The 288,358-nt window shown below is 35.7% G+C and overlaps 2 protein-coding genes and 1 long non-coding RNA gene across 3 annotated transcripts; 2 read left to right on the forward strand and 1 right to left on the reverse strand.

The window, feature by feature from the left end:
• Positions 1–15,443: 15,443 nt before the first annotated feature.
• Positions 15,444–201,912, forward strand: AGMO (alkylglycerol monooxygenase). Its single transcript, XM_090142729.1, has 13 exons — positions 15,444–15,652; positions 21,965–22,095; positions 33,955–34,106; positions 88,067–88,170; positions 93,492–93,587; positions 106,436–106,502; positions 108,859–108,924; positions 109,049–109,128; positions 110,251–110,385; positions 110,850–110,966; positions 117,465–117,547; positions 118,622–118,727; positions 198,492–201,912. The coding sequence occupies exons 1-13, from the start codon at positions 15,548–15,550 to the stop codon at positions 198,570–198,572; spliced, it is 1,323 nt and encodes a 440-aa protein (XP_089998855.1). The 5' UTR covers positions 15,444–15,547; the 3' UTR covers positions 198,573–201,912.
• LOC149917503 (uncharacterized) lies at positions 145,222–152,087 on the reverse strand. Its single transcript, XM_090142728.1, has 2 exons — positions 149,721–152,087; positions 145,222–146,832 (listed from the first exon to the last, which is right to left on the reverse strand). Exons 1-2 carry the CDS (start codon positions 151,651–151,653, stop codon positions 145,457–145,459), a joined length of 3,309 nt encoding a protein of 1,102 aa, XP_089998854.1. The 5' UTR covers positions 151,654–152,087; the 3' UTR covers positions 145,222–145,456.
• A 55,909-nt stretch (positions 201,913–257,821) lies between the features above and the next one.
• On the forward strand, positions 257,822–278,558 carry LOC116226942 (uncharacterized). The gene is made up of 4 exons (XR_004166434.2): positions 257,822–257,946; positions 258,077–258,201; positions 273,477–273,567; positions 277,993–278,558. It is a non-coding gene; the product is annotated as an uncharacterized LOC116226942 (long non-coding RNA).
• The last annotated feature ends 9,800 nt before the right edge of the window (positions 278,559–288,358 follow it).

Below are 288,358 nucleotides of genomic sequence, written 5' to 3' on the forward strand. Positions count from 1 at the left end.
TTACTAAGTGTGTGAGGAGGATAGAGAAGTAATCCAACAGCTTGCAAATACTTGATATTTTTCATTTGATGACTGGATGGGAAAGTTTTTGAGTGGTGATGGTGATTATCAAAATAGGAAATAAAAAGTGACCCAGACTAAAACTTCTTATTCTAGGCTAGTTTTGCTCCCTGCTAAAGGAAATATACCTGAATTTTAAAATGAAAAAAAAACCTTAGATTAAAAAGTTAAAAGAAACCACCTTGAATATTCAAATATTACCTTATAAAAACAAAGACTTTTAGTAAAATTTTATGTGACCCATTTTACTGCCTAAGACGTAAGAGAATATTATCTTTCAAATAATATCATTGCCAAAACTTTGGCCAAGTTTGAGATGACAGTTCCCAGTACAAATGGAAATAGCTTATTTACATTACTTGAAATGTACCAGCGATGTCTGCCTAGCCCGAGGCACATATGGAGGGATGTATTATTGTGTGATTTGATTGCGATACTTGCCAATATGTGCGATGGTGGCAAACAAAGTTGTAATAATCTCACTACAACATAGAATATTTTCCATTTGAGGATTGTCTTTTTCCATTTTCCTTGTTTAGCTGAATCTCTACAGATATGAGGGGCAAGGAGAGAAACATGCAGATGAATGTAAATTGCTTGGAGAATTTTTATATAATTTTATTTAAGTAAATCTTTAAACAAAGCACCAAATTATGTAACTTTACACTGGAGTGAGTGTGGGAAGATTAGCAAAATTAATTGTCTTCCATATTTTAAAAGGAGATAAGACTTTGAGTGTGGCCAAAAGACACTGACTGGATGTAGCAATGTCTCTTGGCTTTAAACAACTGTTTTGTGGGTACACCACTGCAAAGTGAAATATGGTGCAGAGATCCCACATTGGCAGAAGTTGCAGCTACAAATTCTAAGCACAGTGAACTTCCTACCATGATCTTGAATGAATTTACTTACAAGCACAACCCCATGGAAATCCAGATGCATCTTCCAGATTTCAGCTAGCTCATGTTCAAGCTGTGTACAGCAACAGTGAACTCTCTGCTCTTTAACACTGCTTTTTGGGTGAGCAGGTCTACTCAAGACTCATCAGTGCAGATGGTGTATGGCTTCTTCTGGACAAACAAATTACTCAAAAACTAGCTTATGGAATCAACAAAATGATGCAGCATATTATGAATTGTATCAAAATTTTAGCATAAATTGTTCCTGAAAACAACTTTGATGGCTTCTGAACCATAACTTAAAGTTTTGTTTTATACTCTGTGTTTTTTATCTGCTTGCTGATTAACAAAGGATTCTTTCACTGATCCAGCCATACAGTATGGCTAAGAGTATACCACTTGACAGATGGGCACAGACAACCCCTGATATTGTGATTTGCAATGGCTGTGCAGGCACTTGGTAGAATGAAGTTTGATGAAATTTAATTTGGTTTACTTATTTTCATTTGTTCCTGTCATTAAATAGTGGCTGATCAATTTTATGTCTAATCATTGATGAATCCTACTTCTAAGGACTTGTAACATATTTTATCTGCCCCGAGATCGTATTTCTTTGATGCTCAATGTATCATTGAACCAGAGATAGAATTTGAATACACAGATAATCTAACTGACTGTAGGAAGGGAGTTAGAATTTTTAAAGAAAGGTATGTTTTAAAGTACTTTTATTGAGTAAATGATGGAGAACTCAAGAAATTTGTACTGTGTCACGGACCCAGCAAACCTTTTGGTTTATTACCACTTTGGTTTGCACTGTGGACACTTTTCTGCCCTTTTTTTGGTCTTATTTGGTCCTTGAGCAATTACTATCATAATCTCTTCCAACCCTCAAGACCCTGAGTCCTTTTGTCAACAAATGATTCACAATAAAGAATAAACACACGGTTTTTCAAACCACAAATAAAAAGTGTGGTTGCGATAGGGTATAAGAATATGAATGACAACATTAAACAATAGAAAAAATAGTATTCTGTTCAGATCATTAATTAGTTGTTTCCATAAATGGTTTTGGGGTTTTTTTTGTACAGAAATATCATTATTTTATACATTTTTATTTATTATGTTTATTTTTATTAAGGTTATATTTTTGAATTTAAATATTTAATTGTTATATCAAACAAAATAACATTATTTGTTTTCTGTCAAGAGAAAGACAAAATACTTTATTGCTGATTGGATTTTATCTGTAAATTTTGAAAATTTATCATCCAATATAAGAAAATTTGAAAAAGATTATTTTATATTCATGAACAACAAGTTTCAGATTCATTCATCCTTCACAATAATTGATTTCCTTAAGAATTTTCTTGTCATATATGAAAATATTATGGCCTTCATATTGTAAATGTCTCCTTGTTTGAATTATCTCATCTGTAAAACTATCTGAAGGAATGAAAATGGTAAATATGTATATAAGTGATATAGTATTTAGGGACATATTCTCATCTTTAGCATTACAATGACTATATAGCCATATATATTGTTTATGTTTCTTATGTCTGCAGGGTTTTTAGAAATATGCCTATTCTGAATGCTTACTAAATTATTTGCCAAGAAAGTCACATGCACAGCTGAGAAAATACTGAAATGGGCATTTTCCCAAATTAAAAATTTATCTTGAAAAGTACCCTTAGAATATTTTATGCAACCACCACAGAAATGCATTTAGGAAAGTAAAAGCTACTGGGGGCAAAAAAATTTAGAAGTAAGACACATTATAAATAATTTTATATATGCATTTCTATAATTCTCATGTACATAATTATTCATTGGAATTGTATAAAAATGCACAATTTTTAGTTCATAAATTTTACTAAATATAACATATATCTGGTCCTTTTCTAAAACTAGCATTTATGCATAAGCTATTTGATTCTAATGACTGATTGTTATGAAAAGATCTCAGGATTCCATTTATATAGAATATTTTTGCTAAAAAGAAGTATAACTATTCCAAGGAAGCAAAGGACTTCATCTAAGCCCTATAGATGGCAATGGAAAGATTACGATGGATTTCACAGATATTTGGATTTAGCCCAAGGTATACACAAAAGTTCATACAAATCAGTGAGCAGTCCAGGATTAAGACATTAGCCAATAATTTCCAAAGTGACTGTTGACTTTGTGCCTCCATTATGACACACAGTATCCTGATTTCAACAAAGTTTTGAGTGAAAATTAAGTCCACTTTATAGAAATGTGAGTTGAGAACTTCATATTATAGTCAGTTAAGAAAATTTTGTTCCTGGTTCTGACAGGAGTTGTATAATATTGGATTTCTGTAGCTGGCAAGTCATCACATTACATTATTAAATCATAGGTTTCATAGCCAATATAAAAGAAACTCGCAATGCTGCTTTCCTTCGACTATAATTTGTAGCATTAGTAGATAAGAAAAATAAAGCACATTATACAGAGGTAGGTTTGAACAGATGTTTCTGAATGGTTGCAGGGGGTGGGGAGTAGGGGTATTGTGGAAGGTAAAACTTTCCTTCCACTCAGATGTCTGTCTTGAATTTCTCACAGTTTTTGCAGACAGTTTGGCTCATTTCCAACATACATCGTTGCCTGTCTGGTATGAAAAATGCCATCTGTGGTGTATGGAAGTTCTTTCTTTAAAAGTGGCCTGCTAATTATTGTTCAGGCAGGTGTTACTAAAGTGAAGTCAGGTGTCAAGCATGATATAACCTTCGAATTGCCTAGAATTGTCTTGTTCTCATATGCTGTTCCTTCCCAAAAGGGTACAGCAGAACATTTACAGAGAATTGAAAAGTTGGTTGATACGGGACTGAGATGACTTATGCAGTGGTATACATTGTGGTGATGCTCAAAAAATGAAAGTTAATAAAAATAGGTTGGATGAAGTGTATAAATAAATAAAACTTGCTGTTCCTTTACATTTACAATGCAGTCTTGAAAAATGTTAAAAATTCTGATACTCTCAGAAATTTCAGACAGGGTAAAAGGTGGTGGGAAGAATTTCCTTCTGTGCTTTATAATAGACTGGAAGGACTCTTTGTTGAAAGGAGAGGAGAAAGATGGCTGCATTTTGTGAATGACACCTGCAAATTCTCACCGATATTCATTCTCCCGTACACTCGTACTTTTAAGCTTTTTGAAGATTAACAGGATGATTAATGGGCCAGAATCAACACATGGGGGCTGCAGGCAGGCATGCAATTGATCCAGGAGTCCCAGTTCCCAGGATAAGCACTGCTTCTGCCTCTCATTTACAATAGTTAGTATGCTCCCCTGACTTTCTTACATGACATCAGCCCTCCCAACAGAAGATGAAAACTCACCGCACTGAGCCAGATGTCTCTAGCAGATGAGTGTTTTTAGGAGGTAAGGGATTGCCACTACAAATGCAAGGCTTCCTCTTTCCTCTGGAGTTTTCAGAAAGTCTTTTGAATAAACAGCCTTTTTACTCTTTGTAATCTGGGTGTTCAGAATGAATAACAGTGTTAGCAGTTTAAAAAATGAGGATGAGGAAATACAGGCACATTTACTCCTTTTGACAGTAAGGCTTTGCACTGTTTGCTCTATCAGTGATGAAAGTAATCAATTTTTTTTTCTGCAGCCTTATGCAAAAGCCTTGACAAAATATTTACAGTAAATTGATATGACATTGAGATAAAGTGCAGTCTTTTAAGTAACTGCATATCTAGCGCTGTTGTATTTTTTATCAATCCTGAGACATCTGGATGATTCTGAACTACTAGTTTTCTATCACGAAGAGCAGTTCTACTTTGATAAAGACTTCCTTTTGTGTTTTCAATATCATGCTTAGCCTCTGACTGACTTAGATACTGCGATTATGAGATGTACACAAAGAACTGGCATGCAGCGCTATTGAGATGATTTCCTTTCTGGCTCAGCCAGATTCCTGTTAAAAGTTATACTGACTCTTATGAGACTAACAAAAGAAGAATTAAAGATTCAGCCACAGCACAAAGATAAGGCTGATGAAGCTGGAGTTAGGATCTACTGAAATTAAAAGCAGACCTTGTACAAATACATTTATTGAAACATACCAAAGACATTTCATTAAACAATACAAAAACAAAAATAAAAAAATTACTTAGCTCGAATTGAATACCTATCAAAATCTCACTCGTTAAATTGAGTTCTTCATCGAATCTGTGGAACAGAAGCTTTCAGGTTTTCATTAGAAAGAAAGGAAAACAAAGCCAAAAACTGCACAGAAATTTTTCCTGTGCTGTAACATGTCAAAGGCCAAAATCCATTAAATACCTCATCATATAATGGATTAAATGTGGATGAAGACAGTAGTTTGTGGCTGAGTCCATACTACAATGGCCTTTCTGAAAGACATGAATGTGAATAGTGTTTGATTATCCAATACAGAGATTTTTTTTCCATTCTCACAGGAGACTATATTCTCCTGACGAACACATACAAGAATATTCCATTGCCTCAGACCATCAGAAAATTAGTCCAGTATAGCGAAAGGGTTTCTCACTTTTACAGTTGTTTTGTAGTTTTTTTGAAGATCTGATAGAGCTCTGAAGGCCAAGGTAGATGTAGGCTGTTCACAGATTTTGATGGATAAAGGTCATATTATCATTCAGATATTTAAATCTGCTTCTAAAGAATCATGCTGAAAGTTACAGGCAGCTTTATGCAAAATATAAAACCCCATTGTCTCTACTTTTGCCTATCACTGCTGTGCAGCTCCCTCTGAGGTGAAGATTTGCAGCTGCTTAACAATTCAGAGAATAACAGAATGAGTAAATGTGAATAATGATGTATCTAACCACAGCCCACAGCTGCAATGTGTGCAATATAACCATGAATGTTATATGAGATACATGAAATATGATGTTGCACGTATTAGTAAAGCAATAGTAAATATCTCAGAGTAGCTATTATAAAAGAATGTGTAGGCATTATATCTATCTTGCCTGAAAAGAAAGGATGACAATGCAGAAAAAAAATTTCTCGGTTCCCACTCTCACATTCTCCAGGATGAACAAGCATATCTGAAACTGGCATAAAGCATGAGATTCCCTTTTACAAGTGATACTGTGATGCTTAGGACATTACAGGTTTTTTATTTATAAGGACATTTAAGATCCTTTTGTGCATGTGTGCGTTATAAAATCAGGTGAAGGCTTAATGATGTATCTGAGATGAAATCAAATAATTTCTCTGAATTTAATTAACCTTACTCCCCAGAACTCTTCATTGCTCATATCTACTACATCTCCATCAAACTTATGATCATAAAGTACTCAATCTGTGAGCTTTTAAAAAATATATAGTTCTTTTACTGTGGAGAATACTGATATTTGAAATGATTTCTCATTGTAAATCAGGTTGCAAAGTCATCATCAAAAAACAAACAAACAAACAAAAAAAACAAACCCAAAGCCATTTACAAAGGAAAATCGAGACTTGTGGACATATATTAAGAATGTGGAGATGTCTCCACCTTATAGCAGTAGCTTTTGTATCTCTCATAAGTGTGAAACAGAAAAATAACATTAGACTAAGTATTAATGTGAGCAGTAGAACAATTTGGAGAATTGTTCCTTAGAATAGTCAAGAAAAACAATGTAACAAGTGTTCTTCTCTTCATCTGTCCAAACAAGAGGAAATCTGTCAGCTTCTGAAATGCCAGTTTCTGAAATTGACATAAGGCCCAAAATGTTTTTATTATGATAATGTCACTTAATTCAAGATGTCTGTGGAGGCAATTCAGGTAGGAATGTGCTTTACTGGAGCTGAACTATTTGATGTAGCAGATATCAACATTTTACACTCTAATTGCATACTTGCTGGTTCAGAAAACATACCAAATGTTTCAGCCCAGATTCTAAGTCTAGTTACAGTAACACTGAAACAAACACAGATCTGCATGTGATCACTATGTCTAGTTTCTGGAAGAGGGAAACAAAACAAAACAAGCAACAATAACAACAACAACTAAATAATAAAAAAAGAATCTTCTTAGAAGCATTTTATTGAAAATTTTTCTTGCTCACGACATAATAGTGTAGTATGTGCTCAAGTTTAAACATAAAAAAAACTTAAAAAAATATAAAGGTGAAAAGCCATTGAGAGCTCAGCTGGAGACACAGAGTAACAAATTCAAAGTCCTTTAGCTCTGTGACAGTGCTTGCATACCGAAAGTACTCCTGTATTCTGTAGCACATCAGAAAGCCTAACTTTTATATTAATATTTTTCTCTGAATTCTGCAGAGTTGGTAGAGAAAAGCCTGTGTTTATTCTTGGTTTCCCTACTTTCCATCTATTCTCTCACTGTGTTCCATATCCAAAGTTTTTCCTCTCTTTGGTCTGAAACAAAGGATTAACATCACAGAAATGGCTAAAACATGTCAACAGCAGCTTTGCTGATTGAGAACTATGGTTTAAAACATGACCAATCTGCACCAAACTAGAGAGAGTTGTGAGGTCAACATATTTTTTTTTAATAGATAAATACAAAACAACTTACTTTATAAGTGTAATTCAGATGGACTATGCAGATTGTACTGAATTTCATAATCTTTTAAGAATGAGAATGAGTATGCATTCCCCAGGTAGCTCATCAGTCCCTTAAAAATTAGATCATGATCCATGTAAAGTTATGGAGTTGATTCTTTGCAAACCTATTTTAGTAGACAAAACTGACCCAGACAGTTGCACGTGGACTCAAGCAAATGCTTTTTTTTTTTTTTTTTTTTTTTTTAAATCGATTTTCCACTATTTTGTCTCCCAGCATCTTGAAAAAATGCCACAAAACACCCATAAGCACTCACCACCCCCAAAACACTACACATACAAATTTTACTATTTTGATTAGGCTTTGGCTCAGATATTAAATCAGTAAGAGTTTCATGACAGGTAAACAACTCAGAAAAGAAAACCTTATAGACATCTTGACCACAGCTGCTGTATGAATTACTCTGTACACTGGAAGGATTCCCCAAAACTAAATATCAGGGAATACATTCCATACTTATGACATACAAATTTGAAGACTATTTCATTCCCTGAACATAAAAAGAGATTAGAAACATTTATTAATATATGGAGACCTAAATTTTGGAACTAGAATGAAAGAGAAAAAATTGGCATTTCATAAGTGGATTTTGTAGCAGATAGACTTTTTTCCCCCCTAAAGTAATGTGCATGAATAAATGAAATTTCTATTTCTATATTGATTTGTATTGATGATACAAAAAACTGATAGAAAGAAAAGAAAAAAGTTTTTGCTATGGTGAATTGTGATATATGTATTATTTGTAATTTGACTGACAGTATTCCAATACTTCATTTTAATCAAATAACTTTGAGTTTTTCTTGCATTTTGTAATACATTAAAAAGTCTCAGGCATGAAATGAGCTTTAAATTTGCAAACTGAAAAGCACTCAAGGATTAAAACACTTTGTCTTTAAGCTTAATGTATAGTTCCAGAGCTTATGCATTATGGTAGCATTTAATTACCTCACCATATGCTACCCTATCCTGAGATCTTTAGCTAGGTATCTGCTCTAGATTTTCAATAGCTTAAAAACATGGTAATTCTATAGAGTTTGGCCTTCCTTTACTTTCCTTGTGTTTTTTTTTGTTTGTTTGTTTGTTTGTTTGTTTTTTGTTTTTTTTTGTGTGTGTGTCTGTCTTTTTTTGACAGTACTATTTTTGTTGTAGTAGTTATTTGCAGGCATTGTTTTATTATGTCTTGACCTGGTTTTAACACTTCTTCAGTTTGAATTTGATATTTACTTGCTTCTACAAAATTCTAGGACCTTTTGTAGCTAACATCTTCAGCTCTCATCTGAGAGGGAGATTTAATTAAAAATGACTTGCAACACCAGTCTTGATTGCTGATTAGGAAAGAACCTAATCTATTTTAGTAGAGGGGCAGCAATTAGTTCTGTTGGTATCTGAAAGGCAGTTGGGGTATAAAAAGTATAATGCAAATGTTTCAGGTACTATGAGATTGAGTGGTACTGTATGGCATCCCCAATGAGTGGTAAGTGATTTACCTGCAGTGCACTGGAAGAATTGGAGCAGGTGGATGCTCTCTGCTTGTAGGTTTTGGCTGTGGGGAGCATTTGGTATTTCTTGGAGGTGAGAGGTGTGTTTTGATAGAGGCACTCAGGTACTGGGTAAAGGAGCAGTGGGAGGTAGCGTTGAGGAAGAAGCATTGAGGGTGACATGAAGCAATGGACAGGTCTTCCAGTGTTTTTACTAGTCTTGCTTGAAAGGTGGTATTTTCCATACTTCAACTCAGGAATCATCCAAATGGTTCCTGCCTGCACACATGAAGTGCTAGTGTGTGCCATAATTCCTGTGTTGAGATGTTTCATAATTTGAGATTCATCTGGTGTTGATACACATGCATGTAATTTAAAAACTTGAAAGAATAACTCTAGTTATACCAAATAATCAGTTATAATCAATTGTCAGATAATACAAAGACCTACTAAAAAGTTACTATGTGTCTGATCAAATAGCTTTGATGTGGATGGTATCTACTCTGGATCTAAGGTTGTGTGCTACATAATGCTGATATACCATGCAGGTTACAGTATGCAGTAACTTGACTCTTGGTGTTCCTAATAAACTGAACTAAAAAGATTTTTCAGGAATAAAAGTGTGAGAAATTTCATAGCAGAGCATGCCAAATAAAATCTGGAAACACCCACAACAGGTGGGTAGGCTGTTCTTCTAAAGTTATTTGATAAGCTTGCCTTGAAGATGGAATTTATTTTTCCAGCAACTCCCATCCCATCCTCTCTCCCACCAAAAAAAACAAAACATATTTCTTCACAGACGGAACAAAAGGTTAAAGTATTTCAAGAGAAGAAAATGCTGGAAAAATATAATAAGAAAAAAAACCTTAAAAATTAGCTCCTGCCTTGTTCCTCAGACTTTGGACACTGATGACTGCTTCCTGACTCATGAGGCAGCTGTGCCTGTATCAGAACTGGCCACAAATTAATCAGATGGTGTGAAGCTGTGAACGGTTTAAAAGTAACTTGTTAGAGGTTGCACGGAAATAAGCAGCACAAGAAGCCAGCTTTGGGCAATGCCAATGCTGACCTAATTGAGAATTCACCAGTTATGTACATTTGTAGCTGAACACCTGATGGACAGGACAGACTAGAGGCAACGCATGGACAGCTGTGCTGCTCAGCAGCCAGGAAATGAGCCATGTGGATGAACAATCATTTTAGTTAGACCACATGCCTGTTTATTGAAACATCTTTTTACAGAGTTTGGGCGTGAGATACTGAGATAAATTCGACGTTCTCAAGTTCCCAAGCTTTCCTCAGCAGGGCAGAGTCTAGGCTACCGTGTCTTCCTGATCATCCTTTCCATGTGAATGTCTCCTGACTTCAATTCATAACAACTGAAGCCAGTTTGGGCTTTTTTGTTTTATTGGGCTATTTTTTCTGCTGATTAAGCATTTTGAAATAGCTCAGTTCAGTGTCTAGTGACCACCCCAGCTTACACAAGGGAAGCAGTGAGAGTGTACAGCATGCAGCTGGAAGTGGGGGAGAGCTGAAACCACTGCTTAGGCTCCCTTGGGAAACTTTTGCTGCTACAGCACTGTTCAAGAAGGTTAACATGCAAACAGATTAGAGTATGTTCTGCTTCTAAAACTCTAGAGTTTCAGGATGAACTTCCCTGCTCTTCTTCCTTGAAGTCAGCACAGCATCTTCACTAAAGAGTTTTCTATCTCTGTTTCCCTGTTGTTTTTGTTGTTGCTTTTTTTTTTTTTTTGATGGTGGTGAGTTTTTTTGATGTTGTTATTTGTTTTTAGTTTTTGTTGTTGGTGTTTTTTTTTAACTAAAAGTAACTTTTGAATTAGAGAAAACTGAGTTTTTGCTGATTGAAGTGTAATGCAAATATAAGCCTAAAATGTCAATTTTTCTGCTACTCACTTATCTTAATAGGGTGGGCCGTGATCTTCAAACTCTGTATTTCTCATTATTCAGCCTTGTCTGGCCTTCTGTGTTAAAACAAGTTCTATGTAGTCTCCTGGAGAGCCATCCTTCTGCAGCTCTCAGGCACAGTTATATTCTCTCCTTAATCAGACCACTGATCCTTCTCATCCCATGCTAGATTTTCTATCTACTATGTTTCATGGACTACACCCTTCCAGCTTTCTTGTACCCTGGCTATCCCCTGTGAATCCAAGACAGTACCATCTTTCTCTCCTTGCAGAAGATGCCCCATGATCTAATCTATGTGTCAGCTAGAATAAAGGGTACCGCAGAATGTTTCTTTTCTGTGTGAACAGGCAAATAACAGGAAAAGCTTCCATCCTACTAGAGGATGGTTTTCCAGGAAAATAAATAAATAAATGCATGCTGATGCATGATAACCTGTATTTGGCAAATGCACAGGAGACGGTGACTCCACAAGCTGTTCAGCTGATCTAATAATAAGCTGCTGCAGAAATGAAGTCTTCTTTCCATACCACCTCCATCACTGTGTGGTCCTATCTTCTGTGTCCTGGGCTTCTATGAGCCAATTAGCACACTAGAGCAGTAATAAAGTATGTATGTGTGTGTATATACACATCTTCTGGATTAGTTTATTGCAAAGCAATTTTGTGAGTTAAATCAACTCATGTGGAATCTTGTAAGAGTTGACGCCAGGGCAAAGTGAGAGGAGGAAGAGACCTGTTATAATTGAGAAGGGGGATGGCAGTGCTGTCTGCTCTCAATAGAAAATCAGCAGCTGACCCACCAAAAGGGGAACACCAGAGTCTAAGGTGCAATTGAATCCAATGGTCCTTATACTTGGGAACAGAGGAAAATTTTAAGAATGATAGCAAAAAGTCTGTTATCTGAAAGAGAGAAAGGTGAAAGATACCAGGCACATCACTGTTTAAAATCTTGCAATAGGATCAAGAACAGATACTAATAAAGAAACAGGGAGGATTAAGTTTTAAGTTTATTATCACTGAGAGCTTCACTGACAGATCACCAGAAGGGTCTATTACTTTCTCTGGACACCTTAGCAATCTTTGAATGAACTGAACAATTAATCAAGAATGTTCATATCTGATCAGTACTCTATAGTTAGCAGTCCTGCATAGAAGAGATAGAAAAGACTGAGTTTGCAGCAAGCGGCTAATTTCATCATGTTAGGATGATCACTACACAGCATATCCTTACTTCAGGTTTCTGGAGTCAGTTATACTGTTATTAAGAACTGGACATTAATATAGATAGCTTATTTAATGCTAACAAAAATGTTGAATATTTTTGAAAAGGTATCATACAATGTAGGGTTTATCACTTGGAAATATGTTTGAAATATTTTGTAATAACAGATTTGTAACAACACAGATGCACTCTCCTAATAACATTCATTGCCAAGCTTAAATATAGGTACAAAATACTTGGAACAGAGACATGAGAAAATTCTATTATATCTACACAATATACTTACATAAGCTGTTTCTACACAGATATCAGTACATAAGTACAGTACATAAGTAGAGTATGCTAAACCCAGCCCCACTCTGGATGTGATTCAGGTTGCTGTGAATGACTGCCAAGGCAGACTATATTGCTCATCCCAGTTTCAACCTGCCCTAATTCCCTTTATGAGTTTATTATTTAGTGCTGGTTTAGTGCTCAGAGAGACCCAAACAGGAAGCGTCTGGGCGTTCTCAGTTCATGAAGTGGGTGGGTTGGAGTTCTTTGGAGAAAACAAAATATGATCCACCTACAGACAGTGTTAGGCCAGCTCCCCAATTTCCTCTAAGTAGAACAGAGGCTTTTGTTGCCTTGGTTACTGGAATGCTCAGATGGTCAACAGCAAAATCACAGTCTCCAGACAGAACATCCTTTTGCATTTCTGATGGCAGCATGGGATGCGATTGTTGAGGAGAAACAAAACAAAACAAAACAAAAAATACAAAATGCTATTAATCTTTTTTTTTTTTTTTTTTTTTTTTTTAAATTAAAAAAAGTCAGCTCCTTTCTGAGGAGGTTGTACAAGGTCAGTGAATGTAGGGGGCATTGTTTAGTGGACAGTCAGGCTTTTCACTAAAGCAACATTCCTGGATGTTTAATTTTCCATTCTTTTCTTAACAAAGATAAGAGTGAGCGCTTGAAATTGTATGCCAAATTTCAGTGCTTAGAGAACAACAGTGACATTTGTACAGCCAGATTACAGATGACCGTCTAAAAATTGTTCTCCTTCTCACTCACAGGTATAGCTGTCTTATTGCTATCATCTATCTATTCTTCCTTGAGCACAGAAGCTGGAAAACGTAACCACCTGCTTCTCCTGTGAGGTATAATCAAATCCAAATGGTTTCTTCTAGTTTCAAATGCAAGAATTTCAGTGTCGTGATACTTGAGTGACAGTTTACACTGAAAGGGGATTCAAAATAATTTAAAAAGTTTTGAGTTCCAAAAAAATTGTTGGTGTATCCCTTCTTTCCCAGAAGGGTGTAATATGAAGTAGTTGTTCTTCACTGGTACTTCAAATACCCCCAGTAGACCTGGCTCCCTTGCCCTGGCAACTGTTCTTTTCGCAGCAGATCAATCCCCAGATACCAGTAACCTTTATGATTATTATTTTTATTCTTTTTTAATGGGATTCAGTTTTAGTAATTTTATCTCTGTGAGATGCTAGTGGAGCAAAATGGACACCAGTGACAGCTCAGAGTGGCCTACTAGGATGCTGTGAATGAGAATCTCGGTTATGGTGAGGTCAAGCAGCTGGAAGTGAGAATAATGCCATACGAATACCTAGGCTAATCTAAGTGAAAAGGCATTTATTATCATATGACTTTGTCTGTGAAAACTTTTGACGCTCTGGAGGTCTACCTAGAAAGAAAAGTGTGATTTTTGGGTGAATTTGGGAGTTTCATTTGGATGAATTGAGGTTTTAGAATTTAATAATTAGAAATAATTTTTAAGAACCTCAAACAGCCATTAATCAACACTGGAGTTAAGAACTCAAGGATGCACTTTCAAATAGTTTTACTAAGTTTTTCAGTATTACCAACATCATTTTACTAGCATAAACTAGGCACATGAAGAGAATATCCAAATATTTCTTGTTTTAACTGCTTGTGCTCTGTTTAGCTTAATATAAAATATTTCCAGTAAAGTTGTACTCTTGCATGATGTACTATTGTACTGTTACATTGTTCAAATTGCAAGACACTGTTCAAATCTAAACCTCAACTGTTCAAATTGAGGGATATGGTGGCGATGGGTCAGTAGTTGGAATAATGCTCATAAAGTCTTTTCCAACCTTAATGACTCCATGTTTCTGTAACTCTATGACTTCAAACACCATAGGTGCATTATTATAATTATTTTAATATAAACCTCTACATGTTTCTTTTCCTAAACAAAAAAATTCAGTTCACAGTATCTGTCACAGTTCCTTTCAAAAAATTGGTTACATCAAGGCAGACGTTTTTTCCTAATAACTTAGCAGTGTGTGTAGTGAGATCATTGATGGCAGAACGTACAGTCCATTTCTTCTGCAAAGACTGTAAGTGGAACTGAAGGGAATGTTGGAACATTATGTTATTTTCTTTCTGGACAATCTGTTTTATCACAAAGGTTCTGACTGTTACTACAGCCAATCATATGAAGATTGACTGACAAACATTTGATGGGGAAATGCATGTTCCTGAGCTTCAGATCAACAGCCTAATGTACAAAACCTGTTCTTATTCCAGTCACTGTAAAACTTCTACAGTGAACAAGCAAGAAACAGATTTCACTCTTTCTTCATATCACTCCTTTACAAAGGAAACCGTGATAGGTGGCTTCTAGAGACTGCCTTCAGTGTAATCATATTAATCTGAGCTACAGAAAATTGAGCTGTGATAAGCACTCCTTATAACTAAAAGAATAAAAACTTTGCACAGGAGGAGTGTTGACTGGCCAGAGCAGCTGATCAGAAGAACTGCCAGGGACACCTCACCCTGTTTCTGGAAAACAAAGAATCACAGAATGGCTTGGGTTGGAACTGACCTCAAAGGTAAGAACAGTTCCTCCCCCCTGGGTAGAGCTGCTACCCACCAGCTCAGGCTGCCCAGGGCTCCATCCAGCCTGGCCTTGAATTCCTCCAGGGATGGGGCATCCACAGCTTCTCCAGGCAGCCTGTGGTTCTGCCTCACCATTCTCTGAGTAAAGAATTTCCTCCTAACATCTAACCTAAATATCCCCTCTTTTAGTTTAAAGCCCTTGCCCTATCACTATTAGACCGTGTAAAAAGCTGCTTCCCTTCCTGCTTATAATCTCTCTTCAAATACTGGAAGGTCATCTACACAATGACACACTGAAAACTAATAAGAGAAAAGTCTGCATAGCAGCATGATTCCAAAAGTAGGCAGTTTCTCAGCGCCAAGGAGAAACGAACCGAGGCCGCGGGGATGGGCTAAAGGCCAGAGCGGGCGCGGCCGCGATGCCCCCGCGCAGCGGGCGCAGGGAGGGCCCCGCTGTCAGCGCACCTGCGGCTGCCGCAGAGCCGGGTCGGCACGGCGCGGAGCGGCGGCAGGGCCATGGGCACCACGGCGGGGCAGCAGCTTCGAGCTCTCTTCTACGTGCTGTCGCCCGGCGAGAGCTCCTTCCGCACGCTGGAGGAGGTGCCCGACTACGTAGAGAAGGTGAGAGCCCCCTCCCCTCCTCTTTCCCGGCGGCATCCTTTGCCGGCTTCTCCACCCACCCTGTGCCCAGGCACCACCTGCCTTTTTCCATAGGACTGGGGAAGATGTGACCGCAAAAGGGCACCCAAACTAGGATGAAATACCTTATCTTTCACTGTCTGCAAGCTGTGTACTCTTCTAATGCATTATAAATGAAGGCTTGGATGCTTACTGCTGATAGCAGGAGGTAGAGTTTTCAGAGGAGCAGCCCACATCTGAGTGTTGATGTTAATGCCGTTCAAATTGGCAGTGCTGAGTAAAGCAGAAAACATGACACTGTCAGGCTGTTCAGGCCAAGATCCTACCTCTGCAGATCAAAAAGTCAGCTCTCAGCCCTTAAAGTTAGTACCACCAGCTCAAAGAAAAAAAAAAAAAAAAAGAAAGAAAAAAACTAAACAAACAATTCATATTCAAAAGAAAAAAAAAAAACCTACAAAGATTCTTTAAGAGAATGAAAATAAATATTTGTGTTGGGACAGTGCTGTCTCCTATAGCTCTGAGGCAAGAGTACAGAGGTCAAGTGTGAGAGCTCCCTTGGCAGCAGTGTGTCACTTTCTCCCCTCCTACTCTGCTGGCGTATCTGCTTTCATGGAGGTACCTTTGCTCCCTTCTGTCCTACCAATTGCACATATTTATCATGGCACGTATCTTGAACTGCCGTGCAGTAGCTGCTATTGGGCTGTAGTGGGGGTGTTATGGGGTTGTGCAGTGCTGTCAGCAGCTTACCAGGAATCTCAACATTCAGCAACCCACTGCTGATGGTGGCTATCAGCAAACATTGTCCCTTTGGACAGGATAAGCAGACAGCTGCTGCAAATCCAACCTGTGCATACAGTGTCTGGTTGAGGGACTGCCTTCCTCAGAGGTGTTGTGCAACTAAGCTATAACGTGATGGTCAGGAGGTCTGTCAAGAGCCTGACAGTTTTGCCTAGTCAGCTGATTGTTCCCTCCAGTTCTACCTGTTGCCTTTCTCTACCTCTTTTACTGTTCCCACATTTTCAGCTGAGTGTCAAACATTTTCTGGCCAGCAACATTCCTTAGCATTCCTGGTTTTCATTCTGCCGTAGAAGCTTGTTGCATATTCTGCTCAGAACTTGTCCTAACCCATTATTCCCGGTACTGAGCACACAGTTAAGAATATTTGCAGAAGTATTCTTAATTAGCATTATAGAAATGCCTGTAGGTTTCTGCTGTTGTATGGTTCTCTTATGATAAGTTTATAAGGGAATGTGTATTCAGCAAAAAACACAAAAAAAAGGTTTCTCAGAATAGTTAAACTTCCTGTAATTGCTTGTCTTGGAATAGTTTTAGCAGGAATCCCTATTGATGTATTTGTTGTTGGCTGTATGGTCTGTCATGTACCAGATAATGTTCCTAGCTCATTAGATCACATAATGCTAGCTGTGTGGATATGCACCTTCTGTCTTTAGAAGGGTAAGGAACCTTCAAGTTCATTCGAATAGTCATTTTGTAGGAGCAGCTCCTTTGAGCTGGACTTAGTCATGTAGTTACATCTGTGAGGCAAATGACAGAAATGGTGAAGCAGCTCTGATTTTGAAAACCGAGTAACTTAGCCTAACTTGTTCAATGCACTTTCTTGCTGTGGTTATATTGCTTCAATTTTCAGAGGCAGAGAGGTTCCTGATTTCTGCACTATGCTCTGTTTGTTGGCATAGCTGTATGTGAAGGCCCTGGGTACCATTCAAAATATAGGCTGATCAGTTACCAAGACCTGTAAGCAAAGCTCTGCAGTAGGGATGTGGAGAAATAACCCTGATAGCTGGTCTACAAAACTCTGTGACAATGGGTCCAAATTATGGACCACAGTCATGGAATTTTTATTTGGGCTTTTGTCATGTAGGCTTTGACAGCCATGATTCCCCCTTAGTTCAAGAAAGTGAAGAGAAAGTACAAGTTAGTTGTATTTCCCCAGGTTAGAAGACCCGCACTCCAACAAGGGATACCAGTATTTATCTTGTCCTTTTGCAAGCATCCTCTGCTGTGGATCTAAAAATATACTTCCATGCTCCGTTTCTTGGATTCTCTCACACTTAGTAGATGGGTGGAGGCAAGACTTTTTGATCATTGTTTTCATGAACAGAAACAATTTAACTTCTTGTTATGTTCTAGAATTATCACTTATGCTTAGTAAAGACTTTCCTGTAGTCAGACCTGAGAGGAGAGTGCACTGGTTCCTTCTGCTGAAAGCTCCAAAATGGAAACATTAAACTTAGTAATTACTGTTTTTCTTTGCTATTTATTCTCTACTTTGTAGAGCCTAAAGATTAAGTTCACATTTACACTCAATTCACATTTTTAGGCTTTGCTTCTAAATAATGAGGCACAGAACCTGCTTATTTAGTTCTACGTGAAAGTTGAGATTCTTACATTATGAGGACCCGGGACTTTAAGAAAACAAAGTTTCAAGGCTTGCAATAAAATGGTGAATTTATGCTGAGTTTCAACTGAGAGTGCTATTTTCTTGCAACTGTATGAAGTAAAAATTGGTTTAAAATGGTCCTTCGCATTCTCTAAGTATGGGTTACTTGTAAGGGAAACTCTCTTACTCGATGTAAGACTTTCAATTTATGGCTCAGTTACTCACGAAACCCACAAAAACTAATGTAAATCCCCTTTAGCATTTCTGGTGATGGATGAAGAGAAAGAAAGTGGAAACAGAGTAAAACATTTATAGATCAGAAGATATCAAAACGGGCCAGCTGCTGTCTCTGACCCAGGAGTCAAACAGTGGCTATTGCTTAATTTTGTGCCAGTCTGCTTGCAGAGGCAATACTTTAAAATTTTGCCAGAACTATCTATCCTATAAATGTCTTTATTGTCATTATAAATGAGAAAAAAAGAAAAAGAAAAACAAACAAAAAACAAAACAAAACACCAAATCAACAATCAATCAAAAAGACTACTAGCCAAACAAAACAAAACAAAACAAAACAAAAAAACAGAATAAATGTTTAGGCTACTGGAAATTATTGTCTGCTTTATTGACTGCCTCCTTTTTTCCAGTTTTAATTGTTACCCTTCTGATGTCTTATACCTCTTCCATTTGCTTTTGTTTGTATGGTATCTAACTCGCTGAAATCCTGACCTGTGAAAATAACTATTAGGTATATGTTCATAGAAATAGTACGTGCTAGTCTTGATGCAGTTGATCACTTTGATCTGCTTTGAACACAGCATAATGTGGATGTATGGGAGAGAGGTAATAATTTCTTAGATACTAAAAGGTATGTCATAAATTTTACAAGCTCCTTGATGGGCAGGGGGTTAAGACTGCCTGAATGTTTCTTTATCCTCTTTACTCTGACACTCCCTATTTGTAAGTCAAAAAGTGCTGTCAAATCTTGGCTGCTTCACAGCTTCACAGTGGGAAGAAAATATTTAATGAAGTCAATGGGAAAGAAGTTGTATTAGTATAAAGTCAAGTATTTTAACCATTTCAGAAGTTAGTAGGTAAAGTGCTACACAGAATACAAGCATCATATAATACCTGTGTACTACTTTCATTTCATGAAAAAAGAATTCCAGTTAATTTGCTCTGAGTCTGTTCAATTTGAAGTGCAGCTTCTGCTGCTCGATATCTATAACTTCAAACCTGCCTATAGTCTATGCTAGAGATGACTCTTAATATTGTGGTCAAATATTCCTTAGCTGTTCTTACTAAGACCATTTTTATCTCTGCTAGTTGTGCAAGCACAATTATCTGGCCTGTTTGATAAGCTAGGGATCTGTTGTTTGTTCTTTTTCTTTTAGTTGCTATAGCTAAACACAACATTAATAATCGTATTTACCTAGAAATGAAGGAATTAAAACAAAACAAGAAGCATTTATATTTTTCTAGAATCCTTCAATGATATCAAATGGAGGGTGGCTTTTTATTGTTTCAAGTATCAGAAGATTTACCACACTGTTTTTGCTGGGAATTGTTTAGGCTTTATCCTTAGGTTTTCCTTTGCTTTCAAAGGTTTTATATCATCAGCTAGCATGTATCCCAAGGAGGCCTTTAGATATCTAAAATGCAAGCTAGGCATCGAAATTAAAAAGTGCCATGTTGATATTAATCTCCGTTCATCTGTTATTGTAACCTAACCCTGAGCTGCTGCAGTTTATGAACTTTCACATTTCCTAGACACTATAAATCTCTTCCTGCTTGCATGGTTTGAATCATCCCATTCTTTTTCGACTGAGCAGTCTGGTCTATATCCATCTTAGTCTCTTTGGTGTCCCAGCCTGGTAGGAATTCCCAGATCATGTCTCACTTGGCAACAAAAATGAGCACCCTCCAAAATGCAGTGGCATTTGCAGAAGCATCATGCTTCTGCCATGAAAATATGGTATAGTGGCACTATGAAGGGTTTCAGTGTGTGGATCCACATGTCTGCAGGTCACTTGAAGGGGGCAGTGATAGAAGGCTAAGAGGGACATGACTGACGATATGCTACTTCCAATTAATGGTGGGATAAAAACTCATTGGTGTTGCATTTCTCTATCCCTTAAAAACATGGTGGGAATTTTATGCCTATAATACCACAGAAAAGGTGACCTAAATTTTCCTACAGAGTGAGATGGTTTAAGGAATGTTTATGTGCACAGAGATCTGAGAGAACGAAAATTGCTGCTTCCTATTTTTGTTGCTGCATAACCTTTTATGGTGGAGATGGTGGTTGGTGGGGGCTGATCACTGCCTCATCATCACTTTTTCCTTCCATGAACTGCAAGGACTGTTAGGACTTCTGTGTTAATAAAAACAAAACAAACAAACAAAAAATCAGCAACAAACAAATAAACAAAAACTCCTGAATGCATGTGCTCTGCCAATTACTTCTGGTCAATCTTTTTTCATTCTTCAGGATGCTGATGAAAATTTGAAAACAGCTGTAGCAAAAATTTGAAGCATTACATTGTCATAGTAGCATTGCAGTCCTATTACTAGTTATGCCCATACCTTTCACTGGGGGGCGCTGTTCTTGTGTGTTTTCAATTTGTCCATAGATCTGAGACTCAGGATATACATTCTGAGTTAAATCCTAGACTGAAGTGTTGTTACTGAAAAATGCTTGTCTCGCACAATATTGCAGTTCACTTCTGGAAGGCTGAAAATGATTTGAGAGCTAGTGCCAACACAAAAGAAAAAAGAGTGCATTGCATCATTGCTACTTGGCCAAGATCAGAATGGGCTTCATAGTTAATTCACATAGTTCCTAGGTTCTCTGGTGAAAACTCATACAGAAGAGCGGTTACTATCAGCAGCGAAAAACATGGCAACAGATAGGCCAGCTAGAAAGAAACTCACATTAATATCTCTTTTAGATGGTGTTGTTGGATGCTGGATTCAGTAGCTGAACACTATCAAAAAAATACATAACAAATTGAAAGCAGATTCTGTTTTACCTTGGGGTTAGAGGTGTCCACTAATGTTGCTTCTACCACTGATTTACTTAAATATGAGAAGTGAGTTTGGAAAGACTTTTGTATTTTGTTTTGTTGCTGTTTAAGAATTTATGTGCAGATAATATAAATTTATATGGCGTGGGGTTATTGCACTGGATTTATGCTGGCTGTATATATGAAATGACAGCCTAGTAGGTTGTACTTGTTTATAAAATCCATGAGGAGCGTTACTGTATTTATCAGGGTGAAATAATAGCTAGAAAGATGACAGTCAACCTGTAGTGGAAATGCTGTCACAGATGGATTGAGTGCCTTGTAGGAAGGTAAGGCCACCCAAGGATGATCCTGGCTTTACCCCTCCTGGACTTCATTTAAGGGTTGGCAGTGGAGGTGAGGGTATCTCATCTGGAGATCTCTGCCTACCTGAGGGCCTTACAGGACTTTTGAAGGTAAGCAGTTTCTTATTTCTGCGCCCACTGCTGTTGTATTTGAGTGGATCCTCACTCACTGTGGCCTGGTACCTTTCTGCTCTGTTGCGCTTTCCATCGCATTACACAAGCTTAGAAGTATATGGTGGCATGAGATGCTCTTTGAATCATAGAATGGCTTGGATTGAAAGGAACCTTAAAAACCCAATACAAACAACCAGCTGTGGGCCACCTACCAGATCAGCCTATTCTATGTTGGCCCCTTCCAACCTAGGGGTCTCGAATGCCTCCAAGAATAGGGCGTCCACACCTTCTTTGGGCAGTTGTTCCAGAGCCTCACCACCTTCTGAGTAAAAAGTTTCTTTCTAAGGACTCTGAAAAGGTGGATCTAATCCTGCTTGTACCGTGATTTCTTTTTTTTTCCATTCTTTTGCAGAGCATTCCATTCTTCATTGCTTTTATTGTGTTAGAGTTTGCTGTCAGCTGGGTTCAGCAGCATAAACTGCCAGGTCGGATCAACGATGGCATAAGTTCTCTTTCATTGGGTATCCTGTCTCGACTTCCAGAGTAAGTATGCATGTTATATTAGCTTAAAATCATTTTCAAAGTTCTTTGAATTCAGTCATTATCTTGTCTGATTTCAGTGGAGTGCTAAAAGATTTTAATGCTTGAGAGAAATGTAAACACAATCACTATTTTTTCTCTTCTGCGTAGAAGTCATAAGATTAACTTGAATTACTTCATGGTGAGTGTATTTTAAATAAATAGCTATTATTAAATACTAAATATATATTAATAGGGAATCTGACTAATTCTTAAGTGCTTTTCAGATACTCTAAATAATTCTGAAGAATATTGTGGTTTAGATCTTACTTTTCATTATGTGAACTTCCAGATGGTAGACTTTATTATGTTTTTTTCTGTTAAAGAGGGGTTAGGTTTCTGTTTCCTAGGTGTGAATTTACAGATTACCATCATTGCATATAATTTGTTCATTACAGGAAGAAAAGTTTCAATTATTTGGATCTGACTGTATAGTATATTTTCAGTTCTTTCCAATATTCCCACAGTTCTTTTTTGAATCCTCAACAGTTTTTCAGCCTTCATAGTGTTGATGTCTCAAATACACTCCATATTTCAGAAACTGATACATCAGTGCCAAGTAATGAAGTCATTTGTTCTCTATTTCTACTTTTTCTTCCTCTCTTTATATATCCCAGGTCCATGTTAGTCCTTGGAGCCATCTTTCATCCTCAAATACTTTTTTTAGGTTGTGGTTTACATTCCTCGTTCATAGGCAGTGTTCTTAAATTTGGCCACACATATATGGATGATATATTTGATCATCCTTAAATGTTTTGAATCTATGAAATGCAGTCTTCACTACTTACAGGTCCCTCATTCTTGTCATTGTGAATTTTACAATCTAAGTTAGTGATAAAATACATTTAAAAAGCACTGAAACAACAACAACAACAAAAAACATATTGACAAGTTATATCCATTTTCTTCTTACTTAAATTCTGAAATCTGCTAGTCATCCACTTTATTTATTGAATGTTTGAATTTGTACAGTATTTTTAGTCTTTGTAATAAATGAAAAGTGAGAAGTCTGTATTCAAACAATTTTATGCAAGACTTTAACAAGACTTGTGAACATGATTGTGAAGAAGGAACATTGAATTTGTTATATATTAAACTATGATAAATTACATATTTAAGTACTGAACTTGTGTGCCCTGAAACACAACACTAATGAAAACTTACTCTCATTTTCATGCAGCTAAAACGAGATAGTCCAAATACCATTTTCTTCAATGTATTCATATTTTTCTAGACAGTAGTTTACTTCAGATTTACCATATTTATTTTTCTTATCTGAAATATTCAGGGCTGATGAAGTTAAACATGGGGACTGAGATATGTATGATGAAGTTTAAATGGTTTTGTGAGGTCTTTTGGCTGCATTTAAGGAATACTAAAATGCTTCAGAGGCACTAATTCCTGGAACAAATGCTTGTTAAGAAAACTAATGTTGCATGTGTGGAACGCAGCTTAGCAAGGTGCTGAGTACTTTTATTATTTTGGCACTCAGTACTTTGCTGCAGAATTTGGCTTGTGGGCTAGGCAGTTTTCTTTTGGATAAGAAATATTTTGTAAGTTATTTCGAGTGAACGAAAGGATCCTTAAGGAACGCAAACTTTGTAGGACCAGGCAGATCTACAGGATCAGGACACTTATTCATTGATTTACCAGCACAAGAAGCCTCATGTGGGTCACTTGCACTATTCTCTCATGGCTGGACAAACAAGACTCTTCTCAGTGGCTCTTTTAAAAAAAAAAAAAAAAAAAAAAAAAGCTTTGAAATTTCTGACTGAATATCAAAGAAGCAGGCAAAAAAACCAGACCTTCTAAACTATTTAGTTGTATGTTAATATCAGAGTTCCAGTAGTGACTGCTTAGAGTAGATTCCCTTTTATAAACAAGAAGAGTTTGAAATGTTAGACTAGCTAAAAAGGCTTGAACTGAAAAAACAGAACAGTTTACCCTTCTGTCCTCTGCTTCCATAGTGTGAAAGAACTGGGTTGGAAAAAAAGTAGCACACACAAAACCCGTTGCTAAGATTTTCACTTCAGTCTTTCCTTTTCAGGAAGAAAAAAAGGTAGGGAAAGCTGACAGAAACTGCTAAAACAATATTTCAGCAGAACCCACAGCATCAGGGGAAATAGTAGTGCAAATCATTAACAGCTGAAGGTTAGATTAACACACCATTGATTGTATCCTCTCCCAGGGACTAATTTTCATTTTCTCAACTAGCAGCAATGGTTTGCCACTTCCTTAAAAAAAATCTGTGGTTGAGTCTAAAATGGTGGGCTTGAGTCTATTAGTTAGAATGAAGCTTCAGATGCGTCACTGCATGGAGGTCTTTAGATTTTATGGAAAAATTAGGAGTCACAGACCATATTCATCCTGTGAGCATGTTTTTCCATTTCACAGTCTGTATAACAAGTACTGCGTCTCTTCAGGGAAAACAATATTTATTCAGTGTTTCTTACTTCATTGTTGGAGAAAATGCAAATCATAAATTATTGATATTTGTTTGCCAAATAAAAAAAAATATATATATAGGTGCAAGAGGAAAGGTCTAATCAGACAAGGTAATGTGTTTTGTTTTAGACTTATTAAACTCTACAGCATGCAGTAAGAAAAATTGCTTTGCATATGCATATCATTTCTTCTAAAATACTCCATGCGTTTCTTAAATATAATTTTCTCTGCTTAAATACATACTGTGCTTCCCTCTGCATGTGTAATTGCTAGATTTTATATACAAAGAAAAGTAATTTGGAAGAAATGGTAAAACTTGAATTATTAACCTTATTCCCTGCAACTTAAATGTTGGTGGTTAAAAAATTTCTGAGAACTTTATTCTAAATAAGTAACTAACTTCTCTAACAAACCATTGCCAGGAGGCTTGAAATGCTGCTTTAAAAATATTGTCCCAAGAGAAAGTTTATTTTTGGTATAAATATCCTCTATACAAGTATGTGCATTATTTAATATTGGCCCATTTCTTCTTTTAAAGCAGCAGAACATAAATCAAATCAGAAAGTGTTTGGGGGATAACTGAGGCAGGTATATTTTCTAACTAGTTGGGAAAGTGTCTGTTCTTTATGGTCATGCTCAATTTCCAGCTTTTAGAGCACAGATCTGCAACACAGTCATAGTGTGTGTGCAAATTTATATGTCTAATGGTTTTGTCAGTCAAATCTGCAATGAATTCCCTATTTCTGAAGAGAACACTACACATTTTTGTATTAAATACTTCACTTTTTGAAACAAGGAAGTTTAAAGTTCTCTGAAGTGGTGCTGAGCAACAGAAAGCAGAAAATGCTTTTGGGTTAGTTCACATTCTGCATCTCAGATACTCAGATGCACATCAGCAGTAGTTGATTCAGAGGAGCACAAATCCTGTTTCTCCTGTAAACCAATACAGTTCAGTTCTGTACAGATCTGGATTTTACATAATTCTTTTCCAGAAGCAAGATTGAAGGGGTGGTTTTACATACATTTTAGGCCAAAACTGCTGCCAAATGAAACACCCTTTCCTGACTTGTATTCTGTTTGCTTATTTCTGTCTCTGATCTTTCTTTCCCCTTTAGCCAGCATCAGGATTTGTGTTGCTCTGTGGTGAAGCGGCCCAGGAAGCACACTGAGCACCTTCCCCCATCATACGAACCTGAATCAGTTCACAAAATCTTGTATCAGAACAAGAAATGTGCATGGAAAAAAGCAGTTGGGGTAGCAAGACTAATAATATTTGATTCTTTCGTTGTAGTACTGAGTTACCCACTTCTAAATGTATGTAAAATTGTGGTCTGAAAACAGAACCTCTCAATGCTTAATTAATAACAGTGTGCAGAAATGATTAGAATGCACTTGGTTGAGACTGGTGCAAGCAATTCACAGCCCCGTGCATTCCTAACAGAATGCAAAATACTCGCCTGCATTAACACATCCATTTAACCTAAGTCGTGGCTTCCTAAAATACCTCCTAGATACTTCACTGTGCTTAAGACTGCAGAAAATTATCATCTCCTAAACTAGTGATTGTATCTCTTAGAAAAAAAATTGATATGTGCAGTCTCTTGTAAATTATAATTTTACTTCAAGACTTATTAGCTACATTTTTCTCCACATCTGTTTGAATAAAGCTTTGGACAGCTGTTTACTTAGACCATGGTCAAATGTGTTGCTTCTGGTCCAGCTGCCCCTTCAGATCTGCCAACATAACTGTGCATTTAATTGCTCCCTAACCTGGTCCTGACAAAGTGATCCAGCTAAAAGCAGAAACAAAAGCCCCCCAAGAACTATAAAAGAGGTGTTTAAGCTCAGCTGCATTCATTTTGACAGAGCTGGGTCAGGGAGCAGCTATGCATGCAATTATGGTGGCAGGTCTGAGGGCTGGTAACCACCAGACTTAGGGCAGTGATGAGCAGATGGGGCCAAAATGGGAAGGTAATCGTTTAACCTGATTAAATAGCAAGGCTGCTGAGCCCCTACACCAACCGTACTTCTGGCTACTGAGCTTCTTCCTATGTTCACTTACATAGTCACCCCTTTCTCTTGTGTTGGTTAAGATGTCTATCTGATCCCTTGCTAAGGCATTTCAGATCAGTATAGGAGCAAATGGTATTTGCTTAACTGCAGAGAGATAGGCAGGCGAGCAGAACTAGCAGCCAGCAGCTGGACTGGCTTAGTCTCCACTGCAGCTGCATACAACTCCATGACTTTAGCAGTTGTCTATGGCAATTTGGACACTGCCTGTCAATAGATGTTTCCATAAAAAAGATTTTAATAGGTAACTAGATTGAAGAGACAGAATCTACTCACCATCCCATTCGTCCGTCTCTTCAAACAAGTTGCATAGTTATGTATTTCATAATAATATCCTCCTGGCTGCACTGTCTCATATGCTCTGCTAATTGTTCCCACATTTTGCCAAAGGTCATAGCCCTCACAGCTCTGTAAGAATAAGTTTTGAAATAAGTCACTAATTCTCTGTAGGTAAAACAATTAGAGTAAGATAAACAGCATCACAAAGTGGGTATGGCTGTGCATAGGAATTGGCAGCGTTTTCAGCAGGCAGACCTGACTCTGGAAGGGAATTTTCTAACTCAGTTCAATTAAACTCATAGCAGGAACTATACATGGACATTCTTGGTTTGCTCTAATTCCTTTTTGTTGTTGGCCTACTTCTCATCAATGAATGGAGTGGGGCTAACTCAGTAAATACTTGATTATTTAATCCTCTTGAATATTGCAACTTTCTTGCTATCCTGGTTTAACACAGCTTAATAAATCTGGTGTAAACTATACTGGCTTTGCAAAAGTTTGAATCTAGCTGTTCCCGTAAAAGATGCCAGAGCTTTCTGCCTGCAACCATATGTTCATCACCACCTCCCTGCACCCCGGTTATCATCTCCACCTCTGACAGTGGTGGGTACTCCCCTGGGCAGATCGGTGACATTCAGGAGTTTGAATGGAGAATTTTGCAAACCTGGTTTGTTTTGTTTGAGACATTCTGGAGAGCGTCTGTGTGAGCACAGCTCCTGGCAGAGCCAGGAGTACCAGTGAGTAGCTGTGGACAGCCTGGTGTGCATAGCATGTGTGCTACTTTCTGGTGATGACTAAGGAAAGCTCTGAGCCAGAGCTTAAGGCTCCAAAGTTTCTAATGAAATGATGTATAAGGTACTAAGCATTAAAGGGCAGAATGTAGGAGAGAGTTTTGGGAGAATCAGGATGTTCTCAAACTGATTGACTGAAACAACTGGTAGTCTCTACGATGATGTTCAAGAGCTTGCCATGTTTCACGCAAACCTGTCAGGAAGCCAATTGCTCTTTTGAGTTGTAACTTCTTACTAATGAGACAGCAGTTTTCAGAATTTGTATTTGTTTACATTTTTAGTGCTGCGTCACTTCTTATTTTGTTGACAATGGGCCAAATAAAGGTCTCTGAATTCATGAATATTAGAGCCCAGTTTTGCACCCAGCATGACTTTGAAATGTAAAAACCATCTGTTAACATTTATTCTCAGATGTATTTGTGCTCTTCTATGAAAAATACAGGCTATGAACTGAGTTGACTCTTATCAAAAACATGTTATTAAATTCAGTAATCTCTAAAGTTCACAAAATATACTAATTTCTCAAAACCTTTAGTTATTGCATATATTTTTATTCTTTTAATTATTCAGTATTGTTCATTAAGGTAAATTTCTGAAGTATGCATGCAGTTCTTTTTTAAAAAACCACCTACTCTAAATTGTGTAGAGTACTTTTCTGGGTAAAGTACTGGTCTTTGCTAAAAGATTTATTAGGCTTAAATCAGAATTCCACTAGATGGAGCACCGGGGTAGCATTTTTAGAATTGACTAACAGTTTTCTGGGTCAACACCTAGTAGTTACGGAAATTAGGGAAAAATCTCTCCGTGATTTTCTAAATTAATTAATTTAGTCTTCTGTGAACAACAGCAAACTATGACTTGAAAAATTCAGAATCATGGCAAAAGCTGTTCACTAAAAATCTTATGTAAATGTTTTTTACTTCAACATTTGATGCACTATATCTCACTGAAGCTATTTAACTATGAGAACAGTTGCGTTACCTCTTTCTTTGTTCTAGATAACTCATAACTTCTGCTTGTATGTGACTATAGAAAATATAATAGTCCTAATCTAACTTAAATGCTAATGCAGATTTGCTGACTTCAGTGGAATAGCCACTCTTCTGCAAGTAGGAGAGATCAAAATAAATTCTTTATTGAAAGAACATACTAAGCTCTTGTATTACCCTTGCATGGTGTTATTTGTATAAACATTAAAACATCAGGTCTGTTGCTTCATGTAAAATGATGTTTTAGTATCTCCTAACACTGCATATCCTGAATTTACTGGAACACATTTTACTGCTAAGTCTTCTGGCTAGGTATAAGTAGATCTAAGAAATGCAATTTCCATTATTCTATAGGAAGAAAAACAAGCTTCTATGTCAGAAGTACAGGTGTACAGAAGTAATTACAGAATTCAAAATTTTTAAAAGATAACCTGTACATATGTTTACCAAAGGACTGCATAAAAAGTTAGTATGGGAGGTGTTATTGCCATGGGTTGTATCACGAAAGGCAGTGGAATTTCTGAAGAAAATATTTTAAGTATTTAATATTGATTTTTTTCAATTGATTGCTTCTTTATGTATGAAAGAGCAAAGAAAAGAATAAATGATTCAAATTATACAGGCAGGAGATATTAAGAACAATGACGCTGCCTTTTGCTTCCAAAGCCTGTTTTTTTTTCATGTTTGATACCACCCACTATTAGAAGTTAATACTAGTGTCTTGAATTGGAGGACAAGAAAAGAAGTATAGCAGGATCAGGTCTGGTGAAAAACAGGTCAGCTCTGTCAGTTGACATCTTGACTAATAGGCTATGTAACACAGCTAGTAGGAATACCAAATTTACCTCTATTTCACTTTGCTTTGGGATTGATTTTTTTTTTTTTTTTTTTTCACTTGAGGAAAACCGGGGATTTGCATTATTTAGACTAAAATGCCAGAGAAGAAAGCCATACTGAGGAAGAGGAGAGACTTTGATTCAGCTTTTGTGTCTGGTGGGAACATTTTTTCAAAATGTAGGTGCTATTTCCTGTAATCAAGGGCTTTCCAGAGCCTGATAATCATTTCCCAGATGTATCATTTTGGTGAATTATTTTTTAGCCTTAGGTTATTTCATGACTGATTTTGCATATTAAGAATGGGAGAGGATCATATTCATCTTGATGATAGAAAACAGGGAATAGAACTCCCACAGCTCCCTCTCCCCTTCCCTCCATCTTGTGGAAAGTTTGGCTTTATGCTAAAGTGTCAAAAAAGCCTTGACTGCAGTATGTCAGGCATATTTCAGTTCGATTTGTGTCAACCCTAATAAGTCAGCTGACAAGGTAATAAATTGGGTGTCTGTTCAAAACCTGGCACCTGTACAGGAAATAAAAGGGGATTTCAGTTGCAGAAGGTTTGCTTTGCTTTGCAAATGGACAAGAGACATAGACTCTTCTACCTCCTTCCCCTTTCTCTTCTTTACTGAATTCATGTTATCAAAATGTTTATTTCAATTGTGACTGGAGCCAATTTTTCATCTGAAAAAGAAAGCTCTATGAAGGTCTTTGGAAATGGAAATCCTTATACTTTCCACTCTGAAACAAAAGCTTACAGAGCTTTTAATTATTCATATATCCTGCTGTTACGTATATAGCCTGAATAATTTCCAGTTACAGAGGAGAAACTGCCTTTGTTCAACATTTTGAAACTTTACATTGATGTAGTTTAATCAGGCTGGGAAAACTTAATTTGTTTAACCCAGGGAAACAATGTATTAGTAATACCTCACTATTTTTAATGATAATATAACCTCCTGACCGAGGTGTCTTAACATGTTTCCCTCTGTGTCTGACCTCCAAGGATGCAAGTCTGTTAAAGCTCTTGAGAGCTGAGGCTTTGTAGGTCCAGCTGTAGAGCTGTGTTTTTTAACTCAGGGGCCCCAGGTCGTGTCCCAGTGTGATGCGAGGTGGTGACTGCAGCAGTGGCAAGAGTCTAGGTTGTCTCCTTGCAGACTTCACTTTCAATATACAGTTTTTTCCCTGTGCTCAGAGAGACAACAGCTATTGCCTGATCTTTTTCACTTTTGTTGACTGTCCTGGGGACCATGGAAGACTTTATCTGAAAGCTGATTCCAGGCTCAAAGGTTGATCTGTAAGCTGGAGGAAGCAAAACAGGACCTGGTTATTTTTGCCAGGAGTCAGCCGCCTGTTCTTCCAGTTGAATTTTCTCCACCTTTTTCCCTCCTTCATTATCCCATTGGGATCTACTGTAAGTAGATCTTCATGTCCACATGGAGAGTTCATCTCCCAGAATTTCCTTCTTGGACTTTTTTAATCAGAGGAAGTGATAATCTGACCCAGTGGAAGGAGAAAGGGGAAATGGTTTATTAAAACAAATATTGTCACCTTTAAATAAAGTATATATGAACTTTAGAAACAAAGAGACAAAAAACATCTCTCTGAGTCAAAACAGTTGCCTAAGTGCATACTTTGCACATCATAAGAAAATTTTCAGTAGAAATCAAAATCCAAGAAGACTAATCAATATAATGTATATCATAAGGTTTTCTGTGTAGTCTCTCTGTTCTAGGATTTATTGCTCCTCATGCAGAGGATTGGACTAGATGACAAAAGTCTTAGCTATCTACTTCTGTCATATTTATGGTTAAAAACTAACATTTAAATGAGGAAAATGTTTTCTTAAGTTCTCCTCAGTATTTTCAAGAAGTGAAAATGGAACTTGAGGGAGAAAAAATAGGCAATATAAACCTTTAAAACTCCAAGTGAACTTTCAGAGTTGTAATTGAATGCAAGCTCTGGACTTTTCTATCTATCACACTGTAAATTCAAAAAAAAAAAAAAAAAAAAAAAAGCAAACCAAAAAACCTTAGCTAAGCAACTCGTTCTTCAGCATTGCATAGTGATATGATGGATTACTCCAAATTAATTATAGTAATCAACTAGTGGTATGTGTTGCAGAGTTGTGATTCAAGCATGAAGGAAAGAATAAGCAAATTCTGACTTGTACAGCAAATTACACATAAAAAATGTGTTGTGAGGGTAGCTCAAGTTTTACACCTTGGCCCCAACTTGTGGAAAAAAATGAAAAAAAAAAAAAAAGAAAAAAAAGACTCAAGGGTGAAATATTGAAAGCTGATCAAAAATGGAGGAAATGTACCGGTCCACATACCTTTGGATGTACTGCAAAGGCATTATATGTTAATAAAAACAAAAGAATAAAGTAAGAAAACAGTACCTAATAATAACTGATACTGTATGTTGCAAAAGGTGTTTTAAATTTCCTGGCCATTGAAAAGATGTTAAGAAATGCCCATTTCTTTGTGTTTGAATAATATCGGCTCCCTTCTGACCTGTTGTGAAAGTGATTGAGAATTTATACTAACCTTTACAGATGCCTCATGAGGTGAATAGCAAAAATCTGGTTGGACACATATAATCTTCTTTAAAAATATTTATAGAACACAGCTCTTATGAAAATTAAACATGTTCCAGGTGTGTAAGGTCCAACTTCTGGGCAAAGATCAGTTGATTTTTTGAAGTTGCAGATACACCTGCCATTGCAACTTAAGAGAAATCCTTCATCTGCCTGTTGCCAAAATGAAAATGTTTGAGTTTTGTTGTCATTTTGTTTTTGCCTAAAAGATGAATTGATTTATTTGTAGTAGGTGTAGGAATGAGTTAGTTGCGGGTAAGGTATGGCAGCTGCCTGTGGAAAATATATTATTTCTCATCTTCCCAAGGAGTACCACCTCCATCTTCTCTGCATGATGTGGTGAATATAATGCTATTCTACTTGATGCCCGATATTGGAAACTTTGGATTTTTAGCTTAATTTGTTTATTGTTAATAATTTTATTTAAAATACCATTATAGAAAGAAGTATTAATGTTGGGAGCAGAGAATTACTGAATGTACGTCTCTGTGAAAATGTAAAGATGACCACAAAGTTCAGTGAGAGCATGGTTCTTGACATGAAACAGAAACATTTTCTGAAATTCCCTCCTATTTCAGTCCATCTATTGAAAAGGACAGTGCATGATCAGACTATTTTCAAGAATGTTTAGTACAATTCTACATGGCCAGTAAGACATATCAGTGTTTTCCCAGGTTGTAAAACAAGGTTTTGGAAGAGAAAGAATATAATATGTCCTCTTTAGTTCTGATGATTCAAGTTTTTTGGGGGGCTGTGGAGTAAACTAAATCACTAAAACACCTATATAAAAAATAGTGACACAAAAATGAGCAGGTATGGACAGAAACACATGGCATCCTCAGAATGAATTCTCACACATTCCTTGTGCCAATCCTAGCATTAAATCCACTTTATACTGAACTCAGCTGAACCAATCAGGAACTGCAGAAAAGGAATTATCATAGAATCATATAATGGCTTAAGTTGGAGGGGACATTAAAGATCATCTAGTTCAAGCCCTCCTGCCATGGGCAAGGTTGCCAGCCGCTAGATCAGGCTGCCCTGGATTCCATTCAAACTGGCCTTGAATACCTTGAGGGATGGGGCATCCACAACCTCTCTGAGCAGCTTGTACCAGTGGCTTGCTACCTGCTGAGTAAAAAAGATCTTTCTAACATCTAACCTAAATCTCCTGTCTTTTAGTTTAAAGCCATTCCTCTTTTGGGCTGCAAGCACACACTGCTGGCTCAAGTCCAGCTTTTTGTCATCAGGAACCTCAAGTCCTTCTCTGCAGGGCTGCCCTCAGTGAGTTCTCCCAGTCTGTACTCCTATCTCACATTGCCTCAACCCAACTGTAACACCTTGCACATATCCTTGGTTAAAACTCATTAGGTTCTCGTGGGCACAGTTTTTGAGCCTGTAAGATTCTCTAGTAATTTCTCTTACTCAGTCTCATATCTAACTGCATTGTATTTACAATATTAAGGTAAAGATTTTAGTTCTTTTACAATAATCATACATTTGAGTTTGAATTGAAAATGATTGCCACTACTTCGAACTTGAGAATTAATGAGTTTCTTCCATGCAGGTGAGAATAGGAGCACTGTGCCAGCTGCAAGGAACTGCTTAATGGTTGCTTACTGAGCATGCTTCATGCCAAAATGCAGGTGATGAGCTTGTTTTAAAAAACTCAGTAGTACTTTTGCTTCAGATCTATGAAGTCAGTGTTGGCTTTATTACTTGACAAAGATTGTGAGGCTTAGGCACAGTTTATGTGCGTTATAAAAAGACTCCTGTGGTAAACAGACTGATAAAACTATTTGGTTTTCTGTTTCAGTGTTTTATTCAGAAGTGTTGACCTAGTTAGTTATATCTATGTATGGAATAACTACAAACTCTTTGAACTGCCCTGGGACTCACCATGGACATGGTATTTGACATTTCTGGGAGTGGACTTTGCATACTATTGGTTTCATCGCATCAGTCATGGTAAGTGTGAGCTTTCTGTGTATTAAAATATCAACTGTGTTAAATTTTTCTGAATTGAGGTATTTATTTTTGTTTCTATGCTTAATCTACTTTGGGCATGCCTACCTGCTTTATTCTCAAGGATTAATGAAGATTCACTGATACTTTAAGTTTGATGTACAGTTTGTACATCATACTATTTGTCTAATAGATATGACTTCATGAAAAGCGGGAGTGTATTTTTGAAAGTAGCACAAAGCAAAAGTAGCATCTTATAGGAAAAGAATGAGAAGTGAATACAATTTGTGTATTATAGTGTCCCGTATGCCTGTGTGAAAAATACATCTTCGTACAAAACTAAGTGTAATAGAAAACAAGGCGACCAAAACAATGATAGGCTATCTGAATAGCTTCATCTGCTTCTATTTGTTTTGAATGGAAAAAAAAAAAATCAATAATTACATAATTGATAAATGAATGAAAGTATTTTTGTACTTTGTGTTTAGAAAGGCACACATTTTATACATATGTATATACACACTCACATATGTTTATATTTATGTTTATATATCCTGTCTATAATTAATGCTTGACTTACATGTTATTACTATTCTCTTTTTGAGAAGTGCATTAGTTGGCCTTATTACATGAATTTGAAAAGGATTCAACCTGTATTTATTGTAACAGTGGAGGCTGTGTAAATCATTCCAGTTACTTCCTTTCTTGTATACTGTGAGGGCATAATAATGTCAATTCCTTTTTGTATACGTTATGTATTTTCCTTCTATGGTGACAGTGTACGTTTGCTCTAGTCTTTTGTGTTCTGTCTGCAAGTCCAGTAACACTTAGATCAGGCCTAAAATTAGTACTGATACAAAAGCCTGTAGTGAAGAAGTAAAAGTCTTCTTATTGTTTCATATTTTGGACTGGGCCTCCCAAGGCAGAGTGCCCACAACCCATAAAAGCTGTGAAATGTAGTAATGAAAGTTTATGTAATGTGCTTTCAAAAAGTGAAAATGTTTTGATGCCAATAGGTGTGTGGAGAATGTGGAAGTGGGTGAGAAAGCATGAACTGTGGGGAGTGGGAGGTAGGAAAGGTCCCTCCCGGGTGGGGAGAACAATGCAGGGTGGGTGCAGGGGGACAAACAATGGTGTGGGGGGCCAGGGCTCACAGGGGGATGGGGCAGGAGGTGAGGAAGCGTGGGGAGCTGGAACAATGTGCCGGGGGGACATCGTGGCTGGGAGCTGGAGCCCTGCGTGGGTGTGCGCGAGACTGGGAATACACTTCGCAAACAATGACATTAACAGTGCTGGCAGGGCTGCAGCTCCGGCTGAGAACTGGACGAGGGTGGGAGGATATTCCTGTGTTTTTAACTGAAAAATAGTTGCCTGAAAGTGTTAGAAAATTGCTAGCCTGGCTCCATTTTCACCAGAGTCAGTGGTAAAATACCCAGTGCCAGAGAAAGAAGCAGGATCTTTCTAAAGCAGTTGCACGTTTTTCTGTTCCTACTGCAACTGTGAATTCACTTTCATCTGCTTCTCTATATTTTGAGAGGAACATTGGGACTGAGTATTTAGAAATGAATCACGCTAGCAGTTTTAGAATTAAAATCCAAGACAATTCTCTCAGTACGTAATGATGCTATGGAAAACATGTAATAAAATGCTGTTCATGTCTCAAGAAGGTCAGCACTGAGCTATCTGTAAAAGTTAAGTTAGTTTTCTGGAGGCTGCAGGAATGTTGCTTGCTGTCAAGTCTGTGCTCTCAGCAGGGAACTGATGCAGCGTTATAGAAAATCAGTCTAAATGAGGATTTTAGCATAAACAACACTCTTCCTCTGGTTGAGCAGTGATAATATCTGGAACAGGGCAACACAGCTGCAAAAGTAGATTCAGAAGTTGGAAAGAAGAATTTGAATATAGGATATGCTTTTAAAATGTAGATTCTTGAAAAATATCTCTGCTGAGATGCTGGATCAGTCTCTGGTATAAGTGGACAAACACACCCTTGTGCTAGAAAGTGGCAGAGCCTGATGATTCAGGCTTGGATTCTAGAGTAAAGATATAAATTAATTGCACATGTATATATCACAGGAAATTCAAGCTGTGTGGACTTTGTCTAGGGATGTAAATAATGACACAAATTGTTTCAAAATGAAGAACTAAAGTTCAGATAGATTTTGTCATTATCATATAACTTTTTTTGTCTCCAAGCAATTATTTGATAAGACAATCTCATGGCTACTTACTACCTTATTTTCACATTGGATTATTCATTCTGCTATTTAAATAAAAGGGCTGAATCCTTTCAGACTTCAAAGTTTCCTCTAGAGTAGAAACTCTAATGTGGAATATCAAGTTTTTACCCAGTACTTGGGAAGCTATTTTTTCCTCTTAGCTATATGTGTGTAATAGCTATTATCATAAACTGAAATTATACAGCAACAAGAGGAAGTATTTTTAGGTGTGACCTCATTTTTTTAAAGGATAAAGTTATTCTAAGTATGTGCTTGTATTTTCCATTGTTTGCAGTAGCTACTGAAAAGTTAGAAAATAAAATGTTTCACCACTTATTCCAGCGTTCTTCTGGGCCTGATCCAAAAGCCATGGCAGTCAATGGGAGAATTTAGTTAGTCACTGTTTTTTTCTCTTGGTTTTAATGAATTTATAAGTAGCTGTGACTTTTCCCTTTGTTTCAGTAGAAACAATCAGCATGGCCATACTACTAAAGAAAATAAGCTGTAAAATAACAGATTTTTTTTAATATTTATTTATTTATTTATTTATTTATTTTGGAGGGGGGGAAGGATATGCGTGGGTTAGGGGATTTTTAGCAGACATTTTAATCTAGCATATATGGATTACTCCTCAAGCTTCCTCTCCAGGTGCAGAGTCCTTTGCAGAGTTATTCCTGCTGGAAAATGGGATTCGCTGGTCCCAAGGCAGTGCAGAGCTCTGGCTGTGGTGGAGCACACTCCTCCCTGAGCTCTGGTCTCGCTGATATGCCTGTGGCAGACATATGACAGCGGCAGTAAGGAATTTAGAAACTCTGTAAACTAATTTCTTCAGCAGCCACACCTTTTAATCAGGGAAGGAAATCAAGAGACTTCCAGGTCTATGCAAAAACAAGGAGCTGTCACTCAGAGACAGGTTGGTGATGAGCAGTGGGTTTTGAGGATGGTTTGGGGTCTCTCTGCTCTGCTTTCAGGCCCTGGGAGACTGGTTTGGCAGTCAGTAGGTTCAGAGAGCCTGTCTCTTTCTAACAGCAGCTTCCAACACCTTTTCTTTTGTTCTCCTTACTGCTGGGGAATTTCCATTGCTTCAGTGTCCCTCCCCTCAGACAACCTGGGAGAAGCAAGTTTCCTTTGGCTGGGCCAACCTTGGCGTGCATTGTTCTGCCAGGCCTGAGGCAGCCGTGTCAGCTGCAGAAGGGATACGTGACAGGGTCCCTGTCAGCAGCAGCCTGAGCCAATATCAGCCCATGCTTTGAGTTACGTGTGATGCACATAAAACAGGCATCAACTGATAAGTATATTCTAGCTGGTTTCTCCAGCTGCTATGTAAAGTTTTGAGTTAATGGAGTGTCTCTTAATAATTCTCAGTTTATTTATGGTGGATAAGAAATAAATCAGGCATATTCTGAAGCAACAGTCTCTGAACTCTCCAGATTCCTCCACTCCACAGGACGAAGTGTTTGGCTGAAATAACTTCTGAGGTGTCAGAAGGCAAAGAAGAAACCCCAAGAAGTCGTTTTGGCTTTGCCCTCAAAAGGCTATGCCTCCAATCTGTGGCAGAATGTTTCAGCTGAGGGTGCTGAGGAGGATTTCTAAGATTTTCAATAATTAGAACTTTTAACTTTCTACAATTCTAAAATAGAGACTCTCTTAGCTCTATTTACCTGTAATGTAGCTTCTGCCCCTTCTCTCAATAACCATCTTTAGTTACAATTTCATAGAATATTCAGCAATTCCTAGCTGTTCTTCCCTATCTCACCCAATGAGTTCTGAAAAACCTGCTGTGTGGTGACCACATACATGAAATCACTGAAATAGTCTGTATCAAGAAAGAGGGTTCCCTTGGATTTCCTAAGAGAGAAAGCTAACTCTTTTCAGTTGTCATGGGGTCAATTTAGCAATGGCGCAGGAATTGCCCACTAATCAAGGACCAAGACAGTGTAAGCCATATTTGCTGCACAGAATCTGTGCCGTATCTGGAGATTTCAGGGAGAACAGAAAAGGCTTTTCTGAATCAGTAGTGCACAGGTGGATAACTCATCCTTATATAAGGAACCAGAGTGATCCATGTATGGATAAATGGGGACAGACAGTGTCTCATGATTAATGCTGTTAAAAATATAGGAATATGCAAGAGCAAAAATTAGTCCTAATATTTCTGTTAATTATACATGTATGCAGTTAATAATGCTAATATGTTAGCGTGTTGGATGCTAGCTCAATGCTATATTCACTGTTTAATGAGAAGATGAATTTGGACTTCCAAGCTTGTTAAAGACGGAGACAGTAGAGCCTAAAATTTTTTCACATTTATATTCACCACTCATTTTTGGAGAGTGTATTGGAATCATATGATCATGCCATCTTTATTTATCTGACCCATTCCTGCCTTTGAACTGCTCCTTTCATCTGCATTTTATAATGTGCTTGTCTGAAGTCAGTATATCAAAATGGACTCGTTAAGTAGATTTTATATTAAGAATTGATAGTATATTGAAATAATTTTTGGTTTAAGGGATTTTAGTTTTACTATAATGAATTTCCCGTGAAATGATGTCTGACTTTTGTTATTGGGAACATGGTCAGGAACACAAGGTTTTCTTTTCAGAAAAACCTTCATTTCCCTTGGAAAAGCAGTAAATGAAAATATTCTTTTACATGCCAGAGGCTCCGTTTGGGGTGCAAAGGAATGGTTGGGTGGTAGGTATTTTTTTAATTTGCTTTATTTTGTTTTTAAGTTTGTCCTTGCATTTGGGAAAATGGCACCATTTACCTGACTGGCAGTTCAGTGCTATATGGATTATCTAGCATGTTTAATTCAGCCCCGGTGAAAGACAGAAAACTTTGGAAACTGTCAAGTGATTGAATGAACCTCTGCTCTTTTTCTTGTCACAGCTTGTATTGATTGCAAAGGGAATTGATACCCAGTGATTAAGAGAAAAATGTTCTCTTTTTGTGAATTTCAGAGAATACATTTTTTGTCATTCTGGCAGTTGTTATTTTTTCTTATTATTTAAACAGGCTTGGGAGAGCAAGATATTGCAGTGTTGACTCTGCTTGCTTCACAAAAATAGCAAAAGCCATAGCTGGTTGCCATATTTTCTGTTCTGTCTTCTGATTGATTCTAATCTAATACCTGCAGACAGCATAACATGAATTAAAAATAAATAGAGAGTTCATGTGATTATGATTAATTCCCTGCCTTTGAATTCCACTGTAAATAAACTACAACATTCGTTGTTTCTGTATCTTATTTTTACAACCTATCTTTTACATTTCTTCTCAGAAACAAGAGGTTCTCCTTTTATATAATTTTTCAGATTGGGCAGTAAATTTGTAGAAGACCCACATCAGTCTTACCAAACCAAAATCATACCACTTCTACTGACAGCCAAGTCTACATTTCATTTGAGAAAAGGTTATTTTGAAAAGCCCTCAGCTGCAATTGGGCTTCCTGACGTGGAGTGGTCCAGAGTCCTGCAGAATTATAGGAGCTTGCTTGTATTGTTTTCAGGTTGCTACTGTATTGTGTGAAAGATTGATTTCTTGTATATTGGCAAGAATAATGTCCTGATTTGAGGTGGACATATTTTGGCTGTTAAATGTGTTCTGGAACATGCAGATATCGCAGACCTCTTTCTGTTCTGTTTTAGAAATTGTGAGATAAATGACTTGCTGGAAAATTCTTGTGATCTGACAAGTTTAGAAGATGAGAATGAGAGAAAATATCTGAATATTCAGAAGATGATTACAAGTGAATAGATTTTCTAAGTGTATTATATGCCAGGGGGTACTAAGATTGATGGTAAAACAAATTCTCTGACAGGTTAGGCTGCAGAAAAAGGGATTGACTGCTGACTTTTGGCTTTTTAGAACTACTATAAGCTGTGCTCCGGAGGAGAAATTAGTACATATAGCTTGTTGCTATAGGTGAGGAATGAAGCATGGTGATCTATGTTCAGCATCTAGTCTGAGAAGGCATAAGCTTTTCACAGTTGGATGATGAAAGGATATAAGGAGAGAAGTTGCTAAAGACTTGCCATGATTCTTGCATGTTTTCTTCAAATATATTATAATTGTTTTTCATAGATCCTGATGGTAATTGTGAATTAAGCCTTGGTACAAGAAACAAAAATACTTTTTTTTTATGATGTCAGAGACCATGTATCTCTTAACCTTAAATATAATGAATCTATATTCATAAAAGTGTGAACTGACTTTTTTTGACACAATTTTTATAGCAAAAATTCAGATGGCATTTCCTTCCATCTTCTCTCAGCATTGTTTATCTTTTCTCAAGCTCCCGCAGTCAAAAGATCTGGCAAGTTCCCCAGTACGAAATGAAAAAGAAACCATATTCCTCCATTTTCTTTGTTAGTCGTCTTTTCCTATGGCTGGGAAAGGGGCCAGTACAAAGTTAATGCTCCTCTTAAGCACTGCTGAAATCCTGCTTTGAGATTTACATAATGCCTTGTCCTTGTCAAGACTCTCTATATAGGCATGCATTAACAAGAGATACCTGTGGGTGTCTGGAGAGTGCAGTCTCATCTTTTTCCCATATGCAGAGCCTGAGGTTGTCCGTGAGTGCACGGACTAGTGGAAAAGTTCTGGATCATCTTGTCAAAGTGCAAGTTAGTAACATGCTTTTTACAATGAAACATTAAAAAATTCACAATAAATATGTTTATATATTTAAGTCCATGGGAAAAGTCTTTGTTCTTTTTCATCTGTTTTTTTTTTTTTTTCTTTAAGACAGTAGAACCTAAATTTTCTGAAGCTTATTATGAATTCTAAATCATATGAATTGACTGTCTTCTGGGATTCCCCAAGGGAATTCACCCAGTTTGTGCATTAAATTGAGTGACTAAAATGAAGAAACTGATAGGTTGTGTATGTGTCTGTTGTGATCATAGTGATGTGTCTGACTACTGAATTAACCTGATAGAAATGTCATTGAACACAAACAAATATCTTCTGGGGTTAAATGGGAGAAGGAAGTTTCTGTAATGTGATGTGGGATGATCATTCAAAAAGACAGATGACTTCAAATGTTCATAATCTTGGCTACTGCTGCCCTCTAGTCTGTGCATTTTTGAAAGAGGAAAAAAAATCCCTTTGTAGTCTCAGACTGGAGACACGAATGTGAAAATATCTAACACTGTGAAGAAACAGTTCATTTGACATAGTTTTCCCAGTGTGTTGCTGAAAAACAATGAAATGGTGCATAATACTTTGTTCTATAATATCTTAAGAAACGTAGGTGTGATTATTCAAGTTTTGAATTTTTTTTGCATCTGGTGAATGTGGGGCAGGAGAAACTAGTATTGCAGTAATTTGTAGATTTTGTTCTTAAGGCGTTTTACCTGAGAAATATGTGGAGTAGTTCTACTAGATATACTATTTGACCTCTCAAATGCTATACAGCTGTCTTCCAACAAGTGAATTCACAAGTTTAGGGTAACTGTGTTTGCAAGTTCATGGAAAAGTTCAACTACATCTGTCTCATTTTCCTTTTTTCTTGTCATTAAGCTTAGATATGTATTTAAAGTTAGAAAAATATACTTACCGTAAGTGAAAGCCCACAGGAGAATTTATATTCTTGTTTTCCTTGATCTAATTTTAAGCTGTGTTACTTATTTCAGTGAAAGGCTTCTTACTAATTTAGAGAGAAATTAATATGTATTTCCTAAATAAGTTGCGTACAAATTGCTTCATCTAAAGCACACAAAAAAAAGTCCTAAACCAGTTTCAATGATTTTGGGAATGGTAGCTGTATGTTTCTGATAAGCATATTTGCATACTTGCTAAAGAACTTTGTCGTGGGCTTAAAGGAATGGTCTATGAGGGGGAAGGTTTGTTTTTTATGACCCTTCTATGTTTTACCAATATGCTGAAATCAGCAGATCAGCAGTAAGAGATACCAAATGTAACAACAGTTTTTAATTTCTTATATGAAGATGGAATTGTAAGGAATTAGGTTTAGAGTAAAAGCAAACGTCATAAAATTCATCAAACGGCAGCATTGGTAACTATTTTTTTGTCACTTAAAGTAAAAGCAGAGTCCTAGCAAAATAAAAGGCATTGCTAAAACAGATGGCCCATTGTGATGCTTGTGCTTCTTCTGATAAAAAAAGGAGTTGTGTTTCCCCTGCTGTGCTAGTAAAAATTGCCTGGTCATTATTGCTGTTTGTCAGTCTGTATAGATTTAAAATGGAGAAAGAAACATGCAGAATACTACCTCTTAGATCTGATGCTGCACTTGAACTAAGAGCTGCTATGAAGTACTTTGCAATTAAAAATGGCACATATGAAATTTCATTGAAATCACTTTTCAAACTGTGCGGAACTGAACTTTGGAGAAGCCATGTGTTGCTCATCACAGAATACCTGTGGGAAAAGGTAAGGCAACACATGGCTAGAGGGGCAAGGCAAAGATGCAAATCCTGCTTTCCTGGGGTATGAAACGACTCCTAGGGCTTGGATGCGCACTTCTGCTTCCCATTGGGACATTGATAAGAACAGCCATTTTTTAGGACCGGATAGATCATAATTACATTTCTTTCAAGGACATGTGTTCTTCAAACAAAGCTTTATGAAATTTAGATAGCTTTCCAGTGTGTATCCATCTATCCATGCACATTTTATGTGTATATTTGTAGTTTTTGGTTATACTTTGTATCAGCTGATGTGATTGACAGATATTTCCAAATGGTCACAACCTATCTGAGATAATTTCACAATTAGATATAAATAAACAATTCCAATTCCTAATTGACACCCTCAGTTTTTACTGACTGAAGTGCATTCCTTATGTAGAATAGCTGCATGATAATTTGAAAATTTTGTAAAGGGTGTTTTTTTCTTTTAAGTTAATAACAATTCTGAAATGGCTATTTAAGCAGACTAGAAGTGTCTCCCAAATAGCATGCTGATCTTTTCAGAATATCAGCGTAGATTTCTAGAAGCTGGATGTCTGTTCTAGTTTTTCTTGATTGCTAAAAATCTAGTGAGGCCATTCACCATACTTTATTATCCATTTAAAGATTGCCAATTAACATTTAAAATGTGTTTGAAGCAGACAAAATGTTATTGTATCTGGAACATGTTCTTTGCATATATGTTTCCCTCAATGCATATTTATTGCCTCAATTAAAGTTTAAATTGCCAAAAAGCTTTTTGAATATACAGGTTGCAATACCCACATCACACGCCATCTAAATTGATAGTGTGCTGGTGGAAGATGTAAAGTAACAAAAAAGACTAATTAGAGTTTTACTTTTTTTTTTTTTTCTATTTTTAATAGCTAAATTATCTTTAAATACTCTTTTTTCAGTTCTTACCGAACTGAAGATATATAAATAACCCATAGTGCTTCTCTATTAGATTTAATCAAGAATTACTATTTGTCAAATCTAAATGAATTAATTGAGGTTAAATATTTAAAAATTAAAATTACTTCTTTAATCTTAAAAATAAAACATACTCTAAAAATTATATAAACATCCCATTGCAAAAAAGGTATCTACAGTGTTCTCATATGTAAAACTGTATGAAAGACAGATATCTTGAATAAGTATCACTGAGCTGTTACAATATTTATAGTTGGATTCTGCAAGGCACTTGGACTGGAGCACTGGATATTGGTGTCTGGTTTAGTTATTTTGATGGCTTAATGGAAGCTGAAGCAGTCTGAAAATTTCTTCCTGTTGCTGGCAAACAAAAATTGTGAATAATTGTATTAGTATGTATGTATGAGGAAAGATGAGGTTTTGCAGGGTCCAGGAGAATACTGTGGTCCTGCTCTCTTGGTTCACTTGTGTTTTTAACAAACTCTTCTTCTGATGAAGTACTGCCGTTCCCAGCCTCACTGATGAGGACATGTAAGTGGCCATCATTACACAAATTATCAGCATAAATGACTGGGAGTATTGAATGTAATACGGAGCAACCAGAGCACAAGAGCTTGTAAAATATGGATGATATATATTTTTTTCCTTGTTCCTTCTTAGAATTCATTTCGATTAGGTAAATCAAAATTAAGTTTCAATTGAGTATATCAAAAGCATCAATACAGAGCATGTCTCTGCATTTTGTAGCTGTAATTTCAGCAATGACAAAACTTTTGCTAAGTATAAAAAAGGGAAGCGCGTGTGAAAAATTTTCATAGGAAAACATTTTGGAAATTACTGACATGTTTATGGTTTTCATCAACTCTAAAAAGGCTTATTAATTCGAGACAGAAAAATGTGTGATTTTTTTAAAAAATGATTTTTCAGCAGTAGTGTAAAATGCTTTATATATGCATCATATATTTTACATATTTGTCTTTTATTTTAATAATTTATCACTACTAACACTGAGTTCCGAAATACATTCTTTGTAATCATAAAAATAAAACTTTTTTTTAATTTTTTTTTTTCAATAATTTAACCTATGGTATGCTAGAAGTAAAAATGCTATTTGCACAGAACCGTCTTTTAGGGTAAGACAGTTTTGACTGGAAATAGCTATTTTATTTATTGTTGTGTTTTTAAAAAATAAGTTTTTGGGAGGGTTTTTTTTTTATTTATTAGGAATGATTTGAGGCCAGAACAGTCAGACCTATCAAAGCCACCTCTCATGTCTTCCTCTCTACTCAAGTTGTCTTGTCCAAATAATTACTTTTTTCATTATAAACATTAATTTAGTAATTATATATTTTGCTTGTTGATTTAAAGTTGAAAAATGAATCTATGCCTATTACAGAGAATGCACAGTTAAGTATGTATGCTAGTATGATAGCATGCTATCATTAACATCTTCCCTTGGCCACGTGGGTAAAATAAATCTGAATCGGAAATACTTTGTGACATTTCTATGGAGCAGTTGGCAGTCTGCAATGTGCCCACAGTATGCATTAAATAAATTCATATTAAATGTAGAATTTTAAGAAGTCATGCTATTAATTTTTTCTCTTTATTCTGTAGAAGTTGTTATAAGTTTTAAGTTAATTGCTCTTTTAAAAGCATTTGAATATCACGAAGCAGGGTTAAATGTGGAAGCAAGAAGCTGGTTCAAAGAAATCGTAAATGGAAAGTGAGAGCAACAGGTAAAGAACAGTTAAAAAAAACCATTGCATAGTCTGAATTCTTGTCCAGAATATTCTGAAAATAATTTCAGAATGGATACCAGGATGGCAATTTTGAAATCTTTAGTTAGAAATAAATTTAAGAAAATTAAATAAGTAAGAAATTTAAGTAAGAAAATTAAAGCAAGTAAAATTAAACTTATTGATGATAGATTCTGAAATTATAATGTATTGCTTTGCTTAGATATATGTGGTAGTAATATGTAGATTTTTTACAGTGATAGTTGTTGATTGTTTATTCTTTATGCTCAAACATGTTTTGCAAAGGTGAGTTTTGTTAAAATGAGAGGATGGCAAGGGCAGATGAAAAGTTTTGTGGAAGAGCTTTATTATTATTCACATTTCCTGCTTTGTGACTATCCCAAGTATGAAAGATTCATTGACATTATATAGGTTATTCACAAATCAATTCCTACATGTGACTTGAGCAGTTTCCTCTGGATTTTGTACTCTTCATTCTTTGTAAAATGCATAACGCTTAAAGCCTGTTTTAAGATACAGGAGGTTTTACATACATTGCAGATATGGTTGTGTTATAAATACAATTGCATATGTATGCTCCCTGTGGCTACAGAAGTACATATTCACAGAATAAAAGCAACAGTCAAAGGAATCCAGACTGCTTATTTTTATACTTGCCGATATCCAAGGGAAAAAGGTAAAAAAGCAGTTTATAAAACCTGAACAAAAGAAGGATGTAATTTTTTTTTTTTTTGTACTCCCCTGGGTTGAATCTCAGCTGAAATAACTGACAGTTTTTGGACTTACTGAAGGAAATGATGAGTGAAGATAAATATCCAGATGTTTGCTGGCCAGATGTATAAGGTTACATTTTGGAAGGCATGAATACTCTACCTGTGTCTGTGCCTTCTGAGAAGGAGGTTGTAAATAGTGAATGTGCTAAATTATCTCTACAATCTTGGGGAAAAAAAATGAGGTTCAAACTGAAACTTTTGTTTTTTGCCTTCGATCTAGTTTCGTAAAAACAGATGCAGATTGTACATGCAAATTTACACAGCATACAAGTGGGATTTTCTGAAGGGCCATTATGTCTGTGTGGTTAACTTAACACTCTGTGCATTGTTTTTAGGGGCAGTGTAGGGAACTGTCTTAATTTTCCAAAAGTAGGAAATAGGTATCTCTAGTCTCTGAATTTCTATTCCTGTGTTTCAAGCTGCCTATTTACAATAACAAAAATTTCAACCTTGACTTTTTCCCCTCTTTCTCCCGCCTACGCTAAGTCTCTCCCTTTCCCACCTAATATACAGATCTGCTTCTTTTCAGATAAATTTTTGGAAGTAGTTGCTGCCTGCTCGTACAGCAGCAAAGCTCATCTCAGCTTGTGCTTGCTCTCGAACTTGGGAAGAGGAAAGAAAAGTCTTGTTAAACTCAAGTAAATAACTTAGCTGCTACGCAGTAGGAAAAATATTGGATTTGATTGTGTATTATTCCCATATGAGTGAGATATATTTAAAATTGAAAAGGAAACCAGCTCCCTTAAAACTTAAAGGGACAGAGTTTCAGAAATTGGCAGCCAATTTGCGCCTATAATTGTGTTTAATGTGGAAGGGATTTTCCTCTGTTGTTGAGGGATGAAAGGGATAAAAGGATCTTGCCACTGGACCAGCAGTAAGGTGGAGGAGGCACTGGTTTTGTTACTGACTTCATCTCTTCCTACTCATGCTAAAGAGCCCCCTGCCTCCGTAGGTAGGCAGTGCATAGGAGGTGAGCCACTGCTGCTTTAGGAACTTCAAAAGTGAGTGTGTTGAGAATGAATTTTCTTTTTTTAATGAAAACCATAATGGTTTTTAAACAGTGATCGTTCTCCTGGACAGGAAAGGAAGTGCTAAGCATGGTTAAGCACTGTGAACTCATATAATTGTTATGGCTTGTAATTTTAAAAGGAAACAACCTTTAATTTTTTGTTTGTTTATTCTGTTTATGTAAATTTGTGCTCTCGTTCTCTGTGTGTAAACATTAGGAAACGTATCTGCCATATATATAATTATAAGCCTAGTATCTCCTTACAAGGAAGAAACTAAGAACTTCCAGAAGTCCATGCCTCAAAGACACAAATTTCTTCACCAGATGATGAATTTATCCCCAGTTATGTGTGAGAATAAATAAGCTCTAGAGCATGACCTGGCGGTTAGTCTTTGCAAGCAAGCAGAAGTAGCTTGTTTCAATTTCTGTGTGACCCTCTGAAAACTGCAGTGAAGTGCTCAGGACAAGGGACAATACTAAAAGACATAAAAATCTGGAGGTATCACCAGACACAAAACATCATGTCACAAATTTTTGGCTACAGAGTCATCCTGGTAGAGAGACGGGAGAGCAGAGAAACAAAGCACTTGGTTCAGCTTTGCTAGTAAACTGGTTGTTTTTCAACTGTCATTATGGCTCATCTGTGCATTGCCTGTTCTTGCAATATTTATCATGGCTCAAAGACTCTATTTGCAGTATGGGTTCTGAAATAATTCTAATATATATATTTTTTTTCATTGGTTTTGATTTCTGTGCTTGGAGTACAAATTTACTGCGGTGTAATTTTTACATATGAAGATTGAAATAGTTTTTACCATAGTGGAGAGGATTTAGACTACAGTGGGCGAAGTACTAAAATTTTAGATATTCAAAAAATGGAGAAGACTTGGGCAGGCAATAGGAAATTCAGGTAGGAAATTGCTATGGATCCGAATGTGCAAGTTGGATACAGAAGCACCACTAGATATGAGGGGGAGCATGAGGAGAGATGGAGCAGAGGAATGTGACAGAAAACAGTAGGCGCTTGGGCCATGTGGAGGAGTATAAGTGGATTCAGAATGAGATGAGGAGGTGAATATGGAAAGAGGAAATTTATGATAGATAAATAGCTACTGCATTACATAGTTGAGGGTATAAAGCCTTGTCCCATATAAACCTGCAGAAATTTTGTCATTAATTACAAAGTGAGTGCTTGCACCAAAAGCGAAATCTTCTTTTCATATCAGTCACAGTCACATCCTGTATTTTTGTCTACTGCTGGTTGCAGTATGGTTTGGACAACCCTCTTGTGTGCTGAAAATGCCCTAGTAGCTTCCTAATTTATGCTTCAAAATCATAAGTTTATGAAATGAATAGAAGGATTTTGCAATGCATAGAACTGACAAAAGTGGCTTTTATTGGGACAATTGGGTAAAACTGCCCCCTATTCTCAGTTATGAATGAAAAGGCAATGACAAGTACTGGAGGAAAATGTTTTTATATAAGATGTTCACAAGAACAACTTTTCAAAGATATTTAACATTGTTCATTTGCTTATGTAAAACAAATAACTGTACTAATATTTGTTAATTTATATCTATTGGTCAAGTAATGCAAGAATCTCTTGAGAGCTGTCCTGAATGTTAATATTATTGCTGAAAAGTTTCACGCATTTTTTTAGGTGGGAACAATATCTGATATGTCATGACATTTGTGTGAGGTGATAGCATAGCATTTTACACATGAATCACAATAATTCATGAAGTTTATTTTATCTTCCACTCTAGTAGGATATGGTTACTACACAAATAACTTTAGGACAGGAAGTAAGAAGAATACTGTAATTAACTGAAATTGCAGGGGAACTTAGGTAGTCAGAATATAATTATGCAAGGCACAACTCAGTCAGGAAACAGGATTAACTTTCCTGTTCTTTTGAAAAATGCCGGATGATTGCTAATATTTATAAATGGTTTTTACACATCAAGTGGATGATGATGCTTGTGACAGAGGAGCTGCCTTTAAAATTATGCTAAGCAGTTGGTTCCTCTGACTAAGTGATAAGGATGCTTCCTCCATAAGCAGCTGTTAAATTTCCTTCTTGCAAGCTAGATTTACTTAGAGGTGCCACAGCCAAATATTGAGCCAGTCTTAACTAGTTTTTGATCATGGTATATTCTAAGTCAAGTAAAATTGTAAGTGACTGAATAAAGTCAGTTTATTTTAGAGAAAAGCAAAACCCAACAACATACAAAAGCCAAACCAACCCCACCCCAAGACAACTGCTAAAGTTATTCTATTCTGTTACGTCAAACATTTATACAGGAAAGCTCAATATTGCAGATATTGGTTCAGCAGCACTCTTGTGTCTAACTTTCAAAGGATTACATCCCTTTCACTGACTTCAGAAGAAATTGTTTCTATAATCTATATCATTGCTGAAAATGTTTACTGTGTGGTTTAGAAGTAATGCTGTAAAGTCAGAATTAAGGTGTGCCTGAATAAATAGAATCCAGCAGTAGCTATGAAGTATTGTTAATTTAAATCCAAAACAGGAAATGATATTGAGTGTCTGTATCTGTGATTTCCTCTAAAGAAAATCTTGGAACATTAATTAAAACCAAAGTATTGCAACACGCAAGTCTGACACAGGTGAATGCTCTCTTGGCAGCTGCTTTGAGTGATAAATATTAACAGGATCAAAATGAGTTGATCAGTGCAGCCCTACTTTACACTTTTGATTTCCAAACATTAGCAAATTTGGAAGTAAGCCTGTTGTTCTTCAGGCGAGTCATAAATTTACCCTTAGAATATTTTATTTATTATTTACTTTAAAAATTTTCTTTGCAATGTTTTGAAGGGTTTTAGATTTAAGTTACTGACAACTATATGAATTTTTGAAAAACTATAGTTAATAGCAATTTTGAGATAGGAAATTTTTTTAGTCCATAACAGTGAAAAAATTCCATAAATTCTCTGTACACTACTATGTTGATAGTTATTTTTACAGTACAATGACTATTAAATATCATTTTGTAAAAGAACACTCAATATGGTACTGATTACAGTTTAGTGTGGATATGAGTATTTTAACTTGATACTTTAGGAACATTTTTCTTAATGCAAACAAGAATTGTTAATTCCACACGTAACTTTACTGCATTGACTAAGTCTACAGGGTAAAATCACAAAAACCATACGTCTGTTTACTGATTTTGAGAGACATGTTCTGCTCTTGCTATGTGTGTTTATATGGAAATAAAATTTCTGTAAACAGTATTATTTACATTAAATAACTAGCTGCCAATCTTTCTGATCAAATAGCATTCTGCACTTGTGAGTTGAAGTCTGACAATTTCATATCTTGATTTAAGGAAAGCTATCTGCAAGCAAATATCTGCCTTTTTTACTTCCCATATAAGGGGGCAGATCAGCAAAGAGAGAGAAAATATTAAGCCTTTGTAGTCGCTAAGGTATCTCAGACATCATGAACACAATTCTGCAGTATTTCTTAGCGTAAGACTTCCCAAGATGTAAAGAAAATGTTTTGCATGGAGTCTTACTTTGTCCTGACATTTACATGAGGACACAATTCACCACAAACCTTTCGGTCTTCCTCTTCTTTCAGAGAATAATGAAAGGAGCCCATTCATTGCAGTCTCTTGACATCTTTGTGGAAAAATAATAGTTCAACTGCACAGGCCCACTCCTCATCTGAAATATGAGCAAGGTCTGGAACCAGAGCAATCTGTGCCCACTGCATATTTCTGCCAGGATGCTGGACTGTTGCCATTGTTAATAATGTTGAACCTGAAACCAACATTCACAGATGAAAGAAACAGATAAAAATACTTATAAAAGATCAATGCTTGTAATATAAGTATAACAAAGATTATATTAGGAAAAAAATATGTAGGATAGCTGTTTATTATTACATGAGGATTTAAAATATTTACAGTCTGAAATGGCCTTTCCTCATTTCGTACTTGGGGAATATTCCTTTGGGAGCAATGGCAGGATGTTTTCTGTTAAGCTCATTTTTTTTATTTTTTAACTAGAAAAGGAAAACTGTTTCTAGCCAATTTTTTTTTTTTTTTTTTTTCCTTGTAACTAGGTAATAAACTTGTATCTATAAAAAACACTTGCTAGAAAGTGCTGTTATCTGTTTAAAATTTACGGAAACATTGTATTTTGACAGTACAATAACTAATGCTCAATTATAGAGGAATTCCTCCGGAAGAACAAGTCACTGACTGCAAGTGCCGAATGAACCTAGCAGTGTGTGACATACATAGTAAAATTTTGTAACAATACTAGTCTGAGCACTAGGTATTTAAAGGAGACTGTGTTGATAGCACTACAGCTGACCTGACTGTATTTGATTTCATGTATATGTGAGGTATAATGCTACTGAACTATTGATGATTGAACAGGGGGAATTACTGCACTTCTCAGGTGAGAAGTCATGAAGTTATACTCCAGATGAAGGACTTCTTAAAATAAAATAAATTGTTTTGAGGCTGTTGAGTTCTCAGGAGCATAAGTCTTTCCTGAGATTGGTACCCATAATTGTATTGTTGAAACTCAAGTACCTTATAACCTTTGACAGGGGTATGATAATCAAAATAGAGCAAAATGCTTTTGTAAGGTTCTGTACGAGGTAAAGTATTTCAAAAGCTGAAGGGGAAAGAGGAATGAGGAGAGCCTTTTTCAAAAGCTGAACCATATAGAATATATGGTTACCGTATAGAATAAGTATGAAAAGCATTCACCACAGGGAGTTTCCAGGTAGACATGATGTATAGGAGAAGAGTAGTAACTTTACACTGAACAAGACTGCTACTGGGACTAGTACAAAATTTGAAATAACAGTATAATTTTTAGATTCAAAATAAACTTAGACTTCATGTCATTATGGTTTTGTGCTCAGTAATGCTATTTTTGTATCATTTTATGTATTATATGTATTTTTAATAATATTTCAATACTTTTGAAAACAAATTTAATTGCTTTCAGATAAAATGTTTAATCCCTTTTACTAATTAGAATAAAATATTATGCATTATCTTGCATAATTTTATTGCTATTGCAAAACTTATGAAATCCAAGCCTTCAACAGGTTTTATTATTAATAATCTCATTTTAGAATTTGTCAAAAATATTTTAGAACATCTAATGTTGTGATTTAAGTCAAATTTTTCAGAACAGCATAAATATATACAGTTTGCATCTTGAAATTGTAATTTATAGTCAGCAAATGTGATAAAAATATAACGCTTTCTTGTGATTTGAGGCTTCCAATTTAATGAGACAGTCCAGGCAATTCAGAACACATATTTATTGAAAGATGAATTGGTTTTAGTACTAGAAGATTTTTTTTTATTTGCAGACAGTTTACATTATTTTTATTTAATAACTGAATTAGAAACTTTAATTTTCAGTTGACTGCAACAGTTTGATAAGGCTGTATATGAACATGATTTGCACTGATATAGTGTGCAGAAAATATGATTTTTTTCCATCTTTAAGAAGCAGTGAATGTTTATTTTATAGTGTCTTGGATAATTTATTGGGACTGATAGTTCCAAAGATGATGTGTAGAATCAATTTTTTAATAAAGAATCTATCAAAGTTATTAAGGATAAGGTGGATGCTTTCCATCATTCAGAATTGCAATAACTTAAGAATAGGTGACCTAAGGAGAAGGTACGAACATAGCAGTACTTGTGGTGGAGAAACCAGCAGGCACTTTTGTATAAGGGCTGAATGTCTTAAAAATGTCCTACAATTTGTCTTCTACTTCAAGAGACTGTGAACTTTTGCAAGGTAAGAATAGTTGCTGCTCTTGCCTGAGAAATTAGGAGGATATTTGTGTCAGAGCCTTTCATACATGTTGAAAAGGTCAGTGGAAACGTTGCTAGGGATGTGTTGAGTTTCTAGTGCTTCCCTGATAGCTTAGAAGGGAGGGCCTTTCCCTTACTAAACTGTGACTTGCAATGTACTTTATGTCCAGCTGTAGTGGAGGAAGTATGGAAAACTCATCTTTGCAGGAAGAAATGTTTTTGAATCTGTGCACGTTTAATGGGTGGCTATTTTTATATTTTCACAACATTATAAATATACGGAGTATTTTCTACTTTAAAATGTTTACTTGAATCAGATGGAAAACTTCAAAAACTATGAGGGTGAAGCTGGTAGAGTAACAAAATTAATTGCCACTTCTAAATACATCAGCTGCTCCAGAGGTAATGCCTCCTAACTATTTCCATGGAAACTTCAATAGTTACAAAAAGAACAGTAACACTAGTTGATAGAGCAAATTCTCAGCTACAAAACATTGTTTTTCAGTGAAGTCACCATCATTAGCTGTGTATATTTTCACCAGCAATTAACAAGAGCCTGTATGCTGTGCTCTTAAAAAAAAAAAAAAAAAAAAAAAATTCAGCAACAGAGGTGATCCACTGTTTCACAGCTGCTATGATAGGATTGTTGCTAGGAAAATACTGCCCATGCAGTCCATCTGTCATTGACACAGACAGATGGAACTCAGAAGGTGCCAAGTCTGGGTGTGATAGGACAGTCCAGCCAAGATTGACAATGTGTTCTATGGTCTTCAAATTGGTATGGGGTCTGGTGCTACAGCATTTCAAGAGAAATATTGTATTCTCTTTTGATGGTTTGTCCTGGTTCCAGGAAATCCAGAAGGATCACACCTTTCCTATACCAAAAAGACAGTGAAATCACTTTACCCTGTGAGAGCAGTATCCTGAACTCTTACTTCAGTGCGGAATTCACGTCACCATTCTATGGATTGCTGTATTAACTGCCTCACAGTGGTGACACTGTGTCTTATCACTGTTGATTATGTGATTCAGGAATCTGTCACCTTGAGAGTTGTATTTTTTCAATAGGTCCTAACTAACTTGCATATGACATTCTTTCCATTCTTGTGTGAACAGTTATGGGGCTCATCTCACATGAGCTTTGCAGTATTCCAGTTTTGCCACCATTGTCTCCAATGCACTGAAGCTGATATTTGATTGAAGCTTCTTATGAAGTTTCCTGGTCATAAATAGTGCAGTTGAGCTGTTTGAGACACTCTCCATTTCATGGTATGACACTGTTCTTTGCTCCAGAACGTAGCTTGTCTTTCAAGTTGCTGGCACCACTGCTGAAATGCACCATCCATAGCCTCACTATGCTACATCCACTGTTTGGTCTCCTTAAAAGTTCATCAAGAATTGAATGGGTGCAATTTTTTTCTGTACTGAGGAATTCAGTGACACACCTTTGCTTCATATGCACTCCATATCAGATGCCATTTTGTCAGACTCCCCCTGTGCTTCCATCTTTTGCATGGCAGCAAAACATGACAGAATATTGATGGGAATGTTCAACCTCTGCTATGTCATACCACCATATCTGCCTGGACATGGACCACTTAAGAAAGAAAACTAAGGAAGTCTTCATGCTTTTATCTCATATTGTTTTAGACAAGAATCTTTCCTTTTGCTAGATAAAGTACGCACCTTCTGAAATCATATTGTGCTTACCACTGTTCTGTCACCTGGTTTTAAATATGGATTAGGAGAAGAAAATACATTAGAGCAATTAGTAGAGCAATTTTTAAAATTCGTCTTGTATAGAGTTGTAATGTGTTTTTGGGTATGGTTTTAATTGATGGTAGATAGGTAAGTGTTGATAATGTCTTTGTAAAGGGAAATGTGTTTTAAAATTTAATACTTACATATAAACATATGTATGAATTGCCTCAAAAGAGACAAAAATATGATTTTATATACTATGGATTTTTTTTTTTTTTTTTACAGTTCCAGTTACTCAGTATTCAGAATTAATTTATTATGAAACATTTAAGTGCTGCTAATGTTTTCTTTGAACAAAATAGTAGCTCTGGGGGGCAATATTCATTCACCTAATTACTTTTAAAAATGTTTCTTATTCTAATTGTTTCGTTGATCTGCTCTCTTACTGCAAAAAAAAAAAAAAAAAAAAAAAAGCCAAAGAAAAAGACAGTCTAATCTGAGACAGGTTAACCTCATTTGTACAGTAAATGGATGTGGCAATGACAAAACCTTTGTTACCTCTGTCTTATTAACTTTAGAAGGTATAGTCTTTAGTTTAATAAAGGCTCTGTCCTCCGCTGGATTTGTGAAGGGAAATGCTCCCACACTGAGCTTATTGAAGCTAATTTGTGCTTCTTGTGCTTCAGTATGCATGTTTATGTGCTTTTATGTGCACATGTTATATCTATCTAGAGCGTATGGCATTTGATACAGTGAGTGCAATCTACTAGTCATCAGTATTTTATAAAAATGAACAATTTAGTCCATGATGTCTGAATGCCCCATCTGTCATATTACACACTTCTATTTATCATTTAAATTATTTGCATTGTATAGTGCTCATGGTTTCTTTATGTTGTTGATTTCTATATATTCACTTTAGAATCTGATTTAAATTCCTTGTGCCTTTTGCAGTACATTACCAATAAATGCTTCTGGCACATTGTTCAGTTTATAGTGGAGAATATTACTTTTTTATTGGTAATTGCACAGCAGATTATTATGTGGTGAAAAAAATCCATTCTTTTCCTAAGGCATAAAACCAAGTTCCTGTCTGTTCTGCGGATGTTAAAAATCCCTTGACACTCAAAGAAGAAGAGTGGGAGTATTAACTCTCAGGAACCCTTGGCTGAGTATCCATGAAAAGAGTCTTTCTCCTCCCAGCACAGGGGACTAAGCTTGTTAGGAATGCTTACTGTGAAAGAAACACTTTATGTAATCTTAATAAATAAAATAAATTTAAGGGCATTTTCTTAAGCAGGAGGGGAGGAATGGGACCAAGTTCAACTTTTTATGTTATTAAGAACTATACAGAGTAGGACAGATTATCTGAGGATTTGTCCAAGCTTCTAAGCATTAATTGTTTTGGAGAAAATGACTATAACAATAATTTTCATGATCTATTTTTAATATTTAATAACTGGAGGAAGGGGGAGGAGAAGTAATTTTTCTCTTTCTTCCAAAATGCATGTAGGATAAATAACCAAACCACTTGCACTGTCGAGGTCATAAGGGCATTGGAAGAAACTTTTTAACATGGTGGAGAAGAATCTCCTAATTATTTGAAATGACATAGACTGTCAGTCAAAGTGACTACTCCAAGTTGTAATATTACTAGCTGGCACATAAAAATAAAGGTATTCTGCTGTCATTCAGTATAATCGGAGTCTCTAGAATACTTGCATTACTTTGTCTTTCAGACTTCTTACAGACATTTTGGATTTTCAAACTTTTCCAAATATATGAGGGTGTGACCTCTCCTGGCTGCAAGAGCCAAGCCTTTGGGAAGTTGGAGCTGTTCTTCAAGGCGTGAGCTATCTGGGCTGACACCGGTCTGGCAGATAGCAGCAGACAGGGCTACTGTGCCTAGCGGAACTGCTCACTGCCCATGCTATGGCTGGGGCCTTGTGTGAGTCAGTTAAGACAAACAGGGAGAGCAGATGCCAAGAAAGACCGCCCTACAGAGCTGTGGATAGATGTTATTATTTTTAAGAAGCAGCCCTCTGGTGATATTACAGGGCTGACCCTGTTAGCAGAGGCTTCATAAATCTTTCTCAAGTGAAAGTTCCTGGCCGTGCAGGTTGGAGGGCAGACAAAAGAATCAAAAGAGCCAGGATGTGAAGTCTCTGTACTGTACATGCGAGGGCTGCCTGTGGGACTCTGCAATAATACAACAATAGCCAAGATTGCAAGGCACAGCTTCAGTTCACTGCCTGCTTTCAACTGCTTCTAATAACAGTTTTAATTTTAGATTCCTCAAGGCCTTCTGCCTAAAATCTTAAAGCCATAATACTTCTTTAAAAAATAAAAATTAAATGCTATTGAAATCCCAGCTTAGAAAAGTCTCTAATTTCTCTCTTAGTATGGTGATTAGAATAGAAAACATAACAAGTTTGAGTATCTGGATATAAATGATGAATTTACTTTAACTTTCCATGTATTTGCTGTGAGGAAAAGAATTTCGTATAATGTAACGTTGGCCAGCCTGCAGGAAATCATTTTGTCTTATCACTTGAGCTGGATGCATTATGGTACAGAACCTTCTTGAAGTTGATAAAGAAGTGGGATGCTGCCAGTTTCACAGCCCAGGATGAAACTGAAAAACCTTCTTTTTTGTTAATATTTGCACCTGTTCAAACATAATATTTATGTACGTAGGCTATACATTGCCTGTCTTCCTTCTTCAGTGCTGAAGTCACAGGCCTTGGTGTTTGCCAGCTATTTACAGGTGACACCATAAATAGGATTTTCAGGTCCAAAATTCACATGACGTGACACTGTAATGCTGGGCTTACAGTGTGAGTTAGGTTGTTTTGTGTTGCAGCAGTATTAGAGATGACATAATCCCTAATTCTGGGGTGTATCTGAAGCTTTTCTTTTGCTCTTCTGTGCAGTTGTGTATTAAAAGATAGAAATTAATTTTGTTACATTGGAATCCATATTTTTTGAGTAAAAGAAAGTGATGGGCTGAGAAATTGAAGTATAGTGTTTAAACAAGTATGCAGGCAAGCCTTAAGGCCATTTGAATTGAATAGGAAGATTTTTTTTTTTTTTAACTTAAAGCTGGGACAGGAGCAGGATGTATGTTGGTAGAGTTTATGTGCTGTAGTATTTCTAGGTCTAGTTTTCCTTTTTTTATTTGCTATTTTAACATTTCAGCATACCATCATTTACCCAAGTGGAACATTTATGTGAGGTGAAACATAATGAAAACAAATGAGCAAAGCTTGATTGGCTTTGCAATTTACGTAAAATATTGGCAAGAGCTGTGATTGAGAGTTTAAATTCACACAGGCTTAATCAAAAAGAAATTAAAATCCTATAAAAAGTCTGCTCGGGATTCCGTTACAGAAACCAGAATTGTCAGGAAGAGCTAATTTTGTGTGTTTATATCAAGATCAGGAGAAAGGAGTAGGAAATAAAGCATAATTGGCAGTCAAAATGTAACTAATGTATGTACATCCATATACTTCTATAAAATGTGATATGCAGTGCGTAGTGTAGAGCTGCAAGCTCTACAGTAATATCCAGTGGAAGAAACAATCTGATCTGGCTGGCAGGGAGAGGTACTACTCATGTCAGTTCCACCTTGTTATACATGCCAGAAGTGAATGAGCACAAAAGTAATGGATAGATTTACTATTCCTCCAAGTAAATCTGCCCCGATGTTACCTCCTCTTAACCGATGTTCTATTGTTCAGTAGTTCAGGAAATTCTTACTGTGAGCACTGGAAAATTTTAGGCAACCCATATTTATAACCTCATGTTATAAACAAAATTAAATAGGTTATTTTCTGTATGATTGTTACCATTCATGTTATCCACCATCAGGAACACGAGTCTTGACAAAATGCACTGTAGTATATTTTAATTACATGCCAGAGAAATAACGGAGAAGAAGTCTAATAGTTTTAAGTGGAAGAAACAAACAGAATATAGGGAGAATTTGAAGAGTTAATGCTTGTTTGACATAAAGATTTACCAGTATTAAAGATGTAGCCAGTCACATTCTTTTACGTAGTCTTTTGCAGCTTAGGAGCCTGGAAAAATGTGAATTTGAAAATGAAAGATAGCATGTCAGGAAAAGAACTTCATTATTTCACAAGTGAAGTTTGAATTATTAATGCTAGCTGTTGCTAGTATTTTATTACTGTGGCCTGAGCCACCTATTTATAGCAAATTTCATACAGGTGTAGATAGAAAAGAATTTGGCTCAATAATTCTAATCGTAGATGCATGACACTTCTGTGTTTTCTAATCTTTACCAAAATGAATAAAATTCCATTGTTTCCAGCATGTGGATTTATATAAGTCAGTAAGAAGGAAAATGGACAAGGTTTTTTTTTGTGTAAATTGTGTAAATGAGCTTTAGTAATGTTCAGTAAAATCAGTAAAATCTTTGAACATGATTACAGATTTTTTTGTTTAATGGAAAATAAAACCTAATAATTACACCAGGAGCATGTAGTTCCTAGGACAGCTAATCACTTCCTTCTTGTGGGTGTGAGTTTTTAATATGTTTGAAGCTATGATATATTTTTGGCAGATATTTTCCAGCTGTTACAAAATTTGAAATTTTCAAAGTGTATGATCTTGATGGACTTTGGGCAGACAACAGCTTAAAGCCAATAGGAGAAAATCAAGGTGCTACTTTTTGGCATGTGTCTTGCTGCCGTGCTAGAAGATCTTCGTTTAAGTTAGCCACAGGCCTTTTGTATTACATGGACTGTAATCAATAAATTCTGTGGTAGTAAAAACTGTTACTCATGTTATATCACATCATATTTCTGTATTTAGGGGCCCGGATCAGGTTAGAGGGTCCCCACATTTTATTATATTAAACTGTACCTCTTCAGCTCTCAAAGTCAGTTTAAGAAGAGTTGTTTTCCCATTCATGGTAATTTTAACAACCAAAAAATGACTTCTTTCTGCCAAAGAAAAACAAAGCAAGGCACTGAACAGAGAACTTCACTTACCAATCATTCTCACTTACCCAACTTCCTAAGAAATTACAAATTGTGCAAAATAATCAAAACTGCATTCCTTATAGGAAATCTTCATGGGCTGCTGCTCAGATGATCCCTTAAAGATAGCCAAGGATGATTTGACAATAACAGTTTATATACTTTAAGATGGCTTCTGAATTATCCAGATTTATTTAGTAGAGAAATATTTATATAATTTTCTGATTTTTGTTTAATTATTTCTTGTTTTCAATTAACAAGAGATTCATTGCCCACTCTTCTGTACTTTTTATTGTGGACTTGAATGCACATACTGTATGCATGGTTCTGCAAAATACATTGACTCAGTAAATTCTGCAGAAATATTAACATGTCCCACTCTCAGCTTTCCAAACCACATTCATTCAGTAAATGTTCTGAGTATGCCAGTTATGTCAAGTTGCACTTTGGCAACAAGTTTCTTGGAGATGCCCAATGCTTTGTGTCTTAGGTGATGAGATGGGAAGGAGGAACCATAAAAAATGCAAAATAAAATATCTTGTGATATGCTTTCTATCTAGCTGTTAGGTAGTCTGTATAAACAGTTGAACAAAGAAAGGGAGCATCTTGACTTAATCAGAATAATTGCTGGAGATTTAAATACTGTTACAAACAAGTAATTTTTTTGAAAACTGATTAGAGGGAGCCTGCATTTAATATAAAATGCAGGTTTTTCTGCTGGCATTAGAGTGAGAACAGCACTGTGATCTGTGATGACAGCATGTGACATGTCCAGTGTCCTTTGTTCCTGTGGTTGTTTTGGTTGGCCAGCATTGCACGGTAAATTCCATAAGATTTTGTCCCCCATTGACTGTGCTGGTGACAAGATCTGAAGTCAGTCAGCAGACAGAAAATCACCAGCTATTCAGCATATTTTTTGCATGTGCTTGACTCTACTGTTCTCTGTAATGTTTATTAGCTGCTTTCATTATTTTTTGTAGTAAGCATTGCACTTTCTGAACCAGAACAAGTTTAGAAAGCAGTAAAGGCTGATTTTGTGCTGCATTTTACAGTTTACACTATGTTTAAAAGTAAAAGCACATGACAGTTTGTTGAGTTGCATTGAGTTTAATGAATTTTCAACAGCTCATCTTGCATTTAAAAAAAAAAAAGTTTGCAATTCCAAAGTAATATTTCCTTCCTAAAATATCTCAGTTAGTTGTTCTGATTACACCATAAATTTAGTATTTTCTTATTTTTTCTATACTAGCAAATGTCAGCACATTGATTGTTTCTCAGTACTTGAAAAAATGCTCTAACAAATACCTTTGTTTCTTGAAAAGAATTTTCAGTTACATGAATAGGGGCATCTATGTGCACACCTGTGAGAAGAAGACAGAGAAAGAACTAGAATTGAACGCTCACCCATTAGTGAAGGTCCCATGGGGATATTTTGTTTTCAAAGTACCTTTTGCAGGTAAAAGAAAATAAAGACATCTGTCATCTGTGTCTTTTGTTTTTGTTTTCTTTTTTAAATGTTAACAGACAAAAGGATTTTCTTTCTGTATTCAGTCCTCATGATCAAGTATTATGCTATCAGAAAAAATAGAATCAATTTAAAATAACAATTAGTAGATGATTTTTTTTTCTCCTTTCATACTGATCCTTATTTTAATCTATACATAAAAAGCTGCTATCAGAAGAAGGCTTTCTCAGGATACAGTGATTCATGAATGCTGTTTGGAGATGACCTGACTTTGCAGTATTGAACGACGTCAAAACATTTTTCACACTGGTAGGCATAGACATTGATTATGTGCTGCATAGTTTTGTGCCACTTGTAGCACACAGTCATCTTTCACAACAATCTTATAGAATATACTTTTCCATCCAGGAATGGAAGGAGATTTTTCCTTTCTGTATTTACTTATTTATTATATTCCTACTGTATTTACATTGTCCTTAATGGGAAGCAGTAAATGAATGCTAGAAGTTAACCTATTACTTCCACTCACTTTCCCTAGCGGAAACAAAACTACAAAGCTACATTTCTTTTCTGCTATTGTCTTAATATAGGATTATTCTGTAAGAACAGTCTAGTTGAGTTCTTACATGTGAGTAAGCCATACAAGTTTTCCAAGGGGAAAATATGTACCTACATGGAGATTTTCATGTGGATGTGTTGCCTTTTAACAGTGTAACACTTTGTACAGGTGGCAAATGAGCTGAATGGTTACTGAAGGACGAATGAGTACAAATATATATTCAAGGAATTCAAACAAACAAACAAACAAAAAAACATGCTGCAGAGCAGGATGTTTTTAATATATTCACATATTTCCAAAATGCTTTTTTTTTTTTTCCATGTCTTTCAAGCAAATTATGTATTGTGCAGTCTATTTTCATTTCCCCTTTCTCCTTCAACTGCACTGCTCTACTGAGTTTCAAGATGTGGTTCTATTATTTTTTGTTGGTCTCCAAGTGCGTAGATGAAATGCTGTAGTAGTTTTACTGAGACAAGCAATTAAAATCTTGAGATACTTTTAGAGGAAGTCTGGACTCATGGTCTTGCTAAAGACTGGATAGTATTCACGATGCAGGGGTCCCTGCACCTACACAACTGCTAATCAAAGGGATGCTTTAAGCAGCAGCATTTTGGGTGAGGAATGCTACTTCCCTATCTAAGTTCCAGGTCTTTTGAACTGCAGGAAAATGCTAAAGCATGAGAAGGACGGGATTTGACAATTGTTGTTTGAATTTTATTTTGCTTGTCTCAAATTTAGATGGACATAAATACTCTCTGAACTTCACACCTAGTTTTCAAGTTTTTCTGTAATGGCTGCAGCTCTGACTGTGTTTGTATGACTGTTTCCAAATGACATTTATGCTGGGAAAGATGGGTTAAAAGTTAAGAGTTAAATAAATGATACAAGGATTACAGTCCCAATTTTTGTTTTACAATGCTTGACAGAAATTAACCCAGTGAGATGAATTATCCTACTGAGCATTGCTTATAATACAAAGTTGTGGTGAGTGCCAGTGTCATGGTTTTGTGATTTTTGGTTTTTGGTATTCCACGTCATAACATCATGTGGGGCACTGGGAGTTTAACTATTAATGCTCAAGTTCTGGGTACCTGCCTGGAAGAGAACTACATTCCCAGGGGACTTTGCAGTCACAGAGTCTTGAGATATAACTCCTGGCAAGGTCACCTGATGCGTTCTTCTTTGCCTGCTTTTCGTTGTCTCTCCGCCCTTTTTTCTCCCTGCTGCTCAACTGGACTGCGCATCTCACCTCAGCATTGTGGTGAGGCCTATCCACCTTTTGGACATTCTCTCTCTCATTATATTTGATTTATTAGCTTCAATTTTAATTATATTGTATTATAGTGTGTTATCTTGCATTCCGATACTATATTTAGTAAATTAGTTTGTTTCTCCTCAGATCGTTGCCGCTGTTTCTAATTATTTTGGGGTCCCCTTTTTCCGGAGGCACGGATCTGTGGATCCCTCCGCCCCGCTAGTCACAGAACCGGGCCGAACCAACCCATAAACCGTTGACAGCCAGAGGGAGCAGGAGTGGTACAGGCAGAAGAGGAGGAGACCAGCCTAAGAGTGACACGTGATCACTGAGCTAGTCATAACAATCTATGAGATAGGCTCTGCTGTGAGATCTGACTTCTCTCTGCATCTCTGTTCCCTTTCCCACAGCAAATGTTTCCTTTCCTTGTTCCCAGGTGAAAACTGAAGCAGAATGGCAGAACGAGGGAGCTGTGTGGGGCTGGATTTGGAAGATTTGCACGTCCCTCTGTAAATCCTTATGTTCTGTCATTTTGATAGATGTGTGTTATTCAATTCTGTGAGAATCACTGCAGAGAGACTTCTTGTCTTTTCATTGCTCTGACTGTCAAATGCTGATAACAGCTCTGGCGGTAGTGGCTTGTCACTGCCTCCCTTCCGCTTGCAGTTTCAATGTTTGCTGTGATGCTAAGCATTCTCCACACAATGTTGTTTGCTTTCTATTTTGTTTTTGAGTGAGAAAATAGGTTTGTTTTCTGTTTGCTTCTTCTATTAGTAAAAAACTTCAGCAGTTGTCCTGTTGCTTCATTAAAACATGCCCATGGGGCTTTAATTCCCTGGCATCCTATGAGAGGGGAACAGGTAAGAGTTTTGAACAGCAGCTCCATTGGAAAGTGGCAAGTCTGATAGCATGTCACTGCTTTATTTTTTTTGCCCTCAGTGTCCTGCCACAGAGTTCTGGTGCTTGGTGATTGTTGAAAGTTCATGTTAAGCTTTTGGACAAGGTGATCTTTAGTACGTTAGCTACATAACAATGTGATTAAGTTATTCATCTCTCCTGGTTTAAAATCTCTTTTAAATGGTCTGAACTAGACTGGTCCATTATTTTTTTTTTATGTGAATCTTAAATAAAGTAACAGAGCACGATACCCTCAGACAATAGCTTGTACTAGATAATAGACAACTAATTTCAGTTCTGTAGGAGGCAGGTTATTGACTTCCCACTTTGTTAAAACTAAAATTTTAAAAGTGGAAGGAATAGCCTCTGGCCAGGACTAGATAGCATTAGCACATACTATTATCTAGATGTATCATCACTGTTTCATTTTATAAAATTATTTTCTGCTTTACTTCTCAAAGAAGGAGATGAATTTAGTTTGTTTGCTAGATGTTTGTATTTAAAGTGTTAAATAAGCTTACAGGAATGCAGCAAGTAACCAAAATTGAGACTTGGATGACCTGTAAGCAGATGGAATTATTTCACACTTGAAACATATAAAAAAAAAAATTAAAAAAATCTCTGAAATGAACATTGCTTTGTTCAAGTGTGTATATATATATATATATATAATATATATTTTCATACCGTGGTTAAAAAAAAAAATCTCTGATCAGTCAAGTACAAGATGTACTTAACCTTAGATTTCTAATCTATGCTGTTACTACATTCATTCTCATAACATATGAGAAATGGCTCCTTGTAAACTTCTATACTTCTAGTGGCCCAGCGGGGTAGAGTAAATAGATCTGCTTTTTGTTAGCTATGTATCTACTAGCTGCTTGAAAAAATTTGTAATATAAAGACACTCAGAAGGGAAATGAATATTTTATCTATTTGTTTCTAATATAAAATTGAAAAGGAAAGTGGAGATTTTTCTTTCTGTAATAAATGCAGAAGGACACATGGATCCGTTTGCACTTTCCATTTTGTATTCAATAACTCTTCCGAAACACAATACATCATAAAAATATTCTTTATATAAAACATAATAAACATATGCAACCGTAGCAACTCCAGGTACTTGTTAGGCTGAAGGACTTGACAAAGAAATCCTGCTGCTCTGGAAGAATGCTAGAGAACTAAGTGGTGATGATGAGGAAAGTCTCTGGAAAGAGCAGCCTTAGGCATGGTGGCCCTTCGCTACTCTTCCTGCTGCCAACAATATCTGTTTGGAGGAGCCTGTTTCCAGTTTTCTTCCCACTTGACCCCAGGTGTAAACTGTTTTCCTGTTGCCTGATTAGAGGAAAGGCTGCAGTAGGAGAAAGGAAGAAAAAAAAAAAAAAAAAAAGAGATTCAGGCCTCATTCAGTGTGCGGTGGATTATTTGTGTCTCTAGGGATGGCAGTGCCTGCCCAACCCTATTTCCAGGGTGTTTCCAGTCACACCAAATACGTTCTAGAAGAGACCCAGGAGCACATTGCTTGGCAGGAACAGGATGTTTTTGTTTGCCAGTGAGTGGATTTAGAGACTGATCACATCTGAAAATCTTGGGCTTGACCTTGAGTTATGTATGTGTAATTTGTAGATGTATCCACACAGTGTATGCACATTCATATTACCGCTGTACACATGTAGAGTTTGTGTGATTTGAATGCATCTATTTCAGGATAAGATAAAAAATACAGCATTGAGCTGTTGTAGCTATTCTTTTTCTTACACAGAACTTAAAATTCTGGTATTACTTCTTGATTGATTCCAGCTATGGCCAATTTGGCAAATAAAACGTAAAATTTTCCAGTTTTTTTAAGCAGGCCCATAGAGACAATGTTGAGAAAGGAAATTGTATCTGGCAAGTTAAAGCTGCCTGGATCACCATTCTTTACTTCACTACAACATACACCCACAGAAACTTTGAACTCCACTGCATCCTAAGTTCCTACTGGCTTCATTTCCAAAGATTCAAAATATTTCTAATAAAAGAAATCATTGGCCAGCTTTTTCCTCTGAGTTTTTAAATAAATGTGTGACCTGTTGTTGCCAGTTTCCAAAATTGGGTGAATCATAAGAAAGCATACTTTACTTTTTGTTTATAATTTAAAAAAGTTGGCCCTTGTTTTTAGGATTTTTTGTTTTCATTATTCACAACTTCATTATTATAAATGTGGGAAACCTACTGGGAAAAGAATGCTGCAGACACACATACACAGATCCCAAATCCAACCCCCACATTGTGATTTTCCTATTATTGCCTCACATCTGGAATGTGTAACTTGCAAACTCAACCATAAGAAGAATTATGTTTGAGCAAGTTAAAAAGTTTGCATTTTGATGAGTAGAGGAGTAAAGTTCACCCTGATAAGGACTTTTTTTTATTCATTTCAAGCCATGTTTTTTTGTTTTTTGTTTTTCCTCTGGAAAGAGAAAGAAAGAAGAAAATAAGTGTTCATTTTTATCTTAAACCCAGGAATTTAAAACCCCACTAATGAGAGTGCAAGCTCACACAGCTGGCTTGTAATCAGAATTGACTGTACTCCACATTGTCTTGCACGGATATCCAGTCCTTTTTCTTCTTCTTCATCCATACACTGCAGCTGGAACATAGCGGTTTTATTTCTTTTATTTCTGTTTTTTAGTTCATAGTTTGTATGTTTAGCATAGTAAAGGGTAAGCTGACCCTTAGTAAGGGGATTGGATTGAAGGTTATATCTTTATCCCTGTTAGATATAACTCAGAATTTCTCTACTGATATTTTGAAGGGAGTAAAATATGAACAAGGTCAAAAACAACGTGCTTCACCTTTCAATGCTGATAAAGCCTAAAATGATTATACATTTCAAAGTAGACTGACATAAATGATTCTCTTCTTTCATCATTTCTAGATGGATGATTAAGAATTACTATATTTGTGGAAACCTTTGTATATCTGATATGCTTGATATGTATCTGAAATAGTAGCTATCTGTAGATTCTGTGCAAATTAACAAAATGCAGATCATGAGAGTTGTCTAAATGTGAGTTTGCATTCCCATGAGCTGCACAAGAATGTATAAAATGAGTGAATCTGCAGTTGTCAGTAACTTTTCTGACTGAATTGATAAACTTCATTATAGGATGACCTGAGCCCAATTCAGCAGTCTTACCAGCTTTTTAAAGAACAATCAAGTGTATCCAATTTCCATTTCCATGGTTAAAGTTATGGATGGAAAAATTACACAAATACTCCAAGAGATCATAACCACCAAGTTATACAAGGTTATGGTTCTATTTTGAATGCTGATTCTGCCATTTAGAGACTTGAGTGTTACCAGAGATGTACTCCATCCTGCACAAGTAAAAAAATTGAAGGTTTGTAGGCTGAAAGAACTCAAGTGAAAAACCTGCTAAAGAAACGTAGAATATCAGAATATTTTCACTATGATCCCCTAAGAAAAGTTTGTTAGGAAGTTATGATACAATAAACCTATGGAGATCTAGTGCATTTCCAAATAATAGGTATTAACCAAAAGGTTTACTCTCTTATATACCAGTGGTGATTATAATTGAGAAATACAATCAAAAAAAGTAAAAAAGAAAAAGCGGATCAGTATCAAGCCACAGTGAGCACTGAGGGATACAGATGCAGAACTTTATGGCTGCAGATGAATAAGTTAATTTCTATTAACTGATGATGAATTTACATGAGTTATTAGGTAAAGGAATTGAAAGATCTCTGATTACTGCAACTATACTCATAACATGTGTTTTGCACACTTTTTCAGATGTGTACAGTGAAAGCATCATTTATGGAATAGCTTCCAAATGAGAGTAGGCTACCCTGAAAGCTTAAATCCTTCCACTTCCAAAGTGATCTGATCAGTATGAGGAATGATTGAACCATTCTATCTGCTCCTATTGCCAATCTGTAAGAGAACACTGTAAAGTATGAGTGAACATAAGACTAGCTAGCAACTGCACACTGGAATTAGCTCATCATCTGAAGTTGAAAATGTTGGCTATTCAGGATAAAGATATTCAGAGTAAACAACTCCCTTTATTCACAGTGTATCTTTTACAAAATAATTTAATCTCATCAGCTACTCCCTAAAGAAATGCAATGTCTATTAACTTGTCTATCGCTTCCTTTCAACAGCTCAGGTTCTAATTTTTTCTTGTTTTACAAATTCACTGATACTTCTATCTAAAGTAGGATATTTTTTGTTTCTTTCTTTTCCATTTGAACTGTACAGAGACAGCTAATGATGAAATGAGAACAGAATTGGCTGTGCATAAAACTTGCCAAAATGAATGTCATTGCTCCCTTGGATGGTAAATGATTGACAACACAGCAAGCAATATGATTGGTACAAATTTGAGATAATTTGATTTCCAGGTACTGAATCTGCCACTTGGCATATAAACTTATCTATTATAACTGTGGGGAAGGTGGTGAAATGAAGATATTTCCTTGTTAACTAGGTTTCCTTTTCACTACTTCCAGAGAGACTGCTGTCCTTAAAAAATCTAGTTTGAGCACTAATTTGTCCTCATAAAAATTGAATGCCATTAATAATATTGGTTATGCCTACATTCCTGCTGCACTGCAGAAAAGGAGTCAAACTGACCATCTTCTTCCACATCCTGCACAGGATCTAGCTTTCCCAGCTCAGTATGAACACTTGCTGCTAGGATGGCAACAAAAGCTTCAGCATTTCACTAGGCCATTGCTGTACGTTCTCAATAATCATGAAGTAAAAAATTCTGAAAGACTTTTGCACTTTCTATATCTTTGACAGCTGTTTACTGATAGCAAAAACTTTTGAAATTAAAAAAATTGAATTTGTTGTGATAATGGAACTGTTCCTGCCAATTAGTTTCTTGTAAACTGTGAGAAATGGCTGTCAGTTAGGAGGAAAATTCTACCTTTATTTTTTTTGTTATCAAGATCACAGGGAAATAAATCTGAGTGAAAGGCAAAGAACAAAGTTCCCTTGCTTCCTTTATGGATCTTTAAATATGTTACTAGCATCTAGACATCAGTTTTGTCTCTAAAACCTGAAACTGGCTTCTGTGGAGTACAGTAATGTAAAACTTTGGCAACAAAAGTGTCTGTTGGATCTCCTCTGCAAGAAAACTGATGTCTCTAAATGTGCTAAAGCTGAATGAAGAACAAACCACATTTATGCAGATGCACTGCAGAACACATCTGCTCAGCAGGTTCCATGAGCAGTCCAACTTGATGTGTCAATTCAGGGTACAGATGATGTAGTCCTTTACCATGACCATGAACTTTGTAGTTAAAAAAAAACACTCAAAAGTATTTAGATTTATAAGTAAGGCTAACAGAGGAAGTTTGCTTGCATGTATGAATGGGAAGTGCCATTTCATATTTTGTCTGCATTGTCTCTTTAATAATGCCATTTGACTTTCAATGTGCAAAATGCCTACATGGTATTGTCAGATGATCACATTTGGTTGCTAGGAGATAGGAACTGCCTCTTGATATTTTTTTTCCAGTTTTCTAATCACTTTAAGCTCCATCTTGATTGAGAGCTGCATCCATCCCTGATTCCCTCTACTTGACTGCCCATTTCTTCCCCCACCCACCTTCACTATTTCTGCCATCCATAACTACTTTGTTGCTCTGGACTCATCTGCTTTTTCCTTCAGCTGATGCAATTTATTGATCCAGCATACTTCCAAGAAGAACAGGCTTTGTTTGTTTTTGTTTGCTTGTTTTAGTCACTGTAAGACTCAGTGTTCCAGGAAATGAATTCATAAACTACAGATAATATAGTTGCCATTGCTATCACTGGAAGTAGTCTCATCTAGCTGAAACAACATATGTGTTTCAACATTTCCATAGGAAGTAAATTAATTTTTTTTACTTTAATTTCAAGTGCCTTTTAATTTCTTTCATATAAAATGATCTAAGTGCAAGATTTCAATAACATATTGATGTTATATTATGTTATAATAACATATTGATGATATATTTCATAACATATTGATGATAAATTCAATTTTTAATGAAGAACTTATATTTTATTGAGTGATAATTTCATTTGCATAAATAGACATGCAATATTAAAATTCTTGTTTCCTAATGATGTTTTAGTACAGCTTTTTGTATAAGTCTTCACTTTCTGCAGAATTCTACCTATTGGGGTGGATATCTGGGGTGAATGACTGGGGTGATTCTTGTTAGCAAGATAATTTACACTTTGTTACTTGATCATGCTGTTGGTGTTCTTAGTGCTGTTTCCCCTGAAAACAATGTATTCATTTTAAAATAGCACTGATTTTTAAAATATTGGTATATTCAAACTTATCATGATCTTTTTAAAGAATTGGTGACAGTATTTTTTTATTAAAAACATCAACTGTTTCTTAATTCTATGTTGCCTACTTCACCAAGTCATTTATTACTCACCTTCATCTCTAAAGAAATGCAGACGTTTTGGACTTAGTAAATAGTTAAAGTTATGGATTTATAAAATGTAAGATTTTAATATTACAACTGTTAAAGTCTCCTTGGAATTTTAATATTAATGATTGCTTTGTTCTTAACTTACATCAGCAGCCTCTTGTCTTAGAGGATTTTCTTCATAACTCCCTCAGCAGTACTGAGGCCACACATAGCAAATACAGGTTTGATGCTTATTTATAAAGAATTTGACCTATTCTTCTACTTCTGTCTTGCAGCTTCTCCCTTATGACCTCATCATTTCACCCAGTCAGGCCTTGTAAAATTTTGTTTGTTTGTGGGAAGTACTTTAATAATTTCCCTTTTTTTTTTTTTTTTTGGTCATTGTCCTTCCAGTTACTATGGTAGAATTGGTTGCATAGATGTAATTTGAGATGAAAATTTTTCATGATAGTAGTGTAAGGCTTTCTCAGTTGTCTCTTGGCTGTGACCTTTGACGTCTTCACTCCCCTACTTCTGAAACCATTTCCTACCAGAACCCAGCAGATCTTGTCCATGATAGATTGTAACTCTGGGTTGCAGCTGGAGATCTCATTAGATGTGCAGTGCTCATTCATTAATCCAAAACAGTGGCCATAAGCAAACTCTGACATGCACTTTTAAGTTTGAAAATTCTGTTGTACAGAAAACTAGTGTGGTAAATAGGCTCTGGGTAAGATCCATATTCCTAGGTAGATATTCACAATAGATATTACAACTAAAATTTAGTGTCAAAATTATCCCTGTATGGAATGTAAGCTTTACCTGTGTACGATAGATGACTGTACTGAAGAAATGTTTATCATTAGATAATACAAAACTACATACTTACACAGAAGTATACATAATAGAGCTTGTTTATGGACTCAAATTCTTATATGAATGTTGTTCAGCTGTCTTGGTTTTAAATTTCTACAACTTTATCTTCTAAGGATCTATCCAGTTAAGAAGTTAAAATCATACCTTATCTCCTTATGTCCTTACCTGCATCTCTTCTTTATTTTAAGTGCTTTTGTACTGATCTGCTGGATTAAAGAAATATCAAATCTTGACAAGTAAAGTAACAGAGTGGATATTTGAGAGGCAGAGAAGTGCTGCTCTTTGTCAAAACTTTTACTAGACAGTAGAGAATGGTGACAGATATAACATTTTTGACTATAGTCTTACTACTATAAGCATCACTTGAAGTTATAGCAACTGAACTGATTCTAGACAAGAATTTCCCTTGAGGATGTTGATGAAGTAGGGCAAGGTTGTATCTTGGATAATCAGCAACACTGTATGAGCTGGAGCTGGCAGACTGCTCTTGCAGATCTAGAACTATTTTAGAAATCAGATTGGGGTCCAAAGAACAAAAATTAGGCTCCACAATAGAGAATTTACTTGTAATGATCAGAGGTAAGTATCTTAGGGGGAAAAAAAAAAAAAGCAACTTAGAAAATTCAACAGCAGAGTAGCTATATTTCTCAGTAATTAACTCAATATTTTCTGATATGACCTGATATTAACCTGATATTAGTCAGTAGTTCAGTTTTTCTGCTCAAGATTCCCATTGAAATTTTGAGAAAGTTAAGGAAAGAAACTTTTTTTTTTTTTTTTTTTTTTTTTTTAGTGTTTCTAGAGGAGACTTTTGCAGTACAAAAAAGAAAAAAAAGGAAAAAAATCTGTTTCTTTATGGTTGGTGATCATCTTGATTTATCTGAAAATCAGATGCAGATGTTTGTCATTCATGGTTCACTCGTTAAGCTGCAATAAGACCACCCCACCTGTAAATTTCCCCCATGACCTGTGCACGAGGTCATAAACCTTGGGTCATGAGGTTGTCAATTGATATGTAAGCTCCCAAGATCCATTGGACACCGAAAGTGTGAAATTCTTATAAAGTTTAAATATAAGAAAGTTTATTGCTGGTTTCCAGAGAGTGCCATTGTTTCATGGTCTTTATTATCTTCAGTTGCTCTTGTCAGGCACTGCAATTCAAGAGAAAAGTGAAAGGCTACTGCACATACAGGCACTACAGAGGCCTCAACAATTTGCAGAATTAAGCCTTATCTGAAAAGTTGCTTGTGAGAAGGATGGGGTTTTTTTTCTGATACTGAATTTATGTGCCTTTTTTGTCTGTTGAAGTTTTATAAAGCAGATAGTATTAAGAATACTTAGAACTAATCAAATCTATTTAAGTGTAAAAGGCAAAATGCAGAAATAATGCAGATCCCTTTTTGAGTTAACGTCTATAATATTTTTATTCATATAGTAAACTAACAATTATAGAAATAATCATGTATTTTTATCCCTATTTTGGTTTAAAATGAAGGCTTCAAAGCAATTTTCAGAAAAATGAGACTGTACATTGGAATCCAAATATCTTTAAGCAATTGAAAAAAGTGCTTATCTTCATGGCAAGCTCACTCAGATTTTGTTTAAACATGAAATTGTGCGATCTGATTCCAGTCTTATCTGCTCACTTGATTTCTCTACCAGAAGAAAAGAGTTGAATTAAGTGTGAACAGAATGTTTTAGCCTTACTATTCATTTAGAGTTTATGAGATTCTATGAGAAATGTGTTTGCTATGTATTTTCCCATTTGGGATGTGTTTATCTGTTGATAAAAGAGCCAAGTGGAAAATCAATACCTTTGCAAATATGCTGGAAGAGTTGTGGAAAAGAATGGAGTGGCTGGCAGAGAAAATGTTTGTGCTACTTGTTTTTTTGTTTTTTTTTTTTAACTTTTTATGCCTCTCTTTCTTTTGATACTGGGACTGACTTTACATGCCCCTTTTTCTCTGCTGTGTGAAAACAAGTGGTGAGTTAGTCCAGGATAAATATGTTCATTAAAATGTGCAAGAGCAGAATAAAATTTACATAAATGAACATCTGTATGTACATTACACTAACATAATATTTAGTCAGATGATCACATACTGATTATGGCTGTAATCCTTTAAAAGAAACTCTACCAAACTACCTCTCAGTATATTTTGCTGCCAAATAAGCTCTTGGAACAGTCTTTTACATTTCATGCTTACTTTATTGTGCTGAAGTAGTGATTAATTGATGTAATACATGGATAAATGCTAACTTATTTAGTATTGTTCAGTAACTTATACAAATGCTGTTGAGATCCTACAGTGTGCAAAATAGAAGAAAGATTTCTAAATCCCTGTCATCTTGTTTGGACAAAACACTTGAACATACATTTAATCACATCTCCATATGTAACAGGTTACCAGTTAACAAGACCCTTGAGACTAAACTACCTACCTGACTTTCTTTTAAAAGTGACAGTGACAAGATATGGGGAATTTCTCTAAAGCTGTGCTTTACTGGAACAGCAGATACATGTATAAACTAGAACAAGAAAACTCTGAATACAGATATCCAAAAACACTGAAATGAAGAAGGCTGGAAAAGGTTGTGAAAACCCATATATTCCCTGCCAGCTGCATTATTCCAGAGTGGAGTGACATCTCCATGCAGTGTTTTCTGTGCCCCCGGGAATGTCTCTTTCTCTCCACCACCTCAGAAGCTTGGCTTTGACTGTGCTCATTCACCCTGCTACTCCACTGCCCAGCTAGCTATATTTAAGCAAAATGTTCTGTGTACTGTCAAGAAAAATGGCAGACAAATCAGCCATCCACTTGTACCGCATATTGATGAAAATGCTTGCATCTCATCAGAATCAGGATTAAGAAAATGTATAAAGTGCATTGTTATAGGTACTTCTAAAATATGATCTACACTGGGGAGGTGTAGTATATTTCTAGTTTCAAACTCTTCTTTAATATTCCAAAATTGTGACAAAATGAAGCAGCAATCAACAACTATGGATATTAGTAGCTGAAGAAATCTCACATGTTTTATACCTACTTTAATAAACCTACAGGAAGAGTAAGTATAGATAGTTAAAATGCTTGTGTAGTTTTCTCTAAGACTCCTAATAGATGTGAATTGCAATTTAGCAATTAGACATGCAGTCTCATTCTCTTGCACCTTTAGTGCCTGAGAATGGAATCGAAGCTCAGACACTTATCTGCAAAGATGATGACATTTTGAATGGAAATATACATAAATGCAGAATAACCTATAAAGGTGTCATTCATAAGCTATCTGAAAGGCATGGTTTACTCTGCCATAAATATTACTGTGTATGATGTCAAATTACAGTGAAGAGACCTGTTTTGGAAAGTAAAGATGTGTTGAATGAATGAACTCTTGCATCCAGTCATAATAAGGTTGTGTTGCTCTTTTAAAACCTTTTTTTAATTAAATTAACTTAAACTATTTTTAAACTATTTTAAAACTGTTTCGGTGGATTATTAAAATTTTTACAGAATCAGAATATGCCTTGCAACTAGCAGTAAGTTAGCTTTCTTAACAGCAATTAACCATGGTGATGCAAAAGCCACTCTCACCTTATCTTGTTTTAAACTAAGCATTATATGTGAAAATTGTACATAAAAGTTTTGAAATAAATTAATGCAAATTGAGAGTTTTGTTGTTAAGCTTCTTCTTTCACCTGTGAAATGCCTTCCCAAAATTGTATTTATAGATTGAACTGTGCCTCATATCAGATGAAGGAGAGATTTGGATATGTTTGATGCAGTTGTAGATTAATGTATCATTCAATGTGTGACTACAGATTAGTTATGGCCATGACTTTTCCCTGAAAATTTCATTTTTTGATACAGGAAATATATTTTATCTTTAGATTTTGTTTGTATCTAGTAGCATTTAGCCTTTAGATGTTAAGGTTTTAGGGGCCTTGTTTTTTTTCTTTTTGTTTGTTTGTTTTGTTTTTGTTCTGCTTCTCTCTTTAGCTTTTTATGTGGCTTGCTACATAATTTGTACTGTAAAAGGCAGGACTTCTGTTACACCTACCAGTTTCTCTTCTGAGTAGGTAGCATTGTAAATTATTAAATACAACTACAGACAGTGTCATGATAACTTTTAATGTGATGGTGAAGTGAGAGCATTGATCTTATGTAATTTGAGTCAGAAAAATATGAACAGGTAAACTATTTGTAACTTCTTACAGCTGAATAGGAACATAAGTAATATTAGTAACAGAAAAAAGGCCATCTGGTCCAGCTTGCTTGAGTTTGTTGGATTGGTTGATTATAATCTCAACCACCTGCTTTTCCACTGAGCTCTACTTCACCAGTCCTATCCTATTCCAGAAACAAATGTATCTGTCTTTTGTACACCTTTATAAATCTTTCCTTATAAGTTTGGTTATTCAGACCTTATGTGGTCTTAAGGCACAGGAGGTCCCAGGTCTCAGAAGAGGCTGAGGCTTCTAGATTCTGGATACTCAAAAACTCACAGAAGTAAATGCTCCTGATTTAAGGGTTTGTAGTCCACGTTCAGAAAATGTATATAGATGATTGTAAGAGTGATGTGGTTAAAACTAGGTGGATATCTATGTGGTAATATGGATGCCTTGAGCACTTAAAAAATGAAAGTGTTTATTTTACTTTTATGCTGAAAAACAGATATATATATATACAATGTTTATAGTATCACCAACATCCTATTAAGGCATTTATTATTCTTTTTCTCTTTTCTTTTCTTTTCTCTTTTTTCTGGGCAGTACTGTGTTTCTTGTAATTTTTCTTGGGAATAAGGAAAGCATTTAGTAGTCATAAACTTCAGTTACTTTTGCCAGAACCAGAGGGAAGTAAACATCAGCTCCATGAAGTAATATTTTCATTCTGTAAAATAAAGCACAGAGACATGTACTGTTCTGTCCCTGTCTTTTAATTCTCTTTTCATTTTATTGAATATATTACTTCTCAAAGGCAATGGTTGAGTAATTAGGAATATCATTTAAATGAGATCAAAGCAACTTAACCATTTGCTCAGTTTCTTCAAAATAATACAGACATGTTTTTCCAGTTCTTTATAAGTGCATGTGAATGTAATGTACTGATGCGTTCGAGCAGCAATTGAAATACAAATAAAATTTTCTTGTGTTCATACCTGGTTTTTTAAAAAATATTATTTATTGGTAGGGGTAAATAATGAGTGTTCTTGTACTATGATCACTAGCTATAGCCTAGATTTTTTTATTACTTGCACCAGGTGCTATAAATTATACCACTCTGATTGCCTGGGTCAAGATTCTCTCATGTTACCTTTTAGCAATTCCTCCGGGGTTTTGGCAAAGGATATTCTTAGCCTGGACTGACACAGTTGTGCTGTGTTTTCCTCTGGCCACCATTCGGTGGTTGCTGTGTGCCTGTTGGCTGAGCAACTGAAACCGAGACTTCATCCATTGCTGGGGCCTTCCACCCCAGGATGGTAGTTAATTCTGGGATGAATGTGGGGTAGTCATTTAACTTACAAGCTTTGAGAGCTCTCATGCTGAGTGTAGAGATAATGGGTACTGGCGTGCATGTAAAATATCTTATGAAATTATACATAAATACTTGCTGTTTGATACAGTCTTAACACACTGTAAAAAATTGTATTTACAAGTATGTTTTCTATAAAAAAAAATCAACGCTTTGCAGATAAAGAGAGAGATCCTCTGTTTTGCTCTCTTCCCCCACCAGCTGTGGGAGGAGATTGGCTGTGGAGTAGCATGATTTTTTTGGTAGACTAGAGTTACGTTTGGCACAGTCTGCTTAAAGAGGCCAGGCAACATGCTCTCATTTTGGGTCAGTAATTTTGGCTAGCAATGGATTTTAACCAGAGATCTCCAAGCTGAAAAGAAAAAAAGAAAAAAAAAAAAAAATCTTCTATTTTTATATTTAAAATAAAATACCCTACACTTGCCAGATAATAATGACACTTTATAAAATAGAGGAGACTATTTTTCTTAGGCAGATCTGTTTCCTATATACAACTTTAGTGGTTGAGGTAAGTCTGCAGTCTTGTGTCTTGCACTTCATAGCTTTAATGCTTATTTTTGTGTTTTTGGAAATAATAAAGTACAGAAAATGAACACTGCATTGGACTTGCAATCTCAGCTTGTTTTCATAGCTCAGAGCAAATGGGTAAAGGATAAAAATTACTTAATTTACAATGAAATATGTATGAAATATTACTATGACACAACTAATTAGTTAAAAATCATTTCTATCTCTGCAATCCTCCACTTTCTGTTAGCTCAGCTACACATTATTTAGCCATTAGATGTAGGTCTTAGAAATTGGAAAATGTAACAATAGACAGTAGATATGGCTGCAAAAACCAGTGAGCAAGTAGAAGGAGTGCATTTTTACAGGTCAAGTGCTATAGCTGTCCTTTAACAAATCAGTCTGAATTAGCAGCAGAGGAGCCTGTTTGTATTCCCTCCCACACCTCCAGATTCAACTGTTAGCTGCTGCTGTTGCCAGCCCTCTTAAACTCTTAGGCATGGAATCTTTGTCTGCAGGGAGTGCTGATGCAGCTTTGGCCCCATAGTTACCACTAACAAAACTTAAAGCAAACATTGGAATAGGCTGTAAAAGAGAAGCTCCTTTGACTATGCTTTTATCAGTCTTCATCTAGTAATTATTTATTCTAATTCCTCTTTTGCCAAAATATTTATATAAATAACACCTCTGACTCGTGTTCAAAGAATAAAACAGTATCATTAGCAATGGACAACAAAGTAAAAGGTTTTATTGAAATGTAATTTATGCCTTTTTGCTGAGCATGTTTAATTAAACTGCTGTAGCTCCAGGGATGGCTTCAGCATAAAGATGAGCCTGAATTTGTGTAGGATTAATTTAGGTATGTCTTTGTTCTGTGCTGAGAGCAGGTGTAGTGGGAGAGAAAACCTTGAAGATTACATTCTGGTGTTAGAAGCATCCTCTAGATAGTTCTAGCTGATGGATCTGGGGCTGGGCTGTACGAGATGGATCCTGGCTTGGATTCATATTAAAGCAAGCTAATTTGATCATTTTTCACTTTTAAATTGTGGCTGTGTGCTTTGACAAGTTGCCTGTGGTTTGGTCTCCTTACCTAATCTATCTGTATTGCTTCCACATTCTTCTTGTTCAAATGATAAATGAAAAAGGATGTTAAAGTTTCAGCATACTTAATAGTGCCCAGAGCCAGTCTGTTCTATGACAGTTGCAACAGTAAGTAGCTATTTGATGCACGCAGAATGTCTATGGTCAGCTATGAATGGTGAAAATGCACATTTCTTTTTGTATATGTCACATACACTGCAAATAAGAATAAGTCTATCACTGCTAAGTAAGCTTACAGAATCTGTTACTCCAAACATATATTAGCTCATTTGATTTCTGTGAGAAAGAATGTGAGACATTTATAAAACAAGCATATAAATAAATGTGAGTAGCCTAAATGCCTGAACTTGAGTTTGAAGTGTTAACAGTCCTTTGTTTCAAACTGCATAATATATAATGAACCTGTTTCAAGATCTGGTAAAGCTAATGGACATTTTTTAACTGAATTCAGTAACTTTTGGATCAGATCCATACAGAACACATGTGCATTGCCTAAAATGTCTGTCTGGGTTTTCCTGTAGTTTGTAAATCAGAAGCTGGAGGGAGCGAAGTTGTGCATACGCTTTTTCTTCTTCTTTTTTTTTTTAACATATATATATATATTTTTTTCCCTAGAATATTTTAAAAGTTGATTTAAGGGGTGTGGTGTATCCTGCACTTCCCCCAGGTTTCCCTGATATTCTCAGTAAATTTTAATGGATTACTTTGTAAGTCTAATCTGCATTTGCAAGTATCATTCAGGAACTTAGTTAATAAATCAATTAAAACCCCGCAGGAGAATACTCTGTAGAAATAATTCCACTTTTACACCAGAATAACTGCACTGCATTATCAGTGTTAAGACTTACTGTTTCTGGCTTTGGAAAAATGAAGAGTCAAGTAAATGAATGCAGGAATGCAGCCTGCAAAGTAGAACAAAGTAGAAGTTGAATGAAGCACCCATGGATATTTCTTTTTCAAAAGTCTGTTTTTGTCTATGAGTTGGAAGACTTTAATTTTTTCCTGTTCATTTTTGTTTTCGTTCTGTCTTCCTTTATTTTCTTATATTTCCCCAGCATTTTTTTTAATGTATTGTTCTGAGGGGTAAAAAGTAAAGGTTAACGTGGCTAAATTAATATGTTATTGTTTTCTTCCTTATATCCTGCAGCTTTATTTTTCTGTAGCCTATGTAAGTTTAGAGTTTTGAACATTGTGGGAAAAGGTTTCACTGGCATCCATTCTTGCCATTAAAGTGCTTCCCATCTGAATATTGCCTGCCAAAGTATGTGGTATCCTGTGGAGCAAGAGGATGAGGACATAGATTGCAATGAAGCTGAACAGTTTGCACTTCCTAACAGTGACACCAGACATCAATCTTGTGTAGAGACAGCCCAGAATGCAGGAGAATAAGAACTCTCTCTCTTTCTCTCTCTCTCTCTCAAAAAAAAAACAAAAAACAAAAAACAAAAAAGCCTACAAAAAAGCAAAAAGGATTATCCTTGATTTCTTTTTTTTTTTTTCCCATTTAATTCCAGCATTTTTCTTCTAAGATGAATTATTTATGAATATTTTTGCAAATTGCATAAGCTGACATTTCAGTGCAAACGGGCTTTCAGAAAAAATATTATAAAAATACATAAGAAATTTGAGAAGTAAAATATGTAATAGGCTCTCTGAAATAACTTTTTTTTTTTTTAAGAATTAACTTAGTTTCAGTTCTTTTTATCGTCAAGCTAAGGAGTAAAGTGCTGATTTGGTCACAGCTAATGTGTTTCACACATTTATATCACAGTTTGACATAAGTATTCAGCAACACCAAGTTATATTATACAGGCTGGCAAATACTCAGAACTAAGGATTGCCAGTGCTGCAATCAGACATATTTGGAAAAGCTTGACTCAAGTTTGCAGCTTGTATGAATTGACATAGCTTAATAAAAGTCATTTTGCATCAGCTGCTGAGGATCTTCTCCTTTACACAGGAATTTGTTGCAGGTTTTAATTTTAATATATAAATCTAGTTCAGCAGAATGATTTGTGATTGGGTGATTAATGAGCCATATGCTCCTCTTTGTAGTAAAAAACAAAAATAAAAAAGGTGTGGAAAGAGCTAAGTGCTGCAAAAACTTGCTACAGCAGTGAGCTGTGAAAGTTAATATATATCATGTCATTCAATCAGGAGGTTGTGAGAGTGTCAGGTGGGCAAACATCACTATAACTACTGAAGGAAGGGTAACCAAAGGAGTTGGCCAAATACTGTGTATATGCTGGGAAATGTGACATGGCTTGGGACTGAGTTCACAAAATGGATTTTATGCTGTGATGTAGTTATCTTTTAAGGTACCATGATGCTGATTATTTATTTATTTATTTGGTAATAATCAGAGCTGTTTTCAGACTATTAAATGTAAAGAATCTATCATGAAAGCCAGGGCAGACAGAAAATAGCCTCACTTCTTACAACCGTGAAAGAGACAAGCAATTGTCTAACATTTGCTGCTGTCATGATTCCTTGAAGTACAAAGATACAGCTTTTTGCAACAGAGATCACTCAGAATTCAGACAAACAAAACCTGACCAGCCACAAAGCTGATTCAAGCATCTAGAGAGCTAGGAATGTATGAGAAACAGGTTGCTCAGGGAAGCTGGTATAAAAGAATTTGCGTGAGATGCAGCAGTAGACCAAAAAAATTATGAATGAAGTTAGAGACTGAGTCAATGTGAATTAATTTCTGAATCCTTACTTAGTAATTATTCGTGGTTTTCCACGGTATTTGTGGAGAGAGACTGTTTAATTCTCAGGAACCATATGAAGAGCTTCTTACAGTCTGTGGATTAGGACTGACCTGCTGTAATGATGTTAGACTTGTATTTGTATTGATATTACTATGTTGCAGGGAGTGTGATTCATGCAGCTTAGCTTCTGAGGGAACTACTCTTACATGAAAAAAAAGAGGAAGTTTCGGGGAGCACTGGGTCTTTTTCTTGATGTCTTTCCAATGCTTATGAAATAAAACAGGATGTTTATATGTTAAGTGGGCCATTGTTTTTGACCTGGCCAAACTCTGCTTTTCTGACCATGTTATATCTTAAATACTTTACAGATTCAGAAGTGTATGGGAGGATAGTTTAGTCCTCTCAGATTTTTGCTATGAGGGGATATGATCTAGCCCATTGTTTGTTCTGGGTAGCATATGTAATACTTTGGCTTGTCCTGGGTCTTCCCACGTTTCCCTAGACCATTCTGCATCTTAAGTTTTGCAGATCTTATTGTAGATTTTCGTGTGGGAGCAATTTTGTGTTTTCAACTGGTATGGGAGCAGATCAAACAGGAGATTTTGGCATGTAGACAGATTCTGGAGGCAGGTTTTGTAGAAGGTCACTTCAGTTTTTGGCTTGTAAGGCATGGGAGCATATACCATGTATTACTTGATTATAAGTTAGCCCACTCAGTAAATAGTTTGCTGACCACATAGAGTAATTCAAGAAGAGAGCTGAAAAACAGATAATACTAAACAAAGCACAGAAAAAACACATCTTACATCATGGAAGGTTCAGTGTCTAGTGAGATTTCCTAGCAAAATTGCTGGATTACAATGAAATGTACTTCAGAATTTCACATTGTAGTGTTATTTTCCATTTGAGATTGCTTGTGCAACATGAAGCATTGTCTATGCTGTAATTACCTGAATACTGTAACATTTAATTGCAAAATGACCGAAGAGGAATAGATTGAGTCTTGTAGGGGTGCTTCTGCCTTGTTCTGCTTAACCTCCTGAAACAGATTTTGGGAACAAAGGCTAAATTAGTCTGGTTCTCCTAACCAGCAGTGGAACTTCTATTTTCTAATTGCTGAGAATAGATTTCATCAGATATATATGCATAGGTAGGTGTTTTCCAATAAAAATGTGCAGAAGAGGAAAGTTCAGAAAATTTTTGAAGCAATGCAATAAATCATGTCTAATTCATGACTCAATGAGTTCTAAGTCCTACTTATAGTTAGTCTTTTGATTCTTAGGTGTGACTATCCCAAGAATAGAAACTATTACTAACACTCAATGTAGTCAAGGCCACAAAATCTTATAAAAAAAAACCAAAAAGATATATACATTTCCCTGTACGCAGGCTTCTTTGTGTGTGGTATGTGATAGAGTCTTCCAGATATGTCCTTGAATCTAATCTTGTTCTTATTAAAGCCGTACAGCCCTCTGCTTACATTAATGTAGCTGAGGGAAGAATTTGTTCCTATTAAAGTCAAATTCACAATATGAAGGAAGCAGAGGCTTTTGGCATACAGCATATCTTACAACAGTTATTGAACATTTAAATGAAAAGCATAAAGCAAAGTTGGGTCAGAATAGTAAGGAAAGAAGGACCACATCACAGAAGACTTAATAAGGGTCAGGTATGTACTTTTGACATAGAGTTGATGATTAATCTGTGTAGAAAGATTTCTTTTTTCATGGTTTAGTGGTCATGGTAGTAATAGGTCAACAATTGGACTAGATGTACTTAGTGGTCTTTTCCAGCTTTTATGATTCTATGTGTGTCAATGCTTTATGGGCTCGTTCGGCCCAGTTTCGTGACTAGTGGGGCAGAGGGATTTCACAAAATCTTCTCTGTTTTATCTTTGTAAGCAGAATAAAATGCATATAGAAGGAATGACTGGAAGAGTTACCTTTCAGGCCACTTTCATCAACTATCCTGGAGCTTCTACTAATGCGGACAGGAGAAAAGTAGACTTATGGCATGATCACTATTCATTTGCCGTGCTGGGGTCAGGAGGAACCACACTGTTGGTGAGAATTTCTTGCCATGTGTCTGGCTTTGTGAAGTTCATTGTAATCTGGTAATCTATAGCAGCAGGACCTGTCTTCTAAGTATATAACTAGTTCAGTTAAGCACTATATAAGGAATGTATCTAATTTGTAAAATGATGTGTAGTCAAACTGAAGGTTTTGTTTAAGTAGACGCTAAAAAGAAACTTTTGCCTGTTCTCCTAGCTACAGTCAGTGTTGACTGAAAGAGAACTTTACATTACTCAGTATATGATATAGACAAATTCCTAAATCATCTTGGGTTGTTGGTTGTTTGTTTTTTTTTTTTAGTTTTTCTTATATTCAGAAATCCAAGTGCATTAAAACTGTGTGTGAAAAGAAATGCCCCTTTTTAATTAGAAGATCTATCTGAACATTTAAACTAGATAAAGATCCATCAAATCTTTATCATTTAATTGGTCTTGAGCAGTGTGAAAAATTGTTGGTTTAAATGATGCAGCTTCTTGAAACAGGTTATTTGTGCAAATATATTTTCTCCAGTACTTAATCAAAATGTGATGAGATGTGGAAATCACTGATACAAACAAAAAAAGTCTCATTTTGAAGTTCCCATGTCTTATGTTCATAAAGAGAAATTATATGTGTATAGTGACCAATTTTTTACCAGCACAAGGGAATACTTCAACAGTGAAATATGGCCCTGTTGTTGGATCTATCTTTTGGCCTCCAAAAGAGATTTAATTAACTGGGGGGGGAGGGAACGTATCTGAAGTAGAAAAAAATTAAAGCTAATTGGAGACATTTATGCCACACTGATATCATTGTTCTGGTATGTAAAACTGAATGTTTATATTTTGATTTAGAAGAGGAGGCAGGGAAGAAGGGAGTGAGGGAAAGCATAATATATTCTTTTTGGCTTTTCCAAAAGAAAGATTAAAGTAGGAAAGAAATTTAGTGATCTTTTTCTGCATATTGAAAACCTATGTCTAATCAAAGAGAAAGATATTATTTCCATTTTATGTAGTTGTGACAGAACTTATACAACTTAAAACCTAGGAGGGTAAGGGCCTCCTTTGCCAGTGTGAATTTCCTTGTCTTCCTTTTAATGAGTGAAGATCAGATGCCTTATTTGGACATAGGGAAGATGAGAACAACATCTTGCTGCTGAAGTTAATTATTGTTTAATACGTTACTTTTATCATTGTGCAATGTCAATGAATATTTTCACATGTCACTGAGTATAAATCCTGAAATATTCAGCATGTGATTCCATGAGAGAATGAATGGTGTCATCTAGATCACTAAGGAAGGAAAGGAAATTGTTATGTGTTGTGGATAATGGATGGGTTATCATCTGGTCTTCAGTTTTCTCTTTAGCTTGTCAAGTCTGCATGAAGTTATCTCAGACTTAGACTTGCAACTGCTAAAGTAATTGGGCTCAGAGCAGGGGAGAGTTGTGTTTTTGTGTTTTTTTTTTTTTAACCATTAGTCCAATATTATTACTTTTATTGATAAAAGAAAGAAAATTAGAGACTGTGGGAACTGAATCAGAGAGAGAGAGGCTTTAGAAGAACCTAAATGTAGCTTTGCAGCACTGATGAAGCATTGGCTATCAAGACACTGGAGCCAGGTTTTTTGTAAAAGTACATGATGAGAGGACGAGTTGGTGGATATAAAAAGAGGTTCTGACTGGATATAAGGAAATACTTTTCCACCATGAGGACATGGGTGATGGAGAGTTTCTAGAGTTTCTGTCTAAGGAGGTTTCCACGGCTTAGCTGATCCTCAGAAACCTGGTAGTTGTTTCTGATGGGAGCAGGTTAGACTAGACATCTCCTCTCATCTTTTCCAATCTGAATTATCCTGTGGTTCTATGACATTCACTCTTCTCAATCAAAAAGAGTGATTTTGTGCATATGTGTATTTCAGTTATGTAATTTTTGTATTTTCTGTAACAGGTTGACTTAGAATGCATCATCAAAAATTTATTTAGAGCACTAGGTGTCAGTTCTTTTGTCTGTTTTTTTTTGTTTGTTTGTTTTTTGTTTTTTTTTTTCCCCATGTGGTTTCATTGGTGACTGTTAACTGGTGAGATCTACAAAACATGATCATACTTCATTTTTTCTTTAAAAATAAAAATAATTAACACAAAATCCGACACACACACAAAATCCGATAACAACTGTCTCTCTCTCTTATTTTTACCTATTATGTAATAATAAATATTAGAAAGTACATGGGAGATGGACTTTAGTAATTTCATTCTCATTCATTTTTCATTTTGCTTCAAGTAGTCATCATTACATATGAATAAAAAAATGAAACCACAACCCTTTTGTAGGGGGTCTACCCTTTATGTAGACACATACTTGCCTGATTTGGGTAGTTAATGAGCAATCAGCTGTATTCTTTAATGAGTGCTTGATCTGTTTCTTACATTTGTGAGATGTCTTTTAGCTGTAATTGTGGTAATATTTAATATTTTTTAGTGTGCTGTTGGTTTTGGGGTGATCCATTTTACACTTATTCATGACATTATTCTTCTCTTTCAAAAAGAAGTAATGGATAATCAGTTTCTTCACATTAATGCTGGGGACAGAAATTATTTCTGATCAAGGAATTTAACACAGACAGTGATGTTAATGTCAGCAAGAAGAGGTTTTAGGAGAAAGATTTAACTCAACTGTAGCAGAAAAAGTCTGAAACAGCTTTAGTGGTTAAATTACTTTTGACATAATTTTTTGTTTATGTCCCTAATATTTCTGTGGTATATTTTTGAGTGATAGATCATTTAGGCTGACTTGCAGATCTGAAAGATTAACATTTTAAAAATATTCAGTTACCTTGTTATATACTGTTGTTAGTGTAAGAGGCAGTTTAACTGAAAAATGAATATTAATAAACTGTCTTTTTAGTAATTCATTTTGAAAGCCATTTGACCTTAACTAGAATGAAAGTAGACTGTAAAAATCATCATAGATTCTCTTCCTTGAACTTTTCACAATGCAGAAAAATGACTGAGGGAAAGAAGCAAGATCCAGTTACTGTACCCTGTTTGTACAGCTGTACTTCATTGAGTGGAGGCTTGTGTTACACACAGTTTGTGATAGGAAGTAAATGCTTTTAAAACAACTAAGGAGACAGGTCTTTAACCTCCACCTTTTCAGATGCTTTTTTCACTCATTTAGCTTCTGTTAAGGTCTTGGGAAACATTTTAAATACAAATTATTATTGAGTACTGAAGCTCACCTGAATAACTCATCTCCTAGTGAGCTCATTAGGCAGGATTAAGTCAAGATGGTTTGTTAGTGTTATTGTTTGGATTTTTTTTTTTTTTTTTTTTTAAAGAGAGAGAGAGAAAGATCACTAATTCTTGATACAATGAACATTTGCTGCTTCAGGAAGAAATGCTTTAAAGAATTAATAATTCTCAGGTTGAATGTTAGTTTTATGATAACAGAACCTACAGTTTCCATTCAGCAACAGTAAGGATTTTCAGTGACTTAGAAAATATGCAGAAATGGTGTTGTTATGCAGTCTGCCAAAAATCCATCAAAATTCATTACATTTTAAAATCTCATCATCTATCATACAAGTCTGTTACTTCCTGTTTCAAGACTGTCAAGTCCATTGAAATGTTTCAGGTACCTTAAGATTCATTTTTTCACATTGCAAACAGATTTTAATCAACAGGCCTGAAATACTGAATGGAAGCTTGGTGCTAGATAATTTCAAACCTTTAAATATACATTATAAGATCATTCTGTGAGTGGTATTATAATATCTGCAAATGGCACTTTGATTACTTGGGTGAAACAATTCAGTGATGAAGGTACCACACAGCTGGTGGACAGCTAGTTAACTTGTAATTTCTGTAATCTGCTGAGGCTTTGAGTATGCTTCATCCCTTGGGATGTACGTGACCTTAAATTAGTTTCTGTGCTAAATAGGCATTATTTGATCTACATTAGCCACCCACTTTCTCATTTTGTTGTGATTAAGGTCTTCCTCTTTCTTTGTATCTTTATATCTGATGGCCGTGAATTTTTCTGGCTTTCTTTTCTGTTTGAAACCTCTCACTTAAGACTGTTTAGATATAAATATTCATTGTGAAGAGAGCATCCAAATTTGCACTAAATGAGAAAATGCCTTGAAATACAAATAGGATTTTGAAATATTTTTCTTCACAGTAGTACAACAGAGGTGTCACACTTTCAGAAAAAAAAACAAACAAACAACACCTGACCCTGTTTTTGCCCTTATTCCAGCAACATTTTTAACTGTAACACAAGAGAATTTTGACTGTCTTTTGACTGATTCCAGAATTTCCAACACTTTCCAGCAAGAAGCCATTTGTTTTTCCATTTGTGTAAAAAGAGTGGGCAGGCAATGGTGTTTTGTGGTCTGTGGTACAAGTGGATTTACGTGCTCCAGAAAAGCATAACAGCAGATGTTGGTTAAGTTGTTTAAAAACGAAGCATAAGATTTGTGGAACATTTTGTGTTTCCTTCTAGTGTTGAAAGTGTTGAATTATAACTTCGGTAAACAATGAAAGCTTTAAGACATAGTCAGTCCTTGTCCTTGTTAACCCCATGTAGGTCCTAATGAATCTCATGTTATCAGGAGACTTAGCTCAGGCTTTCTGAATGTTAAGCTCTCTTCTCATATCCCTTTCTGCCCCTCCAGTGATGACTTTTGTTCCTGCTATAGTCTCACTCTCATCGACACAAAAGTTACACTGACTTGTATCTGCTTATTGACATTTAACCCATCCTACTGAAGCTCACTCTGAACAATAGTTTTTATTACCTGCTATGCTATATTACACTATGTTATAATAGTAAAGTGCAAATTGGAGGATTAGTTGTATTTAGCTGAAGAAAAAAAGGGCATGGGACACAAGTATTACTTTATTCACTTGTACATACATCATTAAAAATTATCTGTTTTGCAGAGGTTAATATACTGTGGGCAGCGCACCAGGTACATCATAGTTCTGAAGATTACAACTTGTTCACAGCCCTGAGACAATCCTTTCTGCAGAGATACACCTCCTGGGTAAGTTGCACAGGATTTGACAAACAGTATCACCGTGATTTAGTAGAAGTGAAAATACAATGTTTATTTCCTTTAAAAGGAAAACATCAATTATTTAAGATACTTGGCTCTGAAAAGCAGAGAAGATGAAAGTGAAGAATCTGAAAGTCGTAAGGTTTAAAAAGTACATTCATCAGTGCTTTTAGAGCAAACTTGAAAAGAGATACAGTCGTTAAGAAGGCTAGCTCTTTTTAATATATTTATAATTTCCCAAGTAAAGATGATAGTTTTTAGTTTAGTTATTCATGCATAATTACATGGAAAAGTTAAGAGTATAATATAACCGCTCTAAAATTTGTCTGTGTAGCTGAATGAAGCAGAGAAAGAAACAAGTAAAGATTACTTTGGACACATGCAAACAGATTTATTTGTCTCTGCTAGTGACGTATGTGTCAGCGCTCAAAATCAAAGAAGTATGCCACCACTTTTACCTAGTTTTGTTTCAGGTAAAATTTCAATAATGAGTTCTGTACACATCAAATAGAAAATAAGACAATTACTCACAGATTTATAAACATATATTTTCAGATACATTCATAAATTCATTGAATGTACTATCCCACTTTTAGTTTTGGGCTCAGGGTAACTGCTGCTTTTCATCAGTTGCTTTCTTATATTCTCTTTTGAATGCTTTTTTTTTTTTTTTAACTTAGATTTTTTGTTTCTTTCTTTTTTTTTTTAAGATTATAATTTGAGAACTTGAACTATTTGCGTTAGATATTAAAGTAATGTTAAATATATATTATAAAATATATGAAAGCTGTGCTCCAGTGAGATGTAATACAGCTGGGTGGAAGAAACTTACAGACCTTTGGCAATTTCTATGACTAGCCTATGAGCAACTGGATTTATGCTCACATAACTGAATGTGGATTTAGCCATTTAGCCTGTTGTTCATAATTTTTTCACGAGCATACTATGAGATTAGTAGGTTCAAAAAAAAAAAAAAAAAAAAGGACAGGTTCTTTAGGAACTTGAGAAAGGGATACTATTTCTAAGTTTTTTCTTAAACTCTTTTCTATAAATTCATGTTAATTTTATTCATAAAATAGTCATCTGATGTTAGCAGCTATGCCTCAATTTTAAATGGCCATTAATGAACAACAGTGGAAATAACTGTCACAGCTCTGCTTCCTATATAAATACGGCCATGTTAAAGATTTAACCTTTGAACATATACCCATTGGGACCATATGTTCAAATACTTAACAAAAACAATAATTCAAAAGAGACAAAAAGCCTGTGTGTATACAGATGGGTGTGTGTATGAGCACTTTGTCTGCTTGCTTGATTCTGAGGATGATGCCTTTGAGAGCACAAAATATTCAGGCAGGCCAAGATGTCTGGTTTTCTTAGGTTCTGGAGACCATCCTCAGGACCACACTGGTATCACTTGGCAAATAACATGCTCATTTAACATTGATTTGCTTTGAGAAAAGGGAAAACAGTGTAGAAATCCATTTGTGTGCAGTGTTTTTTCCACCAAATATTTGATATTAACCAAAGCATTTTGTTGATATGAGGATTTTCCTCTCTCCAGAACTTCTGGGAGGTGGACTGGTTTTCTTTCTCCAAAGCCTTAATGTGCATGAACACAATTCCTGCTAATTCTTGCACTTCTGTTATTTTTGGACTGCCAGACTTTCCCAGAACCACATGGATGTATCTGCTTAGAAGTTGAAACTCAGTGAAATCTTTAGTTAATCTTTGAGAGTAGTCTGATGTCACTGAAACTGTACTGTTGAACGCAGTTTCCATCCAGTTCTGTGGGTGCTGTGAGAAAGTCGTGGTGGATGTTGTGGGATTGTGAGACTATTCTGTTGCCAGATCTGTATGTGTTTTAAGTTAAACATTGTAAGATAAATAAAACATGTAAGATAAATAAATCAGCATATCGATCTGTGTGGGTTGTGTTTGGGCTGATTGAAAAGATGTGAAATGAAAGAGAAGAGAAAAACATATTTTAAGTACAATTAGTGGCATGAGCTGTACTGACCTTGAAACTGAATGTCTGTCACTTCAAATCACTTGCACACAAAGCATTTCCATTTGTCCAGTGGAGAGGCTGTGGAGAAGCAGACATACTGGTAGACTGAGAAGTGGTTTTAAAGCCCATTTGGAGTGAAAAAGATGGAAAGAGTGTATATTAATTCTTAAGAAGACATCAGCAAGCTGATCTTGTGTACGATTTTTTGCAACTGATGAAATTCTTAGTTAAAGTGCAGTTGTGAAAGGAGAATGCACCATATGCAGCATGAAAAAATGTGTCTTAGTTCCTTGAGTACCAGTACTTAACTTTCATCCAACGGTAAGACTTTAATTTGAAATTTATATAAAGCTATCTAATCAATTCAGATCTAAAGGTTTGAGTTACACCTGATGCTTTAAAAGTGGTGGATATAATTTTAGAAAGGAAACAGGTAACTCTTTGTTCCACCACAGAATCTTTATTTCCTAATGAATTCTCACAAAAGTGTATCCTGTGTGAACTAGCTAGCTAGCTGGAGGTAATTTTCCTGTAGAGCATCAGAGCATTGCTGTGCACCATAGTCCATTTGCTTTTTGCTAGAAGATCAGCAGTTAGCCCCAGAGACAGGGCCTAGAGAGAGATGGACTCAGTGCTGGTCCTGTTCAGGAAACTCCGCCCTTCTACTAAACTTTAGGATATTCACATCTTTCCATTTCTTTGTGAAAGCATTTATAAGCTTTTACTTAGAATTAGAGACAGAAAGATAGAGAATGCCCAATTCAGAGAGCATTCAGCACTCTGGTGGACATACACTGTTCCAAAAACGCAAGTTCCTTAATTGTTGACATGCAGCTGTGATGCATGAATTCCTCTCTGCTTCCTCAGTGAGTGCATTTCCCAGGTTCACTGTGGCTCTCTCTCAATTTCTGTTGCTGAATTCACATGTGGGAAAAGATTTGAGTGTGACATTTTTCTGCAGTTTTGAACAGAAATTCCATCTCTGAGCCAGGAAAGCTTTTCTTCTGCAGATTAGTGAAAGCTGGTATGTTCCTAGGAAATGTTTTGATTTGGTGAATTGGTATTTTCAGTCAAGAACTTTTTTTCTTTTTGATGTTGATCTTGTTGCAGTGCAACCACAAATGGCAGACCTTTTTTAAATAAGAGAATTTCATCTCTGCATGGCTTCAGCTTTCAGAAATGATCATTCAAATCCTATTTCTATAAAATAAAGCTTGCATTGAAAGAAACATGAGGCAGGTAGAAAAGCATTCTCAATTTTACCTATTTATATGTTATTTTCTTCATCTCGCTATTTAGTATGAAAATCCCAGTACTCATTGTGAGAATTAGGTTACAAAATAAATGTGAAGATGATCCTTCCTTCCTCTCTGAGTTACCTGTAAATACCACCAGATTGCATCTGCAACTTTTAGGGGAAAAGCATATTATCTCTAACTCTGCTTTAAATCTTGCAATCACTTCCATGAATAATCTGAAAACCATCTGTTTTTTTCTTTTTTTCAATCAACTTCCTCTCTGTTCTTTTTTAAAAAAATTCCTGCTCTTATCATGCCATTAGACAGGTACAATCAATAATAAGAGAAAATTGCAGTAACCTTACTGGCCATGTGTCCTAGTCCTTCCTTGGCTTTACTGTAAGATTTTGAGAAAAAACATGCCAGCCCTCTGGCTGTCATGAGACAAATATCTCCCAATCTCTTTTCTTGGAGTTTACTGCACTTTTAGTAATTGAATACTAAGGGTGTCCAGGTTGCTGGTAGTCTGATCTGCTCTTAGTATTTAACTCTAAAAAATGTCTCATACCCATCTCAAAATTTCATATTTAAATGCTGCACCTCCATGATGACATTTACTAGCTCCCACCTTCAGTAAGAGTAGCTATGAATTTGTGTGAGTTTACTGAGATTGAGTGATTATTAGAAATTAAATGTGTAAAATATAAATTCTAAATATATTTTCTCTTTTTTGGTTTCAAAAATGTTGCACAAACACTTCAGTCTTCAAGTACTGATTAAAGCTAGATAATTGATGTTCTGTAAGTTCCAGAAGCTCTGTGCAGTCCTTCTATTAGCTTTGAATTTCTTTACATCTTGAAGAATAACTTCCACGGCACTTAAACAGGAACAATGTATGTATAGCTTGTGGGGCAGCTGTGATCCATGTTATCTGTGAATGTAGTTTTTGAAATTGCAGCTGTCCCAGCCCTAGCAGGTAATGCTGAAGCTCCTGTGATTTTGTGTTTTCTTTCCAGTGTTGAAGCCAGCAGACCAACCTGGAGTTATCCATTGGCTTGTAACACTGAGAAATTACTGTGGTGACTTTTGTGTCAGTCACATCACTGGATTGGAAGTGTGTTTGTTTCACACCCCCAGCTTGATGTCTTACCTACTGGGTAGACCTCTTGACAAAAACAGTAGGAATATCAGCGCTAAATATTATGCATTGTTTTTCTGCAGACCTAAGTTTAAGAAATTTGTTGCTCAGGAGGCCTATCATGGCTATCAAATTGCTTTCTCTGATAATTAAAGACTTTATTTTGTGAGAAGTAGAAAAGGAATTTGAATCTGTTTAGGGAAGAATTAACTTCTTAATTCAGCTGATGTAATGCAAAGTCAGGTAAAAGGGGAAAGAAAAAAAAGTAATTTTTACATGTCAAAGTATTGGAAGTCTTATCCTATTGCTCAGCCAGTGGAATGGTTGATTGATTGTACTGAGACTTTTCTCTGTTTATAAGAAACAGTCGTTTGCTGAAACTACTTCTGTGCCAGCCCATCTTTGTAATCCAGGAGTATATCCTGGTTTCAAGGGATATGCTGTGAGCAAGTTAGGGCAAGAATTTGTAATGAGTTTTGAAAGTGGAGTAAACTCTGCCTTACCGTTCTGGTGCTTGCATAGGGGATGGAAAAGCTACAGTGCTATAAATTCACACCTTGCTTACTCTGTGATAATTCTCCCCTAAAAGTAAAGCCTTTGTGTCAAGGATATGTTGCTGTCTACTATGTGTATTTCAGAGAATAAATGTATCATCTCAGGATTTCTGAATTCTTTACTTGATTTTACTGCTTGCTCACTTTATTGCTTTTGACAAATGACTTTCACAGCAATTTATATCTCACTCGCTATTCCTTGTCTAGTAGCAGTATAATAATCAGTATCTATTCTATCTAATGTCTACATTACAGAGGCATTTTAAGATGGAATTATCTTGTGCACTGCTTTGAGCTCCTGAGATAGTACTTCAATCTAAAATTGCGATGATATAATGATTAGTGTATTTTTTTTTTTTTTCCAGGTGTTCAACTTACCCATGGCTCTTTTCATTCCACCATCAGTGTTTGCTGTTCATCTGCAATTTAATCTACTTTACCAGTTTTGGATACATACAGAGGTAAACCCCTTTTTTTAAGCCATGCCTAAACAGTTAGCCTGGAGCAGTGTCCTGGAAATCCACTAGCAGCTGATTTATTGTGTAAGAAAAATCTTTGTCTGACTTCTTTAAGGAGAAACATCTGCTCATTTTTATTCCCTTTTCTGAATATATATTGCTAAGTTTATAAGATGCAATGAGGCCAGTTGGTCCCAATTAGATTAAAAAAAAAAAAAAAAAAAAGTAACTGGAGGAATCAAATTTTTTTTGAATTTTAATACTATATTTTCCTATTTTGCAGCTTATTAAAAAATTTCTGGCAGATAACTACATCTGATTTCATTTGTAAGATAAATATTACAGGGAAAAATATATTAAAAAAATAGTGCTTTGGATTGTTTGGAGTTGCAGTTGAAGTCAGATATTACTTCCATCTTAATGTATGTAGTTCTCAGATGAAAAGATTTTGTTTCCTGTTAGCTATTTGTTTATGACTGTTCTATTTATTTATTTTGTGAGTGCATTTGCAAAATCTATTTTACATACACATAAAATTAATAACCCACTGCAATTATTAAGTAGTTTCCCACATTTCTCAAGTCGTTGAACAGCCTTATGCCTTCTCCTGCACGCTACTTTTGCATGTTATGTCAGTAGCCTCTACTAGGCTACAGGCTAATTACCTCATTACCTCTACTATACTTTCACTCCCTTTATTACTCTGATGATTCAAATGCCTTTTTTCCTCTATTATGCCATCTATAGGACAGTTCACTTGCGAAACAATTTTATTCTATTTATTTGCTCTTTTAGGTGATCATGTTGGTTAAATTCCTGTTTTTATTTTATCTTTTCTGTGTGCTTGCCTAACAATATATAGATATATATGTAAACACCACAACCGTCAAAGAGAAGCTATTTACAGTAGCCCCATAGCAAACTTTTGTAATTGACATTTCAGTTCTTCTGGACAAATTTCTAAAAAAAATAATATATGTCTCAAGTTCTGCAACATCATGTGAATAGCAAAGATTTACAATAAATGTAACAAACTGTAACAAAACAAACCGGAACTGTAATAAACTCAAGTAAATGTTGTCAAAATGTTTTGAGCAAATATGATCCAACAGTTTGAAATTATAGCAAATAAATACTCTGAGTTTCATGGTAGCAGTTTCTTTGACCATGCCTTGGGATCTCCAAATTGGTTTTTAGGTGTTTTATTCCTAAAGAAAATATCATGTGGCTCATTTAGCTGTTCTCTTCTGCCTGAAGCTATTTGTTCCTTGGCTCAGAGATGTCTCTGGTGTTTAGCAGTAAGTCAATGAGTCTGAGCATTGGTGCCACAATGTATATCTAAAGTGAATTTCAGAGACTTATGAATCACCTACATCTCTCTAAAGTCCTAAATCCTTCATAGGACTTTAAAGCAATTTTTATATCATATGAGCCAAGTTTAGACAGTAGTCTAAACAGGAATGAATTTCACTCTCAATGAAAAGATGAGCACTTCTTACTGCTAAATTAGTGTGTCAGTAGGAAAGCAATGGATCTTTTATACAGATCCAGTTAGTCCAATCATAGATCTTTGCTTATTAACAAGATATATTCTTAGTGTTGATATTATTGAAATTGTAATGTGAATAATATCAGTTGAAATATGTTGAAGTCATGCTTTAAGGTAAAAAAGAACGTCAACATAGAAATAGGGTTACACCCTATTCTTCTGTTGAGAGTGAGGATCTAATGGCCAAGAGAATATAAAGGAGGGGAAACAGCAACAGTTACTGTAGACATGCAGGTTTAAACTAGCCAGTATTTTTGATGAAGTTAAACTGATTTTTAACTATTACACTCAATTTTGTTTGTTTTGTGACAATAGTTACAATTTAACTTTTTAGAGATCTTCCCTTTGTTTTTTCTTTTCTTTTTTTTTTTTCTAACATATTTTCCTGACTTTGTTCTAACAGTGTTAAAAAATATAAGTATATGAAAGTTTGCATCTAAGGGAAGGAAATTTACTTAAGTCTAGATTTCAGTTTGGGGAGTTTTTGTTGCTTAAAGAAATAGTTCAAATTGAATTTAATAATTAAAAGTGAGTCATTCTACTGTGCTGAAGCTTCGCATGCCATGTTTCAGCTTAGAGCAAAAGTTTGTAGCCTAAGTATGATCCCTGATATTTTCCCAAATTTTGCTTAAAATATGTTCAGTACCATTAAAAAAAAAATACTCAGAGAAGTTTCCTGTGTTATCAGTTTGGCATTCTTCAAGATTTGTTGTGTCAGTTTTTGTTTTGCTTTCCTACAGGCAGATTAGGGACAAACTGTTCTATTTTAACTCAAGTAGCTCATATATTCCTGCAGAGACGATCATAAAGATCGTCATGTACCCACTCTTTCTGTCTCAGAGTTCTCAATTGCCTGTATTCTAGGTATTAGCTAACTTTTCTCCTTTTATTTTAAATAAGTTCTCAATTTTACATATTGTAAATTTTACACAAGAATACACTATACCATTTTTTAGTAAGAATAAAAGATCTTTAGCACTGAAATCAGAGGGGGCTGGACGTGAGCCAGCAGTGTGCCCTTACAGCCCAAAAAGCCAACTGTATCCTGGGCTGTATCAAAACAAGTGTGGCCAGCAGGGCAAGGGAGATGATCTGTTCTATGCTGGTAAGACCTCACCTGGAATTCTGCAACCAAATGTGGAGTTCTCAGTACAAGACAGACATTGACCTGTTGGAGCAAGTCCAGAGAAGGGTCATAAAAATGATCCAAGTAATGGAACACTTCTCCTCCAATGACAAGCTGAAAGAACTGGGGCTGTTCAGTCTGGAGAAAAGAAGGCTTTGGGGAGACCTGACTGCAGCCTGTCCATATCTAAAGGGAAGGCTGTAAGAAGGAAGGGGACAGACTCTTTAGCAGGGTCTGTTGTCACAAGACAAGGGGAAATGGTTTCAAACTAAAAAAGGCAAGATTTGGATTGTATATTAAAAATAAATAAATAAAAATAAAAAAGGTTTTTACAATAAGTTTTGTGAGGCACTGGAACAGGTTGCCCAATGAGGTGATGTATGCCATCCCAGAGACATTCAGGGTCAGACTGAACAGGGCTCTGAACAACCTGATTTAGCTGTAGGTGTTCCTGCTCAGTGCAAGAGAGTAGAACGAGACCTCTAAAGGTCCCTTCCAACTCAAACGATTCAATAATTCTAGATACAAGTAAGGCACTACTGTAGTTATTAAGGAAGTAAAGGTTCTCCAAGGGTGAAAACACAACTGTGTCATTTAGATAAGTTATGCATTTTTCTTTGGTATATTCAGCAGTTGGAACAATTCCTGCTGTCTGAAGTTCACTTTTTTTTTCAGTACTTCTGTATGTTATCACACTGTCTAAATTGCAATCTGAAATATGACTAATTTTCCGAAGACTTTTTTAAAATCTCAGAATAACACCTAATAGTATTGAAATAATTGTAATCATTGCTTATTTAGATGACAAAAAATATAAGTGAATCTGTAATGGTGCATAAAATCAGGATCCCAGTAAATCAAGGGAAAACAGTTTTTGGTTCAGTCCAGTCCAATTTAGGCCAATGGAATGAATCAGTCAGTAGATGTGGCCTTAAATGGGCAGGGCGAAATGTTTCTATGAGTAGACCATAAAGGAAGTTCAAAAATAAATAAATAACTAAAATAATATTTTGGTTAAAAAGCACTAAAAATCTAATTTTTCAAAAGCCACAAAATGTTTCAGGACTGTTACTGACAGACAGAAATATTCAATTTCAGTTTATTTTCACAGGTGATTTTGAAGGTCTATGGCTTATTTTAAACTATATCCTTCCGTTATGCATTTATAACAACCAATAAGTTAGGTGCATTTATAACCTGATAAACAGCTGTGAAAAAACAGAAATTAGTTTCTGTAGGTTTAGCTGTAATTTTTATGAGATGTCAGATTGTATTTGGAAAATATCAACTGAATCAGTCCCTTTTGGTAGTAATTGTGGAGGCAGATTATTGCTTGCCTGTTTGATCTTCGAAATGCATTAGTTTCTGTTTAATTTTCTAATTTGGGGAAAGACCGTAATCTGTGCCTTTTACCATACTCACAGAAGTCAGACTTCTTAAAGCACCTCTTTTTCCCTTCTCTAAGTCTTCCTGCATCATCAAAGCAGATAAAGGTGATACACTCCAATTAACAAGGAATAACATGGCTGAAAGCAGCAGGAAAGGACTGAGAAACAATTTAGCAGCACCTTGTGCAGGCTGGCAAAAAGGAAATTAATCTAGACATAGTCCAAAACGTGTGTTTATATCAGAAAACAATGATTCAGTAAAGCTGAAACTTGCTATGGAAGTATGCGAAGTATGCTGTATTAAATGCCAGCTCCACCCCCAAATTCACAACCATGAGACAGAGGAAAGCAAAGAGAGAATGATTTCAGTAAGATGCTCCTGTACTGTGTGCAGGTTAAAGCTTGACTTTCTTTAGCTTTGACTTATGTTCCATTTTCTTTAATTAAAAAAATCAAAGAAAGATAGAAATTGTGGAGACTTCATTCTTTCATAACAGGGCATTCTGTTTCTGGCCATGCAAAGCACATTAGCTGTCGGTACAGGTGAGTTGTTGTGGCTCAGTCCTGAAGTCCTTAAGTCCATCATCTCTTACCTAGAAAGACAGCCATGTTCAGAAACAATCTTCAATGGATTTTGAAATACAGGCACAAATTCAATGAGGAAATTAAACAAGCATGTTAAAGAACAAAGTAAAATTAAGTAAAATACATACAAATGCATATAGCTCTTTAAGCAGCAATACATTTGTGAATACCAAATCAATATCAAGATATGTTCTTTTAGATCTGGTGGACTTAGATGTCTCTTCAAGCAGAAACTATTTAAGAGAAATGTCCAGTGGGTGACAGTTAGAAGAATTATAAATTCTTTAGGACAATGTGATAAATAAGTGACAGCATTAAACAACAAATAAGATATTCAAGAGGATAAAGAGCAATGGTCTTAAACTGAAAGAAAATTTAGATTAGATATTTTTACTTAAAGGTTGGTAAGGTGGTAAGCTGGTGCAGGCTGCCTACAGAAGCTGTGGATCCTCCATCCCTGGAGGTGTTCAAAGCCAGGTTGGGTGGGGCCTTGGGTGGCCTGGTCTGGTGGGTGGCAACTCTGCCAAGGCAGGGGGTTGGAACTGAGTGGGCTTTATGGTCACTTCCAACACGAGCCATTCAGGGATGCTATTTTTCTGTACACACTTATTATATTCTATATTCAGGACCCAACCAGTGAGACTGATACTTTATTTTCTTCCATATTTCATTTTTACATTTTCTTATGCCATCATTTTGCACATAGTATGCTCCAGTCTCTCTTAAATAAGAAAGGAATGCAGAAGCAAACAAGTGTAAAAAGGGTTATTTAAAGTATTTTCAATAGATTAGAAGTTTTAAAGCAGCTTAGAAATCTGTATCTTAAAACTGAAAATGAGATTTTGTATTAAAAAAGCTTTCCAAAAAAATTAGTTGACAGTAATTGTGTTTGAGATTTGCAGTGGGAAAAGGATTCTCTTGTCTTTTGTGGTTGTTTTGTTGAATGGGAGGAAGATTTTGGTAATAAAATAAACTATTTAGTAGTGTGTGAAATTGAGATGATCTGGTAGGTTTAAAAATAATAATGCTATAAGTTTGCAAAGGCATACATTTGTGCTTAATTTATTGTATTGTAAATAGCTCCTATAAGGTCAGTGAGTAATGAAACAAATTTAATGTGTAGAAAATTTTGTGAATGTTTTTTGTATATGACTGTACTGGCTCACAGTGGAAACCAAGAGCGATTAACTAATATTGCTCCCTCACCAAGATGAAAACAGAGTGTGTTGTTGGTTTTTTTTGTTTTTGTTCTTTTTTTTAAAGAAACAATGTTGTCAGTAAAAGGTAAAATCAGTAATAATCTAATGCATTCAGTATAATTGTGAAATTGAAGTCTCCCTTGAATTTTTCCCTGGAAATTCACTTTGAATTCAAATAGCATATGCCAACCAAATCTTTCGTTTTCTGTATTCTAATATTTTGGCTCACTTAGTGAAAGAACAATCTTCTATTTCATTCAGTCCCTTTAGCCAAAAATATATGAGCCTGTTTGATGTGCTGTTTCAAATCAGAAACACAAACATCTGACCTATTCAAGTTACAAAGAATTCATCTAAAAAGTTACCGTTCATGAGACTTTTACCAAAGATGATCAGAAGGATGGATGCAATTTAAAGGTGATATACAGCCATTCTCCTAGTCTGATATTCAAGTTTGTACCTGATAACTCTCAGTGACCCAGATGATTGAATTGAACTGGGGATGCCAGAAACAACCCATGTTGTCTGACATTCTACCATAGAAGCTGAATGTTCTCACTGTTACAAAGACAGAATAAATCATTCTGAAGCCAATGGGGAATTAACTAATCACTGATTTGCATAAAGAACAAAATTTTGTTTTGCAAAGGAATGTTCTGGTGCCATTCCTCATAGCTGATGCTTCGGAAACTCATTGTTCATCTGCCACAAACTGACAACTCAAGCATTTAATATGGGGAGAAAGAGAGGGCAAATAGATCAATAAATACCAGGGAGAGAAAAATACTTTATTTAATGCAGACATGGCCTTTGTAGGTCCAAATAGAATATGTACATGATATAGACAGTGAAACTCAATCATGATTCCAAAAAGCAGACATCTCTCTACTTCAACCCAGTGTGTCTGCCAAAATGACTTATTAGGTTTTCTGACCAGCCTAGAGGATGAAAGTCATCTTGTCATTGCACTTGTGTAAACGGTTTATGGGATGGTTCAGCCCGGTTCCGTGACTAGTGGGGCAGAGGGATCCGCAGATCCATGCCTCCGGAAAAAGGGAACAGGGGACCCCAAAATAATTAGAAACAGCAGCAACGATCTGAGGAGAAACAAACTAATTTACTAAATATAGTATCGGAATGCACACTATAATACAATATAATTAAAATTGAAGCTAATAAATCAAATATAATGAGAGAGAGAATGTCCGAAAGGTGGATAGGCCTCACCACAACGCTGAGGTGAGATGCGCAGTCCAGTTGAGCAGCAGGGAGACAAAAGGGAGGAGAGCCGATGAAAAGCAGGCGAAGAAGCAGCGCATCAGGTGACCTTGCCAGGAGTTATATCTCCTCCGTGTGACCACAAAGTCTCCTGGGGAATGTAGTTCTTCTCTTCCAGGCAGGTACCCAGAACTTGAGCATTAACAGTTAAACTCCCAGTGCTCCTCATGATGTTATGATGTGGAATACCGAAAACCAAAAATCACAAAACCATGACAACTTGCCAGGGAGCAGGAAAGTACAAAGTTAGAAGCACTATTACTAAGTAGAAGTACTAGCAATAATTGTAAACTGCGTTCCACTTTTCCATTTTCATATAACCCTTGATGAAGAAAAAGTGTATTCTTTCTAGATATATAAACCATAAAAATCTGCTTTTTTCCTGTGTTCAAAGAATAACATAAGAGAGAGAAAATAAAACATTCATAAGAGAGCATTCTTGAAAGACTATTCTTGTAAGATACAGCTATGAAATGTTTAATTCAGTAGTGGTGAGCTTTATTAATTACCTTTGGAAACCCTAAAACCAAAAATCTTATTTCAGTAATTTTATTTAGATCACTCATGTCTATTCTGTCTGAGGAGAATTATCAAGGTGAGTGTGAAATGAGATACTTAGAGACAGAATACATTTCAGTATTCTGAAATGCAACCTATTTACCAATTAAAGTTAATAAAATAATGAAAGGACACTAAATTAATGTGGAGATAAATTAGAGAGACCAAATTCTATTAAAGAAAAAAAAAAAAATTATATTTTAACACATTTTAACAAAATTACATTTAGTAATCTTGGGTTTTGCATACTGTTGTACTCATTGAGAATCTATTTTAATTGGTTGTGACTTCAAAAGCAAAATTATATTTGGAAACCATTTATTTATTAAAAAAACAAAGTGTAGGATGATGACTATTTTTTTGTCTTTTTAAAGAGATACAGTGAAGTGCTACAGTTTAATATATTTGGTTTGTTTCAGGGCTGGCATATGATTTATTGCTCTGTTTTTTTTTTTTTTCCACAGTCACCAGTATGTATTTGTCAACTTGATTAAAAAAATACTGAAATTGTATAGCAGATTTTTTTCCTGTAGTTTGTTTAAAATGCTTAACTTGATACACAACTGGAAGAGTGACTTCCATTGTGCTCTGCTATTTGTAATATTACAATTAAAACAGTAAGTTAGTGATTGTTTTCTTGCGTTGTAGTGGACAACTTGATTGAAATATGCAACATGTGCTTATCTTTCTACAAGAAGGCTTAATCAGACTTTGCAAAAAAAAAAAAATATATATATATATATATCAAAAGTTGCTTTCACTTACTGAAAGTGGTAGCCGAAATATTCATGTCAGATGTCTATTTGATTCAAACCTTTCCTTCTGGTTAAAGCATAAACCAACAAAAAGTGACAACCGTCTGCCTTCAAGATAATTTATTCTAAACACATTTCTTAAGTCTGTGTGTTTATTATATAAACATACCCTAAACTTGACTATCCATTAAAACTAGGCTTTCACCTCTCATTCCTACAATCCAGATTTGTCAGAAATTCACCACCCTATTAAACTCTTTATGATCCCAACAGACCTGATTCCTTTGGCTTATTTTATTTCTAAACTATAAATATTGTTTTTTCGTTCCTCACTGTGGAAATTTGGCTACATCCATTTTACATGCTTACTGGAATAGAAAACTGCCTAATCAGATAGGAAAACAGTTGGCGGTATATAAATCAGGGTTTGCTGAGGATTTCAAAGTGTGAAACTAGGCAGACAAGCATGTATCCTAGGAGTTTTGCCTTTCCCTAGCCTCCCCGTAGAGAATTCACATGGCAAATATGATCACTAGGGCCATCTGTATAAATACATGGGTGTGTTGTCCTGAATTAACACAGCAGCTCTATTGAGAATGTAATTAAAGTCTTATATTCAAATTTCCCACCAAACTGTCTGAAATACAGATTTATATACCAGGAATAAAACTCTTGTCTTACTTTTGATGAAAAAATCAATTTAAATACCTGTTCTACCACTAACTAATCTAGCTGAAACCCCAGAGTTAAGTTCAGAGTGCTCTTTAGTCATGCTCCAGGGATGAATTTACCCTCTTCTGTCCTGCAGATCTGTAGCACTATGATATTGAAAGTCATGCTCTGCTACAAACAGCTTTTCTTATACTTAAAGAAAAAAAGTTTTTTTTATTTTTTTTTATTTTTATTTAGCAGTGCTTTTACTGTAACATTGCCTCCTCTGCCCTGTCGACATTCCTTCCTAACATTCTTGTTGAAACAGAGTTAAGCAAAGATTCATGTTGTAGTGGTGACAGGAGGAGTTGTTACACAAGATGTAAAGTTTCCTTTGGATTTCATGTCACGATTTTTTCTCATTATTTAAACAAGAACTACATTGAAGTGGTGCAGGTACCAGGCAATAAAGATTTCCCTTGGTGCTGACAAACTCTGAGACCGCAAACGGACGTGCTTACATGCCACAAGAGATTGCATGATGTTCTTTTCCTTTAGGCAAGGGATTGCTGTCATAAAGGAAACATCTTTATATAAGAACTGCTATTATTGAAAAAAAAAAAAAAAACAACTCATTTTATATGAAGGTTTGACTTCTGGAATTTTTTGTTCAGCAACTTGTGGAAAGTTTGTAAGCACATAGCTTTTAGCTGCCTTGTTTTTTAAACTGCTCTTGAAGCTGCTTCAAGTGTTCTCATAGTAATTCTGCATTTTAGCAGTTTAGCAACTTCTTGATGCAATAACTTAGGAGTATGTTGCCTTAAAAAAGAAGAAAAAGTACTTGTTTTGAGAAGAGATCTTACAAGTCTTTTCTGAGTGATGTACGTAAGATACCTATATATCAGATTCAGTTTATCTAATCTATTTGTAAGGTTTTTTCAGGTGAAAATTGTTTTGTGGTCAAATTGTTTTGTGATGTTAAACTATAAGCAAAGCAAACAGGAAAAGAGTTTTCTGGAATGCGGAAGTTCACTGTGGCTCAGTGACATGGTTGCTTAGGTGTGTTAATTGAGAGAGGAAAAATAGGAGACAGGGTTTGATTTAGTACAGTAGTTATCTGTATCTAGGAAGCTAACACAAGAATGTCCCCTCTCCCAGCCATATTGGTCAACATTTTCACATAATTATAAGGTCATTCTAGGAAAAGAGTTGGTATATATAATTTCTTAATGCTAATTGGAGTAATTTTTCTGCCTCCCAGGATAACTGCAAGATGATGATATAAACTAGAATTATTTATACTCACAGGATTTTTTCCTTTCAGTAGAATGAAATATGCAATAAAGGCGATATAGATATTGGACCATGACATTTCCACCATATATTTTTTATTTTGAAACTAATTTCCAGTAAAAAAAAAAGGGGGGGCTGAAACAAAGCATTTAGTGCATAAAAAAAGCCATAGTAGTAGAAAGTATATTATTTTTCTAATGAAAATCTCAATCGTAACCCACAAAATACGTGATTTGTTCTGATATCATATTGAATTTATTTGATATATTATATATTTTTAATTGAAAAGTGTTTTCCCAGAAATGTGAAAATGTTTATTCTAAAAAGCCATTTTGAATAGAAAGCTATTTTAAGATAAAAATGTTCTGATGTCTTGAATGACTGAGATCTGGCATTGTATATATCTTGGTAACTGGCTGCAACTGCAGAGTACACCTGGTTTCTGCTACTATAAATATTTACCTACTGCATTGTGATTGATGTTCTTCAAGGAAGATGTCTGGACACAATGACACAGACATCTGCCTTACAGCAATGAGGGAAAATTGAAAGCTGAAAAGCTGATTGGTAGCTGGAACATCCACCACTGCTTTTTTCCTCTTCGTAACTTTCTAGACATTCTTTTGAGCATTGACTGTTGTTCCACCACATTAAATTTTGTTACATGCCAACTTCTGCAAAGTTGGTTGTTTTTTTTTTTTTCCTCTTAATTTCAGTAGGCTCCTGTGAGCTTCAAACGATGGAGTCAAAGAGTATAAAATCTTGCCTGGCAAAAATTATTTTACTATCCTAGCCTTTGCAATTTACTCTGATGAAGGATCTGCTCATAGGAGTTTTTCCTCCTGTGGTAAGATGGCAGAAAGTAGAAAACATCAACAAAATTGAATTATTCTTCTTGTGCTACTGCAGGAGGCTTCAAAATCCACTGTTACAGAGGTGATGTATTTCCTCTGGTTGCTCATATAAGTTTATATTTACAAAATATAAAATATGTGTTTAAAATATATATAATATATATATATAATATATATATAGAAAATATATATAAAATGCCAAAAGTTTTCCATTGACAGTAGTTTTTAGGCTTTTTGTTTGTTTGTTTGTTTTAGAAATGTGCAAAGTTTATAGGAATAAGCTTACTGATAGCAGTGGAAATTTCTAGAAATAACATAGTGTACCATTTTCATCAAAGTTAGGTGTGGTCTAATATATAGCTCACTGTTCTCTCAGGTGCCGGGCTACAGTTCAATCCAAGACATTTAATTCATTAGTTCAATTTAGCGGTTACATATCACAAAGCTTAATACAGTGCGATTTTCTGCTTGAGAGATGAGGGAAATCGAGCTAGCATGAATGATGAATTGTTCCTCACCTTTTGGTGGTCTTTTCAGACTTGAACTTATTTTGAGTGAGTTCTGAGAAATACAAATGGCCCTACTTATGTTGTCTTTGGCTTCTGAGTTAAACAAAACAAAACAAGTTTGTCCCAGTGTTCTGCTTTTCCAGCCAGTGTGCACATGATTTTGAGCGAGATTGTCCAGATGTTGCAGTTCTCTCTATCTGAAGAACTGGATCATTTCTGTACTCCTTCCTTTACAGAAATGCTCTGCTTGACCTAATAACCAGAAGTTCTTTTCATGTTAATAAAGATGAATATAAACAAAAATATTTATTAATTTTATTTTTATATTTGCTTTATTCATAAACTTAATTCATAGGCATTTTATGACAAAGCTTGAATCATTAGAGTAAGTTTATGGCAATCATCGCTTTGTGTCATTTTTGATCTAGTATTGAGAAGATCAAGGCTGGATTTCCTCTATTGTTACACAATTGTCCTAGGTCTCATCTTCACTATGAGTTTACACTGCTCTAAGTTGTTGCTGCAACTTTCTTCTCACATGTACCAACCCACATGTTGCATTCAAGAACTGATCCAGTTAAACTCATTTGGAAAAATGAAACAAATGTAGTTTCTACTTGCATCTGTTCTTGGTTTGTTGTGTTATTTCATTTCTGCTGAAGTAAAAGAAGGGTGTTGGTAGAAGGTGAAAGCAGTCAAAGATACTGAAGGAGATTGTTTCTGGAACAGTGCCAAGCATTTGCTTAGGCTGAATATCCAAATTACTGGGATCTTAGAGTTACACTGCTTACCAAGAAGTGCCAATAGATACAGATGAAAAATTGAGTGATCTGTATAGAATCATAAACTAATAATAAAAGAAGAAAGTGTGCTGATTGATCAAAAAGAAATTTGCTTTTTAACTTGCATTTTATTAGGTTTCACTTATTCTTTCTTGAAAAATCTCCTAATGAACACAAGTTAAAGCAAAAAAATTGTGTTCTCATCTTTTTAGTCAAGTCTCCTGGAGATAAAAATCTTTATGCCTTTTGTCTCCTTCTTTTCCCTCCTTCTTATTGAATTCATACTGTGTTTACAAATTCAGATAAACATTATTTCTTTTCAAGGTTGTCACCAACATTGGTCCATTGGAGTGGATTCTTAATACACCTAGTCATCACAGAGTTCATCATGGTAAGTTAAAAGCATAATCCCTAATTCCTCAATGGGCTTTTGCTAGTATTCAATACTTGGACTGTAATAAGAAAATAAAAATTATACTTTAGTATTATACAACGATTTTAATTTTGATAACTGCTCCAAAAAATAGCGCTTGTTATGTGAGAAGTTACGTAGTATTAAACAGTAATTTTTTAAAAAAATTAGAACTTATATTTAATTTTTAAATCTTTACCTTTGAGATTAATTGCTGAGCAGAAATGAAGCCTTGATAGTGTGAGATAATTTGAAGATTTTGAATAAAATAGTTTTGTAAATATAAAGAATGATAGAAAAATATCTCACATTCCCTGACTGCTAAAACATAATCATCTTATCAATCAGTAACAGATGCTCTTGCATTCAAATTCATGCAGTAAGACATGTTTTTCTTTTTGAAGTAGAGCTGTTAAACATTTTGGTGGAATTTAGTTTCAAATGTCTGAATTGTTGAAAAATATCACTTCACACATATACTTGTCAGCTGATATAAATTTCCATCAATATTCAGAAGAATTAAAGGTGGTACTGCATATCTAAATTTTATTCATAACTCCTCTGAATCATGAAAAATGCCATGAACATACCTGTGGAATAAAAGTGGGTTTTATAGATGTCATTGGCTCATTCAGAGTGTAGAGATAAGAAGGAGAAAAGTAATGGGAGTGGAGGAGCAAAATAATTTGAAACAGACTAAAATGGAGTCATATGTACAGAGGATGTTATTAATATTTATTATATCCTCCGTGTGTAGAGTGTTTATAGCACTGCATAGACTTTTTTAAAAGGCTGTGGTGCTGTAACTATCTAATCCTTAAAATTTGCACAAGTACTGGTAATCCTGGAGGGAAACAATCTGCTCTTATTTGCTCTGCTGTAAATCCAGACTAATCCTCTGAACCTGATCCTGATCAGAGTTGAGCAGAATTGAATATTGTACAGTTGCACCAAACAAAATGTTTGATTTTGCTCAAACATTTGAAAGATATTTCATATACAAGTGCATTCCCTAGCTAATAGATTGAAAGATCACCCTGAATTCAGTAATATAGGCAGGATCAGATATATAGCAATAGAACACAGAGACAGCTGAAAGGCAGTAATGAGATGATTGTGCATAAATGTATTCGACACGCATTTTCTTAGGTATAAATTAATGAGGTGATTTTTTTTTTTACTTCTTTAATTTTCCTTCATAAATATATTTTAGGTGAATTTACTCTCCAATTGAATTCTTTATTTCACAGAAATTTTGAGTATGACATGCTACATTTGTATAGTTGATTCTGAGTAGGAGGAGAGTTGGATGCTTTGTCAGAAAAAAAGAAATGTTGTAAATACGTAAAGGGCAGCTAACTTACTATTCAGAGTTACAGAATTGTAGGAGCTGGAAGATTGGAGGAGCTCTAGATCATCTCTAGAGATCATCTAGTCCAACCCCCTACTAAAGGGGGTTCACTTAAATAGGTTGCACAGGAAAACATTCAGGCAGATTTTGAATATCTCCAGAGAAGGAGACTCCACTGCCTCTTTGCGCATCTTGTTCTAGTGCTCTGTTGCCCTCAAATAAAGTAGTTCTTTCTTATGTTCATATGGAAATTCCTGTATTCCATATTGTGTCCCGTCACTGGATAGTACTGAAAAAAGTCTGATCCCTTCCTCTTGACACCTGCCTTTTCTTTGGTAAGCATTGATAGGATCCCCTCATTCTTCTTCAGGCTGAGCAGTCCGAGGCCTCTCAGCTTTTCCTTATAAGGGAGATGCTCCAGATCCCTCATCATCTCTGTATCCCTTCCCTGACTTTCTTGAACTGAAGAGCCATGAACTGGACACAGTACTCTCCATGTGGCCTCACCAAGGCAGAGTAGAGGGGGAGGACTGCCTCCCTTGACCTACTGGCCAGAATCTTTTTAATGCATTCCAGGATACTGTGAGCCTTCTTGGCCACAAAGGCACACTGCTGGCTTATGGCAAACCTGTTGTTCACCAAGACACCCGGGTCCTTCTCTGCAGAGCTTCTTTCCAGCATTTCAGACCCTAATCTATAATGATGCATGTGGTTATTCCTCCCCATATTCAGGACTATGCACTCTTTATTATTAAAACTTATAAGATTCCTCTTCCAGGCCCAACTCTCTGCCTGCTTAGGTCTCACTGAATGGCAGCACAGAACTCTGGTGTGTCCACCACTCCTCCCAGGTTTACATCATCAGCAAACTTGCTACTCCTTAAAAATATTTTTAGATTAGAAATTGATGCTAAGATTTCCTTTTGTAACCCACTTGCATGTATTCTTATATATGCAATGACTTATTGCTCATTTTTATTACAGGTAGAAATCCTTACTGCATTGACAAAAATTATGGTGGCACACTCATTATCTGGGACAGGATATTTGGTAAGTAAAACCAAACCAAAACAAGCTGTTCTCCCTCATGTTTAGTTAGTGCATCAAACAAAATGTGTATATTTTAATTTTGATTTTTTTTTTTTTTTTTTTTTTTTTTAACGTTTTCCTTCAGGAACATTTGAGGCAGAAGATGCTAAAGTTGTATATGGCTTAACACATCCAGTAAATTCATTTGAACCCATCCTGCTCCAGGTGCTATCCTTTGTACAACTGATTCTGTTATCTTCAACAAACATTCAAAAAGAGTACTGGTTGTTCAAAAGAAACTCCTCTTAGGCATAACTGAGATTAACTCTGCTACATAGTTAATTCACTATCCACAGCGTCTTCAGTATTTCATTACAACTTGCTGCACTAAACATATTACAGGGCATGAAGAGCCATTATGAAAGCACAATACAGTAGAATTATTAACTAATTACAGTGGGAATATAACAGGCCTATGATTTACCAAGGGAATAGTGTCTATTTTGACACACACAGAGCAATATGTAGAGAAGCACAGACAGAAAACAAAATCTGTTGCTTATGTCTTCTCTAAATATTGCTATTTCATAAGTAATCCCCTGGTGTGATATCTTTATTTCTTTATCTGTTTTGCGTATTAGATCTTCATGATGCTTCATAATGATTTGCATTGACAGTGTTATACAGCAGCCATCATATTTTCAACAAAAGCTGTTTGGAACAGAAAGGAAAAAGAAGAAAAAGTACTTAGTGTGGTTCTTGGTGGATTTCTTGGTCCAAGCTTCACTTCATCTGGATAAAAAGTTCTCCATAAAACTGTAGAGAACTGACGAATATGGACATCCCCCTTTATTTCATGGGGATTTTTTATGACTGTTCACTCCACAAAGCATCTCAAAGAATTAGAAATTCTGCCTGAAGGAATACCTGGGCTGGAAGCTAGAAGGATGGCCACAGTCCATACTGTTATATACATAACAGTCAGCACTGAGTAATTTAGGAATTGAGAGTATGTCATATCAAAGTCCAAATAACAAAATTCTAATTTAAAGCCATCATAAATACAGCTATACAAAATACTGTTGAATGTTCTGGATTGCCTATAGGAAAGAGAGAGATTTCTCTGAGTAGAAGTCTTTATAATCCTTACTATAAACCAAGGACCTGATATGGCTCCTGCCTATGTCAGTCAGGTTTTCTGAACCTCTGTCTTCATCTCTTTTTAATGTATTCTCTTTACAGACTTGCAAAAAATCATTTATTTGAAAGCTAAGGATGAGGGAAATGTAATGTTTTAATAAATTTTATTTTACTAACAATGAAAAATCACTTGCTCTTTTTTTTAAGTTACGTCCCTTGGCTCATATTTGGAATACATTTTGGGCCACACCTGGATTCTGGAATAAGCTTTCTGTCATATTCAAAGGGCCAGGCTGGGGACCAGGCAAACCTAGACTTGGCCTTCCTGAGGAAATCCCAGCGGTAAATATAACATATAGAGGCTTTCAGTTTTGTGTAATTTACTTGGACCTCTTAATGCTACTGGATCAACGTTAAGAACTCTACACATGCTATTTTAAATTAGCAAATTAGCAGTCATAAAGGAAAAAGACTGAAGGAAGTGAATGTTTTACTTGTGTTTTTCTTTTTATTTGAAGGAAAAATATATCTTTTTGTTTATCTTTTCATTTTTCATTTCCTAAAGAGATTTTCAAAATAGTTCTATGGAGTAAGTTAATTTCTCTTTTTCTTTCAGTTGTGAATATGCACACACACGCACATAGACAGTTAAACACTAGACAGTATGTATGTAAGATTGTAGATTATCTTTGTGTAATTATCTATGCTCCTTAATCTTTTTGTGTTTGTAATTTTAAGGAATACTAAGGAATAAGAGGTTGCAGTAGATCACTGTTGAAGGCTGTTATCTGTTTTGCTTCATATAGGTCACTGGAAATGAAGTTCCCTTCAATCCAAGTGTACCAGCTTATCTTAACTGCTATGCAGTGGTACATTTTGCTGTAATAATGGAGTTGTATATTGATCTTCTTGCTACTGTGACTGTAAGTAATTAATATCTTTAGGTAAGAGAATTTCATGATGACAGTAATATGACACACAATATATTTACATAATAAAGCACAGAGTAGAAACTCTAGGGCCTGACTCACATGCTATGTAAATAATCATATATATATATAAAATCACAACTGGATTCTGTAGTAGTATAATAATAAATGTGTAAATGTGTAATTATACAGTATTAAATATATATTAACATATTTACTAAAATTTTTAGTAACTATATTAATTATTTGTGCAATTAAATAAAAAATAATGAATATTTTGTAGAATAAGTAAGTATCTGCATCAGTCTTTAGGACCTTTTTAAAGGAAGAATGTATCTCAGATCTGAGGTTGTGTAGGTTTTAAGATGTCAAGATTGGTCAGATTTTAAGAGGCCAATTTTGAACGATGCTAAAGAATTGCAAAAATAATTCAAAGATTTCTGAAGTCTTGTCCAGTTGTCAAAGTTGTTTTTTTTTGTTTTGTTTTGTTTTTGGTTTTTTTTTTTTTGACTTAGAAATTCTTGCATTCAAATTGCAAGAAGGGACTGAGTGAAATAATTTCTTGAGAGAAAAAGCAGCAAAGTTTATAGCAGTATTTTTTTTTGTTTGTTTATTTATTTATTGCTTAGATGTGTTCTGAATAACATCAGACAAATAGAAAAAAACTGTTTTTGAGAAACATTTTAAAAGTATTTTGTTTCGCACTGCAGTAGAAAGGTAACAGGAATCATAGAACCATAGAATCTTTTCAGTTGGAAGGGACCTTAACGGACCATCTAGTCCAGCTTTCCTGTAGTGAGCAGGGGCATCCACAGCTAGATCGGATTTCTCAGAGCCCTGTCCAGCCTGACCTTGAATGTCTCCAAAGATGAGAATATCCACCACCTCTCTGGACTACCTGTTCTAGTGCTTCACTATCCTTATAATAAAAAACTCTTTCCTTACATCCTATTTAATTCTCCCCTCTTTTAGTATGAAACCATTTCCCTTTGTCCTACCACAGCAGACCCTGCTAAAGAGTCTGTCCCCATCTTTCTTATAGCTCCCCTTTAGATACTGTAATGCCACTATCAGATCTGAAGTTCTCTCTTCTCCAGGCTGAATAGCCCCAGCTCTCTCAGCCTGTCCTCGCAGGGGAGGTGTTCCATCACTTGGGCCATTTCTGTGGCCCTCTGGATGTGCTTCAAGAAATTCACATCTCTCCTGTAGATGCAGTACTCCAGGTGAGGTCTTACCAGCGTGGAGCAGAGGGACAGGATCATCTCCCTTGCCCTGCTGACTACAATTCTTTGGATGCAGCCCAGGATACCGTTGTCTTTCTAGTCTGCCTGGGTACATTGCTGATTCATGCCCATCTTGCCATCCACCAGTGCCCTCTAGTCCTTTTTGGCACAGCTGTGCTCTCTCCTTACATCCTCCAGCTTGTATTGATAGTGGGGGTTGCCATGACCCAGATGCAAGACTTTGCACTTGGATTTGTTGAACCTCTTGAGGTTCACCTGGGCCCACTGCTCAATCCTGTTTAGGCCTATTCTTCTGATTAATACAAGTTACAATACACATCACCATCATTATTATGAAGATCACACTGCAGAGAGTTTAGAGATTACAAAACTATAAGGTTTTGTCTATCCTGAGAAATTTCTGAAGAAAGGAAACTAAAGCATAAATACCTACCATATGTGCAAGATATACAATGCCATGATTGCTATGCTCATATACTGAGAAAAACCTCTGCAAAATGTTCAGGATATGCTTCTAAATTCCTTCATACATGCAAAAAGTCATGTTTCCCTAGGGATCAAATTAGGCGTTTATTTTCTTTGTTAATATTGCTTTAAACAACAAGAACTAAGGAGTTCATTAGTGAAATTTTTCATATTTTTTTTATTTTCTCTTTTTGTATTTCTCTGGTCCTTGAAGGAAAAATGGATGGTCCAAATTATTTTCTCTTTTGATAACTGCAGCTGTTTAAGAATTAGTAACAAGTTTAACACCCAAACCCCATATGATAATTAAATTCTTGCAATCACAGAGAGGAAATATCTTGAACATCTACTATGTATGAACTTATTGCAACAAAAAAACTAGAAAGTTCTCTACACAAAACTGTGGGGTAATGAGGTAGTAAGAATAAGAATGAGAACACAGGGGACTAGAAGCACTTCATCTCAGGACATAAACTGTCAGTGTTGGTGTAGAAGGTGCTTGTCCCAAGGCAGAGTTCCAGCATCACTCTGCAGTACAGTGGGAAAACTGTCATGAGAAGGAAGCTTGTGTATGAATAACTTTACTTGGCAAAAATCTCTCTTCAATATCAGTTTTCCACTACATTGAATAATAAAATGTCTATGGATACAACTGGAACTTTCTGTCTGGCTATGAATTATGTCATAACTGTGGCATAGCTCCATAAATGGAGAAAGCTAACTGTTTTCCTCATTTTTAGGTGTAAGTTCCATTTCATAATAGCCATAAGACACACATACAGCTATTACATTTCTCAAGTGATTACAGTTGCTCAGTGTTTGGTCTCACGCCCTGTAGAAGTGTTAAGTTTCTCTTATTTGCAAAGAACAACCATATACCTTCGGTATGAATGACCTACATTTAACTTATGAAAAGAGCAAAACAAGAAAGAACAAATATATATTTTCCACAGGAGAGAGCATACAGTGTTTATTTTCTATACAGCAATCTGTACTATATCCAGAGAATAAAAAATATTTCTGAGCTGCACACATCTTGATCACTGAAGTAATGGGATTTGGATCAGTCCCAGAGAGAGTGCTAGGAGTGTAAAACTGCAGTACATTCAAAGCAAAAGTCTCATAGCTCCAGAACTGCTTGTATCACATAAATCAAAATGAAATCTACCTTAAACACATTTTGTAATGTCTTTTTGTTGTTGATAGATACTGTAACTTTTACTGTGATTATAAGGCCATGAATATGTGAGCACTTTTAATTAGACAAAAAGTATGTGGTGATATGATAGGTCTCTTGAAAGTTGCGAGCACAAGTAATATATCCATTCAGTAGGGCAAGACAAAGTAGTTTATATGGAATATTGCTAAGTACAGTTTTCCATGAATTCTCAGTTAAAATAAAATACATACATAGACACCAAACAACACAAATTCCATAGCACTGTATTAGCATTCTTCACTTGAATGTTAAAAGTGGGTCATATATGACAGCAGTGCATCTGTCAAATTACAACATATGCTGACATCTTTCCTAGCATTTCTCTTGAAACACTGAAGACACCTAGATGAGAAAATGCATTTAAGTTATACTTCAGAAGGAAGAAAAATGATCTGGAATTTGGAATCTTTCAATTTACATTTAAAAACACATAGGGCATATTTCCTTTGTTTAAATGTATTATTTCTTTTTTTACCTAATTAAAAGAAAAACCCTGTGATTACAATGCAGTGTAAACTTCTTCCCAAAAATCTTTAAGCCCCGGTTTGTTTTTAAGTCCCCAAGATATTTTTAAAAGCTTTCAGTGAAATCAAAATCCAACAGAAATATTTTTTTCTGTTTAATTATAGCCAATAACCACATTACAAAGTTGTGACTGACTCACAGCTAAGAAGCCTGCTGTGGTCCCTGAAGCTTCTATGTTTATGCACGTAATCCAGGACATAAATATTCATTTATTTTATATATATATATCCATGCATGTAATTTTAAGAGGTATGAAGATGCTAGTGCTAACAAAGGTGTAAAATGCGCATTCTTTTCTCACTGTAACTTGCAGTGTATAGATTCAGTGTATGATAGCTAGTTTCGTGACATAACTCCCAGACTATTTCATTGATTGTGGTAGAGTAATACCAAGAAAATGGATGGCCCAGCTGTCAGCATCCACTTCACAGGGTGATACAAGTTTGAAAGTAAATAAAATAATCAAGACAGTATGTAACTATGCCACTGGAAGAGTAAGGAGAAATTTAGGAAAGCACACTAATATGTTGATATTTATGCTATGTTTTTCTGGCTTTCTAAAATCTATTACTTCAAATGGCATCAAGATGTATTTCACCAGAAGTTTTCAGGCAGCTCTTGACTAGGAACACAAATGAAGAAACAAAGTCGTTTGTGATACATTCCTTTTCTGTAAATTGTGGTTTTGGACATATATTGTAAAGTAGCAACTACTGTTCAAAATTTAGACTTGATATTCAATTCTCTTGTTACCTGACAGAGAATCAAAGCTTTACGTTCCTTTCCTCCAACCAGTGCCCTGCCAATTGAGAATATTTTTAAGGGAAACTATAGAAGCTAGTGCATTGCACTACTAGTACAAAACAAAATCAGCCACCTGGCTGGGGCTGGGTTTAAAAAGGTGCAGTTCTACAATTTAAATGGAAGGACAGACTCTAAAGAGAAAAGTCTTGAATTATGGTCCCAGTTCCCCAGAAAACACTTTATCTGACAAGGAATTATCACTGAAAAACATAATAAAACATTTCTAAGAAATTTGTTTGTGAATTGCCTTATATAGATTATATAGCTGTGCAAAATAATGTTTTTCTTTGCTTTGCTTTAATTATTGAATTTTTTTTTATGACCCAGCTTCTATAGGAAGCTTAAGTGGGAATTTATTGTGAGTAGATGAACAGTTTAAGAATTTTTATAAAGATTTTTATGAAGAAATTTCTGTCCAAAAATTTTGTCACTTCAAAACAAATTGATTCTTGTCAACAATGGAAAGCTGCTGTACAGTTTTTGGATTCTAGAAACTGAAGTGTTAAAAAAAGAAAAAAAAGTACCTTCAATGTAATCTTTTATTGACATATTTTAAAACCTATATTGGAAATTTTACAATGTATTGTAGTTGAGAAAAATCTTTATATAAGGATAACCCCATCAGAGCATTTTTACTTTCTTGTCTTAAGCAAGAGTCTTAATGCGTAACTGCTATGCTGAGTCCCTCCATAGTTCAGTGTCCAGGGCGATATCCTGTCTCCTGTGGTGACTAGTAGCAGGTGCTCTGTGTAAGAGTATAGGAATAGTGTAGGATATCCTTTCTTTAGGTCTTCTTCTAGGTAGATGATCATAGTAATCATCAGTTTGAGATTTCATAAATTTACCATAAGGAAGGATGAGACAGACTGCATGTGTAGCATTCCAGTAATGAATTTGATCTATCCTTGTATAAATCTGTGCAACAGAGTGGCTTCACAGGTGTCATTTGTGAGAAGTGTGTTCTGGCTTGTAAATAAGTGGGGCTGCTGTTTAGCTCATGCATTGCTGGGATGCTGTTTTCTTTGTTTAGTAACCGTTTGTTAAGGATATCCAAGTAGGTGCTTGTGATTCTTCAGTGTAACAACAGAACCCTACCCAGCCTGAGTGTATGGTTTGATGTGTTTTGCAAACATGGGCACTGTAAGTTCGCACAGCTATAAAACTTGAGATTATTCTCCTGTGGCCTCCAACACTCACAGATACTTACCTTAGATCTCTTTGCGAGGTAGGGGCCACCACTGAAGGAAAGTGGGCTTGCCGCAAAGTGGACTTTATTGAAATCAAGGCAGGCATTCACAGGTTTTTATTTTTCAGTGCCTGAGATCTTGAGGTGCAAAATGCTGTTCATAAACTTTATTGCTGTTCAAACAAGAAAGAATTTCTATAACTCAGCAAGAAGTACTATTTTCATATTGCTTTTTTTTATTGTTGTTTTTTTTTTTTTTTTTAAGAAAAAACAAAGGCTCTTCAAAGCTAATATTTGAGATGAAGCAAGGGAGGGAACAAGAAAAATGATTAAATATTTGATTTGCAAAGGCAGCTGTGTATAATATAAAAATATTTAATAAATTAAAAGAAAAAAGAAAACAGACTTCATCATGGAAAATAATTTTATTTTCTGATTGTTGCTTCTATTATTTAAATTTAAATATTAAGGACATAAATGTCTATGCTGCTCTGTGTCCAAATAACAAAATATGTTAATGTTTAAAAGTTTTCAGTCCGATTGGAGTCAAAGATATGAGTTGAAGAGTTTTCCTGAATTCGGAACCAAGTGTTATGAGGGAATATTATTAATTTTGTTTCTTGTTAAAATATAGCTATATTGTCATGTTTTTTGAATTCTTACTCTTACCAATGTATGTTTTGGTATTAACTGATTAATTAATTTATAGATGGCAACTGTAAAAACTTAGTAAAATGAAATGAAAAAATAGAACAGGGCCAAGGTTATTTTTACTTAGAAGTATGATTATGCCCCTGTGGGCTAAGGCATGAGGAAATCAAGCAACTTCAGGAAAGCAAATGGTGCAGAAGGGTGTATCCTAATGATTATTTTGGAAATAGAGGCAACTATAAAAGTGATTACTGCAAATTTTTGCAAAATAAAATGCAAATCACTTCAGAAACAGACACTGAAATCACTGAGATAAAGTTGAAGCTGCTGTCCTGTTAAACTCAGTTTCTTTTCAGAAAATTAACCTAAATGATTTTTTATTTTCTTTTTTTAAACAGACATTATCACAGGAAAATATTCTACTGAGAATTGGCATTATCATTCTATCCCTGACCTCTTTTGGATTTCTTATGGAGAATAGGCAAGACATAAAGCATGTTTTTTTCTTCTCTCCTTCTATATTATAATATTACAAGGAAATCTCAAGTGTGCCCAAAATTATATTGATAAAGAACTGACAGGTATGTTTCTGTCTGTTGGCTAGAAGGTAAAACACAAATAACCTGCAACTAAAACAAGGAGTGCTCCAGCTGCAGTTAGTGGTTATACTGAAGAACTAACTGCTCATGTCCTCAAATGCGCTTGCATTTGTTGGATCAACATCTCTGGTTTTGTGATACAGGCCTGTAGTCTGTTCCAGTGCTGTTCAAGCTTAGCCATATTGTTTCAGTCCTATGTAGTAGCATTTCATGGGTATCAGATTGGCTGATAGTGTATGAGAAGAGCATAAAAATTGCAGACTCAAACTCATGTGAAGGATAGCAAAGATTTTGGATTAATTTGGTCATTATGGATTCAAATCAAATTGGATCTTGAGAAATATACCACTTCTGTGAGATGTATGCTCTGGAAGTAGTCCATGCAAATGCTGTAACCCTACAGAAACTACTGTTTCTTACAGGGAAACTATGAGTATTTGCCCTGCTAACACAGAAATGTGGAATAGAATCTTCATTGTTGTGCCACTTGTGTTTTGCACATACTGCTCAATGTCTTTTTCAGTAAAGAATACATTTTGCTTGTATGTTCTGAATGGGGTATTTTAGGGTGGGTAAAAGCTTTTCAAGAAATCAGAGATCAGTATTACTTACAAACTTGGTAAGGAGAATTAATATAAATTTACAGAAATGAAGAATCTGAGCTATTCAAATGGCATTTCTCAGAATTTTTCTGTTATCATTTCTGTGATAAAAAGATATGTTTACATGTGTGTGAGTTCACATACATTCTCTACATATGCATGTTCTCACCCCCAGAAAATTCAGTATTCTAACTTGATGTAAGCTGTGTACTATAAAAATGTAACTGAAAGTTTAAAAAAGGGGATTTGATATAGCTGTGAGGTTCATAGACTATTTCTACATTCTGATTTTCATTGAAGTTAACATGAAAAAAAACCACAACAGCATTAATCTGCATTATTTCCTGTTTCTAGACCCAAAGCAAGAATTTTGGAAATCATCCGCTGCTCAGTCTTCTTAGGAGTATACAAACTTGGCTACTTAAGAAATCAACTTTCTTTGTTGGACTACGCATATGAAGTAAGATATTTATTTTGAAATGTTTAAGCTAATGACGTTATAATTTATTACTATCATAAAGACATAAAAACATTACAAATATGCATTTGACTTCTTTATTTTCATGACATAATTTGAAGAGAATATTGATTTTTTCTTCTCTTTATTTATTTTTTTAACGTTTTATCTTTTAAAAAATTGTTTTCTTTTTTATAACCAATTTATATTAAAGGAAGTCAGAAAGCCATCTGTCATTGCAAAAATACTATATTAATGGCCACATATTTTGACCAGAATACCAGAAGTTCTTTCCTGAATTTGGACTGAGTAAATACTATTTCACTAAAACAAATCTAAGAACTTAAATATTTTGTTCTGCATTTATACTGTATATCAGGAACAGACTTCTAGGCATTGAAAAGATAGGAGACTGGATTAAACAGGTATTTAATCTGCTTAATTATAGCTGTTTTTTTTTTTTGTTCATAGAGCATGTTTTTATTGTGTCTGTGACTTTTACTTTTTAATCTACATTCCTTTTTAATCAAGGTTGGTTAAAGCACTACTTTAATGTGATCAGATTTTGATGTGACCAGCTACCTTGTGCTGGTCATCAGCAAAGTTGTTATCAGCAAGATTATGAACTTCTGAACTAGAACTGTTATCAGATATTTTTTGGCTTAAGAAATGAAAAAAAAAAATTAAATAATAATGATTGACACTCAGACCTATTACTGATTAAATTCAGAATGATTTTTGTGACTTGAAACAGCTGCAAAATATATAGCAACCGATAACTTTTTTAATAGGTAGTTTCTGGTAGTGGTGCTGATTCTTCTGCTTTCACCTCAGATCAGGCAAAAAAAAAAAGAACATAAAAATATATTATACTGCTGTGGAAAAAATAATTATTGGACAATATTTAATGCAAAATAAATACTTTTTTATATTGACGGATACCTGATAGTCTACTACAATAGATAGTCTAGAAGCAAATAATTTTATTATTTGGCAATTAATTTACAACCTGTGAGAAATAGCTCTCAGACTTCAGGTACTCAGGTTTTCTAACTAAATTTGGACATAGTTATATGTCAAAATATATCCTCTAAATTTCCCCCACCTCTTGGCTTTCTACAGTGTGTATATATGAAAGATTAAAGGAGTAGGAGATAAATTTTCAGGTTGGTACTTCTATATTGTTTCTCATTCTGTCATGGGAAAAAAAAAGTTTCCTATTCTGTTCCCTATTTGCATCTGTTGTTAAAATACTAAACTCTTTGCCCATTCTCTACTGTACTTTCCTCTGCTTTCTTGTGTAGTTTTTCTTCTTCTTTTCTTTTTTCCTTAGTGTTATACTTTCAATGACTCTTTCCTAGCCCCTTCTTTGATACTGAGTTGTTTTTCATCAAAAACGGACAAACAGGAGAAGCTTGCCCAAATTATTTTCTTTGAAAAAACTTAAATAGGTGTCCATCAAATTTTTTGCTATCAACAAGACCAAATCAAATAATGGTTGTGAAGAATTTCAATATGTGAGTGCAATAGACTTGCACTTTGTCATAATTATCAAGCTTGTGATATTTATAGCTTTGTGATGTTTGTGAGTCCCCCATCTTGATATGCATGTTTTACCATCGCAGGCTTTGCTTGTGCACTGTCAATGCATTAAGCAGTTTCTAGATTTGTGGTAGGTATGTTTGCTATGGATACTGTGGTATTTTTTTAAATGGAATTTACAAGAAAAATTCTGACTAAAAGGAAATTGCCAGAAATTTTACAATTAGTGTTGAAAAGCCTCTTCAGATTATTAATGTTTTCAATCATGATCAGTGAGATCATTTTGAACCAGAAGACACTAATAAGCATAATAAATAAATTGTTTTCACAGAAATTAGAACTAAAATTTGTCCTAAAAATTTCCTTTTGTTCAATATTCCTAAGATCTATCCTTTCTAAGTAAGGAGATAAGTGCAAGAATAATTCTGCCATATGTTACGTTAAATCATTAGTGAAAATTTTGACTTCTCTCTTCTTGTACCTATGGTTCATATACTTGCATTCCTCAATAATATTTTATAACTAGTAAATAAGACTTCAAAAGTAATCATCCATGCAGTTTTATTTGTAGGGTGCTCTAACTAGTAAAAATAAGTGACTTCAAGTGATTGCCTAATGTGGGATTTGCAGTTTTGTTATTAGCTTAGGCTGATCTAAATGGAGAGTTTCACCAAGTCTAAATAATTAAATTAACAGTTCAATCCTTCTCCGTTCTCTAGCCCTGGATCCCTGTTGCTTTCTGCCATTTTAGTGAGTTTGAGCAGCTCATAAGCACATCAGATATTTTCACCTGTGTGAAAATTGAGAAGAAAGTAAAGAAATAAGAGAAAACAAGAAAAGTAGGGGAAAGGAGGAAGCCTTTTGTTATTACGCTAGCACAGGTGGCTTTGAAAATAACAGCCAATGACTGCAATGCCATCAGGAGAACCAGCCCTGCCCTTTTTCTCCAGCACCTTAACCTCACTACCTAGCTAATTCAGTCATCTGGTTGCTCTGACTGGTGCAGCCAAAGATTTATCTTTGTGTAAATTAGGTGATTTAACATCCTCTGGAATAAGAAAGTTCCCTAATGCAGAGGTCCACGGAAGCAAAATGCAGCTAGAGGCGGGTAAGAAAGAACTGCTTATTTTGGTAAAGCTACAGTTTTCATATAATTGTTTATTGTATCCACACTCCAATAACCACAGAATTGCATCTGTCCATGCTTTGAAATTCTGTATTAAGTAATGTGGTTACCAGTCTTGGCTCAGTTGTATTTGAAGTCCTTCCAAGACATATTCTTGAGAGATCTCTCCTGGTGTTTTTTCCTTTTCCAAAGAAGACAATAATTCCAAGTTATCAGAGTTAGAAAAATAATCTTTTTTTCTTGTGGGAGGTGGAACCCTACACATTTCTCAGTGTGCTTTTTTTTTTAATTCCTTGTGCTGTGTATGTTTCATATGCTTGGGCAGAAGATGTAGGCTTTTGCTGTTGCTTTGTTTTTTGGTTGATTGGCTTTTAGGAAAAAAGGCATAGAAGTTTGAAGAACTTTTTAGATCGTATGAGAATTCTTTCTGGGATGGAATTCACTGAACACTTTGACGATAGAGATATATTTGACTGGATGTAGACAGTAAGCTGAGAAGTCAGTGCATGTCTGCTCAAGGGTCTGTGCTGCCATATCCTATACTAGTGAGTTTGCTGTAGGCTGATTATTTCATGTCTGTGTAATGTGATGATCATGTGTATTACTATTGCCAAATCTTTTTCTGTCAGACAGGGCCTGGAGCCTCCTAACCACCCAGAGGTAGCAGAAAACATAGCTTGAACGTTCAGTTATGTGACATTTCGGCGGTCACGATATGTAAAAATAAATTTGTGATGATGGTACACCTCTTCAAAGAATTTCCATCTAGCTTCTCTGGTTTGGCGTCAGTCAGCATATTCCACGAGCTGATTTTGGTCAAGCACTGGCTGTTATTTGACAGTAGTACTAATGGGAAGCAAGTAGAAATGAGAGCTATTGACATACTGTTGGATCTTTTGTCTGAAATATATTCCATAACTTCCATATTCCTAATTTCCATAGTGGCTGCAGCTCACTACTGCGACTCATAAGCTGAGGAAATGGCAGTGAAGAAAGCTGGAATGAGAAATGCAGATGTCTATTTTGTTGTGCCCGTTTATCTTTTGCTTTCTTTTTTCTTTTTTCTTTTTTTTTTTTCTTTTTGGCTAAGGCTTTATATCTGAGAACAGGTCATACACCCAGACTCTTTCTGCACTGTTTGACTGCATGGCTACCAAACCAACAGCAGTCATATATTTACTCACTGATAGGAAGGATTAAGATCTGGGACAACTTTCACTGAAGAAAAGAAAGAAAAAGAGTGGATGTATACCTGTGTGAAATCTTAAATGAAGTACTTGTTTTCTATTTTGTATGGGCGTGTGTTGCATTAGAAAAATAACCAGCAGTGGAAGATACATAGTCTTGTGCAGCAGGTTATAATTCAGACCTTAACTAATGAAGGCAGAAATGAGCTTCTCTGTGGTCAAATTATTTATTTATTCCTCCAGAGTATATAAACTTTGTAGATGCAGCTGTTCCAAATGTTTTTGGAGACAGTATTCTGTACCAAATGGACTGCTTCTCTGGTCTTTGATGCAATTCTTGTATTTCTTACAAGCATGTCAGCTAATTTGTCTGGATGAAATATATAATATCTCTTTATTAAAGAACTGATTTGCACTGTACTCTGCATTCCACGGCAGTCCCTCCTAATGTGATATATCGCCACACTACTTACTTCTCTTTTTGTTATACAAAGCCTTGCTGTTGCCTCACTTGTTTCTTAGTGTAATTTCCCAGTGTCAGGATACTGACTTATGAGTACTGACTTAAAACAAACATTTACTCATAAGAACTTATTTCCACATCGATAGTTTTCTGCTCTGCGGCATTTTTCCTTGGTCCCTCATTATGATCATTTGTGCCACATTTCAAAGTGCAGCATATCCTATATTTGGTTTCCATTAAGGTGAAAGCTCCATGCCCTATGATTTACAACCTCAGCATTTAGACAGTCTCCGTGCCCTAACTAGATTGGATGGTATATCTGAAATGTATTTTTGAAGTAATGGAAGGAAACTACTACCTCATGATAAAAAGCCTTGTCAACACACATGGAATTAAATAAACACGAGTTGTAATCTGTATTTTCTATATTAGCCTCATTGAGAAAATTCTGCAATACCATGCAGTAGACTGGACTTTTAATATTCCTGACAACTACTCTGGGGGGAATAATGTCCCTTAGAAAAAGTCACAGTAAAATCTGGCAGTAGATTAAGTTCGTTTCCACTTAGGTGTGACAGCAGTCGTTACTGATTTTAGACTTAGCCAGTTTGAGAATCGGCTTCACCACCATCAACTACAGACTATGATGTATAGTTCCAGATGCTCTGGCCAATTGACCGTAAAATTGCTCCGCATTTCTGGCAGAGCAGCTGAGCTGGAGCTTTTAAAATCTCCACTCCCCGAGCTCAACACCCTCCCCCCTCTGCTTGAAAGCTGCTCATTATTCTTCTTCTGCCGCTGATCTTAGCAAAAGAAAAACTTCTGGAATCAATTAGAAGTGTCTGCACTTGATGAGATTTGCACGTGAGTTCGGAATTGCGAGGCTTTGATAGTGTCAGCCAACAGCTGCAGTTTCAGGTGGTAAAATCGGGGAAGGAATTTTCCAGGGTTTATTTACAATCATAAAATAAAACAAAAATCAGGACAACTTGGAAACTATCTAATGTGACATTAAAATGAAGCCTCGATTGGATTATATATTTATTTTATCTGGAAAAAAGGTAAACCAATTGTTTATTATCAGGATCTTTTCAATTACGTTGCAATTATTAGGCAATGTAGACTGGTTGTAATAAAATGCAAGCTATGGGCTGCATGCTGTAGTTTTAACTATGAAAGAGGCATCTGCTATTACTTTTGTCACTTTAATTGCTCAACAAGACAAGAAGGTAGTCGTACTTAATGGAAATCAGAAATGTGTAGTCAAAGGTGGTATTTGGAACATAGAAAATACATATTCACGTATACTGTCTGGCAATTTTGCATTTCGCTTTCAGCTTCTGCTAAACATGTGAATAGAAAAATAACATTCATATTGAAAGTTCTAATGTTTTCTGACCCGTCTGAGCAGTTAGGGATTGGCTTGTATCTGTATGCATTTTAAAGATAACAGTCATGCCAAATGAGATTATTAATGTTCAGTTATGCATCTGAGTGTCTTTATAAAGATCAAATTGTGCCATTTCACACACATTGTTACTAATTCACATTGCAGACTGTTTTTGTTCATAAGTCAAAGCATAATGCTACAAAGCTCATCAAACTGCATTCTTTTCTACATCATAACACATGGATAATAATAGAAATCTTCTCCATGCCAATGAATTGCTTCACTCATATAAATCCCTGGTGACAGCTGAGATACTCCACACCGATAGATGTGTTTATCTGTGCAATTGCAACTCCAGTAATAAGGTGTGAGCTGGCAATTTTGTTTTTAATGAACAGAAGCACTGATTTGTTTCATACCTACATTTATCCTACGGAGATAACAATGACATAATAGTGTTCCTTAATGGTGCTATCTTCTCTTACTTCAAAGAGAAATAAATAATAATAAATAAACTAAGAAGGAGCTTCTAGTGGAGGAAATCTTGGAGGATGCCTTGTTTGTAGAAGTAGTCATCTGTATTTGCACAGAGGTATCTCTGCACCACTATTGAATCAGTGCTGTCATAATCTCGAGTGAAAGACAGGCGTAGGGCTAGCCCGTTGTGGCTTGGATTCTATAGAAGACACATGAATGCAGTCAAAGAAGGTTCGTGTTTCTTACAGCGCCAGTGCTTACCAATCAGTTTATGCTTTCCTGTATGTATTATGTTCAACAATGATTTAAGGTATGGCATAATGCAAAGCAACAAAGGAAAGGGTAAGATGATTGGGAATGAGAGACACTAGCTTACTCGCTGAGATTTTCCTCCTGCACATGTAGTGGGGGAGAGGCAGAAGATGTCTCCTGAATGCATGCACATGCTGTGCCGTGCACAGCACCCCAGAACAAGGAGCCTGCCAGCCTTACTATGTACAGCTGACATGAGTGTGGACTCTGTAGTTTGGCTGTCATTAATTTATCCCACTTGCCTGCATGAGTGTGTTTAGTAGGACTACCTGATATAGCGAATTAGTAGACTTTGTGCTGAAATCAGATAGTCAGACACCAAAACTTTTCAACTGGCAGGTGAGAATCGTCCCAGTAATAAACAGAGGAAAGCTGTACCTATATTGCAAAGACCACAAGGGCAGATGTCATAGTTTGGATATTATCCTCAACATGATGTGCAGAGGGATTGAATTAGATTTTAGGAGATGACAGCTTTAATTAAGTCAGCTATTTCTGATGTGGAATAAATTTGGGTTTGGCAGATACAAGGTGACCACAAAGAACCAGCCCAGTGTTTAAAGCGTTTAGGGTATTTTAGTCTCACAAGACTTAAATAGAAAAAAAAGCTAACTGTAGAAAGAACATGCAGACCATGATTACCCAATTATATGTCTTATGATGGAGATGAAGGTACAAGATTATTCTTCCTGTAAGCATCCAATTCCACTTTGTAGGAGTAACCATAATATGGTAGCTTTAAATATTTAACATTTTAGGAATATGATGTCTGTGAGATTCACAGGTCCTGAATGTAACATATAAAACAGTAGAGACAAATGAATGCCTATATTTAGAAAAGAAAAAATTAAAACATTGTATAGTATATTTTATCAAAATTAATGATTAGATAGTTGTTGTTTTGCACAGCCTATATATTTTTTTCAGTAGCTTTTAATGAAGAAGGAGAAACGCAGTACAAATTGCGTCTATTTTTATCTACTACAACTCCTGAAACTGAAAACTGGTTCACGGCATTTTGGCATGAACAAATTGCATTCTAAATTCTAACCAGCCAATCCTTGTTATATAAAGGGAACAATATACAATAGGATAAAATCAAGCTGTTATCTTTGCTCTGATTTATTTTTCTATTATTGCCTTGTTTTTTTTTTTGTTTGTTTGTTTCTTTGCATACATTCTGTTTTCTATGATGTTTATTGAATCATAAAAAATCTCTATATAGGGGGATATAGAGAAAGCAACAATGCTATACTTATAATTATATTTGGGTATTACGCAAGGCAAAGAGAGTGTTTTAAAATTTCCTTTTCCGGCCAATGCCAAATAAAAATTGCCTGATGAAAGAGGATTAGCAAATGCTCTGTTTAACAACTGATTCCCAAATGCAGAACACACAAAACACTTTGTATGTTTAAAAGTTAGAAATAGGTATTATGGGGAAAAAAGTACATATAAAGCTTTAGTTGTCAGTTGAAACTAAGGAAAAACAATACAGAAATCCCCGCATAGAGTCTGGGAATCATCACATCTGTCTTGACAGAATTGGTTTGGTTTATCTTCATGTGGAGTCCATGAAATGCCCAGAATAAATTGTTTAATTTGCTGATTGGAAGCTAATACACAGCTGAAAATGCCTGGTTTTGGTTTCAATATTTTAGGCTTTTATAAAGAAAGTTTCTGTATTTTGTCCATATCTATTACCTGATTTCATTGCATATTTGTATATGATTATAAATCCAGATATATTTATTTCTCTTCTTGTTGGCTTCATGTGAGTTGGCTAAAAAAAAAAAATAATAATAAAAAAATATTAAGTAAAAGTAAAAAGCAGAATATTTAGAAACAGAATCTGACAGTTAACTGTGTTGGTGATATATCTCTCTCTCTCCATTTTCCTGTATGTATCTGCAACTCTAAGCTGATTAGTCTTAAAATCACACATATCAAGAAATAAACCATTTGAGTAAATTGTCCTACGTCTAATTCTAAGAGTAGAAAGAGAATAGTGTTTCATCTGCGTGGCTACATGAGGACCTAAGATTTTTCATTGGTGAGATGGGATACTTAAGAAATAAATAAACCCCATTAAGTTTTAATACTGTTGTAGCACTGTTATAGTGTTAAAGCTTAGGATCCAGATGAACTTTTTCACACCCTGATTGTTTCTATTTTTATACTTTATTTACTGATAGCTTGCTTGAAATAAATAACTAGTTCTAGAATAAGAAAATCTCAGGAGGGGGCTCCAAGATCTTAGAAAACCTTTCAGAACTTGAAGGAGAGTTGATCTGATCTATGCAAACCAAACAAAGAAACAAATATATTTCACGTGTGTATGAGGTGCATAGTTGTCAATGAATTCTATCAAATAATAAGAAAGAATTGAATAATAGTATGTTATACTTTTATGTAGTTATATTTCCCGTTACAGCGTTATTCTGTTTAAGAATATTGATAAGATGGCATCAAATTATATTCTAATTTTGTTTTCAAGTATCTTACTGGACTATTCATTACTTACTAAGAACTTATTAATTTCTGCCAAGTACTTATAGAAAACTACCTATTTGGCAGGATGGTCCATCTAAAGTCTCCCCAGTTTTATTATGATCTTTGGTGTGGACAAAATTGTGTGGCCTTCATTATTTTATTTTTTACATAACAATAGTATTGTAATACTATTAAACTATATGCTGAGCTCACTGAAACTGTAAAATCTGCAATAATTTGATCATATACCCCTGTAATTTCAGAGAACCCACAATCTATTTGGTAGCGGAGATTCTGGTTTTCTGAATATTCATGTGTGGACAAAGGTTTAGTTTCTGGGTTAGACAGTCTTCAGTCTTTAGAATGCAAATAGCTCCTGAAAAATTGTAGAAAGGGAGCTGTGTTGTTAGATTAGTTGTAAAGAATTGAAGCTACGCTTCATACTTTGCAAAACAAATAAATGTAGATCTGCAGAACATCCAGTTTTTTGAAGGAAATCTGCAAAAATAGGACATAGTTATGCCTTCAGGCCAAGGTGAGCTTGTCTTTGAAGGAAGTCTTTGAAATTGTTCCCATGAAGTTACATTTGATAGTATACATTATTCTTGCTGGAAAAAAAAGTTGTACGTAATCACATATTCGTGAGCTTGAAAGTGGAATAGAAGAAAATGACAGAGGTGAGATCTGATGAATCATCTTCAGCCCATTCAGTGCATAGCTTGTTGTGTCCAAAAGGTACTAGTAACACAATAAGAAGTTTCTTCTGTGATCTCGCCGCTGCTGTTATGACAGTGAAACTTTAGAGAGCTTTACAGGATTGAGAGAGCTTCATGTCCATAGCTTATAGTATATCCATCCAGTCCCACTACACAGATCTCTTACATATTTATTCATATTTTAGCATATAGATCATCTCTGTGTAGACTAGAGGACAAGATAGAAAAGCAATGGTTGGATACAGCATAGCCATGAGCTTATCGGATTTCCTATTGTTCGTGAGTTCCTGAATCACTAATTTAAGCCTAAATGTAGTTTGGGGATGTTATTTTGTTCCTAGATACCGATGAAATGTTACTCTTATTCATGTTCATTAGCGTAAGTTTTCTCCCTTAACATTTTTTGAAATAGTCAAAACCACAGGTTCAGCTAATGCTGTACTCATGCCAGGTTAAGAATGCTGTATGACTTTTCTTCACCATCATTTCCCTATTATGGTTAATGCAGTCCATCCTACTGAAACCAAAAAGCTATTGCCAGTACACCTCTTAAATTATTCTCAAGCTGCCAGCTGTGCCATTTGGCTTTGATCCTTTCTTTTATGGTAATTGTCATGCTGAAATGTAAAACTAAAATATGTTCTGCACCCAAATGTCACCTTTTTTGTATTTTTAAAAGATATTAATCTTCAAGAGATTTCTGTGAATTTTACCTGGTATTAATAGTCTTCTCTATGTGCTATTGCTGCCATCAAGTGTAATTATATAATTATGCATGTGTAACTGTTCACGTACTGTGCTTTTTAAGGAATGCCAGCTCTCTGGAGCTCATTTTCATCCAGCACTTTCATACCACTTAGCTTAAAATTAATGCTTAGCATTGCACGGAACACATGAAACACCTAGTCATTTCAGTTTAATGAGGAAAAAAAAAAAAAAGAAAGAAAAATTCTAGTTGTACGTGCACTTTGAAGTACGCTGAGTGGAAGGATAGATTGCTTTGGTATTAGATGAAATTCAGTAGTTCAGTGACTTGCTTTCCTTCTTTGTTTTGCCTTTACTGTTAAGATAATTGAAAAAAATTGTAGCATCAATGAAAATAAATTCCCCTTTAATGCAAACAATGATACTCATATGGTAAGAAAAACAAATTTAAAATAATCTTCTTGCTGATCATTTTTTTTAAATGCTTTCCAAATATTTCTTGTTCCCAGTTTCAAAATATTTAAAGGAAAAAGCACTTTTCCCCTGTTTATTTGTTGGTATAGGGATATTATTCTTTGGGTGTTTTTGGCATTTGCTGTACTGAGGAGGACCTGAAGCTTCTTGCTACACCTTCACTCCACAATAGCAACTCAGTATTTTAATACACTAATGAGAGACTTGACTGTAAGCAGCAAAATATTTCTTCAGCACTGCCAGTGTTCAATACAAGGACTACAGGAGTTCAGACACTCACTTTTTTGGAAGCATTCTCTGTGAACATGAGTGAGAGATAAACATTTTGGTAAACGGAATTGCATTACTAGAGATGTGAGAAGACAAGGTCTTCAATGAGAATCCAGTGATAAGACTGATTATGTCATATATGTTGTTTAGAAAGAATCTGCACATCTGGATGTAGTGATCTCAAGAGGGATGGAAATCAAACAGTAGGAGATGGTACACAAACTGATGATGATATCTGGCTCATAGAGAAAGAAGGCAAAATATTGTTTCTCTTTCCAACTAGAAATAATTAAATTTTATTTAACTTAGACTGACAGTCAGGCACAGAAAAATATCAGAAAGGTTGCAATGTGGTCGGTGGGGTGTGAAAGAGAAGCCTTGGAAAAGAGAGTGAAATCTGCATAAGTTTGTGCTAGTGGTAGTGTTATCCGGAAGAGTACAAATGTAGAACAGAGGCAGAGCTTGCACAACAAAATCATGGTGTACCTAGCCATAAATAATGACAGAGGAACTTTAAGCAGAATTATATATATAAATAATGACTGAAAAACTGAACATAATGGTATAAAATAGACTTTATACTAGATATAAATAATAGATTTTTCTACAAAAGAAAAAATATTAAAAATATTTTTATATAAAGAAAAACATCCAAATATGCAACAGATTTATCCTTGATATGTTCACTGTAATGTAACATATTTATTTAGCTTTTTAAGAGCACATGAAAATGAAATTCCTTGGTAAGTGAGGCCCAGCATACTGCAATAGATTGCTCTAACACTATGTACAAACAGGCCTTGCTATTGTTAAAGAGAACTCTGTGTCAGTGACATAGTTATTCTTTAGCCAGCACTGTATCTAAAAAAAGCAGAACAAATTGATGAAGTGGTGAGAAAGCTGTAAACAAATTAGTTACCAGAAGATGACAAATTAGTTACCAGAAGATTTAGAAATCAGAGTGCTAAAAAAAAAAAAAAAAAAAAAAAAAAAATTAAACCTTTATCATTATCTTTCCTGACTGATATATGCAAGAAAACATTGACACTACCAACTATATAGAAAAGAAACGTATATAATATATAGTCTGAACTAAACTTCATTTATTAGCTTTCTACACGTGCACTTAGGTACATAGGTATGTACATAGAGGGGAGAAAAATAAATAGTACAGTGTCTGCATGTAAGAATGCATTAACAAAACAGAGGTTTCAGGAGAGAGCATAAAATAACTGAGTTGCTAGTGAGATGTAAGGAAACTGGGAGAATTTTTGAGGTGAGGAGGGAGACGAAAAAGTGATGAACCTGTGTGGAAAACATGTGATTAAAAGAAGAAAAAGCAACTTGATTTATCAGGAAAGTGATGTGGAAAAAGATATTGTTAAGTGATTTTGCTGTGACATATATTTCAGAATCAAACATTAATATTTATTCACAGGATTGTTCTCTTTGAAGTACTAACGGTGATAATAGTGAACAAACTGAAGTGAAAATTAAATTAACTCCTTGAGGAGTTTTATAACAGAAATTACGAAAAGCTAAAGAGCATTCAGAAGGAAGTTTATCTGAATTGGAAATTATACATATATTTTTTTCTTTTTTTTTTTAACTAGAGAGAATGAAAGTGTATAGGCAAACATGTACAGGGAAACTAAGTGGTACAAATGCCCTTCTAAAGAGTTCTTATTTTTTTTTAGTGACTACTACCCAGTGCATCAAACACTCAAATGAATGGTCCTGAAGTTTCACTATGGAGAAAAGTTGAGAGATATTTAATTAATGCAAAAAATACTATATCTGTGCTTTCAGAAGTATAAGACATTTTACACTGACTTGCGTTTCAGTGGATTATAGAACCATTAGCTTCATGACTAGAAGCTTAATGAAAAGAAGTGCAGCCCAAAGACTTTGAGATAATGGTTATAACATTTATTATGAAGTTTTGCATGTATTATTACTGTTTTAAAATAGCCATAATACTGACTGTGTGTGTTAGAGAAAAACATAACTTGGAAATGTTTGCATCTGACAGTGATCTATTTTAAGTAAAAGAAGAATATTGTTTAGAAGCTAGTAAGAAGTGTGAATATTGTGATTGGCTACTGCACCAAAACTTGCAGACAGGTAATATGTGGAGAGCAAATGAATTGCTACTGTGTAAGCTTAAAACTGTAGATGCAAAAACTAAAATAATATTTACCTATATATGGTATAATGAATCTTTATTGGCAATTGGTATTCACAGACTACTTGAAAGGTGGTATTGGCCAGACACAAGTTATTTGGCAGAGATCTTGCCGAGCATATATTTGCAGAGCCTGTCTGCATAAGGACGCTGGCAGGTTTACCCTGATTTCTATTCCAGGTGACAAATTTCTATCCAAGCATATGAGTGATCAAATATTTTCCACTGGAATCTGGGCACTGTAAAATTTTCTGAAGCTGAGTAGAAAAATTGCAGGATTTGCTTAAACTATAATAGCCTCTGCATACCAGTGTGATGGCAAAATATTTCCACTTGGACAGTATCAGGGTGAACTGTGCTGTATTGAATTAAACATTTTTCTGGAAGATTGATGATATTTTGTTGCCACTTGTCACTGGCATCCTTTCTTAGCCTAGAAGTTGTGATCACCGTACTCTTCAGTTAATATCAGTGAAAATTAAGCAATGGTAATGGGAAGCACTGCTGTACTAACGTTTTTCTACTGAAGCAAAGAACAGAGTCCAATCTAGACGAAAGCTATACCATAACCATGTTAGCTTATTTTTTTCCTATGCTAAGCCAATTAAGAAATAGAACAGTTTCCATTAGTTTATTTGTCTTTCCTGGAGCAATTACAATTGCTAAACTTTCCTAAACCGTACAAATGTGGTGTCTCCCCTCGTGACAGGTTGTTTAAATTTATAACTTAAGCTAGCATTTCCATCTCCAGTAAAAGCCAAACAGACATTTAATTATGGTGCGTGACGTTTCTGACTAAAATGGAGCCAAGAGAGCCTGTCAGACAGCCCTCATTGTTCATGAATTTTGAACAAATTGGAGATCAGTGGATTTATAGCCAGGTTTTTCTCTACTATTGTTTAAAATAGCACACATGGAAAACACGCCATGGGTGTGTTGTAATTCAGTTTTAATGATGTAACACTTGGTTTCAGTCACTCGTTGGAGGATTGCAGTAACACTGGTTTAGTGCTTCAGACATTGCATGTTCCTTAGCAATTATAGTCCAGCTTTCAATAATGGCTTTTGGCGGGATATCCACAAGTGAAGTCATAGCAATTTTGAAAAAGAGCTAATAAAAATACACCTGCCTTGTAGTGGAAAACGAGCCTTTAATATCTTTCTTTGAAGTTGAATGAAGCCCACAGCATTAACAAACAGATACCAGTATTATGATGCAGTAATCCATTCCCTCAGGGGAAGTCAGGGATTGAAATATGAAAGGTTGCTATTTTTTAGTCACTTATTATTTAGTCACCATAACATCATGAAGGAAGAATGGGAATAACAAGGTGATAATAAAAACTGGAAAGGAGTGTTAGCTGTAAAGACAGGAATATTTAAAGCAATCACAATCCATAATTCAGGGATGCTACAACTTAATTATTGTAATGGATCACTTATTAGTTTTCATTCCTTATTTAAATGCATATATTCAAATCCACTGTTATTAAAACAAAATATAGAATACTAAAACAGTATTGAAAGAATATATATTTCTTTCACAGTACCACAGTACTTCTCAGCGTTCTATACTATTTCTATTCTGGATCAGTTTAGCACTTGACACCATTTTTCACAGTCACTGAATATTTATTTAGCCATTAATAATCCTAATTTGGTTTTCTTCACCAGGAGATGTAGAATGGGTTCATTTTGTCCTTTTGCTATGTTCTTTTTTATATTCTTTTCTGATATACTTCACGTGTTTTGACTTCTTCCTCATTTTAGGAGGCATGTGTGGTTTAAGCCTAGTGGCGCCTACAGGCAAGTTATGTGTCTTTCTAAGGCAGACCATAATATAGTAGCTATACACAGTTGTTAAGTTATTAGCTTCTGTTTAGAAGAAGTGTAGCAAAATACATATTTTCAGTAAAAATGGCAGGAAAAAATCTGACCTCTTTAAATACTTCTAGAGTTAAAATAATAGGCAGATGATGTCTTTGCCTTAGTTTAACTGAATGGAAAATGTATCCAAGAATTCCCATATTAAAATGCATTTTTTAGGTATGATTACTGTGTTTGTAAGGAGCTTCTGGAATTACACTGTTAAAGACCTTGAGCCACAGAAGAAGTTGCAATGTAGCAAGAAATGCAGTACCGTTTCTCTTCTGTATTCCACATAACGCTCCATGATCTGCTATGGCACACTTGTCCCATCAGAGACAGCTGCGTTAGTCCTAAAGTAGTGAGCACTCCTGAAAAAACTTAAACCTAACTCAAATTAGGCTTATGGTTTTTCAGTGTGGTACATTAAACAGGTATTTGGTGATTGCCCTTGGAGGGGGAAAAAAATCATAAGGCTATAGATAGAACTGTCCCTCTGGCAGAATAATTTTTAGGTGGAAGGGAAGAGAGAATAAAATGAGTGGTATGTTATTGGCACAACAAAATTATTCTGAAAATCATCAGAGCTGCTTCCATATTAATCACTAGCTATAATTTATGAAAAGAAGGAATTTGACTGAAACCCAAAGCAGTTCAGGAATCTGCAGAATACAAATCTTACAACTAGACCTGCAATCTCAGCAATTGCAGAGGCTCTCTTTCTTAAAATAACTGAAGTTTGAACTATACACCTTTAGGGCTGGGTGTTACTTCTCTCCTCCTCACTCACACCCCCACCAGCATAGCAGGGTCCTAAGTGGAGAGGTTAAAGATAAAGGGCGCTTAACCCCATGCTGGCCTGATCAAATGCCATTCCCTGCTAACACAGGAAGCAACATTCATCAAAGGAGTATCACTTGAGTATAATCCTACAAAGACATGCACACATGCTTAACTTCACATTAATGGGACTCTTTAGATGCATGAAGTTAAGCATGTGTTTCAAATCTTTGCTGGATTGTACTCTGTATTTTCCTTTCCACTAACCTGATCCCTTTACACAAGGCAGTTAGCTTACTGGTCTGAAATGCTGGAAATTCTCTTTGGCCATGGAGAAGCTTTTATATGTCTGAATTTACTTACTGATCTCCCATATTCAACCTGGGTTTATAACTTTATTATATCTGTGGTTTCTATTTTTGTTTAAGGTTAATAACACATTTTTACAGATTTCAAGTATGGCTACTTTTTCAGATATAGTATTTATACATTTTTGTTTTTTCAAACAAATATCAAAATGATTAATAAACAAAAATCCAACTCAAACTTAAGAATGGCACAAGCATGCACTACTTATTATATAATAAATCCGAACCACAATCTTACATAATTATTTACCATAATATCACTAAAGGTACTATCTATTGTACTGATATATATTTTTTTTAATTGTATCATTTTGGGAGTTGAAGGTAGTGGGAAGAGTTGTTCAGTATTCATTTTAGTAAAATAATGTAAAAAAAAAAAAAAGAAAAAAAAAAAAGAATTGAAGCAAAAACATGTCAGTTGACTCGAGAAATAGAAGAATATAGTAAGTTTTCCAGCTACTACCTTATTTAATTTATAGTTACATTTAAGCATGCTCTGCCATCAGTGCTAGTCACAAACATTTTGTTGTGCCGAGTAAACCAGATCTATCAGGAAGCTGATCCGTCACACTACTTGCAAACTTCATAGTACTGTCACTCTGCATTTTACTGCTGCTCTTTTCTTTGTAGAACTCAAGTGTGTAATTTGCATCATTGCTCTGAAGGTAAATTGCTGTTGCTTCTTGACACCTGCCAGCACTGGTATTCATTTCAAGCTGTAAAGCTCTACTTTGAAATAAATTTTGGGAAACTCATTAAATGTTGTCAGCTATATTGTCCATACCAGCACAAAATAATATGGTTAAATATGTCTGGATTCTGTTTTCTATTAAAAAGTGAACAAAACTCTTTGCCAATGTTTTCCTGTATTTTAAAAGTATTTTCTAAAGCTAAATCCACTGATTTTTTACCAGTTATGCACATGCTGTTTTTCCCATATGTTCCTATATCAAGAGTATGTTCAGTTTCTGTTTTTGTACTTAGGAAGTTCAACATCCAATTAAAGGATTAACTGGGCCAATTCTGAAAAGGACTCTAAATGTGAAATTCTCCTAGGTTCTGTTATTTCCATGTTCATACGTAAACTAATTTTAACCATACTACTGCAGCATAGTGCTTGAAGTCAGTAGAACCTGAGTTTTGACCCTAACTGGTCCTGGATAGCTCCCAGTTATTTCAGAGGCATGGACTGTAAATATCTGAGGAAATAATTTAAGTGTGGGAGTGGCATAAGTGCTTACGATCACTGCATTACTCATTTCTAACAGGAATCTCCTCTGCCCTGTGAAGCAGATTTATCTTCCACCTTTAGGCAGACCATATCTAAGCAAAGCTGGGTTAAGATCTGTCATAATGAAGATGATCTCTGCGAATCTGAACTATTAAAGGTGTTTTTAATTGTATGTAACCAGCATATGATTTCAGCTGAAGCGTATACAAATTAATATTATTGTGGTGTTAATAATGTTTTGGGTTTTTTTTTTCAGAAGCTTGTAGGAAGTGCACTAGAGGATGAAAACCACTGTTATCATAAGCTCAGTGTGCCCTTCATACTTGTATTCTAGAGTCCATTTAAGAGGAAGTATTTAAAATACTTTTTTCCACAATGGATGCTAAATACAAAATAGTAATGCCTTGCCAGATAACTGTTATCATAACACCTTTTTTCTTGAACCTTCACTAACTTCAATCACAGAGAGTTCAAACTCCTTGCCTAATATTTAGCTCCCTTAAAATTCTTGCTCCTGACTGCATGGAGTCAGTCTTTCATCGACTCCAGTTTAATCAGAGAGGTCCGTCTTGAGCCTATGCCTGAATGTTTGTATGTGAGTTCATTCTATCCAGTCACTCCTTTCTTTCACTGAACTGATCTCTTAAGTCACTGTTCTGTCTAAGCAGATGATTTTCAGCCAAAGTTATATTAAGAATTCTCAAGGAGGGATTTATGACCTCCATAACACTGGGCTTGGGAGTGCTTTATTATGGCTAATAGAAAGTCTTGAAAGAAGGTAGCAAGTAGAAAAGATGTGACAAGAACCGAATTTGTCTTAACTGTTGCATGAATAGCTACTAGACACATTATGGAAGGGAAATTCTATATTGAAAATCTAGTAGTTGCCTAGTGAGAAAGCATTAAAACTTGCAAAATAAGATACAAAAATTTTTCTACTGTTTATTAGTAACTGTGCGTACAATTTTGCATGCATGTCTAACCTCAGTCCCATCATGTTTGCCACTGAACTTGATCAAGTCTGTTTAAAGCATTGCATTTTCTTGGATCTCCAAAGTAAAATCTCTGCCATCTATCCCAATCAATTGAATCTAGGTGTAAGAGTGTGGGGTAAGGAGGAACAAAGCTCCCTATTGTTGCTTTTTCAGTTATAAATCAGATAACTTTTTAATGTTTTACATGTAGACTGGTATAAATCTCAATGTTTTCACTTTTCTGTATGTGCTATAGGTTACACTTGACTGTCTGACAGAATGCTGTCAAAGTAAATGACCATATTAATCACCATTCAGTAAGTAAAAATTGAATAGGGATGCGAAATTCATTAGATGCTCCACAGAATAATATACTCCTATACATCTATCTCAGTTATGGTTGTTTAGATACATAAATAAATCTTTTCCATGCACTGTGGAAGTATGAAAGTAAATTGCCATTTTTAATTAAATTCATGTTAGTAAGCTAGTGTATATTTCAGTATCTGAAGTGTGCATGTTTTGGTACTGTTTTTATGCTATTGACTTAAATGTCAGTGTTCTCTAGTCACCTAAAACTGGGTAATAATAAAAGTGAAATTATTCCATTAATTCTAGTTTTGAACTTTTTTATACCTCTTCCCAGTGTTGTGAACCCAAGGGAAAACAATTCCTTTATTAAGTCTGAAGCCTAAAATTCCACTGCCACAGCTTTTAAGAGGATTTTAGAAAATGAAGAACCCCACCTACAAGAGAAGCTGAAGAAGGGAAAAATAGCCAGTTTACAGGCCTTGTGGGATTAATAAATCTTCCTATATTCCTTGGAATCCCATTGAACTAAAGTTACAGTGAGGCCATAGAGACAAAGGTCTTATGCCTCTTGCTTTCCTGATCAAAGTGGAAAATACAATATTTTGGAGAGCAATTTTTTTTCCCCCATCATAGATGTACCTCTAAATTGCTATGCCAAAATTTGTTTAATAGATGGAAACTTTGGAATTTCAGGTTAACAAATTAATTTTCCAAATAAAATATTAAATCAATGGCAGTGGTTTTGAAACTGCATCAGTTAGGACTTCTTACATATTGAAAGCACATATTTTTGTGTCAGTATGGGAGAATTTGGAAAATTGTCCAGTCAAAAATATATACTGTTTTTTGTCCATGTTGGAAAAGAGGTTGTTGAATGGTGAAGGTAGAATTAAAGAACTTGCTTCTACTTAGACCTTATTTTATCTGAGGATTAATATGATGGTATGAGCCTTGCCATGTGACAGTGTCAGAAGAAATAATCTCCAAATACAGTGTGAGGGTTGGCTGAAACTAGCTGGGAAGGACAGAAGGGAAGGGAAAGTCAGTTGAGAATAACTGTTTGAGATGAGGTGTGTGTGTGTGAGGGGGGAAGACACTTTTGATAAGAATAACCATTTCAAAAATACTGCAAGCTTGCCACAATTTGAAGACAAATAAAGAAGGGTGGGGATGTAGAATGAGGCTGGCAAGGAAACAAGAAAAGAAAAAAATTCCAATAGAAAAACAATATTTATAGTCCAACAGGAGAAGAGGAAATGAACAATAAAAGCATAGCGCTTGTGAAATGAGTTGAAAGGAGAATGTATAGAAGGGTAAACTAAGATAAAGCCCTCACTTTATGCAATGCAAAGGGTGGTGAAAGAGGAGTATTCCTGAATGTAAAAGGGTGTGGGCATAACTGATGTGTTCAGCTGTGTGCCCACCTGCTTTGCCAAGATGGCAGTAAAGAAAAGGGGGAATTTTGTTATTTTTGCTTGTGAAAGCGGGGCCTTCTTTTCAGCTAAAGGCCATATATCAAAACATAGTCATTTCTGTGAGGTATTCTTGAGTGTGATTTGGTGTAATGGCATCTAATTTAAGTCATCACAATAAAATATTGGAGCTAGCCCCAAGAGATTTATACAGGCTTTGTCCTATCATCTTCTATTAGCATGTGTAAGTTGCTAAAGGCTGTGGGAACTACAAGTAGATTGAAAATGAAATAAAGCTTGGATCCAACCTAAAGGATCTAGTGGTTCCTTCCACAGTAAACTGAAGCCCCTCTTTCCCACAGCCAAAATGTGTCAACTTATGTCTTCATAAAATAATTGCTTTATTGCATATAAATTTAATTACAGTTCTTTAAAGAAAGCTCTGTCTAACAATAGCTGTTTTGTTAATGTTGCTGGTGATTAGTTCACGAAGTTATTTGTTTGTTCCAATGTAACACGTACTCTAAACATTTGCACAATGACAGTGCTTTGAGACATCCTTGCAGCCAAGACAAAGAGCAAATTACGAATCAAATTACGGAAGCAAATTATTTTCAGATTTGATATATGATGAACTTCTCAGGGAATGTGCTATGTGCATTTTCATAAAAATTTGTCTTAGAGACTTCAAACAAAGATTTAATTCTTTGCAATATATTTTAGCAATTCTACTGTATTTAGTGAATAGGATTATAAAACAAATCATGAAAATATATGGTGCTAAGTGTCTTCTTTCTAGTCAAAGTTATAGTAAAATACATCCATCAAACCACTGACATCTTCTTCCCCTTCAGCTGAAGTGTGGTGAACCGTTTGTTAAATCACCAAGAAATGTTTTGAAAATCAAAGGTAGAGACAAGAAGGTCATTCATGGCTATTTACTTCCTACTGAAATGAACACCCAGGAATGTTATTTGTCATGAATAAGTTAAAAAATATAGATGAATGGATAAAACAAAAGAATGGGGAGATGAATGGATAAAACAAAAGAAAACACAGATATAAACCTAAAAATTGCATGACTGTGTTTATGTATATGCATGTAATATGCACAAAATTAAAATATATGTTTATATATTTAACAAGCATAATGATATACACACGTTGTACATTATATTCTCTGGTGTACAGCATGTAGTATACATTATTTATCAGAGGAAACACACGGAAAAAGAATTACTTTTTGACTTCTGCATGATAAACAAGATTATCAGTCTTCATTTTTCTTGCCTTTTGATTTATATTACTTTGAGTTTGTTTACATCTCCCAAAAATACCGAAATAGAAGTGGTATCACAAATTGCTAGTGCAATTATGTAAATATGCACTACAGGCTCAAAGCAAATGTTTGTAGTCATATTAGCTTTGACGGTACTATGATTAAGACAATAAAATCCTTGAAAACTAATTATTAAGAATTAAGTAGTTTTTAGGGTCTTGCAAAAGAAACTGCTCTGATCCCTTTACTAAAAATCACAAACAACTTTTTCTACTTTGTAGTGTCTTCTAGCCTTCAGAGATGCAAAACAGGATTATCATAAATTAGAAAAGAAAAATCCCTAAAGTAATATGTGCTTTTATTTTTACTATTTAAAAATCACATTTTTTTTCCCCATCAAATTCTCTGACTTTTGAATTTAAAAGGGCTGCTTTACAAACTTCTCAAGTGGTAAGGCTCTCTTGTTAACTCATTTGGCAGCGAGAAATAGCTGGTTGTGTAGTTTATATATGTTTGCATTGCCAGGTTTCATGATAGATTTTTGCTTTATTAGTGTAATGAAATGAACACACACGGAAGAACAAATGAAAATGTTCAAAACTGAAGTTAATATGTCCTATGGTGACCCTCCCCCCCCCCCCCCCCCAGGCTGTGTTTGATGACAAAATGTGGCTTTAAAGCCAAATACAGTAAAAACATAAAGTTTTAAGAAAGGTTGTAGTCCAAATATAGCAGAAAAGGTAAACAGAAATCAATGGTTTTCTACATACAAAGCAAAAAAGCGGAGGGGAAAGGATAGACTGAATTTCAAATCAGATATTTGTACTGAACTGTGGTTAGGGGGTCTGATGGGACAGAAGGAATAATGTTACAAAAGTTCAAGAATAAACTAGAAAGATTTGTGGAAGAAGCTGTGAAAGGTTTTTTGTCTATAGCTGGTTCAGGCATTCCTTGAGCAGAAAGGTCTTGGCAACTTAAGATGTGTGATGCTAAATCTAATTTGATTGATTTTTTTTTTTTTTTTTTTTTTTTTGCATAAAATATGATCATTACTTTTTTTTTTTTTTTTTAACCAGCATGCAGCTGGAAGGAAGAAGTTCTAATGTAGGGTCACAGGACTGTAGGTTTTTCTTTGTTTGAACTCGAAATATCAGTTTTCCATTGAACTTGGATTTTTTTTATTTTATGTTTGCAATTAAGGATGATATAATTAATTCTTAGTAGGTATCTGCTGGTAATACATAAATTTATGTGTTATTCAATGCAGACCAGCCACCCATGATCAGAGTTAAACAGAAAAAAATGGAGGAAATTTTTTAGTGATTCCAGAAACAAACAAACAATAACAAAAACCCAACAACTTAAGCCCAAACTGATTTCTGTAGGAAATTGATATCCAGTTTACATAGTAATGAAGCACAATTTGCAAATATGGATGGATGCATCAGTATTTCAAACAGAGATGTGAACTTTGTTTACTATTATGCTTACAGTAAAGTTTATGGAAAATGTACAGGTACATATTAATATTTCATGTATGTATGTTAACTAAAAGAAGCTTTTATTTGGAATTGAAAGCTATAACTTTGTTATCAGATGGATCCATAGATAACTAGGTTATTTCCTAATGTCAGGAATAACACCCATATACTTATGTCACTCTGCCAGTAATGATTTCTGTTTATTTCCATGGAAACTACAGCAGATAGAGGACAATGACAGTATTTGAAAGAGTAAATTCTCAGCTGCAGAACACTGTTTTTCAGAATTGTTACTACCATTAGCTGTGCATTTTCTCCATGGATGAATAAGAGCCTGCATGGCACACTCAAAAATCTATATGGCTGTCTGGAACATGGCTTGTCTTTCATGTCACTGTCACTACTGCTGAAAACAAACTATCCACCACCTCACTGTACTCATATCCCCTATTTGGTCTCCATAACTGTTCAGCAAGTGTCAGAGAATGGCAGTGGGTGAATTTTTTTCCTGCATGGCAGAATTCAGTTATACACCTTTGCTTCAAATGCACTTCCATGTCATCGCCATTCTGTCAGTACTCTTCTACTGCCATCTGTCACACACCTACCACATTGGTGGGAAGGTTCAACCTCTACTGCCATACCACCAATATCTGCCTATGACATTGTGGGCCAACATAATAAAATAGGAGGCATTACTTAGTAGAGTCCTTGTAAAAGAAACTTCTGCACGTTTTCATCTGCTTAAGTGAAGTTACAGATACTGTAGATTTGCTGTCAAGCTGCAGACGGTTTAGGTAATAGTGACAGGAATGATTCCATGACTGTCTTCCAAAATCTTGGTATGACTGATCTCCTGGAAACACTTTCCACAACCCTTGGAGAGCTGAGAGTAAGGGAATTCCAGGGGCCGAGGCAAAGCAGGAAATTCTGCTGGCTTCCAGGGTCCTGCTGCTCCAGGGCGAGACAGAATTTAGCTGTTAGTATTTAGTAGCTTTATCACAGGGGAACCTGGCAGTTTCAGCCTTGGCTGTCTTCCTTGGCTAAAAAGCTTTAGAGGCACCACTGTGTGCAGCAGATGGGAGGCAGGATCAGGGATACATAAACAACACTGTGATTGCCCTCTAGCCCCATGCTGATTTCTCTATCAATCAAGAAGAGAACAGATACTTTGGCTAACCACACTCCTAGGGGTTCAAGGACACCTAAAATTCATTACAAATAGTAAACAAAATAGGGAACACTAAACAAATAAAAATAATAATAATAAAAATCACTAAGTTTTCTTTGGCCCTCTTTGTTTCCCTTTTTTTATAAGAGCTTCCACAGACCAAGAACCTTCAGCCAATTATTACAGCTGTTGCAAATTCCATTGTTTGGCAACCACCTTGTTTCTCTTCTGAGATGCATTAAAAAAAAAAAAAAAAGGAGAGGGAAAATACTGTTATATGAATGGCACAATGCAAGGCTTTTGGTGAAATATCATATTAATATGCTGCAGTCAGGTCAGTGCTATGTTACTTTAGTGCCTAAGCTAATGCTTTCTCAGGCAGCAGATGGTCTTTGCCCTTGTGAACAAATACTTTATTTATTGACGGCTTTTTACAAACTTCAGATATTTTCTTAAGGAAAATAATATCTTCTGTGCTCTACAGCAGTGTGAGATAGTTCTTCTAACTTTTGTTAAAACCTTTGGATGCTTAAAAAGGAAAATTAATGTTCAGTGAATATCATCCACTGCATTTATGTGAGCAGTGGTCCTGCACCAGTGAATGCTTTTCCTGTATTTGTGTTCTATTGTGTTCTACCCCATACACGTTCACCCCATGAACTCATCTCCCTCTTTGTTTCCTTCCCATTTACTTTAGGCCTTGCTGTTGTATCATCAGGTCCTCCTCGTGTCCCATGACTATTTCTCTCCTTACCATATGAACAGCAATATCGGATACTGAAGAAATGGAACAGGTCTACCCCTCATGCAGTACTGACTATGACAGAGAACTGCAGGTTCACAGAAACAGGATAAGTGAGATGATGTGATAGAATTAGTAGGGAGAGATGCTGGGCTGAATGAATGGCTGAAAAAGCCTCCAGTCCTTTTCCATCCCAATGTCAGGTCAGTAATTCTTCCTAATTTAACTACCATTGTGGCAGATGTATTTCCAATCTATTCCTTCAGTGGCGGTCACTTCCCAGGCTAGTTCTTCTCACAATTTCAAAAGTTACCAAGCTTGAATTAGCCTTGTTATCTCTTGTCCTATCCTGTGTGGATGTTCTTTGATTGAGTTTATTTTTTAAAGAATTCTACGTGTTATGCATTATGTGAGGATTTCTGGGGATTAATATACGTTTATATATATATCTGTTTGTAAATTGTTTGACCTTTTCTTAAAGCATGTTCCACGTATTTCCTGTTCATTTTGTCATGCATTTGGAATCAAGAGAAGTTTGTGATTTAGAGAAAATTATGGCTTAATATTCTTTCTCAATAAGGAAATTTACTTTTTGTTTTACATGTACGTTCTTAATACTGTTTCTTTTAAGTCCCTGACAACTGTTTTCCCCTTAGATAATTTTTTCTTCATATCTTTTTACCAAATTTTAGATGTTTTTAAGTTTATTGAGAGCTTCTATTCTCTTTTTCTCTTAATCCTTCCTCCTATCCCAATCATCACAAGGTAATATTTCATGGTTACTGTGACTCAGGTTAACAAGTTATATTTTGATATTCTCATTGTGTTCCCTTCAGAATAAATATGGAGGATCATTCCTTCTTTTTACATTAATGCTTTCTGATCAATTATCACAGAGTAGTAAAAGAGCTTACTGGACAGGCTAGATCTTTCTTAATATTCCAACTCCCTCACCGTTTGACCTCCCTTCCCCCTCCCCCCTCAAAAAAACCCACATGATATTCACAATCTTATATATGTTGCTCCAAAAGTAATGCCCCCTATTTATTCCCATGGATACTGAAAGAGATGCAAAGAGCGCAATTCAACTATTTGATAGAGCAGATTCTCAGCTACAATACGCTATTTTTCAACAGTCATCACTGTTATCCAGTTTGCTTGAATGGGCTGATTGAAATGGTTTGTTGCTATGTGCTATGCACAGATAGCTGGTATGACAGCTGTCTATGGCCATTCAGAATATGACTTGTCTTTCAGGTTTTTATTGCCACTGCTGAAACACATCCCACCACCTTACTGTGCTCAAATCCATTGTTTGGACTCCATAAACATTCTGCAATCAGCGGGTGTAATTTTTTCTACAGGAAGAATTTTAATGATACATCTTTGCTTCATACATACTTCCACATCAGATGCCATTTTGTCAGACTGCCCTGTTGTAGTAGTCTCTCATTGCTCGTCCTCTGCCGACCGAGGGCGCCACTTGCCAGCGAAACCGACCCCAACCGGGCCGGGGCCAAATGCTCACACAGACCCCAGAGTGTGTGAGGCAAAATGGCGTTTATTAAAATGTGGTAGGCACTTAAATATTCTTGTCCCGCTTTGTCCACACCCCTTGCTTACCTGCTGTCCTATTGTGGGGCAGCGTTTGGCAAGCCCTGAGCATAGGAAACCTGACCCCGTCACATACCGTTTCCTCGCCACGCCTACTACATTTCCCCCTCCCTATGCTCAGGAATATCCCGTAACAGCGCGATCGCAACGCGAGTACATCTCTCACAACTGTTCCTTCGTTTTGTGATACAGAATCCGTTGGTCCATAACTTGCCACATGATCCTTGTGAGGCAATTCTGGAAACACATGATTATGCACGGCAAAATGGCCGCAATACAAATTATTGCGAGCAATACTAGCGCAACTACCTTAATAATTTTCGCAACCCATCCTCCAAAGCTGCCAAACACACTTCTCAGCCAGTCCCCGATGGGGTCGTCCTCCACTTGGATCTTCTCCGTATGGTCTCGCAGGGCTTTCAGCGCTTTATGGATGGATACACTGTGGTCGCTAAGATTGAAGCAACACATTCCTTCTAGGTCTTCACATCCATGCCCCTGTGCCAGGAGCAAGAAGTCGATGGCTGCTCTGTTTTGCAGCACCGCATGCCGAATGCTGTTTGTGTCTTCTAGCATCGCATTCAATATTAATGTTGTTAAATTCGCCTGCTTAGCTGACCAACATGCTAGGCGTTCTATCTGAGCCAAGCTCTGTGCTGCAGCAACCCCAGGGGCGAAAAATGATGCGAATATCCGTGCTGTGGCACTCCATAACTCTACCTCATCGTTACAATTCTCCGGGAGAGGGCTCGAACGCTTTCGGCGACGATGGTGACCCGTGATGCTCGGGCCATACTGCATCCATGTCGTGAAATTCGGAGACAGTAATGTCAGTTCCCCTAGGTAACAGGGTCCTCCTAAGGCATTGTGCGGGATGCCCTGCCAGGCTCTATCCCCACAAATCAAGAAGATTCCAGGGGGCAACGCCTTAGCCGTTTTGTTATTCCATAGCACCTCATTGACCCCCCGTTTGAAAGTGAACCCATACCCATAAAAGTCCCAAACTGCCGTACAATTAAATGAGGATCTACCGCTAGATTTAGAAAGGACCCCCCCCTTTGACAAGCAGGTTGTATTGCGCCCTGTGAAGACCCGTGTTTCATTTTTGGTATACCCGCAATAACCCGAAGTAATGGAGAAAGCCTCCGTGTTCACAGGACTGACCACAGTCCAAGAGGTCTCGTTGTATGGCTTCAGCCGCGGATCTGTGCCTGCCCACCGGGCAATTAAGGCCTGCAGTTGTCCTTTCAATCCCTCGGAGCTGTCGAATACCCCATCAAACAAGTCGCAGGTAATAAAGTTACTTTCCTTCCAGCACACTGACCCAAAGGTAATACAGGTACGCGTGCCATTATGCGACCCATTTCGTACCTTCTGCGACCCCAAGATATCTAATTCTTGTGGATCCCATGGGAGAGACACATTCAGAGATTTTATCAAACATGCCGTTTGGCTTGCTAGATCGGTGTCGTTACGGCAAGCAGAATGGTTTGTGGTGTACCTCGCAAAGGCTTCTAACGTGTATTGAGGGATACCTACTAGGCAGGTGCGAAAAGGCGATGTTGCCGATTGTAAACTAAGGCAAAAGTCATTTTGGCCCGTCTTATTTGCCCAAGTAACCCATAAATTCCCTGGCTGCGATATGAGGTGAGCACACTCCGACCCCTGCACCGAAAGAACGACCACAAGGCTTATACTGAGAAGGAAGACACAATTTCTCGTTGGCTGCATCCTCGGTTGCGTCCTTACCCTGGCCGACATTCTTCCTTCCGACTGACCAAGTTTCCCTCCGGATGGCTCCATAACACTCCGTTCCTGCAAGAAACTCAGTGTCCCCCGTTACTGGTCCTTCTCAGACAAGTCAGGTTTTACCTTCCTAGCTGGCACCCAGATGACGGTCCCAGTGTCTGCATTCCGCACTGCTGCGTACCCCCTACCCCAGACTAAAACTTTCCAGCCTGACTCCCATGTCCCCGTCTCTGTCTTAACTTTCACTGGGGGGCCCTCTTCTAGGACAGTAGGCCGCCAGTGGCTCTCCACCGGGGTCCGTCTGGCATTTCCCCGTTCAAAGTGATTAAGGGAAAACAAAGCTTTCGCTAGTATCTCTGGGTGTCTTGATACAGGGATCTTGTTCTTGTATCCCTCCCCCTCCCTAAGAACCGCAATCTTCTCTTTGAGCAAACGGTTGGCTCTCTCCACGATGGCTTGCCCTTGTGAATTCCCTGGAATACCTGTAACGTGTCTGATCTCCCAGGACGCAAGCCAGCGCTGTGTGGAGTGCGATGTGAAGCAGGACCCATTGTCCGTTTTGATCTGCTCTGGTAGCCCAAGGGTTGCGATTGCCACCGCCCAATGGGATTGGGCTGCAGTAGAGCTAGTCTTCGCGTGTTGCGTGGCCACAATCATGGTCGATGCCGTGTCCACAGTGACTGCTAACCATGGCCTTGGGGAAAGACTCGGCTCCCAGGTGAAGTCTGTCTGCCAAATCTGCCGCGGTTCTAGGCCTCGAGGGTTTACTCCAGCCCCTATAGCTGGGGCCGTGTTGCAGTGAGGACAGGCCCTCACCACATCCCTCGCAGATGCAACAGGAATGTCGCAGGCGCGAGCCAGTGCTCTCGCCCCGATATGGAGCCTAGTATGGAGGTCTTTCGCCTTTCTCAATGTGAAGACTCGAATACCTGCCGCGGCATCTGCCTTGGCGTTACCCTCCGTGAAGAATCCTGGTACCTCCGAATGACTTCTCACATGTAAAATTGCTATAGGCTCCACTCGGGTGCTCAGAGCATCTTCTAAAATAAGCGCTGCTTCCGTACTAGGGATACCTTCTTGGCCCATTTTCAAAGCGAGCTTAGCCGCAAAAGCTGAATCTGTGACTATGTTGCAGGGAAGGGAAGGCCAATAAGCGATTGCCATCGCAACAGCCCTGACCTCAAGCATCTGGACACTGGCACTAGGATCTGTGAAGATTGTGGACTCCCAGCGGCCATTTGTTTCCCACACCACCGCCCCTTGGCCTGTTGATGATGACGCATCAGTAAACAGGGTAGGCCCTTCCACGGGCGAGTCTTGCACCCTACACCGCAGGGACAAGCTTAAAGGCCTGGCCAGTTCGAAGATGGGGAGGGAGGTGCAATACCTAATGGACGCCCCTGTCCCCTCCAGGGCGAGCACAATTGCATCCGGGAATGGCTGAGTATCCCGGAAGGACGATGGAAGGAAGATGGTTGCCGGCTCCTTGCCGAAGACGTGAACGACGGTATTCCGGCTCTTTCGCAAAAGCCGAGCCAGTATTTCTAGCCACTCAGAGAAGGCTCGAGATGGCTGGACAGAGAAATGCCACCACAGTGGTTTTGGCCTTGCGTCAAGGTCGTGGCCTATAACTGCCGCCGCCCCTTTTTCGCATCGGCACACGGCCACTTCCAGCCCTTCATCTGGATTGTATCGCGACAGAGCGGATTGCATGCAGGAACCAATTATCTCTTTCCACGCCTCCTCCATTTCTGGTGTGAATGACCGCGGGTCATTCGGGTCAGAGCCCTTAAGCTGCTCATAGAAGGGCTGCATGAGGCGCGGGGGAATCGCCAAGGCTCCCCGCACCCATTGGAGGGCTCCAACGAGCTTCTGCACGTCCCACAGGTTACGCACTCGGGGCGCGATATTGATACCAGCTGGGGTAGTTGTCGTTGACCCCAACCGATATCCTAAAAACTGCACTCCACTCCCCCTCTGAATTTTTTCCCCTGCAATCGAGAAGCCCGCGGATGTCAGGGAAGCTATCACCTGTGTTTCTAGAGCTTGGAGTTCCTGCGAGGTTGCAGAGGCTAGCAGCAGGTCGTCCATATAATGCATCAAAAGGGACCGTTCCAATGTCTGCCGGACAGGGTTTAAGACCCTATCCACTACTAGCTGGCAAATCGTGGGAGAGCAGGCCATACCCTGCGGAAGAACCTTCCATTGATACCGCTGGGTTGGGCCTTGGTTGTTGGGAGCTGGGACCGAAAATGCGAAGGCTTCCCGGTCCTCTTTGGCAAGGGGTATAGAGAAAAAGCAGTCCTTCAGGTCGATAACCACCACCCCCCAACCCTCGGGGACAGCCGACAAAACAGGGGCTCCTTGTTGGACTGTACCGAAGGGTATTAGCTGGGAATTGACTGCACGCAAGTCATGTAACAAGCGGTATCGACCCGATCGTTTTTTTATGACGAACACCGGGGTGTTCCACGGGCTAAGCGAGGGTTCTATATGCCCCAAACGGAGCTCTTGTGAAACTAATGCTTTAAGCGCTTCAAGCTTTTCAACCGGCAAGGGCCACTGATCTACCCAGACAGGTCGCACGTCCTGCCTCCAGCGCAGCGGGATTGCATAGCGCGCTGATAACCGGCAGACAGTGGCCCCCTCTATAAATTTGTTATCCGAGCAGACACACTCCGCAGGTAATCTCGCCCCAACAGGGTTCCCGGTACCTGCGCTACCAGCGGGGTCAGCAGGACGGGCTTCTCCAGGGAACCATCTCTGTTGACCACGATTATCTCGATCTGCTTGGCTGACCTCCGCGTTGGAGCAGTTCCCCCCACTCCCGCTATAGTTTGAGTGGCCCCCGTTGGCCACGTGGGCGGCCAGTCGGACTCCGCAAAAACCGTCACATCCGCTCCTGAGTCCACCAGGGCGGTAAGGAAAATAGATCGCGGCCCTGGGGAGCCAGCGGGAAGCTCCGTAATTGCGGCTGTAATCTTCACCAAGGGGCGCTCCCCGCAGCTCAACGATAGCGCAGCTAGTGGCAGGCCTAGATCCAAAGCCCGCCTTTCCTGAGAATCCCGTGAATCGTAAGAGGGACCCTCATCCCCCCTACCTCGAGATCGCAGCCCACGAGCTCTACATTGCGGTGCAGTGTGACCTCTCCTCCCGCACATTTGGCACACTATACCCCCGTTGCTCTTACACTGTGCCTTAAAATGACCTAATTGACCGCACCTGAAGCATGGCCCAGGCGGGCGATCTGGACTCTGCCGCCCGGCAACCCCATGCGCTAGCATCACCTCAGCTACCGCTGCAGCAACCTCGCTTGCCACTGATGATTGAGACTTTTGCTTGTCCATCACATACTTAAGGACCTCACCGGGGGTGTGGAACCTGTCTGGCGCCGCCCGTAATAGAGCCCGTACGTCCGAGCTCGACTTTTGATAGAGGCAATCCAGGATCACGGGGCCGTGCACTGCCCTAGGCAGCTCCGATCCCTCCACTGCCTTGATCAACCTATCCGCAAAATCCTGGAAGGATTCAATGGGACCTTGTGCAATCTCCGTCCACGGAGTAGACGGCTCAGCATTTCTTGCGAGCCTTCTGAACGCCTCAAGGGCAGCGTCTGTAGTGGCTATTAGTTCCCCGGGCCTCAGCTCCGCAAGCTGGGCATGTGCGGTGATCATACCCGGCGTACTACCCGTCAATCTCTGCAGGTTAGATGCGTGAAGCGGATTCCCCTGATCGTTCTGGGCTGTAACCAGCATTTGTCTAAGTCTAGCCTGCCATTCCTCCTTCCAAAGCGTATACTGCACCGGTTTCAAAATCATGCGCATCAGATTCTCAATATCGTATGGTAACAGGGGTCCCGGCAATATTAATGTCTCCAAGGCGTTCATTGTCAGGGGGGACTTCAATCCTTTCTTTTCAACTGCCTCAAGCACCCTCGCTATCGCTTTCGGGTCCAGCGGGACCCAGATCGGGTTATCATCATCGGAAATCACTACCGGAAATGCCTCCGGGTTCGCAAGGCCCCGGTCTTGTGCCTCCTCCTTTACTTTAGCCCAATCAGTCAGCAGACGCCCGTCCCTCCCCCCTTTGGGACGAAGCCCCGCCCTTGCCTTTTCTTCCTCCAAAGAAGGATATAGCGACCGCGGAGGGTAGGGCGGGGGCGGAGCGGGCGGAGTGGGCGGAGTGGGCGGAGCGGTTGGTAGACATGCGGTCGGGAGTTCCTCTTCCCCGCCCTTCGCCGCGGCGACCGTCGCCATCTTGTCCGCCACGCTTTGGTCGTCAGTACTGCAAGGTAGCAAAGACCCGCCCCCCGGAGCCCTTTCCACCCCTTTTTCCACCTTAAGCTTACCCTCCTCTTTAGCCGCCTTAAGGGCTCCAAGTATCAAGCCCCAGGTTTTAAGTTCAGCAGCCTTTTGGTTATTCATGGCGCGTTGGCATAAAGCCGAGGTGAGCGAATCCCACCTACCCGAATCCAGCACTTGCTGAGGGGAGTCCAGCTCCCCTCCCTTTTTTAAAACCGAAAGCACCGCGGCTACCTCCTTCTTTGAAGGGGTATTTTTGCCGCAGTAGTCCTTACAAAACTGCAAAAGTACCTTAATAATCTGTTCCATGGTTACACACGCGACCTGCCGCCACTTCACAGGCTCTTCTCCGCGATGTGTCTTCCGTGAGCGACCTGCCGCCACTCCGCAGGCTCTTCTCCGCTTCACGGGCACGCCGGGTGGTTAACCCTCGATAGGCAGATCACGTCGGGGTCACCACTTGTTGTAGTAGTCTCTCATTGCTCGTCCTCTGCCGACCGAGGGCGCCACTTGCCAGCGAAACCGACCCCAACCGGGCCGGGGCCAAATGCTCACACAGACCCCAGAGTGTGTGAGGCAAAATGGCGTTTATTAAAATGTGGTAGGCACTTAAATATTCTTGTCCCGCTTTGTCCACACCCCTTGCTTACCTGCTGTCCTATTGTGGGGCAGCGTTTGGCAAGCCCTGAGCATAGGAAACCTGACCCCGTCACATACCGTTTCCTCGCCACGCCTACTACACTGCCCCTCTGCTGCTATGTGTCACATGGCAATAACATGTAATGGTCTATTGATGGGAAAGTTCAGCCTCTCCTGTCATACCACCAACATCTGCCTCTGATGTTGTGGGCCAGCATAATAAAATAGGAGGCATTACTTTCCAGTGCAACCCTTGTACATTCTTGAACATTCTTGTATCATGGATTTTAACAGTTGCTCCTATAAAACTTCATATTCAATGAAATTAATTATTAAGCAGAAGAGATACTAAATATAATTTTCATTAATGCCAACTTGATATTGGCTAGAGGTATATGCAAAACTCACTCAAAATAAAAATACAGGCTTTCATGAAAGTTTGGTATCTCACTGAGTAATTTTCTTGTTTCCCCGAGCAAAGGCATCAGATTTTCATATATGTTCCAAATACTTGCAGTTTTCTGTTCCTTTTAAAAAAAATAAGTTAAATGTATAAGGTAAACTAAAATGTTACTCAAGAGAAGATGTATTACCATCTGATTTTGAATTTAATTTTCTAACATTATGTTATAAGCAGTAAGAAGAAAATCAAATGAGAATCTATTAATTGGCTTTATCACAAAGTCTGTAAAAATAATTACTGAAGCAGAAATCTTTAAGACTGTGTAGTATTGCAATACCTGGAATGTGAACAGCAGGCAGGAGAAATTCTATAAACCAGGGATGTTGCCAAACCTTCTCAGGCTGAAGTCCAAATTAATTTTTTTTAACCCAGCCAGATTTTCTATACTGAACCAAGCAAACTGCAGCCCAAAGAGGCCTCACATGCTTATTCACATTGGAAGTGGATGTCTGTCTTTTAGGTGTCCATATTAGATACTAACAAAAAATCTATCCTAGTGGGCTGAAAGAAAATGTGAAAATGCTGGGAACAGTGCTTCTGTATGACAATTGATGATGTGATGTGCACAATGTACAAACTGAGGTTTTGCTGCTGCTGCAAAAGTTAACATACATTAACATTATGTATATGAGTAATTCCTGAAGAATCGGATCCTATAATTCTCCCTCAGGTCACTTTTAGTTGATTTTTTTTTTCTTTTTTTTTTTAATAATTGCAAGACTCAGCTTGCTTATCAAAAGTAGTTATTCTTATAGGAATGACTTCCTTTAAGAAAATAAGCCTGCAACAAAAACTTTGCTGTTTATTTGTTATAGCATCCCTGTAAGCATTGCTACGGAATAGTTTTCTTCACTTGAAAGTCTCAGCGCATTTTCACATTTGAGTCCACGATCTATGCTTTGGAGTATCCATTATACTGACATTCCAAAATAGTCTCTAAAACAAAATGTCACTGTTCTTTGCATTCTTAGCAAACTTGAAATTGTCTCATAAAGTCATCAAAATATGTTCTCCAATTATAGTTCTTAGATCTATATGAGAAGAGGGAAGTCAAGCAAGTAAGAGAAAAAGGAAAGTCTACATGCAGCAGGATCTTAGAAAGTACATCATGGTGGCTGAGATTATGACCTGACATGAAAAATGAACAAAGACCTGCCTGTTTTGCCATGACTGTTGAGGCAAAGGTCACTCATAAAGCAGTGCCTAGGACGGTGCTATCCAATTATAATAGAGGGAAAACACGCAAGTGAAAAAACAGCTGCTAATGTGGTTGTAACTGTCCTGTTAAAAAGGAGCCCAAATAATTACAACTTTGATCAGTTACTACAACCTTTTAAAAGTTTTAAATGTTTGTTTAAATAAAAGTGTGGCATAAATAAATATACTTCAAATGAAAACCAAACGTGAGCCATGTTGTAGAGATATGTGGCTCTTCTCTGCTGCAGCTGCTTCTCAAAGAACTATTCTGAGAGAAGAGAGATTTTACTCAGATGTGTAACTGATGAGTAGTTCCTTATTTCATTCTGGAATCTGATTTACTGTTTTGACTATAATAAGGGCCACGTACACTGGCAGTATTTAAATACACAGGTATATGAATATTCAGTATAAGCATACCTACAAGCATCATTTGAATGGAATTTTTCTTACCCGTTGAATGGATGCACACCCTTGTGTGGGTGCATGAATGTCTGTGTTTGCTTATGAGAGACAGAGCTGTGCAGAATGATGATGAGAATGGGAAAAAAATGTTTGGTGTTTTGTTTTGTTTTGTTTTTGTCAGAATAGTGTAATAGGCTGTCCATTCCATAGTACTCTAATACTAATTGCTCCTTCAGTGGTCATAGAAACAGCCTTTGGCTTGCCCTGAAAGTTGTGTGTCTTTAACTCTCAGCACCAAATAAAGGCTATCCATATGCTCTTTCTTTTGGGTTGGTTTTGGAGACCCTGCATCAGTTGCTGGAGGGTCAAGAGAATTGCTTAGCAGCAGCATGGCAATGGTCTTTCCTTGCACGAGATGCAATGAATCAATGGAGATGGTGACTTTCCAGTATCATTCACAGGTCTATTTCACGGTGAAATCTATTTGTCTGTGGAATTTTCTTTCTGAATTAATTATTTGAGAATGTTTAATATTTGTCTGTGCAATGTACTGGGAAACAGAATCTAAGGATAATCTTATTGGAATTGTTATCTTCATTGCCAATAACATGCTCATGTTGGTGATGATGATTATTATTTTGTTTTAAAGCAAGACTATATTGAACAGAAGTACCTCTAGGGCTTAGAATAATATAAGCAGGACTGGGCTTAGCAATATCTGTGGCTGTGAAAAGCACCAAGAGGAACATGCTGTGTGACTGCTCAGACATCCAGTTCTTCTGAAGTCCAGTAGCAGGCTGCAAAAAGCCTGCATATGTGCAGTCTCACCTGTAGAACTTTGCATGTTGTTGGCTTGAATATTGCTGAGGAGAACATCTTTGTTGTCTAAGTGCTGCACTGAGGTTCTTTGTCATTCCTAACTGTCATGTAGCCTGCAAACTTTTCAGGGTTCATAAGAAAAGATACATAAGATGCCCGTGGGTTGGTGTGTGGAGCACAGACCTTTCGTTCCCATCTCTGTGCTCAGAGAAATGCAGTTGCAGTCACTGAAATAATATTTCCACTAACATGCTAATTTCTATGGAATGAAGAATCTTTAGTATTAGACTTTATATCAAGCTGATGACTTGAGGAAGAGCTATTGCCTCTAGCCATAGATATAGCACACAATAATCTTTCAAATAAATCTTTTTCTTTGGTTTGGGAATTGGAAATCACTGGAGGCTAGGAGGATGTTCTAAGGTACGCCTGCTCTGTGCTAACCTTCTTTCCTGAGCACTATATTTTGGATCCTGTTATAAATCAGATACTGAGATAGATTGTTCCTTCTTAATACTCTTAATCTTAACCAAGAATAGAACAGCAAAGAAATCTGGTATTTTGTCAAGTAAATTCATTCAAATATTACAAATATTTTTTTGTATCATTTTGCAGGCATTGCTCAGTCATTGTGTCTGTTTCACTCAGTTAACATTTATGCATATCAGTGCTATTTCATAGAGCACACCCAGAGAAAATGATACTACTTTCAAGTACTATACTCTTTTTTTTTCTTTCCAATTTGTATCCCATATTTTTTATACCAAAGATTTTCAAGTAAATTCTAGATTTTTCTCTTTTCTGAGAACAAAATCCCAATTCCTTAATTTTTTATGTCTAAAGGTTTGTTTAAAAATAAGTTTGAAGTTTCCCTTAAAACTCTTTTAGACTGCAACACATTATTGTTTTTAGATTTTAGTTTTATTACCAGTGTATGCTCTTATACTCTGCTCTGAGTTTGTCATGAGAGCTTATCTAAGTTATAGATGTGCTGTGTCATAAATAGAGACGTTGAGCTTCGTGGACTTTTGGCTCAGTCGAAACACTTGAGAAACATAATTGTATATTTTCTACTAAGCTTTTGTCAAGAGCAGACAAGGCACTTCTGCTCAGAAAGGAACCTAAACTAATGAACTCATTAAAATGGGTTACCCAGTGAATTGTACTTGTGATTATCTGAAACCTCCCTGACCCTGCAGGACTGGGGAACACAGAAAAGAGGCATTCCACTTTCTGCATATTTTAATGCAACCAATTCTGGGGACTTATATCATTTGGGCTACTGCTTTATTCTTTCTCAGCGAGTTTGTTCCGAAGCCAACAAATCTTTTTCCTCCCTTGACTTTGATCTTATAGAAACACAGTTTAGAGTACCATATCATTGGTAAGAAGTAGATCAAGCAAAGCAAAATCTCAGTTGTTCTGTAGGGGTCAGGTTTCACCTGGACTGACCTAAGATGAACTTTCCATTGTCTATAGCTGTGTTTTCCTATTTTGATTGGTATCACAGATATATATTGTATATATATAAACAATAATTGAAGCTGGCTAGATTTGTTGTTCAGTTATATGAGAAGGAGATATTATAACAAATAGAATAGGAGGGTCAGGACAGAATAAAAGGAGAATACCTGCTTATTCATATTATTCATAGTCCTCATGACTGAATTTAAGCTTTAGTAGTCACTGTTTTTGTGATCTTTTTAAAAAGCACCATAATTATAGAGTAGAACATAGAATTTACAGGAGTTCTCCAATTGAGGACTAGAGGAGAGATGCTGAAAGACCACTGACATTCTTAAACATAGAAGAGATGTGGACTCCAGACTTCAAGTGAAGTATATAGACACAAAGCAGTCTTTCTGTTGACTTCAGTAGGAGGGATTTTCCTTGAGGCATGTTTTTAGATGGTTTTCATTTAGTAAAGAACTTAGTCATTGCTTTTTTGGATCTCTATTTCTGTGCATTTGCTATTTCCTCAAGCTTAATATCTTTTTATTATTATTATTATTTTTCTTCAGTGGTATACATAATTCCATTTTAAGCTTTCTTGTGTTAAGACATTTTCATTTTGGCCTCTGTAAGAAATATGTCAAGAAACTTATCACATTGAAGCACAAACTGAACTTTATATTGAATATCTGTTTTGGCCCTAAAGGTTTTCTGCTAATTTCTAAACAGATTTGAGCCTATAAAACTCCTGTTTTAAGATTTTCAAAACCCAAATTCTCATTCTTCTTACTGACGGGAATAGAAACATTTTCAGTTTAAATAATACTGAATGACAATCCTACAGTACTCAGATCTCATGTTGTATGTTGTCTTACCTACTGTTACATCTACATACAGTATAAAATTACTATTAGTGTGCTTGAAATGGCCAGTCTCTCATTTTGTTTATAAATATGTGTTGAAAGTAGTATGTTGTCGAAATGTGATAAAGCAACGCCAAACACACACAGGTTTCAATGAATTTATTATTTACTTATGTTTACATAAGGTAATAGACAAGCCATTACCATTAGAGCAGTCTTCCAGAATACTAGCTATGTTCAGAAAACCAATTCTAAAGAAAAAAATGAACTCTACTATTTATCATTCTGAATAATAACTGGAACCTTCACTTTATTTTAGTAAGTTAATACTGTCATGTGCAAGCCTCCTTATATACCTTGTATAATAAAATAGCTGTCATTTTTGCATGTGGAATTAGGTATGTAGCGATCATATAAAAATGAACACTCTTCTGATTCTAAATGTGAAAAGCTGACCTTTTAAAAACACTTTAACAACTTTTAGTGTTATCATAAATCTTAGCAATTCTTTAATGTTGCAGTTTTTTGGTTGCATATATTACATTAGTTCTTCTACAAGTCAACTTCTGTTATAGAGAAATTTGGGCCTGGGGCCAGGTAGAGCTTTGGAGAGCTTTTAAGTTTGTGAGCCTGTTTCACAGCTGGAAAGCTCCCCAAAGTGAAGTGATCCCAGAAGAATATGTTTCCCATTATCCAAATCTCCACCAAATCATGCCTTGTAGCTCTAAAATAATTAAGACTTTGGAAGCCCCAAGAGGTCTTTTTTGATCCATGAGTGAAGTTACCCCAGGTTCAAATAACTAAAACCTGACTCTCTCTTAACCAATGAAACACAAAACCCCTCCATTTGTCAATGTAACATAAAGAGAATGCTCCAAAATGTCAGTCTTTACACTTTAATGGATTTAATCTCAGGACGTGTCAAAAGTTTTGATTGTGTTTGCTGGAGATCAGGCTGAGGTGTCTGTGCAAGTCTCCAGGGCAGGAGTTAACATTCTATAAAATATTATGCAAAAAAAAGACATATTGTATTATTTCGACATTTGAATAATGATGAAATTGATAAGATTAGAACAAACTTTTCAAGACCCTAGCATTGCTACTATGTTACTATCTTCTTTTGTAGTAGAGAACACTGTGATTAGTGTCAAGAGACTGGCTTCTGCTGTAAGATAGGAAGTACGTGTTTGTAGGGAAGGTAACATACCGTGTTATTATTAATTGTTTTACTTATTTTAATAATCAATTAAATTGATACAATGGCTATGGAAGATATCTTACTGAGAAAAGACATAGAGGTATCAAGAAGTAATGCTAAAAAACGTTTTCAGAATCACTGGGGAAATAAATCCACTGGCAAGATTTTGCTGGTCAAGTAGCAGGATAGAGTTAATGCAAGTATTTAAACTTCATAAGAGATGTTCAGAAAGATAAATGGATTATATTCACAGGCTGTCATTCTTGCAGAATGAAACTCATAGGAAACATAATGTCAACATAACTTTTAGTATTTATTAAAAAAATTCAATGTTTTTAAAATTTATTAGAACCTGATATGGGAGGATGCAACGTCAGTGTGTTTTCTAGTCTACTTGAGAAGAGTCATTTCAAATAAAAGGAGATTTTGCAGGGTTCTAACTTCTGAGAACTTATTCCTGTATTGTACTTGTTTAGTAATTTGTAGATAGTTGAAAAAGAAATGGGAATATGTAGCATAAAATAAAAACTAAAATCACTTAGGCATTGGAGAATTTAAATGTGCTCAGAAATCAGTTGTTCATATAAATTTAATGATGCTTGTATTAAATTGCTGATGAAATTTTAATCCTTTGATTATTTGCACCTGCAAAATATCAGAACTGAAATTGTATTCCTTTTCCTTAACCTGAAAATTTTGTTCTGAAACTAATCCATTCACTGGAATTTCTGATGTGGTAGAATTAATACAGGTGGTATATATATTTTTTATACTTCCATATTTAGTACAACATAAGCGTAGTAGTTAAAGTATTCAGTTAAAGAGCAAAACAGGGAAGCTGGTTCCTCATTTACATGCTTTCCATTTAGCACATGCGTATTTATGCTAGGACTACCTACTGAATGAATATACTGAAATAAATGTGGCTTAAATGTCATTGTAGATTAAATTGGGCAGTGTGCTGTGTTTTTGGTTGGATTAATGGACTCATGTTTGTTGTTTAGAAACTTCTAGAAGAAGAGACATGAATCTTGCTCAGTATTTTGAGGCACCAACAGTTGGGTGCTTCACCTCAGGCTCTGACTCTGGAGATAGGCTCCAGTCAGACTCCTGGGCTTTCTGAATCTCTTCTTGAATATCATTTTTTCACCTGTGTATTTATAAGGAGTCTTAAGCAACTGTATAGGGCGAGTGGCATCTGAGTTCCAATTCATAAGTAGGCTTCTAAATTTTAGGCACTGCAGAGAGGATCCAGCCTTAGGTTCTATTTGAGCTCGTGACCCAGAGATGTATAGTTCCATGTTATATTTCCTGTCTTTTGAGTCATCGAGCTCCACCAAATGTATTCTTACCATTACTAAAAATGTACTGCGTCTTGACTGCTGACAAGTTAGACTCTCTTTGTCCAAATGCTTCACACGTTACCAAGATGTTTACATCAGACCTAGCAGTGTTATTCTTTTGTCCTTGGTCCCTTATGCTTATATATCAATATTAAAGTAAAATGTTCTAAAAGAAAAACCCTGCAATATAGTTAGATTTACTTTTATATTCTCCAGTTTTTCTATTAGTCACATTTAAAAATGGAGGACAAATTTTCAGCTGATGTGAGTTGCTTTAATAATTCCTCTCACAGTTCCTTTAATAAATCATTCTTCTTCTTGAATGTGAACTGAAGTGCATTGATTTATGCTTTGCGATTGAGTGGATTAAATTTGACATTAGCTTTTCATCTGTTGCATTAATCATATTTAGCAAAAGACCTATATGGACAACGTATTTATAAGGACTGGATATTAAGCATTCTGTTTCCCATACTGTAGGTATAAAGATGTGTCAGTAAGCAGCCAGTTGCATTGTATTTTACTTTAACATTACCTTGAGAAAATTGACACTTAAAATAATTTTTTTGAGAAATTCTGCTATATTAGAAACAAATATGCAACTAGATATTGGCAAATAAGAATGTTTGCTTATTTTAAAGGAAAAAAAAGGAGTTGAATGGACAGTTTCTGAATGAGAATGATTAATCACACTCTGCATGTGCTGAGTAAGAAGTGCTACAGAGTTATGTGAATAGTATTGTATACTGATGACTAACATCACTTAAAATAGAATTTAATATGTTGGTATTTTCACAGTTATATGGAACAATATTTTGATTAGTTATTTTAAATACTATAATTTGTAGCTATAATATACTTTTAAGAGCAGCTGAGGAGGGAACAATGAAGTGGCATATTCTCTCATTTGTTTCTAGAATAGAAATGATTTTGTTATATGTATGCTTATTTTCATTTTTTTTCTCTTGTGTTTCTTCCTCTTCCTCCTCTATTCAGCTTTTCATACCTACATGAACAAGCGCACTTTCACTTCCACAATCAATACTTGATTCTTCTGACTTTCAGCATCAGTCATATTGCTTGCATTCCTTTTTAGCAGTGCACACTTAACTACTCTTATAACAAAAACCAGTCATTGTGGTTAGGCAGCAGAGGTCAGCTCTAGTCTTGCATCACAGGTCAAACAAGATCACTTACATTCTTTATCAGGGTCAGTTCTTCTCCCTGGGTGGGATATGAACTTTCTTTTTTCAAGAGGAAACAGCACATATGTTCAGCACTCCTTGTTCTATATTTTTTCTGGATGGTATACCTTCATCTTTCATCTACATTTCCAAAACAAGGGATGAATCACTCCTAACTGATCCTGCTAGTTCTGTTCAATGTTCTCACAGTAGAGTAACTGCAGAATGTATTTAAGTACACTTACGTTTTGTGCAAAAATTTATTCAGTATTTTTGAGATACATTTAAAGAAGTGTCCAGTGTGTGAAACAAATATTTATGGAATGTTCTATTTTTTTTTAATAAGCTTCAGAACTATACATACTTTCCTGTTGCTTACTAGACTTACTAGTGTAATTTCTGTTAGTATTATAAATGTTGTCTTCATTTCTAGGGGAAAATGAATGCTTGTTCAAAATAGTGACATCTACGTGGAATTCTGGTCATAAACATTTACATTGTTAGTCATAATTTTTCCGTAGTTTAAGATAATCCATTTTACTTTTTCCATCTCTAAGAAGGCAAAGTTACAAGTAATTCTTATTATTCATGTGTTTTATTGATCCTAAAGGAAATAGGATATTAATTATGCTTTCACCACTGAGTATTCCTCTTTCACGGATCATGACATACACAGAAGTTGTTCTGTTACTAATCTTCTCATTCATGACTGATTTTTTTTATTTTTTTTTTCAAGTATTTGTCAGCAAGATCACATGTCTATGTAAATTTATATTATAAGCACTTCCTGGAAGATATGGTATTCTTTATTCTGTTTACACTATACTTATCCTTTTTGATCGCAAAAGTAGGAATTCAAAGTTACCAGTACAAAAACAAAATTACAAACCTTTATGGAGAACTTTTAAGGTAGATAGGCATTTGTTTATGTTAGATGCTTTTGTTAGTAGGTTTTGTTAGCTTTTCTCCAAAATTAAGAGATATTCCTCACTATACTGTTCACTTGAGTCAGGAAGCAAAATTTCCTTTGTTTGGAGACATCAATACAACTGATGTTAGGTGTTCTCTTATGGGTGCCTAGTTGATATAGCTCTGTCTACACTAGAAAGTAGTGCAGCACAACAGGAACTGATATCTAGAGCAGACTGGGTCATTCTTAGAATCTGAGTTAGCACTGTGCAATGTTTTGCTTTAGCCTGGATGTAGACTGATGATTGGCTGAATTCCTGGTAGCTGATAGAGAGAATCAGGTGCCCAACCAAAAGGCATCTTTCAGTTATGTTTCATCCTAAAGGAATCCAGTTCTAACACTCTAGAGGTGCAGTGTGAACTAATGTTCAGCAAAGTTCTACCTCAAGTAAAACGCTGGATTTTGACAACTTTCTAAGTATGGGAGAAATTCAGTATTTATATCTGCTATCACAGTTCATTTTTTTTTTTCACTTATCCACATCCAATTGAGTTTGTCACCTTATTTTCTCTATATTCTTCCATTTCCATATTACTTTGTCCTTTCTATCTGGCTCTGAAGAGTAGTTTCCTATTCTATTTTGAAGATCTTATCAAACAGACTGAGGGTTTTAGTTTAGGTTTCAAGTGAGGCAGCATTCCTTACCTGGGTGTTGACAAAGAAAATGAGGGGAAAAAGGAGGAAAGTAAGGATTAAGAGAGGCTGATGTTACTTCTGTGAAAGTATACCCAGTACGAGTGAGAACAGTCCTTTGATGTCTTTGTTCATGTAATAAGAATAGTTTATCCGTTTGCTAACTTTGTGCTACCACCTTATGTTATTAAGATTAGTGTTAAAATAAAACCTAAGTTACTGTTGTCTCCTCATCCAATCATACACTACTTTACCATGCCAGAAGAATATCTTTACCACAGTCCAGGAATGGGACAAAACTTAATGTATAGGTGAAACAGAGGGAAAAATGGTAATCAAGCAAAACATAACAAGAAATCCCAAACAATTTTACAAAGCATGCAGTAGAGCATAACTCATTGGCAAGTATTGAGGTTGAAGTAAATAGCAACTAGGCAACCATGTTGCAGTGTTCACATGGACACATTCTTAAAATTGTTCTTCTTGCTTTAAATCAACAAATAAACCAGGGCATATATATAATATTTTGGGAAATACGTGCAAATGATTTCCATGAAAATATATTTCTTCTTCTATAACCTGCTGTTTCTGTACAGAATCATTTAGATTTACCTCATAGAATTAACTATGTTTATCAAGTTAACACAATTCGCATATACACAGGTCACTCCCAGAGTAATGACTATTTATTTCCATGGAATCTACAGCAGATAAGAAGAGCACAACAACACTGATAGAGCAAATTTTCAGCTACAGTACATTGTTTTTCAGCCTATTCAGCACCATTACCTATGCATTTTCTTCAGCAGTGAGCAAGAGCCTGCACACTACGCTCGCAAAAATCTGCACCAGCTGAGGTGATCCACTGTTGCTGCTACCACTGTGGACACACCACTCACCAACTCACTGTGCTCATGTCTACCATTTGCTCTCCATCAGTGTTCAGTGTCAGTTTCAATGAATCTCAGTGGGTGAATTTTTTTCCACATAGGGGAATTCAGCTACACACCTTTGCTTCGTACTCACTTCCACATCAGATGTCTTTTTCTCAGACTGCCCCTCTGCTGCCATCTGTCACACAGAAACAGAATGTAACAGTATTGGTGAGAAGGTGCCACATCTACTGCCATACCACCGACATTACTTCTGACATTGTGAGCCAACATAATAAAATAGGAGGCATTACTTTTGAAGCGACTCTCGTATGTTTCCTTTTCAAAACATTTGAGTATGGCATGTTTCATTTCTTAGTATTTCTCTAACTTGACCTAGAAGATTACAGTGGTGTCAAATTTGCCCAGCAATGCTATTTTCTTTCAGCACAGTATCTCATTTAAGTATAATCCACAAACTCAGAATTTCGACTTCCAACTTTCTAGTATGGCTTTAGACTTCTAGAATTTCAGGTGTAAATGCTTACCTTTTAATGCTTTCAATGCTTTTGAAAAGATTCATCTTCATAAACTATCTTTCCTAATATTTTAATATATATACAGCTTGTGTATACACAAACAGTTTATTTATATATAAACCAAAATTAGCTGTGGAGATTTAGTAAATGATAATGGTGGACTATGTCAACAAATTGTTCTGTTTTGTAAAAATCTAGAAGCATTTTTTTTTTATTATTTCTGTAGGTGGAACAACTGTGTGCGAATTCTGTCATCACTCTGTCCAACACTTGCATCACATTATAACCGTGAAAAAGCTTAGCGTCCTATTTCCATTAGTTTTGGTAACTTATTTTGGCTGCTGCATAGTCCAAATCGAGCAAAGAGTCCCAGCATTTAATTTTAATATTTATGTGCTTTGAAAAATTGTATAAGGCAAGAAATATTCTCTCACATTTATGCTGTAGCTCAGATTTACATTTTTAGAGCTTCCATCAGTTTTGGCTAAATGAAGATTAGTCTGATCCAACTTCTGAAGCTGGGAATTCAGCCAAGACTCTGGTAGTCAGAGATCTGTGAAAGCATGGTGCTGCTCTATTACCTGAAACTTTTGGCCTTATTTTCAACATTTTTATGCACTCTTTTTATTTTCTGTGCATAAGGCTCAGATATTCTTTTTCTTTAACATTGGATGCTAGTTTTTGCTTAGCATCTTTTGCACATCGCCAAATACTTTATGAAGCAGTTCCCCAAGTTCAGCTTCCCTGGCTCTGGGGATATGTCAATGAACAAGCAGTGGAGTTGACTTTACTATGAGTATTCCCATCAATTTTGAGTTTTCACCTTGATTAATGAAACAACCCTGAACTTTTTAAAAATGTTGATGCTTAGAAGGAGTAGCCTTTATTTTATCCTATCAATTTTTTCAGCAGTTGCACGTTGACTTTGAACACACACACAAAAAAAAAGCATATAATTTGCAGACATACACCTGAGCATTAATGCTCCGCTCCAATCAATCAAAGTTAAAATGGTGCAGTTTTGCCACAAATAAAATGTAGTGAATCAGTATCTCTGGATGAAGTCTATCGCAATGTAACCATCAAAGTTATTAAATGCAATACATTATAAAAACACATAAATATGAGGGCTGCTCCATAAGTAATGCTTCCTAGTTTATTATACTGGCTCACAATGTCAGAGGCAGATGGTGGTGGTATAGCAGTAGAGGCTGAACTTTCCTGCCAATTTTATCCGTTGTAGTTTTCATGTGAGTAGATAGAAGACATTACTTCCAGAGTGACCTATATATATTGGTTTCAAATTTGAAAGTTGCATATCTGATCTCCTACTTAGGTTTATTTTCTGAGAATTTCTTCCTACAGCATATAGCATAAAGTATTTCAGAAACTACTTTGGAAGCCAAAAAAAAAAAAAAAAAAAAAAAAAAAAAAAGGCAATATGTTCATATATACAACTTAAGAAAAGAAGCATTTCAGGTAGAGCTATCAATATAGGTATAAAGATACAGAGGAGACAGAATTTGTTTTTACTTTTTTGGATAAGGTGTTGATTTTTTTGTTTGCAATTAGCTGAAATTAAAATTATCACAAGGTAAAGCTGTATCTGCAAGAACAGATGGAAACTTTTGTAATTTGAAGATTTGGTAATTGTACTTTAAGAAAAAAACTGTTCCTTAGGAAAATATCCAAAAAGGTTCATTACAAAGCAAATACAAAAAAATACAAAAACCCTGTGCTACCTTCATATTCTTGTTCCAAATGAAGTAAAATCAAAGGCTGTGCTGCTACTTATAATTATAACAGTTATTTCAATAAAAACAGTTAAAGAATTTGGGGGAAAACTAGGATGATGGTGCTTTGCTTTCTCATATAAGTAAATTTTCATCCCTTATTTTCTAGCAGTGAACTTTCTACCAGTGAAATAAGTGAAATTTTTGTTTGTTTTCCTTGGGATTTTGGTGGTTTTTTCATCTCCCAGATCTGAATTGGGGCTTACAAATTCTGAATCTATAAATTCTGTGTCTGGAAGGGCTGCCTCTTTTCTAGTGATTAGACGCACTTTTATACATTCAGAAAACTCCTGTGCCTCCCACTTAGTACCTATTTCTTCTCATTCCTATCAGCGTTCTTTTTTAGGGGAAGAGAAAGGAAATTAGAGGTATGGGGTGCAGGGAACTCTTGACCCACTTTGAAACACAAGACATAAATCGAACTCAAATGACTTTGCCAATTTGTTGCAAATGTTTTCAGCTAATTCTCCAAGGCTTTTCCCTTGACACCAGAAGAACTTCCCACCTTTTTTTGGTTCACTCCGTTGCAAGTGGCCTACATCACATCCGTATGCTTCAGCTTGACAGGTCACAGAAAGTATACATGAGCCTTTCACCTCCATCTGCCCCTCCACTCGACTTCCTCTAAGCAATATTGGCTTCTGCAGCTAAAAACTGCTTTTCACATATAATGAAATTCACAAGTGCATTGGAGGAAATGTGTTTTTTTTTTTTTTCTGCCCCCACAATTTCAATAGCAGTTTATTCCTTTAAAAAGCAAATTGCAGAAGGGAATAACTTTGAAAGCAAACTGGAAATATAAAGACAGGAAATGAGTCTGTGACTGTATAACTGAGTTCATAAATGGATCCTTTTTTGGTATGAAACTGGGCTTTTAGAGTAGAAAAATCACCTACTTAACAAAACCATTCTCTGTTTCAGCACTGCAGGAGCATGAAATAAATCCATGTTTCTTTCTAATATATCATTCAGTCTATCAAACTATTTCCAAATGACTGGAGTTCTAGCAGTGCAGCAGAAGGTCCTGTACCTCTGCTAAGATTGTGGATTTTTAATATAATCCTTTGAATTTCCCTGTTCATTGTGGTTTACAAAGATGGCTATAAAGCCTTAATCTGGAGGTGAGACAAGAGCATATTGTGTCTCAGGTCATGAGCTACAGACACCCTGACCTCCTACAGAACCCTCTTTCATTTTTTTGTTTTGTTTTGTGTGAGGATTTCTGAATTTTAATTCAAAGATATACTTCAGAGTAAGTCTCAGGACATCTGTACGTACCTCCTCTATGTTAACAGTTATTCAAAATCATCAGGATCAGGACCTTGTTACTGAGCATCAAAATTATTTTTTAACATTTCAGGATAAAAAAATATCACACCTACTCTCTTTTGGGTAGAACAAAACCACCATAAAATTTTAGTTTGTCTCTGGTTTGACTCCATCTCCCAGGTAAAAATATTAGTAATTAGTTGTTTGTTTTTTCCTCCTCCCTTTCCAGACTCAGTAAAAATATAGTGGGATTTAGGCTGAATTCACTAAAAAGGACCTTTCCTCCAGGATTTGCGTTTTTTTTTTTTTTTTCCTTATTGAAAAGCTCTCCTGTTTTCTATTTTGCTTTTTGTTCTTTAAACTTTAAGATGAGATGCTCATGTGCCTTTCCTTAGTCTGCTGCTCCATCAGTTTCTTACTGCTTTATAACAACTTTTCTTTAAACTCAGGGGTTTGAGGAGAAGGACATTTTGCAAATGCTTTTTCTGCTAAACCTAAAAAAAACTCTAGGGGTCTTTTGCAGATTTGGGTTACCACAGATTGTACTGTGCATCCCAAGGTGAAAAGGTGAAAATGTATGCAAAGCATACATACCTTGTAAGCAAGTGAAGGATAAAGACAGAAATTATTGTGCATATGAAGATTAGGGCTGGATTGTGGCTACAGTTTAAAAGAAGGGATTGTAATGAATGAGAAGAAGAATGATAAACTATTGATTTTGTGTGGATGAGATTAGCACCTATAATGGGGGCAAGTTCAGATATTCTGCTATCAGTAGAACTATCTTCGTGCTTTAGAATGTGTTGTTTTTTTTTTTTTTTCTCCTTAGAAAGTTAACTGTTCTAAAATGTACTTCGTTGCTACAGCATAAAGAAATCTTTATATTACCTTAAGGTATACAAAGTGTAGGATGTGAAATAAAATGTAAGATGACTGATAAGATGACTGAGTTTCTTTGTGTTTTGTTAATTTGCTTATTTTAATCTTACAAGTGTCTATGAAACAGGAAACAATAATGGTGATTTCAAATCATTATTATCTACTAAGAAAGAAGCTATAGAATATTAGTTGTGTGGGAGAGAGTGTGGAAGAGGGTGTTAATAATTTTTCTTTGTTATGTTTTTTAAATGCAAAAGATGGCACTCTGAGTCATATTATGCTAGGTATCTGAAAATGGCAGATCAAAAAAGCATATTTGATTTGGCTTTTATTCTGGTCAGTAGAAGCTGTGAAGCTATCATACTTCTTCCACCTTTGATTTTACAGGTGTTTTTGTCTGTCTATCATGCTGTAATTTAGGTTTTCTTCTCTCTTTGGATAGGCAGTGTAGGAATGGTATTTTCATTATTCTTTTAAATGGGAGCTTTGAGAAATATTATAATTGTCTCCATTGACAGATGAATTATATTTTTAAAGGAAAATCAAATAGACATGATAACATCTTAAATTTATTTAAATATAATTCTTTATGTTGCTAAAAAAAAAACCACCTTCCAGTGTAAAATAGAATAGACTGACTGTATCTTAAACTTATTTAAATATTATATTCTTTCCTGTCTATAATGGAGGCAGTTTCTTTTTTAAATTCTGAACCAAATTCCCCCATGTTATGCTCATACAATTTAGTGTAGTGAATGCAAAATAGAGCTTCTACAATACATTTTGCATTCACAATTAAGTTATGTTTACTACCTCATCATTACCTCAGGCTACAGAAATTAGCACTGTTTAAAATGAATTAGTCACTCTATATCCAATCTTAGCCATTTCTACAGCATTAAATTCTTAGTGTTTTGCAAAACTCAGTTGATTGATATCTTTTCATTACATCAGATGTTGGCTCATAATTATTGTTAATAAGTACTTGTGACTTGGAATTTTGTGTCTTTTTCGTCCTTTTTTTTTTTTTTTTTTTTTTTTTTTTTGCTAGGAGAGGTTGTTTGTTTGTTTTTTTCCCTCAGCATTTTTCTCTGAAGTGAAAGATAACTTCTAGGCAGATGACCATATATGTATAGTGTATTTTTGGATGCTGGAATAATCTGTATAAGTGTCACAGCTTTCTAAAAGACTGGTTCCCTTCTCCATTTAAAGGAAAATAGCTCAAAGTTATCATAATGCCTTTCCACAAGACCTTTTTCATCAGTGTCTAAAGATACTTAAATGTGTTAATGTACAGAATATCTTTGAAATATTTTTACAGAGAAACTTAAGAATTTTACTACTTTTCATGCAATTCCATCCAATATCTTCACTTGCATGCATAGTGAACTGAACTTACTGCTGTGAGGACACCTGTACCTAAGCTCAGGAGCTGGTCAGCTGGGGAAGTGGCTAAGGCACCAGCATTTCTGCTTCTAAATCCATTACAGTCAAGATACAGCATGCAGAAGATATCCTTCAATACAGGGAATCTCGTCCAATTTTAAGTTTAAAATTTAAGGTACTTTTTAAGGTACTCAGATTGAAAGGAGAATTCAGAGTTGAATTAAGAAAATTAGGAAAGAGGTTCCTTTGTTCTGTTGCCTCCGAGAAGAAGTCTTAAGTCTCCTGTTGAGCAGGTTAGGTGGCTCTCACCTCTGCCTGCCTGTTTTTATGAACTGTATTTTTGGGTACTTTTAGATTTTCTTTTTTTTTTTTTTTATGGAACCTGACCACCTCAGGCAATATCTGAAGGCGTAAGTGGCTTAAAGTGTTTGGCTCTGAGTACCCGCTGTTGTCCATGACAGTTAGAACTCTGCTATTTAAAAAATGAAAATAATCTTTAGATTTCATAGTCCTTGTAATTGTTTGAGTTCTCTGAGTCACCAGAGAAATGTTCATCTGGCTTTATATATTCTATTTTGTTCCTCTCAGTAAAGCATCATATTCCTGGCAGAACTATGCTAACTTCTAACTCAGTTAACAAAACTCCCCAGACTAGCTGGGGTTCAAACCTGGATCCCTCCCATAAGCCTTCTTCAGGAACATTATTCCACATCTATCTGCCAGCTTTCTTCTTCTGACCTTCCTGTTGCTGAAGGTCATCCTCAGGAAAGCTTCCAAAAAATTCTTGTACATCCCCTTCCCAGACATGAATTATCCCCCTCACTCCAGCCTCTGTTCCCTCTCACAGGAAGTGCTGTTCTCTCCATCCAGTAATGCTATGAACTCCCAGGCTTCAGAACACATACTCTCTCTGTGTATCTTTTACTTGGATGTAAGGTAGATAGTTTATCACTATTAATAGATACTATTAGTTAATAGCATTTTTATGATATTATTATTATATTGTCTTCTTCGAAGTAAGAATCATCATTATGCTTAACCTCACTAAGGAAAAGAAATTGTTCATGTACTCAGGAATTTGGTGTGAATATTTGCTGAAAGACTGGCAAGAGAATACCGATGAGGGCTGCTCCAAAAGTAATGCCTCTGTTCAGAACAAGCTATATATGTTGAAGGGAAAAAGGATTATGGAAGAAATGACAGGCCTATTTGATAACTAATTGATTGGGCATTGGAATGGCCTCCCCAGGCGGGTGGTGGAGTCGCCATCCCTGGCAGTGTTCAAGAGGCATCTAGGTGAGCAGCTAGTAGCTTGTAGTAGCAGTGGTAGTGGAAGGACAGTTAGGCTAGATGATCTTGTAGGTCCATTCCAACCTTGTGATTTGATGATTCTATAATTGGGTTGGGTCTCAATAGAGAAGAGTAATTAATTTTAGCCTGAACTTTCAAAGAACCTTCGAAAGTTTTGAACTTCATCAAAACGAATGAATGAACGCATAATGATCAAAAAGATGGAATATAACCAGTATTTCTTGAACTATGATTTTTTTTTTTTAACTGGATGTGTGTATAATTTTAAGAGCAGTTCATAGGACAATGAAGTTACTGTGGCCTTGGGCTTTTCATAAATTACTTTTCAGGCCTGGTTAAGAAGTCCCAGGGTTAATACAGTGAATTACAGTTATCTCTAAATTTATTTAGTCTATGAAAAATGCTTATAGTCAGTCTGAGAGCTTTGCCAGTGATAAGACAAATTACACTAAGTAGAACTCCCCCTTCCCCACCCCCCAAAAATAGATCTTATGAAGAAAGTAATTATCTCAAGGATTAGAAATGAGAGAATGTAGCTTGTGATTATCCTCATGACAATTTCAGGCAGGAACAGAATGATTCAGTTTAGGTAACTCTTTCTGCAGAGGTCCTTTGCACCATCACCTCTGTTAAGCAAGTGAAGACAAGTTGCTGGAATCCATTATTCTAGGAGAGGAATATTTTTTGCATTTGTTTACTCCAATTGGTTGTCTCACTGTGCAGTAACAAGAAATTAAGAAGAGTGTTCAGAAGCTGCTGTTCTTGGTCTCCTGTTACCTCCTTGACTTGTCTCATCGAGAATGGTGGGTTCAGGGTTCAGGTTTCCTAGTGGAACATTTTCACAAGAGAGAAAGGGAATTTTCTCTAGTTTGCTAGTCCTTCTGGTTACTTTCATACATTCTAAATCTGTCATCTGCTTCAAGTTTTGCATGTGCTTGTGTGCATGTTGCTGAGTCTTAAAGAATTGCAGATGTATGTGTATTTCTGAGAAAGACATGCCTATCATTTCTCTTTGAGTTAAATGGTCTTTCAAATATTCTTCATACTTTTCTTCATGGAAAAATTTCCTATTTCATTAGAGTGATTCTTCATTCAAGGTAGTTCATGATTGTTGCATTGATTATTAGCTAAATTGTCCTATAAATTGCAACTACTAAGAAAAATTCTGTGCATATGGTATTTATGTTCCTCCTTACATGGAAAAGAAAGTAGACCTGTTTAGTATGCATTTTCTTTCATGTATATCCAGTTACCTGCATACTTTTGTGGTCTATACACAGTTCCATGTCTTGGCTGTAAAGGTTTAAACATTATTAGGAAAGTTCATATTAAAATTCATGTTTGTTCTTTCGTTGTTCATTGTTGCATATTTCTGATTTATTTTTTTTCTTTTAAATTAACTCTTCTGTCATGGCTGATTCCTATGAATAATGAAGTAATATATTAAGTGAAAAGATGCAAAGGAGGAAAAAATAGGTGAAAGAATTATCAGTATTGAGAAATGAGAGACAAAAACCTATGTGTATATAGCAATCTTAGAACTAATAGCATCTTTACTTATTACAAATACCTCCATGAAATTTCATGAAACTATTTTTCATTTTAGAGTTGAATGCAGTCCTTAATTCACTTATACTTTTATCTTTGGGAGCAAAAATGCCATACCAGTATTTTTTATATACCAATTAGTAATCAAGTATGAATTTAGACTTTGTCTAAACTTTAGGTTAACATTATTTTACTCAGGTCTTTAAAGTAGATTTTAATTGAAATGGAATGAGGTGCACCACAAAGCTTTTCAGCTACTGAGGCATGTGTAAAGCGAGATGAAGACATTAGTAACAAATACACTGGAGATAATTGTATGCACCTCTAACTTTCAGCAGATATATTGGCCTCTTGTATGTGTCTTTTGTACTCTTGCTTTTTCAGACAAACTACCTAATCAGAGTTTGCCTCAATCTGGCTATTTTCTTTCCATGAAGTTTTGAGGGATTTGCTGTTCCTAAACATTGGCAATACAGGAATAAGCATGTTTGCTTTTCTCAGGGATCATCTCACATACTGTGAAAGAAGTTTCTTTTTGATACTTCTGCTGCTAATGATATGGTCACTCTGATTTAATCTTTAATTCTTCAGATAAAGTATACAGAAGTTCACTCACATGAGAATATACTCTTTGAGGAGAATTTCTCTGTGCATCGTAAGATAGTGACATCCCGTGTAACTTCTGGCAGAAATAATACCTATTTTAACATTGTGTAAATGCAAGAATTTGATAATGAATACTCAAATTAACTCATATTATTTTCTTTTTATATTTTCTATAGTATTGTATTTTATTAGAGCACATCCAAAAACAGCTAAAAATTAACATTGCATACAGTAAAAGGTTATTTAAATTATGAGGGCTGCTTCAAAAGTAGTAAGTAGTACTTCCTACTTTATTATGTTGGTCCACAGTGTCAGAAGCAGATATTGATGGTATAGCAGTAGAGGTTGAACCTTCCCACCAATACTCTATTGCATTTTGCTGCAGTGTGACAGATGGCAGCAAAGGGGCAGTCTGACAAAATGGCATCTGACATGGGAGTGCGTATGGGGCAAAGATGTTTAACTGAATTCCTCCATGTGGAACAAATTTCATCCACTGAGATTCACTGACACTTGCTGAACATTGATGGAGACCAAATAGTGGATATGAACACAGTGATGCAATGGGTGATGTGTTCCGGCAGTGGCGGCAGCAACATAAAAGATGAGCCATAGTCTGGATAGTCATGCGTAACTGTCACACCATGAAATGAAGAGCATTTCAATCAGGTCATCCGTGCAAATTGGTGATTATGACCACAAAAATGTGTACAGAGCTGAAAATTGGTTTCAATATATCGGAAACAGTGGTGGCAATGTTGGAATATCTCAAACTTTACTCCAAGTGAGTCCCACAGATACTCACACAGGAACAGAAATAATGGTCTATGCAAGTTTATCAGCACCTATTGAACGAATTTAAGGCTGAAAGTGAGTTTCCTGGATTGCATCATTACCAGTGATAAAATGTGATGTCACCACTGCAAGCTGGAGTCAAATGGCAGCCCATGGAGTGGAAACATGTATTTTCCATTGAAGAAACAGTTCAAGATGCAGCTCCCAGAGGGTAAAGTGGTGCGCACTGTCTTTTGGAATAGGAAAGGAGTGATCCTTCTGGATTTCCTGGAATACAGATAAACCAACTCTGACTGCTAAACTGCAACACAGAATAAGCCAAAGGTTCAAATTTCCAGGCCAGAAAAGAAGACATCCTTTCTCTTGAAATGTGATAATGCCAGGCCCCATGCCTGTTTGAAAGACTGTGGAGCACACTGGAAATTTTGGCTGGACTGTCCGACCTCACCCACCATGTAATCCATCTGACTTGCATTTATTTGAGCTAATGAAAGGTGGACTGTGTGGGCAGCGTTTTCTTAGTAATGATGTTGTCATAGCAGCTGTGAAACAGTGAGTCACCTTGGCTGGTGGTGATTTTTAAGAGTGTGGTATTCAGGCTCTTGTTCATAACTAGTGAAAATGCAGAGCTAATGGTGTTGACTATGTTGAAAAATAGTGTTTTGTAGCTGGTAATTTGCCCTATCGAGTAATATTTTTGTTCTCTTTGCAGCTGTTGCTATTTCCAAGGAAATAAATAGAAGGCATTACCTTTGGAATGACCTATGCATATTTAGTCTTCAATACTGATTGACTTTTTAGTGAGAAAGTAAAGTATCTTTCTTCTGATCTGGAAGGACAAAGGCTGCCCTGAATACTACTACTTGCAGCAGTTGAAACAATGTGAAAAATTCTGATACACTTTCTCTTAGAAGTGCTTATCTGTAATGCTTATAATTAGTCAATATCCTTTGAGTCAATTTGTTGAGCTGCTGAGTTGTTGATTTTGAATTTCTTTGTTTGCCAGCAAATCGACAGAATGCTGTTTGAGCTGACAGAAAAAGAATGAGTCAGTGGGAGAAAAATGACTTCAGTAAATTATCAGTAAAAGCAACAGCTTTCTAACAAATCTTCCATCTGTTCTTGTATTTTTTTATCATTTCAGAAGATCCCATGATGTCAGATGTCAGATTTTTTACCACAGCCAACCATGATTTGACCTGTTCAGCACTTTCTGAGTGTCAGTAAAACAAAAGCACCAGCACCTCTTTACAGGAAAACATTACCAGACTTTCTGAAAAAAAGGCAGTCCTTGATTTTCTTTCTGTAAATCCCAGTAACTCACTGGGTGAGAATGTGTGCTGCATGTCCTCTGAGTACATAGCAGAGCTGGTAGCTGGGAGTTGGGCAGCTGTAAGTCTTTGTTAGTGCTGGCTCTGGTCTGCACCAGCACCGGCACTGCCAGCCCCAACATGATTTAGAAAGTCTTGAAAGGCTGGGGTTATGGAAGCCTGTCTCTAGTTACATCCACTCAGCATTATGGTAGTAGGTCTCTGTTTCGTTATGAACAGGATCATGACCCAGCATCTCTGTGGTGCTAGCGGATTGTCCTGATATAACTGTAGAGGCCCAGTATTGTCCTACGGTAGCTGGGTAGTTCTTGAGATACAACTTAGGGCTGTGTGTGTATGCATCTGCTTCTTGGAAAATATTGTTGCTTTATACTTTTTGCTCTTCTGTACCTGGAATAATGAGTGGACAAGAATCTCGTCCTTTCTTAACATTAGCAAATAATACATGTTATCCAGGTTAGTGCTGTTAGTACTCAGACTGAATATAAATGTGATTAAAAAAACAGAAAGGAAAGAGTCATGCTGACAGATGCTTCACTTCTTTTTGGCATCTTAATATAATTTTAACATCTGAAAGAATAGAATTAAATGACAATTCAAATGAAAAAAAACTAGAGAGGCGTTTGCTAGCTTCTGTCTAAGTATTTAATAAACTAAAATAATTAAATTATCTCTCTAATCTAGTTGTTGTCACTCACTAAAATTCTAAGAGGGAAAAATGGCATTTTGAAAACTGATTAGACAGCAAGTTTCATGCCTTAGCTGTATTTTGTTTCTATTGTTGTCATTCATGTTAACGAAATGATGTATCATACCAAACCAACTCATATGGAATTTAAACTGTTTGGGGAAAGTTTTAAAGATGTTCACACAAGACCATCGAACAGTGTCAGCAACTAGATATACAAATCAGTGAATTGCTGTCTAAGTGTTGGCATCACAAGCCATTTATATTCAAAACTATGACCACAAAAAAAATAAAGCAATGGATAACAACCAAAGTTTCAATTCTCAAAAATGGGTAATTAAATGATCCACTGAATGAATCCAATCCAGAGAAGTGGTAGGCTGGTATTTGTCAACTTGTCTTTTCTTAACAGGAATCTAACAGCAAACCTCTCTCACTGAATGAGCTCCAAGGCTGGCTGTCCATTTTCTTTTTAGTCTGTTATATTTAACACATGAAAAAAAAATTTTTTACATCAGATCATAATCTCTTATCAATAGAAGACATTGGTTTTGATTTCAGCTTCCAAAAATAAGTGTTATGATTTTGCTGTCAGCACATGCATTTTATTAAGGGGTGTAACACTAAAACTAGTCAAGAGAGAACATGAAATCAAACAGAAATGCATTCCTCAATGGGGAGATACGCTATTCTGTTTTTTATTTTTTTTCTAAGCAGTCATTAAAAATCTGGTTCTGAAATCTTGACTTTATCAGTTGCAGATAGGAGAATGGAAATATGTGTGGAGAAACTCTTTTTTGAATGAGTTCCATTTTCCCATAACTCCAGTTGGGCTGCATGATAAAATTATCAATGAAATGTCCTAATTTGATCCTTAACCAAAGAGATGTTGTCCTATGAATCATCTGTGTTTGTGGGAGGCAACGCTGAAGCTAACAGAGCAGGAATGGAACCCAGATGTTTTCTGGGAAGCTAGTTGCAGTGTAGGCTGTGTGTATTACCTAACATAGGCAACCATATGGAAGAAAAGGTTGGAAACATCCCATTACAAGTCATATATCACTGAGCTGACAGGAAGGATTTCAGCTTGTTTTTATTTAAATCATAAAAGCAGCTGCTCAGCTGTCCAGCTGTATTAAATTTAACCCTTTTTCTGGCAAATAACTTTTGTTTTATGGAATGGCAGCCAGATTGTTTGGTGAGCTTGCAGAAAAATCCAGGTTAGAGGGTCCTGCAGTAACCTGTACCCAACCAGCAGGACAGCAGTAAGGTTGGCTACATCTGATGTTGGACAATTGGATAATTATGGAGCCTCACAATACACCTGTGCCTTTTTAAATACCAGTAAGCCCCTTATCCTGGAGAGGTTACAGAAAAAATACATGCATAAGGAGAGAACCTGTAGATTTTTTTTCCTTTTATCTTGCTTATTGCTCAATGAGTGCACACATTTATAATGAGCCAATACTTTGTGTTTTGTAATTTTTTTTTTTCATTTCTCTCATCACTTCCTGTTTTCTATTTTTCTTTTCCATTATTGTTGCCTCCTTCTTTCCTTAATTTTCCCTTTTCAGGATATTCCCAACTCTGATTCACTGCCTCCTTACTGTACAGTGTTTATTCTTTTCTGTACATTAAAAAAAATTTCTTTCTCCATAGGTTTTATATTTATATATATTTTTTTAAAAAAAGAAAAAACAAAAAAACAAGAATGAATAAACAAGCACTTAATTCGCAGAAAGGCTGTTCCCTTCAGTAGGAAACAGATTCTGGCCTTCAAATTAATTCTTCTCCACATGTGTCTCAAGTAGCTTAATGATTTGTTGTTTTTTAGCACTCTTTTGCTAAAGAGACTTTTACTGAAGCCTAACAGTTACAGTTAAGTAACAATCGTATAGTAAGTACAGACTTTAATTTCCTGTGCAGAAATCTGTAGAAGAAATATAAGGAGGATCCAGCATAATACCAAACCAGTTTAGTAGTTTCAAAACACTAAAGCATACCAAAATGTGTCTTGTAGTTTTTGCAGGCTGTAATATTTATTCTGTACTACACCTACACTGTTCACCTCCATGTCTGTCTACTGTTTTGTTTTCTTTCTTCTGTCAGAGGTTTCTGGAGGTTTTCTTATTTTACATCCTTTATATTGCAGACATAGTCCTTTAAGAATATTTGAGAAGGATTTCTTCCACATTCATAAATCAGAATCTGGAGTGGTATGCTTATGCTGGCAATTAATTAGCTAAGTATTTGATAGAAATATTTACATCCAAATTAATTCTCTCTTCCTTAAACTTAGTGAACACATGAAGAGCTTGGCAACACTTGCTTTCAGCCAGTACTTTCTTTCACGAGAGAACTGATGTAAATGCAATCACTAATGACTGTAAAAGGGAAACTTCCATTTTTATGGAACAGAGAAAGGAAGATCTGGCAAGCTACAGGCCGGTAAGCTTCACGTATATGCCTGGGAAAATCATGGAGCAGATCATCCTGGAAGAGATGTTAAGGCACATCAATGTGAGTTGAGGAGGTGATTTGAGACAGCCAGCACAGCTTCACTAAAGGCAGATCATGCCTGACCAAACGAGTGGCCTTCTATGATAGAGTGTTGGCATTGGTGGACAGAGGAGGGGCAATTTTCTATCTCTGTAGACTATTCTTCCGAAACTTTTAGCCCTACCTAGGATATCATATGTTTTTCTGCCTATAACAGGTAGTCTGTTTTCTGCTAAAGACTGCTATTGTGACTTTCCAAGATTTTGATCTCTGTTTTGTCTAGTCCATACTCACTGTGTAACATAAGGTTTAAATCCATGTTGAATAAGACTAAATTTTTTCTTTCAGACTGTTATTCAGACTTCTGGTATCACATTAACTCTCCACACCAGTGTCCAGCCTAAGGCAAATAAGCATTTTCCTTGCACTCACAGTATTAGTAATACTCCACCACTAGTTATAGTTACCTCCCAGAAAATTCTGAGGGAGAATTCTTCACTTGTACCTATTCTCCTTTCACTGAAACACTCTTTCTTCTTTCTTGCAGCAGCCTTTTCTCTGTGTGTTGGGTAGCATTTGTTCCTTTCTTGATAATAGCAAGGCTTGGATCTATAAAGAGAGTGATCTACCTCAGTTCATACCCATTTACTTGATCAGCAAGGCTTCTTCAACCAGAATAATTCTGGAATATTAAACTTCTTCAGGGAACATATGGAAAAGACTTTTCTGAAATGTTTTACTCTCTGAAAATACGGCAGTTTTGATGAAAAAAGTTTGTTTGTTTTGCAGCTCAGAAAGCAAATGGTATCCTGGGTTCCATCAGAAGAGGGATCAGAAGGGGCCAGCAGGTTCAGGGAAGTGATTGTCCCCCTCTGCTCTTGTGAGGCCCCATCTGGAGCACTGTGTCCAGGTCTGGAGCCCCCAGTACAAGAAAGACAGAGAGCTGTTGGAGAGGGTCCAGAGGAGAATCACAAAGATGATCAGGGGACTGGAGCAACTCCCCTACAAAGACAAGTTGAGGGAGCTGGGCTTGTTCAGCCTGGAGGAAAGAAGGCTGTGGGGTGACCTCATTGCAGCTTTTCAGTACCTAAAGGGAGCCTACAAACAGGAGGGGAATCAACTCTTTGAAAGGGTAGATAACAGCAGGACAAGGGGAAATGGTTTTAAGTTGAGGAAGGGAAGATTTAGTTTGGACGTCAGGGGGAAATTCTTTACAGAGAGAGTGGTGAGGTGCTGGAACAGGCTGCCCAGAGAGGTTGTGGATGCCCCCTCCCTAGAGGTGTTCAAGACCAGATTGGATGGGACTCTGGGCAGCCTGTCTAGTATTAAATGTGAAGGTTGGTGGCCCTGCATGTGGCAGAGGGGTTGGAGATTCATGATCCTTGAGGTCCCTTCCAACCCTGGCCATTCTGTGATTTTGTGATTTTGTGCTTCTGTGTTTATGGCTATCATACATTGTCCTCTAACTTTCTGCAGGATGAGCTCTAATTACATTGTTTATGAAAAAACATTTTGCCTTAATTTTATGTTGGATTTGGCTTGACAGTCATTCAAAGAAGCATTGGTTTCTTTTCCTTACCATACCTGGGTATGCTCTGCAGCTTGATATATTCCTTTTGAACTTTCATTTTTCCCATGTTGCAAATTTCTTCAAATCACTGTTGCTCAGCCAAGTAGTGTGCTCTTCCTCACTTGTTTATAGGTTGTTGTGTACAACTAAGGCCTCAGACTAACCACTAATTTCAAAACACAGCTGTTTGATGCTTCATTAGATTTGTTTATTTGTTTTGTATATTTTGCTGGTTATGATTGTGTTGGGTGTTTTTGTTTGTTTTCATTTTGGAAAACAATCTACATGGATTACCTACTAGCCTGCTTGACTAGCTTGGCACAACCAAGGCTCTCTGCAGTGCTTCAGCTCTTACTCATCAAGGGGCAGAGGGGAGCAAAAAGGTCAATTCTTACAGCACAAGATGCAGCTTGAACTCCTAGAGCCTTAGTTAAAATCTCACCTCAGCAATTCGACCTGATTTTGCCACGAGGTCCTCCAGGTGGCAATGCAGACAAACAGGTCAGAGTGTGTGTTTAAACACACAAAACTGAGAACATCTAAAGTTTAGTTTAGCAAAGCGAGCGTTTTGATTATGTTTAATATGAAATAAGATAAAATCATTTGGCAGGGCTGCTGAATTCATGTAAACGAGCATTGGGTGTAAAACAAGAAAGACAAATATGGTTTATGCAATCCTATTAACATTATTAGTTATGTCATAGCTAAGACTAAGAGATATTTTTAATTTAAAAAATCATAATAACAATAATTTAAACTGAAGCCTCTAAAATTAGTCACTGTTATTTTTATTATTGGTACTAAATTCTTCACAGTGTATAATGTTTGCCCATGTGAAATGCATGCAAAAAACATTGCCATTATGATTTCGTATTTTATGTACAAATTTTGCAAAGCTAGAAGTATGTGTATAGTTACACAAAGTGTACATGTTTATGTATGTATATACAAACATATCTGGCAGGTGGCAGGTTTTCCCACACACTTATTCATAAATTTTTACTCACCCCAAAGATATAGAAAATACTTAAACAGGATTTTTCCCTATTGAGCTACAGAGATTTTGCAACTACAACCAAAAATGAAAGCAAGCTCCCAGTGTCAACTACAGGAACTGACTTAAGTATCTATTAGCTTTGTGATTATGTGAAAAAGTAATTATCTTTTGCAGCATGCCACTTTTATGTATTCTCCAAAATACAGTGCCCACTCGTTAGCATACCAGTTTGGCAAGATGGATTTCTTAGGGAGAGGAACTTCAGAGAAATTTAACTTTCTCAATAGGAATTAATTACCAGATGCACTTATTTTAATTAATTTGTGAACTTTTTTTATTTTCCAGAAAAGAAAGTCCTCTGGAGTTTTATGAAACAATACTTGATTTCTTTTTTATTTTCTTGAAATTTTGTACCTGCTTACACAAATTTTTTTCCACTTTCATTTGTATTTATTGCCATGCTGATATATGTACAGAAATCTTAAAGGAAGTTCCTAACACACACATTTAATTGTATTTTTTCTTCTAATTTCACCATTGTGATATTGCTTCAGCTAAGCATTCCACATATAAACCTACACATTAAATCTTTTGTGATGGATTACCATGCCACACAATTATTTACAGACACCACACAAATGCTCCAAGGGGTAATTAATTAATTTATGTGAATTAATAAATATAAAAATTAATGATGTGAATTACTATAATGCTATGTAATTTATAACATTCTCCTCCCAGAAAATTCCAAAGCAATTTCTAGGCTACACTAAATGCTTCAGACACTTCAGTGTAAAAAATATATTTCTATTCTGTACTGTGCTATTAGATTTTATCCAGAGCATGAAGAGTAAAAGCCAGCTCTGACAACCTGGCATTTGAGGATCTGTAATTCCACTCTATGTGTGCTTCTAAGTGTGTGATAATGCCTTCCCTGATCTTTTTGTTGTATATAATTGTTGAAGATACTGTAATTCTTTTACAGATTTAAGTTTAGCAAATCATTTTGGAAAATATTTTAGGGGTTTTTTATGTTCTGTGGGTTTTTCTGGAAAAAAAAATGTTTATTTATATAGTTTCTTATCATTGTTGGAACTGAACTTGATGATTTAGAAAGTTCTTCGATAGAGCATCAAGAATGAAGTTATGAGTATTGTATTTCTTTTATAATGAAGAAGAGGTTTTATAAATTTACTTGTTTGGTGTCCAAAGAGCCTGTACTTTTTCGTTCCTACCTTTGTGAGCTTATTATGGGATATTTATTTATCAACATAGGCCAGTGCTAGGATGCTGCTGACAGCTTTGGTTTTTAATGTAGAGAAGATACAACAGACTTGTTATATGAGTAAATAGACCACTTTATGCCGCTTTGCTTCAATGAGGCAATTTCTGATTCTTGTTGAATGGAGACATAAGTTTGACCTAGTGATGGCATATTGCAGGTCTTATCCTTTCTCTGTAAGTCCTTTAAGACTTTCTAATCCCTGAACTAGTCTTCCTGCTTGAGGGACTTCTGTGGTAGAGTGGTTTGCCTGTTCTTGGGAAATTCAAGACTTGCTCCATGTTTACGCCAAGAAGTTAAGAAAACTGCAAATGTCTATTTGATTATTTCAACTGGAGAATCAGGGTGGTCTTCTTAAAAGTTTAAGCATATGATTAATATAGATATAATAGAAAATTGAGTTTAATAGTATGATGGAGACGCATCAAATATTTGCAATAAGCCATGATTGAACTTTCAGAAAAGCAGAATCCATAAGAAAATAGCTAAATAATTTTGATTAATAAATCTATTTTAAGTTTATTCTATTTCCATAAAATCTATGTATGAGTTGAAATATGTTGAATAAATTATGTCTTCTGAAAATGAATCTAAACAGGCGTCACAGAAACGTAGCAAACCTTTTCATGGCTGAACCATGACAATGGCAGACAGCAAACGTTTTCAAATGCATTTTTTTGATGTGAAAAGAAGAAAATAGAATTGATTTTAATTGATAAATTCTTGTCTGTAATAAGCTCATCATATCACAAGAGCTTCAGAACCTTTTGACAGAATAATGATAAATGTATGTTTGGCCTAATTTCCCAGGTATGGGTACTCTCCATACTTTATATTTGTTTCCTTTTTAATCGACCACACCTTTTGCTCAAATCTCTGGGTTTGGTTTTGTTTTTTTTTTTACACCATCAGGATAAAACTTTTAATTTGTTCTTTAAATAAATATATCTGAGTGAAATGCTTCATAAAACGAATATGGTACTACAGGGAGGAAATAATTAGTATATTTTGTCTGATATGGTCTGCATAGTTTTCTAACCATTTCTACAGTGAAAAAAAAAAGCCACTATCAGCTTTGCTAAAGATGTATAAATGTTATTTCTTTAACTCTCCAATTCTTCTACTGATCATATTTCAGTACCGAATACAAACAAATACAGGAATCTCCAGATTGAATTCATCCAACAAACCATTGGACACACACAATTAAAAAACATGTAAAATGTATTTTCTATTTTATAATTATTTCTGGTCTTTACTGTGGATGTGTGTGGGAGAAGAACGTTATTATAAACCCTGTCATGGCTTGTTTTGGGATGTTTTATGTAATTCTGTGTCTTTGCCACAGTTCCACAGTAGCCTGTGGAAGATGACAGTCCAACTCACCCTGAGTGCCAACCCCATGCTACAGTTTACCACTATCACAGTATGGGTTATGACCCATAGCACAGTTAAGTATATTGTTTCAGGACAGAATCCATGGATCTAGATCAGAAACCATGGATCAGAGTCAGTGCTGTGATATGGTCCCCCAGAAGGCTATTCACACAGAAGGCTAGAAAAAACCTATCCATTTAAATTATTTCCTTGTGTGGGCTTAGCAAATGAAAACTCGTGTTTCTTCATTTAAAAATACATGTGTCCAAACATGTTAGTACTTTTTAACATTTCTCTTTTTTTTTTTTTTTTTTCCTGAATGCATTTACATAGCACTATAGCCTATGATAATCTTCATTATATACTAGTCTGTGGACAGCTCACCTATTTGGTTTTCTGTTGTTAGTGGAATCTAGAGGTGCTTTAATTTTATGAACCAATTAGTTTCTCTTTTTTTTCCAAAAATTGTGTTATTATAATAACTCTCTGAACATGTTATTATAATATCAGTAGTAAATCCCTATGGATATATACTAATCTTCCTTCAGGATCTGACAATAATTTCTTTAACAATCGGGATATGACTCAGATGCTATACTCCAAATTGTCTGTAATAACCTCTCCTCGGGTCCTATTATCTGTCATCACTATAGATGCGCCTATACATTTTCTATAAGATTATCTTGTTGCTAAGCTATTTTACCCATCTGGACATCATTTGTTTTATGATGCAATATTTGTTCTCATAGCAGATAAAAAAAAAAAAAAAGGATTTTTCTCAGTCTTTCAGGATTTATCCTGTATTTTTTACGTGAATACTTCTGTAGATTTCAGTAACACTACTATTGTGAGTAAAGGTTGCAAAATTAGATCTTATTTCGCATATATCTGAATTTGTCAGAAATATATCTGTACTTCTCTAATTGTTTTCTTTCACTCTCCTACTTTAATGATTTTTATGATAACACACTTATTTTCCATGTTTTCTGTATGATTCAGTATTTAAGTATTCTGGCTTAAAAAAAAAGGAAAGTAATGTTCTATTTGTTTAGTACTGCTGATTGATTTGACTGATGTACGTGCATAACTGCAAAATACTTTAATTCTGACAGTGGTTTAAAGACAAAAATAGAGGATGCTTTACAAAAAAAAAAAAGTGAATAATCCGTTCTGAGTCAGTTGAAATATGGAAAAATGATACAAGGGCGAAAACAGCAAAATCTTGAACAGCAAAACATTGCAAATAAGTAAACTAAAACTGGAGACAAACATACACTACTACCTAAGTTAAAAGCAAAACCTCTTTGATCCTTATTAAACAAATAAAAAATATGATATTGTTATTAAAATAGCTAGCAAGTGATGAACTTTTGCTGTCACAAAAGCAAAACCTCTTTGTTCCTTATTAAACAAATGAAAAATATGATATTGTTATTAAAATAGCTAGCAAGTGATGAACTTTTGCTGTCACAAAAGCACACTTTATCCTGGGCAGCCACCTGACATCTTTGAAGATTTCTGTCAATTACTTTGGAGGAAAAAAAGGTATATTGGTTTCTTTTCTGATGCTAAGCTATCAAATACAGTGTTATGATGACTTGGAAAAGAAAATGGAAAGGTCAGAAGCTGGTCGTTTTGGAAGTGCAATAGATGAGTTACAAATGAGAAAGTGAGACAGGGAAGAATCTAGTTAGTGTATATTACAGGCAGCAAAATTCCCAAGGCTCTTTCCCATGTGAACAGTTTGAGACAATGTGTTGCTCAAATACAGTAGCTCTTTTTCATAATTTGTGACTTACTTACCTGTTTGAACTCGTTGACTTTTGGTGGCTTGGTCGGGAGAAACCACTTTCTTCCTCTTATTCCAGTCCTCGAAGATTTTGTACATGATCCATCTTGCCAGTGGTTTCTACCTCCAGGAGGGGAGGAGCAATTTGCACGGCTGAGCTGTGAGATCACCACTTGGAGTAGACCTAAATTCTTTTCCTTGTAGCATATATACCACTCTGGATTTCACTTCATTAGTTTTAAAGCTCCCCTGGTCTGAAGTAAGCACTCAGAAAATATCTTAAATAATACTTTTTGCAGGATTTGTCATGCCAAAGCTATTGCTCTGTCTGGGAAATGCACTGGCTTGGATAACTTCTTAGCCATCAGCACAAGAACACTCACAAGATAGTTTGATCGATGAAGTAGATCTGACTGCTGTGTGGATGGTGATCAAGATAGAAGCAAAAAAAAAAAAAACAAAAACATCGTTGGGCTGTATGGAAATGAAGAGTCTTCGTGAGTGTAATGGGAAGGAGAAGGTAAATCCTGAGGAAGACTGGCCCATTGCAGTTCGAGTAGTTTGCCCTGAGTCTTGAAGCAAACATCATTCAGACATCTTATAGGAGAATGTCTTTTTGATTGTCTGATGAGGAGAATCACTACTTTTATAGAGCTGCTCTTTCCCAAAGCACTTTACAGCTCTTGATGGAAAGCACTGATATTATCTGCTTCCCCTGTTGACAGATGTTTCTTCATTTCATAGAGATTGTGACAGAAGGAACAGGCACTGACAGAGCACTGCAGGTAGCAAGCAGGTGCAGCTGTCCTCAAAACAAATAAACTGGTGAAGTGTAATCTTAACTGAAAGTGTTGATCCACTGAGCTATGAGTAATCATTAAACCCAGTTTTGCAGTCTTTTGTGATGTTCTGTTCTTAACATATCAGCTATAGCTATCTACTATCCCATTTTTATGTATATTAATAAACTGTGCTTGAATTGGGCTTTTTTTTTTTTTTTGCATTTTTTTCCATAATACTTCAAAAGATGCTACTGTAAAAAAAGTTTGAAGGGAATCAATCTAAGTGCTATCAAGCATCAATACAACGTGTTTGGAAGAAAAGGATATACATTTTATCTACTATATACATGGAAAGGTCATTGGTCCCCAGTATGTACAAGAAATTAGCTAAAGATAATTGCTTAACTGAGTATCATAAGCTGTGTTCTAATATCATATGATTTCAATGGAATTTAGGAGGTAGCTGATGTTATATACAATCCTGGTCCAAATCAGTACAAAACATAACTTAGCCTGTGTACTTTCGTTGACTTCTAGAAGTTACACTCAGGATAAATACTACCCCACAATTAAAAATCAAAACCATATTGTGACATTCAGCCATAGTCTGACTGAAGAAACTAATCCTCTTTCTGGAAAATGCATAGACTATATATGCTATCTTCATGTTTGGATTTCTCTGTGTGTATATGTATATATAATACACACTTCTATGTATTTTATTTTCAATAAAATACAGTATCTTTTTTTTCCCCCTGAAATACTCTCTACTTTCATAATTAAGGTGTGTATCCTGATCAATAAATTTCTGCTCAAGAGAGGAGCATTAGTACGTGCTCTCACCTTTTTTATAGTTTGAAATTCACAAAAAAATGCTTGTTGAATATGTTTAACTTTCAGATAATCAGTACCTGTGCTGCCAAGGATTATTGAAAGCAGCTGGATGCCTGCCTCTATACTCCCCCCTTCTTGGAATGGCTGCCAGAACAGGTAGTCAGAAACGGAAAGCAGAGAAATATTTAAGCATCTGTGCTCTCTCTCTCTCAGGAAAACAGCTGTGGCTTCCATAGGAAGCGTTCATTTTTTCCCATCAGCCAAGACTCTGGATACCCCTGGGTCCAGTTTTGGCACACTGAGCCAAGTAGGATGCAGTTTATGGCTTAAAACTTATGAGAGAAAACATTCAGACAGTCCCATCCCTGGCAGAACATTGAGAGAAATTCCCCAGGCTGCAAGCCACATGTGGGCCTCTGACCTTTTATTAGCACACCATGGGAGAGGTTAACAATTGTTGAGACTTCAGCCCTCCCTTTGACATACAAATTAAACAATACCCAGTAGTCTTTCCAAGACAGAATCGTATTTAGGGCACAATATCCCTTTTAATCTAGAATCGAACATGGGAAGGGGGGGGGAACAGCAAAACCTTAGATTAGGAAGATGATATATTTCTATAAAACTGGAGTCTGGATTGATATTTTTTCAACATTGTATAATTGTTCACCATTTAGTGACTTGAAACTTTTTTAAGCCAAAGTAATGAGATAGAAACAGTTTCTCACACTGTTTTTCGCTCTTCATTTGGTCAGCACCATGAGCTATGGAGCGAAGGTTGCTCAATAGCTGGAGCCATATACGAAATACACTCAATTATCTGATTTTTAAAGATGTCCATTGTATTTATCCAAGCACATAACTGATGAGAAAAAATAGCATGTATTCAGAATTATTGATATGAAATTTGTCACAGAAAAAAGTCATGAAATGCCAAATCTGATATGTTTTTATTCTGTCTGCATTACTGTAGTGAATGAAATTGTCTTAGATTTTAGTGAGATGGGGGTTAGAAAGTACTACCTTTCAAGGGAGACAAATGCTTTCTCTGTTTTTCACTTAAGGAGCTATAAACACTTGAAGTCTAATCTATGGCAAAGAACGCAAAACGAATAACCAAGCATCCCAGACTTTTACTGTAAATCTTTGACTATCCTTTCAGAGTCTTAGAGACAGATGATTTTGACTATACAGTACCATATTTTTTTGTGCAGACTGTACTGTGCATAAAATAAGAGTGAGCAAGCCCATGCTTCTGCCTTCAGTCTTTTCAGCGTAAGAACCAGTGGAAGTTGATCTTTTCCAATCTTCCTGATGGGAAGCAGGTTCAAATCTGTCCAATGCTAGAAAATAGGGTGGAAAAAAAAAAAGAAAAAAAAAAAGAAAAGAGTAGCAGCAGATTTTACTTTTCATCCCCTTACTAAAATGGCAACCACATCTGAGAATTAAGATGATGAAGGTTGGTTACTACAAAAAGTGTTTGCTAAGTAGTGATTGCTCTGTGAACTAAGCAGTCTCATCTTTCTTGACTGCTGTTGGCAAAGCAGATGGTATTAGCAAATGTTAGTTTGAGATGAAGAATTCCTTTGTATTCATTGTGAATAAACAGAAATGCTGGACTAGCAGGGAGTCTGCACTGAAGGAGGATCAATTACAGTTATGCCACAGACACATGCCTGTATAACCATTTATATACCTTTCACAGCTTCCTTACTTAGCTGATTCTAATGCTGTACCAGCATTCCAGGCAGCAGGTCTTTTTGTTATTTTCTTTGAAAATCTTAGATTAAAAAAAAAAAGATTAAAAGATATATATATATAACCTTATTTCATTACCTTCAGCAATATCTTCTTTTCTTGGTGTATTGTTCTTTCACATATCAGAACATTAATTTCATTGCTCCTGTGTTTTATTTTCTTCAAGGATACACAGAAGAATTTCTTCTAGCTTCCTACAAGTCCACTTTTCTAAACCTTTTATCAGTTTTAATTTCTGCTTCCGGACTATATTCAGTTAATCTATATTTTCTTTAAATGCTTCACCAATATAGAGCAGGCAGGAATGGTTACTGTGTTTTACATGAAACATTTCTGTTAATATCTACCAGACTGGTATTGATGTCTTTTTGTATCAGTACTGCAAGTTTAAGGCATTTTTTGTTTGTGAACTACTCCAACTCTCTAGGTTTTTTTTCTGATGTATTCCTGGCTGACCATTATTTCTCATTTATATCTGAGCATTTGGTTTCTTCTTAGATTTAGTAGCTTTTCCTTTGATTAAATTATACACTTGCTTCAGAATCTCCAATTTAGTAAAACCATTAGGAAATTTCCTTCTATTTAAAAAAGAAAAATAAAGAAGAAAGGTATTTTGCAGGTTTTGTGGGTTTTTTTTTTTTCTGTTTGTTTGTTTTTTAATGTTAGAAACAGGCATATATGCACACCTAAATTTTTTCTCTTAATTTCTAATTTCACTCTCATTATTTCTTTCCCACTTTTCCTGCTTTTCCTTCAGGTTAGTTGTGTACCTTCCATGCTGAAGTTTCATTTAGATTGTATTTCTTTAGTTTTCCTAGTAGAAAGTCTTGATGGGTAAGTAGGAAGATCAGTGGCTTAGCCTATTTGAATACAGCTGTGGTTAATATTGAGTATAGCAACTTTTACATTATCAAAAGACAGTGAGATTTGAGAATGTGAGTTTCCCAGAGAGAAATAGAAAGAATAAGCTAGAACACAGAGAAATTTTATTGATAGTATGGCAAGAAAGTGACACATCAGTAGTCAGAAGGAGATCTGTGTTTTTTTCCATGTACAGTAATGAACACAGGGCTGGACTGACTTCAGCATTTTTCTTTTCCTAGGAACTTTAAAAACAGTCACATTTTACTGCTTTTGGCTTCAAAAAGAGGGTTGGCCAGCATGTTGGGTGTGTTCTGTCTATCTTTGACTTGGATATGTATCTTCTATGGCAAGATTTTTCTGTATCATTGTGTGTTAATGTTTTTCCTTTGCTGAGAACAGCCTTCTATGTTCTCCATCCTTTTGATGAAAGGATTAATTTCTCCTAAAGACATATTGGCTTTCAAAGCAGTCTTTGTGTCAAATGACTTTTAGCCTTGATCTCTGTCTTCCAGTCTTCCTTGAATACTCTTCTGGTGGTTTTTTGTTGTTTTCTTTTGTTTGTTTTTCTTTTTCCCACTGTACTGGAAATCCTTGCTGTTTCTGACGCAGTTATTTTATCTCTCTCTGCAAATTCCTGTTCCCTTCTTTCACATTTGCCATTAGTCACAGTAGCAAGCTTTTTCCCATCACTTCTTTTTAACATCTGCAGCAAAGTTTTTGTGCAAAGTCAGTGATCTAATGTCTGTGGGTTTATAGTTAAAAGCTGGGAATTTTTTTTTCCCTCCACAATGTGAACGTATTCTGATTTCAGAGCTTGTACCCGGTCAGCTTTCTCATAACAGCATATTTAGCACACTAGCCATCAGAGATCTTCCACTTTGCAGCCACCTTTGCCAGGAGAGCTCCCAGCTGATATCACGCTCTTGGTTTTGTTCACTATCACCAATGCACATACGCAGAATAGCCACTCTGAAAGAAAACCCATCTATGTAGAAACATATTTTATGCTCGTTAATGATTGAACACAACTTTTTCCTAAGATACTGTTGTATTAAAGTGATATAAAAATGGAGGGCTTACAGGGATTCAGTTATTCCTTTAGGTGCTTATCAGGTGAATGTTGAACAGTGAAGTAATGAGCAATCCAAATTTTGAAATGTTATAATTATAAATTTTCTTCATGTGTTCAAAGTGCAATCATTTTTTTGCTTTAATTTTCTTTTAAGTGATCATGATAGCTTCAAGGGCAGGTCCATCCTGTCCATATTTAAAATGAATTTGCCACATTTTAAGTAAAAAATTACTGCACCAGAGAAGGATTAAGCAGTATACTACCTATGACTATAAAAACAATAATTTTACTCTTACCATGTACAGCAATATACATGTCCAGTCTGGAGTATTGCATTATAAAGCATTTGGTTCTTTAAGCTAAAGGAGAACAATTTAAATTTGATTAGATGTCAGATCACTGCAGTAAAGTATTGATTAAAAGAAAACAAGCTTCATATTTCTTCAACAAGGGAGGAAAATATTCTCTTTACATATATTTTAGCTTATGTTTTATAAAATTAAATCTTTGCAGATATCTCTTTTACTCTCCAACTTGTGTTTGAGCTATAAGTGGTGGAGTCAGGTGTATATAATTGTGTTACAGCTGCTGACAGGCATAAAAGTAATTAGATATTTCATCTCAATACGTACACTTCCTTTTTAAATGTTTAAAAAAATAAACTCGACAGCTTTGGCCAAACTGGAACAGAACTATCTCAAATATTTTGTTTCTGCACTGAACAGCTATTAATAACTCTTTCAATCTCATTTGGCCTTGTAACCTGCAAAAGATTAAACCAGTATGCTTACAGACTGAGATTTTTCTAAGATTTTTCATCTTAGCTTTATGAAAGCTTTATTTTTAATTGTTCTTTTAAAGTATGCTAATAATATTTTTTTTTTTTTTTTTGCCTGTTGTTTCTCAAATTTGAGAGAAAATGAAAGCTGAAAAAATGCAGACCTTTTCATTTAAAAAAAAAAAAAAGTGAAGTTTGGAATTAAGTTCTAAAACTGTTTATCTATGTTTTTCAGTATTCCATTGTCAAAAACGTAAAAAGCATTATTTCACTGATTTGCCTTCGAACATTGCACTCACCAACCAGTCTGGTGTGGTAGAGCTAGTTAGTATTAGAACACCAGACAGTAAACAAGTCCAATGATGCTCATCTCTTTTGTTCACCAGGAGCAAGGTATGGAGCCAGCAGCAAAGAGAAGTTCAGAATGTAGAGTGGGTTTCCCTAAGTGATGGCACAGTGCTTGGAGTTTATGGCAAAGCTGTAATGACTGGAGAAGTTTCTAGAGTGGGCAGGAATGATAATTTTCATATTTTTAAAATTTAAGACCATGGATTCATATATTTGTACACAATTTTTTTAATTTTAAGAAATACTTTCAAAAGAAGAACTTTAACCACTACAAGTAAAATCAGAAAGCAAATGCAAAGAGCTGCAAAATGTGTCTATCAGTTACATGTTTTTAGGTGATATGTCTTTCATGTGAATTTGAAAGTTTGGTTTTAGGAATATTATAAAGCCACCAAGTTTTCTGACATGTACCTAGACATAAACACGAAGACTAATAGGTAGATGGAGATGAGAGCTAATTTAAGGCTGACAAATACAAAAAGAGCAAATTGTGGCTCTTACTTTGTTTCCCAGAATTAGTCATTTAAAAAGATAATGGCAATGTGGTGGTACAAATCACTGCTTAACAGCAAAGTTGGAAACCTGGGAATAGCATTGTGAGCTAAGAATATGTAACAGAGTAAGTAATATGCTTTTTTTTTTTTTTTTTTTTAATGTGAGATTTTTAAGCTCAAAGGATGATTGACAGTTTATATTACTAAAGAATTTTTCTCAGAATTCCTTTTAAAAACCTGTGCAGAAGTTATTTTAGAGTGTTGAACATATAAGAAGACTTCAGTTTAACAGAGTTCTGCTTTAGAATGCAATTCAAAAAGGCTAAATGTTTTAGAATAATTTAGGTATTTATACATGGAATTAAGTAATTTACTATGGCAAGTGTTTCACTGAAATATCTGAGAACATTTTGACAACTTTTGTACTGAAGATCATGAGGAGAGTTTATATGTATGTTATTAAGTGTAATGCTAGCTTGCATTAGCTCAATGCAAGGTAATGTGCGTGGAAGTTCCTATTCATTATTGACAGCAAAGCTTCCTGGTTTCAGATTTTTGTTTTGCTTTGTTTTGTTTTTGTTTTTATCCTTTCAGGAATGAGGTAAAACATTCAGAATCCTAGTGTTTAGGTTGTAGACTGTTCTTTAACCCCAGAAGAAAGGATTATAATAAGTAACAATTCAATAGGATACATATACAAGTGATTTGAAAAGCCACAGTCTAGGATTCAAGTTATTGTGCTGGCTGCACATAGGCCATTTTAGATCTGCCTGTGTGAAAATCTCCATGTGTTTAGCTGAGGGATGCAAGGTAGTGCTCAGGTGCGGTGCCAGGAAAGTCAGCCAACCTGGTGTTGTGCTGAGACTCTTAGCAGCTTCTGTCCTTGCTAACTCAAGCATCACTACAGTGCATTTCATTTAATAGTGGGGATGTGTCCAGCTGTGAAAGCAACTGAAGGATATATATCCTGTCTCCATATCTTTCTTAGCCTTTCCTGGATGTGTAACATAGGACTTTTAGGATGTGGGGACATTTACAAACTATGTTTTCATGCTTTATCTGGCTTTAGAGACTTACACCATATTTTAATAAAAGAATAAAATTTAAAATGTTTAACAGAATCTGAAGAAGATGTACATATTGCTTCTTTATAATTTTCTCATCATCTGCTAATTATGAAGTACAAAACTAATGGAGTATATCATACCAGCAAGAATCCTGTCAATGAGTGAACTATTAATACAGTTTTGTGGGGGATAAGGGTACTTGGATTAATTGCATGTGTGCCAACAATCTATTAATACATACTTTGTTCTATGTCTGGGACATACTGAACCTGCGAGATCTGTGCTGCACCAATAGTCTAAATGTGTATGATGAATCCTCATGGAGGATTTTCAGACATGCTGCTACTGCTGCAGGTATCTTGGACAAATGCTGTGAAGCTGCTACTATTGTAGTTCCTTTCTATCCACAGTTCTCTCACCCTCCTCAAAAAATGATAATAATCTGATTCCCACTTTTTGGTTTCCAAATATTGTTATTGCAAATTGTTTAATAGTGCAGCAGTCTACTTAACCTGTGCACTCTACAAGTGCGTTCTATACCTAATGCTAAAATCATGGTATTTCTCTACTAGCCTTAGATTGCTCATTTCAAAACATTGCACTGAGAATGAAAATGCATGCAGCTTTTACCCAGATCCTGACATCTCAAAACAGTAAACCTCTTACTCCTCTTCTGAGACATATATTTCCCATCTCCTCTGTATAGTTCTGCACATTCTTGTTTACAAGGAGTCTTGTATGGAGATGTGGGAAAACAGGGATAGTGTGAGTAAAAACTTACTTGAGAAATCTGGGATTGTTTATTTAACCACTTTGTTATTATATTCTATTGTTATTATATTATTGTATTTTATATTAACTATTATATTAGTTTGTTCTCTCCATATTAACTGGAAAAGAATAATTATATACAGAAACAGACTTCTCAGTCTAAAAATTATTCTTAATACTCATAATGTGAAATGATTTCTAGTGCTTTTGGAGAGAAAGAATATGGAAAAACCTTTGCGATGTTTAATTTGCAATATCAGTTAAACAGTTCACAGTGTCAGATTGAGAGGGCACATAATTGACAGTACTAGGCCTATTTTTTTATGTGAACAGTCAACCTCATGAAGTTTCTAAATGTGCTGATTTTCGTGAACCCTACTAGAGCTACTTGTGTACCCTAAATATAGTGGATTTGTTGAACAGATACAAACTACCCCTGCAGTGAAATTTGGAGTGAACAGCTCTGAGCAGAACCTGAGAAATGTCAAAGAATCATTGAAAGATTTAGGTTGGAAGGGATCTGAGGACTTGTGGTTCAAACCTTTTCCTTTCCTTAAATTAGGGGTTTTGAACACTTTGTCTTTGAACACTTGTCTACAATTCTAGACCAGTGTCTAAAGTCTTCTAATTCTTTTCAGATGAAGTCTGCAAGAAAAAAAAAAAAAACACAATGCTGTGTCTAGGCAACTCAGACCTACAAAAGTCATTACAAAAAGAGAAAATGGCAGAAAATAACATTAGTGATCATTAGTAAAGCTAATCACACAGAATTGGGTGCCTGAATTTAGCTAATTATTTTAAAATGTTTTACAGCTTAATAAACTTAAGTCACTCCAGTGGGGATTTGTTGTGAACAGCAGACTCAATCCTGCATTCAGTCCATTAGCTAAGGTATCTTTTTCTTATGAATAATGTTGTTTACATTTCTGTAGACTTATTCACAGTGGGAACACAGGCTATATGGAAATTGAAAGACTGTAGGGAAGGAGATAATGTAAATATTTGGAAGAAGCCTGTCTTCCTTCAGCAGTCTAGAGGAGAGCCCCTAATTAATTTGTAGTTACTTGAACAGATAACTATAACAAATAAATATAACAAGTGCTTATACTGAGGTGGCAAAAAGTTTGCATTTTAGCATTCCTGGATATGTGCTTGTGCGAAATTCTGCTTTCAAGATGAACTGTTGCATTCTATAATTATTGTTATCATAGAATTGTAGAATCATAGAATGGCTTAGGTTGGAGGGGACCTTAAAGATCAACTCATTCCAACCCCCTTCCATAAGCAGGGTTGCAAGCCACCAGAGAAGGATGCCCAGTATCCCATGCAACCTTGGACTTGGATCCCTCCAGACATGGGGCATCCACAAACTTTGGGCAGCGTATGTCAGCACCTCATCACCCTCTGAGTAAAAAATTTCTTCCTAAAATCTTGATCTTACCTCTTTTAGTTTGAAGCTATTCCCCCTTGTTCTATTACTGTCAGACCATCTAAAAAGTCACTTCCCCTGCTGCTTGTAAGCTCCCTTCAACTATTGGAAGGAGACATTTATGTCTCCCTGGGGACAGTCACCTCCTTCATCCTACTGACCACCCCTCTTCATGCAGCCCAGGATGCAATTGGCCTTCTGGGTTGCAAGTATACACTGCTGGCTCATGTTCAGCTTTTTTATATATAATAGTATTTGTGGAGAAGCTTTTATCAGTGTAAAAACGAGAAACCATTCTCTATAATTCTATCTTTTTGTTTCAAAATTGACTAAATTAGGAAACTGATACATAAATATTTTTACCAAGAAGCAAATACTAGTCAGTGTGGACCATTTGAGAAAAAAATGGTAATTTATGTGAAAAATGTAAATTTATGTAAAAATTTAGATAACTGTAAAAGGGAAAAACAAGCAAACAAACTAAAATCACACTTAGGATCCTAGGAAATTGAACAGAAAATTCAGAATATTTATATATAAGTTTCAGGAACTATGTTTTCTCAAGTACATTAAAAAAAAAATACCAGTCAGTTATAGTTTAAGTCCCCTGGTGGAATGCTCTTCTACTGCTTCCTGCTGCCCACACTACTGTCTGCTCTGAATTCTGGCATGTATCAGCTTGGTTTTCCATTACTAACATCTCCTGACTGCACCATTTATTCAAGTGGGACAAACCTTTTACCTCCAGAATACGTAGCAGTAATCAGAAGAAACTGAACTCCAGCCCCCATAACAAGTTTTCTGCTTGGTCGCCCCATGCAGCTGGCTCTGCTCATTATAGGTTAGCACTGTAGCTGTAGAGCCAGCCAGAACGTGTGTCGTGCGAGAGAGGATGTGGCCCCTTAATTTTTTTCCCTGATTTTTTTTTTTTTCTTCTCAATCTTGAAGCATTATTATTTCATGAATACGTTATTTTCCATCAAGTACTGGCAGTCTTGACATTGATAGGCAGTGAATCAATACTGTTATAGAATGATGAAGCCAAACTTGTTCTGCAGATCCACAGTGTGCCTGGTGTGGTTTTTCATTCTGGATGTAATAACTGCAATTTGAAGAATACCCCCACAGGCACTGATTGCATGCTTTATGAAAATCATAATGAATAATTTAATTAAGAAAGAAGAAACTGCATTGCTCTATTTTTAAAAGAAAAATTCACCCAACATGTTTTTTTCATTTTCAGCCTATAATAGCAATAACCATCTTTAGCTGAGAACATTTCCTGGGGCTTAATGGCCCATAGCTGTACTTCTTCAGGTGATCATCATCTCCCAGCAGTCATTAATCCCCTACAAATGCCCTGCATTTCAGTCATTAAATGTGCTTAAGAATGCTTCTGAAAATGAAATACTTCTATATTTAATGTGTCTTCCAGGAATAGAAGTGATCTTTTGAGGTGAGGAATGAAACGAGTTTAGTAGCGTGTCAGAGAAGTACTAATTATGACAAGTGGATAAGATCTGTTTCTTGAGGTAGCATGACAAAGAGTTTTTCCACAGTCAGAAGATATTGTCATTTTATGTGTGCCACAATTCGCATGGATCCCAATTGCATAACAGGCAAATCAGAAATGCAGATAGTTATTTAAAATTGTTTTTCTTCTACATCAACATTGCAGTGTAGAAATAAATCAAATCTCATGAAACAAGAAGAGCATGTGCCTACAGCACTGCTCCACTCCATAGCTGTAAAATTGAGTCATGAGGTGATGTACTCAGGTTTTACAAAGTACTTGTGATAACACAGGAAAAAAAAAATTAAAATTTTCTGAAACTCCAATAAACAAGTATTATGGTGAGAATTTTATGAGTCTTTCTTAAAAATGAGACCTATAGCACTAATAGTGTTACCAGAATTTCTAAATACACAGCCTATCCTTGGTCAAGTGAGAATAGTTGAAGAGAATTTTCCTTGAAAGAGAATTTTATTTTATCAGATTTGAGCTGTGTTACTTTCATGCTAGTAACTATGCAGTGTACATATAATTTGAGGTTGTACATGTCCCAGATGGGTTATGAGGGGGATCAGTCTTCATTCCATCCCATGCAGAATTAGTATCTCTTAGGTATTATGGTCATTTTTATTTATATTGCACATTCAGATCTCATGTACTTTGATGAATATGCAGATGAGGACAGTAGTAGGTTTGGGGTCCATACATTTTTAAATGTTGAAAGTTAAATGATGTTGATTTTAAAATTGGAGCTGTTCTAGTCAGTATTTTTATATTGCAGATAAACGTGAAAAAAATATTATAACTTGACTCAGAAAATCTTTTAAGTTTGAATTTTCTGTCCTTTCAAACAAACAAAAGAAATCACCTGGACAAAATGCCTTCTAGGAAAATTGAATGTTAATTCATTTCATGTTTACTTCAATAAACCATGACTGTCATATTTTTGAAAACTTTATTTCAAATGTGAGATTTATATTAGAGATTTTAAAACACAACATTTCACATATACACATGCAAAGAGTATCATCCTCTTCTTGCTTAGACAAAGCTATTATCTGAATTAGATTGAACCCTGCAAATATTCCTACTTATTCCCAAATTTTTAGCAAGCAAACTAATAATAATAATTATAAAACGTAGATTTCTTATTAAAATTCATTGGCTAGCAAAAAATGCAAGGAACAAAAACACTATTTTTCCTAAATTATTTCAAATCAAGTTTATATCTCAACACAACTGTTGGGGAATAAGTATCTATCTAAAGTACTGCAATTGGAATATTTCATTTACCATAGACTGTTTTTAAGACTACTTTAGGTATTTATATACTACCATGCAACTTGCAATGCTAGCCATGTTCAGACATTATTTGCCAGGAAAAAAAGTCAACATTTTTGCACCTACCTTCTGGCACAGCAGGTGTTATTGTCCTGTCTTATTGTATGTAATTCTGAGCGCTCCAAATCCAACCTCTATTACGAAATAGAGATGGTCATACAGGCTGCCAGTTACCATGTTTTGTTGCCATTCAGAAAGAACAAATGGAGACAAGAAGAGTAATAGAAAAAGAAAGCATAATTTCTTAAGGTGAATTTATCAGTATTACAATACTTCTGTAATTTTCCCCCTTAGGAGTTTCGTTCTTTTATACTCTCATGTTTACAGATAAATATAATTTTTAAAGTATTATGTATGTATAAAATGATAATGCTTATCACTTCAAATTTTGTGTTGTAGGTCTTGTTTTCCCTCTGCATTGCATTCTGGGGAATTCAAACTATGAGGCGGATTACTTCATCTAAAGAAAAACATCTCTGAAAGAGCAGATCTGACACCACTTGAATTACGGAAACAATGCTTGAGAATAACCTGAGTTCCTTGGAATTAATCAGCTATGACTCTTACTGAATCGTAGTCATTTTGCATATGATAGAAGGGGTTTGATTTCATATGAAGACTTGAAAGATTCATTGGGAAGTGAATTTATTTGATTTTTAAAATATTTACATCTCTATTTAAATAAAATGTTCATTCATAACATATATTTTTTGCAAAGTATCACCATGTCATAGAAGCCATGTAAAACCAATAGAATTTTTCAGTACTTTTATTAGTAGTTAACCATATGTGAAAAGTATTTTCAGAATAGGAATATTTAAAAACATATTTGTAGCAATCTGGTATAAAGCAACCGGCTGATATATGAATATCAGTTTTTCCATAATAATCATGAACAGTTTGGTGTTCCTAGCATACAGCTACATGAAGATGTATAGTTGTGGCAAGACAATTATTAAAAATATCATGATAAATTATCTCAAAATAGTGTGGGTTGAAATATCTTCAGAAAAGTTGACGGATATATGCATTTTATAACACAGGCTTTCAGTTTAGACTGAGTTATTTAAGGAGTACACCTGCAGTTGCCAACCTTAGATACTGATCAAGCCAGCACTTGCACACAAGTATCCCATTGACTAATGTTACTCACATGACAAAATATTTGCAAGGCTGGGCCCTTAATTCCTTGTAATTTCCTGTGGAGGTGATCTCAGAGGAGATGCACATCTTTCAGGAGCTGCTGGAAAGATGGTTTCTACTAAGATAGGAAAATTAAATACAAATGGTAAAGAGAGTCTCCAAACAGCAGGACTGGCAAAAATACTGGAGCTAGGTTGTTTTTCTTTCCTCACACTCTTCCAACTTCTACTTGGCTCCAGAACTTTTAGTAGTGTTTAAAGTCAAGTAGCTAAAAAATGCAAGCTGTCTTGCATGCTTCAAGCTAGCAATAATACTTGGATTAAAAATGGGATTGTTTTGTTTTTCTTTCATTCCATTTTCTTTTAGGATAGTAAGGGCATGCTAACCAACTTCACATATGAAACCAGCCTATTTTTAATTAATGCACTTTTTCAGTCTTTGGCCACAAAAGATGCCACAGACTATGTAATTGGATGTTTCCAATGAGTCATCATTCAGACATTGAACTTATATAAATGAAATTGCAACAGAGTTTAGTGGAAGTATCAGCATAATTTTATATAAATTTATATAAATTCTTACTTGAAACCACAAGTTTTAAGTTACTCTGCATTTGGATCAAGTGACTTTTCCCCATCACTAAAATATGCAACTGAGAAATTAGGTGTTTGTTCAATTAGATGTACTAAGATCTGGACTGCAAAGTAAGGATGATACCTTCTTAACTTTAAGGCGTGTTTAAATGAGAGATTTACTTGTGGATCTTCTTCACTGTAAATAATGATAAGATAAAAAAAATTGCCCCATGAAAGCAATAAAGGTAATCATATTTAAAGTACTTATTTAAAAGTTTAATTTAAACATTCACTCATAACCTGGTATAAGTAAATGTCTATTTAAGAAATGAGTAGATACGATTGTATACCCCTGAGTACAATCTCATGATTAACATACTTGTGCAGCAGCCAGGAATTTTACCATTTCTGACTTACCATCTCTTTGCCTGAATTTCCCCATCTATGGAATCACAGTGATGGCAATAATGATTGTGTCTCTTGCCATAATTAAAGTACAAAATTTGGATTGTTTCAATATAAAACTATTATTTGAGATTTAAGAAAATGGCAGAATCTGATTACAGAAGTACAACATGATCTACTAACATTTTAATTTATTTCCTAATTTAGTACACCTATACTTTAAAAATTTGGAACAGTGACATCAACGTTACCTCAAAAAAATTGAGGTCAGTTTAGTGACAGTACTATAATAAACAGGATATCTTCTTGTTTTCTCTTGGTTAGCTGAGGTAAAACTCTGTGTCTCTGTATTTCTTTCTGCAATGAAGTTTCAACTTTCTGTGTTACCAGTTGTTCTTAAAACACTGAAAATCTGCGTTTAAAAATCCACAGTCTTTGAAGGAAAATAGTGAAGATCTAAATTAAATTTTAAAGATATCATAATGAATTCCATTAACTTACATGAAGTAATCAAAGGAATGTGATTTCAAAAGTATATTCAGATTGAGATATACATATCTCATGCCTATAAGTTTTCAGAGATGTTTGGACAAAGCCCTCACTAATGTGCTTTAATTCAGCCCTGAAGAGGTTACACAGTTGGACTAGATGATCTTTGAAGGCCCACTCCTAGACCTAGAATAGAACTATACTATTCTATATAAATCACCATTTTCTTATTCTATCATTTATCTACAAAAAAATCACAAAATACAGATAACTGACAAATACAGAAGGAACAGTAGTTTAAGTAATATGTTATTCCAGAAAAAACAGTTGTACCTGTGTGGGATCCATTCTAATGAATTAAATATGCAAAATACAGACATGAGATATTATCTAACTGTATAATGTATATAATGTCTCTTAGAGAGACTGAACTCTACAGAAGCCTTACTTTTCTATCTTTAAAGTCTCTCACTTCTCAGCTTGATGGGAATTTGGAAATGAGACATTCCTCTGCCACCCCAATTTGGCCAAAATTTCTGAGGATACCTACCTCTGGGAATATCTTACATGTCTAACAGGGCTGAGTCCCTTTTAAAAACTTGTAACTTAGTCATTAAAACAGAGACCAAATTCATTTACTCTTTCCAAGAAATTTTAAACTTGTTTCCTACTTCCAAGGACTGTTGCCATTATGTATATTTTATTTGAAAATATGGTACAGGAGAGGAGCAACTTGAGAGAATGATTCCTATGGCTGGAGACTCAAAGAAGCTCATTGTATTGGGTATCCCAGTGTTCTGTATTTTATAGCAAAGTCCACTATGTATGTATAAGCAATTCTTCAGTTACAGAATGGAAGTTAGAGCTTGCTTTCCCAGAAAAGAGTTTCATGGACACGCTTGTAGAAACACTCTTGACTGCATCATTCTCCTGTTAGTTATGTGATAGGTTGCTATATCCCTGTTAAGCTGCTTCTCATAATTTTATAATAGAAACTATTTTAATTTTCAGATATCTTAAACTTTAGATCTAGTTCTACTGTCTCTATTTTTGAATTATAAAGAGGCTGTTGAGGCCAGCTGGCTAGTGAATTGAATTATGCGTCATTAATATGTTGCATAACACTAATTGAATCAAATAAATTCTGTCTACAAATATTGCTTATCATCTTCTTTCCTCACATTTTTAAGATTTCATGGCTGATTCATTTATTTGTCTACACTGTTTAGTTCCAACAACTGTAGGAGAATTATATGAGAGTATTAGTGAACAAAATATATATATATATTTTGTTTAACAGATGTTGTGCAAGTAACTGTTTTAGAGATTCACTGTTCTATACCTCTGGAAACAATAATGTTATGCAAGCTAAAGTCCTAGTATCACATGTCTAAGTCAGAAACATTATAATCACATTTGTAGTATATGCAGTATTGCTTAAGACTTCAATTTGGTTTTGTTTATCTTTAAAATTCCCAGTGTCACACACCTTTGGGAGAAAATCAACAATAAACAGAATCTTCTTTTTCTTTCAGCAAGTGTTAAACAGTGACTTCCCCGAGTCTTTCCAGCTGTTGTGTCACATCCTTACACAAGCCCTTGCCCAAAGTTTGTACACATCAGTATCATGTTAACTGAAAATCCAGAGGTAAGCAGCTGAATCCTTTGTTCCCTTGAGACCTGACTGTGCCACTGAAGTCACTGAGAATTTTGTTACTGTCCTTTGTATTGGAACATTCCCTAAGTAGAAACAAGAATGTTGCAATACTCACTGCAACTCAAGTGCATTAATTTAAAGCAGCATAGTTACAGAGCTACTTGTTCCTGTAAGTTGCTGCATGGTTTTCTTTGTACTATGTTAAAATCAGAGTCGTTAGGGGAATAAACAGTGACGTGAAGTTACAGCTGCATGTTCTACATTGCAGTTAGTAAGCCGCTTCACTCAAGTCTGTGGGATTATGGGCATTGTTACCTAAAATTTTCTAAAAGAAAGGAATTGATCACATGACATTTTGAAGTTTCTCTTTAAAGGCAAACAAAGACATATTTCTCTGAGCTTTCAGGATTTCATATTATATAATTAGACAGTACAAGGCTGAGTGGCACTGAAATGTAAGAGCTGTTTAGAATTTTCTTCTTAGATCTTTAGGTTTTGGTACATAGAGCTGTGACTCAGACATGGAGTTCATTAGGGAGAGCAAAAAATAATTAAAGCATTGCTGTATCTTGCAATATTATGCAAACTATGTTGCCCATAGGTTATGTTTTCCTTAAACTCTGCCTTCTAGAAGCCCATAAATGCTGATTTTATTTTGTTTTAATTATTTACATTTATTATGAAATGCTTCTAACTGCAGAAAACAAGTCATAGAAGTTTCAAAATCTAAAAGATAATAAGATTTTAGCAAATAATATTTTAAAATACTTTCCTTTTTAAACTAGTAATTACTCGAGGCTTGACTAGTGAACTCTTGGAATAGCTAATGCTGAAAATGGGAATGGGAAAGTGGGAAAAAACTATTCTTGGCCACTCCTTTTTCCATAAATCCTCTGGTTTCAGTATGAGAAAATATAATACTTTACTTGGGTTTCCTGGTTCTCTGCTTGTATTTAGGCTATTAAGTTTGGGATTAAAACAAAATAATCCATAGAACAGACACTTCAAGGGCCCAGGGCCCACTACCCTAAGTCATACTGGGTTGTGTGGCTTCTCACTCCTACCAGGTGTGTTCAGTGCAAACGAGATATATTGTATACTTCAGGATTCTGTGTTTCTGAAAAGAGTGTAAAAATACGGAGTTCAAGACTAAGATGCAAACCACAAGGTAAAGCAAAATAAGCTATCTCCCATATTGGAGCAGGCTTCCATATTAATAGGGCCAATGGAAAACTTGGCTCAATCCTTTGTCATTTTTGCCCCACCTATGGAAAACAGCAGAAAAATGTGGAAACATTGTGTAAGAATGAACTGCTGAGTGTCCTTGTGTTTATGGTTTGGCAAAGAAAAGTGATACAAAATGAATCTTCTCCTCATTCCCCTTTCTATATTTTTTGTGCTTTGTCCTTTACTTCAGCCTGTCTCTTCCCTCCTGTGTTTATTTACCAGAGCAAAAAAAAAGTGTCTTCCTTGCGCTTTTTTTTTTTTTTTGTCAGTTGGGTTTTATTTATTTTTGTTTTGTTTTGTTTTTGTTTTTTTCTTAATGTGTAGATCAACCTAACAATACATTTTATACCCACAGAGAAAGTTATATTTTTTATTGGTGAGAGCCAAATATATTTATCTAAAGATGACTACTTTACTGTTCTTATTAGTCAACGTTATATTCATCTGCTAATCAAAACACACAGTACAGTGCTCATATATTTTTAATGTTACATTTATTTATTTTGTATATGTCTGCCTAGTTTCTCTAATGACTCATTTTCTATTTCCATGCCAGTAACATAGCACAGTCCTTTTTCCATTTTCTACTCCCTTTACTGATTCTTTGGTACTAATTCCTTCTTTTTTTTTTTTTTTTTTTTTTTTTTTTTTCTCATCAGTGCTGTGCTTTAGCTATCACTGGATGACTTTGCCTTAGGAAGTACTACTGCAGTTTTTATGCACTATATTTTAACCTGCTGATTTTAGTGTAGTGGAGAAAGAGTCCAGTAGTAATAATGCTTGATTAAACAGAGTTTGAATGAATGAAGAAAATCATGGAACATTTCAAACACTACGGAATTTATGATGATTCTCCTACTTAGATTTTTCCATAAACCTTGAACATGTGTACTTTATCTGCACATAAATTACAATTATAGAAATATTTGCCAAGAAATAAAAATACCATATGAAGACAATTGAATCACATTTTTTAGATTGAAGAATAACCTATTAACTTACTGTGTGTGATCATGTCTCATGATGGTGTCTATCTGCATTGAGGTCACAAGCCTTTTCTTTTAATATAATGGCAGTGCTTCTGTGCTTCAAGTAGCGGCTTTTGTGTTTTCAGTTCTGACAGCCTTTTACCTTCTCTCCACTTATGACTCATAGCTGACTCATTACCTTTAATCATTCTGAAAGCACAGATTTTATTTTTACTCTTCTGTTAATCACAGTGCAAGAAAATGCTTTGAGAGAGGGTGATGTATTGTAAACTGCATCATTGTAGGTACTCTAAGTACTCCAGTTCCCTGTGCATTACCACAAACTGAATCCCATAGTGATGTCTAACAGGGAAGCCTGGTGATCAGGGATTGGTGGGAGAAATAAAAGGGTTGATTCTGAGACTGTAACACCAATGTTTGCTATTGAAAATCAGATTGTCTTTTATTTTCTTATATAAAAGATATTTTCCATTAAATATTGCTGTTATAGAAGAATAATATACTCTTGTCTTCATGGCTAATAATGAGATAGCTGATTTTTTTTTTTTCTGCATTAGCAGTGTTTCTGCAATGAGAAAAATCTTAGAGTATCTTCATGCCTATGATGTTTCTTACATACATATCACCATACCACTTAAGCAGCAGAGATCATTTGGGACGTATAGAGACCCTGCTGAAACAGACTTTATCTCATGTCCTTTTTTAGCAGGGTGAAATTCGAACTTAAGAGGGCCAACCCAAACTGCAGGACCATGTTTTCCACTTGAACTTTTTATTTTTTAATGGTTTTAGCAGTGAAGAGATTTCACACAGTCCTCATCCTCAGTTTCAGTGCTGCAGAAAGAAAACAAGAAGTTCTCCGTGAAACTATGCTTTAAGTAAATGTAAACCAAATGGGTCTTCTAATCCACAGTAGGGTTTTTTCTGCCTGTCAAGAAGATGAAATAATATGCTGGTGGATTTAAGCATTTTTCATGTATTTGCAATGCACATTTTCACAGTCCTGTCAGATTTTGTTGCATTTATTTGCAAGATCATGAAATTAGGTAAGACGTAGCTCTGGCCAATGAAATATAAAAAGTGTCCACTAAAATGCACTATAGAGTACACCACCTATCATATTTCTCTTACTGAAGAGGATGAGTATACAGGTTTGTATACAAAGCTTGTGAATCATCAGCAGAAATCAATTCTATCTGGTAGATGCAGTGAATTTAAAATATATGTATTTTTTTCTTTTTTTTTTTTTTCCAGAAAAGAAGAAAGGTTAAAATAATATTTTTTTCTAGATACTATTTCACAGATAAAGTTGTTGTAGGCATTGTAACACAAACTAATAGCTATGGAGCCAATTTTTTTCTGTGTATTGAAGAAATTCAGAAGTGACTTGCTGTCAGATTATAGGAGGAAATAGCATTAATAATAGCTAATATTACTGTTAGTAAGTGTTAATAAGTGTTAGAAAAATTGATAATTCTATTATTAATATCAGTAAAAGTAACTCAGCGGTTCAGCTGCACAGTTTGAGCTCCATCAAAATTGCCAAAAATGTGCAATGGGATGTTTTTGTTTTTTCTGGAAGATTTTCTGGAACTTATGGAAAATGTAGTTATTTGGTCTAAATATATTCTGTGGAAAATACTCAACTGTAAGACCTATTTTCCTGTTGGGAGGTTTCAGAGCAACAGAACTAGTAGTGCTTGATTCCTTGGGCATGTCTGGTTAGAAGACATATATTTGGTCTCTAAAATGTGGAAATTTATTCCTGAATTCACATAGAATAGAATATGTAGATACAGTTTTCTAGAAGGCATAGTCATATATTTCAACTACTCTCTAGTACTTCTGGAGTTAAGTATTTCTTAAGTTATTACTAACTTCATATGCAACAGACACAAATGTTAAAAGGGGTCAAAATAATAATATACATGGCTCTTCTTGCTTTCTGTTCCTCTGGGAAATAGTTTCTGATCAGGAAAAAGTGATAGAAATATATAGAAGTATATTTCTTTCTTTCAAGCTCTCTGCAACTTATTTGCTTGTCTGGAGAAAGTAAGTTGTTGTTTTTTTTTTTTTAACCATGCATTGGATGTCTTATCAACCTTTTTCCTCATCAGCTTTTCATAGCTGTGGATGAAACTAAAGGCTATATACAATTATGTACTCCAAGTGTTTGAGAATCTCTGAATTCCATTAATGATTTTGCTGTGCTGTAGCAGTCAATATTGGAGGCTTCCGACTGACTTTTTTTTTCACTGTATTCTTTGAATGGTCTCCATGCCATTCTTACACCTTCTACAGGAAAACAACACCAGTTGGGAAAGCCAGCTAAAATGTGGACCCTAGCACCATGTTCATGGGTTCATGGGTATGGATTACTTGAGAGTTATGCTGTGCTTCTTCTATCTGCTTTCTGGCTGCCCACTTTGCAAAATTTCTGGAGGCAGTCACTCAAGTAAATTCTGATTTCAAGATAGAGAGTCTCCCAGATAAGGTTCCTGCTGTCAGCAGCACATGAGAGAAGATTAGTGAGAGACCCTTCTCCAACAAGAACTAGCAGGCATAAAGTAAATGAAAAAGCACCTTGCTGTGTTTTAAGAGCTCACTCTACACTCTATGTGCTCAGGTGCTGTAATTTCTGTAGGATAGAAACCCTTCTGCCTGAAGGATTGCTTATTCTTAGCACTCTTCAGCGGGAGCTGATGCTTTTTATCTTTGGGAGGTTCCCATCAAACCACAGTAATACTGTTATTAAAAATGTAATAATAATTAGATAAGAAAGAAGCAAAAGCTTGTTCATATTTCAACAGTATTTTACTAAGAAGAGTGCAATCCTTTGCTGACATAAGTTGAGTAGCTGTACTAACATTTGTGTTTGGTTGTTTGTTCTTTTTGGCTCATTCAAAAGTCTCACATCCTAAACTCATCAAACTATGGTTCAGCTGAACTCTCTGTAAGAAATGATTTAAAAGGTATGTGCAGTGCCATATTGTAAGTTCTGTGGCATAGAGCAAAATTTTATTTTAAAGATTTTTGCATTAATATACCAAAGTTCCCTGGAATGGAAGCCACAGATTTGTCACTGAGAGAACATCTGAGTCTTTGAATTAATGCATAGGTCCAAGATTCTAGGCAAAGAACTTTATAAAGAAGTAATGGTGTCTCTATGTTGGAGAAGTCATTTGCAAAAAATTATTCAAGTGTGTTTGTCTCTTCAGTCCTTCTGAAAATTGATGGTAAATATACTAGCAACTTTTTGGACATACTCGTTACTCAAAATAACTCCCAACTGGAACAAGGTTCACAAGCAGAGCATATACAGCCTTCAGGAATGAACATGGGACCTCTTTGCATTGGATACTGACATCTTGTGGTACAGTTTTTTAGGAGGATAGATCCTAATTTTGCACAACTTTAACCAGTACAGATAAAATTAAAATTACATTCAAACAGTGGGCTTGCAGATATTTATACCAAAAAAAAAAAAAAAAAAAAAAAAAAAGGCACAAGTTTTTTTTTTGTTTGGTTTGTTTTTTTGTTGGTGGTTTTTGTTTTTTGTAAAGCTAGAAAGATTCACATCCTCGGCTGTATTCCCCAAAATTAGGAGATTACAAAATATTTTATAAAGTAGCTTGATTGGTATTGTCATCTCAATATCATGTAGTAGAGTTGAAAGAGTAGCTGCATCAGGTTTTGCTACATTATTCCAAACAGTATAAAAACAAATTCAGAACAATGAAGTATTTCAATATTTGTATAAACAATAGGCTTTTTGAGTTTTAGAGATTTGAGAGAGAGGGCGAGGAATCTGTGTTCTCAATACAAAAGTTGAAATTTTCATCCAGCTTGGGAAATAACTCTGAAATCATTTTACTCATAAGGTTCAGTTATCCATTTCAAGGAGCACATGCAATTCCAAAAGCAATCATAAAGCTTCTAAGCTGACATGATCCAAAACAACCAGAATAAACAGTGATTCTAAAATACATTGCTGTAATGTGCAAAGTGGGATAAAGAAGAGGTAAGTCATTCATTATAGCTGGATCAGAAAAGAACAAAAAGCAAACAGGAAAGTGCTTACTAGCCCAGGCACTCAGTAGATTCAGACTTTCATATTCTGTGAAATTATTAGATATTCTTGATCTAATAATGACAGTTTAAAGAGTGAAAAGATGTACAACTGTTTGGTTGTCAGCTCCTCATTTAAATGCCTATTTTAAGGAATTCTGCTCCCAAGCTGATATTTGATGCAGTCTAGTAGGACTTTCCTGCTGCCTCTTTTATTGACTGCATTACACAACGAGCTCTCTTTTATATTTTGATAGTGACATCTATTGGAATTTTGAAGAATAATCTTTTGGAAAAAAAAATCCATACCTGTATTAGTAAAAGTAATTTTTCTGACAACTAAATTAAAACAAAAACAGATAGATAACAGTCATCAAAATGTACACAAGAATGAAAATAAAAATTAAAAAAAAAAAAAAAAAAGGCAATAGTTCATATCAGTTTAAAGGTCAAATCACGCCTTTTTCTCCTTTCTGATGATGGGTGAGCTTACAAACTCATCCATCTCTCATTAACCAAAGTTGCAACTTTGAAATAAAAGAAATATAGGATCTTATTGAATCTGTTCTAGATACATGAAAGACTTTGACAGCTATCAACAATGTCAGCTTTAATAGAGTGAGTACAATACCAGTTAGCCAGTCAGCAAAGTTTTGACAAACAACTGAAGTCTGTGCTGTCAGGAGCACAGAATCATCCACATCGGTTAGAATGCGAGCAGTTCAATTTCTTTCTGAATAAGCCATGTTCACAGCTCTGGGTTATATTGTGAATATGGGGCAAGGATACTGGTCCTAGAGGACCAGGTTCAAAGGAGTGAAAATGGACTGTAACGTAAGATGCATACACAATAAATAAATGTGGCCAATGTATTTACATTTTTTTAAATGTACATGAACAATGAGAATGGTAGTGCTTGGTCCCTGGTATCAGTAGCAAACAGCCCTGAGTAGCAGTACTTCACAAAACCTCCAATTAGGAGATTCAAAGTATGGAAAGACAGTGTGTGGTGGCACTCACAACTGCCAGGAGAGCCTATTTCCTTTCTACCAGTACCAGATTCCCTTCATTTACACCAGATAAACAGACTTTATTTTCTTCACACCATGTCCTTCAATAATATCCATGATATTAAGAAGATCCTAATACTTTGTATATTTGCTAGAGGTTGTGCCTTTGCAGCCTTTCTCTTCTATTCTTCTTTTCTCCATGGATACAATAAATATTTGCTGGTACTTCTTAAGGATTAAAGAAGTAGCACATTTCTCTCATGCCTCAGATTACAGATTTTGCTGTTTTGGCTGTTTTGCTTATAATGGTTTTCTTTTATGAGTAGGGTTTGGTTTTTTTCTTTGTTTTCTTTTTTTGTTTTCTATTTTATTTTCTTTTGGAAATGTTTTATTAATTGATCTCAAGTAATTCTGATTATTATTTTTTCCCTAAAATATTAAAGATTTTAATTATGTTTTAGTTCTTCCTGGTGTTGTTTCTCATAGCTTATGTTATGTTTTTGCTCTTATTTATCCTCGCGTTTCCTCACCAGTCTCATTGTGGTTTACACTTTAATGACTCTATTGTGATAATAAAAACAAGGCAGACAAGGAGCTAGTCAGGCAGAAATCCTTCTATGAAAGGAAAAGATGAAATATGATCTTACAATAGCAAACATAATTGAATCAAAGGATCTGACTGCACAAGTACTTTATAATGCCTCAGATAACATGAATGTTTTCTGAACTGCATATTTTTCACATTTCTATTATAAACACTTTCTTACACCAAATAAAATGATTGAGAATATCTTCAATTTCTGTTCTCAAAGCAATAATATATCTATTTCTTCTGCTGCTGCGGGAGATATGTTCAGTTTTTACGGACAGAATTATGTTCTCCATTTTTACTCATCTCCACTCTCTTCAGCCTTTACAGATCCTTAGGGAGAAATGAATGCTAATGAAATTGTAAAAACAGTTTTTATGATGAAAATATATCCAAATTCATCTCACTTTTCATTTATTCAATAAGAATGATATCATACAATTTGGTGCCTTAATGCTATCTGAAAAAGGATAATATAGCAAAATATCAAGTTAGTTAGCCAGTATATTTTAAATTTTCTGCATATATACTGTTAGAGAAGAATAATCCTTTGATTTGGTACTATATGTGTTTGATTGCATAAGCAGTTTCAGTGATGGCATTTCACTGAGCAAATGATGTAGAATCAATTTTAGCCATCTATCAGTGCTTTCAATATCATTGATTGCCAAAATGAATATAAGGACAGAATACTAGAAGGTACAAATGAAAGCTTCTTTCTCTAGGCTTGAGCATTAAAGGAGAGATTTCTTTATCTGAAAAGAGTAAAACTCTAAAATCTGTGCTGGGATTATGGCAAATAAACTGTAAGAAACAGCATGTAGGGGCAGCACAAAGATATTCATAAACTTGTTCTTATATGGTCAGGCACTTTATTGTGGCTGGCCATGCCCGAGCAGAATTAGAAAAGATATTCTAGACTTTTCTGTACTGTTCTTCTTATCACTCAGTTGGATGCATTAAGTTCAGAAATGTTTCTGATAATACTTGCATGATGCTCTGATAGTAATTTTCTTGAAGGATCATAGAATCATAGGATGGTTTGGACTGGAGGGACCTTAAAGACCATTTACTTCCAACCCTGCTGCCATTAGATCAGGGTGCCCAAGGCTCCATCCAACCTGGCATTGAACACTTCCAGGGATGAGGCATCCACAAGTTTTCTGGGCAAGCTGTTCCAGTGTCTCATACTAAAGAATCGCTTCCTTCTATCTCTTTCTTGTATCAGACACCATGATAAATATTCTCTCCCTGTCTTTCATATAGGCCCCTTACTGGAAGGCTGCAATGAGGTCTCCCTAGAGCTTTCTCTTCTCCAAGTAAAACAAGCCCTGCTCTCTCAGCCTTTCCTCATAGGAGAGTTATTCCAAACCTCTGATCATCCTCGTGGCCCTCCTATGGACCCACTTTAATATTATGGTATGAGAGCACAGGGCAGAGACATCCTGCCAAAGTCAATCCTGTCTTGGACCTCAATAGAATTCAAGAGGGCTTAAAAAAATAAAAAGAAACTGAAAATGTGGAGGTAAATATGAGGCAGAATAAAATGTGGCATGAGTTAACTAAAGTGAGAATGTCAGAATAATTTGCTGCCACTTCTACATGGAGCAGCTGATTTCTTACACGTGGAAAACAAAATGCATTTCATTTATCAGCACTTTAAGAAACGGTTTTATATGATGCCACATAGGACATTATTAGCCGAAATGGGAGAAATTATGATAAATGTAAGAATTGTAAGGCACATGAAGTAATATGCTAAACAGGTGACTAGATACATTAGTCTAAAGAAAAGCCTGCTGAATTGGAATATGATGATTTTCTGTGATGTGATGTTTATGTTCTGTAAATTCACAAGTAGAAAGGGCATCAGTGGGGGATGATCAGTAGCTTTTTTAATTCTGTAACATCGAGGTAACGTCAAGTGAAGTTGTAGACTGTTATGTTCAAAACAAGGTGGAGTAAAATTTCACCTGACTTAATTAAAGTGTGAAGTTTACTGGTTTAGAATTTTATAAGTATGAAAAGGTTTCATTAATTAAAAAATAATTAGAATTTATGGATAAGTTTATGGAATATAGAAATCTATCATGGTCTATTCAACACACACTCAATAAGATCATCTACTATCCCAAAACATTTAGGTTTGAATACAAACTTCTGTCTCACTCAATTTACCTGTTCTAATTTTCTTAGGAGCTGACAAAAAGAACTCTACAAGATTCAGTCTTGAGGCTAGCATTACTTCACTTTTCGCTAATTACCTTGGCAGACAATATTTGAGTGCAGAAATGAAAATTAGCTGATAAAGCTGAACGAAAGATCTGGATATAAAGTAATCTTAAGAAATGGAATAGCTGAAAATGAAACTTAATAATACAAATTGTGATGTCATTTGCTGAAGGACTAATGATAAAAATCTGCTGTTAACTCAAAACACAAATGGTAAGTGATGAAGAAGGATGACAAGGTCTTGCTGGTTAGCTCGAGGAGTTTCTAAAAGGCTGTGCATGAGAAAGAAAACTTTGGTCAGGAAGGTATTAAGTCAAAATTTTCCTGTTAAGATAAAAAAGCACTAGTTCTATTTTTTTACTAGATGTTGATGAGATACTATCCATAATGCCATAATAGCATATGCAGCTCTATTCACCTATACTCGGGGGCAACAAGACTGAGATTGCAGAATGCTTTTTAGTTTGAAGAAATAAAACAAAAACTCAGACATAATATGATTGCATTTCCTTGGATATCTGTGGGTGTGGCTGCAACTGAGATGGTTTAGTTATTCTTATTCAGAGTGGGGGTCTTCTTGAAAACAAAAAGATGGAATTATTTAGCTGAATAAAACTTCAGTCAGGCTGGATGTCACTCTACACAAAAAAAGTTAAGGTGTTATTCCATATTTGAAGCTGTATGGGAACTGTTGAGTCACAGCCTGAACCACTGATTGATCAACTGAAGTGAGTACCAAGTCAACCATAGGAGGAGTGCATGTGAAGGCACTTCAGCCGTGTGACCTGAAGGGGTGGAGCCTGTCTGCTCCTCTCCTAGACCCCATTTAAGGGCTGACTGGTGCTAGGGCACGTTCTCTTTCTGGAGATTCCTCCTCTGTGGAGCATTTTCTGTGAACCTAGATCTTCACATACAGGTGAGCATTCCTTCCCTGTTTGTTTTCCCATTTTCACCATAGTAATCTTTCTAGCTGTAAACCGACTGTAACAGAAGCAAACCAGGAGACGACAGGAATTTTGATCCCAATTACATGTATGTTGGCGAGTAACACTGATTGAGACAATATCAACAATGATAAAAGTAGTAGGAAATTAAGATTTCAGATTTTGTATCCCCTTATTTCTACAGTAGTTGCTACTAAGAAGTAGAAATGAGACTCTTCTAAGTGAGTGCTGGTTTATATTCATATGGAATACAACCTTTCTATGTAACAGCAAGTGAGACCAAGGTAAAAGCTTTTTTTTTTTTTTTTAATGGGATTTCATTCTTTCAGCAACAAGATAATGAAGGATGATACACACGTATATATTAATTGCAAGCGATTCTGTCATCCTCACCCTAGTGTGCCCTTAATTCTCTGATAAAATTTGTATTTAACTGAGGCCTTATCTTGAGATACAGTCTTGAGACTGTGGGCTTTATTTATGTGGTATAATGCTTTATATATATAAGTCCTGAATTGATTTACGTTGATACACTTACTGTAATGTATTCTTTATGCAAACATATCAAATCATGTTTGCTAAACTGCAATCAGAGGTCTTAGTTTCCAGTATGATTCTGTATTTCAGTGTTTTCCATTTTTTTCTTTTCTCTTTTTCCCTGCAGTGTAGGCTAGATGAATTATTTATTTTCTTGGAATCTTAAATTGTACTTCATTACTCTGTAACCGTTCTACTTTTGTTTAAATACTTCAGAATAACACTCTTTATAAACAGAGTTGTTGCCATTTGTCTAAGAAAGAGATCAGCAAAAATAAAGATGTTTTGTTGAAGAAAGAATGATGTAAATTTATTTTATTTTTTACTAATTGTGGTAAAACTTTGTCATTATTCTTTCTCACCCTCCCCTCCCTCCCCCCCCCAATTGCTTGTATTGCTCTAAGACACGTGGGGTCTTTGAAATTCATTCAATATTTGTTACTGTCAAGAAATTGAATAACCTATTCTCCTTCTTGTCACTGCATTTCATTTACTACTTTGATCTCCTTCAAGATGTCGCTTGATGCAGCATTAATCCATTGGCTTATCACTATTAAAGTATTTCACAGATTTATTCTGTTGCTAAGCTCCTAGATAAATTAATCATATGACCTTAGCAGTTCGTCTCTGTTAACACTGTAGCTGTTTTCCCTCAAAATTTCTTTATTGGAATGGTAACAAAAAGTAAGTCTTAGTAAGACTCTACACCTGAACATTTGTAACTAATTGGGCTATTAGCAAGCTAGGTCTGGGGCTTCCCATTCTCACCTGTCTTTTTACTAGTATACTAAAAAAGGTATTCTAAACTGCAGGTAAGCATTATGATATGCTAATGCAATTGTATAAATAGAGAACATTTTTTGCTTTTGCAATCTGCTACGTAAACAGAATTATTTCAGTATTTCTAATGCTTTAAATTTTGTGTGTATGTGAGAGAGAACTCTAGCTAAGAGCCAAGCTTTCTTGATGGTTTATTTTTGGTTTTGGATTTTTTTTGTTTTTTGTTTTTTTTTTCTCCTTTTCTCTACAGTTTACTGATTATTTTTTTTCTCTTTGCCTTATTTTCACATCCTTCTTATGGAATCTTAACAGAAGGATGAAGATCTGGTGTTTTTCCTTTCCTAGAAATAGATACTTACTTTTGTTGAGTATTATTCAAATACTTGGTAGAATAAGAGTATTCATGCTGAAAACTTACATTCTCAAGAATTATCTGTAGACCTTTGAAGTATCCTGTAATCAAACCTGAATTTGTAGAGAAGGAAGTATTGGAAAGCTGCAGATGGTGATGATGGTGCCCACAGTCTTTCTTCTGAGTCTTGCTAATGACCAACTGGTCCAGACAGCTGTTGCCCTCATTGTTTACCAGCATATCCCAGAAACAAGTCTGATTCGAGACAGCCAGCATGGTTTCACGAAGGGCAGATTGTGCCTGACCAATCTGGTGGTCTTCTATGATGGAGCAATGGCTTTGGGGGAAGGGTGGTGGATATCATCTACCTGGACTTCTGCAAGGTGTTTGACATGGTCCCTCACCACATCCTTTTCTCTAAATTGGACAGGGGTGGATTTGAAGGATGGACTGTTTGATGGATTAGGAATTGGCTGTCTGGTCACAGCCAAAGGATTGTGATCAGTGGTTCTGCGTCAGGGTGGAGGCTGGTCATAAATGGTGTTCCTCAGGGGTCAATCTTGGGACCGGTGCTATTCAACGTCTTCATTAATTACACAGATGATGGCATTGAGTGTATCCTCAGCAAGTTTGCAAATGACACCAAGCTGAGCAGTATGGTCGATACATTGGAAGGAAGCTGTCCAGAGCAACCTGGACAGGCTGAAGGAGTGGGCCCATGAAAACCTAATGAGATTCAGTAAGGCCAAGTGCAGGGTGCTGAACTTGAGTTGGGGAAATCTGAGTATTATACAAACTGGGGGAAGATCTCCTTGAGAGCAGTCCTGTGGAGAACGACTTGGGGGTCCTGGTGGTTGAGAAGCTGAACATAAGCCAGCAGTGTGTGTTTGCAGCCTGGAAGGCCAACTGTGATCTGGGCTGCATTAAAAAAGGGGTGGCCAGCAGGGAGAGGGAGGTGATTGTCCTCCTCTACTTGGCTCTTGTGAGGCCCCACCTGCAGTACTGGGGACCTGGGACCCCCATTACAGGAAGGATGTGGAGCTCTTGGAGCAGGTCCAGAGGAGGGCCACTAAGATGATCAGAGGGCTGGAGTACCTCTCCTGTGAAGAAAGATTGAAGGAACTGGGCTTGTTTAGCTTGGAGAAGAGAAGGCTCTGGGGAGACCTCATTGTAGCCTTCCAATAAACTTGAAGGGAGCATATAAACAGGAGTGGAAATGGCTGTTCACGAGGGTGGATAGTGATAGGACAAGGGGGAATGGTTTTAAACTGAGACAGGGGAGGTTTAGGTTAGATATTAGGAGGAAGTTCTTCACACAGAGGGTGGTGACACACCGGAACAGGTTGTCCAAGGAGGTTGTGGATGCCCCATTCCTGGAGATATTCAAGGCCAGGCTGGATGTGGCTCTGGGCAGCCTAGTCTGGTGGTTAGTGACCCTGAACATAGCAGGAGGGTTGAGACTAGATGATCATTGTGGTTCTTTTCAACCCAGCCCATTCTATGATTCTATTCTATGACTATTGTGCAATCTTACTGTGTATTATTTTGCCTCTACTCATTTTTTATCCCTTTAGGGGAGGGACCTTATTATTAAGTAAGGCTATGAATGTGAATGGCAATATAAATATAACTATAATTCTCTCTCTGCCTATTAATTAACTTACTATAATTTGTATCTCAGTATGTGTCCTGGGCATTATTTTTACTGAAATATGTCATTTTTCATTAGTTTAAATGAATATTCATTTAATTTCCTATCTCACCTCTGAGCCCATTTTGTGAATGTCAAGATTATTCTTACATCTGAGTCTTAAATACTCCCCTTATTTTAGTATCATCTGCAAATTTAATGATCTAACTTATTAGAGCTTTATCTAGACCATTGAATAAAATATGAAAATATAGTGGTGTTCATGTACTGCCTCATGGGATTTTGTTTCTCAGCATCTGCCTTTCTGTTTTCTCTCCAATCTTTTTTTTTTTTTTTTTTTGTGGTAATGACTGGTACATTGTTTTTTCTGATTACTGAAGGCACAGAACTGCATCAGATGTTGAGGCCATTGAAGTTGTTACAGTTCTATAGGAAAATGCAGGTGCCCCCCCAAAAAAAACTAATGTTCAAAGACTGGAAAGAGTTCACCTTCAGATGTGAACACAAGATTACAAGTGCTTGACATTGGAGAAAAGTTTAAAGCCTATTTTAAACAAAGATTTACTCTACTCAGATAGAAAATTTCTTAATGATAACATTGATCCATCATTTTGAATTTCCTCTGAACCTTTAAAAAAAAAAAATCCAGCTATGTCAAGCCTGTTGGTTTACCTGACCTAATAGTGTTTTTCATTTTTTGTTTAGAAGTAACTGGATTTCTCTAACATGATTTACTCTTTCTATATCCTCATGACTCATAATTATTGAATTTTGCTTATATAATTATATCCTTTAAACTGATGTATAAATGTAACATCTTTGTCTTAAAGATCATACTCTGAGGCATGAAACTTCATTGATTTATCCTTGTAGATAGAGGACTAAAGGCATTTGTTACAGGAATGGGCAGCAGTCAGCTCTGAGAGAGAATTTTGACATTTAGAGGGAATTTATCCTATTTTTACTGAGGAAGTGTAGAGAATGATACTCGTGGACTTAGAGCAGAAGGGGTAATCTGAGTGTCAGCTTGATCATGCTTTCTGTAAGAATTAAATAGTAGTGCACACAAAGATGTATAATTTCCTAAATCAGCTTTCACTCTAGTCTGGATGTTAGTAGGGACTTTTGAGGATGGCTTGTTATTTGTGTAGGGTGTTTTTTATTACTATCTTTTGCGTTTGAGTTGTCTACATTACTGTCTTTTACAAAGAGTGAAAATCGAGGTGTTGAAGCTTTTTAACTAAGCCTGTGGGGAAAAATGATTGAGAGGATATTTTTGTTAATGCAGGAAACAAAGAAAGAAACCCAAACAGGCTGGCTTTAGATAGTCAGTCAGATTCAAAGCAGCCAAAAGGTGATATTTCTTCTGTAACTGATCTGTAGAACCCCTTGTCACAGAATAAGGAATGAGCTAAGACCTCATGTTAGTTGCAAGTAATCAATGTCTTCACCATGAGCTTAGTGACAAAAAGAAACTGCATGCTGCTTGGGGTGGTTTAAGATGAAGGACTGAAAGGGTTGGAGGCTGAGAGAAAGCTGAAGAGTGCTCTGTTCTTTTATCTCCTTATATGTTGGCTTTTACATTGCATTTACAGTTGTTTTTGTGTTGGTCCAGCTGCAAAAAGCAACAGAAAAACTATTCTCTTGACTGTGGGGAGAAGTCACATCTGATGAATTCATGTTTTCATCTATTCCCTTTTTCTTTCTGACACGGTCAGCAAGATGTACCCTTAAGTCCCAGCAGCTGCAACTTTTACAGTGTGATGGTGTTAGAAACTGCCAATATTAGACAGTGTTTACTAGCTATAGAGACACATTTCTGTGGTGAGGTTGCTATGTGGAAGAAACCTCTTAAAGGAAGAAAGAGGAACTTGGGCTGCGTAAATCTCAAATGATCACAGTGCTGTCCTTCAGACTTTTCGTAAGTGCAGCTTGATAAGGTAGACATACTGTGCACTACACATAAGAAATAAAAGTAATTTTGAGGGTGTTGTTAATAGTGGGATCCAAGAGTTTCCCAGCCTTTTTAGTTAGCCAGCAGGAGCTGTATTTTCTTTGCAGGTACTTAAGGAACACTCCCACACTAACGCAATTTCCTGCCCTCCTATTACGTCTTCCATCTTACAGGATCTTGAGAGGGGAATGAAAGGAGGCATTAAATCTTTGTTTTCACATCTTGCACATCATAGCCTGAGAACTTACAGTTCTGTAAGGTTGTGCCTGTTGGTGGGTGAACTCTAAGGAAAAGGTTTGGGAGAAAACAGTTTTATGAGATTCAATAGCCTTTAGTCATCTACAGGACCTTTTGCAAGCTGATATATCTTATTAGCAGTGCTGATTAGCAGTCAGATGATACCCAGTTAGATTCAGTCTTATATTTTTATAACTATTTTTAAGTCACAGTGGAGGAAGGGAAAGTACAAGGATCCTTCAAGAAGCAAAACAAATGGCCAAAAAATTGTTAGAAAATGCATTGTGGGATGGACCCTCAAGACAAAACCATGACATATGGATGAAAGGGCCATGTAATACAATTTTTGCACTTAAAATAACCTAGATTTAGTTGATAGGCTGGTATAGGAGTTATATTTGATTAAAAAACATCAAATACAGAACAGTATGTCAAAATGCAGTGACTTAAACCACATCAGTGCAGTTCAAGAATGCTTGACTCATAATAGTAGAAAGTAAGATGTGATATTTGAGAATTAAAACAATAAGTCAGACCAATGAGCCATCTACTATTAGTCCATATTTGATACTGTGGAAGCTGATCGTAGTAAGTAAATGTAAATTAGTAACTTCAGAAAAAATAATGCAAGACTTCTGATTTAACTCATTTTAAAAAAAGTGAATGTACAATTGATTTTGCATCAGAAAAAGGTTAAATGCACAGAAATTTCTAGCCAGTTCTTTATAATGAAAGAAAAATGACTGAAGTTGATGGTGTTCATTATGCTGTTCATTAATCACTGTGAAGATCCATAGATGATTGTGTTTGTAGATCTCTGAGACACGGGGCTTATCAGACACTGTTTTAGAAGCATACTTGCTCATGGGTCTTTGGCCACTTGTTACTTTTCCAACAAATACTGGAAGATATTTCCAAGCCACTTCAAGTAACAATGAAACAAAATATTCAATCAGAAAAATTGATTAAATTTGTTTTTCTGATCTGCTTAGCCTTTGGTAGTCCAAGGCAGATATGAAGTGACAGTCTTACTGAGATCTGAGCTCAGTATTCTGTGAATTCAAATGAAATTTATTCAGAAGGTTAGAACTGGAGGATTAATGCCCTTCCAGCTGGCAGTGAGGATCAGTTTGTGACCACCTGAGGATCCCTAAGTCTATGGGTCTCAATGAGATGCATCCTGGAGTTCTGAGAGAATTGGCTGATGTAGTCACCAAGTTACTCTTGATGATATTTGAAAACTCATTACAGGTGAATTTCCTGGTGGCTGGAAGAAAGGTGACCTTACATCTATTTTTAAGAATGGTAGAAAGGACAGCTAGGAAACTACTGAGCTGTTAGTCTCAACTCTAACTGTTGGAGAAGATCATGGAGCAAATCTTCCTGGAAGCCATGCTACGGCACATGGAAGAGTGGGTGATATGAGATGATCAGCATGGCTTTATCTAGGGATGTTCTGCCTGGCTAACCTTGTCACTTTCTATGATGGCATGACTGGTAGATAAGGAAAGAGCAACTGGTTTCATCCATCTGGACTCCAGTAAGGCCTTTGACATGGTCACCCACAGCATCCCTCTCTCCAAATTGGAAAGATATGGTTTTGATGGGTGGACTGTTTGATGGACAAGGAACTGGTTACAAGATCATACCCAGAGAATGATTGTCAAAGGCTCATTGTCTAAGTGGAAATCAGTGACAACTGGTGTCCCTCGGGAAAAAGTACGGTGACTGGTGCTCTTTAGTATCTTCCTCAGTGGTGATGACAGTGGATTGAGTGCAACCTCAGCAAGTTTGAGAATGACAGCAAATTGTGTGGTGTGGTCAGCATGCCCAAGGGGTGGGATGCCATTCACAGAGACCTAGACAGGCTTCAACAGTTGGCCCAGATGAACATCAGGAGGTTCAATAAATCCAAGAGCACCTGGGTAATGGCAGAACCTACTATCAGTACAAGCTGGGGGATGTAAGAATGGAGAACAGCCCTTTTGAAGAGGACTTGGGGTTTCTGATGGATGACAAGCTGGACATGAGCCAGAAATGTGCCCTCAAAGCCCAGAAAGTCAACTGTATCTTAGGCTGCATCAAAAAAAGTGTGGTCAGCAGGTCAAAGGAGGTGATCCTGCTGCTCTGCTCTATGCTTGTTAGACCTCACCTGCAGTACTGTGTCCAGATGGGGAGTCCTCAATACAGGAGAGATGTAGGCCTGTTGGAGTGCACCCATAGGAATGCCACAAAAATGATCCAAGGGATGAAACACTTCTACAGGGACAAGCAGAGACATCTGGGGCTGTTCAGTCTGGCGAAGAGAAGCTTGCAGGAATACCTGATAGAAGTCTTAGATAATTAAAGGCAGGCTATAAGAAAGAAGAGGACAGGCTCTTTAGCAGTTGTGACAGGACAAGTGAAAATGGTTTTAAAATAAAAGAGGGGAGATTTAGATTGGATGTAAGTTTTTTTACAGTAAAGGGTGGTAAGGCACAGGAACAGGTTACCCAGAGAAGTGGTGGATGGCCCATCCCTGGAGTCGTGGAAGGTCAGGCTGGAGCAGGCTTTGAGCAACCTGATCTAGCTGTGGATTGCCCTGTTCATTGCAGAGGAGTTGGACTAAATGATCTTTAGAATCACAGAATCACCAAGGTTGGAAAATATCTACAAGATCATCCAGTCCAACCATCCACCAATCACCAGTAGTAATCATTAAACCATATCCCTCAACACAACCTCCACAAAAAGGTCCTTTCCAACTGGAAGAAATTATATGATTCTGTAAGTGAAGTTAGAAAACATTAGTGACAATTTTCTTTATCTGATCTTTGTTTATAAACAGTCTTCTGCAACTTGGTTCAGAAGTAACTTGTTTAAATCTTCTGTGAGCTAGCGTAAACTAAATGTTAGTTGTCTTTGGATGGTTAGCAGGGGGAAGATGTAGATCAGATAACTGGAGGATTGGCACAAAAACATCTTTTTTTCCCACCATCAAAGAATAACACTGCAGTTCATTCTCTTTTTCCAATAAAACTGCAAAACAATTATCGTTTTGCTGACTGCATAAAATTTTTATTTTTAATTATTGGAATTATTTGTCTTTAACTAAAGTATTTCAGTATTTTAATGGAAAAAAAAGAAAAAAAAGAAAAAAAAAGAAAAAAAAAAAAGTGTGCTTGTACCTGACTACTCAGTAGCTGAAAGTGGCAGCCATCCTGGATTCCCTGTTTATCTATCCCTCTCACAATCAGAAGCTTTTCAAGGAGAAATATTCCAATATGAACTAGCTTGGAAGTGACCTTTTGGAGGCATCTTTAATTTTTACTCCTCATGTCCTATCTATTTAAAGAGAATTTAATCCCTTAGTACAATTGCATCAGTAATATGTGTTATTAAGGTGAAAATGTGTGTTCCTATGGAGGATGAGGCAGGTCACTTTGGTTTTGTTGGTGTAAACAGCATTTTTGTAAATATTCCTTTCCCAGATTGTTGCATTTCTCAGTGAGAAATTAAAATCAAACAATTGTGTACTGTCTGAAGTTACATTGTATGATTCTTTTTATCAACTCCCTACATACCTGTTATTAAGCTTTGACATTTTTGAACAATAGGATGCACAAAAAAAGTGTTATAGTTACCCTAATTTATGTTTTTAACATGAATATTAATTCCGGGATTATTTAAACTGGCATTTGCTTTGTCCTGTCAAACAGAACTGAAAGCCTGCAAAATTAACATTTGATTCAATCTGGGACAGTACAGCTCTTCAGAAAATAAAACTTATCTGTCTTCGCTTGAATCAGCATATTTCAAAAGAATGCTTTTCAGCCTAAGGTTACTGTACAGAGCTCTGCTGAATCTTTGATGACAAGCAGAAAGTAAATAATAGCAGAAATTCTGGAAAAAAAAAAAAAATTGTTGTTTGGTTAAGAGTTTTGTTTGTTTTAAGAATGCCATTTTATGCAGGCATTGCACTTACATAAGGGATATTTCAATTCTACATGCTTCAGATATTGTTATTACCTTTTGATTCATTTGTCTTTTCCTGTGTGATCTTTGCTATGTATTTTATTTTCTTTAATGAGAAAAGGTTCCTCTATTACTTGGAGAAAGTTGTTCTAGAAAGGGTGGATTTAAAAAGTGCAGGTAGGGAAAGAGTTGACCTAACTTCTATTTGTGCCACTGAAATAATGGTTTTGAGAGCAACTGATAAGAAGCTGGATAATAGGCTAGCTAGCAGGATGTCTGTAGTCCATCAAGAACTAAATGAGATCTATATAAAGCACCAGTATAATTGTAAAATCAAGACATGTAGACTGGAAAAGAACCAAAAAATACATTTAAAGATATGTTGTAAATGGAGCATGTGGTTGTGATAAAAGGCTGATAGGATGCGAGGTAATGGCTTCAAGTTGCAGCAGGGAAGACTCAGCTTGGAAGTTAGAAAAAAATTTTCTGGAAGAGTGATCAAGCATTGGAACGGATTGCCTGGGAAAGTAGTGGAGGCACTATTTCTGCAGGTATTCAAGAAACTTGTTGATGTAGCACTTAAGATAGAGTTTAGTGGGCATAGTGGTGATGGACTGATAGTTGGACTAGATGATCTTACAAGCCTTTTCCAACCTTAATGATTCTGTTGATTCTATGACTGGAACTTCACTGTATTTAGCACGTTGGTAAAGCAGATAAACTAATTAAAAAAATCTTGATGATTGCCTAATAATATCTGGTTTTAAAAAAACAAAACAAAACAAAAAAAACCAAAATCAGTCAATAGGTCAGTAAGTGGTTCTTTCCTTACCAAACTGAGAATCAAATGTCTTTGACTTGTTATATTCAGTCTGTTGAAGGGATAGATCCTGGTAGAATTTAGACCCAGTACATGAGGCCTGATACATTGCCTGAAGAAGAAACCCACCTGATAAAGCCCAAACAGTAAGGTTAGCTGAATAAATATGATCTCTGGTACAGAAACAGTTTAACCACTAATTAAACTGCTGGAATTGTTGTTGTATTGATACATTAGAAGAAGCACATCCAAGAGCTCAGAAAAATTGTGGTGAAGTACCCACCCTGAGACACAGTACATGGTCCAGGACGTTGTGGCTTCATCACCAGCTAAACGTCTCTGCTCCCATCTGAAGATGCAGGTAGAGTTGTAGAATCTGTATTCTACAGACACATGCAGAGAAAACAGAAACAGCTTTTGGACCTGAGGAAATATTTTGCTAATGATGTCTTTGAAGATGGTTTGTGCCTTATGCTAAAATTAAAGATTTTACTAAAGAAGGCAGAAGATGTTTTGAGACAAGAATGTTCAGAGAAGTATTAATTCAAGCCTTTTTTTCTGACTTCAATGCATGAGAAATAGCTATATCATATATCTTTTCATTAGATGCAGCAGATGATTAACATTCCATCCAGGTAAAAGATTTCTTAGAGCAGCTTCACTGTATATCTTCTCCCCAGAGAGAAGAGAGTTCTCCTGCATGTTAACTGCCTTGAGAAGGAATCAAAAAGATTAAAATTCAGAAGTATCCATTGAATTACTATTTTTAGGATTGTATTGTAACTGCTTTAGTAAAGAGTGTTTTTGAAAGTCAAGATCTATTCAGGAAGCATTAGAACTGTAATTATCATGGGATAAAACAGCAGTTTTGCTTTTGCTAAAATAAACCTAGTTAAAATAAATCATTTTTTTTATTTAGAATTTTTTAAAATGCAGCTATTAAATAAGAACCTAGTGTATTCTTGATCTTTCAAAAGCTCTGAAAATTGACACAATGCATATTCTCTCTTATTTTTGGGGAGGTGAGTTCTGGAAATTACACTGCTTTTTCTATTATCTTTAGAGTATGGATATACAGTTTAAATAAAGACTCAAGTATTGTGTGGTTGAGTCTCCCCAAATCCTACTTAAATAACAAGTGGGGTTCTAAGCATAAAACAAATTCAGGATATTAATCCTTTAGATATTTAAAGTCTCTTCACATCATACTGTTTGGTATGAAAATTCCCAGGCATACAGTTTTAATTACTGATGCATTTTATTTTTTTAATGCTTTTATAGGGAGACGAGAATCAGCATGTTCTGACTGAGATTTAAATGATTAAATCTCCTGGAAAGCGTACATTTTTGTGAGTGTGTTGTATTCGATCATTAAGAAGGTGATTCTTTTTTTCCTGCTAATCTTATATTCTGAAGGGATTGCGAAGGCTAGATGAGATCATTGTCAGAAATTAAAAACACTAATCTTTCCTCTCACTAATGGAAATCATAGAATCACAGACTGTCCCAAGTTGGAAGGGGAACCATAAGGATCATTAAGTCCAACTCCTGGCTTCACACAAGGCTGCTCCAAAATCAGACTGTTTGAGAGAGTTGTCCAGACGCTTCTTGAACTTCAGTAGCTTGGGATCATGACCAATTTCCTTGGAGCCTGTTCTGGTTCCTCCACTCCCTTTTCCTGACTCTCCCCTGAGGTTTGAGGCAAGTAATTCCCTGTTTTTTTTTTTTCCTCACCTTAGTCCAACTAAGGTCCTTTTGGGGATCCTGAGGGAATGGTTATGTTACATTCTAAGTAGATGGATAGAGATAGATGAACCTTGGAGTGATTTTCAGAGGCAGAAAGTTTTAGAAGTTCTTGCCTTCCATAAATAGATATCTGACTTGAATGACAAACTAGTTCTGACAAATCAGGACAAATGACTTCAGCATCATGTTTACCTTTTTCTCATGAGAATGGGTATCTGCCAGAGTGTGGAATATTGTGTCAAGACAGGCATACAGAATAGCAGAACCAGACTTCAGGGGTCAAAAGGCGAGAGAAGAAAGATGCTGCTGACATCAGAAGAGTTTCAATTAATATTGTGTGAAAGATAAATTTGGGATTTCCTGCTGGCAAATCTTTTGTTGTTCTTACTGTTGCTCTTGCTCCTGTTTCCTTCCACAGGGAAGTGGGACCTGGCCCTAATACTCCCTGATGCTGGCTGCTTGTTGGCCTAGCTTCAGCAGAGAGTTTTTTTAAGGTGCTTGAGGTGTGAACAGCATGTGTTTAATTACCTTACAACTAAATGGAAGCTAGAAAGGGCATGTTATCATGTAGTGCTCTAATCACTGGAATAATGAGTATCTGGGGACTAGCATAGTGATTGACTTTCCTATTGGTGCATGAAATTCTTTGTGCCATCAGGCAGACATGTGGGCTAGCAAACTGTCTGGAATTCTGAACTTAACACAGGAGGAAGAAAATGTCTTTGAAGACCTCTGAAAGTCCTTTATGACTAAGGCATCTAATTCTCTCACTCACTGTGTATGAAATATAGTTGAATTGAGCATACAAGAAGCATCTTCACTTGATCCCATTAGGAGGCATTTTTTCTCTTCAGTACTCAGTTTCAGGATTGCTGGTGCTGATGAACACTGTGAAAGTATCATCCATTTGCTTTAGTTGTATAGAAAACATGGGTTTATTTTTTTCATTATAGAATTCAAAAGCCAGTGAAAATCGTTGTTCTTGTTTCTGACAAAAACTGCTTTATAAATAAAGCAGCACTACACAATTAAGCTCATGGAATTGTGTCTAAAATACATAAATTTACTGAAATCTGCTGTTATCTATTAAATACGTGACGTACCTCTGATTAACATCCACAGTGTATTGAAAATGTTTCTAAATCAAATTTTATTGTCATATGATTTCTAAAGAAATAGCTGATAAAATAAGAGACAATTTACTGCAAGTATGGGATACAAAAATTAGTTGAATGTAGGTGAGATAGAAGGAAAATTTTTAAAATTTAAATAAATAAAATTTAGTAGTCACATACTCTTAATGAAGGAAGTTGTTATTGCATCCAGGAAAGTTTTTAGAAATGCTCCCTATTTATTCCTTGAGCCTTGCTTTCTATAGATTAGTGCATTTTTTTCCCCTCATAGATCATAGATAATTCATCATTTTTCAAAGCAGAAGAAAAGATTCTTTTCAAATGCATCCATTACAGTAGATACTATGTAGGACTGACTTACAACTTGAAAATGTACAGGAGCAGAACTTTTCTTCTGCCCTTTTCCCTTGGTAATCACAGTGAAGTGTTTCCTGGAGGTGAAGCTAGAAACTATACCAAGATAATCAATTGTCACAAGAATGTTAAATATTTGGAGTGCTTTTGAAGAGGAGTGAAAATTACAGACTTTGCTTTGGGGACAAATCTAACAGTATCAGAGTCTGTTTATGTATCTTAGCTGCACAAATCTGTCATAAACCAATATTCCATCACTTATAAAAAAGGAAAGGAGGAGATGTGTGTCTCAGAAATGTATGCTCTTAGAGATACTTTTTATCTAGTGTTTTTCCAGGTGAAACAATTGTGGAACGCTGATTTTGAAGTGGAAACGTTTCATAATCCTAGTGACTCTTGGTGTTGAAATATCAGTGTCATCTTCACTCTGCTTACAGTGCTGTTTGAGTTAGTTGTATGGTATATCTACACAACAGACATATTTAGGGAAAGGAAAGAACCCTAAGACAATATGAATTTATTTCTCATGGTTCTCTCCTGCCCATATGAGTTAATTCATCTGTTTCATCTTGATCTGTCTTCATACAATTTTATATAAATACCTAGTAATATAATAACAACCAACTATACATTCATATACAGGCATTAATTTGACTTCATAACCCCATTGAAAGTATAAGAGCCAAATCTACATCAAGCAGCAACAGTCCTGTGACTTGAGCACAGAAACAGGTCAGGTGAGATAGCATCCAGTACTTTCCCCTAGATTTGGAGATAGAAGAGGGAGGAAGAGAAGAGTAGAGCCATGTGAAATTGCCAGGGCCTGCAGCTGTGTCAGCACCACATCATAACTGCTGAATGTCTCTGACTGCAGACAACAGCTCTTAGTCCACCTGGGAATGAAGTGTTACTTTCTGATAAACATTGCCTTCATTTTAATAAATAGATATAAAAGATACGTTAGGATCAGTCTTAATGGTTTAGTTGGCTTTAAATGACTCTTTACAGCCAAATTATGATCCTCTTTGGAATTCTACTGGGGCAAAAGAAATATCACTATAAAGAAGCATTAAAGATTTCACTCTCACTGTACTCACACTAGATTTCATCTGTCTTATCTATTCTCTGCTTCATAACTCCCCCACATAACTGGGGTGTTCACAGTTAACATGCAGCCAAGAAACTTCTTCTAAACCTTTTACTAGATCATTACTAACAGAAATAGATGGACTTCTTCAGCAAAGTTCATGTAGCTGCTGTTATAAATCAGTCAGTAAACAATTAGACTAAATGCTTATTCATTAGTATTGAGTCAATAGAATTGAGAATGACCTCAAATCTAGATCTGTGTCCCTATGATTTACACTCTCTCTGTAGTTAACAATGATTGTCAGATAATTAGGGATATCAGGCAGCGAGTGAATTTAGGGAAATCTTTAGATAAGTCTATTGTGATTCCTTTATTTTTTTTCAGAGTTAAACAAATAAGCAGAAAAAGAAAAAAAAAAATAAATAAATAAAACAACAGCAAACACTCCCTTCCTGTAATTAAATTTCCTATCAGAAAGAGACATACCATCATAAACCTCTTTCTTGAGCTGTTAATGACGTGTTTAAGAACACCCACATTCACTGAGTAAAAGATTGGTCTGCTTTGTTGTCCATCCAATATTTAGGCAACTATTTTTAGACAATTGCAAATAAAAAGCATCAATGATCTTTTTACTGCATATAAAAGAATACTTGCTCTACTAATAGATTATTGATTGCTAACACTTTTTTATGGTAGCATGAGGTGTGATACAGTCCTGAAACAACTTGAGTCAGAAAACCTATCATTTAGTATAGTTTTACAAGAACATACATAAATGAGATTTTTCATTTAAAGATAGGATAGTGAGTTTTGTACATTAGTGTATGGGAGCTCTGTTCTCTTCAGCACAGACTTTTGTGTCATCTTATGATCCTTGAACGGAATGATTTATACACTAGATTTATCTGTTGAATATGTATGTGTTTTCCCACACAAGTGAAAACACAACATTTGAAATAACTTTTGTTGCCTTTGTGAGAACATATTTTGGTATTCAGTTTTGTTCAGATGTTAGTATCTCAAACAACATGGATTTCTGTAGAGTTATGATGAGAGTAATTAAAGCAACTTTTCTCCTTTCACCATGCGAGGGAGAGGCACACTACTGGCTAAGCTCTGTTCTCTTTGGATGAAGTGACAACTCTTTTATTGCTGAGAAGGCTCTTTGTTGCCTCCCTCTCTTTACAAACCAGATCTTAGCCCAATGGGCACCGCTTTGGCATAACTTCCATACCACTGGAAGTATCTGGTGCTGAAGAGTTCACAGTATAGACAGCATTTCCAGGCATTTTAGTTAACTACTCAGGCAGCAATAAAAGCAGTTGTATGTCAAGCAGCATGTGGAGCATTGTAGCTTGGATTAAGAGGAGTGTATCTGAGCACCTTACTTCTTAGTGCCTTAGGAATCATTTATGCTCAAAGAACTGCACTTTAAGGAGCACTGATTTGAACCATGGACTTGTTTGTATATCTTTCCATGTCAAAGCTTTTTAAAAAGTCTTTTAAACAAAAAAATACCTCAACATTCATTTGTTTATTTTTTATTGGCAACATCGGTTTAGAGTAGGTGATGATATTTTTCATTTAATGAAAAGCTGCTTTTTGTGAATTGAAAGGGCATGATTATGGAGAAATACTGAAAACTATTCCATCCTGAAGACTGATATGGTAATAATTAGAACAAACAAAATAGAAAAAATAATAGTCATATAAACATCTTCAAGGGGAAGATCAGGGGTGGGAACTAGCAAGTCAGCTTGCCAAAATTTTTTATCTTTCTTTCCTGAGTTCTTCATAGATATTCATTCCAATTTAGAAAAAAACAAACATTTTAATTTCAGAATAACACTTGATTTAAAGCATTCAACTATACTGAACAAAAATACCTAATAATAAGGAATTTGCTTTGCTGAATAACAACTTCAGGGGGGAAAAAAGTTATTTAAACTGTCACTTGAAATACTCTGCAGCAAGTCAAACTTGATTCTAACAATGGATTAAATTTCTTCTGTTATGTCTAGTAAGGAATTGATGGTGAAGGAGAAAGGGTTTCACAAATGTATACATACTTCATAAGGTAATGTGTCAGTGCATGTGGAAGAGATAAAAGTTTCCTGGAAAAAGTTCAAAGGAAATATCTTTGTAACCATGGACACAGAAGTCCTTATGCCTGATGTTGGGAGGAAAAAAGGATTAAGTTAGACTAAATGAAACATCTTCCATTTAGTACCAGTTTGGCTGAGACAGATTTGTTTTCTAGAGCTGATGAGGCTTTGGAAGAGATAATGATGAGATATCTTCATAAAATTGCAAATGTTTTTCTTATGAACTGGGGACAGTCTTGAACTAAGAGCATCTTACAACATTGTTCACTCACATATGATTGAAATCAAGCTCAATTTCGGAAAAGCTCTTACAAACTTGGCTGGAGTTCCAGATTTTGTGCCAAATATGGGAATTGATTATTTCAATTTTTAAAGACTTCAATGGATTGGAGTCTTTAAGAACAAATAAATAAGATTCATAAGTTCAATATTGCAGGAATTTCAACTTTAAGAGTGAATGAATAGGAACCATGAGCATCTATATTACAGTCCTTAAATTAACCTTTGGTAACATTTTCTTATATTAATTATAACCAAGTCATCCTTATAAAAAGATGGCATTATAATAATGTGGCTCATGTTAAACTCTTCAACCAGTTTATCACTGAAACAGACATGGGGAGCAAGGCCATAGTTATCCTACACTGCACCAAAATATCTTTTAATTAAAAAAAAAAAGTATTTGGTTCACTTTTGTCTTCCTTAGAATAGGCTGACCCATGAAGAGCTTTCATTCATTTATTTAGGGCTTCACAAATGATGAAGGGTTTGGAGGACAAGGTCTATGAGGAGCAGGGGTTTGTTCAGCCCAGAGCAGAGGGGATGCCTCGTGGAGGCTGCAGCTCTCACAGGGAGTGGAGAGACAGCACTGAGCTGTCCTCTCTGGTAAGAGACAGAGTGCAAGGGAATGGTATAGTGCTGCAATGGGGAGGGTGAGTCTGGATATCAGGAAAAGCTTCTTCATGAAGGGATGGTCAGGCACTGGAACAGGTTTCCCAAGGCTATGGTCATGGCACCTGACTGCGGGAGTTAAGGAGTATTTGGACAATGCTCTCAGACATATGATCTGATTTTTGGGTGGTCCTGTGTGGAGCCAAGGGGTGGACTCAGAGATCCCCATGCTTGATCCTTTTCAGCTTGGGCCATTCTTTGATTCTGTGTTTTATTTTTCTCACTGAAGAAAGATTAAAAAAAAAAAGTACAGGGAAGGAAAGAAAACCTCATCCATGGATTTTACCCAGCCCAGTGTTAGATTTTTGGCAGCTCATAAATAAACCCTGAAAAACTGTAGGCGTGGTGGTGGTGGTGTTTGTTTTCTTTTGTTAGTTCAATTCAGGATTTTTTTTATTTTCCCTTCAGCTTTGACTTCAGTTATTTTCCACTTTCATTTGGTTATTGTATGGGAACTGCTGAATCACGGCCTGAAACTCTGATTGACCACCTGAGGTGAGCAATGAGTCGGCCCTGGGAGCACAGGTGAAGGCAATTCACCTGGGCTGATGGAAGGGGTGGAGCCTGGCTCCACCTCTCCTAGACTCATTTAAGAGCTGACTACTAGGGGAAAGGGTGTCTTTTTGGAGTTTGCTGGTGAGCCCTGGATCTATTTTTGGTGTAATAAGTTGCTTAGCTAGACTCTCTTGTATATTTCTTAATTATAACACCTGTATATTCATTGATTATAGAGTTATCAACTGAGATTTTGTCACATCTTATAAAGTGACTTATTTGCTTTTACATGTACAGAATGCAAATGGTTTAAAGTAATGAGTGGTGTGTCTGCTTTGTACTACTGTTATGTAAAATGTCTACTGGAATTAATGTGGTTTCAAAGATATTTCTATAAATTAATCTTTAATGTATTTTAAAATGAAAGTAATGTGTTCTTAAGTTGAAGGTTTTACTCTGAATTTTGAGTTATCTTCTTCATATTTATCAAGAAAATCTTTTAATTTTGCTAATAATAAAACCTTGCAGGGGAAGTTTCTCAAAGCACTTTCCTCAGAATTCAGGAAACTACTCGTAAGATTTGGTTACTGATGTGCTTTCTGTATGTCAAGAGTAAAACTTAAGGTAGTAATGGAATAACTAGATTACTGTCTTCAGAAGTGCAGTAGAAGGTATTTTGTTTTCCTCGCATGTAGTTTAGTATTAATGTAGGAGAAACAAAACCAGCCAGATCACAGCACACCTTTCTGGTCTATGCCCTAAGTAAAATGAGAATTATCATGATTATCAACCTTCTGCAAAAGCCTTGGCAATTTATAACTCAGCAGACATAATGAATAGTTCTTTCCAGTCTTTGTGGCCCTAGGCAAAGATAAAGCTCTAAGATCATCCTGTTCTATTTTTCTTCTGCATAATTATTTCTACTACAGTGACTCTTTGGAGCCACAATCAAGACCGAGATTCCTCAATGCTGCAAAGTATACAATTACAGAACCAAAAAGTCTGTTTCACAGCACTGATGCACAGAGTAGTAGAGAGAGACATAAAAAGGGCAGAGACTAATGCAGGAACAAAATGAAAAGAGGTGCTATCAATCTGCTGAGGTCAGCTGGAGGCCTGTTTGGCAGTGGAAACAGGCTTTGGCACTTCAGAGGATTTTGCAGGTTTGCATGTGGAATAAGAAAGAGGTAGTTCTGCAGGTCTTCATAGAGAGCTCCTCTCTAGTAGCTGTGTATGTTCAGGCCAATTACATGCGTCCTATCTGGCAAAGAACAGCACTTGTATTTCTTCCAAAATCGTTAGGCACCTCATTTTGCTTGTTGGTTTCCTTGATGAATTTTACTAAGAGTCAGAGCTTTTTGCAATGTATTTCTTCCAGAAATACGAAAGAAATCTTAATTTAAAACTTGTTTTTTTTTGTTTCAGAAGAGAATTTACTTCATTTTTGAAGCAGCACAAGTAGGGTGCTAGTTCTGTTCCATAAAATACATTTTTAAAAGACAAAATCATAGAATGGTTTGATTTGGAAGGGACCTTTAAAACCATCCTCTTCTGACCTCCTTGCCGCAGGCAGGATTGCCAACCACTAGGTCAGGCTGCCCAGGGCCTGATCCAACATCACCCTGAATTCCTCTAGGAATGGGGTAACCTGTTGAAGTGCATTACCACTGTCTTATAAATATATTTAAAAAATCTGCCTAATATCTAACCTAAATCTTCCCTCTTTTAGTTTAAAATGATTCTTCCTTGTCCTGTCACTATCAAATCATGTAAAAACTCAGTCTTCCTCATATTTCTAAACTCCATTCACAGGGGCACAAGTCTCACTAGAGACTTCTATTCTTCAAACTGAACCTGCCTAGATCTCTCAACCTTTCCTCATAGGAGAGATGATCCAGCCCTCTCTGATAATCTCTGTGGCCTTCCTCTGGATTTGCCCTAACAGCTCTAAATCTTTCCTGTGCTGGATGCCCCTGACCTGAGCACAGTACTCCAGGTGGAGCCACACAATGGCAGAGCAGAAAGCAAATATTTCCCTCAACTTGCTGGCCACCCTTTTATTGATGCAGCTCAGGAGACAGCTGGCTTTGTGGGCTGCAAGCACACACTGTTGCCTTGCATCAAGCTCTTTATCCACCAGAACCCTCAAGTCTTTCTCTGCAGAGCTGCTCCAAGTGAATTCTTCTTCCGTTCTGTAGACATGTCTGGGATTACTCCAACTCAAATGCACTGCTTGGCCTTATTGAACCTCACTGGCTTCTGTGGGCACACTTACTTTGGATGTCAGGGGGAAATTCTTTACAGAGAAAGTTGTGAGGTACTGGAACAGGCTGCCCAGAGAGGTTGTGGTGAATGCCCCGTCCCTGGAGGTGTTCAAGGCCAGATTGGATGGGGCCTTCGGCAGCCTGGTCTAGTATTAAATGGGGAGGTTGGTGGCCCTGCATGTGGCAGGGGGGTTGGAGATTCATGATCCTTGAGGTGCCTTCCAACCCTGGCCATTCTGTGATTCTGTGATTACTAAGCCTGTCTCTTTGGATGGCATCCCTTTCTTGTGTTATATCAACTCCACTGCTCATCTTAATGTGATCAGCAAACTTGCTGAGGGTGCACTCGATCCCACTATTTAGGTCATTGATAAAGATGATGAATATGACCCAAGATGGACCTCTTGGTGGTACCACTCACCACCAACCTCTGCCTTTGACCATGATCCTTTGAGATAATCTAAACAATTCCTCATTCACTGAAACCACTCTTCAAATCCATATCTTTTCAATATAAACCATAATATGAGAAATGCATTTTTGAGTTGCTCAAAAGTAATTACCAGTGTGTTTACTTTCTCAATTACACAGTTTTTGTAAGTTTCTTTGCATTCTAAAATTTCAGTGTTTGTGAAGCTTATCCTTCTACTAATTGTTCTTTGTACAATTTCATAATTACAGTAAATGAGTTCAAAGATAATTCCTCTTTTTAAAAGAGGAAAAGAGTCCCTCTGACAAAGATTAAATATATATAACAAAGTCACAAAGCAGTTATTGTGAGGTTTTTGAGACATATGAACAGAGAAGATTAGAAGGTGCGTGTTCTCCATATACTTTGTTGTGACTGAGTAATCTCAGTTATCTAACATTGGTGCACTGAGGTAGGCATCTAATCTGCCTTCAGTATTGGAAAAGAAGACAAAAATTGCCCATTTTTTTTCCAGAGCTGCCTTATGTCCTTCAGATTGCAGGTTTTTGCTTTGTTTTGTTTTTCCTGCTTCTAAACTTAATGTCACCTTGTTTACTTCTACATTGAGAAATAGTCATGGAAAATTAGATGAGATCATTCTGCTTTTTTGAAGCAATCTAAATCTTATTCTACTATTTATATTTATTTGTATTCTAAGTCATAACATAAAAATTTGATGATAAAATTCTGTTAACCGATTCGTAAATTGGAGCACTCTTCCATACTCAGTTTTCTTAAAAGTTTATTTTCTTTATACTATGATACACTTTCTGGAATCTATTAATGAGAATATCTAGTTATTAAGTTGTTTCTGCCTCTCCCCCTTCAAATCAGTATAAAACTAGAAAAAAGTCTTATGGTTTGCCTACCACTTCGCCTACTAGTGTTGTGAAATTATTTTTATATCACAATTAGTAAGTTAATTTGATAGTTGAACATATAGAATAAAATGCCATTGTAATTAATAAGTTACATTCTGCTGCTTTCTTAAGCCTTCTTTTTTTGTCTGAGAGGTTTTCAGGTAAGCTAGGAAAGACAGGATTTCTGTAGAGCAGTGTTCTAAGACAAATACAACCTTGGTGGAATAACTATACTAAGAATAATAATTAACTGTTAGAAGTCCCACCAGAAGGATGTATTCATTGAATGTTTTCATTGCTCTACTCTGGTAACAGTAAAGGTTTTTATTTCAGCAAAGACTAATATGCTCATTGAAATGACCAGCAATTGTAAGAATTGCAACAGCTCTATTGGGAGAGCTATTCAAACTATCTTAGAAAATTGGAGAAATATTTAAAATATAAAATGAAGAAGTACAATAATATAGATCTACACAGCTCTATCTTCAGTAAAATTCATCTAATGCAAATATACTGGTTGAGAATGTGCTTCCAAGTAGTGCTAGTAGTACTAGTACAAATCCTGAGAAAAGGATTTGAGTTATTGTGAATCACAAACTGAATGTGAGCAAGCAGTATATGTTTACTACTTAAGCAAGAATTAAAAAAAAAAAAAAAAAAAGGAATGTCACTGTACTGTAATATTGTAATATATTTTATATAATGTTTCCATTCTACTTGGTACTAAAGTGTTAAATGTCTAGAATATTTTGCTCTATTTTGGAATATCACATAAGAAATGCCTTTGGAGTTACTATACAGTTGAGCAATGAAATTTATTGCAAATGTTGAAAACTTGAACTATGTAATAAAGTTAAAAGAAATGGATATTTTGTTTAGAGAACAGTACACAGAGTGAAGGAAGACTTTCAGTGTTTCAGTGTTACCCATAACGTTTTCTCCCCATTATGAATGTGAAGGATAAATAGTCTGTAGCCCAATGTTATGATAAGGTAGATTTAAGCAATTGATCTAGACATCAAGCACAAGAAAATAGACCATGAAAAACAGAAACAAACTGTTTAAACTTACACTTCTTAAGCTTCCAGTGATATAACTGTCTGATTGGTTTATAGCAATCTGGAATGATTTAGATGTGATTAATTCTTCCATTTCACAGGAGCTTACACTAGGTAAGAATTTCAGTGTCATAGAAGAAAAAAATACATGCCCCCAGATATTGCTGTGCAGGTAGTATGTGTTTGCACTTTGACAAAGAAACAGTGATTTTTTTATGGCTTGATATTTCAAATCACATTGTAAGTTGACCTAAATCAAATCATTTTTGTCACCATCTGCCAAGGTCTCAAGTTTGCTGTAGGACACAATAGCAGTTCCATCCAGCCTATTTCAGCTCAGTTGTGTAACTCTTAAAGTGAAGAGAAAATATGGGACAGATACAAGAAATAAAACTTTTAGATGTTAAGAAATGGAGTTCTCTTCACAATAAACTTAATACACAGTGAGTTTACATGAAGTCTCTGTAAATTACATTAACAACATAAGAACTCATTGTAGATGTTCTGGTTTGACCCAGCAGGTGACTCAGCACCACACAGCCATTTCCTCATTCCCATCTCCTAGTGGGTTGGGTGAGAGAATCTGGGGGGGAGTCGGGGGAAGAGGGAATTATGAAATATATGTATATTAATGTGTATATATATGTATATAACTATATACAAGTTATGTATTTAACAAGCAATTACCTGACTGATGCCCAGCTAGCCCCCCAAGCATTGGAAGAGAAAGATATGAACTTTTGCTTCCTTCAAAAGTCCTCCTACATGATGCTGTATGGTATGAAATATCTCTGGCCAGTATAAGTCAGCTGTTCTAGTTCTTCTCTCTCCCAGCTCTTTGAGCCCTTTGCTGCAAATGGCCCTGGGTGTATACAACACTGTTTAGTAATGACTATAAAAAGTCAGTGTGGTAACAATTTTGGGTACTTTTCCTAAAACCAAAACATAACATCTTACCAGACACTGAAGAAAACAATTCTGTCCCAACTGAAACTGAGACAGTAGAATTAGCTGTTGCATACTAAATATAGGATGTTCTTACTCCACTTCTTAAATGCATATGCTATAATTGCCATTATATTTATAAACATAATGCAGATGTTGGTCTAATCCATATTGCTGTGTTATACTTAAAGGACAAAGGCAAGAAAAAATGTTTAAAATTGGGAACCACCTAGCTGAAGGCAGGAGAACACAGAATTAGACCAATACACCAGTGAAAAATTGCAGTAAATACTATGAAGTCCACAAAGCCAGTTCATAAAAGATACCTGTCCTAATAATTTATGATACTGAAGTTCTGAATAAAAGGCTTGTGGATACTTACAGCCCAGAAATAAAACTTATTCTCAAATACATTATTTGCTCATACACTACTATATTTCATTCTTCCTTCCTCTGCTGGTGATGTATAGATGTGTCACTGAACTGATGATATTTTAAGAGAGGGAGAAGGCTTTCTCTTTCAATAAAATACAAATGAAACAAATTCAATTGATGAGGGGAAAAAAAAAAGCAAAAAAAAAAAAAATCAACTTGAAAAATGTTAAAAAATCATAGGTAAATAAAACATGATCTTTATTCTTTTGACAATATTTTAAAATATCAATAGGAAGTGAGCAGTTATCCTCTGAAGCCCATTTGCGACTGGACACAGATAAACAGAATTTATTCCTGTAAATCCTACAGCAAAGGCTTGCAATTTTTCAGGATGAAACTATGTATGAGTTCAGAAATACTCAGAGCAAGAAAAAAAAGGGAATTAGTTTTAAACCACTTTGTGAAAACTGCCCTTCTGGTTCTCTTGAGGGCCAGAGGATAGCTTTTTCAGCTTTTTTATTGACAGTAGAACTCCACAGTGGCTCTCCGCTTATCCATTCCCAGTGCTCCTTAGGCTGCAGCTTCACACGATTCCAAAGCCAGGTGTTTGCTTTGGAAGGAGTAGTAAGAAGGGAAGAAAAGTAAATTCTTGAGGGATTGTGTGTTGCTGTCTAATTGTGTTTCTAAATGAGGCACTATGGGATTTTTTATGCTTTTCCAGGTCCTTTATTATAGAAATAAATGAAATAATTTCAGGCTCACTAGTGCTTACATTAATAAAATTAGGAGTCATGGTGTTTGGGTTGTTTGTATTTTTTAACTATCATTTTACTTTACATATATTTTCTTTCCTAGAGAACTACAAATACAATCCAGCAGTTTCATTGGTTATTCCGGGGGGGGGGGAGGAAGGGGGAGGGAGGGAGGGGTGGAAAAAAAAACTGCAGTAACATTGTTTAGAGTGAGTTAGAATATACTAGTGAAATGGAGTATATTCTATTCAAATAAGATATATCTGTGCTCTTAGACAATGGGATGTTTGTGTCAGTGCCATGTAAACCTTCTGTATACAATATGTAGTCAAGGGAAAGATTTAAAGGGAAAGAAATATTGATTTTTATTCCCTTTAGTGCCTGCCTACCTTCAAACTGCATTGGACAGGTGGAAGTGTTCTCTGAAGAGCATAAATAATCCATTAAGGCAAAAAAAGTTCTGCTTGAATATCTCTGTTCAATATGATTTTAGTGGTATATCCACTCCCTTGCAGTAGCAGAATAAACAATGGTGTATTTTTGTATTTCTTTTTCTCTGATACACCTTCAAATATATCAATACAGGAATTGAAAAATATATTCTTTTATTGTGATGATGTCTCAAGAACAGCAACAAAGTTAGGGATGCCAGAATGGAATTTAAGAACAATGGGATTATGGTGCTTAGACTAGAATTTCTTGTGTTGTTCTTAATGTATGAAATGCTTTAAACCTTGAGTTTTAGATTTTAAAATTTGGTGGCACTTAGGAATGCACTCATAGTTATTGGTAAAAACTGGTAAGAAACCCATAAGAGAAAATATAGGAAGTTTTAAAGACAACTGTGCTTATAATTCTTCCTCATGAAACACACACACAAAATCAAACAAAACAAGAACTCGCTCTATAATTTCAGTCAGTAATTTTGATGTGTCCAAATCATCTATTTAAATGGCAAGGTAACTTTTTAAAAAATCAGTCTTTAATTAATGACAACAGTTAATCACCTTGAGTAAATGCTTAAACTTAATTGCTGCTTACTGATACTCTACTTTTAGTATGGTAATATAATAATTTCAATCTTTGGATTTGACTTTTTCTGTTCTTCTTTTTTTTTTTTTAAGAACTACTTCTAGACAATTCTCTTGAAAACACCTTAAAGTTTCTTTCTCAATTCAAGAAACCTAGCACAGATTGATTTTTATTTTATTTTAAATTACACTTATTTGAAAGCATATCTATCTGCTTAATTTCAGTGCATCCTGAATATTACATAGTCTCCTTTCTTATTGTTGGTATTTTTTTTATTTCCACTTGCTTTTTCCTAGGCTTGCTCTGTTAACTCTTCATTTAATTTTCAACTAAATAAGATGTGACTACGGGTTAAAAAACAGCATGGCAGTAAAATGTTAAGGACATGGCTCAGAAAAAAAAAAAAAGAAATGAAGTAGATTGAAAAGTGGTATGATGGTTTTCAGCTTGGTGAGAAAGAAAAGAAAATAGTGGATTTTCATAAAATGCTACGTTTACTTGCTTATAACATATGAAAGAAGTACCTAACAAACTAACACTGCCAATGTAGTAATGCATGTGTTGTAAGTCACTTGGTTGCTAGAAACAAAGAACATTTCCTTTTCTCTCATGCATGTGTTTATACTTCTGTCAGTATGGAATGGCAGCACAAAAATGAAGAGAAAATCTAGAGCTGCTGAAAAGGATAGACACAAGATAAGTTATCACATAAAATATGCAATAATATATTGCTGAGAGCAATCATCTTTGTCAGAGCTGTGTATAGCAGACACAGTATTGTACAACTAAACTAGGAAGGAACCCCTGCCTATGAGCAGGTGTTACATTCTTGCTCAGGATTCTATGGCACTAGGGTATGCTGAGGATGGAAGTGTAAGAGATAGTGTGAGATGAGCATAGTATGACAATTCTGTCTTCCCCTATGACTGATCTACATCTGTTTGTTCAGAAAAATCTGAAGGAGAGAGTGGAGCAAAGAGCACATAATCCTACCCACTGTCTTGCGGACAATGCTTTGGTCAGTTCTCTGGACTATAAGCAATGTTCACTACAATGCAGCGCATGCTACAATTTGGGGAGATGGTGCATATCTCTTTGATTATTGGCCCAATCCAGAAAATTCACAAATCACAGACTCATTGAAATTGTGGTTCAAAGGACATATTTTCATTAGCCAATCTGAAATAAAAGTGTGCTAGAAACAAATAAGTTTTGAGGATAATTATCTACAGTTTCCTTAGGTGTTTGCTAATGGGTATGAGCAGAGAAAAAACAGGGGGAAGGAATTACTAAATTACGGTACTGGCTTAGTGGTAACAATATTTCTTCTTTTCTGTTTAATAAATGTATTTGGTAGGACTAAAAAAGCTACTGGTATTCACTGATAAACACAAGGTTTATAAATAGTTAAGAGTGGAAAATAACCTCAGAATTTATTCAAGAAATGTCTTAAGAAATTCAGCCTAGATCCAACTAAGAATGTATGACGATAGCTGGGAAGAAAGTTAAGGAGTAAATATAATGCTGTCACAGTGCTGTAATCACTTTTATCAATTTTATTTCCAAGGGAGTAGCGTGTTTCAAACAGCAAAACTGAGAAACCATAGAGTAGAAATTTTCAGGAAAATAGGGACATGATTCTATTTTTATTGTAACAGATTTGTCTGTATGTTTGCAGAACAAATAGTTGGGTTATGAGTATATTTTTTATCTGCTCCTCAGGAAGAGCAGTTCAACTGTTTCAAGCACTGAATGCTCTAGAAATACAAAATAGTGGTGGAGAATGTGGTAATGTTGGGACCCTACTGTATTTAAAGGCATGAAAAAAACTACTAAGCCCTAAGGTATTATGCAATAATTAGTATTTTAAATAGAAATGCAAAGACAAATTGTAACTCCTTCTGAAATGAAATGGACCAGGATTTGATGTTTTCTTCTAGTAGAAAACTCAATCCTTAGCACTGTTTCTAGTGGCTTTCTTGAACAGGAGATAACATCTGGACTTTACTTGTCTGGAATATTAGGAGAAGAAGTGCCAGATGAAAGAGAACAGAAGTTCTAGGCATGTAGCCAATTCTGTACTATAGTCAAAGATTTTGTAGCAAGCTCAGAGATTGGTGTGCCTCCAAGATATTTTTATACACAGAAACTCTTGCTTAATTAGGAGAAATTAGCTGAAGGAATTAAGTTAGGCTGCATTAAACTCTGAGCATTCTCTTTCAGAACAATGGCCTTGAGTTACTTTAGCCAACCTTTCTATGAAATAAACAGCAGCGCAAGTTTGCATGATGGAGTTCTATAAACACCTTCAGTCAATTCTTTTTAACTTCCACAAGAATCTTTTTTTACAGATGGATTCAGATTCTTACTCAGTGATGGTCTAATGTCAGGTTCACAACAATAAGTAAGTCTAGGTGAAGTGATCAGGGTTCAAGGTTTAAAAAGGCAACTGAGCACCCTGAAACTGAAGATCTGAACCTGAAGCTGAGATTTTCAGCCTGACGTGGTTGAAGTTTTGACAGTGCAGTTGGTCTTCCCTAGTCTATGCAAAAACATACAAACAAAATACCAAAACCACCCATAATTAGTAAGTGATTAAGAATGTATTGCTTCCTGGGTCTTCAGTGTCCTTCAATAAACTGAAAAATACAATATTCAAAACACACCCTAAGTCACTTCCTGACACGACACTTCCTGTTTCCTCTCCCAGGATACTGTACTCACTCAGAGATGCTCGTGTCTCTGAACAATCACTTGCTTCTAATATTTGCAAGTGTTAGACTATATGTCTCTAGAAGTCAACCCATAGTGCTAGTTAATTCCCTTTCGAAACAGTTACAATAATCACTCTTTCAGCAAGTGTCAAAATGATATATAGTATGAGAATATTTCTTGTTTCAAGGAAATATTTTTGTTTTCTACTATCTAATCTCCTTCAGTTCTTTTCCAAGTGAACAGAAGTTAGTTTTTCAATACTTATGATGATTCCAGTTACAGTTTTAACTAAAACAAAGAGAAAAGAAAAAAAAAAAAAAAAAAGATTTCAAATAGAATGCTTAGAATCATGTTAGTTTTTTTGGTTCTTTAGGAATACACTACAACAAACTAAAAAAGCTGGAATGCTACCTATTCATTTTCTTCATTTCCTTTCCCAGATCTGCTGATTTGCCGTTTTTAGCTGACCTAAACAACCAGGTTAAAAGAAGTTCAAGCATTGAGGCTTTATGTTAAAAGCAGATACAGCAATAAAGGATGCTGTCAGATAGATAAAGAGGAAATGTTTTGAAATTAAAATGAAAGGGATTTGATAAGTTCTAGTTTTATGAACATCTTTAAACACTTTTTAAGTAAATTTAAAATCTGTTGAGCAGGTTCTACCCTGAAAATTTGTACAATCAGAAAAGAAATTCTAAAATCAGTCTTGTCTCCAGCAAGAAACATTCTCAAGGCATGAAATAGTATAACCACTTATTAAATACATATGTAAAGACTTATTAATAACCTAATATCTTTGTTCCAGTAAAACTTAAATTTTAAGTTTAGGAAGACACATTTCAATTATTTATTTATTTTTAATTGATGGAGAATGAAATTGTAATTTGAAAAATTAATAGAAAAGAAGGCTAAGATTTTAGATAAACTGACATGATTCATGTTTTTAAAAGCTTCTCAATTAATCTTATTTCCTGAAGTTGAACTCTCCTAACAGACTGTATAAAGTTTCTCAAATATATAACCGGTGCATTTGCATAGGAAAAGGCTGAGTAAACATTCAGTAGCCCAGAGCTAGACACCTGGTGGCATGTGTCTTTTCACCACAATTATTCTTCAGGTGTGAGAATAATGGGAGCATTTACAAATCCTGCCTCATTTTATTGAATAGATATTGTCGTTAAGCACCGTGCTTCAGCTTCTTTAGGAGATGATTACTCCTTTTTCAGTTTATTGTAATTAAGAGAAGATCCTTTATATTTCTTGGCTGATGTAGCAGTAATAGTCAGAGGAGTTCCATGTCCATTGTTTCTCTTGTCCTGAAGTGCAAATAGGTGCTTAGGGCAGAACTGGATATGGCTGTGGCCCAATCATCCTGCTCCAGCATTGCTTGGCAAAGCTGTGAGGTCATTACCTACAGAAGGATATAGGTAGTTGGCAGAGGTGGAAGAGCTGAAAGGCAGAACCGTGAGCATTTCTCAGTGTAATGATAGACTGCCTCACTCCATGGGCAGAATATCATTCAGAAGACCACAGCCAAGTCTGCAGAAACCAGGAGAAGAAACTGAACTTGTCTGAGTCTTTATTTTGTATCTATATTCTTACTTCTCTCTTTGCCATTCTGTTGTTGTTTTCGGTGCATTCTCAAGATTGCATTGTTTATATATTAATGTATTTTCCTTACTATGAACTTCCATCCATCATATTCTATTCCATAGATGCGGAGCAACTCATTTTGTTGAAAAACTCACCTGTTACAGATGTACAAAATAGTTCATGTAATTAATTCAAAATAGATAGTAATTTCCTATCGGTGCAGTCATAGCCATTGAAAGTATATTGATTTGAGTCCCTTGGAAATGGGAAAGAGTCATTTGAAAATCCCTTCCTGAAATCCTTTACTGTCTTTCTTAATCATAGAATGTCTTGATTTGGAAGGGACCTTAAAGACAATCTGTTTCTAATTTCTCTGTATTTAATATCTTATAAAGTCAGATATAGAGATATTTCAGCAGTTTACACATTGCTTTTTTTTTTTTTTTACCTGTTTATTGTCCAGTGACAAAACACCCTTGTTTCCTAATTATCACACTTCTGTAAATTCTGCTTATTGTTGTCCTTCTATATGTATGTATTTATTTATGAAAATATCCTTGGTTATATGTCAAAGGCATTGTGCCAATTCTAACATGAAATCAATTTTCCATATATCTTAAGTATAAAGAGAGAAAGAAAAAGAGAAAAGGATGAGCACAAGAGTGAGCATTCTGTTTCTGTGTTTATACTGGTATGAACTGTTCCAAAAACTGTTCCAAAAAAGTTTTACAAAAAAACAATATCCAATCATTCACTACCTTGTTATTTCAGTTCAGCTTAAGAATGGAGACATGATCACTCCACTTCCAGACAGAACAGTCTTTGAAGAAACTGAATGGAAGACTTGTACAAATAATGGAAATTTTGGTTCAGTGACTGAGACAAAAGCATTGCAAGTGGAAAAGGTGCAGATATCTTTAAGGTTCGTGTTTAGTTTAGTAGGTATATTCAGTGGGTACATTTCCAATACTTTTGGAGTTAAAAGCAGTTTATAGACAAAACCATATTTAAGTTGAAGTTTATATTTTTTACTGTTAACTTTTTTTTTTTTTTTTTTTTTAAAGAATATTATAAACAATTACCTATTTGCTTCTTTTCTGTGTGATGGTCTTTTAGGATGGTATGTTTTTGATGAAACTGCCCAGATTCAGGAACTTAATTTTATACTTCTATAAAACATTATTAATTCCAGCAGTCTTTGGTTGTATCTACTTAAAACTACTTTTAGAGTTAGAAGTTAGTTAAGTTAGTCATCCACAGACCAAGAGATCAGAGTAGCTGTATAGCTCTGCATTACATTTTGGAAGAATTTGTAGCTGAATTCAGTGGTTTAACATATGTCTTGTATTACTGGAATGGGTGTGGAGATGTATTGCTGAGTATTTCTGACGTTACCTAATTTTGTTCCATTTACTTTTTTTACATTTACATTTCTGTACTCCAAAAAATAAGACAAACTATTTTTTGCTAAGTTACACGGTGATTTTTACAACTTATTATCTCGTACAGGAATGAAATGCATATGAGTAAGTTCTAAACAGTCTGCATTTCAGAAGGAAAATTTTCATTGGAGCAGATGCTTAAAACATTGCATGAAAATGTTCCTTCTTTCTTCAGTGTAAATAAAAGATTTACAAACAAGACATTTCTTTGAAATGGTTGTGACTACCAGTACTATTTCTGTGCAACACAGGAAAATAAAATGACCTTTTATTTAAAATGACAATGAGTGTTTAGAAGTGTTCTGTTGCAGTCTTAAAAGTGACTCCAGTGCTCATTAGCTTGTTTTTGCAAAATCTTGAATAATTTCTTCTTATCCCATCACCCTTCCTACTGTGTTTTTGATATTTATTCAGTAGTGGCTTTTTTTAATTGATAACTGTGTGAAAAACTACTAGAATATTAGACCCTGTCAGTAACACTTAGAATATTTCAATAAAGTAAAATCTGTGAAGTAATCCTTCCCAACAGTTAAATTAGTTACATGTCATATTATTGTGAAGTAACTATAATTCATCTCTGCTGTGAATATTAGCAGTGTTTGAGTTGTGATCCATTAAAACAACTCCTCTTCCACATAAGGAAATAATATTTAATTAACTGAAAAATGAGGCTGCATTTTTTTGAGAAAATAAACATACATGACCCAGCATAACTGCAGTAACAAAATTTAAATGGAAGCTCAAACTGTGAAGTACAGAGCTAAAACATTATTTTTTGGAAGTGGGTTGGGAAGGCTTGGAATATGAAGGCAACAAAGAAGTAGAATAATAAGTATTGTCATTATTTACCTTAGTTCTGTTGCGCTTGTTCACTTCAGTATTAGCTGGGCATCCTCTCTCTCTCTCTAACATGCACATTGTATTAGTAAGCTTTTTCAGTCCTGACAAATACCTGTAAGGACATTTAAACATCAGAAGCATCTCTCTTTTATAAATTGAAATGCATATTTTTGTGTCATAATTACAACTCAGTGATAAGATTCGGACTCCTCCTTCCCTTTTAGATGTCCCAGTCAGTCTAAATGAAATCTTTCAGACACTGAATGTTAACAAACTTGAAATGTGAAGGAAAATAACTTTTCTATCTATCAGTACTACATTACCAAATGTTATGTTTCCATTATTTTATTATAGATCAGCAAATAGCAGCTTGTACAGAGGCTTGAGCTTCTCGAGTACCTGAAGGTGATTTTTATTATTATTATTGTTTGTTTTTATCTTTTACTAGTGTTTTCTCAAAAATACCAGAAAGACTACTAAAAACAATTTTAAAAACCAAAAGAAGAATTTCCTGCCTGAACTATATATGGGTCAGTGTAGATGCGCATTAATTGTAAGTTAACAGTCCTAGTCCTTAGCCATCTGGGGCCTGATCCAAAGCCCACTGACGTCAATGGGAACCTTTCCACTGCCTCCATTTTGGCTCTAGTCCTAAATTTCTGTGGCAAAATATGATGCTGTGAACTAAGCTGTCACAAAAAAAATGTACTGCAACTCTTCAAATCTCAAAATAGCAGAGAGTATAGAAAGAAACAATGTAAGAATTGAATTGCTGTTGTTCCAAGATTCTCAAACAGAAATACTAGTACTACTTTTACATCCAAATTAGTGATTTTTCTCTATACAAAAGTTAACCTATCTCAAGCACTTAACGTTCTGCACAGTGAGAACAGATTAATTTTAAAGCCATGCTGTGATGGTACTACTTAAGAAATTCTAACAAGATGAAGATAGTTTCAATGAAATAAAAAGAGTGGTGAAATAACTCTTATGCTTCTCAGTGGTAAGCTTAGTACAAGGGTTAAAGCCAAATACTTCTCTTTTCAGTTGTCATAGAATCCATTATAAAAAATAAAGTACATTTTTTTCCCTAGCAGCTTCTGAGTGCAATGATGCAAGTAATCATGAAATTTAAGATAGCATGGCTTATTTGGAACTTAACTTTATGAATACTATACAATTTTATGTAGAATTCCGTCTTACTTTCTTTTTATTCTGTGGAAGTTCTTAATGACTCATCTGAATCTGTGCTCAAAGTAACAGAGTTCAGCAAGTTTAGGCTGATACATGCAATCAAATCTGTCTTTCTGATTGCATAAAGAAACATTAACTAACAGGGCTTGTTCCATATTAAAAGAATAATAATAAAAAAAAAAAATAAAAGAAGATGAAGAAGAAAAGAAGAATTGATTTTTTTTTTCAAGTGAAGACAGTGCAAGGGCACAACACTGCACATTATATGTGTAGTTATATGTGTGTGAATCTTGTGAATTATGAGGAACAAAATGAAACACTTTAAATTAAATTTCATTAAATTTCATTATTCTCCATTTACCCTACAGTGTAAGAACCCTTACATTCCAGGGCATGACTCACTTGTTTTCTGTGCAAAGATAACACAAAAATGCAAGATTCTATATAAAGATCAGTAATGGAAAATGAGGACGCATAGCAACACAGTAACTCTTCCTAATGAATGACGTTTCCATACACTGCTTGCATATATTCCTTTTTTTTTTTTTTTTTTCCTAATTTTATTCACTTTTAGGGTGATGGTTGGTTGCTTTTTGGTTTGTTTGTTCTTTTTGCAAGATTTCATTCAACAGCTGTGAAGGCTATATATAGCAGTGTTGGTGCTAAGATAACACCTCAGTAAGGCACTTTTTTTCCTTTCACATCTTAGCCTGCCTGGCCCATTTTATACTAGAAATAGCTCAGATGCAGCTGTTGAACATGACCAATTAATCTCCAACTCAGACCTTTCTCAGAAGTGCAAACTCTTCTTATTGAGAGTTTTCCTAAAATTTCATCAGGTTAGAAATATGGACACTGTTTGAGTGAGAGAGTCAGTGGATAGAAAGGAAAAGAAATAAAATATCTTGATTAAATATATAGAGAGATAAAAGTACTTCCATCAAATACCAAAAAATTGAAGCTTGTATTTATGGTTGCTAATAGGAACAATATAAATACAGGTTTTCAGGTCCAAGCCAGAAGGACTTCAGTTTCTGTGGCTTCAGAGTAGATCCACAGGGGTCTGTTTGCAGAAATAATATCTCCCAGTGATTATTTTCATTGTGGCACTAAGAAATATGCAGGGCCAACTAGCAAAATAAATAATAATAATAATAATAATTTTTCTACAGCAGGTTTTTTTTTTTTTTTTTTTTTTTTTTTTTTAATATGCAACACAGAGAAGTAATCACAGTTTACAGAGAAAGCATTTCATAGAAACTAAATGGTTGGTTTTTATTATTATTTCTTTTTCTTTTTTTAGTGGTTGATTTATATTACCACAAAAACAGGCTATAAAGATTCCCTTTTCCCTGGCAGAAGCTAAATTCAACCTCGTAATGAGTTCACCATTTCTAACCCTGCAGCCAGTGTTTGTTTTATCATGATTTACATGAATATATACAAGATTGTGGTTATATCCTAAAACAATAGATCTACAGGTAAGCCTACAGCTTTTATTTTGAAAACTAAATGTTAACAATTCCCAAAAGAATTATAGCAAGCATAGATTCTTTAGATGTTAGATAATAGTCTATAACTCTCTAAGTAATTAAATATGTTAATCTACAACATTTAAACTAAAGCATGCAGCACTGAAAATGCATTATATTGGCATGAATTCTAAGGACTCTAACTGAAGTTACAGGAAAATCACAGCTGATTGAAGCCTTTTTGTTTTCAAGCTAGCTAGTGGCATATGAAATCAAACTTGAATGCTGAGCTTGATGTTACACTTGTTTTTAATCTGTCAGTGAACAGCTGTATACTTGCAAAATATTGTGGTGAAAGTACTTCAGTGGTTTATTCAGTGTTACAAAATATAAAATTAAAAATAAATACTAAAAACAATTGATTTTATGGGATAGCAGAGTGATTTTAAAATCAGAAGTATTTTGAAGAAGATGATATTGAATACGTCAGAGTTGTTTTAATTCCTGAAGATATGAATGTAATGTTTTTCTCTGTTTCATTGTTTTTATGGACTCAATCTGTAAACAGTAGTATTAGTCTTTGCAGGTCATTCTTGATTGATAAGATTGGCAGACCCTTAATCATCTTCCTTGTATTACTTGGTATGAACTGACGTAACAGGAGTCAAATACCTTCTTTTTATATTGGGAGGTTCTCAATTGTCAACTTTGCTTTTATTTAGGCACAGACTAATAGTCTGTCCAAATATCAGATTCAATGCACTATAGAGTGGCTTTTCCATTTGCATTCAAAACAATCTAGACCAGGTATGACAGCAGTTCAGATATGTGAGTGGAATATAATGAGGATATTTTGAGTATTCCACAGAAAATTTCTCTGTCTGCACATTTTAAACAAATTTCATCCACCTCCTTTCCTTAAAAAGACATTATCAAGGCCTTGTTTCAGAGTTGAGTTACTGGTCAATTTCTGAAATGTTTCAATAAACTGTTTTTATCTAATTGAAAATGGTTAGGAAAGTTTGAGTTTGTCAAAAGTAAAGAAATTACAGCGTAGAAACATTTTCTTCTCAGGTTGCCTTGTGTTGATGAGATTTGAGATTCATCAGGAAACAAGCTTAATGTGAACTGAAGATAACTAGGTAGATTTTTAAAATATTTTTAAGAGACAGCATGGGAAGACGTCAAAAGCACAAATAAATAAAGTCGATTGAGATTTTATGAGCAGAAGATAAACCAAAAATAAATTATATCAATAATGTGGAGAAAATAAGATGTTTCACTTATCATTTTAAATGTTACTAGATATAAACCATAATAGATGCAAAAGCCTCAGTATATCCTGAATCATTCAGTTCTCTCAAGAGTGTGAAGTGATGAAACATGGCAACATATGATCCTTGGTTCTCTGCAGTTTTGTGTTTCAGGCACTCATTTGTTACTGTCTATGGTGCTTTTCTATGATTTCTGAACATATTATAAAATGTGATTTCTGTAACTGCTAGCTGGAAACAGTCACATTTCTATTATTATATTATGATATTGATCTTCAAATACATAATTTACTCTTATCACAATATGTCATTTCCTTACTCTTAATTCGTTTCATGACAAGCATACTTTTAGACACGGCATGAATCTATACATTCAAAACACTGACTCTTCACAGAAATGTCTTCAGTATTATACAAGGCAACATTTTCAACGTGAGATCTTTTACAAGGAAGAATTAAAAGTAAATGTGTGATTCTGATGTTTAAAAAATGTAGAACATCACTCCTAACCAAGAATCAGATGCATTTGAAGTAGAATGCAAGAACAGGGGAAACATCAGATTTAAGTAAATTGTGAAAGAAAATTAAGATTTCCACCATGGAAAGCAATTAAAAAAGAAAATCTTGATCTGATAATAGGATAGGGTAAGACAACAGAAGTATAATAGAACAATGAAAAAAAGAAGCCACCTTCTGTTCTTTTTTGTTTTGCTGTAGCACTAATTGCATTCTCTCTTCATGTGGATTACCTGCTGACACTAATTCTCACCACTATTTTTTTACCAGATATTTCTGTCCATTTTGTCTTCTTACTTTTCTCTACTGGCTCTTTTACTCAGACAGTTCTTCATTAGGATTTCTTGCCATGCAGTAAGCATGGAAAAACTATAGTTACATAATCTTTAACTAAGTTTGGACATGTTATTTGCATACTCTAGTCATCATTCTCACATTAAGGAAGCAGGCACAAATTAAAGCTAATACTCAGAAAGTCTCAGGGTGAAATAGGTATATATTTTTTAGGGTGTCAGGTACACTTGTGCTCTTGGCAATGCTTTCTTCCTTGTTATCAGAATGACTATTCAAGCAGTTTTCATCTGAGTGACTGAATTCCTTTAAGCACTGTAAAAAAGAGACTGAAATCTTACTCCCGGTGAACATTCCCAGTCAGATAATGAGACTTCATTATAAGCTTGTACTGATTTATCCAGCCTACAAACAAGTTTGCTTGTGTACATCACCATAAGGGTTTGGCCATGTATACATTTTTGCTATCAAAAATCTCTTATAACTTGACTCTGAATTAGAAGCCCTTTAATTGTCTTCCAAAGATTTATCATATGGATTTGCTGGCTCACAATTTTATACCTTTTATGATCCTCACTGTCTTTTTCAATGAGCACTCACAGGAACAGTTTACTTTGTTTTTACAAGCCTAATTTCAAGGTTTTTGTCATGTGGATGCCAATCTTACTGGCATGATGTTCTCTTAGTTTTGTAGGAGTAAGCAGTTCAGAATGTGAAACATTTAGAGGCTTAAGGTTAGCTAGATGACACATTTGTAAGATCTACTTTTCCTTTGAAACAACTCAATTTTTATTAGATTTCATGAAACGTTTGGAGCAATTTATGTCCCATGTAACACAGCTGGATAGTACTTATAAAATCAGAAGATAAATGGAACTGGTTATAAATACTGCAAGTTACATTCTGACTTAAAATAAATCTCTCTAATAACTCAGTTATTAAAATCTGGTAACCTTTCAAATGTCTACAAAGACTCTTAAACAGTAGGCACTTTGAAAGCATTAGGGTGTTTAGAAATTTCCTTTTGCCTTTCTGTACTATATACCAGGTCTCCAATAATCTGTGAAAATCAATCCAATCCTGACTTCAAAGCTCTTTGGAAATGACATTGTATATTACTGATTTGAATAGTAATAAAAAGTAAGGAACATTGATATTTTGTGTCTTGTGAGATTAGAATAGTTCAGAATTTGTGAATGCTTAATGCTGCATCAGACTATACTGCTCTAAATACTATGTAATTCTGACATGAATCAAACAGTGAAGTGTAGCATTAATGGAATTGTGGTATTGTATTTTCCATTATATATTGCCGTGTTGAGTCTCAGAGCTTCTAATTACAGAAACTGTATGAAGGCTCTGTTTTTGTTTTTGTTTTTCCTTCTGTTTAATCTTTTAAACCTCATTGTTTGGGAGAAGAAAAAAAAAATCTGCTAAATAAATTGAGAGTCTCTTGACATTCACTGACACTTCCTGAATGTTTATGGAGACCAAACAGTGGATGTGAGCACAGTGAGGCAGTAGAAGGTGGGTTTCAGCAGTGGTGACAGTGATAATGGGTCATCTCAGCTGGTGCAGATTTTTACAAGCATAGCATGCAGGCTCTTGTTCATTGCTTGCAAAAGTATATAGTTAATGATGGGTAATGCCTATTCTAAAAAATAGTGTTTTGTAGCTGAGAATTTACTCTGTCAAATGGTGCTATCGTGTGCTCTTTGTAGGTTTTGTACTTTCCATGGAAATATATAGGAGGTATCACTTTTGGAGTGACCTAGTTAAAAATATTGAAAAAAATCTTATTTTTGTGTTACCAATTTCTTCTCAAAGACAAGAAACTTATTGTAACTCAGCAAAGTAGCAATATTATTAAGGTCTGACATTTCCTTTTCTATAGACATTTTTTTGATTCAGTGAAAATGTCAACGGTTTACGAGCTGGTTTGGCCCAGTTCTGTGACTAGTGGGGTGGATTTCGCAAAATCTGTACCTCTGGAAAAAGGGAACAGGGGACCCCAAAATAATTAAAAACAGTGGCAATGATCTGAGGAGAAACAAACTAATTGACTAAATATAGTATCGGAATGCAAGATAACACACCATAATACAATATAATTAGAATTGAAGCTAATAAATCAAATATAATGAGAATGTCCAAAAGGTGGATAGGCCTCACCATAATGCTGAGGTGAGATGCGCAGTCCAATTGAGCAGCAGGGAGACGAAGAAGAGCAGATGAAGAAGAGTGCATCAGGTGACCTTGCCAGGAGTTATATCTCCTCTCTGACTGCAAAGCCCTCTGGGGTAGTTCCCCAGAACTTGAGCATTAACAGTTAAACTCCCAGTGCACTACATGATGTTGTGATGTGGAATACTGATAACCAAAAGTCAGAAAACCATGACAGGAAATAAGGCTTTTACTAATCAGAAGGCAACCCACACAGAGGTCATCTATAATTCTATTTAAAAACTTCTGTCAAAGGAGGAAAAAAGTGCATCACTATTTGGTGTTTATGATGGTTATGATGGGTTAAGGGGTGGCAAGCAGAACTGTACAGAAGAACAGACACAATGGAAAAAAAACAAAACAAAACAAATGTTCACCCTGCACTGAAGGTAATGAAATACTGCATTCCAGTCACAATTGAGCAAAGTTAATAAAATTTTGCTTTAAGTCTGAATTGATCCTTGCTCAAAATCAGAATATCAGACAAATTTTCTTGTCCTCCAGATAAGAATTACTAGATACTTTGATATAGAATGTCTCTGATTAGAGGAAGAATGATCCATGTCCTTTATGTTTTACTGAAATATTTCTGTTGGTTTTAGTATTTCTTGGAAGTAAAGAGAGTATTTGATACATTTATGTTCAAAGTGACATTATAATATCTCATCTGAATTCTAGGGAAATGTGTGCTAACCATTTGTTTCATTAACAGTATTCATAGTACAGATCCATATGCCTATGTTTGACAAGAAAAATCTCTTCCTACTTAACAATAAGATGTAATACTTATGATATTTTGTTGTATATTTTTTGACCTTTGAATATCATGCAGTCTGTTTTCTAGCTGAGCAGATGTCCTGTACAAGTAGAATGAAACAAACAAGACAAATATATTTTGTTCAACTTAATCTGTGTTTCTGTTGTAGAGCTTAAATTGTTTCATACCCAGAGCCAGAGGTGGTATTAAGATTTCCTATATCTTCCCTCTACTACACCACAAATTTATTAGATCCTCAGTTTCTAGAAAAACAAAGTTTCACAAATATGTTTAAAAAAGAAATGAACATCCAAACACAATAAAAAATATTTAAATCAGAGTTAGTTTTGTTTCTCCTACTAAAATGTAACATTGTGGGGGGAGTATAAAATGACTTATGAAATAATAATATCTCAATTTTAAAATATTATTTTTAGACAATTTCTTGTTCCTTGGTTAGGAAGGATGTCTCTTACGGTATTGGCAAAATAAAGATGCTTCTTTAGCAAAACAGAATAATAGCAAAACTTTAAACACTGTATCTGCTTTACCTCTGTACTGTGAAAGGGCTTAGAAGATGGCTAATTTCCAAGAGACCCTTAAGCAAAACACAGATGAGCAAGAACCTGAGCAATGAACTACTCTTGAATTGCAAAAGTTTATTTCAGGATTGTCCTTGTTACAGTAGGAGAGAGTAAAGGGCTGTTATGCAGAAGTTCGATGAAAACTCACTGCCGTGTTTCATTCATAGTAAACTTTACCATGCATGGGTAAATGATCAGCCTAATTACATCTCTTATATCTACTATAGAAGTCTCATTATTTCCTTCTGTTCCACCATCTGTCTCTGCCCATCTGTTTTCTTTTATCGTTGGCCTGTAAGTTCTTTGGGGTAGAATTTGTTTTTAATTTCTTTTTACAGCATCTGATAAGGGGATTCTGGTTTGAAACTAGGAATTGTAAGCAAAATTATAGAAAATGTCTCATAATAGAGCTTGCATATGTAAGAAACTGTGTTAACTAGGAGTTATAAGCACTTGAATGTCTCATGACTTCAAATTACATGGAAGTGTAAGGCATTCTCTTAAACCATAATATTTGATACCTGGCTAACCTGTGTGTCAATTCCCTTTATTTTTCCTCATGTCAAAAGCGCATAGGTCAGCGTATTTGATCTGTAAGTCTTTTCTGGACTTTCTAACATGCAGCATGCTGGTCAGAATGTGTTTCCAATTGGTTGTCAGTGAATTACTTTTTTTTTTTTTTTTGGTGCAGATGTATGTATTCTGTTCACTGTCTTTGCATTTCAGCTTGAGTCTCTTTTGTTTTAGGATTATTCACTGCCCTGAAAAATTTTAAAACCATCCAAGCAACACTCTTTACGTCTGTCAAAATAATCTCATTTAAAGAAATGATGATGTGAAATTCCTAGACCAGTGAAACTGTTTGAATAAAATACATGTACAATAAGAATATGAAAATTGATAAAAAATATTGATTTACAACTTTGTTGATAATAGAGGGTAAGGATATGTTTAACATATGTATTAATTTTTCATAAAATCAAATTATTGCTGTAGCATATGTTAATTGGATATTTAGGATTTAAATATGCACTCTGATAGCTCCTTTCTTGTTCATTGTTGTGGACATGTGCTTGCACAAGGTCAAACATTGGTCTAGGAGACATATAGAATTGTTATTAGGGGATTTGCTTTCTCTGTGATACCTATCTCTCTGTATGTTTCCTAGTTTTTAAGCCCAATATCAGTGCTCTTAACTTGTCCAGCTGAAATTTCCCTATGGATGAGTTTAATGTGTTTTCTCCGGGATTTCCTTAATCTTAAATAGACCACAGGAAAAGTTTAAGGCTAGGATTCATATTGGTAGTAAGAACTACTAAAGTTTTGAGAGTCTAACAGTTGTGAGTTGAAGTATCTTCAAAGTCTGATGAATTGATAACCAGGCTGTTGGATAGGAAACAAGAAAATTTAGTCTGTGGCAAATTTTGGTTGATTTATCCATTACTAACAGATGTTTAAACAAAGTCAAATCGTCAGTTGCTTTAGGCTGGGTATAGCCATAGAAATGCTTAAGGCAGTTTCTTCAATAAATGAAGAGTCAAAACAGCAGTCCATGGAGTGACAACGTGTGAACATCAAAGAAAATCTTCAAGGCACATCCATCAGCAGATAAAGAGATGTGCCCTATTTTTGGGAGGATAGGAAAAGTGTGATTCTTCTACATTTCCTGGAACATGGACAAGCCATCAACTCTGACACCTACACTGCATTGCTGACTAAGTTGAAGGCTTGAACTTCCAGAATCAGGCAGAGAAGAGGACATCCTTTGTTTTGCAACATGATAACACCAGGCCCTGGTAAGTTTTAAGAATGTGGAGCACATTGCCAGTCTTGCCTGGACTGTCATATTACACCAGATCTGTGTGTGTAGTCTAGATGCATAGTCCAGATTTGGTGCCATCTGACTTCCATATGATCAGGTTGATGAGAGATAAACTGCATGGGCAACATTTTCCTGGCAATGAGATCATCATAGCAGCTGTGAAACGGTGGGTCACCTCCAGTGCTGCAGATTTTTACAAGCACAGCATGTAGGCTCTTGTTTTTTGATGGCAAAAATGCATAGTTAATGGTGGTGCTTGGAGAATTTGCTCTATCAAATGATGTTATTGTGCTCTCTGTAGTTGTAGTTTCCATGGAAATAGATAGGTGGCATTAATTTTGGAGTAACCTACCTTTATTACGTATCTCAGCCCTTACTGTCTAGTGCTGTTGACATTAATGGTAATCTTCTCATTGCAATAGTCTTGCAACTATTGATAAAACTTTGTCAGTTATGTAAGAATAACGATGTTTATTATTTCTGTAACACAATAATTTTTACATAAGCTTTGCACTTGACTTGATGAAGTATACTGAAATATGTCTTGTCATATCTCTGGGAAATTCTGATATATATTTCTAAATGTACAAACTGGAGGTAGCCCTGCATAAACATAGGATGGACCTTGTCTCCCCAGTGGAACTACTTCCTTCCACAATGCACATTAAAGTACTGATTCCCTGATATTGTAATGTATCTTCCTACTCCATTTTCCCGTGCACCCTGGCTTTCCTTCCAATAGAAACCATTATACACCTGGTGGCAGCTCACACTCAGCTTTTCTTCGATAAGCAGTTAAAATGACTGAATAATTCAGATAGCAGGGTTTCAGCTCACATGGATTTCTTGACACTTTATATACAGAATTTGAGCTACCTTTCTCTCATTTGCCTTGGAAAACTTTGAGAGACTTGGGTTTTACAAAAATTAATAATATCACTCACCAGGAAACTTTCCTAGCCAGCCATTGCTTTAACACCTGAGCAGTCTTGAGAAAAGACAGTGGTAATTGCTGAAGAAGATTGAAAAGAAAAATCTTGCTAGTCTCCTTTAAGATTTTAATAAAAATTTGATTAGAACATAAATAAAAATATATCGTGTCATAATAATAAAAGTTTGGGCCACAGAAGTGGATTATATATATTAGTATTCATCTAAAAGATAAATAAAGAAACCTAGGGATACTGCAAAGGGCCCCACACGGAGCTGACATGTTGTACTGAAGACAGCACTTTTAGTAGTGGAAAACTTACAATTCACTAAGTCTTTTGTCACTGATGAGTATATTATTTTAATATTTAAGACAAAGATACATAATAGTCTGAGGTATTCCCTTTTATTCTCATACAGTTTAATGTGGGTATTTAGAATGTATATGGGAGCTTATATCCTTTTCTAAGACTTCTGTTTTTTCATAAGCATGTAAGAATCAGTTTTTAGTCTCACAAAGAGTTCATTCGTGAAAAAGAGTAGTAAGTAGTGTTTACATTCACTGTGGTGAAATTCTAAATCATTTTGATGAAATGTTATCACTTTTTTATTATTCTGAACAGCACTTAAAAACAAATGAAAATGATACTGCGAGATTTGTGAAGTTGCATATTACATCCCTATCCATTGGACTGTTTCTTTAAGAAAAAATAGTTGGGTAGAAATAACCTGGTTCAAGAAGAGCTTAATGATGCCCTCCTGCCTTTGGTATCAGCTGCTATTAGAGGGTTGGGTTCTGGATCCAGCTGAGGAGTATCATGAAAAGGAAGTTCCTGGGGAGAAGGGAATAAACTTAAGGGAAGAGGGAGGAATGCTTACTGGATGTCTGATTTGGATTTTGATCATTGGTTCAGGGAAGATGAGCTACGTGGACTGATGCTGTTCATTTCCAAAAAGTAAGCAGATTCAAACGTTTTTGGCAGTTGAGGAATAATAGAGTGGTATTTCTGGTAGAAATATTAAGCCTAGTGTGTCAGCCTATGGTCTGGGGAGCTTTGTGGCTAACATGGGTATTGGCATTTCCAGATGCTTCTCAGACCAGAGTGTGGCTTTTTTTCTGATTATGGAGTTCCTGTGCCCATCTTGTTCTTCTGGATGTGATCATCAGCTGCAGATGTGAAGGTGTATGACCTATCTTCTAGAAACATCAGGTATTCTTCCTACAGTTTATTGAGTCCTTCTTCTAAATCAGAGACTTTTGAGGCAAATCTAATAGCAATTTTAAAAAATTCTGTATCAATTTTGATCTCAATTTTTAATTGAATTTTTTTGAGGAGTGTAAAAAAAATATGATTTATTTATTTTGTTGTTAGATTTCTACACTGACTACAAGGGAGGAAACAGCTATTTCTCAACTTTAACTGCTTGAGCAATGCTTTTGTATCTTGGATCATGCAGGAATAATTATGAAGTTAACATGAAATTGTAGAGGTACTGTTTCTTAAAGGGTTCATATAATTTAATTACAACAGCAGCTCCCCTACTATTTCCTTACTACTTTGAGAACTGTAAAGTAGCAAAATAAATTTGGGAGCGACAGTGAGAGTAAAGGATATCATAAATATATTCCTAGAGGAGATATGTCTAGGAGACATCAGAAACCTGTTAAATAAATCTGGTCTTGTTTGCCACTAAACTTAAACATTTTTTCTGGACATAAATATACCTTTTTATGCCAGAATTTACTGAGGGGAGAAAAGGTGGCAACCAGAGATGGTGGTGAAAAGCGAAAGGAAAGAGAGTTCTGAATCTAGAATTGCAAAGGTGACAAAACTAACTTGAGAACAAATGCAGGAGTGCAGAGTGAATTTACTGCCTTTCATAATTACTGGTTGAACTCAGTGCTAGAAGAACACAAAGCAACATGGAACTCGCACGTTCTTTTCAGTGAAAAAGGGAGATAAATTTAACTGCTAGTGAGCAGGGTTGGAAGAAGTAAAGAGATGAGCATGTTTCAGATTCTAGGTGCCTTTAAAACCAAAACTGAAGGAGTACTCTCAGAACCTATCAAGAACATGCAATTCAGATGTTCTTAAATGTTAAACATTTGGTATATATCACGCAATATCTGGTAAAAAGTGTTTGCTGCAAAATGAGATTTTAGACTGGTTTCTTCTGTCAGCTGTTAATCTGATGGAATGCTTGCTGATGACTCTTCTACCTACTTTCTAACCTAACAAATTTTAAGGTTTGTTCTTTGGTTCAAGTAGTTGTGTCCTCTCTGTTTTAAATATGTCTATGGGAGGAAATTATAACCAGTTTATCTGAAAATTTAGTTTAGATTGATCTACAATGTTACACTACAAATCAATGAAATTATACTCTTGTGTATTTGTATTGCTTCAGTAAATACTTCACTAGTGTATCTTGGTCATTCATAAACTCATCTGCAGCTGATGTCACACATTAGTCTCAAAACAGTGTATTATACAGCTGAAGTTAACAATGCTGATGTTTATGAACCATATACACTTTTAGGGTAACTTTTCTTCAGTGGATGAACATAATTCTCATTTTTATAGATTGAATTTATAGTTTTAAAGAAGAGATGAGGTAGATTTTTTGAGATAAAAAATGACTGTAGAACTTGTAGATGGCTATCATTGTTGATAAGTCATCCAGTCATTCAATAAACTTAACATCATGTAACTGCCAAAATCAAGCTTAAGAGCCTGTGATCCTGAGCCAGCTGCTAAAGGACTTGGACCTTTGAGACTGCAGTTAGAGACTTGGGAGCTCTTCAGAATGTACTCGATTGTTATCTCCAGTTACTTAAAAACTGTAAGATTTCCAACAGTCAAAATAAATTGCACCAAAACGTTTGCATTACCTAGCCAAACCCCTTGAGGAAGGCACTGTTAAAGAGAAAGGAAGGCTGTAGTATGGCTAAACAGTGGCTCAGGAGAAGAGTTTCCAATAAATCTTTCTCTACCTTTCCACTTTAAAGGTATTATCCAAGTAATAACATTCTGTTGTAACAGCAAAAAAGCAGGCATATTCTGTGGCAATTGCTTACTGCTCTGTTTATACCTTTCTTCTATATTTGACATTGTCTTCTACTTTAGCCTTGCTGAATGTGCTCACTTCTCTCATCCTAAGGTTGCAAACTCTGTCATAGAACAATTCCTCTGTAGTTGCATGCTCCAAATTTAATTATTTGAATTATGCGCCAGGGGCCACAGCAGTTCAAGCATGTTCGAAAGAAGTGCTGTAACCTTGATAGAAAAAGTTTGTTTGTTTGTTTGTTTTTTTCATAAAACATTTTGGAAAATTAAATTCAGTGTAGTTTCTCATGTACAACTTCTGGAGGGGAAACTTAGCTTTTTTTGAATCTTGATTTTTCTAGGAAATGTGGTACATATAACTGATTGGTCATCTATTGTAACTTTTTTCCTGTCAGGCAGAGAACTGAGACTCAGTGGATAAAGGTCCCTGGGACAATTGAGAAACAACTTGACAGAGGGTCAAAATAAACCCTCGTGCAGGAGCATAGAGCTGTTCCAAGTAACCTTCTAAGGACATTGTCTTTATCCTATTTTTTCATAGGGCAGTTTCCACAGTTACCAGTTCTTCTGTATGAGGTTTCTATGCTGTCTCCTATCTGTATTACTGAGCATAGCTCTTCCATTAGCTAAATGCTACAATCCCTGTCATGGAGAATATCACAAAGAACACGAATTTGGCAAAGATTTTCTTTGAGCTATTATTATCTGTAGTTACTCTGTACAGAAGGTGCTTGTTTAGCGTGATGTCTTACTGTCTGGGACTGTGAAATAAAATCAGTATAAAAGTTTTGACCACTAGTGATGACTTCAGTTACATCAGAATGCCTAAGCTGAATTAGTAAAATGTTGTGGGTTTTTTGTTTTTTTTTCATGTCTTTTTTCAAGCCAGAGCATACACACAGTCAGTCATGCATTGAGCACTCATCCTCAAGATTAGGTTTTGTATTAAACTCATCTTAGTGATTATCTTAGCCCAGGAAATTGAAATTTGTGGTTTGCACAAGAGAAAGTATATATACTTTTATACTGTAGGAATTTCCAGGTAAGGTTAAAATATAAAAAGTGGGAGGCTTTTTATGAGATTAGCATTCAAAATGTAGAAAGATGAATATAAGAACTATGTGTATGATGGTATATGTGTGGGACCTATAACAAAAAAATATCTGAAAGTTGCTCTTATGTGCCATAAATACAGTTTTCACATAATATTTTTAAATGGGTATTTTTCACATTAAAAGTGATTAGACTAGTGTTTTCAGCTTGTGGTTGCAAAGGCCCTGGTGAGGAGAAGGAGGAGGGAAAGACTCTTACTCAAATTAAGACCTCATCTCTGTCACATTAGCTGCCACCAGCTGAATTTTTTCACAAAACAAGGAAGTGTAACCTTCTGTTGTTTTAAACTGGTACATATGTCTGCCTGCTTATTAGAAGGAATTTCATGCTGAGAATACATAGTGTGGATGCTCATAAAATTCAGTGGCATACTGGACAGAGTAAAGGTGTTAACTTTAACCTATCGGAAGTATTGAATACTTTGCCACTAAAATCTTAAACAGGAGAGAGAGGCTGTAATTCTAAGATGATAAATCTGCTGATTGCTATCATAAACTCACCAATGCTCTTTCTATATTATCCTATAGAATACTAATTTGGATATTTAAGTTCTAAATAGTGTGAATGTAAGATTAAGTTCTTAGAACATTTAAAAAGCAAAGCTTTATGTGTAAAGGCCATTATTTTCTGCTGAACTGTCTCAAAGGAGAATACAAAGCAAATCTGTTCCACTCTGTATTTTACAAGAGAATTGATCATCTGCAAGTGACTGAAACTACGCTTACTTTGTCAGGCCCTAGGTTAATTATTTCCTTTGCCTGTAGTCTTGATTTAGTTTGTTGTGGAATTGTGTGTGTGATATCTTTTTTTATTTTTCTTCTATTATTGATATCTACTTTACCCTTAAGTCCTTCCAAAAAACTGGCAAAAAGATCAAAGGCATACTGACGAAAATTGATTATGAACTATAGGACAAAGAATACTTTTCCCATGCACAAGAACTGTGGACTAAGAAATATATAATTTATGCACCAAGTAACACTGTTTTTTAAAATGCATAAGTAGTATGCTAATAATGTAAAAGAAAAGGTCATCTTTTGTGTGTGTGATGAAGCAATTAAAAAAAAAAAAAATTAAAAGCATAAAATTGAAATATAGGTGATGTCTGAAAATATTAATAAAGCCTAAAAGTTAAGTTTTTCCAAAAGTGCCTGCTGCTTTTGTCACAAATTCTTGATATCAATGTCCCAGCAATTATGTATGCAGACATAGTACAATATCATACAATATGGCATAGTACAACTGGAGACACTTTACTTCAAATGTGTATTCCTTTGTTTGTGAAGCACCTCTGAGGGTAGGTTCTAAAAAAGGAAACTCCTGTAATTTTTCGGGTAAAGTAACATAGCTGTTACACAATTTCTAGCAAGCAATTTGTGCCACTTCCTAGTCCTCGCTAAGATATGCTTATTTTATAAAGAGTAACTTTGTAAGCTATTTTGTTGTTTTCTCCTTGTGTAAGTAGTAATATATTCCTCCATGCCTGTATTCTGAGGTAAATTGTTCAAGTTAAAAAGTGGGATCAACCAATAAGTTGTTAACCAATAAAGCAAATCTGACTCCTTTATCTTTGCTGCCAAAAATCTTTCACTGGAAAGATTAGTTTATTTTCTAAAGTTGTAGTTTTGCCACCTCCACCAACTTCTCTTTTCTAGCCCTTGCTCCTGGGATCTAATAGCATTAATAATTGCTAAAATGCTAGAACATTACACTTAAATGACACTAATCTCAATGAAGAAAAAAATGTATTATGGTTCAAGCAATGTTTAAGTTGATAGAAAATTATACAGAAAATGCTTTGGCCCTTTAAGTTACTGCTTTGATGTTAGCTTAATGTCTACTTTCTGGCAAGAATAATACAGAGATTTTTATGAATATTTGACTTTACTGTGATAACTGTTAGGGACTGTCATTCTACAGAAGGTAAACTGTATGTGTGGGTACAGACTGATAAAATTACTTCCATTCATTAAATTACAAATCTCTCAGAATAAATAACACTAATATTTTCCAGCATTTAACATTTAAAGTTAAAAAGAACTTCAAACTTGTAGTGCTTAGTCTTTACTGGTCCAATTGAGAACTTTAGGCTCTTAATTTCTTCTGGGAGTGATAGTCATATGTAACAGTATAACATAGGAAAGGTAAGGCTGTGTAACCCTTTCATATACATGGCTGATCATTTTCCTGGAAGGAAATGCAGAGGTAAGGGAGAATTCTATTTGACAAAAAATACTGAAGCAAAAGAATAGGAAAAACAAATACTGTTTATGTTAAATTTGATTTAATAATGTACTTGGTGCACAGAACTATGGAAAACATTCAAAGCATATTAAGTCTGGGGAGTTCACAAAGATGAACCTTAAAATTCTGAATCAGTAGGCAAGGACCGACCTGGCTTACCAATTGAAGGTAGAGAACCTTGAATACTGTTAAATAGGATATGATTTCAGTTAGCACTTCAAGTTTCAAGAACTGCAATGGATGCTATTTTTGTATTTCAAAGATTTTAAAATAACCTCTCACTTATTTAAGTAATTTAATGTGTATTGAAACATGCAGAAGACCAGGCAAACTCCTGAAAATACATGATTTCATGTTCTCTGCCACAAATTCTGATACGTTGGCAAGCACACCATTGTTACACAGTTTGAATTATTTGTGCTCTAATATGAGGATGATATGCTTTTAAGAATCCCCTTGTGTCATCTTTGAGAAGCAGTATGACAATGTAAATTATTGTAATAAAGGCCAAACCTTTCACTGAGATGATGGAGAATGTTGAGACAACACTGAAGACAGTTTACTTCATCCTAGGAAAAATGGAAGGTGTGAAGGAATTATGATTCATAGTGACAACATTCAATTCTCCTTTAGAAATACAGTAACTCAGTTCATCGTTCAGCATACAGTTATTGTGAAGTTCCATCTGGCAAACTCTGAAGGGATTTATGTTCAAATACAATGTTTAAAATTCCACTTTACAGCTTTATGTTGCATAGGATAAAGGATGTTACTGATATTCTTGAAGATGGGCCTGGAAAAGTTTTTGAAAGTACCTTGCCACAGAGAATAGAACAATGGTAAGATCATCAGAAGATCATCATTCCAATTGCCTGACTGCTTGAGGGCTAACAATGTTGAAGCATGATGCCATTGTTCAAACGTGATCTCACAGATCTTTAGGTATCATCCTCAGACTTTCAAAGCCTCTCTTCAAAGCCTCTTCTACTGTTAGACTGTGTACTACTGTACCGCTACTGCTGTGGTACAGGGTTTTTCTGTTTTTTGGTGTTTTTTTTTTTCATTCCCATGTATTCTATTGTTAGTTAACAAAGAGAACAAACCAGCACCTCTTTCTCCACTTCCCCTCTCCAAGAAGTTGCAGAGAGCAATGAAGTCACCTTTCAATCTCATCTCCACACAGGACAGCCCTAACTGTTATTAGCTTTGTTACTCTCATCTGGAGGCTGCAAAGTGCCGCCTTTTTGTGTTGTGGTGCACACAATGCTTAAGATGAGGCTACATTAATGGTAAATATAGCAGGAGAATCACTTTTTTTTTTTTTGTCAACTGTATGTGTTATGTTTAATGCATCTCAAATGTAATTTGTCCTCTTGACTGTCAAGGCACAATGCAGAACCTGATTTCACCACCACCCTCAGGTGCTTTCCTGCAGAGCTGTTCTCCAGCCTGTTGTCTCCCAGTCTGTTCCTCTGTCTGGTATTACTCCTTCCCAATTGTAAAATCTAGCATTTGTCTCTGTTGAACTTCATGATACTGATGACTGCCTAGTGCTCCAATGTACCAGGATCCCTCTGTGAGGTCTCTTGTCCTTAGAGAGTGACAACAGTGCTTCCCAGTTTAGTATCACAACCTGGTCTGTAGCAGCCTGGTCTAGTGGTTGGTGACCCTGCCTATGGCAGGGGGGTTGAAACTAAATGATTATTCTGGTCCTTTTCAACCCAGGCCATTCTATGATCACCAGCAAACTTGCTGAGGATGTATTCCATTCTTGGATCTAGATCACCTATAAAGATGTTGGACAGAACTGGCACTAGAATTGAACCCTTGGGAATATTGATAATGGTCAGTCATCAGCCAGATGTAATCTCATTTAATGCAGTGCTTTGAGATCTATTTTTGAGCTGGTTTGTCACCTAGCATAACATCAACCTGTTGATAGGTTTTCCGGAAAGATGCTGTAGCACACAGTATCAAAGACCTTACCAAAATTCAGAAAGATCCACTGATTTTTCCATCATCCACCATGAGATGATCTTATCAGAGATCTAGATCAAATTTCTAAGGGCGACTTCCCTTTCATGAGCTCATGTTGACTATTCTCAACAGTAGCTTTGCTCTGTAACTGACTTTCAGCCTCTGGGATAATCTTCTCCATAAATGGGGTTAGACTAAGGTTAGTGTCCTGGATCTTCTTTCATGCCCTTTCTGAAGATGAGTATACAGTTGGCTAGCTTACTGTCAGCTAGAACATCCCTGAACTCCCAGAACCTTTAGTAAACTGTTAAGAGAGCTCCAGTTATAATGTCTGTTAACAGCATCAGTACTCTTAATTGAATCTTGGCAGGCCCCATGGACTTAGGAACATGGAGCAGCTGTTGCCATACAGTTTCAGTGACCACACATGAGAAGTCACTGCTCCCAAACCATGATCCTCCAATTCTGAAGATTGAGCAGCCCAAGAGTTGTTATTAAAGCTTGAGTCTAAAAAGGCATTAACTGCCTTCAGCTTTTCCCCCTCCTTGCTTGTTAGGTAGCCATCTACCTCAAGCATCAATCTGATGCTTTCTTTGTCCTTCTCTTGTTGTCTGACGCTACACTGGCCAGTGTCAGCTTTTCTTGTTTTCTCACTACAGTTGCAAATTGTAGCTCTGTACTAAGTTTGTGAAGCCAGACTTTGCTTCCAGAGATTACGCTTTTTCCTTTTCCTGCCCTAGTTCCAGGTAGAGTTCCCCATTCAGCCAAGCTGGTCATCTGTCCTGCTTGCTTAAATGACAAAAAGATGGTTTGTTCCTGGGTTTTTAAAAGGTGATTTCTGAAAAGCGGTTGGTTCTCATGCCTCCTTAAACCTTCTTGAGCTGATTTCCAAGGGATGCTGCTAACTAGATCTCTGAGGAGCTTGCTATCTTCAAGTCCTGGGTAGAAATTCTGTTGAGATTTTTCTCTTTATGCCCAGAATTTTGAACTTAATAATTACACGATCACTGCACCCACATATCAGATCCCCAAAAGCCTTCCCTATTCTCAAACATCTTTCCTAGTTGACTAACTCAGTACTTGCAGTGGAAGCTATTATTTTATGATGGTCAATTATTATCTTACCATTAGTGTGATTTTGATAAATCTGTGGGACCATAAAAGACCATAATAAAACTTTGGTATGGTCTGAATATAAGAAGCTTAATGTTTCTGGAATATGTGGAGATGTAGTAGATGTCCATCCAGGAGAATTCTGGGTTCCAGAATTCCTATTAACTTTGAATTTTGTTCTAACTAAAGGACGTGCCTATAACTTCATTCATGGTGTGTGCAGATGTGGGAATGGTTATATTCTAATTCTTACTTTCACTCCAAATATTGTGGCAGAATTTAAGAAACACTGATCTATGTCATTTGAGACGCCTTCCTAGCACTGAGAGTATGTCTGTTTGTCCAGCCGTGTTGTTCCTGACAGGTGTCTGCAAACTTCTTGTATTTACTTGCCAAAGATTGGGTTTTTAATGCAGGAATACTCAACTTTGGCATTTTGTTGTATAAGCTAACTACAGTTGCCATGGAACCTTACTGAATAGAAGCACTGCTGACACTTCTTGTTCACCTCCCCTGTCTGTTCCTTTCTTTAATTTAGGTTAGATTCCTTCCATCTCCTGACATTGAGAGGAAGAGACAAGCATTAAAAAAATATTCTTCTTGTGATGTGATTCAGCTTTGTACATAACATGATTAGATAAAGTTCTGAGCTGAAGTAGAAAACAGAACACAAGTCAAATATTTTCTTTCTTTTTGTATTAAATAAATAAAGACAGGCTTAATGCAAGTTTTTCACCATTGGCCATCATTATGGATAAAAGAAATGACATGTGACTGAATTCATTTTTTGTGAAGAAAGGATGGTGTTTACAATTACTCAGGTGTACTAATTTCATGCTTATCTGAAGTGGAGAATCCTATTATTTGGGGCTTGTGAGATACATAATGTAAAAATTCTACTTTCACTGTAGTGAAAGATTGTAGGTAGTCTTCTGTTCTTGAGTGTTGTGATAGTATGCATCCTAGCTAACAGTGGTGGGCAATTCTTCGCATTTTTACATCGTGTGACAGCTATTAATTAAGTAAAAAATTCAACAGAAACATTTAGGCATAGATGTATATTATTACACTTGTGCTTTAAAATTCTGTACAATTTCTGTACACTGGCATTTCATGTAGAACAAAAATAATAAAATGGAAAGGACTTTTGTTCTGTACTGTAAGTGTAAGCAAATCTTAGCTTTCAGTGAAACAGATATAGATTATTTTTCCCTCACTAAACCCCTAGCCTTTCTCTTACCTCTTGGCTTTGCTAAAGACCAGCAAGTCCTTACTAAAGAATTAATTCCATAATTAAAAGTGAAAGTATGAAATTTGAATAGATTAAAATGTCAGGATCAAGCAAAAGAGCAGATAGATTAATACTTGCCCTCTTTTGTCTTTGATGACTTGTAAGTTCACTTACCATCTTCATCTTGCTTGTGCTTTAACCAAAATAGTGCAGTTGTAATATATTAAGCTAAATTTGTTGGAGCAACTGATAAATGTTTCTTTTCTCACAAGGAGATAATGATTATGCTTTTAGTCTTTAGTTGTGGGAGAATGGAATTATGGGGTTTTTGTTGTTGCTGCTTTTTGGTTTGTTTGTTTGTTTTTCATTTGAGATGACTTGCGTTATTGGTAATAAAGCTCATTTTCCTTTTAAAGTGGTTATAAGATTGCTCTACCAATGGTTTTCATTTTTTTAACTCAATTTCCAAATGTTCTCAATGTGCTCTAAACAACCAAACAAAACAAATTGTTGCTGCCTGCTGTAGTCAGTCCATCTTCACTTTCATTCAATTATAATTGTTTTCAGTAGTGTTATCTCCTAAATAATTATCTAATTCTGTTTCCTCAAGGGGAAGCTCGCTCTAAAGACTTTATTTATGCTTCAGGGATTTTGGACCTGTACACATGCCACTTATTGCCTTGTCTAGGTGATGTTTGTTTGTTTTTTCAGTGATGAGAACCTTCTCACACACACACACACACACACACACACAAAAAAAAAAAAAAAAAAAAAAAAAAAATTGAGTTACTCATTATTTGTTTTTTTTTTTTTTTTTCAGAAATGAAATATAGGAATCTATGCATTAAAAACCTTGACTAATTCTTTTTTTCTGTTATTATTTATTTTTTTCTTTTTTTATTATTCATAGTATTTGCATGCTTTTGTGATTAATAAAAGGCATGATCTATTTTACTTTTTAGCTGTAGACTTCTAGTAACTTCCAAAGAAATAAATACCTTGTAACCAGATATACTGCTTGAAGTTTGTATATAGAGTTGAAGATAAAATTAGTTGTACAACAGTCATTTGGCCTACTACTCGTATGGCAGTGAGTTGTTTATTTTGAACTGAATTGTCACTTTTTCTAGCATTTTGATGAGTCTGAATCCTGTTTTTGTATTATTGCTTTATTAGTTATTATTCTTTTTATTCTTATACAGCCAATTGTACTGCAGTTCCATGTGGGGCCATATTCAGGGCAATATGAAAATGTAAATACTTTCAGTTTTATTTTTTATTACATCTTTAAGTTTAAAGAAGGAAAAATTTCTGCCACAGATACTGTTACTCTGTTTATAAGGAAATTATTCAGAACTTGTTCCATGACCTGTAAAGAAATGGGTTTCTAGCAAGAAAAAAAATTATCTGGTATAACTGCAGCCCTCAACATTTTTTTAATTTAATATTAAATTCAAAGGCCTAAGAAATGCTAGATATTTTGTTTTCTTTATTTTCAGAGGTATAAGTGATGTGTAATGACATAATGTGGATTAATCTCAGCCAGTTGAGAAGTATGAATATTCAGCATAAGCCTAATGCTAAAGAGAAAAAGGCATGTGGCTCACAGCCTCTTTTTTGCCATTGAAGCTTCAAATTAAAAGGCATGAAATGAGAGGAAACCATCTTTAGCAAATTTTCCACGTTTTTATTACTGTATCTTCACTAATTGTTTTAACTATTAATTTTTTAAAATCTCAGCTGCCTACTAAAAATTGAGATTGTAGAATACTGTGACTGATAAACACGTACTTGGTATATTTCTAGCAAAGATGAGCAAGCATATTGAAAGATCTCATTTGTTTTACTTAAGGATTGCATTTTGGGTGGTTTTGCTGAACATGAATTAGAGGTGGAGTTTGTGGTTAGAGTATTAAATTCACAGGACTTGATTTCTTCAAGCAAGGACTCTAGATGAGCATCTCTTAAGAATGTGGAGGAAAGTAAGATACAGAATAACATGAGGCCTGAAATACTGAAATAAGCTCCATTAACTTTGGAACTCAAGACTGCCATTCACACACTGCGTGGTTATTAATCTAATTCAACTATAAGACAATTCCAGGAATAAACTTCAGAGAATAGAAAAACTGAGCAAATAAATACAATTTAGAAATTGATAGATACAGATTGCCTTTCATCCTAAGTTTGATATGTTCAGTTCACCTTAGAGGCTTTTGGGATCATTTGGACAAGGAAGATGTTGCCAATTTGACAGCAGTTATTCTTGCAGCTGATCAGAAATTAAGATGATTGAATTGCCTTTGAACACTGTGAACCTGGATTAAGAAAATAGATTCATCACAAGTGAATGGAGAGAGGCTTTCAGAGAACAGGAATAAGTTACCATTTCTTTCTTTAATAAGAGAGGGAGAGTGAGAGAGAGAGCTAGAATTCCCCTCGAAAATGACTTTCTGCGTCAAAGTGGGAAGCAGCCTGTCTGAGAGCTGCCCAAGATGCAAAATAAGAGTAGGCAAAGTTATTCCTTTGTTCCTGCTGAAGCTAGGTTATACTAGAGCAAGGCATATGGATCTATTTGTCTCAGTGAGAAAGTAAGAAATCTTCTTCAATTCAGTCCTCCTTGCTTAACTATTGAACAAGGGTTCTTGTGATTGGTGATATTTGGACAATAGTATATTGAGGGAATGTTTGTTGTTTGTGGGATTTTTTTTTCTTTTTTTTTTTAAATTCTCTTTTTCCCTTTGAAATAGAATGCAAAAACTGCACTGGAAGCAAACGTGCTCAAATCTCAGAGAAAAAATAAATAAATCCCAGGGATTTTGATCAATCTGAGAGATACAGAGGAAAAGGGGAGAAGGGGGGAAAAAAAAAAAGAAAAAGAAAAAGAAAGAAAACAAACAAAAAAAACCAATTGCTTTCACTCTGTATTTCAAAAGCTGGATACTAAGTAAGTCTGTGATGGGAAGAATTCGCATTTAAAATCTGCAAGTACAGCTTAGAATTCAAGGCTGTTTGTTCTTAAAATTCTTAACCTTTAGCCCCATGTATATAAAATATGGACAGCAATTCTGTTTGATAGAATTTGAATCATATAAGACAGGATTTGTTCTCTTAAAAATGCTGGGCAAGGAGAAAGAAAAGCAAGCTGCAGTTATCAAATATTTAATACCAAATATATTTTACATCTCAGAGTGTCTCAGAGGTGTAAGTGAATTATATTTGAGTCATCTGGATGAAAATTGAAGTAAATAATGCTGGTTCTCCATTGGCCTCAGCTAGTGATGATGTCTGAGGGAAATTCCAAGTCTAATCTTTACGAATTTTCCCTTCTTAACTTGACAATAGGAATATTATTATTATTTTTATTGGTGAGAGAATTTGACTGTAAAAGGAAAATAGTCTGTTATAAAATTGATAAGAACATTTTAAAATATATTTGGATGCTAAATAACATCATTTCTAATTACATTTCATTGTATTTTTGTCCTTCTAATTTTTTGCATATATTTCATTTTTGCAATTGTTTCCAATTATTTCATATCATCAACTCAGTCGGGAAATTAACACCAAGATTAATGCAGGAAAGTGGTTTTTCACACTAATGCTTATTTTGCCCAACCAGTATGTGAATTACTCTCGATAACTAGGCTTCACACTTCCTTTTATAGTTGTATCTTCAGTGAAATAATTACTTAATACAGTACCTACTCCTGTGCTTATTTTGGTGTTTGAAGCTAATCCCTACACTGTTCCGATGAGTTTACTGGTGGTACAATCCTAGGTACTGCTACATTTGCAGAACAAGTAGGGAGGATGTATTTTATTTGCAACCTTTTCCAAGTGGAGATAACCAGTTGCAGTGCTCTCTGACAGACATTTGTGAATCATTACAAGTGGTGAAGTGGTGTGCTTAACTTTTGTGTCTTTCACTTCACTCTCACTTCCTGTGTAGATAACTGGACAATAACATCAGCAAGGAACTAGCATACAATGAATTCTTACAGCCTATAAAGGCAGAGGCAGTGTTTACGCCTATATATTAATTATTTTTACTGCCTGTGTGTTGCTTCCATAAGAAAAGCAAAGATTGGTTGTGAGCTACAATGAGGAGCTCAGCTGTTGGGGAGTGAAAGAACAGGGAGAAACAAAACACACACTGAACAAAAACTATTCACTTCAGATTAGTAATAATGTTTTTCTGTAGGATTGTGGTGCTAAGACTTCTATGTAGCTTATGTTATCACACCTTTGTTTTCATAGTTACAACATTCAGTCTTTTAGTAATATTGATGGGGTGCAGGGTGAAGATATCTTTCTTCAGTTCTGAAATGCATCACTGTCTGGTGACAACATTGGTCTGATTTTAATGCTGCCAAAAAGTATCTTCTCCAAGTAATACTGAATGAGTTCCTACTAATGGGAAAATTCTTGGATGGATGCCTAATCTGTTGAGAGCCCTGCAGGACTTAAGACTGCTGTAGAAGACAAACACAATTTACTCTAAAACTTACACTGTTACCAAAGCTTATCAGATAGTAATTCACTGTTAAACAACATATGCTAAATTATATTACTACTCTTACATAAGCCACAAGGACAAGAAATGACTTACTGCAACCATCGACTATTTTCTGGTTATTTGAACTAAACTAGATGCAATCTCTTTTTATATCATTTAGATAGAAGAGGCAGGTATCATTTACTCTTAACTGTCAGGCTGGGAGTTGTGATACAAATAGGTATACTCAGCCTTTCATAGTATCTCCCATCAGAGAACACGAAAAATACCAAATTCTGCAGTAGTCTGTCTGTCTCTTTTTCTGTAAAAGCTGAACAAAAAAATATCATTGAGACTTGTATCAAATTAAAATGAAAGAGCTAGGTCATGTTTTCCATTCTCCATTATTAACCTTTTCCTTTGGTAACACAGCTTGCCATGGAAGTCATCTTTGTTCTCAAGTCTACTGTACTCCCAGATAACATCGTATTTAAGGAGTGAAAAATTCTAATTGAATCATCTCCTATAATGTACTTTGTTTTTGTTATTACAGACAGCTTTTACCAAAAAAAAAAAAAAAGAAAAAAAAAAAAGAAAAATTGCATCCCATAGGGCCATTTACTGAAGAAAAATGCTGGAGTGATTCAGGTGATAGTCCATGTAGAAGATTACTGTGAAAAGACTTTTAACATACTAAGAGAAGATATTAAGAAGTCAATTATACCAAGAATTATTGATAGTAAGGTTATTCTGTTTTCTAAGCTATAATCAGCAAAATTATCACGATTTAATATCATTAATGGTATTGTAGATCACAAATTTGTCATTTTACAAATCAGGGTGAAGAAATTAAAAAGTGGACCCTATTACATAAATAACATAAAATAATCACAATAGAAGAGGTTTTTTTTAAACCAAGCAGCTTAGCCTCCTTGATTTCAGGTTAAGGTTTTGCATAGCTCTGTATACTTGTTGGATTTGTTTTATCAAGCTTAAATTTCAGTAGCAAATAAGAAGGTTGGTATGATATATGATGACATCTCTACTGAAAATCCCCTTGATGGTAGGAAGGAGAGAAGAGCTGGCTGTTCTAAACGCAGATAAAGCTGTGTGTGGCATCTGAAGGATCTAGAGACCTGTCTTGGGTTTGATGTGACAGGAAGTAATAACACAGTACTTGAAGGCAGGCAGAATACCAGGTAGCTTTGACTTGGAATAATTTTAGTCTCTTACTGCTGTCTCTAGACTCAGCCTGGGATGCTTTCTCAATGGTTTGCCAAGTGAAACAACACGGTCCACTTCATCTATTCCTTCAAATTGTCCCTGGAAATACCAGGTAGGAGTGTTAATACCTTTATATGTTCTTTCAGATGCAGGCTGATATGTAGATACTCTGTATATGATTGTTCCACCACTGATAACAAGTGAACTGAAATAAATGTGGTTCATGAAGAAGTGATTTGATAAAAACTTGTCGATTTGGGGTAAAAATAAGAGCAATAGTGCACACATACGCATGAAAAACTGGAAGTTAAGCCTAATTGCCAAGCACTTGCCTAGCATTTCCAATCAATTTTATCTCCAGAAGCAAATATCCACTGCAAATGAATATTGTAAGGATAGAGTTACTAGTATATTTGTGTATGTACATATAAACTTGTAAAAAATATTAGGCAAAGTTATGTTTCACTTTCTATTATTTTTTTGTTCTCCAATCTCTTTTCTTCTTTCCTTTTCCTTCATTATTATTCTTCATTTAACTGTTATCAGCTTCCTGCTTTACCTTTTGCTGTTTTACATTGTTTTTCTTCCTTTTATGTTACATGAACCAGCATAAATATAAGTATTTGTGTGTGTGTGTGTGTATACATACAGATATATATATATTTATATATATATATAGCTGTGTGTGTGTATATATATATATACACACACAGTGTAAGGCATACTAATTACATGCTGACAGACTCACAATACAGTCACCGATTTCTTTAGTATTTAGCACTGCTCTGAGTATAGGTAATTTATACCAGTTACATGATAATGTATTCAGAAAAATGCCATAATTTAAATGTTTCTCTGAAGAACACAGTACCATATTGTTATGTTGTACTGCATTTGTACAGCAATATGTTCAGACATCTGCACAGGCAAATGTTTCACAGATTTTGAAGTGCTGAAAAAATAAAATGAATCATACTTAGTCAAATAAATTAGAGGCCAGTCTTAAAGATATGAGGAAAACAAGTCACAATCCTTAATAAAGTGTCAGATAAAATGTATGGTATGTATTTGCATGAATTATATGGTACATATAATCAGATTAAAATTTAATCCATATTGTACTTGGGAATGAAGACTTTGTTTATCTGTCTGAACACATTTTTTGGACTACTAAAGTCACTTGAAGTACATTCATATCTTCAGACAAAAGCTGTCTGAACAAAAATAGAATGCTACTTTGTTTATTAAATAGTGAGGCCTAACTGAATCTTTGAACTTTGTTGAGAGATCATTTGTTATATTATCACCAAGGTTGGAAAAGACCTCTAAGATCGTCCAGTCAAATTTGCATACCTTTTTTTTTAATTATAAGGATAGATGCATTAATTACAAGTAAAAGTAGTACCTCCACATTAAATAACAACACTGAGATTTTATGTATAAAAGGAGTATTTCCACTTCATTTAAAAAAAAAAAAAAAAAAAAAAAGTTTAATTTTATATAATTATATATATAGTTGAGTAGCCTCAAAACAATAACATTTTTTTTTTCCACCTCGAGTTCTCTTAACTGAAGAAAATCACAGTTTTGAATTGCAGGTTACTAGTTTTCTTTCTTTCAATCTTCTCTTTCCCTTTTTGTCTTCATATTTTCATTCACTGGAGTTCTTTCATTCAGCTTTCTCTTTCCTCTGGAGTTGTTCTTAACCAGAAATTTGATTTCAAAGAGCTGAATTACAAGGCATGAAGTATTAGCATTGTATAGACAATATTTGTCAGGAAGTCCAGGACATGCTGAAGCACCCATCACTGTGACAGAAGCATTTTTCTGTGCTAAGTGACACAGCACAGAGAAAGCAACAGGACTTCTGTTGGCAGTGTAATGAATTAAGTCTGACTGAATTCTCTCATGCTAAATATAGTCAAAGTTATCATTCAAAGGATGTCCTAGCCACCCGTTACCACCTGTGCCGTGACTGGAGTTTTTATACCTTTTCTGTTTTCTAATAAGAATTTAGCCCAGTGGGAGGCATTACTGAGTTTCTCCTCCTTCATTCAATCATGTTTTTTTCACAAAATCTTTAAGGATATAAAACTATTAGAGTTTGCATTTCCTTGAAAAACTGGGGGAAATCAGCTGCAAATACAGCTGGGAAGAAAGGAAAAATAAATATGTATTCATACGTTATAATACAAATCTGTCTTAGGAAGACAGTCTAAGAAGTATTTATATTAGCTTGTTATGATAATAAAATCTGCACATTATACCGGCCAGGTAGCAGTTCGCTGTTACCAACTGGATGTTGACTGAACAAAGGGGATGTAATGAATACAGGGAACAGCTTTAATAAAAGATTCTCAGCTCCATTCTTCTGCCTTCAGGCAGTTATAATTGTTTTTCCTCTATTGACAAATTGTCTGGTACTTTTAGGACATGAACAGTTTCTGCTTTGGGGTTAGTGTCATATTCCTCACATCCGGAGTTGAGTCCTGTTTTCAGGATATTTTCAGTCCTGCCAAATCCTTTTCTACAAGAATTAACTTGTGAAAATTGAAGATGTTTCACTACTAATGACAACACTGGGTGGGGGAGGGAGCTCCAGATAGGAAGGCAAGTAAAAGCACTCAGCGTGGATGTGGCACTGCTCTGATAGAGGACAAAAAAGGTTTCAGTCTCCCCAGCTTTGTGTATTGCTGTTCAGCAGCTTTTAACTCTTTAACCAAATTAACAAATTTGAAGCCTTGCTGAGTGTATACATAGAAGCTTTTTGACTAAACTTGTTGAAGACAGAAAGATGGCAGGAACACTTTGCCTCAATTTCTCTTAACACTTTGAAGTCTGAAAAACTGCACTTAAAGAACATTTTCACATCCTTTTTTAATCAAAGAGGAATTTCGTAAATTCATTGTGAGCAGAAACAGGGCATCAATGATTTTAGGTAGGAAGCAGAGAAAATGCTTGGTAAATCTCCTATGGGTTATCCAGGCTTCAACCCAATAAGCTGATATTTAAGAAATACATGTGAACAAATGTAATAAGTACTTGGGACATGTCTCTGGTAGGATGTTGAAGCTAGAAAAATCAAATTAATACAGCCAGAGAAGGGCAGGGAGACTGATGAAAACAAAGTGCGTGATGATAGTGGAGAACAAATATGAAGGGAAATAGCTGACAGAAAATATTTGTAAATTGTGCTGAAGTGGAGGAGAAATTGGAAAGAAGGGAGTGTAAACTAGGCCTGTTTTTCTTTTTTTTTTTTCCTATGTCATTTTAGTAAGCTCTGAGATGATAGAGTTGATGAATAAAATGGCTCAGAATGAGGTTTGCTATATTACAGTTTGAAGAACTGCTATAACTGCCTTGAATAATGCAGCTACTATTTTTATTTACAGTAGATGAAAAACTTATTTTAAGTGAAAGCAGTAATTTCCTAGTACGATTTTCAATATCTGTGTGGTTTGTGATTCACTTGCTAATGAAAAAACAAAGTGATGTGGTGATAGGATTCAGTCTGAGCTGTAAAATGAATAAGCCTTGTGTTTATTTTTTGTGGAACTGTGGATGAGTCATTAACAAGTCCACAAATTAATGTAGGTGTTTAGAACCTACAGTCGTAGTAACTAAGTTATCTTCAAGGGTCTTTCTCTAGACTGAGATACCATTGAATTAATTATCCTAATTTTGATTTGTAACTCATTTTTGTAGGTCACAACTGAAGCAGACAAGATCAGTCTTTATTTGTTGCAGACTTTTGTATGCTAAACTTAACCATTTACATTCATACTCTGTCTTTTAAAGCCTTGGCTATGTGGGTAATTTTGTCATATTCAGAGGAATTTACTTGAGAATAGTCATATTCTACAACATAGGCCTTTAAGAGTATTTAACTAGATTTTAGAATTGGAATTCATTAGTTGAGAAAAACCTTCAGTATATTTCAGCTGTCAGAGAAACAGTAATTGCTGTGATTTTGGGGTGATTTATGGGATAGTATGACATTAAGTCTTGCTAGCTTTCTTTTGATCCATCTCTGTGCTTCTGCTTTATAAATTTCTATGGAATCTCTTCTTTTATTAACACTATTACACTAATTTAATGTAATGTATGTTCACCAGAATATACAGAACGTACAGAATATATATGGATATTTTTGAAAACTTTGAGATCATACTTATTTCTGTAAAATTCCTCACCTTTGTACTCTAGTATATTACAAAAAATAACCAAAGATTCAAATTTGTTTTCAGCCTTTAGGTGATTCATTTCCCACAGTGGAAACATTGCGTTGGTGTTTTTCATTCCTTTTTCCTTTTCTTGCCTGAGAAATTCAGCACAAGAAAACGTAGTATAAATTCACCAGTATCAAATGCCTCGTCTTTGTAGTTACTGGATTTGGGCCAAGAGCACAATTAGCATAACAGGTTTTCTAAAATGATAATTCGTAAATAAATAAAATCTTGAAGACCTCATTATATTCCTATGACCTTTGGGGAAATTTTAAACATAAAACTAACAATGGCAGCATTTTTTTTTTCAGAGTGCTTAAGGTGGCAACCCTCCAATCACTTTCTGAGGAAGAAGAACTGCATGCGTGCTAGGGAACAACCTGTTGGAAGGGAGCTCTGTGAGGAAGGACTTGAGTGTCCTTGTGGACAACAGGTTGACCACAGTAAACAGTGCATTCTTGTGGCCAAGAAGGTCAATGATATCCTGGGGTGCATTAAAGGGAGCACAGTCAGCAGGTTGTTATCCTTTCCCTCTACTCTGCCCTGGTGAGGGCACATCTGGAGTAATATGTGCAGTTCTGGGCTCTGCAGTTCAAGAAAGATGGAACTTCTAGAGAGAGTTCAGCAGAGAGACACAGAGGTGATTAGGGACCTGGAGCATCTCCCTTCTGAGGAAAGGCTGAAGACCTGGGAATCTTCAGCTCAGAGAAGAGAATACTGAAGAGAAATCTTATAAATTCTGATAACTATTTCAAGAGCAGTTGTCAGGAGGACAAGTCCAGGCTCTTCTCAGGGATGCCCAGCAACAGGACAAGGGGCAATGGGCACAAACAAGAACTCAAAGACTTTCATATGAACATGAGGAAAAATTTCTTTACTTTGGGGTTACAGAGCACTGAAACAAGGCCAAGGTTGTTCAGATTATCTGTGAAATGCATCTCTGGTAGTGCTAACTCCAAGGCTACAAGGTGAAATCTGTGTACTTCCTTCAGGGATTTCACCACTTCATATTACTTATTTTTGAATAAAAAATTAATTGTGACTTGTTTCAATTAAAAAAACAAAACAAAACTTTTTCTGGTTCTGTTTCCCTCAAAGGTGCATTAGAAATTAGCTAAAGCTGGAACACCAAAAGCGCTTTCTACATTTTTTTCTTAAATAGCATTCCTTAATATTAAAGGTTTTATATTTTCCTTTAAAAACAATTTGATTTATTTTCTGTGCATTAGTAAGAAGAGGACTTGTTTTAACTGAGCATAGTAATATTTATAGTTCTTGCATCAAAAAATGGATTTGGCATAGATGAGGTATTTGTGTGAAACTTGTTCTTCGAGTATGTCAGCATTAGTCTTAATTTAGAGGGACTTCAATTTCCCTCTAAATTTTCTGATTGGTTCATGCTTAAGCTCTGTATGAGAGGATAGTCTTTAAGTCTTGCAAGAAAACAGAAAATGATGTTCATGCAATATGTCTCCCCATTCTGACATTTATGAACGTGCCACTGTGATGTATTAAAGCAAATACAGTCAGAGTAACTTCTGCAGGACAAAAACTTTGAAAGCCTCAGGAAAAGAAATTTCCTTCCCAAAGAGAGTGGGTATTTTGTAGTAGACGAGCCAAACAATAGTCTCGTAAGCGACTTCATTAGGAACAGTTTTGGCTTAACTGCTCACTAATTAAAAATTTGTTGTTAATTCAGTAGTTAAAGGTCAGGAATTACTCATGGCTAGCACTGTGTCTCAGAAGAATATCAAGGAAATGGCCATCAGCTCAAATCAGAGGTGTTAATATGCAATTAAAGTTCACGATAGCAGATTTTGCTGAATTAAATTAGCTGCGTTGAAGGAAGAGCTACTTTGTTGATCTTAATGTACCTTTAGAAAAGCATCCCAGTTGAGCATCTGCTTTTTGGAAGGGCTAGAGGCTGTGTTGAGAAATATTTCCACTATCTTAAATAGTGGAGAGTAGCCAGAGTGTGGTAGAGATTAATTCAGAAAGGGTGAGGAAATCATTTATTTGTGGTTCTTAAAGCTGAGCAATTGGAAGAAGGTAAACTTTATATAGTTTAGAATACATAAGGTAACCATGCTTACCTTAATCTGTAGCATGTAGTTCTACTTCCAGAACATTTCACATTTGTCAAGTAGCTAATTACATCTATTTGATCATTATTGTCTCTACTGTGGTGGATCTATCAGTACAGTCATGACTAGGAGCGCTGAGAGATGACTGTGTATCCTTATGGATACCTTACCTGGTGTAGGGAACCTGCTTTGGCAGGGGGGTTGGACTCGATGATCTCTGGAGGTCCTTTCCAACCCCTACAATTCTGTGATTCTGTGATTATGTATACTACAAACTATTTTCTAGTTGTTCAAATCCTGTTTTCAATATTTTTTTTCCTTTTTTTTTTTTTTTTATGCCTTAAAATCATACTACAGCAAGTCTTGAGATTCTCTTTGTATGGTAGTGTCTGCCAATTTGAGAAATGTTTTTTTTTTTTACATTTTATTAACCAAGATGTTGGGTGAAGCAGAAATTTTTATCACCATTCTGTCATTAAAAATATTGAGCAGAATCAAAGCCAAGACAAATTCTGTGAGGAATTTGATTCAACAAGACATTATAGCTTAAAAATTAACTCAATGACTACCAAGGTGATTTCACCGGTTTTGAAATATTAACCATTACGCTCATACAGACTAGACCAGAGTGTATGTTGCTAAATATTTAGATATGTCTTCACACCAGAAATTACAACCAATTCTGATACAGGGTTGGAGAGGAAAAACCTGAGGAGTCTCAGTGATTAAATATGAGTCAGTAAATAGTTCACTAATGAAGCTGCTGCAATCTGCTGCCTATAAGCTATAAGCCTGTCACCTCATTCTGTAAATGAGTCATTTTACTTTAGATTTGTTGAAGGCAAGATAGCACGTTACAAGTGAGAAGATGCCTTTCTGAACTTCCAAAGGCCTATTATGAATTCTTTGAAAATTGCTAAGTTCAGTCCTATTTAATTTTGCTTTTGTTTTGTAGTTCTCAAACATTGCTGAAAGCTATTGTAAATTGACTTTTTAAATGGGTATCTGCATGACTGATACCTTTGCATTATTTTTGCAGCTGCTCATAAACCAGGTGTCCTACATACATAAACTGAAAATGATATTTATACTGATTAGTACTTAGGTGTGATAGCAACAAAATTTCTGCATGAAAAACAGCGTAGCCTCCTCAGAAATGTTTTTGTATGAGGAAATGTTTGAAAGAGAATTTGATTGCTTTTTTTCCTCCTCGTAATATTATCCCGTAATATACTTCTTACGTCTAAAAATATCACAAAGAGTTATATATACAAAATGTGAAGGTGCACAGATTTACTGACTTTTATTAAAGTTTTCAAAATCTGGGATTAATTAACTCTCATCAGAGCAAATTAAACTGCTCTGACCATCTGCCAATTTGCACGAGCATCTTTCAACACTCACTAGATGGCTGTGTATCCTTATGTATGCTTACTATGTAAAGACAAGAATAGCAATCCATAGTAGTAACACACAATCAGTGTGCATTCCAGTACATAGCTTTAACCTCTTGGTTAAGGTGATCTTGCTTTAACTTTGGCTAAAGAGACCTATGTGACAAAAACAATCCAATGTCTTCTGTCCCAAGCTTTATGTTGTGTCTTCTACCAACCTCAAATATCTTCGATCAAGCACGTATCCTGGTATCTCAGAAAGGGTATTCTCTTTGCTTTTTCATTGTTTGATGGAGAAAAAGAGCTAATTACATCTCTTTGTTCTCTACTGTGATATATTTGTCAGTGCAATAATGAAGAGGAACACTAAATGAGGCAGTCTTTATCTCTTTACAAGAGGTTATTTGTTTAGTACGATTTCATAAGTCGCATTCTGAGGGAGTTCTTTTATAAACACATGTGAACAGATCGTGTACTTCTTGAGTACCTAACCCATAGAACTCATTGCAGTTTGGAACTGTACTTTTTAGGTGAGAAACTATAACAACCAAAGACATAATATGTTTTATTGTACCTAAAATAACTGTTTCATTATTGACAGCACTGGCTACTTAAAAAGAAACTACAATATACTACATAATAGAAAAATGCTTCAAGTAATTAAGAATTACTCAAAGGGTTATAATACATGAGCTTATGTGTTATTGGTTGCCGGTTAGTAGTGAGGTTTCACAGGGCTGCATTTTAGGACCAGTTCTCTTTAACGTTTTCATAAATTACTTGGATTCAGGACTCAAATTTAGAATAACTAAGTTTGCAGATGACACTAAACTGGGAAGAGCTGTTGACTTTATCAAAGATAGAGAGGCCTTGTGGAGAGGTCTTTACAAATTAGTGGACCGGTCAATCACCAACTGCATGAAATTTAACAAGGGAATTAACAGATTCTGCATTTGGGACAGGAAAATCCAGAATATATGTATAGAACTGGGGACAAGAGACTGACAAGTAGCCCTGTGGGAATTGATATGGGGATTCTGGATGATGGCAAGTTGAACCTGAGCAAACAGTGTACCAAAGAAGAGCATCAAAGATGGAGTAAGGAGTTAGAAAAAAGTTGTTCACCAGGGGGATGTTGGAGCCTAGAATAGGCTCCCCAGAGGAGTAATCATGGCACCAAGCTGGTAGAGTTCAAGGAGCAGTCGGGCAGTGCTCTCATACACATGGTCTGATTTTGAGGTGTTCCTATGTGTATCCAGGAGTTGGACCTGATGATGCTTGTGGATTCCTTCTAACTCAGGAAGGAATTCTGGTTTCTATGATAAGAACTGAAGCAAAATTGAAGCAGTTTCCTCCTGAATTTTATTGTAACCAATGGACTATGCTTGTTCTTATTATATATACTATTTTTTTCCTCCAATTGCAAGATCTTTTCTGAAGTCATGTATTCTATGCATCCCGCTACTGAACTTGTGTGTCAGTGGGATATCCTCTTAGTTCATTTTAAGCATCTACTTTTTTCTTGTTCTGTTACGCATTATCTTTTTAAAGTCTAGATATATTTAATTATCTCCTGACATGAAAGGGTTTTAGTCCTGCGTTTAATAACAGTTGTCTACCTGAAATATTTTTTACTGCAATATTTGTTGAAGTTGTAAAGAAAAATGTAGAGGGAGGTTGAGAATGATAACACTGACTAACATATTAATCTCGGGTTTATTTCCTTTTTTTACTTCATCTATTTTGTTTTCATGGTTAGTAGGATATCTTGCTTTATGTAACCAACAGTTATGTAGCCATTTAAGACATTCAGCCTCAGTCAATTATCCTTTATTACCTCAACTGCTATCTGTCATCATTCTGTCCAGTCATCTAGGAAGGCTGAGACTCACTTTCCTTGATTTTCTGTTGGCTTGATTTATAATTGTATGATTAGATCTATTTCCAAACTTTCATAAATATTTTATGCAGAAATCTGAAGCGTGGTTTCTTTAAAAAAAGAAGTTAATTTTGAGAAGATAAAAATCTTGAAAACGGTTTTATTTTCTCCTGTGAAGATGGATCAAAACCAGAATATATTCTATTTCAATAAATATTCTAGAAAGGTGAGGAAAGATCACTTTGGAGTTAAACATAACTTAATAAATTTTAGTAAAAAACAAACAAAACTTTTCAGCAAAATTGTCACTTTTGCTTCTTATTCTGAATCTGAAAGGTCTGTAAAGCTAAAGGAGCATTACAGTTGCAATGAAAGAGACTAAGATTTTAAAACAGAAGTACAGAATCAGTGTAAACAAAATCAAGCTGTGTAATGGAAGATGTTGGAGATAAGAAAATATCACTTAAGTGAACTCCATGATTCTGAAGAACGTAGGTTTTCTAGCTGAGAAGGATTCTTTTTACAAAAAGATAGGGACTGTTTTGTGAAATACATTGGGAAGATGAGAGAAATCATAGCCTAGATTTCTTTATATATGCACATTTACTAAAACAACACTGATGAAATGACAAGATAATTTTAAATGATACAAAGTTAATTAAAATCTAAATGATATTTAAAAAATAAATGAAGTTGTTCAACAGAAGTAGTAGAGAAAATATGTCTTGTGATAGTTGGAGTATGGCCATCAGAACATAAAAGAGCTAGAATTTAAAAGAGCTAGAATTTAAATTCATTGCCAACTCCAGTACCAGAACTGGAGTTGAAGAAGAAGCTGTCGTGTCTAGCATATGATTCTGACTGAAAGTATGGAATGATGGGTTAGAATCTGTGTTTATGGCAGGAAAATCAATCACCAATGTGATCTATACATGCATTTATTATTCAAGCTTTTACAAAACAACAGAAAGGGAACACAGCAAACCTTCTATTTTGAGTATATTGCTTACAATTTTTCAGTATATATGCTTGACCATCAGGATTCTGGACTTCAGTCCTCTGTAAAAGATGATAATTCAGAACAATGTCTTGCATTACAATGCCTTTCAGTAGCGTCTCTTTCCAGTGTCTCAACCTGCCTGCCTCAACACAGCACAATTTGTCAGCATCAGATATTGTCAGGATGATCATTACAGTCTGAGATACATGTCCTGAACATATGCAGAGCTCTTGGCAGTATAGCCGTTGATCCACAAAAGAAGGCAACGAAGCTAGCAGAGCCAGCTAGAGAACTGGTAGCCTTCCATCTTTTGCATATTTTAGTATTAGTCACTCAGATCTTTCACTTGATCAATAAACTAATAGTGAGCAGTAAAGTCAGAATAGCAGAAAATGTTCCAGATGTGCTAGGACTAAAGGGATTGTACTTTCTGTTAAGGATATTTTATAGCACCTCAGGAACAAAAATCCAACCAGTTTAGTCATGCAGTGTCCAGGTTGTGGAATAGAATCTGGTGGAATACTTCTCTAGGTAAGCCCTTTCATAATAGAAAAGGTAACTCTGGTACCAAGGAACAAGACATCATGAATGGACTAAAAATGACCTAAACTGAATTAAAATGTAGATAGGAAAAAAGAAAAACAACACAAAAGTCTGTCACAATAAATAAAGGTGAGTTGTATTTATCACTAGTATTGAACCAACTGACTCATCTGTAGAATCCTGTACATAAAAGATATCAATACAGGCAACACTCCAAAGTGAGGGTAATAGCAGCTAGTATAACCATGCTTACCTGATGAAAACACCACTCATGCTGTGGAAAGAATGAAAAAGTTAAATTAAGCCTCATGAGGTCAGCAGTACCATTTTTCTAAATAGTGAACTGAATTTTCTGTGGTAAAAGTATAACTTTTTACCAATATCTGCAGGAAGATTATCCATTTCAGATAAAGTGTTGAATTAAATTCAAATACTGGAACTAGTCTGGTAATCCTGTTACTAAGCAGTAACCTCAGTTTTGGAGACACTTTGGTGAATACTTGAGAGCACTGATTTCCTGTCTTGGTTTGGTGGATATAGAATTAATTTTCTTCATAGTAGCTCATGGGGTGCTGTGTTTTGGATTTGTAAGAAAAATAGTGCTTATAACAAACCAGTGTTTTAGTTGTTGCTGAGTGCTTACAGGTTTTTTTTTGTTTCTTAAGCTGACTGCTATCAAGGGATTTGGGGGTGCAGATGAAGCTGAGAGGTGAAAGAGCCAGGATTATTGACCCAGAGGGATATCCCATACCATATGATGTATAATAAAACTGAGGGAACTTGGCTAAGGCAATTACTCATGGGCTGGCCGGGCAGGTGAGCAGATGGTGTCTGTGCCGCGTGTTTGCTTTCATTCTGTCTACCAACAAGATTTCTAACTTTCACCCTTCTGTTTCTCCCCTCACCTTCCCATCCAGGTGGGATGGGTGAGTGAGTGAATGAGTGGCTGTGTGCTGCATTGCGGCTTACTAAGGTTAAATCATATCAGACAGTTTAAGAGATGTGGAACAGTATGCATTAAGCTTATTACTACAAGTAGCTCTGAATTTCTTGGTGAAGAGTCCAAGGGCTTTTTCTCTTCCTGTGCAATATCTTTCTTTCACACTGTATACATTCCATTTTGTTATAATTAGTTTTGAATAACATCTGACTAGAGAATTGTGTAGAAAAACTGATATACAGGAGAGATGTTAGCACCAGTTGGATAGTTGTTGTTAGTGTTTGCTTTCTTCACTGAGCTTGAAAAACTCAAAATGGGGAAAAGATCAATTAAAAATAAAAAAAAAAACTATAAGCCAGCCATGTTTATTATACAGTGCTGTGGATGGAAATTCACTGCAACGAACAGTGTAAAACTCATCATATGCTTAACACACAACAATAGTAGTGTATTAGCTGTGAAGTTTAAGGAAGATATATTTATTCTGTCAATACTGCTTGTTATAGTATGGTGACCAGAGCAACTGTGGGGAGAATCTGTTTATCATCCTTACCAACATTATCTGCCTGTGTTGTCACTTGAGAACTATTTTGCTATAAGTCACTACAGTATTTCTTTGAAGGAAATGAATTCTGGCTACTCTATGCAGCCCTTGGCTGCTGAATTAACTCATGATATAGTATGCAATTTTTTTCTTTGTAGAAATGTTTCACTGTAAACAAGAAAACATGAGCAATTACACCTTAAAACAAACAAACAAAACCCTAGCTATTTTTAAACTCTAAGGAGATAGTTTATCTTCTTCAGTATGCTACCTACACTATGATGTGGTAGGTTTATTCACTCACCTCAACAGCTGTTTAAATTCAGTTTCTGTCAATTCAGGTGGATACGCAGTTGGTCACAGAATGATTTTAGGTCAGTACTGTTCTGTATGGTGTTGTTCTGTTACGGAAAAACTCTTTATTAAGGGGTATAAGTGAAGAATTTATTGTCAGATAGTAAGTGGAGCAATTGGTAGATACTGTCTCTTTTTTGGACTTTTGAATGATTAATTCACTAAAGAAGACAGCAGCTATGAAGAAGAAAATTGAAAATAACTTCTAAAAGCTTCTAACATTCATAGTATTCCTAAAAATACAACCTTGCAACTTAGGCATTTAAAAATCTGTTAAATAACATTGTTTTCTGTTTAATTTACTGTATATGGAAATAAAATTTATTTTCTTTGTTTTGAGTTCTTAATGTAAAATAGACTATAGTTCTTATTCCCAGTTTGCATGGTTAGATCAATAAAGCTGTTTTTCTTTATTAAGTATATGCACACTGTAATATAAATGTACTTGACTTTGTGCCAAGTACAAACTCACAGGACCAAGGACTATCTAATTTTTGGCTCATACTTCATAATAAAGCTCTGTTCAAACTTTTCAAAACCTGTAATATAATCATTTAGGGATAGTTATAAAATCCTGAGGCAATCAGGCCTCCCATTAACTGTTCTGCTGGTAGTAAAGAGCCTAAGTTTCATTTGTCACATAGTAAAATAATTGCATTTCAAAATAAATGATAGTTTTTCTGCTCAGTATAATCTTAAAATAAAATCTGGCAGCCTATGTACTATGTCCCAGATACTTCTATGTATACTTTAATAAAATTTATGAATATTTTTATTGAATTTAAGTTGGTTTTATAAAATTCTATAACAAGAATTCTACTTTTGTCTCTTTCCCCTCCTCATTCTCCTTTTTGATCTGCAGGAATTTAAAATCACTTCAAAGATGGATGGAAATGAGATAATGATGTATTCTTAGTTACTTTTTACTGATCAGATGCATTTTTTTCTAATTAAATAGGGTAGTCATGTGGCTTGATATTTTTTTAAATTATTTTAGTTCAGTTTAATTCTCAATTGAATTTAGTAATATCCAAACAAATAAGGAAAGTATTGAGTAATACTAACGATTTATTTCATTGAGTACTTTTTCTCTATAATTGACCAGTAGTACTGAAGAAGCATAAGAATTATGTATACTGTAATTCTTTCTAGTTTTTTTTTTTTTTTTTTTTTTTTTTTTTTGTTAGCACCAAACTAAAACCTTCCTGAGAAAAAGACTACAATTCAAAAGTCTGAGAGTTCTTAGTTTCAAAACTATTTCTGATTATGAAATCTTTGATTATTGGTATTTAGTGAACTCTGGTTTGCATTATTTTTTTTTTTTCTATACCTGGAATCTTATATTTAATTGAACGCTATACATTGTTTTAAGTATACACGAATCCATATTTATGCATGGTGAGATTCATTAGTCTTTCAATAGACCCAGGTCAAGCAGTGCACCTTGCTTGAAGAAACTGTAAACTAGGGTAGTCTAGACTTCAGCAGTGTAGACTGTAATTAATGGGGAGAGAGAGGCCCCTTTGGGGAGGACAAGTGATCCCTGTAAAAAGTTAAAACAGCAGAGTAAATTTCTTTGTTGGGTTGAATGCAAAATAGATTACTACCTTCTTCTGCAAACTTAATATGGTAAGAAACTAACTTTACTTCTTAAAGCTATCTTAACTGTCTGTACATCAGTTTATTCCACTTTGCCTCCTTTTTTTTTGAGCCCAAATATTTTTGAGCATAAATGCACGAGATGTTAAATACATCAGAACATACTGAATTTATGTATTGGTATAATTATATTTCCTTGTTCTTTAGAAACTGGAGAAGTGTATTGGGTTAATTCCCACTTGATGTGTTAAATAAAAATGAGAAAAGAATTTGTCTGGTTCAGGATTTGAGCTCCTGTCAGTAGCTAGTTTGTTTGTTGTTTTTTCACCACATTTAAAGA

Source organism: Phasianus colchicus, chromosome 6 (genome assembly GCF_987193195.1).
Source record: "Phasianus colchicus chromosome 6, bPhaCol1.hap1.1, whole genome shotgun sequence".
Classification (NCBI taxonomy): Eukaryota; Metazoa; Chordata; class Aves; order Galliformes; family Phasianidae; genus Phasianus; species Phasianus colchicus.

Excerpts from the sequence above, each read along its gene's own strand:
- LOC149917503 (XM_090142728.1), bottom strand. The coding sequence starts at position 151,653 with ATGGAACAGATTATTAAGGTACTTTTGCAGTTTTGTAAGGACTACTGC. Across the intron at positions 146,833-149,720 it reads GGGGCGAGATTACCTGCGGA|TAGGTATCCCTCAATACACG; the intron begins GTGTGTCTGCTC and ends GCACCTGCCTAG.
- AGMO (XM_090142729.1), top strand. The coding sequence starts at position 15,548 with ATGGGCACCACGGCGGGGCAGCAGCTTCGAGCTCTCTTCTACGTGCTG. Across the intron at positions 22,096-33,954 it reads ATCCTGTCTCGACTTCCAGA|TGTTTTATTCAGAAGTGTTG; the intron begins GTAAGTATGCAT and ends TTTCTGTTTCAG. Across the intron at positions 88,171-93,491 it reads TGCAGAGATACACCTCCTGG|GTGTTCAACTTACCCATGGC; the intron begins GTAAGTTGCACA and ends TTTTTTTTCCAG.